Genomic DNA, 229,591 nt, shown 5'->3' with positions numbered 1-229,591 from the left:
TTTTTTTTTTTTTTTTGGTTTGTTTTTTTTGTTTTAAGGAATCTTCTCTACTAAACTTAATAACGTACAAAGCTCAGTCTATTCACCCTGCCAAGGATGGCTGGATTCATAACCTGAAGGTGTTAATGGAGAGGTTCTTCAGGTAGGAAACTGCAGCTTTAAAAAGAAAAGGTTGTTTCAATGTGTGTGCAGTCTGTTTAATGAACTGTCTGTTTTAAAAACAAGCTTACTCTCTGGATCTCTTTAATGTTAGTAATGGCTGCTGAAATATGGGGGTGATTCCTTTTTGTCCAGTCAACAGGATTTCCTTTTTGTCCAATCAACAGAACAAAAATGTTCAACTGAGGCTTCTTTATCATCCTTCTTCGTTTAACGAAGTGGAGGGTGGCTATTGGCTGCTTCACCTCTCTAATTAACTATCCTGTGCTCCATTGCGTGGTATCTTCCTTGGTATCAGAACTACAACCCTACCTTCTAAATATCAGGAATGCTTCTGATTTGACAATATCCTGTAGTATGGGGTTCTGGAATGGCAGCTCCCCAGAACATGCTTTTTTATTGTAGAATGATCCCCTCATATCTACAGAGCTTTTGGCTCCTTTAAAAAAAAAATTAAGATAAAGACCACTTCTCCCCTGTGTATGTGGTTCTGAAGTTGTGGCACATGAGTCTGTCTCCCATTCACACATGCTCTCCCTGGTTGACTCTTAAGTTTTGGAGATGGGTACGGCTGCCCATGTGCTGTCACAGGAAGTCTTGTTTTCGTAGACAACCTCCAGGTGTTTCTTGATGGTGGCACCTTGTCTGCTTGGTGTTGCAACTTCATATCCAGAGAACATTCACTAAAGGTTCACGTGGCCTTTGCTTGTAATGTTCTTAACCCAGAAAAAAGGGAGTTTGTCACAACATGACCTCTGGCCTCCCCCTAACTCTTTTTTGTCCATTTTGGGTTTGTTTTTCCCCTTTTAGGAATGAGTGTCGTAGTGCAGTTCGGATTAAAGTTCTGGATGTCTTGTCTTTTGTCCTGAGCATTAACAGACAGTTTTATGAGGTTTGTATTTTATTGATATTTAGTTGGGGTGTTTGAATTGGAGATCTGGAATGGGTGGTGGAAATGTTTTTCTGATATTTAATTGTGTGTGTTCTTCAGACTTAGTTTCTGCAGTTCTAAAGAGTCAGTCCAACGGTTCTGAAAATGTAGGACCCTGTACTTAGGTTTCTCTGCAGTGTGACTGGAAGGACTTCCATATTAAATGTGGTCCATAGTTGCGTTTTTTTAAGTCTATTGTCAGTGTGGTGTATGTGTAATGAGAGTTGATATTAGCAGATCTATTTTTGACAATGTGCTTTTTTTAATTTTCACCTTGTGCATCTTGTGGATACCTTCTTTCCCTGTCCTAAGGTTTCCCAAAGAGGTTGTCACTTCCATTCATTTTACAGAAAAACATATTTTTTAGTGGTGGGAATGGGAGATTTAATCTGGGTTTGGGTAAAGACAAAGTTTCGTTTGTACTAAGATGAGGTCAAGATATTATCTGACGTGAGTGGATTGACTCGACTCCATGTTTCCATTTTAACTGAAATCCAAGATGGCAGGTGCTGTGATAGAGCAGAGCCCAGTGAACTCTGCTTGATTTGCTTGTTAACTCAAAGGAATGTCTGCTCAGTGTGTCTGACATAAGGGAAGTGGGAGAGGCGCTGCTCAGATTCCTCCAAGTTCTATTAAACTGGCTGCTACCTCTTGTTTCCTGCCTCTCCGAAAAACAAGGCCTGTGAATCCCATGTGAATGAGGTCTGCTGAAGTTGAGCTACAGAACCTTTGTCAGATTGATAAAGACCTAAGCTGCCGAATCCAAGTTCAACAATAGTCTAAATGTTTGAAGAGATGACCTAGAAAGATATTTAAATAGGCTGGAGGAAAAAATCCAGCAGACTAAACAACTAGATAATGAAGACTAAAGCTAGTATGACCTCATGATTCTTTGATCATGGATATGCATTTATGTTAACTCGCTAATAAGAGTGAGCTGGGAGACATTTTGCTGAACAGTCTATCCTATTACAGGAGGAGCTGATTAACGTGGTGGTGATCTCACAGCTCGCACATATTCCAGAAGATAAAGACCACCAAGTCCGGAAACTGGCCACTCAGCTATTGGTGGACCTGGCTGAGGGCTGCAACACACATCACTTTAACAGCTTGCTTGATATCATAGAAAAGGTGAGGCTTCGTTTGGTCAGTAGTGACACTTCCAATAACTTTGTCTCCATCTCTTATCCAATCGCTTTACTGGAGACCAAGGAAGGTGAACAGTTAATTATCTATATGATCCTGGGGGATGGTGTAGGACTCCTGGATTTTGGGGGAAACCAGAGCTCTAATGGAAACCAAAAAGGTGCTTTGGAACCAGCTGTGCTAATGCACATCCAAGCTAATCTACAATATTAGGAGACTTTCAGTGGGACCATTTATTTTGTGCCTTTCTGACCTGTTGGCATTTAATTAATTCGGTGTCTCATTGTGCCCGATGTGGGTTTTAAAGAACATTTCTCCTTTTGTTTTTAAAAGGTGGCTGCACGTTCTCTTTGGGCTCCTGTTGATCTGGAGGAGAGAGACTTTCTGTCTCATTCTGCTGCTTTAGAGGATGTGAAGACAGCTGTTCTAGGCCTCCTGGTAATTCTCCAGGTAAACCTGCAGAGTGTTTAAAAATCCCTCCCTTGAAACAGTGGTCTCTAGAGCTTTATTTACTGGCCAGTCAATTCCCAATAACAAATTCTTTCTCTTCTGTAACTTCATAGACTAAGTCACTTGTCCCACTCTTTAAACGAACAGAATAGGGGATATTTTAGCCATGATTGGGTTAGTTCAATTCTTGACTGGATACCTTGCATAAGATGTATTAATTATTAAATCTTTAGTTACTAACAGCCAGCATGTCATAAATGTAAATGTTTTGGTGATATGTTCCTAGGGTCTAGTTAGAAAGGAGCCAGAACTGGATTCTCAGATCTGAATCTTTTTGAATCCTAACCCCACAGAAATTCAGATTCCCAGATCCAAACCCACACCTGTGACTTTCTGGGTCTAGATTAGATCAAAAATGAGAAGAGTTCTAACGTGGCTGAAATTTCTCACCAGAAATCTCACTAATTCAGTTGCTACCTTGGGCAAAAACTACCCAGATCTCTTGTATTGCCAGACGCTCACCATTCAAGATAGTGGAAATTTTACAAGAACAACTTAAGTGACTTTAGGCTGTCAAGATCCAAACACCACTTTCTCAGGCGGTCTCAAAGCCTGCCCTGCCCTTTATTTATTGATGCTACTAGCAGCATCAGTGGAGTGTAGCGTTATACCTCCAAGCAATGTCTTTATCAGGCAATTCGTAAATTGAAGGTCAAACTTGCACTCTAACAGTTTTCATAGATATGTCGGTATCCATAATGCACACGTGCTGTGCTCTCTTAAAAGCGGGAAGATCGATCTGTTTAGGGATTTTGTGTGTGTGATTCCCAGGATCCTCTGAGGCATCATCTGTTCATGTTGGCCTCAAGAACAGTTTACATTGCCTTTCTTTGTACATTTGATGCTGATTGACCAAAGATGGGCTACTCTGTTAACAAGTAAACCTTCAGTGTGTCTATTTACTGTTGTTCTGTGCCTCTGTAGACAAAGCTGTACAGCTTGCCTGCCAGCCATGCCACTCGGGTGTATGAAATGCTTATTAATCACATCGAGCTCCACTATAAGAATGTGTACTGCCTCCCGATTGCTAGCAGCATCAGGTTGCAGGTATGGATAGTCTCTCTCCTAACACTATGATAGAAGAAGGGGCAGAACAAATGCTTTAGCTGGGTAGAAGATGGGGCGTTTGTAGGAAGTTATTACTGTGTACTCTGCAGCATGCTTCTGTAGCTGTAGAACAATCAGTGCTGGAGTAAAATGTTAGTTAGCTGATGGCACTGTGTTAATAAATTCCATAGAAGCTGAGTTCAGGGAGTGGAAGCCCCTACAGAATCAGCCCCAATGCAGAGCAAATCTTCTTGCTGGCCAGGAACGACAGCAGATTGGGTGGTGAGAAGCTGGGGAAATAGTCCATCAGCAGAGGTTTTGAGTCATTCCAGAATGCAGTGAGAAATCTTCTCTCTTGCAGGCATTTGACTTTCTGCTGATGCTTCGAGCGGACTCCCTCCACCGTCTTGGCCTGACCAACAAGGATGGAGCAGTGAGATTTAGCCCCTACTGCCTCTGTGACTTGGTGTATGTTTCTCATTGCATTGTAGTACCTTTGAAACCTTGACATTCTCATATGTATATTAATAATCTGTCACAGTCTCTCTACAACTCTTTTCATCTCCCAAATTCTGGTCAGCAGTTATCAGACCACATTCATAGTTATTGCTGGATGGGGGTTCCCTCTAGTAAATAACTTCAGAATCAGTTCTATAAATCCTTGGCATGCAGAGCTCTCAGGAGCGTCAGAGTTCTGTGTACTGGAGGCTTGCGATTTATGTAGCTACTCTGCAAAAGATTACAAATCCCTTGTTTGCAATTTCCTGCCAGGAGACTGAGAAATCTGGTTTTACACTAAGATGCAGTACAGTGATCTGTAGAAATGTTGCTACTTCAAGTTGCACAGCCTAGTCTGGTAGTAACTGACTCTTTAACTTAACCCTCTTAACAGAGAGATCTCTGAAAAGGAACTTGGAGAAGCAGCCTTTGTTGTAGATGATAAAGCGATGCATGTTTCTGACCAGTTGGCTTGGTCACTTCCCTGAAATCTATTGTTTTGCATATGCATTTCTCATCTTTCGTGTCTGGTAATGGCTACTGAAACACTGACCTGGTTTGTATTTCCATGTCGTAGAGAACCAGAGAAAAGGGTGTCTGAAAAAAAACCTACTGGGACCCTCTCACCTCCATCAGGAAGCCCCAGTGTTTCCTCCCAGAATGCCACTCTTCGGATGGGCTACTTGCCCTACTCATTGCTCTTCCGAGTCCTTCTGCAGTGTTTGAAGCAAGTACGTTGATGAACAGTGGAGTTCTGTGCGCACATTTGGAGCTCTGAGTACTGATAAGGACATCAGAAACGTGTCTAAAACTCAAGTGTTTGGAATGTTGATGCTGAAATGTTCCAAAATGTCAGCTTTTTATCCCCTTTATGCCCAAAAAACTCCCACTGAATTTTTTTTAAAATGGATGTTTCTTGTGGAAGATCATGACACTCATTACACTAAGAAGCAGGAATAGAGTTTTTAACTCATCCACTTGTGGTGGCCAATTAAACTGCATATGTAGTGCTGAGCCTAATCTGTTTACTCAGAGGGCTTTAAAACTTGTCTGATGGGTTGCTTTTCTGAATCTTTTTCTCAAAAGTATAATTTGTGAGACTTACCCACCATTTCACAGTGTAGCCAATTAATATACTGTTGTGCTTTATTTTTCTTAAAAGAACATAATTATATTTAAACCTAAAATGTGACCGGACTGTGTTTTAAAATTATGTAGCAATCAGTGTTATCCAGAATACCCAACACCAGCCGAGGGTATCTAAATAGCTTCTTGAAATCCAGACCTTTCCATCAGAAAATTGTTTGTGTGTGATCCTACAACTCTTCAGCCACCTGGAGGACCACAAGTAAAACCCTTCCTAAACCTAGCAGACCGACACTGGATTCTGCTTCACAGGAAATAAGAATGAATTTTTTTTTCATTTAACGGAGACCAAAAGCCAGTAGGAAAAATATCACCCTGTTTCTCAAAGAGGATTTAAAACTAATAATAAAAAACCCCAAAATTAGAAGTTCAACTTAAGTTGACAAACTGTTCACCATTAGAGATTTGAGTATGGAAAGGAAAAAGTGAAGTGCACTAATGTTGGTTCTGGACAGCATTTTATTCATTTTTTGGGTCCAGGAGTTGTCCTGAGTGCTAGAATCGCTTTTTTTGTTTTGGCGGATGGAGGAAGCACTTGTAGAAAAGGCCCGGGTCGGACTCTTTCTGCTTGTTTTCACTATCTATTTGGAGATCAGTCCATTTTATGGTATCAAAATGTCCATGCTACATCTGAGCTAGGGGATGCATTTGGGTGGAACCCTGGAAGTAACCTATGCATCAAATAAAAGCAGGATCTTTACTAACTAACAAGGCTGGAGAAACAAGGGATCACAGAAATAAACAACAAATCATTGTTTGACACTTGATGGGCTTTATTTTCAAATTTAACACACAAATCATGCAAAGCTTCCCATGGAAAGTTATTTTGTTCCTTACTAAACTCTCTCCCCTTCTTTCCAGGAGACAGACTGGAAGGTGTTGAAACTGGTTCTCAACAAGTTACCAGAGTCTCTCCGCTACAAAGTGCTGTTTTTAACCTCCCCTTGCAACCTTGACCAGCTGTGCTCTGCACTCTGCTCCATGGTAATAACCAGTGTGTCCTCCTGGGGTCTAGAAACCACAATTTACTTCTAATAGAAATGTGTTTGCCTTGAGGCTTCCTTATTTTATACCCTATATTTTTGGGATTAATCTGTCCCTCCTCCCCCTCACCAAAACTTGACCCCTTTCCTTTAGCTTAAAACTTTGGGTTAGGGATAATTAAATTCCTTTAGATATTTAACTGTCCATATGCTTCAATTACTAAAGACTATAGTTATAAAAGGGATCCATACACTGAGTGAGTTTTGAGGACACTTGACCCTAAACCCAAACAAACTGACCTACATGTAAGGCTTTGAGGTTCTAGATGTATATAATGGTCTCCTGCACGGGAGCGCCAGCAGCCTTTTTGGCGCCCTAGGCGGCAGAAGGTCCTGCCCCCAAAATGGCGCCCCCAACAGAGGCGACAGAAGGTCCTGCCCCCAAAATACCTCCGATGACCACAGTGACTGGATGTTCGGCTGCTGCAGTAGCCGCCCCCCAAATATCAGCGCCCTAGGTCGCCTAATGGGTTGCACCGGCCCTGCTTCTGCAAATCTGTCCCCCCACACTAAAACTGTGCAAAGTTAGCTAAGGGATTTATTTCATAGTTTTACTGTGAAGATTATGCTCCAAGTGCAGCATCCAGATCCTAGTACATATATGATTGAGCTCTGGGACCTGAAAGCTAATATTGTTTCATAATGGAACCCTGTACTGCTCTTGTACTATGAAAATGTGCCCCAAAAGACCTGAATTGAAAAGGCATGTGAAACGAAAAGTACTCAAGCCCAGTGTGTAACTGATTAGCTTACAGACAAAAAGACAGCTGAGAGGTTGCGTGGCACTCCCGACGGGTTCTCCCGCAATGACTTGCACCTGGCTGTGGTTCCAGTGTTGACTGCATTGATCTCTTACCATAATTACCTGGACAAAGCTAAACAGGTATGGCAATGGGATGGGCTGCGGGAGGTGAAGTCTGAGTCTGTCTCCAGTGCACTTTTTTCTCAGACTTGGAGACTAAATGTCCAGTTGCCCTGTAAGCATTTGCTCTGGACATATAAAGGGCAGTTCTGCCAGAAAACAGTGTACCCAGTGTAAGTAAAAGTAACGTAGGATGACTGTAACTGAGAGAAGTTAGTAAAACTCTATTCACATTCTGAGCTTTGTGTATTTAATAGCACTTTGTATAGTCAGTTGCCATCCCCTGCATAGTCATTCTGTTCTTTCTCCCGGTCTGAAAGACCCTGATAACCATCAGAAGGGAGCAGAAAAGCCTTAAACATTTTGTCCCTTTTTATTCTGTCAGAAACTGTAATCTTAAACTTGATTATTTCAAAAAGTTCAGGAGACAAATGTCTCGTCTAAGATTTAGAGCCAAGATGTATCCAGCAGTGCAAAAACACCTGTGACTTTTTTTTTTTTTCCTCTTGAGATTGTAGTCTCAAATTGCTAGTGTATTTTTGGTAAAAATTCTTTTAGCTGCTGGCCCTAACAATGCAATTACCAACACACAACTAGCATTTTAGTATGTAGAAATGCTAGAGATTTGTTGCAGGCTAGTGGCAGATGGATCCTGGTCTTATTTTATTATACCGAGCATATTCTGTTCTGTTCTTCTAGCGTGAAATGGTTTATTGCCTGGAACATGGCTTAATTTATCGCTGTGCAAACCAGTGCGTTGTGGCTTTATCAGTATGCAGCGTTGAGATGCCTGACATCATCATAAAGGCACTCCCAGTCTTGATAGTCAAGTTAACCCACATTTCTGCTACAGCAAACATGGCAATACCTCTCTTAGAATTTCTTTCAAGTAAGTTGCAGTGGAAATTGTGTTTTACTTATGTTCTTCAGTGGCTGTGAAAAGGCTAACTGTGTTGTTTAGCATGAGTATCATCATCTTGGTTTAGTTTAAGGTCAAATACCAGAAATACAGTGAACCCTAGAACAAGTTGTAATGTGCTGCAACTGCCATAAAATCTTAAAATCTAGTCTACTCTTGCTCATGTAACCCAGCTGCTCAACCTAATGCACATGCAGACTGAGAAAAAAGAAACATGCTTTACATATTAAAACATCAGAGAATTGGAAAATCTGAGGTTATCTTTCCCTCCTTGTAGCTTACGCCTTGCAAAATAATATTTACAGAACGTAATGTAACATTAGCTTTCCTTTTGGTACCAATGATTTAGAAAATGCCAGATACTTCAGCTAAATTCTGAGTCAGTAACAGTGCTGTCATCCAGACTTCACAAATGATTTTCTTATTGAACTGTTCCAGCTCTAGCCAGGCTGCCTCACCTCTATAGGAACTTTGCAGCTGAGCAGTATGCGAGCGTGTTTGCCATCTCTCTGCCATACACAAATCCCTCCAAGTAAGTTCACGAATCTTTTTTGTTGTTTTTCCTCTCCTTTTCCCCATCTGTAAATTGGGGAAAATGAGACTTATTTACCTTTCGTAAAGTGTTCTAAGACCTACAGAGGAAAAATATAGTTGTTTGTGATACCTTTATATATGGGTCTTGTTGCTCAGGGAAGGCCAGATTTAGCTTCAAGATAAATAGTGTGTGTTGCTAATTGCACTCCAAGTTCCTTTTCCCCTTGAATGTACAGTACTATTCTCTCCCACACCTCTGTAATATTAGTATTGAACTGCATCTCTTCTGAAAATATGTTCAGATTGCACCACTAAACTACTGAAATCTTCCCCTGTTCAGGTTTAACCAGTACATCGTGTGCCTGGCACACCATGTGATCGCTATGTGGTTCATCCGATGTCGCCTGCCCTTCCGGAAAGACTTTGTTCCCTACATTACAAAGGTAACAGCTATGGCTGGATCTTGCAGTACAAATGGTGCTCTGAGAACTGCAATCTGTGGGCATTATTGCTGTCAATTTACAGAGATTCTATTTTACATCAAAATAACACCTGTACTTACTAATATGTTAGAATTTCAAAATCAAATGTAGCTCTTGAGCATTGGCTCATGGCGTGTGGGCTGCAAATACCAACTGTTTGAACCGTTATCTGTGTGTCCAAATTGGCAGGGCTTGCGGTCAAATGTCCTCCTCTCATTTGATGACACCCCTGAGAAGGACAGTTTCAGGGGTCGCAGTACAAGTCTGAACGAGAGGCCGAAAAGGTAAATTGTATTCCATTCCAGTTGGGGCTATGGGTAGCTCTTCATTAGGAGCTGTTTAAATGCCAAATGCTTTCCTGTGCTTTCTGAAGAGAACTGTCTGTGTCCTTAAAGATGCTGTGTAATCTTTCTGATAACCAGAATGTTCTGCATTAAGGCAGTCTAAGTTGTTGTTAAACCTAAGGTCAGAACGAGCTGGTGGTCAACAGTATGTATTCGTACTAAGACATCACTGGTTGCCCCCATCAACTTCTGCAGAATGTAAGCTTGCATTCTAAAAATAATTCTGTCCGCTGACTGTGAATCAGCCTAATGCTGGCTGAAAAAATAGCGAGAGGGTGCATGCTCTGTTCATCTCAGTCGCTTGTTAATTCTGCACCTTAATAATAGTTTGACAGTGGATGCTTAAATTCTTTCATTGCAGATCATTTTAATAGCAATGTGTACAAACTGGAGTAGTTGGGTGGATTATGAGCGCCACCACTTTATTTTTGCCTAGTTTAAACTCTGGTAGATCCAGAATTTGACCTATTGCTGCTCTGTTATTCTGTGAAGAAGAGAGTACTGGATCTCTGATCCTTTCTGAAAGGAAAGAAAACTAGAATGACAAACCAGTCTGCCGTGGAAAGTTTCTATAGGGCAGTAGAGTCTAGATTTCAGTTTCGCAAGAGGAGAGGCGGTAGTGTCCACTTTTTAAAATCTTTGTAGCTAACAGGCAACTCACTGTAAAGTATCTTAACCCATTGATCCCACAAGGAAGGAGTGTTTTGAAATCAGTACATCAATTCAGGTAGAACCTTGAAGTCCGTTCAAGTATTCATGTTATTTGAAGCAGCCGTTGACATTTTGAAGTAGCATCTGCTGAGAGGGACGAAGTAGTTTGGAAGTCACTCAGTGTTTTGCAAAGGTGTCTTATCCACTGGACTCCTCTTTGACTTGGTTCACTGAACTTGCATCAGCTTTTTTTCTGCAGTGAGGCCATATAACATTTAAATGCTCTGGGGAGAGTGCCTCTCCTTTAACTGCAAAGTATAATAAGGATCTTGTAACAAAGAAACACCATCCTCGCCTTAATACCATAGCTGAAAACTCTGTCTTGTGTTTGCAAGTTAATAATCTCTAATCCTTCATCTTCTTGTTTCATTTTTAAAATTTGGAATAGACACTTTGCCAATCATCTCTCATTTTGCAGTTTGTTAATCTTTTTCCCAAAACTTACTTAATTTCATTGGGTTGGAATACTACTAAGTCTGAAAGGCTGTTGCCCTTGTTAACCTAGCTAGTTCTGCAAAATTCTCTTGGGGGATGCAAACTGTAATTGGATAGTAACATGTACTCCTCTGCAGACCCTTGTTTATGGAAGAAGTCCCAGTCAGTGATGCTGTTTCTGTGAGTGAGGGTTTTCAGGATCAGGTCCACGGGTCTGACTTTATTGAGGACAAATTAGAAAGCTTAGTTCGTATCCAGTGTCCCAAAGCCTTTTGGGAAAAGAACCTTATTCCTCATGCTTGTAATTACGCACAAGCAAGGGAGGAGATCACTTGCAATGACTGTGTTTTGTCTCAGTTGAGAGAAACTATTACTGGTTAGTCAAGGCACCTGGGTTCTGTTTCCAGCTTAATCACTGGCTCACTTTCAGACCTTGGGCAAGTCTCTTAACGTCTCTACCTCAGTTTCCAGACAGGTAGAGCAAAGATACTTGCCTGTCTCAAATGGATATTTTGAGGCTTCATATATGAAAAGCATTTTGAGATCTCAGGATAAAGTCTCTATACAAGTCTTATTTAACGGTGATAATATTGCAGAAGAGCCCCTGGTTAGAGTAACACAATGGAAGTTGAAACAAGCCCAGCTCTTCAGACTGGAGAAACCTTGATACCAAATCTGAGTGCAAACCTATTTTCTCTTCCTCAATGCAGTGTAGTATTCCAACTATCATTTACATCAGTTTTTATTTGTACTAATTTCATTTGTTTGTAGTGTTTTTTAAAATCTTGTTTTCAAAAGTGATTTTTATGCTTTCAACTCTGCCTGGTTTTATGTTTTAATTTTTCCTTTTTGACATTTTTTTTGTTTTGTTTTACATCACCCTCTGGGATTCCCCAATATTGACCCTGTGACCTTTCAACCTCCATCCCTACAATGATTTCTTCCCTTCCTGTGACCTGTGCAATTACACCTCTTTCGGGGCTTGGTGCTTCTTCACCTAGTAGTTTAAGAATAGCCAAAAATGCAAGGCAAGGCTTGAATAACTCTCCTCCAGTGAAAGAGCTGAAAGAAGCCTCTGCAGTTGATGCCTTCCGATCCCGCAGCATCAGTGTGTCAGAACATGTGGTTCGCAGGTAGTGGCACTTCAAAAGGGGAGAATCCAAGAGCAAATCTGCACTTGGAAACTTTGCTGCAAGGGTGGGTGGGGGCAGGGTAAGCTTGCATGCGGGATGCTTGCATGACCTCTTCACAAAATAATAATCGGGTCTGTCCACAAAATATGCTTTGGAAAAGCTTCATGGAGGACCTGTGGTTTACCAATGCTGCTTGTGGTGGTGTTACATTGCCCTGTGCTTCGATTCAGTGGTGTTCTATTCACAAAAGCTTCTTTTATTGCAGAGTAAAGATCAAGGATAAAAAGGTTGCATTCTGTGCAAGTTTAAGTCTTTGTTAACCGGCTTTTAAATTACAGCCTTCCAAAGGCAACTTGAAGCATGAATGTTGCAGTTTTCTGCTAGGATTGTGTGCAAACCTTCCCTGCAAGGCAGAGAGAATGGTTCATTTGATTATTGCTGGGAAGAAGGCACACAGAAGTCTGTTGATATAAAGTAACTCACCATCAGTGCATCTCCAGGATACTGTATCTAAGGGACAAAGCTGTGACGGCAGGCCTTACAAAATGGTTACTTTTTTCATGACCGAAGAAAATAGTTTGGTCATTGACTCTTGATTTGGCCATATCATGTCTTTGAAAATCGTAAATCCTTTTCTCCTGTTTCTGAATTTGTCCCTTGAATATTAAATTGTTGGCTAGGAATATGATGGCTAGAAGTTTCTCTACCTGAAAATCAGTGTTGTTAGGCTACAGGAAATAAGCATCAGACTGTCACTGGAATTGCATTGCAAATACTTTCCTTGTTTGTGATAACATGTTGGGGGGGGGAGGGGGAGGAGGCGCAGAAGTGACTATTGTGAAAATAGTGATTTTGACACTTCAAATTCTAATGTCCCTATTAGTCTACTACAGTATTGCATGGCTCTCTTCTATTTATATTTAAATTATAGGTAACAAAACATTTAAATAATTACTATCTGATGATGCCAAAGAGTTTCCTGCATAATATAAACCCAACTGAGGTGCAGCCAAACCTTTTTGCAGATGACTGGGTTTGAGGCATTCCTTCTAACAAGTTCTGTAACACAGCCTGCTATTGCAATTGTTTCAAAATTGCATTGCTTAAAATACAATTACTTGAGGACAGAATTGCTTTATATCAATGTACTAATTGTGTGCAGAGTGCAATTTTTTTGCCACTGGTTTAGCTAGATTTTACAGAACTCTGAATTTTATTTCTGCAATTTAAAATCAATATATGTGATGCTACCGTTTGCCTTGCTATTCTGCACCGCATCCCTCCTAGAGCTGACCCTGCTCAAACTGCACAAACAGCAACCATGCTTCCATTTCTTTCTCAAGATGAGCTGTCAGTTCTGGGGTGACATAGCTGTCATCTTCAATGACTGTGTAATATTAGTGATATGAGAATGATTCTGATGTGCCCTGGGTTTGATAGATTTGGACGTAGTCAAACCTATCGAGGCATGTGCATGTATTGCGGATTGCTCCGTGGCTTAGTGTGGATCAGATAACAGTACTGTACCTGTTTTGCAGTGTAACTTGACACACTCTAAACTCCCTCTCTCAGTAGGATACAGACATCCATCACTAGTTCAAGCCTGGGCTCTGCAGATGAGAATTCGATGGCTCAGGCAGATGACAACTTGAAAAACCTCCACTTGGAACTCACAGAGACCTGTCTGGATATGATGGCCCGATATGTCTTTTCAAATTTCACTGCGGTGCCCAAGAGGTGAGAGTCAGTTACTTGTTCTGGTGTTAGCTATTCTTTGGCCTAAAGGTACGTCTCGCCTCCTCAGCAGGAAATTGCTGGATCAAATTTCAGGTTCTTATGAGCACAGCAAGTCTCATAGGCTTAACCCATCCCCTCTGGCCAAAACCTTCATTGATTTAGCATGAAGTTTGGCAACACAAAACTCCCCTAGCACTGTGGATCAAATCCTGTCAGGACTGCCTCAGCATTGAGCCTTTCCAGAGTAGATATGTTGAAAACCATTCAGCTTTTTTGCATGAAACCTCTAGCAACCTTTCTGCTCTGTGTGGTTTTTGAAGACACCCAAAGCGCTTTCCCTGTGAGCAGAGGTTTGCTTCCAGTACGTGGGCCAAATTTCACCCTCCTCACCTGCCACAATGTAATGCAGTTTGCCAGATGACTACTTTCCTTCCCATCAGAGACTGTGTGTCTGTGTGTGTTGCGTTTGGGGATCCTTCAGGATGAAAGGTACCACGTGAATTGGAAACACTGACATTTTAGTCTAACTTGGTATCCTGGAAGGAGTCATGTAGCAGGGATAAGGCCAGGAATACATTTGCAATGCTATCTGGAAGCCAGAGAAGTAATTGATATAGGAGGCAGTGCGTCCTTCATCCTGCTGGAGCATTTTTATGCTTTACCAGTTTTACCTTGGTGCAGTTTGCAAGAAATGTCGTTATTTAAATGCGGAAAGAGCAGGAATTTTTTCAACCCCTATGCAGAAAATAAGTTCCCGGCTGAATCTCTGGTGTTGGGCAACGTATGTGAGTTGTATTCACTCCAGACTGTATTTCCAGGTCTCCTGTGGGAGAGTTTCTCTTGGCTGGAGGAAGGACGAAGACGTGGCTGGTTGGTAATAAGCTAGTGACTATCACGACGAGTGTTGGAACAGGAACACGGTCACTGTTGGGCCTTGACTCTGGAGAGCTCCAGACCAGTACAGAGTCAAGGTAAACGTCACTCTTATTTTAACATTCTTTTCCCTAATGAAGCCAGTTAAAAACTATTGTGTTAGAACTGATCTGAATAACTGTTTTGTAAATAAAAGGAATGATCACATTTATTTCAGTCTGGTATGAATTATAACCCACTATGTTACTAGTTATCCTTCTTTCTCCCTGTTCCCCCAACTGTGTCATGTCGTCTCATCCCATTCTCCCCGCACTCCCCAGTCCAGACCCTGTTTTGCAAGTGAGACAAACTAAAGAAGCTCCAGCAAAGCTGGAATCTCAAGCTGGCCAGCAGGTGTGCAGAGGATCTCGCAACAGAGTCAGGTCAATGTCTGGTAAGCAATCTCAGCACATTTCTGTCCTTGGAGACTTGCAACCATTATTGAGCAAGTTTGATCTGTGTGTCCAGTCTTGGACCCAAACTTAGGTCATGTAAAAAGGCAAGAGTGATCTGATCACAGGACCCAATACTTAGTAATGAAGAACTAGAATGAGTAGTAGCAATGAATGCTGGCTTTCTGAATGGTGGATTTCTGCCTGCTGGCTTTAGCCGTTGTTTGGATGGTGAAACCTGCAGTAAAACCATCTCTAGCAGCCAATTCCCCTGGCTTAAGAGACCAATGTATACATCTGCCAGGTTTCCAGCACAATGTACAGTTCATTCATGTGAGATATAAGGATCAAAGATGCTATCAAAGTGCATAGAACTATTTATTACGTGTTTTCTTGGCACTGAGTCCAGTTATGTGTCTCTAAACTGAGCTGCTGGGTTCCTCCTTTCCTACCCTTTATGTCTTTTGTTTTGCCAGGTGGTCATGCCTTGCGTGTTGGTGCTTTAGACAGCTCAGCCCCCCAGGGGTTACGGAGTCCTGCTGCTTCTGCACCTCGAACAGAGAAGGCCACTCCTGGTGCCCACGCTCCTCTACAGAAAGAAAAAACAAACCTGGCAGCATATGTCCCACTGCTGACACAGGGCTGGGCAGAAATATTAGTCCGGAGGCCCACAGGTATGCCTTAAACAATTGCACAAAGGGGCTACTGAGCTGTGGCTTGCTAAGAAATGGGGATTACATAGAAAAAATATCCATGTCATTAAATGTAAATGGAATTCTTCCATGCTGCTTAACCTCTCCATTCTTTATGTTTCATGTGTCAGCCAAGTCTTTGGAAATTACACCTTTTAATGATGCAAAGTTATAAGATGCTCCTGTGAGAAGATTAAAATCCTTATGTAAACTAAATCCTGCTGCACTGGTGGGCCTGGGCACGGTGATGGCACTCAATTATCTGTTCATTCTGGTACTGCCCTTTCTGAGCCCCACTGGTTCCTTCTTATAAATCTAGTTTCCAAAGTGTGAACAAGGCCCATTGCTGGAGTAGTAAGTAAGTGCATGGCTGCTGTTTGTGAAGGAGTAGCAATGGTGCTGAAGGCATGAAGGTTAAAAAAAACAGGGCAATCCCAAAATTCCTGGACACCAATACATTCCAAAAGCCACATGGAAGCAAGACTTGCATATTTCAGCTCGAAGTTGTCTTGTGAAAGAATCATTTAAAATCGCCTTCTATCGTTAATTAAAATACTCCAGCAGTTGAAAACCTTTAGGGAGCCGGCTTTGAGCTAAAACATCAGGGCTAAAGAGTTTTGGGGAGGAGGGAAGCATGCGGCACTGGGGACTGATTCTCATTTAAAATGTGAAATTAACCGAGTCAGCTGCTAACTGTCAAGAAAACCCTACAACTACTCAGTCTCATTTTTACCAGCAAGTCCCAGGGCTGTTAATGCTGCTGAGTTCAGCTATTTGAACTTTCTGTCTCCGAAAGGAGAGAATATCTAACTTCACTGACTATTCCCCTCCCTTCCAGGTAACACAAGCTGGTTAATGAGCCTGGAGAACCCGCTCAGCCCCTTCTCATCAGATATAAACAACATGCCACTGCAGGAGCTATCCAACGCGCTCATGGCTGCAGAGCGCTTTAAGGAGCACAGAGAGACGGCTTTGTACAAGTCCCTCTCAGTCCCTTCCTCCAGCTTGGCCACCGGCACATCCAAACCATCCCTTCTGCAGCGTTCCAATACAGGTGAGAGATGAACGTAGCGTGTCTCAGAGAGCCGGCACTCACTTGTATAAAACATGGTGAGACTACAGCAGTCTTCTATTGTGAGTTACTGCAGAGGCTGCAAATCTAGTAGCATAAGATGGGGAGGGCTCAGCTCTCCTCATGAGCTTAGTATGGAGTGAAATAAGCCGTTCCTGATCTCCCATGGCACATTAGAAGTGAGGTAATCCCTTTCCTTAAGCACCCCTTAGCTATTTCTTAGTAGTCTCAAGCTAAACATGTCCTGAGTGAAACTGACCAGAGCCTATTTTTTGGTCTACTGCTTGTTTTAAGGTTGAGCCAAAGCTTGTCCATGTGTCTGGATGGATCTTCTCCAGCATTTATGTTTTTAATTACCTCTTGCATAGATTTTTCTGTTGGGCAGTGGGTACTAAGATAATGGCCTACTACAAACCCTGCTGCCCAGGAGTCACTGCTGTTCTTTTTCGCAAGTGTCTTCAGGGTGATGTGGCAGAGCGCACATCATGTTAATAGCGGGGGTGTTTGCCTCTGCACTGACTTCTGTCTTGAGTCATGAGTGTTTTTTTTATTTGACTTTCTAGCGATGGGCTTTTTAAACATTCACTTCTCTGCACCAAGGAGGCTTTGGGCATGCTTTGCACTGCGGCTAGCACTGGTACAGCTCCACTGGTGTTAGTAATATTAGGAATCCTAATGTCGAGTGACTGCTGGCATTTCAAACCTTGTGAGCTAACCCTGTTCAGAGCAAATCTAATGGCCATGCTGCTTCGAACTTTGAGACTGAACCACGTAAGCAGCGGACGAGACTGTCTGGTGGTGTCAGCCGTAGGACAGGTTGTCTGGGAGCCCAGTAGAAAGGCCAATTTCCAGGTTCAGCTTCCCTAATAAGCCTTGCATATGCAGGATCTGATTTTAGCCTTTCAAAACGTGTGCATGCAAAAACCCAGGCTGTTAAAACTGGAGGGCAAAACTGAATGGTGAATTATTTAATTTTTTAACACTCATCTGCTCCAGCAGGCTCTTTGATTTTTATGAACTCCTGCAGATTCTGGTATCTAGACAGATGCTGATCAGTTTGGAAAAGCTAAAAGCAACCAACTTGAGACCCACTTGTTGACTGCCACTCACACAGAGTTTTGAATCTGCAGTGAATTGTTTCAGTCATATTCATGTTCAGCTGATGTCTTACTACAAACTTACCATAATCAGTTGGCACAAAGACTTGTATTTAAGAAGTGTTGAGATTGTAATGCCAATGTATATATTCTTTTTAAAGAGGCTAAATCTCTCTCTGTGTGAACCTTTATCCATATCCTGCTGTTTGAAGTCTCCTACATACTTAAATGACCCTTGCAAAATTTGTGTATACTGCAGAAACTGACTGGCTGGGCTCATTTCTTGCTTGTGCTGGGACTCTAGTAAAGTTGACCCCGTCCCCCCGTCGACTTAAAAAAACAAATCAGAAACTCCTTTTCTCCCAGAGAACAATTTCTGAGTCTGATTGTTTGAATGCGTTTTATACCTCTTTATTTGTGTCAACAAGACCCTCGACTCTTAAGTTTTCCCTTTTTACATCTAATGAGACTTTCCCAGCTTGTTCTTTGCTTTTATTTTAGTTTTTAAATAGGCTCCTGGTTACATTAAACTCTGTGTTTTTTAATTTTTTCATATAGTCTCTCCTTCCTTTTGATGTAGCTGCTCACTTGATTTCCCTTTGCAGTGGCTTCTTTCTCTTCCATGTACCAGTCCAGTTGTCAAGGAAAGTTGCACAGGAGCATATCCTGGGCAGGTATATATATATATCTTTAAGGAAAAAAAATATTGCCATAGAAGAACACCTCTGATTCATAGAAACTGTCTCCCTCATACCTCATCACCCTGCCATGTTTCCTGTTTGTCCCTCCTGGTCTCATTACCTTCGACGAATGGGATCTTGACTAGCATGAAGAAGTTCAAGCCAGATACGACATTTGCAAGAACGAGTAACTTTAATGCAATCCTTTTTTGGGTGGAGTGAGGTCATCGCTCATGAGACTTAGACTATAGAGTGACATCATAAAATATCTGTGTTTCCTAACTTTTAAGTTAGATCTTGTAATTGGGTTTGTGTTCTGTTTATTAATTCAGAAGGTTCCCCCTTCTAGGAATAGCTCCTGCATTGCTGCATATACAACTCCACACAAATGAAATCCAGTGCTTCTCATTGCACTGAGCATTCGACCAAAACTGGCCATGGGAAAAGAATCTGAAAGGAGAAGCTGGTTAGAAAGTCTAAGTTTGAAACTACAGTATAATTGCTGGTTACAAGTTTTTTTTAAAAAACAAAAACCAAAATCTGTTTCAAGGAGAAATAGCTAACAAACTGTAGCTTCTGTAAATTCAGTAGCTGTGTAAAATCTCCCTCTTGCTTTGGGACTATAATCTATTTCCTAAATATTTCAGACCTGTAGATGGTAATCAAAATGAATACCTCTGAGCACAGCAGTTGCATTGCATTTGGCCTGCAATGCTTAATTAGATGAATTAAATCCCACCTGCCTTCAATGGAAAATCCTATGTGGAATAGCAGGTTATTCATAACTGTGGATTACTGTATTGGCACAATGCTATTAAAGTGACACACAGAAGAGTAATGTATTGCAGCTTCTATGGTCCTCTTCTTGGCTCATATTATCCTACTTCCCCCTATAGTGCAATTACTGAACATTCAAATTAATTAAAAACACCAGCGAAATTGGCAGTAATATTAGAACTAGGGAAGTGAAAACCACAGAGAGTATGTGCAGGTGTGTTCTGGCTTGGACAGCTAACCAGATCAGCACGTTTTTTAGAAGGTATGTGTGTGCAATGCTAACTCTTAATTGCTTCTTGAAATAACTTTGGTCCTGCGAGCTGAAATCAATCCAGGAAAAGCTGCTTTAGTGACCTTTTTTTTTTTGCTGATCTTTTGTGTGTGTGTGTGTGTGTGTGTGTGCTAATTTTTTTTTTTTTTTTTTTTAATTTTACTTTGGAAAACAAATCTTAGCCTTTCAGATTGGTCTTCCAATTCTGTATGTACATAATGGGAAGCCTCCTGTACTTCAGCCTTTTCCTCAGGACAAAAAAACCAAGGCAAACAGAAGTCTTCAGTCAAACGCATTCTTGTGTTAAGGGTTACTGTGTATAGTAGACACTTGGTTACCCCTTGCACTAACCTCTTTGCCATACACAGCACTTACACGGAGCTTTTTTTCAGTCTGGTCTACATAATTAGCTATTTGTCTGATTGGAAACCACGTGCAGACTTTCCCAATATTGCTGCAATACATGCATTAATGATGTCCTCCTGTCCTTTAATAAGGCATAGGCTGTTTAGCTTCTACTGAAGCATTCCTAGAAAACTCTCAAAATGCAAGTAAATTGTCTTGTCTCCCGCTCTGTATAAGGCATGAGAGCATTTGTTATATACAAGAATGAATACAAGGCTTATTCTTTTCCACGATTGCATAGAACTTATGTTTTCGTGCCTGTTTAATAACAAACTTTAGTGCTAGTCTTGCACTTCCTTACATCTCTCTAGTTACTGTCTGTCCTGATACTTGAGTGTTAATATGCGCAAGGATCCATTTTCTCCATTATCTTTCCATTACTTGTCCATTAGTAGCAGTTTGGCACCACTGCGCTTAGTGTGACAAAGCAGTTCTGCGACCTTTTGGTATGAGGGTAAGTCGACCAATTATTGGGGAGGGGAGACCTCTAGCAAGTCTGGTGTGCCGTTAAAGTCCGCACTCTGTGATCAGATATATGATATACCACACATTGAATATGGCCTTCCACTAAAATCCTAGTAGGGAAAAGGCTGGTACTTCAGAGGAAAGGATGGGGTCCCATCATACCACTCCTCTCTACACGTCTCAGTTACTCTCTTTGTGTCTTAGTAGAATCGGCAGTAGTTCTGGAAGAGGGGAGCCAGTTGGAAGTGGATTTAAAAGAAACCGATTCCCTGATGTCTCAGGAGTTTGAAGACTTTAAGGCTGTGTGCTCTGAGCAAGCCATGGCTCAGGAGAAGTTCAGCAAACCACACAATGCTTACAGCAGGGTAAGGCTGTCACGCAGCTGGCTGAATCAGTCTAATAACTTTTCTGTCCCAAGCCAGAGAAGGGGCTTTAATATACACTGCAGATTTGTATGTGTTCTCCATTTGCACTTTTTATTGTTTTAACTATAGCAAAAGGCTTTGAACTTGGGTAGATTGCACATGCAGTTATGATTGTGTGCTCAGATGGTCAATCCAAGGCCTTGCTGGCCATTTGCACGCACAGGAAAAATGGTAACTGCCTGCGTATGGGCTTAGGCTTATGTGCTTCTGGTAGGTAGGCCATATCTGCCTATATTGACGCAATAATACTTTAGTGTAGTGTATTTAGTGGTGGCGATACTCTCCCTGTCCACTGGCGTCTTTTCCATGCATGTTCTCTTGTGGATTTTGTCAAGGTGCTACTCAGAAAAACAGCTTTTCTTTGACTTTTTCTTTAAGTCCTCTTCAACGTCTAGTCAAGAAGAGAAATCTCTGAAATCCAACGAACTGGTGGCCGGCGGAATTCCTATCGGCAGGGTTGTCCCTTCAGAGGATGGCAGAACTCTGGAAGAGCTCTCTTTCCAACCTTCCCAGCCACTCAGCAAATCCAGCTCTTCTCCTGAGCTTCAGACGCTGCAGGAAGTCCTCAAAGACACGAACGCTAAAGAAGCAACTGGAAGGCTGAGCACGGAACTGAAATCGAAATCTCAGTCTGGGAACCTTGAAGGAGAAGGGGCCAGTAGCTGGCTGAGCCGAGGGGATGACGCTGGAATAACTGGCACAGACAGACTGGATTGTAACGTCCCTTCTTCCTCTCCCCGCTCACCCAGCGGCCACCGTCCTAGAGGGTACACCATCTCGGATTCAGCCCCTTCGCGGAGGGGCAAAAGGATAGAGAGAGATGCCTTTAAGAGCAGGACAGCAGCCTCCAATGCCGAGAAAGTACCTGGAATAAATCCAAGGTGGGTAGGTAGTTGCGCAAGGGGGCCTAAAAAGGGCTTATGGTGTTTCCAGGTGTAAACTTCATTTTAACTCGTGTCTCAGAACTAAGATTTTTAGAGGTTTAGCTAAACTTGTTTAAATCCAACACACGAAAGGTTTTCTGGATCTTATAAAACCTAAACCTGAACAGACAGGAGGTGTAACTTTCTATAATAATTCAATCCATATTTTGGTACCTGTAACCTGAATTTTGGGCAAAAAGAAATGTGACAAACATCTAAACTGCTAAACTTTTTGTTGTTGTTGCTAAAAACAATTAATTTGGATTAACATTCCTCCCCATTTGGAATCAAAACACACGTGCAATTTGAATGCAGGAGAGCTAGAAAGCAAATCAACTATAAACCAGTGAACCAGAGCAGTCTCTCCGTCCGAGATGAATGAAATGCAAAATGGTAAGCAGCATGAACAGTGGGGAGGAAAGTAAATTAGATTGGTTGTTTGAGCCTAGCCGTATCCCAGAGCACTAATTTGAAGATTTTTACCTTGCTAGTGGTATATTAATTTGTGAAATATTCAGAGGAGTCAGGAGCCTAAGAGAATTCATTAATCTTCTAAATGTGAAATAACAATGGCCATGAGACAGGGTTTGGTTTCCACTCCTTTGTCTTTCATTAGATCCAGTGCCCTTTCTGGTGTAGGGAAGTCGTGCTGCTGTCACCATTGAGTTATTTGATTTTTGGTACAGTAAGTGCATATACAGAAACTATAGATGGAGCAAATACCTGCCGTGCCATCAACGGAGGGATTGTGCACTGTGAGCAGCTAATCTCAGACCTCTCCTAAAGCGCGGTTGTACGCCACATATTGATGTGGGCTTATTATAGGGTAACAGGATTTAATTTCTCTTCTTAGCTTTGTGTTTTTACAGTTATACCACTCCCCGTTCTTTGGAGATGAATCCAACAAGCCCCTTTTGTTGCCAAATGAGGTAGGCAATGATTTTAAGTATGGACACTTGGAATGACTGCTTTAATCACACTTGCTTTTAAAAAGCTACGTAGATACTAATTAACCAATAAAGGGGCTGGATGGTGGCAGTTATGGGTGGTTCCTTAACGGCCCAACTGCTGGAGATGTAAAATCTTGGCTATCCCCGATGAACTGATGATCCTTGTTTGTAGTTATAGATTGTGATTTCCCTCCCCTCTCCATTTCTCACAATGCTGATGTACTGCTATGATGAGGTGGCTCAGTTCCCACTCCTAGAGCCAACAGCGACCAGTTAGCTTGCCAAGCAATACTTTTGGTCTCCAAGGGCAGGGTTTTTGTCCCCATAGTTCTAGTATGCAAACAAGTAGGTGTGTGGTTGCTTTGGTGGTAATTGCACTAGGCAGTGTGTGTGGGAGAAGGTGGCCAAAACGGTGGTGGTGACCAATATGACAGACTGGAAGTGGCCAAGGGGCATTATCCATCGCAGAAATAGACCAGAATAAAACCAGTGTTCTGTGGGGAAGTACATCACTGTAGAGGTGGCACAAAGCGTAGAGACCCTACCAGTAATGTATGAGTTTGGGTTGTCATTTCCTCGGTCCAAGTAGCAAACCAGCTGGGAGAAACACAAATAATGGGTGGGCTAAAGTACTGTTCTTGTGACAGGATTATCCAAGAAAGGTGTTTTCTAGAACTGACCCTGCTGTGAGTTCTCTGTGCTCAGAGTTAAGAAGAGTCTATCAGTTGCCATGGCTGGTGCTTCAAATACATTCAGTTGTCAGGAGATTAAATTACTATGAACCAGAAAAAAACAGAAAAAGGAATAATACACCCTATTAAACTCTTCATTATTTGAATCAGTCGGAAGCTAATATTATATGTGCCTTTCTGTGCTGAATATCTTAATGAAGTTTATCAAGGAATAATTGTGTGACAATCGGGAATCTTTCACTGCAGATGCCCTCAAGGTCTGTGGTGGGGCGGTTTATCAGGGCCATTCAGAGAAATGACCGGTGAACATGTTTTAATTGTAGACATTTGAAAGCTCGGTGCAGCTCCTAGATCAAATTCCTTCCTATGATACCCACAAGATTGCTGTGCTCTATGTAGGAGAAGGACAGGTGAGTTCTTACACATACAAAACTCTAACTTCCACTAGAGGCCAAGCAGCTTCACTTGAACTGCAGTAATTTCTACCCATTTTAAAGTAGCTTCTTTTTGTGTTGTGGCTTCCCAGTTTATACAGAGTGGACTCAAGTGATTGCAAATTGCCGTGAGGCCTGCAGTTTCACCTCAGTACTTGTTCATAGTCCTGTACGAGCACCAGCTGCAACTTTACAGTAATTGGGCTTATATTTCACTTCGTCCACTGTATCTCTTGCTAATGTCATTTCTGAGTGACTCTTCGTGACATTGGCTTTTCTTCCACGTGGCCAGCTCTAGAAGCTTTTCAGGCTAAGAAAATATTCTGCTAGCCCAGCCCAGACTCAGTGAACACTTTTGTCACCCACCTGTTCTGCCTCTACGGAGTCTGCCCTTGTGCTCTGCTTGCCAGTTGCGGAGTCGGTTTGCAGAACTTGTAAGGAAGTGAATATGTTTTAACAGTCAAAAGGTGCAAGGAGGTACTTGAACTTCCTATATGAGACACTCAATTTTTTTCCTAGAGCAACAATGAGATCGCTATTCTGTCGAATGAACATGGCTCCTATAGATATACGGAGTTTCTGACTGGCTTAGGGAAGCTCATTGAACTCAAAGATTGTCAGCCTGATAAAATTTACCTTGGTGGTCTGGACGTGTGTGGGGAGGATGGTCAGTTTACCTACTGCTGGCATGATGACATTATGCAAGGTAGGACATCCCAAGTAAAGGGTTACACTTCTTGGGGAGCAGGAATGATGCCTTAATGCACAAGTCAGCAGGTCTGTACACCTTCAAACTTTACCCTGTGGTGCCAAATTGCTTCTGTGTTCGGGGTGTGATAAAGAGAGGGATTTTCTACCAGCTTCCTGAGTCTGCCTGGGCCCCCTTTCCATGTTGTTTAATATGTTTAATCTTCTGCACTGATGACTTGGGAGAGGCTGACACACACATTTATATTAGGCAAAAAAATCTCGCATTTTACTCTGAACATACAGACCATATGAGACATGGATTTATGTCCGTCCTTGTGTCAAATCAGCCTTGTTTCATGGGCCACTGGACTGCCAGAACCCAGATGATGATGTATTATAGCAGCAATACACATTGAAATCGTGCCAGTGTTTCTTTAGAGAACGATATTTAAAGCTGAGTGCTGTTGTCAATGTTAATCTCGTAACTGGGCGTTAACGCAGCAGCATCACACAATTGGCAGTGAAAAGAAATACGTTCAAAAGTCTGTGGTACTTCATTCTTCCTGTACATGGCAGATTCTCCTCATCTGTGCTGCTGTGGCCCTACAGAAATTACTGTAAAGGATTTTTTCCTTAAATCTCTTGTATATTGAGATACGTATGCTAATAAATGTAGGGTAACAGGGAATGCATCTGAGAAGGCTAACTCTTGTGGGCCAGATCAGCCATTTTGGCCCTGATATAACTGGAAGCTGCTCCCAAGTTACACCAGTTTCAGAAGTCCCAGAGGGTCTTCTCCATGGCCTGAGAATTGGCTGTAGCATTGTGCACTCTGACACGTCCCCAGTGCAGTGCAAAGCATAGGATGGGGTCTGAGGAGCTGGCTGACAGTGTTCAGCTCTTACAAAGCAGCACAACTTGAAAGTTCAGCTGTCAGTTTGACTTTCAGACAAATACCATCTACAGAACATTACTGCTCTAGGACCACAGGTATCCTGTCAATCTCTGTTCCAGCATCACCTGCAGTAAAGTTATTAGTTGCATCTCCTAGTTTCTATCCCAGCTTGTTTTTGTTTGCTTGATTTTTTTTTCCCCCCCCTCCTCCTCCTCCAGCCATTTTTCACATTGCAACTTTGATGCCCACGAAGGATTTGGATAAATATCGCTGCGACAAGAAGAGGCACCTTGGGAATGACTTTGTTTCCATAGTTTATAACGATTCTGGTGAAGACTTTAAATTGGGAACGATCAAGGTATAAGAATTTACACTTGGCTCTGCTTATAAATAGGGCCCTACCAAATTCACGGTCCATTTTGGTCAATTTCGCCATCATAGGATTTTAAAAATCATACACTTCATGATTTCAGCTATTAAATCAGCTCTGAAGGCAGCACAGAAGTAAGGGTGGTAATACCATGACCCCCCTAAAATAACCTTGCAAACCCTCCCCCCCCCCCCCCTGCAACTCCCTTTTGGGTCAGGACCCCCAATTTGAGAAACATTGGTCTCCCCCATGAAATCTGTATAGTATAGGGTAAAAGCACACAAAAGACCAGACTTCACGGTCTGTGACGCGTTTTTCATGGCTGCGAACTTGGTAGGGCTGCCCTACATATTAAACATCTGTTGGCGGATGCAGCTCACTGGAAAGCATCCAAAGATGAACAAGATTTTCCACTTGCATGTCAGCAATGGGTTCTTTGTAAAATTGTTAATCTCTTTGTGTGTTGTCTAAAGCTGTGATGCCAATTCAGATATTTCTTTGGGTGGGGGCAAATTCCAGTCCTGGTCTCTCCCCCCGCAGGGACCCTGATTCTCCTTCAGCCAGGAAGTCTCCCCTCTCTGTTACCCAGACAGTGCATGAGCCAGTGCCGCCAGGAGTCAAGTTCTGGGCAGACTCCCCTGCGCTCTGCCATACAGGAACAGATAACCCATGCACCAGGTCACAACGCCACTCACTCACATTTGGCTCTGCCTGCATGGAGGGGCATCAGGGTCATAGTTCAGTAGCATTGCAACCACGCAGCCAAGCAACACTCCAGACCACTCTGTCAACAGCTGTACTGATTTAGTACAGGACCCCCTGCTTAAAAGTGGTTGGACCCTGGCTTGCACGGCTCCATGGCCTGTGGAACTTTTAGCGAGTGCAAATACCTGGGGTGGGGGGAATGCTTCCCCTCTCCCAGCCTCCTAACTGGCACCGCTGGTCTAAGGACTATTCGGTTATGAATTGGGACTTTTTACCTTGCTGTATTCAGACTGCATCAGTGGATTGCATCTGTAGATGTCATAATGGTTGCCAGTAAAATATGCTGTAAGTGTGTGTTATGCTTCTGTGTTACAATATTTTGTTTCCTCCCTAGGGCCAGTTCAACTTTGTGCATGTTATAATCACACCGCTTGACTATGACTGTAACCTGGTGACGTTACAGTGTCGGAAAGGTAGGATTAGTTCTCAAAGAATGTTTCTACTGGTTCGCACGACAACTTCCTTAACTTCATTAGAATGTTTGTACAAGTCTCCAGGTGGTAAAACTTTAGAATCATAGAAATGTAGGACTGCAAGAGACCTTCCCCTGCCCTGAGGCAGGACTAAGTATTCAGAGCCAATCCCCTCCTGTAACAGCACATCCCATATGGGCATTTTACCTAGCTTAGGTAGACCCTTCCTGAACTGTGATTTGTACTCTCAGTAAAAGCTTTCCAGCTCCCTTTAGAGGAGCCCATTAGGAGAAATGCTCCAAAATTGTGTCACCATGTAGTATTTGGGGATGCAGCCAATCAGTAATTCTTCCCCACTGGACCATAAAACAGCTATCTTCTCGTTAGGGGGATGCATGGAGTCCCAGCTGGTGAACAGAATTCCCCCATTTTGGCTTATGCTCTGCACACCGATATAGTGACACATTTTTTTGGCAGGTTGGAGGAAGAAATCTTGGTGGCTAGTCCCCCTCCAACTTCCTTCCCCACAGTGCAGTGAGCGGCCCTTGAGAGCTGGACATGGCTCCTCCTGGCTCTTTTGAACATCAGTTGGAGGGGGGTTGCAGCTGTTTCAGGGCTTACTCCCTCGTTTAGGGCTGCATGTGGGACTTTTACAGCATTATCAGATCCCACATTGATCCTCAGCATGTATAACCAAGAGGCCAACCATACACCCACACCCTGCCCACAATGCATGCCTCTAATGAAACCCCTTCCAGCCTGAGAAACATAGCTATGAATATTCTGCCCCTGCCTCTGTGTTTTGGGGGAATCATGGATTATGACTAGGGCTCCTGGGAAAGGCCTTCTCTATGGAGCAGTCAGAGCTTGGAAGCCCCCAGAGTATTGCATCCTTGTGCCCTAAGCAGTATTACAATAGAAGCTATAATACTTTATGGAGACCTTTTTTTCGGGGCAATTGATTGGAAAGTAAAACGTACTCTGATTTCTCACTACCTTGACTCTAATATTGGAAATCCTCATGCAGTTGAATGTGTCACATCCCAGTACCTATAATTACTGGCTAATTCTGGCTTTTCACCTTTTAAAGTGACGATCTTTAAATCTTTTCCATTTTAACATACAGACATGGAAGGGCTGGTGGACACAAGTGTTGCTAAGATTGTCTCGGATAAGAACCTGCCGTTTGTAGCCCGCCAGATGGCCCTGCATGCCAATGTGAGTACTGTCTGGCTTCTCTTCAAGACTGTTACCTTTCTGCTAGGATCGCACTCTGCCACCCCAGGGACATTAATGCAACTTTGCCAAGAAATTAAACTCTGAGAGCTCTTTCCGTTGAATAACCAGTTGAGTCAGATTTAGCATCTGAACATCAGATTGAGTTTAACTTCAACGACTAAACTAATTATGTTGTGCAAACAATTTATAACTCTTGTTGTCATGGGAGCTGTGTTTAAAACGTCTTTTCCCTTGAATCAGATGGCTTCCCAGGTTCACCATAGCAGATCGAATCCTACAGATACTTACCCATCAAAATGGATAGCGAGGCTACGTCATATCAAGAGGCTCAGGCACCGGGTAATTCAAATTTGTTTTTCGTTCCCTGACATATTGCACATCTGGAACGCTGAGCACAAGTAAGCACAATTATTACTATCTGGAGAAAACATGAATGAACTGTCAAAGGCCTGTGAATAAGTTAAAGAGGTGTCGCCTTGAAAGCTTCAGGCCTTGTCTACGCTACAGGGAAAAGTTGATCTAAACTATGCAATTTGAGTTACGTGAATAGCGTAACTCAAGTCGACATAGCTTAGATCTACTTACCGCAAGGTCCACACTATGCAATGTCGACGGGAGACGCTCTCCCGTCAACTCCATTTAACTCTTCTCAATCTGGTGGAGTTCAGGAGTTGACGGAAGAATGATCTGCAGTCGATGTAGCGGGTCTTCACTAGATCCGTTAAATTGACCACCGATGCATCGATCGCCATGCCTAAGTGTAGACAAGCCCTCAGACTAACCAAACTCTAGTGAGAATGACGTGGATAGATGGAGTTTGAAGCTACAGGCAGCTAAAGAGCCCTCCATTTCCATTGGCTACAGTGGGAGTTGAGGACACCAGGTCCTGCAGGGTTGTGCGTGTGACGGAGTGTTCAGATGCAAGTGGCAATAGGGGGATCTGTACCTACTAACATGCCGAGGGGGAACTGTAGGGATATCCTGCTGACCTGTTCCTCTGTGACATTCTTTCAGATCCGAGAGGAAACCCAGTACCAGACACCTGGCTTCCCCCTGATGCAAATGCACCCTTCTGCTCTTACCAAACCCCCTCCCCAGGTACCACAGGATCCAGCATCAACCTATGAAACTGGGCAGAGAAAGAGGCTGATCTCCTCAGTGGATGACTTCACAGAATTTGTGTAAATCTCCATGTGATCAGTGTCTTCCCTCTGGCATGCGGCAAGGGGGGAAGGGGAGTGAACGCTCTTGACCCTGCACACTAATTCAGCACTGTCACAGGGAGACAACAGGGACTTGGCAACCTCAGTGTGACTGTTACCTTCATGTGAACTAGTTCCTGGACCACCATGTGACTGATAGACATCGTCGTCTTGACTTTGAGTCGCCCACCATCATGAAAGGAGGATTTTCTACCCTAGCTGGAGAATCCCAGAGTGGACTGAGCCTATAAATTTGGTCTTTATTTGGCTAGAGACATGAAGTGAAGTCTAAAGGTATCCATCTCTGCTAGCACCTTTCTTGCAAAATTTAAGCATTTCTCTAAGCAGGAGCAGGCAAAGCAGTAAGCCAGGATACTGTTCCGCACTCATCACCTGGTGGGACGATGCAGAAGCAAATGGTGTTTTAACCCAACCAAATGAAAGCTTCAGTCACAGTCTCTGGACACTTGGGATCTCCATTTCCTCTACATGGGTGGAAAAGCTCTATTAGCATTCATGAGAGCTGCATGCACTTTCAGACTAGTTCTTAACACCAGCTCTAATTATAGGGATGTCCACTAGCTTCACAAGTTACCTGTAAAAACTGCAGCTGCCTTTATTTCCCAGGAGATGTCCTTGCTTGATGACATCTCCATGCGTCTCCCACTCCAGTGAAATTGTTCTCTCAGACCTTAATGATATATGCAGGGAGATGTCTGCAGGTCAGTGGAGAGGCAGAATGGTAATCAAAGCTGGTATGGAAATCGCTGACCATGAATAAACTGGCTTGTAACGAAGACTCCATTAAACCCAGGATTTCAAAGACAATTTGGACCAGTTTTAGAGATTATGAGCAAAGGATTTAGCTAGAGGCCCAGCCTTGCTTCTAGTGCAGTCAATGGCAAAGCTTCCTTTGACTCCAAGGGCAGAAGGATGGTCCCCAAGAATGTGGCCAGGATGCTGGGAAGTAACTTGACCCGCTTGTGCGTATTCACACACTGCTGAAAAGCACTCTTCAGAGAAGTGAGTGGACCTAAGTAGATAGCCCAGTGGGTGACCAGGGTGCACTTGACTGGTCTTTAACCTGTTCTGTAATGTGGCCTTGCCAGAAATCTTTCCTCAAATGCAAAATTTCCTCTTCTCTTTTAAATGACCCTTGGCTCTGGTTGGTGGCAGCATCGCCGTATTGGACTTGTCATATGGTGACGGTCCCACCTTTGGAAGCCAGCAGTTTGGATTGTATGTAAAGGGTCCTTTTAATGCAGGTGTGTGCCAGGCCTTTCAGAAGTAGCATGTCTTGTGGTGAAAGATAACGGGACACTACACTACCATAATGGGAGAAGCTATGTAAGCTGGAACGTACTGTGACTACTTTATAGTGTGCTCTTGTCGCTCCTCAATGACTGCTGTTCTCATCAAAACGAGTGACGAGCTCTTAATTCGCTAAACAAGATGATAAACTCAGTGACTGGATAACAGTAGTTTGTAGTGACTGGGTAACTTCTGAGTAATTTGAATGGAATTGAAGGCAAAGCAATCAAAAGCTGGAATTCTTTGGGAGACTTTTTGGAGGGAGGGAAAGGGGAGCTACTGAACAATGGAGGACTGTCCATTAACTCATGTGTACGTCCTGTTTTGAGTGTTTATGAATTGTAAATGAAATAAAAGTATTTGTATGGTTACTGGGTTCTTACTGGTATGGGCAATCTCTTGCATTGCATGTCAGAACCACTCCAGATGAATCTCCTCCGTCATTTGACAATAAGACCATTTTCCCTCTGACCTGTGAAGGGTGTTTGCTACTAGAGCCGCATTTGTCCAAAGAACAGGTACAGGATGGGCAGCAGCAGCAGGACAAACTCCCACACTACCTTGCCAGTTCACCTCAACTCTGATTGGGAGGGATCACTAGGAATAAGAGTAGATTAGTTCTCATGGCCCATTGGCCTCTCAAGACCGTCTTTAAGGAGGCCAGTGGTGAAGTGTAGACCCATGTCTGAGCAGCACTGGACTGGAAACCTATGGACTCTGTTCCCAGAAGCACCACTTTGTAAAGTTTTTGGGTGCTGCTACCTGGGGCTGGATTTGAAACAGTGACACAGAAGTAAGAGGCTGACTCCCCTCCTATGAATTTTTCAGATGTTAAAATACATAATGGTATGTAACCATTTGCTGCAGTTGCAGGAATGCTGGTGTTTCCCAGTGACATACATGGAGCCACATGTGACCTATGTTGAGTCCATGCGCCAGATGCATGCTGAGCCACAAGCTAGCAGCCGTGAGTCTCTTTTACACGGAGCAAATTCTGTATTCGTTTTGAAGTAGAACATCTATCAAAGATCTCAAAGCTCCTTAATGAAGTTACATGGATTAATTATCCTGCTACCAATTTGTTACCAGTGATCAAAACCAGGTATTTTTCATGGGTTTGAATTTACTCAGTATTTGAAGTTGTCGAGTTGGACTAGTTCTGAAGCGAATAGCTTTCAGACCTTTCTGTCTTACTGCAGCACAGTACCTCCTAGATGCATACTTCAGACAGTGGTGTACATGGAACGCTAACAGGCAAAGAGGATGTTGTGGCAGCTTCCAACAAAAGCATAGCAGACACTTAGTTAGCAGTCCATGGGTTTTTATTTGACATTGTCATTCTGAAGAAACATTCCCACAGTTACAAAATAGGCTATTTTGTTTGCAAATGTAACACTGACCAGAAGGCAATATTTTGGTGCATTGGTCCTGATCGTCCATTGCTACAAAAAGCCATTATATAGATTTCCCACCCCCAGCCTTCACCCCTTAACTAGCTGATAGGGTTCTGTATTAAGCAGCTTGATACTATTGCATCATTGTGAGACTTAAGGCAATAAATAAGAAACCATCTCTTGGTGACTATAAACACAAAATATACATTCAAGAGTATCTATTAGTTAGGGATGCAAGTCAAACGTATTGCTGTAGACAAGGAGTATAATCTCATGACTAATAGTTCTGGCTGCAGCTAAGCTCAGCTTTCGTATACTTGCTACCTTAACTGTGACACTTCAAGGAACCCCATGCTTGTGGCTAGCGGCTCCGTACAAACAAGTGCTCCTCTGAGAACGATGATAGCTTTAAAGCTGTGTGACTGAAGTGTCCGGCTTTTCGGAAACACCCGTGTGGGCTCTAGAGCTGCTCCACCTACTGGGATCCAACAACAGTAGTAGGGCAGTTGTCCTAACCCATCTTTGCTCTTCTACAGTTAGAAGAAGCACTTGATAATACTCATTCACACCACCATACACACGTGCACACAGCTAGCTGAATAAGAAACTCATTCACGTTGAGGCCTAACTTGAGAAAAACCTGGCTCTTCACCTTGGGAGCATCCTAACTTTAACCTTTACTGCCACCTACGAGCTTACGAAGGGCCATGCCAACCGCTTTGGCTTTGTTTGCTGTCATCTCTTAACTTTACAGTCCCTGCATTAACTGTGTTCAGTGAACCTCCTCTGACAGAGCCTATTCACGGCTTTTGTGGGAGAGGGGCGTCTAAATACACTATCTGCTGTAGCCACACTAAAGCTGACAACAAATGTCTCATTTTTGCCCTTTATCTCTTCAAGATTCTATTAGACTTTCAAAGCCCCTGGCAATTAATTGAGACATTCAGCCTCAGTACCTAGTCCCTGCAGATACCATTTAGCTCTTGAAAATTACAGTTGGTTGAGAGGCCTCTCATCTCAGATAGATGGTAACCATCCTCCAATACTATGTTTTTAACTGTTATCATGTCTATGGCCTGTTCTCTAAACCACGTGTTTAGTGGAGTTGTAAAAGTGGAGTCTTTGGCTGGCCAGCTAATTCTGTTCCCTGCATAGGGGTCAGACTCCTAATCGGAACGACTAGAGCAATGCTATCTAGTTTAGTGGGCAATTGTTTTCATCTATGTGGGAAGCTGTTAGCAGTCTTGTGTCATATGAGCATGGGTATTTATAATCAGGGAGGATCATTTTATTGTGTTCTCATCTGGCCTGGCCTAGGCTGGTGATCTGTGGTCTCATAAACATTCTTGCAACGTGGGAGGGAGACCCTGTGGTGGTAATCTTTTTCCTAAACTGCACTCCAAGCCCTCTGTCCTCCAGGTGCTATCTTCCCAAATGAAAAAGGGGGAAGCGAATTGGTTTGTTCAGCTGGCAGAGCACACTGACAGATAGGGGATGCTAGTGGCCATGGGAATGCTGGGGTGAAACAAACTTGGTGAGGGTCTCATGTTCACTGCAGCATTGGGTGGAAGTGTGGAAAAAAGTTCCTCGAGCTAGGGTAGGAAGGATATTCGAATACTGAAATTCCCACTAATATAGAACTAGACCTTCCCTTACGTGAAATACCTTATGTAAGGCTCTTAGAGGCACTTGTCTGTCTTGTGCTGGCTTTCCTCCCACCGTCTGGACATGGTGCTAATTCCCTGATTTGTTAACGGTCGACGCTCATCATCTGATTTCTAGAACCATTTCTCCTCTTGAGGCTAACCTTCCCCAGACCCAAACACTTCTTACATTAGAAAGTGCGCTGTATGTAGAAAATGGAATTGAATCACAAAGAATCAGTTCTGAGAGACACTATTATTCCAGTACCACTTGTTCTAAAGAAAGCTGTAGCAGGCATGTTGGAATGTTTGTTCATTTTAAAAGGCGGCGGATACTTGAAAATCCTTCCTTAATACAGTAATACTGGTAGAAGTTTGCCTTTACCTCCAGTCCTTTCACACTACTTAATTCTCAAACCTATCCTCCAAGAACCCCCAAAACTTCCTTGAAAGAGTCATCAATTAAAGGCAGAAGAGGGACCATTAGACGAGGCTGACCTGCATAACACAGGCCAGAGGATTTAATCCAGTTACCTCTGTACCCAAAGCACTGGGTCTGTCTCACAACCTCCCCCTCCTTGCAGTAATCCCTATGGTAAACCTAGGGAAAAGGACTCCTGGAAATTATGACTTTGCGCAAGGTCACACAGCACATATTGTAGGCTGAGTCCTGGTTACTGTCAGTTAAATCACACACCCCTTCCCTTCTAATTTGATAGAGGAGCCTGTCTGCTTCATTTTTTTCCCAAGCGTGCGGAAAATCAAGTGAGTTGCTAGATTTGTCAGTACAGATTGCACTATGGCTCTTGTGTGTTTATGGGATACACCTCTCCTCTAACGCTGCTTTGTTTCTGAATGTGTCCCCACCCACCCCCACTCCCCCCCAAAAAATCAAAGGGCAGATGGATTTCAGTAAACTCAATAGCAAAACCTGCCCCTTGCTCTGGGTTCAGTTCCTGTAGCTGAACTATCCTTCTGGAACAGTTGTGGTGGTGGTTTTCCTTAGGGAGTGTAGTGCCTGCAGCTAAGGGATGGGTGCCCATAACGTCCACCTGCCATTTTCCAGCTTGTATCCTCCCACTCCAGATGCCACTTCCAAAATTCCAAACACTTAACTTTTGCCACCGCCCTGCCCTAACCACAGCTGTTCCATCGCCTACAGTTCCTGCTTCCATTTCATTCCATCTATGCTCTACTTACCCCCTGGCTTGCTGTTCTTTTGTCCCCTTCCTATCACCACCAAACCACCTTGCCGTTGTAAAGAGAACGTTCTTTATACATCATGCTAATCCCTCCCCCACGCTCTCTGCAACTGCTCGCCTAGTTCTGTCCTCCACACAACTAACTCAAGTACAAAATGACAAGAATAACTTCCATGGATGTAAACCCCAGGCCTGCTGCTCAAGTCTCCACAGAGAGGGAAGCACGTGGGGAGTGCAGCACAAGGAAAGTCAACCAGTCTGTGGATTGTTGGAACACGACGCTGTGTGCAAACCATCTCACGCACAGCAGGAGAGAGGCCTCAGGAGCTGGAAAGCGAGACTAAGCAGCAAAAAGGTAAGAAGAACTAACTCCAATGGAAGTGTCTTTAGGGAAACCCTGTCTCTAGCCTTTGTAGAGTTACTTAGCAGGAAAGGTGCACAGATTCCTCCCATAGGGCTCTCTCCTCGCCTGGATTAGGTAGTTGCAATACTTGGAAAGGAGAGCTCTGTTACAAGCCAAGTGTCTTCTAAGAGTGGCAGCAGTGGAGGCTAGATGGAGTCTAACAAGATGCTGTACCATGAACAATGGCCCCTGCTAATACTGGCCTTTGGTTTCGAAGAACTCCCTAGCGTAATGTTACCTTTCAAAAGCTTTGAGCAAGATGTGGGGGGAACAACAGCTAGTGCATCGCGAGAGATCCCACTGCCACTCAGCTCCACTGGTCGGGCCAGCCCGGCCCGCACCTCATCTGGCACAAGAGCACGCACGCCACATGCACTCTGACACCTAATACTTTATATACAACAAACATTCCTGGAAAGAAGCACTTAATACATCCTTTAAATAACTCTGACAACAGTGTTCTGTCTCCTATCTACATGTGTCAAACATGGTACCGATGCTATGAAAATATAGCAAATATATACATTTCAAAACCCCGTATAAATTACTTACAATATACATAACACGGAATGACAAGGGTGAGGTGAACACGGGCTGGCCAGGGGGTTTCCATGGGCACTAGCTGCCAGGGAGATTTGGCTGATGGTAGCACCACTTAGCATAGCTGGAAATAATTTACACAGGCTGTGGCTGCCCAGAATAGGTGCAGTTGATTGTTACCCATGCCAGTTTTCTAAAAGGGAGTGCTGGACAAGTACCTGCCATGGCAGATCAAGCATAGCACAGCTGTAGCTTGATATACTGTGGATTACAGCAAAGTGGGGAGTGGAAGCAGTTGGAGTAGGAGCGGATACATCTTCCTGTCCCAGACAGAAGCAAACCAAGAACCATCTGCCCCTGTCTCTCACCACCTGCCTCCACGGGCAGGTGGCTTATTCCCTGCATCACCTAGTGCATTTATTTTTTGAATGCATTTGTTGTTCCTTTTTGGAAGCTCCTAAGAGTGCTGGTGAGTAAGTTTGAGTATTTTGAGCTGGCACCCAGCTCCTGATGCCGGGCTGCAGCCGGGGATGGTTCTCTGGGAAACTGCGTTCACATTACCATTTGCTCATTTCCGTTTATGGTTTTGTTTTACAAAAAAAATACTGCTTTCATGATACATTATTCCATTCTCGTTAAAACGGTCGCATGTCGTTGTTAGCCAAGGAAAGCATTGTTAAAGTGCTCGGCAGTACATATAAAAAAGTAAACGAAAAAAATACATATGTCAATACATTCCTTCAACTATAAAACCCAAGTAGCCGACGAACCGTACTTACTTACCCATTCAATCCACTGGCTGGGGGACAATCAGTAGCTAAAGGAGAGCTGGGCCGGAATGGAGCCAGCATGCCGGCAGCCCCCTCTCTTACCAATTAAAAGAACCGCCCCCCAGGTCTCCAGTACCTTTTGGTTGAGCTGTCACTAATTGCCGTGTCCTAAGACTGGCTAGTTATTGGAAGCAGTGGCTTAATGTGGATTTCATGGTCATTCATATTCCTTAAATATTGAATTTCTTTAAATACAAATAATACCAAATGCTGGAGGATACCATGAGCCAATACTGAAAACTAACTGATCTGGGTGTAGATACTGTCTCTCTCTATTCATGCCAATACAAATATTGAATTAAATAGCCCCCTGAAACCTGTCGTTTCTTCCACCCACAGTGTGTCTGGTCTATGAATCCAAAAGTCCGTTAAATCTTAACTACTCGCAATTTCAGCTCCTCTGTTCCCGTTTTGGCGCAGCCAGCTGAGCACGGGAAATCCTGCTTGAGTTGCTCCTCGCACCATTCACGGTACTTCGCAGCAGTTCTTGATAAAGCAGTTGAACAATAACATGCCTCTGCTTTTGGAATCTGTTCATTTTGTTTGAAGCTAGGGTCACTTAACAAGAGAGACGCTTCTTTTTAATATTGCCCTGATTAATGTTGCTTTTCCTCTTGCTGCCAATGCTAAATATGACTAGGAAAAACCCCTGCGGCTTCTCTCATCTGGCCGCCTTGGTGAAGCAGAGTCTCTTAGGTTGTCCTGGACTGAAGGGTCAAACAGTCTCCAATGAAACCAAAAAGCTGTGAAACCGTCGCTAAAGTAAACAGGAAACGGAGGCACCTAGGTAATAGAAGCTCCCAGTATGTACAACACACAGTGGCTGTGTCCATCTTCATTAGGCACTTGGGAGGCTCAGGACAACGCCTGTATTCTTAGCCACGCGTCCCGAGGCAGCAGTAATGCTACTAGCATCTAAGTTGGCCAAGAGCCCAGGAAGGCACAGTGCCTCCCCAGTCCTTGGTGTGGCATGAGTGCTTCAGCTTTCCACACTGGTTCCCTGCGACTCCTTTCTGGCCTCAGGCTGTGGTGGAACCCTCTCGGGCCACGTGACGAGGATCTCGCCTCCTTCCCAGGGGTGGCGCAGTGAGGTATTTTCCCATAGACACTGCACGTGGTCTCCAGTTACTTGATGCTGGGGTGGACCCTGTTCTTTGCCCGCAGTGGCTTTTTCTTCCTGACCGCCGGTGCTGTGGTGGCGTACATCTTGTGTGGGGAGAGTAGAGAAGCCACGCTGAGGCCCCTACTGGCTCGGACTATCCGGCTGGGCACACAGCCTGTGCTGCTCTGCAGGGCCCCCAGGGCGTTGGCGGGAGGGGAGGGCAACAGAGGGTCTCGGGGAGGGTGCAGATCTGTGTTGGAAAAGTTCTCAGGATAAAGTCCCTGTGGCCCCTGATCTGTGCAACCCAGGCGGTACCGACTCAGCAGGTCCTCAGTCATCTGGATGTACTTCATCCTGGTCCTCCTGCTCTGAGAGTCCTCCAGCTGCTGCTCCATGCGGTAGACGTCCTCTGTCACCTGGTTCACTCGGTCAAACTGGGCCAGCAGAATCTCGAAGAGGGAGAGGAGCCGCTGGACATCAGCATCCACCTCTGAGCTCTCCCTGGTGCTCAGCACCAGGCTGAGCCCGTCCAGCTGGCTCGAAGAGGTGGAGGCCCTGGAGCTGTCAGAGGCTGCGCTGGGGGTGGGACCCCGGAAGGACTTGTCGCTGGAGGATCGGGACGGTAATGGCTCCATCCCTTCAAACCTCACCTTGTGCCGAAACTGGAAGGGAAGGGAGAGTAAAAGAGGGTTAGTGCAGAAAACAGGCACTCGTGAACCCTTGCCTGTTGCCCTGAGGGGCCCACTCTACCCCAGCAGGAGGGATGGGAGTGAGCTCTTCATGTCAGCCTTGAATGACTATCTCCAACTGCAGAGTGCTCCCCACTTGGCCTGGCTGGATGGTGGGGTGACCCAAATGAGGAGGGGATGGGGGTTTATATATCCACCAGCCTGATTAGAAGCCAAACTGAACAGTGAGGGTGGCAAAAGATGGACATGCCAGGGACGATGCTGGAGGCAGCCTTTGCTCCTGCCAGCCAGGGCATGCGCACTGCCACCAATCCTCTACCTGGGACACCAGCTATTGCTGCCAATCCTTCCGGCTCCTGCCAGTAGTAGCCCGTGACCCATACTGCTGTGGGCAGTGGCCTGTCACAGCTTGCCCCTACCCCATTGCCAACTGCAATGGGGGAAACAGTGTTTGTATTGCCAGTGAAAACACTGCAAAACCATGCATCCAATGCTGCCCCCAGGGGACCTGCACCTCTGGCCATGATCCACCAGCCAGGAGCCCGGGCCTCCCCCTGGCTACCACACTGCACAGAGGTGGAGGGTGGAGCCCTGTGGGACTGTGCACCTACTTCCTTGACTTTGCTGAAGCCCATCCACAGCTTCAGCCTGCGGACGAAGAGCTCCACCATCTCGTAGTCCTGGGGCTCAAAGGCTGGGCGGTACAGCTCGAAATTCATCTCCCGGTAGCTGTGGACAAGCACTGCGGCGAACAGCCTCAGCACGATCCACATCTCCAGGATGATGTAGCTGGCGCAGAACAGGTAGTACAGCCCCGAGGGCTCGGGCAGACAGAGCCGGAGGTTCACACTGCCGTGGACTGCAGCCACGAGGAGCAGGAGGCTGCTGCTGAAGCTGTGGAAGGATTCTGAGCAGGAGGAGAAAAGCTGCAAAGGAAACGGGTTTCAGTGAAAGGCCATTATGTCAATGGCAGAGTGGCCATGTTAGCCCTTCAAGACTGCCCATCGGTCCCAGACCTCTGAGCACCTTGCAAAGGGAGGCAAGCAGCAGCATCCCCAGCTGTACCTGCTTCACCTATCAGCTACAACATTGATGGGCTGCCCCTGTGCCCCCTGCCAATGGAGCCTCAAGGAATTCTTGGAGTTTCATCCCCATGGTCCTGCAGTCACTGAGGCCTCTGCTGCAGGCTAGGAAGAGGCCAATTGCAATGTAGCCAGATGAGCTGAGACTCACTCACCAGAATGCTCAGGCTTGGATCGGAGCTGAGGTCTCTCTAATTAACCCTTCCCTTTGTAGCTAATCAAGTCGCTGTCCCTCAGCAACACACAGCATAGGGTGCGTCTTGACTGTATAATACAAATCAATATTTACCAGGAAGCCAAGCTGGGTATAAGCAAGGACGAGCAGCGTGAAGGCCAGCCCTGCAGCAGCCAGCTCCTTCATGGACTTCCGCAAGGTTTTGCCGAACACGGACCATTGCCGGACAAAGCGCAGCTGTTGGGCAGCCTGAGACCAAAGAGATGCCAGGTTTATACCCGTGTGGATCAAGCGTTTCTGGAGTAGCTTTCCACCCTATGGCACTGTTGCAAAGAAACAGACACTGCATGCCTGGTGTTCAGAGTCCACTTACACAGCTGGCATGTGATTGATGAAGGTCCACGTACCCTCAGTCTGTTTTCAACCCCAGCCACTAAAATATCTGCATTGGCTTAAGCAGCCCTCGGTTGAGGGGTTCAAACTCATTTAAATAAACACAGCAAACTTCAGAACAAGAGTCCCCAGCATGTACTGCTCCTGCCAGCCGCCTGGGCAACCATTACGCTCTGCCAGTCTGTTGCCACGTTGGTCCCCTTCCCAAACTGTGGGCAAAGTTTTTATCAGTGACCTGAGAGCCTAAAGCTGTCTGCACGGCCCTGTGCTTCAGACTATAGAGATGTGACCTGCTGTGCTGCGCTGTTTCTCCCATGTGACAGCTGGAGGTGTGAACTAAAAGGTACCTCATTCAAGTTAATGCTTTGTAATGTGTCTATTGGCCTCATACATACATCCAGGCTCTGGTTAAAGGAGGGGTGGACGTTTCTGCATTGAGGGTCCCTTGCAGAGAACGTACTGCCAGCAGCCCTGCCTCTTTATAACAAGGGAGCTCTAATTCGAGTGCTACTGCCTCAACTGTAACAGCTTGGCCTAGGGCGGGGGAGGCTTCAAAGGATAAAACTAACCCCTTGTGTGGCTCTCTGCTGGAGCACAGACCAGTATAACAGCTATGCAGCTGGTATGTAGCAACTAGGGGCCTAGTATGCTGGCCACTGTTGTCGCATTGTGTGGGTGTGCTCTCTGTCTGTCTTGTCTGACCCTGTAAGGTCTAAGGAGCAGGGAGTATCTTTGTTCTATTTGTACAGCGTCTAGTGCACATTTCTGGGGTGTTGCTTAGTGTCACCAGCCCTTTTCTGAACAGCTAGTTTGCAGCTGCACTTAAGCTACATCTCACTACCATTACTATTCATTCATAGTACCAGGGTCCCAAGTACGTAAATCTAGTGAAGAGAATAGGGTCAAGTTCATCTCCTACACAAACTGGGGACTGAGCACTATGTAATTTAACCCAGGTTTATAGATCAGAATATTATAAGAGTTGGTGTATTGCATTATACTGTCTGAGGGCTCATGGACAGATCTTCAAAAGGGCTCAGTACCAACAATCAGATTTTGGGAGTGGCTGGGAGCTGACCTCTTTTGACAATTTGGCCTGCGAAGCAGAGTTCTCCTTTGACAAGTGAGCGAACATGACTCCATGTTTGTGTTTCACTGGTTCCATATCTGGTTGGTTGGTTTACACAAATGGGCATCTGAAGGTCACCTCTTCATCTTCAAGGCTGGGTTTTGGAAAGTGAGATGGCTGGAGTTCTTTAGCTCTACCGCAGTATCATAGAATCACAGGACTGGAAGGGACCTCGAGAGGTCTCTAGTCCAGTCCCCTGCACTCATGGCAGGACTAAGGATCATCTAGACCATCCCAGACACGTGTTTGTCTAACCTGCCTGTATTACTCTTAATAAAGGAGAGACGAGGATCTAATTACTACTCGTGCTCTGGAACTAACACTGCCCAGGAAAGGAGGCCTGGGACAGGCGTAGCTGACTCGTGTTACTCCAGCTGCATGAAGTGCATTTAAGACCTAGCCGTACCTCGCAGCAGGCCCACTGCCTTACCTTTAGAGTCAGCAGGAAGAGAAGGGAGGCGGCCAGGCTGTTGAAGACTGAGTTGAGGAAGGCCACCTGGTAAAAGCTGGTGAAACCCTTGCGGTTCTTCAGATACTTTGCCCACTGCTGGTCAGCGATGGTGGCTTGGCTCAAGTGCACTACCACAGTGCAAGTGGTCAGAAGGATGAGCAGCCATTGGCTGTAGCTCCCAAACAAGGCAAAGTAGGCCCTGCCTTCCTTCTTGATGAAGAGGGATTCAGAGACCACAAAATAGACCACAAACGCCATGAGGAAGACCTGTAATGTAGCGGAGGAGGAAGAGTTCCACCAGAAAGAGGTGGGTTGCAATTACAGACCTGCAGTGCTGTCAGCCCTTCATCATGGCACTGCCCACTGGCCCCTTGGAGCAGTGGCAGGGCCATCATCCCGTGATGGCACAATGGGGCCCATACTACTGGCCTTTAACTCCCATGATGTTGTTATGGCTGCAACCCTGCCACTGGAACATGGGGCCAAATCTGTCTCTGGTGGAACTCCGTTGACTTGCTGGTGATAGGTAAGCACTGGAGTGTGAGACAGGCTCTCCCTTTCTCTGGCTCCTGAGGAGCCAAGTGTGCTATCACCACAGGGCTCCCAGCCCAGAGGGCTAACTTAGGACCAGGCCTCACCTTCGAGCAGTGGTGCGCTGAGTTCCTGTTAGACCCTCAGGGCCTGCCAGCCTTGGGTGGATGAAAGCACAAGGCTCCATGACTCTCCCCCAGGCACCTAGGGCAAACCCTGCCCAAATGGAAGCTCCTGGGAAGTTGGGGTTTTGTCTGTCAGAGGGCCCTGCCCATGCCACAGCCCCAAAGTGCCCCTCATTGGTACACAGGCCTCATCCCTTAGCAGTCGCCCATGAGAGGAGCAGGTGAAACATGTCTGGATTCTGCCTGAGGGGGGATTTTTCCCTCTCCCACGCAAAGAACTCCTCCAAAAGGGAGGTATTCAGTGACTGTATCCCTTGTACTAGAAGCGGTGACCAGGGCGTGCGGGCTTTGGGCCCCGCAATGGGGGTGGGAAACCATCAGCCAGGTGACTCTGAGCCATGGGAGAAGGAGGCGCAACTATTCTCCTGAGCCAACAGCACACCCTAAAAAGGGGGTTCCCGACAGCCCTTCCACAGCACAACTGTCAAGCAAGCCTGGGAAATGGGATCATAGCAGCAAGCAGAACAGGGCTGAGTAACTCTCTGACAGCCAGATCCCAGTGACGTCCATCCACTGTGCTAAGGTTGCGATTGAGAGCAGGGCTGCCAAGGAGGGATAATTGTACCAGTACCCTGAGCGCAGGGGCCCTGCAAAAGTCTGTAAGTGGGGTGAACAGGGGTGGGCCTCACAAAAGTGATGGGAGCCCCACATTTCTCTCCACAGGCCTGACTGAGAGGAGCAAGGCTGCTGAACTGACCATCATGACAAGCTGTAGCGTGACTCCCCCACTGAGACGCAGCAGGGGGAAGGGCCCCACTGCGATGGCAGCCACTGCTCGCCCCGCCGTGGGGAACTCCAGTTGCAGGGTGATGGCGGCGTGCAGGTCCACGCTGGGGTTGTACTGCGTCAGCTCCACAAAGACTGCTCTGCTCCTGTGGGGACAGAGAAGCGAGCAATGATGTCCGTCATGTCAGGTGCCACCATTTATTAGGGGCTGCCAGAGCAGCTCAGGGTCTGTCTGGGGCAGCACCCACCCTGCAACTGGTGCAGGAGAGGCTGGGTGTCCACCGTGAGTGGATCTGAAGCCCACCAAGGAACCACGGAGGGGAACACATCCTGCCTGCCTTGGTTGGATAGACACAGCCTGACAGCGCATCGGCGATGAGGGAAGATAAAGGGAGGTCCTTTGAATAATCACCCCACCCTCAAAATACTTCTAGGCTTGGCAGACAGCATCTCAACTCCCTGCACTGAAAAATACAGATTAGGGCTCAGTACCGTTCCCAGCTCACAGCCAAACTCAGGGCTCCTCCCTCCACTGCCTTGCCAGCTGCTTACATGTTGTTGATCCAGTTGTTCTGCTGAAGATAGTCCACATGCGCTCTGCTGTCCTCCAGCGTGGCTCCTAGCTCCTGGATGTAACCTCCACTGTCATACACAGAGACATAGCCCCAGTACCAGACTCTGCAAAAGAAGAGGAGCCACTGGTTGCATTTTGGGGGTGGGGAGTTGCTGACCTGGCATCATAACTCAGGCAGAGCCAGGAGGAGTTGCATTGTTTTACTTTCCATGCAAACGGAGGATTGAACTGACTTACGGTAAGTGTCTGATTTAATGCATCTAGGGCATGTGAGAAATTACAAACAAAACCCGTAACAACTGAAACGGCCCAAAACAGGCCCTAGCCCACCCCCCTCCAAACCCATCTTGAAACACACCTCCCAGAAATGAGCCAGAGCCAAACAAATGCTAGAACGGAAGCTAAATGAGCACAGACCTAGATTTTATACCTGTTTCTTGAGTCCCTCTAACTGGCAGTAACAGGACACTACCACCCACATGCAAAACTTTCCCTTGCTGAGGTTTTAAATTGTTCTGTAACTCACTCCTGCTCTCAAACAGCTGTTTTGAAATATCTGTACCCCCAGCACCTGCCTCCTCTGCATTGGCAAAGTACCTCACAGTGGCACTCACTTAAACACACAGAGCTCCACTCTATCTTCCATGCAGTGTGTGTGCCACAAAATAGCAAATGGGGCTGCATGATTCGTGCCAATCAAACTGCTAAGGAACACAACCAGCTGGCAGCTGGTCAGAACAGCACTAGGCCTTCCCTATTGTTCATTCAGTTGGCTCTCGGGGGCAGCAGTTGGCTGAATTGACATGACAGCTGGAAACGGAGTGGCTGTAAGAACCCAATACGATGACTGGATTTTGCAGCCAGAACAGGAAATGTACATGTGGAACGCGCAGCTTCGTACCCTGCTAGGTCAGGCGGCGAGTAGGACCACGTCTGTGTTAAATTTACAGATACCCTCTTCCAGCCAACAGCATAATCGCCAGTATTAAAGCTGTTAGACTCGTACGTGCATTTCTTCGCAGCAACAGATGCATCCGTCCCGCTAAGGAAATTGTGAATTGTATCCAGGCATTCTGCTGAAAAGAGGCCAGCATCATGTTATCTTGGCAGTGATGAGACATAAGACTGCCAGCACTGGGGTGTTTGCACCTATCTGAAGGGGTTCAGGTACCTTGGAAGGGGTAATTAACCTAGTGGACTGCATCTAGGGGAGGACTAGGCTGGATAGACAAGTGCTAATGGAAGGTGAAGTTCAGCTGAGCAGCTGTAGCCTGGGCTAGTACAAAGCTAGGAAACTGAGACTGGAAGGGGTTGCTGGGGAAGGAGGCTGCAGCCATTCCCTGGCACTTGGGAGCTTGAGTCAGACCCCAGGGGCAGGCTGGAACACCAAGAAAGAGAAGGGAAGTAAGAAGGAGCAGAGGGCAAAAGCAATGGGGTTTGGAAATAAGCAGATGGTCATTGCTGGATAGCGGGTCCCTGTGCCGGAACCCAGAGTACTGGGCAGGCCCGGGCTCCTCTACCAGCCACTGGGGAAGTGGCACAGACCGGGAATTACAGAAGACTGCTGGGTGGATTGTCCAGTGGGACTTAGCGACCCTAGAAGGGGAAAACTACCCAGTGACGTGGCTGGAGGGCTGAGTCACGGAGAGAGAGCACCCTCAGTTCTGGCGTGTGAGACAGGCCACAGGCTGAGCGAGTGATGGAAGCGGGCGCTGCTCCAGATGAGAGCTGTTCCCCAGACCCAGCCACCAGTGAGTAGGGAAACCCGTTACATGGCCATATGAACGTCCCAGTGCAGAAACCTATTCGTCTACAGCTTCTCCCGCCTCCTCTGTAACTGAGCTACTGGGCTGAGCACTGGAGAACGTGAATCAGGTGGCTCTTTCTCGGCTCACCCCATCCTGATGGCCAACCACCCTGGCTTGTTGCATCCTGTCTGAATCGGGCAGGGCCCAGGTCTTTGGCTTTTGTACCATACCTGGCATATGTTCTTGGGCGTAAGGATAATCAGGAACAAACCTGCAGCCTCACTGGCCAAACGTCTGCAGAGAACAGCGCTGTGCAAGCCGGCTACTGCGGGGCTAGAAAACTAGAGCCGGCTCTCAGCTTTGTCCCTCCCTATCTAATTGATCTGAATCTCTTCTGGGAGGCGCCACTACTCTCAAACGAAAACAGCGGTGTCACCAGGGACGCCGGCAGCCACGCACCTTCCTGCAGGCGGAGCTGACGCAGCCGTGGCACTCCCAGCATGATGCTGCAGCTTTCTCGCCCCGACTGGTTATTGTAGAGAGAGGGCAACAAGACCTGTGACATCCACGCCCAAAACTCATCGGATCTGTGCATGCAGGGAGGAGAAGAGAGGAAAGTTCATCTAGTCAATGCAGAACAAAGTGTCTCTATTCAACCCAGCCCCACGCCCAGCTCTGGTTCTGAGGAGCTCTCTGTCTGAAAGCTTGTATCCTGCCACTGGGGGGAGACTGAGTTTTGGAAAGGTGACCTCCCCTGCTTTTCAGAGGCCCTGCTGCTCAGCCAGAGGCAGGCTTTATTCTCCAGACTGCTATCTTATCCCCTGAGAGATCAACAGTATAGTCACCTGGGATGGAAAAACCCTACAGGGTAAGACTAGTCCCCTGCTTCAGTATAGTCTTACAGAAGATTGGGCTGAGAAAGACCTATCACAACATCTGATCTAGTTCCAGCCCAATGCACAATTGTTCTCCTGTGTTATACTCGAGTGATTTTATCCAGCCTCGCTTTGAATGAGCGAAGAAATGAGGCTTCTACCACTTCCTTTGGGGAAACTAACCCACAGCCAAAGTGGATCTGGCCATTAGATCTAATTTTTCCTTTTGTTCAGTTTCATCCCATTACACTTTCCCTGTGTCACTCTAACCTCACAAAATAAGTGTCCCGCAGAAATCTTTTGAGCCTGATTCTCATTTACATTAAAGCCACTTCACAGCATTCTTGTGGTGTAAAGAGGCCTTCAGCGGGGTGTAGCCACACATCTGCTCCCATGGCAAGGCCCCTTTCCACGCCCAGTGCAGTGTAAATGAGAGCCAGGTCCCCCTGTAACTAGGAGCCGAGTCTGCTCTCATTCAACACCACTTTTAAATCAGTGTAACTGTACTGACGTCAGTGGGATGACTCCTGACTTCTATCATTGTGAATCAGATGTAACATGGATTCTGGCTTTAACTTTGCCAAGCCTCATTTGTCTATGGAACAATCAAGACGGCTGACACAAGGCCAGGACTAATTCCAGGAAAGCAGCTCTGGTGCCCTTCTGGACAACAGGGATGATAAGAGCCTGAAAATCCCACTAGGAAATCGTCACCTGGCTATGAGCACCAAGGAACGGTAGGTTTAATATTTATAGGATAGATGATTATTTTTGGTTTTCATGCGCCTCTTTATTGCTAAATCTTTAAAGCTGTGGTTTTTAAAGGTCATCTCAGTCTGTCCTGATGCTGCAAGTCTGAATTCGTTGCTCAGATACCAGAAAGAGAAGTATAAACTGATTTTTTTCCCCATTTGTATAGTTCCTTCCAACAGTGGAGCTCAGTCCTTTAGAAACATTAATGAATTAAAGCTCACAGAATCCCTATCCCCATTTTACAGATGGGGAAATGGAGGCACCAAGCAATGAAAGGACATGCGCCCCAGGGAAGATGTGATGGAGGCAGAACTAGAATACAGATCTCCTCCTGAACTCCTGCGCTGGGTGTTGGTCATAAAACCATCCTTGACCTCCCAAGGTGAATTTCTAAAATTAACATCTGGCAACTCAGACACGTACATTATAACCTCAGCACTGAGGATCTTGTGCATCCCTGGGTGCCTAATGATGAGAGAAGGAACCCAAGCAATACAGTTAGTGAAGGGACAGTCTCTCCTGTCTTCTGACACCATGAGACTGGACGCATGGGTGAGTGTCCCATTCGAATGGGAGCGGCGAGGGCTGTAGCAACCACAGATGATTCGGTATTTGCATGTGTGTAATTTGTGATAGGTAAAGAAACGCATCTGCTCACTGACTTCCAGCGCAAACCCCCCAGTGTTCAGCCTGACACTGCCTGCCCCAGAGGATGGAACAACCCACAGGGCTTGATGCTCCAAGCCCCACTGGGGCTTCGCAGTTACCTCTTGATGCGGAGGAATTCCTCACCGCCAAGCTGCTGCTTGAGGGAGCTTTGCAAGAGGAAGGCCTTGCTGTTGCGGGAGGCGTCGCCGTAGTTGGTGAGCAAGGTCACCAGCAAGAACAACATGTAGATGAGGAAACTCTGGCAAGCAGAAAACAGAGGCAGGTGGTAAGGGGGCTGCTCTCAGCCTACGGCATGGCGCCTACCTCGGTGGGAGCAGGGCTGCTGAGCACACAAAGCAAGCTGTCCTGCGCCCCAAGGGCTGGATCCTGCTCGCCTTGGATGTCAATGGCAAGACCCCCATCAGGAGCAGGAGCAGGAGCAGGCCCCAACATCCCGGTATGTTGTTTTTCCATATGAGAGCTGCCGTTAAATGAAATCCAGACCCAGACCATGGCCTCGTAACAATTTTTTTTCTCAAACCAGCCATGTTCAAGTCAATACAGATTGCACAACATCCTGGCGCACTCCGTGCTGGCAGCCCTGCTTATGTAACAGCTTTCCATTTAGAGGGGTTTCCGTTCTTGAAAGGGATAGCACTCAGTTCAGCACAGCACAGCTTTTAAATGCTGGGTGTGTTGCTAGCACCAGTTAGGAATATTAACAGTGAAAGATCTTTAAAGTGATGGAAGGTCCTTTTCACAGCTGGTTGGCTGTCTGCATTTCACTGGGCCTGTTCCCATTTTCTTATGCCCAAGGCTGAAGCTGTTGTGTCTCCAGCCCTGCAAGGGAATGCTTTGATCCCAAAACCAACTGATTTCATGGGGAGTATATAGTTCCATTCCTTTTGGGCCTGGTCTACATTGAGGTGGGGGGGGGGGAGTTGATCTAAGTTATGCAACTTCAGCTATGGGAATAACGTAGCTGAAGTCGACATACTCGGATCTACTCACCACGGTTTCTTCCCTGCGGTAGGTCGACGGCTGACACTCCCCCATCGACTCCATCTGCACCTCTCGCTCTGGTGGGGTACCGGAGTCAACGGGAGAGCGCTTGGCAGTCAATTTATCATGTCTTCACTAGACGCGATAAATTGCCCCCCTCTGGATCAATTGCTCCGGAGGTAAGTGTAGACATGCCCTTAGATTTGGAACCTCACCACCTAGCTCAGATGTAACGCGTTTCAGCCACAGATCTCAAAGCACTCTAGAAAGGCGGTCAGGATCATCACTCCATTGTGCAAATGGGGAAACTGAGGCATGGAGCTGGGAAGGGACTTGTTCAAGGTCACCCAGCAACCCAGTGGCAGAGTCAGGAAGAGAACCCACTCTCCTGAGTCCCAGTCCCATGCTCTAGCCATACCTCCCACTTTTAAACAAAACCTGTGCAGTGGGCCTCAAGGACAGGAGAGACTCACCCGGCCCTTCATATAAGCCGCACAGGCAGGCACAGTTAGTCCCTTGCTTTGTTCTCCTAACCTGCTATAAGGTGTGTCCTTTAGGTCAGTGGGGCTCACTATTGCTTCCCATTCAGTGGGGCTCACTTGCTAGGCTGGGCGGCTTGCGGTCACAAAGATGGGGTTTGGAGCAGCCCACGTTCCATGGCAAGTTACTGCAGGTGGACTCTGATGCAAGGAGGGTCCAGGCCACATGCTGGGCCCAAGCTCAGTGTCTCAGTAAGGTAGAAAGCAGGGAGGAGTCTCCAGGGTACTTATGGATTCCAAAGTCAGGAAGGACCATTGTGATTGGCTAGTCTGACTTCCTCAATACCACAGGTAAGAGAACTGCCCCCCTGCAATCATTCCTAGAGCAGATCGGTTAGAGAAACATCCAGTCTTGATTTCAAAATTGTCACTGATGGAGAATCCACCATGACCCTTAATACATTGTTCCAATGGCTAATTCCCCTCACCTGTTAAAACTTGACACCTTATTTCCTGTCTTTGTTTAGCTTCAACTTTCAGCCATTGGATTGTACTAGATCATTCTCGGCTAGACGGAAGAGCCCAGTATTAAATATTTGTTCCCCATCTAGGTACTTAGACTGTAATCGTCACCCCTTAAACATCTCTTTGGTAGACTCAAGGAGCACAATCTATTTAGCTTATCACAGTAAGGCAGGTTTCTAATCTTGTTTAATCATTCGGATGGCCCTTCTCTGAACCCTCTCCAATTTATCAACATCTTCCTTGATCTGTGGACACCAGAACTGGACACAGGATTCCAGCAGCCCTTGCACCCAGTCCAAATACAAAGGTAAACTGATCTCTCTACTTCTACTTGATATTCCCCCATTTATGGATCCCGTGATTGCATTAGGCCTTTTGGACACCTTCAGCCGATTATCCACCATCACCCCCAAATCTTTTTTAGTGTCTCCACTACCCAGGATAGACTGCCCCCACCCCGTAAGTATATTCTTTGTTCTGAGATAGTTACATTTAGTCTATTAAAATGCATATTGTTCGTGTGCACCAAGTTTACCAAGCGATCCCGATTGCTCCGTATCAGTGACCTATCCTCCTCCTCATTATTATCACTCCCCCAATTTTTGTGTCACTTGCAAATTTTATCAGGGATGATTTTAGGTTTTCTTCCAGGTCACTGATAAAAATGTTAAATAGTGTAGAGCCAAGAACCAATCCCTGCAGGAGCCCACTGGAAACGCACCTGTGTGGTGATGCTTCCCCATTGACAGTTACATGTTGAGACATATCAGTGAGCCAGTTTTGAATTCAGTTAATACGTGCCATAGTCATTTTATATCGTTCTAGTTGTTTAATCAAAGTGTTGTGCGGTACCTAGTCAAACGCCCTACAGAAATCGAAGTCTATTATGTCAACACTATTATCTTCATCAACCAAACTTGTCATGTCATCAGAAAAGATATCCAGGTAGCTTGCCAGGCACTTTACCTTTAGCATCTTGTGAAGCAGTTTGACCTTCCTGGCCTCCTCCTTGGCCTGAAAAAGGGCAAATCCCTGAGGAGGTCGGACTTTGTTGATCTTCTCTGAAACGTGCTCAACAAATGGATACTCCACCAGCGTGTCATCTTCCTCCGGATGCAGGCGCTTTGCAACCAGTGCGAAATAAAGAGCTTCCAGCAGAACCTGTGACCAAGGAAATCAATGTGCTTTAATGCACCTGTATAGCAACCCCACCAGAATAAGGCCATGTAGGGAACGTCTTCGCTGTTCCTAACATGGATTCAAGCTTGAACAGAGGAGCCAGCCTCGACTTGGATCCATGCATCCCCATGGCAGCCAACCATGGGTCTGTCCTAACAGATTTCTCCCCTCTGAGGTAAAGCCTGTCTGGCTGTTGCCATCTGAGATTTATTCTCCATTTGCCCCATTGAATTGTGCTGGCGGTGGGGAAGAACATCCATGTTTTCCCAACACTGAATGCTGTACGGCCTGATACACAACAGCAATAGAAGCTCCAGCTTTACACCTCTATAATTTCTACAGCTGCTTCCCTGCTATAGGCAGAGATATTGAACCATTTCACGGCCTGCCGAGGGCTTCTCGGTGCCAATTCAATCAGGGCTGATCCCCTTTCAAAATCTGCAGTAACTTACACAGGGGAATGATGGATAAGGAGATATAGAGAGAGAGGCAGGACCCTGTTCAACCTAGACTGATGGGTACTGAAAACCATAAGACATTAAGCAATTTCAGCTACCTGGAAAAGAAATTACACACTCTCTCTCCACACCCTTCCTTACCTTCAGAGGTTCCCAGACCAAGAAGGATGCCAGGAAGCTGAATATTCCTGAGATGAGCCACATGAGAGCAACGCTGGAGGTGAAGCCCACTCCAATCCACACAGAGACCCCAATGGAGGTGGCAAAGAAGAGGAGGCTGACAGCGTGAGCTAGGTACGAGCACCAGTGCGGCAGCAGGTGCTTCCTGAATGTGTGGTCAACAACTGCAGGGAGCAAAGCAGAGGGCTGAAATCCCACAATGATGCTGCCAGCAATCAGCCAGGCCGAGCAACCGCCAGCCCCACCAGAGACCTGAGCCATTGTGGGGAGCCCTCAGAAACCTGGGTGCTCTTTAGAAGGATCGTCCAGGTTTCTGCAGCTCCTCTTCCCAACCATGCTGGACATACCACATACATAGCTCGCTGCTGAAATGCATCCATCCCTGAAGTGAAGGGCAGTAGCCATCTGTCTGTAAACTACACTGTGTGTGCACGGAAGGGCAGCCATTCTGACTCAGTCACTGGCCCTCACTTACTAAATCTTACCAAAGACCCAGGGGATCTTTAATGCCCAGCCAGGGCCTTGGCTTATGGTGTCACCCGAAAGACCCCAACCAAGGAGCTCGTTCCGTTCACCTGGGAAGGACAAGGGTGACCCTGCAAGCCTTTGAACCCGCATGTCACCGGGAGTTTTGATTCCTCCTAACCGGCTGCTTATGCCTCTAAGCCACCCTGTCCAGGAGGGGCTGCTTGGACAAAGAGACGCTTTCATCCAGCCACGTGACTAAGCTGTACAAATCAGATACTACAATAGTTCAGGTAAAATCAATTGATGGATTTTAATAGGCCCAAGAGCCCTAGCTCCGTGTTCAGTTTTCTGCTCTGAGAAGAGAGGCTGTAGTACAAGAAATTCCTGGGGGTGTGTCTTTGAAAGCAGGACAGCTCGTGCTAAGAAAGCCAGTGCTCTTAGCTCCTTACCAGGACCCTTAAGTGGAGAAGCCAAGAACTTATTGTGATGTTACAGTCTGTATATGATTTTATAAAAATATGCTAATGAGTGAATATAATGTCACCGGAATATGCTTCATGCAAAAGGTCTCTTGTAAGGTATCATTACAAAGCTTATAATCTACTGAGTGTGATCATCCTGTTTCTATAAATGTACCACTCTTGTATCTGAAACTAGAAATATGAAATATAACTCTGAGGGCCTATTGTAATTATGCAAAGTGCGGGCAATTAATGGTGGTTTGAAATCTTGATGGCTCCCATTAACCAGGACAATTGTCTGCAGATGGGTGTGTTTTACTGTATACATGTGTGCTGGCAAGTGGGTAATGAAGTCTTGCAGTGACATGTGATCATGTCACTTGAACTGGAATCATCTTTAACCTGGTGTCTTTCCATTGAGAAGGAGGGGGTGTGAACTCAGAGAGAGACAAACGATTCCTGCCTTATGCAAAAGATATATAAAGGGGTGGAACAGAACAAAGAGGAGAGAGGCACCATCATGAAGAATCCCCTAGCTATCACCTGAGCTGGAACAAGAGCTATACCAGGGGAAAGAATTGTGCCCAGGCCTGGAAGGCATCTAGTGGGAGGAAAAAACTTACTGAAGCATCTCTGAGGGTGAGATTATCTGTATTTAGTTTGATTAGACATAGATTTGTGCATTTTATTTTATTTTGCTTGGTGACTGACTTTGTTCTGTCATTACTTGGAACCACTTAAATCCTACTTTCTGTATTTAATAAAATCACTTTTGACTTATTAATTAACTCAGAATGTGTATTAATACCTGGGGGAGCAAACAGCTGTGCATATCTCTCTATCAGTGTTATAGAGGGTGAACAATTTATGAGTTTACCCTGCATAAGCTTTACACAGGGTAAAGCAGATTTATTTGGGTTTAGACCCCATTGGGAGTTGGGCATCTGAGTGCTAAAGACAGGAACACTTCTGTGAGCTGCTTTCAGGTAAACCTGCAGCTTTTGGGGCAAGTGATTCAGACCTTGGGTCTGTGTTGGAGCAGACGGGAGTGTCTGGCTCAGCAAGACAGTGTGCTAGGGTCCTGAGCTGGCAGGGAAAACAGTAGCAGAGGTTGTCCTGGCACATCGGGTGGCAGCTCCGAAGAGGGTTTCTGTGATCCAACCCGTCACACCTATCACCACCCATGACCCGTCTCCCATCTGTTCAGCTCTCCGCCTCCTGGCCATAGGAGAGGCTGGCCTGTAGGGAGATGATGTGGACTGTTTGTTTGCCCATGTTATACATCACAGCACAAAGTCTCCTTTCCTTCTCCCTCTTGTTTAACTGGTTTGAGTTTTCATTTGAGTTCTAACTCCCTTTCCCCTGCGCTGACATCAGGACCCTCCCCTACCTTCAGGTCTAATTAGTTCACAGCTGCAGTCAACCCCCCTGTAGGGAGTGGTGGCTTTGTTGCGCATGCTAGGTAAATGCCTTTGAGCACGAAATGCCGAGTTAGGGGTTTTTATGATTTTAACGAGAGCCCAGGGAAGAAAGGGAAATGGATCCTGACATGGTAAGGACTAGAGAGCTGGAGAACTGTATGTAACTAGCATGCCCACTTTTGATCCTGGCTCAGAAAGGGGTGCACATCATGGCAGTCTGTGTCTATCTGCCTATCCAACCCTTATCACCATAACATCTGAGCTTCTTTCTTCACCTAGCTTGTTTCAGGGAGCATGTCCTGTGCGCTGAGCACTGACATCAGAGAAGGCCTTGCCCGCCCAGTACCTGTCCATGTAGACTTGGCAGATCTGCTCACTTCCCTGGGAGGGGCTGCTATGTTCTGTCCTTTCTCATTCAGCCGCTGCAGCATGATGGTCTCTGTCTTCTCCCCAAACACGCTGGATCTGCCAGTGCAAATCAGCATTATTAGCATGGGGCTTAAACTCGGTTTTGCTTTGCAAGAGACACTCCATCAGACACAGTCTCTGTGGTAAGCGAACCCGCAGCAGCCTGGTTCGGAAGGCCCTAGAGAGATGATTCTGAGCCCAAGCAACGGGACATTTAATCTAGCACCAACCTCAGGCAACTCTGTGGCTGATAAGTTTTTCTTCTTTTAAAGGTGAGTGCTTCTTGAGAGAGCCAGTTCTCCCTGCTACCAGCCTGCTCAATAGGAATCACTAACGTCATGCACTGCAATCACGGGCAAGATAAAACTGCTTCCCTCCCCAAGTTATGGCACCATCAGTCAGTGGGATCTGCTAATGTCCCACTGGGCCACCTGGTTTGATTCACCGCCTCCAGAGAAGGGAGAGCAGGAGTGCAAGGCTGTTCAGGTTTCTGCCGATGACTTTCGGAAATTGCTTTTCCAGCAGCCTTCCCACGGTGCCCCCAGCACAGATCCCTGCGCAGACGGTTCAGACTGATGGACTCTGTTACTTTCCTGTCTTTGCTGGCACTGTTTAAACTAGGTTATAAACCCAGATGCCAGGAGATCACAGCTTAGCCAGGCACAGAGCAGTATATGTGCTGGGATGGGCTCTGGACAGATGGGCTTTTCTCTCGTGTTGGAAAAGAAAAAGCCATGGCTGAGGTTCAAATCCTCTCTCTCTCCCCACTCCTCCCCAGCGTTGTTGCTGTGGAGCTGCTCTCGGGCAGAGCTGACCTGCACCAGTGGCACTCACTGAGCAGCTCAAAGGAAATAGCTACAGAGATGCTTCTGCTGCCTCTGGAGGCGCCTTCACCAAGGTGCTCGCCTGCAGCCCTGTGCCTCTTACCATGGCCCGGCTGCATCTCTTTGCCCTCTGAGGACCCAGCCATGCCGGAAGTTGAAGCCAGGTTGGGGTAGGAGCCACATGGGGGGAGATGGGCCAGGGGCTGCTCTCGGGCCCCTCCCACACTGGGCAGGTAGGGGGGCCCGGGCTCTCCAGCCCGGCTCCGGCTTCTGGCTTGACTGGGGGGGTGGGGCCTTAGGGGGAGGAGGGATGGGGTGGGGCCAAGGAGGGGGCAGAGCCTCATGGCTCATCCTCTTTTAGGCAGAATCCATCGTCCCTGTCCCCCACATTCCTGGCGGGAGGGCAGGGGCCCAGGAAGCGCTCGTTCACCACACCTTGTTTAAGCAGTCTCTTTTCCCTGCATACTTACAGGCCTGAGATCAAGTCCGTTTCAGCTCTGGCATACTGCCCTGTATCCTGGGAGATACCGCTAGCTCCATCGGCTAGGATCTGCCGTATCAGATCTTCATCTGAGAGGGACAGACAACAACAGGGCAGGAAAGTTAGCCCCTCCAAGCACTAACCAGCTCCCTCTCCCTGTTAACGGGCCTGCTCGATCCGTTCCCAGCACCTCTCGGTAGAATGGGGGAGGGCTTCAGGCCAGTCTCCACACAGGTGAAGCTACAGGGGTCCCCTCCTGCACAGCAACCTTGAACCTCCTCCTATAGCTCCCCACCATCACTTCTGCGCCCAGTGTGAACCTGCTCGGGCACCCGGATGGATGCACGAATTGGGGAGCACCCTCTTTTAGGGTCACTTCAGGGGCTCACAGCTGAGGATGCTGGTGCTCCATGACCAACGAGGATGTGCAGGTCCCTGGGGAATTCAGACACTCTGGCGGTGAGAGTCTCCCCTTGCTCCCAGGGTCTGACAGCAGGGTAATGCCATGGGTTTAATGAACTCGCCCCCTGGGTGCAAGAGCAGCCCCTGAGTCTGGAGTCTGACTGCCTGCCCACGCTGCAATAGCCCTGATGCTGGGCCAGGCAGTGACAGGAAACAGGTCTGCACCTGCAGCTCAGCTGCCCCGGGCCAGCGCAGGATTGCTCCCTGCCACCCAGCACCTAGGGCGTTAGCGCCTCTGCTTTTAAAGGCCCTGTATTAAAGATCTCTGAGGCAAATGCAGACCCTGTCCTGGGGGGGTTTCAGTTAAAGTGCAGCGTGGCCTACTCTGCTGGGATGAAAGCTGGCTGGTGGCCCAGGACAGTCGGGGGGACGGGGGGTGCAAGCCAGGGTAGGAACAGGTCATGCTCAGACATGGGAGCAGCATGATGTCTGAGGGCCAGAGTGCCTCCTTCCCAAGCCCTGAGGGCTGGGGTAGCCTGCACCAAGCAGGATTTGCAGCCAGTGACTTGCTGCAGTCCCGAGTCCTTGACCCGTTCTGGTCACATTTGGATTTGGACTCCCAATATAAGGAGAAAGGTCTAATGGGTCCATTGATCACTTGGCTGAACCAAATGGCCTTTTGCTCCTTCAGCCAGGGAGCCACGGTGCCAGCCCTGAGGAGTCATTGCAGGGTGCCCTGGCCAAAGGAGCCAGCGATAACCCTGCTTCTATGAGCGCAACTCTTCAGTTGCCATCGGTGATAGGTGGGCCGAAGCCAGACGCCCTGCTCAGACCAATTGCCTGTCACAGTCCAGGAATTGGGCCCAGGACTTTTAGCTTAGCACCGCCCCCTTTCACAGTGGTGAAGGGCAGGAGTGGTGAAGGCTGGTGTACTGGACACAGGAAACTGGAGGAGTCACTGACTTTAGGACCACAAATAAGTGGGGTTCCAATGCACAAAACTCTCTGCGTCCAGGCATATCTGCCCAGGGTAGCGAGTGCTAGACAGCAGGGAAGCGCTAAGGCCAAATGCCCTTCCCTAGCAGCACTACCAGAGCAAAGCACATCCCGCCAGTGCTACAGCACACTGCTATCACCCCCACCTGAGGCAGAGAAGTATTTGGTCTGCCCGTGGTGCAAGCCAAGCGACAAGCTGTCCTCCTCGGCCGGCAGAGACACCTCGAGACCCAAATGGCGGCTGGTCCGTCCCCGCTTCAGCTTCTGGATGGTGTTGCCCATGATGGAGGGGTCGCTGAGGAGATCTGGCCAGTTGAGCAGGGCCTCACTGGAGTGCCACCGAATTAGACTGTGGGACAGAAGGCAGAGCGGGATGTTCCCAGGTAGGCAGTGGGGGAGAGAGCGAGCGCTGTGTATGAATAGCCAGGATAATGTTCTCCAGGGGGATTTGTATCAGAAGCCAGCATCCTGCCTTCCAGACGCATTGGTTTATTGTGTTTACTAATCAATACACGCAAGCAGGGCAGAACCCCTGCCCCTGGGAGACATCAAAATGCAGCCTGTGTTGGCAATAAAGCTAACAGATGCGCCTCACCTCTTAGCCACAAAAAATGACCAACCACAATAAAATCGAGCCATTTGCTCACTGACATTAGTCAGGGCTTGATGTCTCACACTCCCCAACCCGCAATTTACTGTCTTCCATGAAAGGAGGTGTCTGCGCACATGCTCAGGGCCCATACAAGTGCAGAATCCCTGCCGGCTTTCATCCCTGGCAGCTTGCTCACCTTTTTGAATCGTCCAGGAACAAATCAGTTTTGGTTTGCTCAGAAAAGGCCTGTGGGGAAGGAGCAGAATGAGTTTGTCACCAAACACTGGTTGGGTTTTGGTTAAAATCACAACTGATCAACGCTGCAGGGCCAGGGCTCTCCAACGGGGTCAGGCAGGGGAAATGGCAGCAGGGAGGGGCCAGCCTCACGGTTTGGGAACAGGACTGGAAGCCAGGCAGCCACTCACTGGCCCTGATGCTGACTCGCTCTATGTCTTTAGGCAATTCACAGCACCTCTCTGCCTCCATTTCCCACTGTAGAAGGTGAGGGTGGACCGGGCCAATCAGGGTGTTAACGTGTATCGGACAGAAAGCGCTGATGGATGCTGAGTATCAGTAAGTGCCTTGGGTAGGTGGGGGGCTGAGAGCATGGTGCTCTCACTCTGCATGGCTTCCACCCCTCCCTTACTCATCAGGGACTCAGCCAGGGGCAGTACCATGTGCCACCTCCCATTCTTCCCTGTACATGCAAATTATCTCATGACACCGCTCCGCAGCCACACGCAGGGACAGAAGGAGGCTGAATGGCGCCCGGAGGGGCAGGGGAAAGCACTCGGAACTGCCCGCTTTGTGCCTCCGTTAGGCAAGAGAGTTGGCCCGTCGCCTGCTTACCTCAGCCCGGATCCCGGGGAAAGTGAGGAAGGAGCTCTCCAGGAGGGAGGAGTCCAGGTAGTTATCGATCTCTAAGGACTGCTGGTCCGAGTGGGTCAGGGTGTGGCTGATGGACGCCTGAACAAGAGGGGGGAGGGAAGGGTGAGGCTATTGTTCTGGCTAAGAAATAGGTCTTGCTTGTATAATTAATGTACAGCCCCACCCCCCCTTCAGGTCTGGCACCACCTACACTGGTGCTCCAGGCAGCAGCTCAGTGAAGAGATGCTCTTGACCTGCCCTACGTGTTACGCCAGCAAATAAATGGCTTGGTAGCACAACGGTGCGCGTGGCCCCATCGGCACCCTGAAATGGGCAACCCTAGTCTGCCTGGCAACAGTGAGAGCAAAACCCAGGTGAGCGCCCCAAACCCACGTGGGTTTTTCAAATACCTCCCAGGGCAGCTCTCACCAGCCAATGCTTACAAGTCAATGACACCAATTGCCTGGTTGCCTGCATGGTGCCCCTGAGTCTGAAGTCTCCCCCAGCCAAGGGCATCCCAGCACAGGAACGGCTCACGCTCTCCTGCTGAGCAGCTTTCCCAAATAAATGTATTAGTCTCTAAGGTGCCACAAGTACTCCTGTTCTGATTCCTGTTGTGTCTATCACCCCCCACCCCCCCACGACTTTCTATGAGTCTCTCCTATGGTGCTTGCCTCCCATCGTTCTTCAGTGGAATTGGCATATTCCCACTTGGGGTTTTGTTTTGGTCTCACCTGCCCTGGCTCCAGATCGCAGATTGCCTGATGTGTCTGTGGGACTGGATCTTTATCACTTATACCCCTGGCAGCCTACTGGAGGCAGAGGAGCAACACCTGATTTATGAGGGTGTGAGTAAAAGGAGAATCAAAGCTGCTATTTGTATGTGCACGGAATGCTTCTGCAGCATCGCTATGGGCCGGATTCTGTGCCTCTTACTTATGTCCATGCTGTTACTCCTGAAGTAAGATACTACACAATGAGAGTAAGGATGACAGATGCTGGCCCTCTATAAGCAAATCTGTTGCCATAAAACACCCCTTAAAAGTAAGTGATTTTTCTTCTCTGTTACCTTGCTACGAGCCATCCTGAAGAGGAATAAAATGACCAGGTACAATGGATAGACCACAATGCTGGACACCAAACCCACAGCCACGGTGTCAACGCTGAGCGGGATCAGGTTGGAAACAGCCACGTGACTGAAGAAGGTCAGGAAAAGGAGAGAGATGTCAGAACCAATATCACCTGTGTCACCACCTGAACTAGGGAGCCCAGCGTTTGGAAGGGAAAAGCCATTTTTAAAGGGAAACTGTCAAGAAGACATTGCTGGCTCCACTGGGAGTTTTGGGTGTGCAAGGAGCGCAGAATAGAGCCCTGGCTTAGGCTCAGATCCTCACAGGTATTTAGGTCCTAAATCACAACAGGATTGGATTTGAAATGGGTGGCACCTCAAAGGTACCTGCCTAACTTGGAGGAGCTGGAGCAGAAAGCCTTTCGCCTGGCGTTATTGGTACCAAAGTGAAGGGCTGCTGTGGTCTGGCGAAATTCTGATTATGCAGCAAACGACCGCAGCTGCCGCTGACCTGCTCTGTCCCTGTCTCTCTCGGGCTCATTTTTAGATGCTTTGTTACTGTGCTTTTTACCAGGATATAAAAAGCCTCCCAAGTCCTGACCCACAGAACAAATCAGGGTCAGGCTACTGGAAAAATTCCACCCCGGAGTTGTGTCTCTCTGCTGCTTTCTGCCAGGAGCCCCCACACATGGCACTTGTGTCCAGAGCAAGCGGGATACCTTCACAGCTGCTTCTTAGCCCCATCACAAGTGTCAGGAGGGAGAATATTGGCAAGGTCTGAAATCCTTCTCTACAGGCAGAATTAAGAGGGGTGGGGGTGGAAGGGTAGGCTACAAGGTGGTAAGGTGGAGCCAAAGAGAGAGAGACAGCAGCAAGATCTCTCCACCCAGGCTCTTCTATGAGGTCCATCCTAGTGGTATCTGAGCATGGTAACAATTCACTGATTCCTGTGATAGGGAGGTCAGGGAGCTCCTTTTCCTTTACACTGGTGGAAATGGAGGACCGTAGGGAGGTGATAGATCAAGGGTCAGGGGCTTCACAGGATCATGGTCTGCGTGCCACACAGCCAGGTGACTGCACAGGCCATTACCAGGCAGGACATGGGCTGGGTGCTGCTAGACCACGGCAGAGGCTTAGTAAGGTGATCCCGAGGAACTAGGAGCAGCGCAGTAGGATGTGCGGCCCACCTGAGATGGACATCTCCCACCACACCGTACCACACGGCGTTGGCACAGAAAAAGAGGAAGATGAGGGCGGAGCAGCAGGTGGCTCTCTGCACCCGAGTGAAGCGGCTACGTGGGGGCCGGTCCCACATGGAGAGCCAGACGTGCTTCTCGAAGAAACCCCGCTGCAGCTCCGCAACGAAGATCCGAGGGAAGCTCCTCAATTCCGTCTCACCTGAATGCCAGAAAAAGAAAGCCAGGGTCAGGCTGAGCAGGTGAGAGCCATGAACTGCAGAGGGGGCCATTCCGTGCCCTAGATCCACCAGCCCTCAGAGCTGGGGCTCCTGGGGGCCTGTGCTGTGCTGGCCAGGACCCATCCCTCAGAACTGGGGCTCCCGGATGCCTGTGTGGTGAGGCCGGGACCCATCCCTCAGTCCTGGGGTTCACAGCGACCTGCATGGTGAGGCTGGGACCCATTGCTCAGAGCTGGGGCTCCTGGGGGCCAGTGTGGTGAGGCCGGGACCCAACCCTCTGAGCTGGGGCTCACAGTGACCTGGGGGTGAGACCAGGATCCATTCCTCAGAGCTGGGGCTCACAGGGACCTGGGAGTGAGACCAGGACCCATCCCTCAGAGCTGGGGTTTCATTGTGGCCTCCTTCTTTGCCACATACGCTCTGGTAGTGGAGAAGACAGAGCCAGAGCAGGTAAAAGGCAGGCAGAAGCCAGCAGAGCACCTCCAATCTCGAGCCAGTGTGAGGGCACTGATGGGGAGCCCATGATGTCACTCTTTTGGCATTCCCTACAAAATAACAAGCCCCAAAGTCCCACACACTGCCCTGCCCTCCTCCTTGTATCCCATGAACACTGAATGCTCCAGGCCGCGTGTCCCAGCAGCCAAGTACTCACTGGCGGCATAGACCTCCTTCTCCACCATGCCGTCGTTCTCCTCGCTCTCCACAGACAGCCAGTCATTCACCAGGAAGAAGTAGCTCTTGCTGGTCTGCAGGTCTCGGACTATGATGTGCTGCAGGTACCAAGAAGGGCTGAGTCCTAAGAGCAGGGAAACACAGCGAGGTGGCTCATGGCAGACCATCCCTCTGCAGGGGCACAGCGGTTGTCATGCAGTATCAATAGCTGCACAACCCCGGGGACGAGATCAGGAGAGTAATAACAGTCAGTAATGCTTATCAATTGCACTCCTCACCCCTACGGGACTGGGTGGCTTGCAGGTGCTATGGTCTGGGGCACTCTGGAAGGGCCTAAGACAGACACTTCCATCTCAAAGCACTTTACAAATGTAGGTAAATAGAATATAGCCCCAATCTGCAGTAGCTGAGGCACCAAGGACATCTGTGAAAATCATTTTGGGGCTTGCATGTCGCTTTACGCACCTAATTCCAGGCAACCTCACTGGAAAACGTCAGCCTATGTGTCTATGGTTGGGCATTCAAAATTAGAGTCCTTTGGCAAACATGGCCTTAAGAGACTTTCCCAAGGAAATGCAGTGCTAGAGCTGGAGCTAGCACTCAGGTCCCCTGGCTGCCAGCCCCAGGCCCCGGCCACTGGACAATAACGTCTCTCCGCGGTGTGGTGTGTGCTAAGGCAGTGAATGTTCTTCGTTATCCGTCAGAGTTCATCAGCTTCCCAGCACAATCCCTCATGCAAGAATGGCTGCTCGTGCAGGATTTCTGGGGGTAGCCAAGAGTGGCACAGGCAGAAACCTTGCAAGAATATCGAATACCATGGGTCTGATTCAGATCTCACACCAGTTTACACCAGTGTAAACCACCAGCCCGATGGTGATCATCCCAGCTGTCCAAACCTGGCACACCTGCCCAGGCCTCACCTTTATTGTCATGCCAGATGCGGATTTTCCAGACGCTGCCCAGGCTCTGCTCCGTCGCAATCTGAAAAACATCGAGGCTGTTGCGGTGGAAAGCGTTCTCCCCATCCAGATGCCTGTGACCGCTTTTATTTTCTACGCCATACAGGGTGATCCCCACGTGGGCGGTGGTACCTGGCAGGAGTTAATAGGAAGGCTCAGTTTGGCAGATCCCATCCAGTGCAGAGTTCTCTCCCCCAACCCTGTGACCAAATGAAATGGCCCTTTTGAAAGGCCACCCAGAGACCCGCAAGAAATTAATGTGCTTGTATTCATGGTTGCTGCTTGGCCTCCTTATACCCAGAGATAGGGTTACATACAGCTTGGAAGAGCCGGCTGGTGAGACTGGATTGATACATGGGCTTTAGTATGTTTCCGTCTGAGATGGGATGTGAGCTAATGTTCTTTAACTTGCTGACATCCTGGTGGGACGAGATGTTTGTTCTGGATGTTCTTTCCACGGAGTGGCTGAAAGGCTTGTTTTCTTTGACTGCTCCCCGGGACCAGCTGCCAGACACTCCTTGTTTCACCTGGGCCACTTAAATGTCCCCTGTTCGTCTATAAGGATCCAGACATGGTGACAGGGCACGAGCCTGCTCCCAGGGAAGCCACTGGTGCCAATGAAAGCAGCTGTCCGACAGTGACACCCGGGCATTCTGTACAGACGCTCAATCAACGCTCCCAGATTATAGCCGCTCGAGTTTCAAAGTCCAAAGATGATGTTTCTAGTGGTTGTGGCTGCTATCCCAGCCCAAGCTTTCTGCCTCCTACCTCCTTGCTGCTAAGAGAAACTCAGGGACCAGAGTGAAGCGATTAATTGTGCTGGCGATGCACATAAAGCAGGAGAGAATCCAATTCACTGTCTTCTAGCAGCACTGGCCCCAAAGGGCCAGCTGGAGTAAAACAAGGCTCTCCCTGAAACGATCGGGAACCACAAGCGACATCTCAACAAAATGAGAAGAGGAGAAATTGTGCCTAATCGTGGGAGAAAGGAGCAAGAGGGCATCGTGCTGCAGAGCCATCACCCCCAATCAGGAACAGGCAGAGCTGGTAAATGGACATGGGATCAAGCCCCAAGCCCAGTATGAAGACTCGTCCTTTGTGGATCATTCTTATATTTGACACTTACCTGAGGGCTGTTTCCTTTTTACGCTGCGGCAGCTCATCATGCCAGCAAAGTCTCATTGACTTGGCCTGAACTGAAAAGGTCTCAAAGACATACATGGGCGCTTTCAGCCGAATTGCAAGAAGGAGCCGGACCATGGCAGAATAACTCAACCCTTTTCAGAGCCGGAAACACTTTCCAGATACTCAGGGGCAACCCTCCCTCACTGCTCCGGAGAACCCTGGGAAAGTTCTGTGCCATGCAAGGAGATTTGCTGTGATGCGGTGCCTAGAAGTCTCAAAGGTCTAACACGGAGGCTACCCCCCAGTCAGCCATTCCAGAGAGTGACGCTGTTACTGACCTGATCCTCTGCCCCAGCCGGTTTTCACCAGGATCTCATATTTATACATCCCGTTCTTCCCGCAGAATGGAATCACCCCCACATGGTTAATGTCGATCAGGTCCAGTTTGTGCACAATCAGCATGGCCACAGAGTATGTCACAAAGCAGACGGCACATGTCAGCAAAACGATGTAGTTGAGACCCGGGCCAGGAGCCTAAGCAAAATGAAAGATATTGAAAGATGCTTTTCCCTCCCCAAGCTCTTCCCTTCACAACCTCACACTCGCTGCCTCGCTGACTGCAATAACAACAAGTAACAAATATCTTCTTACATAGCGACGTCCTGCAGGCTCCCTAACTGGAGTACAGACTAGGCATATGCACATCAGTCACTTTGCTCACTGCTGAAATGCATCCACCTCTGGAGTGGAATTCAGCAGCTGTCCAGGGCTTCATGCAAGAAAGTGCTGAACGCCTATAGCTCCCCTTAACATCACTTACAGAGCTACAGAGAAGACTGAACTCCATCAGAAGGCACAGAGCACCTGGCAGGAACTGCCTCCAAAAATGTAAAATAAAACTATGCAACAGTTTTGGGCAGGAAGAGAGGAACTCTTTATCCAACTGAAACAGTGGCAAAAATGATAAGGTAAGCAAAATGCAACCAGAATTTGGCCAGGACACTGGGGCTTAACCACCCTACACTCAGTAAAAGTGCTATGGGATTATTAATTACTACAATTGGTCAGGACCGATGTGTGCATCTCTCTGAAACAAGGCACTTCCTGCAGCAAAGTTCCCAAGGGGGCTATGCTGGGGCAACTCAGAGAGGAACACCACCAGCCTCAGTCTTTCTGGTTGGTCTCCCATCCAAGCATAGGTCAGGAATGACTCTACTTAGCTTGTGAGATGTGTTGAGAGCAGCACTTGTTTTTTCAAGCAGGCACATTCAAAAGCCAACAAGCTGCTAATTTATCCAGTGTGCAGGAAAGATCCAGTGTCTGTTTTTTGTTTTTACTCACAGGAAATATGAATTGGACAGAGTTTGGGGGAACAAACAGGCTGGCTCCGAAGGCCGTCAGGTGTTGGGTTAAGCACACAGCCTGATCCGGGCTGGTCTCCTCCAATGGGATGATGCCTTCCGTTTTCCACCTCCTCTCCTGCTCACAGAAGTACTGGCACAAGGAGGTGTATAAACTCAGGGTCACCTCCACCGGCGACCAACTGAAATGGTTTGTGATGTTGAAGTAATAGTCCTTGGTGGTGTCATCAGTGCTAAAAAGAGAAGAGCAAGCACGGGACTGCTTATCCGCCAGCCCCTGGATGAGCCACAAACCCCTGTCCTGAGCCGATCTATGGCACACAAGTGTCTTTCGTTGCAAACAGTCCTGCTGCGTGGAGAGCAATTGACTCAGTACCAACTTCTGTGCAAAGTGACTTAGGAAAACAGATGCTACTAATGGTGAGTAATCTAAGAGTCCTTTTGCTGTGGGGAAACCCAGGGGCTCCCCAAGGCTTTGTTACTTATTATTGTTTGTACGTCTATTAGTCATGGACTAGGAGCCCGGTGTGGTAGGTGCAATAATTATACTGCACAGTCTCCTCTTTTGCAGAAGCGAATTGGCGCTACCCCACCACCCTTAACGGCCTTGCCCTGACCCGGCTGACGCTTCCATAGTGGGCCTGGGAAAGGATTTGTTCATTAAGACTAGGAATCCCTCTTTGAGAATCTCTTGTTACCAAAAGCCTTGGAAGCCGCGCTAAATTACACAACAGTGGCTCTACCCTGGCCCCACCTAGTCCCAGATCACCAACTTTCTTCTTGGGTAACACCCAGGAGTGGTTCATAAATAATGGGAAGCATAAACATTCATTACTGTGGGGAAAAAATATTTCAGCTCCTGAAGTTGTACTAATGAGTAACAAATAAAAATAAAGGTTGGATCCCAAAATCTAACAGTACAACAATAATACTAACCCTTTATAGAGAACTTTACGTGTTCAAAGTGCCAGGCAGCCCTGAACTACGTGGGCAGGTAGGTGGGTGAATATCAATACCCCATTTTACAGATGGGGGAATGATGAACAGAGGCCAAAGATGATTTGCCAAAGGTCACACAAGAAGCCAAGTATCAGAGGGGGAGCCGTGTTAGTCTGGATCTGTAAAAGCAGCAGAGAATCCTGTGGCACCTTATAGACTAACAGACGTTTTGGAGCATGAGCTTTCATGGGCGACATGCATCCAACGAAGGGGTATCACCCACGAAAGCTCATGCTCCAAAACGTCTGTTAGTCTATAAGGTGCCACAGGATTCTCTGCTGCTTTTACAATAAATCGAGAGTCAGTATTAGAACTCAGGACCAGCCAGTGCCCTCCAGACCCTAAGTTTTATGGCACTGTCCAGTAGGTGATCTGTGCTGAACCATTAATGCATCTGTAACAGGGCAGTCTGTTCCTTTTAAGGGCGGTTCCAATGCACAGGCATTCTGGGATGTGTAGTTCTCTGGATCACATGACCAAACTAGGAGCAAGCTCTGCTGGGAAAGGGGCAGGTGACAGTCAAGTGACAGCAGTATATAAGGGAAGCCTCTTGCTTAGTTAGGAGAGAGGTTCAAGGGAGTCAGTGGGTGTGTGAGCTGCCCCATAGTAGCTGTCCAGGGATGGGTAGACCTGGACCAACAGCCAGGATGGGCTGAGAGTAAGGAGCCTGGCTGGGGCCTAGGAGCAGAATCCAGACGGGGCCAGGGGGTGAATGGAGCATGAGAAGGAAGAGGTCTGGGCAGCACATCCTCAGTGTGGGGTTGAGGTCTAGGTTGGCACCAGTGCTCACGCAGGTGGTCCCTGAAAGGGAGGGAGGGAGGAAGCCCCTTACTCAGCTTGCATCATCAGGGTGAAGGAGCCATTGAGTTCTGGGGAATGAGCCTCCTGCAGTGGTGACCCCCAGAGAGAGAGGTGGTGCAGACCCCTGCCTCAGTTGTGTGAATAAATTGAGCTTGGGGAAGGGGTGCTGAAGGCTTGCTTGGAGCTAGGGGAGGGAGCAAAGGTTACTGGGAAAGGAGCTGCAGCGCTGGGAGGCTGTTCCCTTGGAATGGGGAGAAGTTGGGAGAGTGCTCAAGGGAGGCTGGGCCCTAGTAAAGAAGCTGAGCGGGAGGGTTATAGGAATGACACTGGGACTCTGCCTGGGATGCTGCTTTCCTGGAAAGGAGACGTCTCCTCACTCTGGCCAGATGGGGAAAAGCACCAAACTGCCCTCCCAGCAGAGGGACACGTATGCCGGCAGGAACCAGACTTGGAGCAAGGGGAGACCGGAGCAGCAGATGTGCCTGATGCCAGAATGAGTAAGCTGCCCCCAAAAGCTTATGGTCTAAAGCCACGAGCGAAAGCCGGGGCTAGGGGTTACCTGGAAGGGGGGCATGTTTTCTCTTACATTGGGGAAATGAAGAAAGTGTAGCGCTTGTGGTCCCATCTCTCCACGGCCTCCAGCCCGATCTTCTTGGCCGCACTGCAGTTGTTCTCGTTGGGCGCAGGCGAGGGAGAGAGGTAGGCTGCGATGAATGGCTCCAGCTCGCTCGAGATGTAACGATCTGGGCAGCAAGGGGAAGAGGGAATAGAAAGCACTTTACAAACCCCCAGCATGGCTTTACTTGCACAGGCCTCGATCCTGCTGACTTCAGCAGGTGTCTTGTTTGAGTGGGGGCTGCTAGATTGGACCTGTGATATTTACAGAAGTGAATGTTAAGTGCCACTGCTCCTGGTACCACTCTCGCGTGTCAGCAGCCCATACAGGACTGGTTGGAAGGATCCATCCTGAGAGGTGCAGAGCACCTGATGCTAAGGGTTTACATGCCTTCCGCTCCCATTGTCCTCAGCAGGGAGGGAGGTGGCTCTGCACAGCGCAGGACTGGGCCTTTGGTGCTGAGGAACAAATGCTCAGTCCCGCTGTATCTTAGCATGTCACTAACGCCAGAGGTAACCCACGGGCCATTCTCATCCTGTGCAGCTCAATTTGCATTTGTGTACCATTAGCTCCAGCCCTCCAAGGGGGAAATGCTCGACTGGGGTTTAACTCTGTGTCAGCGAAGTCAGCGGGAGCAGGCCCAGACCCACCTGACATTCCTTCTGCAAGAGGAGAGTGGCACCAAATGTGCAGGGAAAGAGCAGCCAGGCAAAGGTAGCATATCCTGCAATGTCTGACATGCCCTAGTAAAACCTAGGGCTAGGTTCTGCCAGGCTCTTGCAAGGACGCAGGGGTGAGAGTAAGGAACTTCCTCCACCACTTATGCAGTTCGCAGAAGGGCTGGGTGGAACAGCAGCTCCTGGGCTCAGAGGAGTGCAGCTGGCTCTCTAATTGGGTATCACCCCTCCCCTCTGCAGCAGGGAATGGGAATTCTAAGCATGATCCTCTCACCCTCTAGCGGCTCGGAGTCCACAGAGACTATGATATACCAGTCCTAGCGCAGCTAGACTCTGAGCATTTGGAAAGCATCTACCCTGTCCAATGTCACTGGAACACATGGACGAAGCTCTGGGGCTACTATATGCCAACAGGATTCTCCTTGGCTCCAGTAGTTCAGGCCTGTGCTCCTGGAGAGCAAAGGATTTGAGCTCTAGTCCCACTGGGGAAGTGACTCCCATATGGCCGTGACTTGCAGTGCAGCTCTCAGTCCTGATCCCTTGCTGCACTGTGCTTACGTGTTGTGCTTGACTTGTCCTTGCCCTGTAGCAGATCTCATTTAGCATGCAGGCCCCGGGTCCTGTGCTCTCTCAGTCCTTCAGATGAAAAGTATATCGAACAGTAGAAAAAGTGCAGTACCTACCATTTAAGACTCTGTAGGTGAGCTGGAAATGCAATCCTGCTTCTCTGTTGTTGTTTTCTGTCATAACAACTAGGTTCACCGAAGTCTTTCCCGGAACGATTGCAGAGCCAGCGGAGATGTTCGTCATGCCATTGTTCGATACCATCACAGTGATGGCCTTCTCTACGTCCAGACTCCCAATGGGAATCTGGGTCCCGTTATTGGTTTGAAACTCCATGGAGGCCACCTCTGTGGACACGGTGTAGTTGCTGATGTAGCCAAAGGGGAAGGGGTTGGAGTCCATCCGGAACATGACCTGGATCACGTCAGTCAGGTCGGAGAAGGTAGTGTTGAAGGCCTGGGGGATGGAGAACTGGCAGTCCAGCGTGTTCTCATAGCAGAGCAAGTTGAGGGGATCAGACCGTTTGCCTTTGGCCACGATTTCTCCTCCCACCAATTCAAGGGGCTCCTCATTCAGCACCCGGGACTTCATGAGGATGCGCATCAGGCTGGAGGACAGCCTGTAGGCTTGGGAAGCTACCTGTAAGCGGTGGGGATGGTTGCACAATTCCTGGAGTTCTGACTCCTGTGGAACTGTGTTGACGAGATGTATTAAGTCCCCTGTAAGGAGAGAGGTAAAATAGCAAACACAATAGCAGTGAGTACCACAGTCTAGGCAACATTCAGCTCCTTCCCACAACCATGAGGAAAGCTCCTTCCTTACTGGCTTTCTATTGGACCACAGCATTGTGACACATGACCTTCCACAATGAAAGCGCTACATAGTCCATAACTAAATATACAGTGCCCTTCTGCATCGCTGTGTTTTCTCTAATCTGTGGTGTGGTTAAGACCTGAAGTTACAAGATCCTTATGTGGGCTTTCTCTTGCTTCTGTGAAAGGGCTGAGAGAAAAGTGGATAGAGGGAAATAGACACACAAAACCCATATAACAAACCCCTGGAACTATAGAGAGTAATGCCATTACAAACACAGCCCATTGCAAGCATGTCAATAAAGGGCCTTTCTTTAGAGATAACCTGAAGGTGATGTCATCCGCCAAGGCCAATGGAGTTTCCATAAGCACATCTGCCAAGGATGAAGCCCAGCTTGATGCTGTGCATGGCAGCCCGCATGTCTGGAAGCTGCCTCTGTTATCCTCAAGCTTCCTATAAAAGGGCTGTTCCCTAGAGTATCAACTACTTCATTAATTCAGAGGCTGTCACTTTCAAATGCCCTAGCAGGACAACAGTGGGAAAATCGGAGAGATGATAAATTACAGGTGGGCCCAACCTATAGATTCAGATTTTCCCCAAAGCCTGGAGGGGGATGCTATTCAAATGGAGGGCTTGGCACAGGCCCACCTCTGTGATAAATACCAGCTATAGGCAGCCTTTGCTCAGGACCTCTCCCAGCCAGGAGAAGGCCTAAGAAACCTTTCCCAGCTTTTCTAGCCTGCTCCTTCCCTGATCGTCTTTTTAAAATCTACCCCCCGTCCACGCAGTGACATCCATGCCCTGAACACCTCCTAGAGAATGTCCCCACTGCTTGGGGACCCCCAGAACTGACCCATAATGTTGAGGATGTTGTCTGCGATGGCTGTTGGTGTCATGATGCCCTGAGTGGTTTCACCCTGGAGGATGGCCATCATGCTCTCCAGCTTGTTCAAGGTCCCAGTCAGACATGATCTGCAAAGAAGCTCCTTGCTCGCCACCTGCCATTAGAAATGTAGGCTAATCCAGCAGAAATCAACTCTGTATAAAAGGCAGTAGCAGCAGTGCATGGTACTTACTGGGTTCAGTCCCACAAAGTGCTGAGCGCTCTGGCTCTGAGACTACTCACATGCGTCTAGTTCAGCCTGTGCTAAGGAGCGCTGCTGGATCGGGACCGTGCACCCCATGCGCCAATCTGTAATATTTCTCTTCAGATTGTACTTTATCCACAACCAAGTCCACTGGATACCATAATCTACCTACCTACTGGACGTCTAGAGTTCCGTTCACTGTGTTACCTAGGCACCTCACACTGCAATTATAGCCTGTCTAGCGGTACCGATGCCAGGCAGGGCACCCAAGTCCCTGGGGTTCTGACACCAGGAGTGAATGTGTCTCTTGTTGTTGCTTCTTTCAAGTTGTTACCTCAGGGCTGAATTTTACTCCTGTTGAAGTCAAGCAGAGGCGGTTGGGTTTTTTCCATTGTCTTCAATGGGGGGAGGATTTGGCTCTAACTGAATCCATCTCCAAACATGTCCTAGAACTGTGGGAGGGATTTCACCACCCAGTTTTGATGACCGTCCCTCCCATCCACTCCCAGATGTGTCTAAGAAACAGAATGTTCTATGTTTTAAGCATGGGCTTGAGTCTGCAGCACACTCGGCAGGCTGGATGGGAATAATCTACGAAACACATGGAAGCGGTTACCACCACCCAGCTCCTAGCTCCTCTTCTTTTTGTCATCAGAGGATTCACCACAGATGTCAGAACGACTTGCAGCACAAAGGGGTGTGAAAGCCCCATGGCTTGTATTTGTTCATTAATATACAGCACCATTTACAGAGATATAAGAGGACCTCTCTCCACCCTGAGGATCTCACTATCTAAATAAGAGACAGCAGCAGCATGTAAGATGAAAACAAGTTACACAGACAGAGGAAGGAAGAGCGAGAACAGCAAAAAGGAGTCACGGGAGAACTGCCCCAGGGAGACTGTTACCCAAGGAGCAGAACTGATGTGAAATATTTTCCAGTCAGAAAATGTGGTTTTTGTCAAAATAGAAACTCTCTGTGGGGAAAAATATTAAAATTAACATTTTTCTCCCCAATAGGGAGAATAGAAACAAGCAGTTTAATTTTGAGGCAACATTTCTAAAAACAAAAAAGCTACTTTAAAATGATGCCTTTTTCTCCCTGTTTTTCCAATTTCAAACTTTTTGTTTTCTGCCTTTTTTTTTTTTTGGTTGCTATTTCAGCTTTTTGTTCTGGCTCAGAATGTCAAACCTGACCACGGGACAAAAACTCCATTCCCTGACCAGCTCCACTACAGTCCAATGAGGTGCTGGGTTGCAGGCTCATGAGAAGAGGTCGAGTGTGTCTCATGCTAGTAAAATCCGGCAGAGGAAAGTGATGTATGGGGCCAGAGTTCAGGGCAGGGACAGAGGCAGAAGAGAAAGCAGTGACTTTGGAGAGAAGGATCCTAGGATGAGCTGTTCGAAGCAAAGGGGGTCATGGGACAAGGATTTTGAGAGTGACACTCAGTAGCGATATGTTTGATTCATGTCAGGCCGCATTCCCAATGAGTGAGCTCGCGGAGCTATTTATGGGTATGAGGGAGGTGCTCAGAAATCACGGTGATGGGCGAGCAAAGCCTCACAGCCCCTTTGAGAGGTAGGGGAGGAGGAGTAGCCGGCTGATTGGCTGGCCACTCAAAGCCAAGCCCACTTAATAGCCAATCGGCTGGCTACCCAAAGCCAACCCCATTAAATAGCTGGGCTCGTTGGTTTGATGCCCAGCTGATGAACCATAAAAAGCCGCTCCTGAATCCAGCAGGGAGCAGCGCCAGCACTAGGAAGCAGGGTCCACCAGCTAGGCTGCCACAGTGTGGAATACAATACTTCAAATGATGACAGGCTCAGAGCTTCCTGCTGCCAAGCAGTGTGCTAGGGCTGTTTCCAGAGGACAGGCATAAATTCGTTGGTAACATCTGCAGGGGATGAGCGCACATTCATCTCTCGCTGCCTTTCGAGAATGATAGATGAGAAAAGGGTAGCAATGATAACGCTTGCACTTAAAGATGGATGGAGAGAAACACACACGCCCTACAGATGTCACTGACAAATTATACCTGTCCTTTGTGTATGATCAACGTGTGTGTATGTGTGTGAAACTGAAACGGAACAAGGAATGGCCAGAGCTACCCTTTCTTTCCATCACTCAGCGTCAGAGCAGAATGAGGCTGGAGGGTCCCATACCATGCATTGAGCAAGGGCAGCAGAGATCTGCTGAATATCGTCCACAGTGTTCACATTCAGGGAGATGAGGGTCTCGGTGATGTTCCTCCGCGTCCAGGTGCGAAGATCTAGTTCGTTCCCGGTCTTGGCTTCTAAGCCCATCAAGTGCTCGTGCTTAGGGGAAAAAAAGCAGGGGGGGTTATCAGAATCTTTCAGAACAGGAGTTTTAGCACTCAACCACAAATTTCCATTGCAGCATTTAATGACTTTCCAGCTGGGAGTCTCTGATATCTGGGTTCTCGGCAGGCCAGCCAGGGCTGCTGCTGGATACAATTTGAAAGTTAAAAAGCCTCTTTGCATTCTGCTGCCAGTGGAAAATATAACTGGAAGCAGGACAGGAAACAGTCTCAGTAGCACAGGGTAAGAGGCACTCTTGCAGTGTCAGTGAAAGAGTCTTCTCCTCTGCAGCTTCTGCCAGCTCTGAGAACATTCTTGTCTCTCTCCAGCTGGTCACGTTTCAAAGCTGATGTGTGATCATATCAGATCTCCTCTCTTGCTTGTGCTGTTTGTTGGGCCATTCAGTGGGCCCAGCTTTCAACAGAGCGTTCCAGTCTAATTCTGTGATTCAGATGGGCAATTTAATAGGGCACCCCTGTTCTGCAGGCTTAAACTGGTACCTAGGTGCATACAACTGGCATTAACACAGCAAAGCACAAAGCGGGTTACCAGATGGAGATCCGGATGCTCTGTGTAAGTGGCCATGTTTTGAAAATTGGGCTCCCCAGCTGCACCCCTACAGTGTATTAGGGATACACAGTTTTATGCTATGGACAATCCAGGTGGGTTAGATTGGCACAGGCATCTGTGCCCACTGTACTGCCATGGAGTAGTCCATGGCTGGAGTTGAGGGTCTGTTCTCTTGTTCCCCATTCACTTAGTGGTCTGGGATTTCTGAGGAAGCCGTGTGCTCGGTCCTTCAGGGATGGGGAAGGGAGAGTCCTGTGGTGACTTCCTGAGGAACCAACACTGATAGGCTCTAAAGGATGGGATGAGGCTCATCTGCGGCAAGAAAGAGGGATCCACAAACACCAAGGGGGCTGGGCACCTGCTATGAATGACAATGAACAAAGGGGCTGGGGGAGTTGTCGGGGGAGCCTGGGAAGATGATGGTTAAGAGAGGAAAAATCATGAGTTGTACTTTGTGGCCATGTGTCAGGCACCCATGGAAGGCTCTGTGTGCGGGTGCAGAGCTGTTCTGCTGACTCATCCTGGCAGCTGGGCCAGGCAGGTCTCAGTGGCACCCACTCAGGTGTCTGAAAGCTAGCGAGAGAGGGAGAGCTTAGCAATAGCCAACCCAAGGGGGAGCTCAGGCTGAGGTTTCTATTGGTAAATGCAGTGTTTAAACTTGGGGTAGAAGATGTGAGGGAAGGCTGGCTGCATCTAGAGGAGGAAAGTAGGCTATGAGGCTGGGGGTGGGCACAGGGTACATTTCCCTCTCCTGGGCCTACTTTGGTGCCCCCTGCTCTCACACGTCATGTGACTGTGACGCACTCAGATCTCCAGCACAGCCCAGCATCCGACAGCAGGTCTCCAACATCTACTAACTTACTTGAGAGACCATGTGAAACCGTCAGTTTACCTCAGGCCCAAGGTGAGCTCATGGACTGGACAATGGGTGGCCAGCCAACCAGAGCTGGTAGCCAGCCAGGCAGCAGGCCAGACAGCACTGCTTTACCTCATTTAAGATGGTGATGAGGGCCAGAGAGTACTCGATGACGTGCTGTGGGTCCCCCTGCTTCACCAAGCCCTGCAGCACAGTGTCGGTCTGATCGTAGAGCCAGTGAGAAAGGCTGTGGACTCCGGCCGCGGGGGTTGGCAAGGTGATGGTCATGGAGCTGGAAGGGGAAGAGGCGCTCAGTTTGTAAAGAGCAGACTGTCGAATGGACCCAAGGGCGATGGGCGTACTCCTCCCCACCTCCCTGCGGTAGTGCCTAGAGAGAGTCCTTTGAGCGTCACCGTCTCCCACACGGACCCCGGGCATGGACAGCTCTTCTCAGAGTCCAGTCTCACCAGGGAGGGAAAGCCTGTTTCTGAATAGTTGAGACAAGGGGCCAAATTCCTCCCTTGCATAACTCCATGTAACCATTGGATTAGCAGAAGGGAGGTGTTTGACCCTGGGAGTAAGATCTGAGTTCAATTTTAGGGTGTTTAAGAAGCACCCAAGAACTGTCTTCAGTCCACTTAGATCGTAGAGGCGTCAATCCTCTAGAGTCCAGGGGGCACTTGCCGCTTGGATTTAGTCCCCTGAGGCCCAATGCATGGGGTTAATGCACTGGGAGGGGGACATTTGTGTTTATTCAGTACTGAGTGAAAGATGAGATTGTCAGAAATCAGTCCCTGCTGGGACCTGCCCCAGCGACCCCCACCTGGAGTGCACCCCCCTGAGCTAAACACAGCTCTGCCCCTGCTCGTCAGCAGTGGGACACAAGGTTATTCTGAGCACCAGCTCCCTGCTGCTTCCAACCTTCTTTAAAGGGTTCTGGCTGCAAAGGAGGGGCAGGATGCAGAGCACGCTTGCAGCACAAGCAGGGAGATCTCCAAGATAAATGGGCCAGGTATCATTTATTCATTTGGCTTTCCCTGCAAGTCATTACTAATAATGCAGCCATTTGTTATGGGTATGAAAGGAACATTAAATTCTTCTCCCACCCAACTGAAATGCGAGTCAGCCACAGCTTCTTTGCCTGATGCATTGCCCACGAACAATATTACTTGTAAAAAAGATATAGCGAGATCTCCCAGAAAACAACACCCTGCCACAAAAGGGAAGCATGGCTGTGAATTGAGATGACTGGCCACAAGAACGGTAACATAGGTGAGGGGAAATTTGCATGCAAGGGGCTTTTTGATCTTTTTTAACAAGGTAGCTTTCATCAAGCTTTACTGCTCTAGCAGCCACGTCTGTTAGCTGAGAGGTAAAACTTAAGACATACCTGAAAAGGTCTTTAAAAGATTTCCAAATGGTGCTTGTGTTTGATTAAAATGAATGAGGAGAGGAAGTGGGTATAGACAGATGGTTAAAAATAGAGTGAATTTGTGTGTGTATATCAGTGCTTGTGAGGGCCTGAGGAAGTGTGAGATCCTTCCTCTACCTACAGACCAGGCATGACGGAGGCAGCTGGAATGCAAGTTCCCATCCCACTATGCCTTAACTCAGTCCTTGAGAGGCCACCTGTAAGGACTGGAACTCAGTCTCTGTGGCCCAATATTTCACTGATGCTGTATCTACCACTCGTGCTGGGGGGTTTTCTGAGGTGGGCACGGTTGCAGTAGGAACCCAGCTTACGAAGGCCATAGCCCTTGAACAGATATGCCCACTGCACAGCTGCTAAGCCAAACTTTGTTATCCAGCCAAGGGCACAGGCCTGTGATTCGCGATTCCTGGATTTTGTGCCCAGCTCGGCCCCTACTTCACCATGCGGCCGTGGGCCTGTTGCTTCTCCTGTCTGTAATAGGAGCACCTTACCGGTTGAGGGCCATGACTGTAGCTCCCAGCTGATCCTGCACGAGCACGGAAACATACACGAGGAAGCTGTTTGCACTGAAGCCTGGTGGGAGGAAGGCGCTGTGCTCAGAGCGGCTGCCTTTGTACATGCCGAACTCCTCACATTGCCCCATTTTGCAGCGAGTGGCTAGGAGGATGTACACCAAGGGGGCCTCTTTGTCCTCTGTGTCTCTCCAGCCTGCAAGCCAAGCACACCGGGCAGTGTCAATGGGATCCGAGCACACCTCCCAGGCCAGGCCTGTAGCTGCAGCCATTGTCTTGGCCACTAGGGATCCGGCTTTTAAATCCATTATTAACAGCAGCCCGTGCCCTCTCTTCTCCCCTCTGTTACTCTTGTCCCTTGATTTGCATAATACTGTGCAGAGTTACATTGCTGACTCCCCCTGCCTCTTTACCCTCATCACTAGGGTCATACCAAATTCATGGCCGTGAATGCATCACAGACTGTGTAATCTGGTCCCCCCATGTGAAATCTGGTCTTTTATGTGTTTTTACCCTATGCTATACAGATTTCATGGGGGACACCAGCATTTCTCAAATTGGGGGTCCTGACCCAAAAGGGAGTTGCAGGGGGGCCACAAGGTTATTTTAGCAGGGACATGGTATTGCCACCCTTACTTCTGCACTGCCTTCAGAGCTGGGTGGCTGGAGAGCGGAGGCTGTTGGCCCGGTGGTTATTGTGGGGGCGGGGTTTGCAGTACTGCTACCCTTACTTCTGAGCTGCTGCTGTCAGGAGCGCTGCTGAGCAACCAGAGAGCAGCAGCTGCTAGCTGGGAACCCAGCTCTGAAGGAAATATCCTGCAAGCAGCAGCGCAGAAGTAAGGGTGGCAATACCATACCATGCCACCCTTCCTCCTGTGCTGCTGTCTTAAGAGCTGGACAGCTGGAGAATGACAACTGCTGACTGACGGCCCAGCTCTGCAGGCAGCAGTGCAGAAGTAAGGGTGGCAATATCCCAAGCCCTCCTTACTGCCGCACTGCTGCTGACGACAACTCTGCCTTCAGAGCTGGGCTCCCAACCAGCTGCTGCTGCTCTCTGGCCACACAGCTCTGAAGGAAGCGCCACAGCCAGCAGCAGCGCAGAAGTAAAGGTTGCAGTTGCAACCCCCCCTACAATAACCCTGAAACCCCACACACACACACTTTTTGGGGTCAGGACTCCTACAATTACAACACTGTGAAATTTCAGATTTAAATAGCTGAAATCGTGAAATTTCAATTTTAAAAATCCTATGACTCTAAAATTGACCAAAATGAATCATGAATTTGGTAGAGCCCTACTCATCACCCCATCCACAGCGAGTGTCCCTGCTGCCCTGACAGGGTGGGACAGGTTGAACTAAAGCCTCCAGAGAACTGATAGAGGGATCTGAGATACAAAGCTCTGATCTGGATTTCTCTCAAGTTTAGGGGTTTTCTGATGTGGGTTTTGGGCCCCAGAACATTTGGTCATAGAGTTTAAGGTCAGAAGGGCCCATCGGACCACCTGGTCTGATTTCCTGTATATCAGAGGCCATCAACTCACGCCCTAAACCCAGCCACTGAAATGAGACCAAAGCATCACAGGCCACAGGAGCCTACTCTAGTATGTGCCACGAGCAGAGGATAGGCAAGACTGAGGTTCACCAAGGCCACTGCAATGGCACAGACGATATCCCAAGATAATCCTGGCAAGTGACCCGTGCCCACACGCTGCAGAAACAGGCAAAACTCCCCAAGGTCCCTGCCAGTCTGACCTGGGGGAAAAGTCTTTCCTGGCCACACCTATGGTAATCAGTGAGACCCTGAATATGTGAGCAAGAACCAGCCAGCCAAGCCCCTGAGAGAATTATGGCCAGCCCAGCCCACGGCCCAGCTTCGGCTGTGGCCAGCCTTGATGCTTCAGAGGAAGGAGATTAACAAAAAAAACCCAAACAACTCAGAATACCTTGGAGGTAAAATATCCTTTCCTGTCCCCCTAGAGGTGAACAGTTGAAACCCTGAAGCATGAGTTTTAACAATGCGGGAGACCCTAGAGAAATCAACATGCCACCGTGGGAATAGCCACGCACTCTCCATAACTCAAGAGCAATGACGATTCTGTTGTATTGCAGAGGCTGAATACAGCGCATAGCCAAGGTCCCTGACTGGATATAATGTCCTAGACAAAAGCCCTGTAAAAGCTGCTATTAGCCTGAGACCTCAGTGCAAGCCTGTTACAGTCCAACAGGACATGGCCCACCAGCCTTAGGAATGAATGGTTTAGTACGCTGGATATAGCCCACTGATCTGTATTTTGTATCCAGCACTTTGTCCCTGCTTAACAACTATTACTAAAAGCTGCAAACCCAGTAAAGCCAAAGGTACAAAGTGTTCAGAATTAGACCAATGATGGCAGATCAAAATATACCAGACATGAAAATTGCATCATTCTTATTCCCCTCTTGCTCTTCCACCTGATTTAAGCTGCAATGTGATCACCATCACAAGAATGACTAGCGCTAGAAACCAATTCACCCCACCATCGGAAACATGGAATTCCAGCATTCGTGTACGATAAAGCATGACTCTCTAATACTAATCATTTGGGGAGAAGGGGGGGTAGTTTCAGAGACACTTACTTGCTGGCCCACAGCAATATCTTACATCATTGGGCTAGACATTTTTGTCTTTGTGACTGTGTCAGGAAGAACTTGCAGGAAAGGAAACTATATTTGTGTAGGGAAAGCAGAATGAACTCATTCAGGCCACACTTTGAGTGGCCTGTAAGTGGTGTCCAGTTTCTGAGTTGTGTGAATGTGGGGATGTAATTGTGGGCACTTACTTTTTTCCCCACACCCAAACCCCAGGTTTATACACACAATCCACTCGCACCAACTAGCTTGACAGGCATTCAGCTACTTGATTTAGATGTGAAGAATGTATGCATAAATGAATGTTAGCATGTGCCTGCTTGGGGTACAAAAATTGAGTGAAGCCTGCAGTCTGGTACTTGCAAACCTAAGGGTTGGCTTAGGAATAGAAGTGGAGCTGAGAGTAGAGAGTGAGAATTCTGTGGGACCAAGGAACACATGTCATAAACAGATAGTTAAGGGTTAATGTCTCTTTTACCTGTAAAGGGTTAAGAAGCTCACTAAACCTGGCTGACACCTGACCAGAGGACCCATAGAGGGACAAGACACTTTCAAATCTTAATGGAGGGAAGTCTTTGTGTGTGTGCTCTTTGCTTTGGGGGTTGTTCGCTCTTGGGACCAAGAGGGACCAGACGTCAATCCAGGCTCTCCAAATCTTTCTGAATCAGGCTCTCATATTTCAAATTTGTAAGTAATAGCCAGGCAAGGCATTTTGTTTTCTCAACTTGTAAATGTTCCTTTTTGCTGAGAGGATTTTACCTCTGTTTGCTGTAACTTTGAACCTAAGGCTAGAGGGGGTTCCTCTGGGCTATATGAATCTGATTACCCTGTAAAGTATTTTCCATCCTGATTTTACAGAGATGATTTTTACCTTTCTTTCTTTAATTAAAAGCTTTCTTTTTAAGAACCTGATTGATTTTTCCTTGTTTTAAGATCCAAGAGGATTGGATCTGGACTCACCAAGGATTGGTGGGGGGAAAAAAGGGGGGATGGTTAATTTGTCCTTGTTTTAAGATCCAAGGGGTTTGGATCTATGTTCACCAGGGAATTGGTGAAGTCCCTCAAGGCAACCCAGAAAGGGGAAAGTTTTAGGGGGACAGAGAGTGCTCCAGACACTGGAATTCTGGATGGTGGCAGCGATACCAGATCTAAGCTAGTAATTAAGCTTAGAAGTGTCCATGCAGGTCCTCACATCTGTACCCTAAAGTTCAGAGTGGGGAAGGAACCTTGACAACATGCATCTGGATAACTCACTTGGTGTGAGAAACACACTCACCGATGAACAGTAGAGATGCCAGGCTAATCTCTGGCACTGTCGCAACCACGCTCTCACCTGCACATTCAAAGTGAACCTTTGCCATCAGCGCCTTGACTTCTCCATTTGGAGAGAGCTGACACAATCCTCCAATCGGGGGCCGATTCGGGAGCAGGTCAATGGAGGCGTAACCTTCCTCCCCAGTTGTGAGGTCAGTGATGTGAAGGGTAAAGGTGTATCCTTCTCCATCCTTTAAGGCCCCTGGCCGTAAGACCAGGTTCATTCCGGTGTAGCCAGTGGAGGTGGTGGTTTTGTCCAAGACGAGAGACTTGTTTTTAAAGCTATGTGCTGCCCATCTCTACAGAGATGAAGGGAGAAAGACGGGAGAAATTCTGGTTTAATCTGAAGTAATCTCCCTAAAATGTTTTTGGACTGAGTCTATAGGGGAAAAAATAGAATCTAGAAGCAAAGGCTGCCAAATTTGCAGTTGATAATTCAGCTTTGTTCTCATGTGCTGAAGCAACAAGAACTGGAAAGCTTCCAAACTGTCTGGTGGGAATATTTCTACTGTGAGATCCACTTTCGTCTCTGGGATTACATCATCCACTGACAAAATATTTCATAATACACAACACAAAACACAGGAAATCAAATTAAACAGTGGTGGAATCTCCAGGGGATAACATTGCTTTTACAGGCTGCAAGTTGAATGTGTCCTGCATTGTTCCTGTCAATAGTACAAACGTACAACTGTGACAACGAGACACACCAAGACAGGCGTCTGGAAAACACCGCGCAGGAAATGGCTCAGCTCACTGGGGATACAGAGCAGCGTTTCCAGTGGGTCTTTCACTTACAAAGCCTGTTTCATCCAACACCATATAGCCCAGTACGCGGATGGGAGGGGAATGTGGCTGGAGGTGAAGAAAACAGACTGAGCGATCTCTGTTTCAACCCCCTGAGCCAGAATAACTCAGACAGGCCACAGAGCAGAGAGACAAAAACACTTTAAAATCTCAATCCAAAGGGACGTGAAATGAGCTGCTGGTACATGAGCCCATGTTGGCGGTCCCGTGGCAGGGGCATCATGGGTTGAATGGCCCTTGGGTAGCGGTGAGCCACTCTGATGGAGGGAGGCCATGTTTCCCACAACTCCCGGGGCCATTACTGAGAAGATCTCTCCACTGGGACACAATTCGCACAGCCCATATGGGCATTGCTAGGGGAAGGCTCACTTGGTGGAGCTGCTGCTGACAGAACCTGAGCGGCTCAGTTTGAATGGCAGCTGCAGCAAGCTTTCGGGCTCTACAGTGGAAAGGCCAGACATGACTTGGTGGGGGACTCTGTGATGGGGTCAGAGCCTCTCCCCCAAGTTCACTACAAACAGACCCTGCTCTAAGAACCTGACACATCACCCCGTGGAGGTCAGGCTTCTTGCAGATTCACAGGGGACTGCACTGGACGAAGGGGACACACTGAGCAAAGCCTCAGAGGCCTGCTGCTCCGTTCTCTTTGGGAGTTTACATCAATTGTGTTATTTTTCACTTAATTCTACCCCTCCCGCCCCCTAACACAAAAGGGATCGATTTTGCCTCCAACAGCAACGGCTTTCCCATCACCACTTTACCCCAAGCTTGGAGTCGTTCTGGCAGTTCCTGCAGGTGCCCTCCAGGTAGACATACGAGCTCTTGCTGACTTCGTAGACAGACTGGGCTTTGCAGGAAACACATTCTAGGGACACAATGGGGACCCTTCCCTTCTTGATCAAGACCTATGAGGAGGGAGGAACAGCAAGAGAACAGCTCAGGAGACATCCATGCCGTGCCTGATGCAGCCAGGATACAAAGAAAAGCCAAAGGGGATATTGCTATTAATTTCTAACTACTTTGCAAACGTCCTTGTGCCCAGTTCTCTGCACGGGAGCTCACTCCATTTCAGCATAAGGGTATTTAGGGTGAAATTCATCCAATACAGAGGGATCAGCATGGGGCCTGTGCATGTTGTAACTTTACTTATGGATTCCCAAAGGCCTTTAGTGGGACAAGCCATGAATAAGCCACATAGGGATTTCACCTTCAGGGCCTAGATACTACGCTGCTGGGATCTCTAGAACTTCCCTACATTGATCCAGTCTAGGCTGGTTGATTTTGTTTTGCCGTATTTTTTAAAATGGGTTGCTTTAAAAGTTTCTGTGTAAAGTCCTGGGTAGGATGCCAAGATGGCCCTTGTGGTTTTACTAAGTACATCTGTTACTAAACTGAGGTTCTCTGAAAGATGAGGAATCCTTCAAAAAAAAAAATATAAATCACTCTTACCCCAGTTAAGACTAGCCTGTGCTCCGTAGAGAAGACATCTAACTGGGAGAGGGAAGGTCTATTTGGATCTGAGATCAAACATCTGGCTTGCATCTGGCCCTGGAAACTTCTGCAACTCATCTTAATTTTCTTTGGGCCAAATCTTTGGCCCTTCCTCTGCAGCGAGCCCTGAGCCAGTGAAACTGGCTGTGAAAAGGGAGAGGCAGGACTGGCCTCCTGCTTGCCACAGAGACCTGAACAATGGGGGTGGTCTGCCCACCAATATACAGAGGGTGCAGGGCAGGCCCTGGATCTGTGCCTACCTATGCCACTGGGCATTCTTCCCAATGGAAGGGGTATGCAGTAAGCCCTGGTCCTACAGCAGCATCTTCCTCTCTTGTTCCTGCTGAGATCCTCAGCGCTCAGCCTGGGCCTCTGTGCTGGGTCTCAGGATCTGGCCCTGGGCCTGCATGGCTCTGTTCAGTGCATTCTTTATGTCACTACTTTGCATAAACTGTCAGCATTCTAAATACCTTCTTCAAATGCCCTTGAAAGATGTGACAGATGATAAAGAAGCTAGAACAGCAGCTCCTACTGGTTACCAAATGCATTTTGCTCTGCCGTGCAGGAAAGCCAGCTTTCCCACAGGACAGTGTGTTGTCCCAGACTTTCCTCCCAACTTCACAGCCTACAACTGGTTACCTCTAACACGCCTCTCCCACAAAGTGCTGTACAGGATCTCCATTCCCTCAGAGCCCCTGGCTAGTGTAGTATTATCTCTATACTTCTCCTAAATGCCTTTAATCCCCTACCAAGCAGCACGGTGCCCTAGCATAATGGATATTCTGAATGTAAAGAAAGTCAGTAATAAAGACATTGTTTAACATGGCAGGCTGTTAAACAAGAAGTGTTCCACCAACTGAAGGGGAAGAACATTGATGCTTCCCTCATTCCTCTAGCCTTTGCAAATTTCCTATGACACTGGATTCATTGTTTTGCGCTCATGCATGGAAAGCTGATAGTACGGAATGTCCTTAAAAAACTATCAATTTAAATTTTTTTTCTTTATCCTCCGGCTTTGGTTTAAAAATCCAGGCAGTAAGAGTTTCCACTTTCAGACTAACTACATCTCTTAATTGCCAAACGCACCATGATGAATGTTTCTGACATAAGCCATAAGTGCTGTCGGACTGCAGATGCGCTCAGTGTTCGGTTTAATCTGACATAAACAACATGCCCTTAAAAAAACCTTCCGTTTCTTTTTCAAAAAAGAAAAAAGGGTAGGAATGATTAACAGCAAAAGCGAGTACCAGCCCTGCTAAAGCTCACCCTTCTGGTGCCAATTTGGAAAGGGCACAGGGTTGTTAAGTGGAAGTAGGGCTGGAGCACGACATTGCTGGGCACATTGCTGGATCAGTTTTTAATCCCATGGATTGTAGGATCCTCATATTCTCCTAAGGCAGATCAGGCACTGCAAATTCAGAATCTGATCTGCTGTGAACTGGAACCGTGAATGATCTGGTTATTAACATGGCGCAGGCAGACAGAGAGAGAGAGAGAGAGAGACAGTGTGATCTTAATAAAAGGCCTGTGGGAGGAAACACAACAAAACACTTTACTGTTACTGCCTCCTGGAAATTTAAAGTGTGTCCATCACTGAGTATATGGTATATGTCCCCTTGAGGGCCATGAACAGAGCTTAGGACTCTGGAGGGATCAAAGGCAAATCTCTCCTTCAACTTCTCTCTGCTTCCTCCCCAATTAATACAGACAGCAGCAAGCTCTACAGTCCCTTGTTACTGTCCTGCAAAGTGGGGTCAGGAAAGGAGCAAGACTTGGGACCTACTTATGACTGTGGGTATCCCAAAAACCAGCTAGCTCTGGAGTTTTGCTCAGAAAGGGGAGTGTGACCCTGGGCATTGTCCTGGTGCCCAGGAGCAGACACATATGCACAGTGAGGACAGAGGTACGTACGGTTTGATTGGTAGACTCAGGATTCAGACCCATCTTCCAGACACTGAGGTCAAATGTATATTCCACATCTGGTTCTAGTATTGCCTTGGAAATGGTGATGACCCCTCCTGTGGCACTGAAGTGCAGAGAGCACCCTGCCAGCGAGCTCTGCTTGCAAGGAGAAAAGATCATTCAAACCCTCCTTTGCACTGATGCACGTTGCATTAGTCCCTAGCCAATACGTTCAGTGTCAGACACAATTGGTTCTTGCTATAAATGACCCATTTCTATCCACTTGTTTGTGGCTGGGGAGGTAGCATGGGATACTGGTAAGCACACTGTATTTTCCATCAGGTTAGTAAACAGCTCTTGGAACACCCCTATATTTTGGATGGCCTCCATATTTTTTAAAAAATAATTCTATTAAATACCCTGTAAATATGCTACCAGAAGGCAGACAAATGAGAGTGCTTACATTTACGCTAAGTCTGATGCACAAACCTCCATTTAGGAAGTAGAAAAGAGCAAAGAAAAGGTCTTTCAATAAACAAGACAGTTGGGTGTCAACAAGACAATATTCATGGAGAGAGTTTGCCATGAGACTCTGAAGGGAGATCCTTTTTTATTGGTGGCCAAGACTGGTTCAATGTGTCGACCAGAGAGGAACAGTGTCCTGTAGCCAACTGTTATTGTGCTTATCCTTCAAAAGCTTCGTTTGGCTCCTGCTGAAATTGAAGGGTTTAAATGACTCTAATGGGAGCAGGATTAGAACACACATACATAATTCGAGCCTCCTGACATGGGTACCTGTCCTTGTAATGCCTTCAGAAGATGAAAGCAGCAGCAACACCAGAACAGTTAACCAGAGGCCAGATGCAATGGCAGATGCAGGGAAAGCTCCTTGGCTCACTGCAAATGCTCAGGGCGGTGCGCAGGAATAGCATATAGGCATGATAAGCCATCACAAGGACTCCTGTGACTGATCTTGTTCCATCTTTCTGAGCTGGGTACTATGCCCCCCGCCCCCCACTTCCCTTGTGACCCTACTGAGAGTCAGTTACAAACTCTTCCGTTTATGCCTTCCCAGCCCAGACACAAAAATGTGTGTGCGCACAGCGCCTGGCACAATGGAGCCCTCATCCTTGGTTGGGGTCTCTAGGTACTACTGCAATGCAACTAATTATCACTAATTTTGCAGTGCAGATTCTCTTACCTTGGAGCAAGATGTGCAGGACCACCGGTAAAGCAGCGGCGTCTGTTCACCATCGTTCAGGTTAGGGTCATAGGATTTCTCACCATCCAGGATTAAGTCCCGAGTGTTGGACCACACGCGGTAAGATCCCCCATCAATGATTGGAACCAGCTTACTCGGTGTCACAGTCACATTGGCAAAAATACTCTTGGACAGTGGGGTGTCTCCAAAGGAGACAAAGAAGACAAAGCAATAGTTTCCTACTGCCAGGGCCAGCTTAGGTATGACCAGCTGGGGTCTGCTCACATCAACGCTCAGCAGGTGAACCCTGTCAGCGTCACCAAAGTGCAGGCAGCTGGGTGCTCTGTAAATCTCCCACAGATACTCGGTCTGGTACTTGACGCACCCACGGAGGTCTATCTGCGCCTCCAGGTAGTTCCTCTGGGATCGTTTCATGACTACCTGTGTTGGCAAGGCTAGCTCTACCTCTGGTTCCTCGCACTCCAGGACTCTGACGGTGACTGTGAGATGGGCTGTCATGAAGCTGACAAGGTTGGTGGCATTCACCTCCACCTGGTAATCTCCGGCCTTCAGGTAGGAGTAGTTGGCAGCTGCCACTTCTGTGATTTGAGCTGGGGAACCATCACCAAAGTTCCAACAGAAAACAACTTGCCATGCGCTGGGCTGCACGGAAGCTTCAAACAACACCGTCCTGTTCACAAAGGACAATGCCGGCTTAAGGGAGACTTGAACGATTGGGTCTTGGACTTGGATCACTCTGGTGATGTTCAAACACCCCAGGTCATTGAAAGCACTGAGATGAATTTCTAGCAGTCCTGGAGCCTCTGGAGCATAGGAGACACTTCTGCCCGCCAAGCTGACCAGGGCACGACTGTGCTCTTTCTGCAAGGAGAACTGCCAGGAGTACGACACTCGTGAGCCACTCCCAACCTGGGCAGTGAAGGTCTTTTTTGTTCCCGTTGGGATGCCCTTTTCACAGCAATTCACAAGCCGTAGGTCATGGATGGCTTCCAGTACTGAGATAAGCACCTGTGTGCATTCCCGGCTGACTTCATTCTGCACCATCACCATCACGAGGTAGTCACCACTCTCGGTGAACTCATGGGTGAACCTAGAACCATTGAGCACCACGGAGTAGCCCCCACTTATGTTCACCGAATAGCTCACGGAGGAACCAGAAGACATGCTGATCACAAAAGAGATCTGTTCCCCAGGCTCCACCACCTTCTTGCTCACAAAAAGCTCCAGCCCTTCAATCCTGTCCTGCACTGTGATATTCTTGCTGGCCACAGCCCAGCTGATGTCATTGGACACATTCAGACGGACAGAGAAAAAGCCTGTCTTAGGGAACGTCACCGCCACAGTCTGTCCAGTCTGCAAGCCTTTTGGTAGCTCCCACAGCCATGTCACATTGGTCCCCTTTTCGAGTTCACCACTGAAGGTCACCACGGAGCCCGATGGGATGTAGCTGTCCAGTTCTGCAGTCCCAATCCTCAACCCCACTACAGGTTCCTGTATAAAGATGTAAACCGATGCATTAGTGGAACCAATCTTGTTTTCAGCGGTGACAGTGACTGCTGTAGCCCCAGGTCTTTGGAAAGAATGTATGATGAAGGGTTCAATGGTAACAGGAGAGAAACCATCTTCCAGGTGCCAAATATATATTAGGCAAGTGCCACTGGTTACACTGGTGCTTATGTTAACAGAGGCATTTATGGCAGCCGGATTGGGGAAGGCAGAAGGTTTTAAAAGGCTGATACTTTCAATGAACTCCACTGTCCTGTTAACAGCTGTGCTTCCCAGCATGTTAGTGGCTTTCAGATAGATAGTATAGTTCCCAGCCTCCAGGATGCTCAAGGAGAAGATCTTCCCACTGAATGTCTGCATGGGGGTGCTGTCCTTCAAGGCCATCCAGCTGTAAGAGATGTTTGTCCCATCTCTCACCAACGCTTGCAGATGAAGCGTTTTGTTGGTTGGGAAATAGGCATCCTCTATGAGGTCGCTGCTGGCAATCTGCAGTCCTTCGATCTGCTGCAAGACGTAGACGAAGATGCTGTCCTGCAGTGAGCTGATCTCATTCTCCGCCGTCACAATGACATTAAAAGTCCCCACGGACCGGAATGTGTAGGAAATGGTGTAGGAGCCTTGGATGGGTGTGCACCTATCGCACAGGATCCAGGAATATCGGCTAGCGTTGCCAGCTAGGAGAGTGGCTACGAAGCTCACTGACCCATTCAGTGGCACCACAGTCCTGCTGGCATTGATGGTAAGCCCCTGGAGTCGCCTCTTCACTGTGAGGTTGAGCCTGGTCTCACAGTTGCTTACATTGTTCCAGCCAGTCAAGCTGATCGTGTAGTTGCCAGTGTTGTTGTAAGAATGGGTGATGATCGGTCCAAGCTGGTTACAGCCATCCCCAAAGTCCCAGTAGTAGCTCACTTTGGTCCCATTCCCGCTGGCGGAGAACAGATAGATCTGGTTGAGCTCCAAAACCTTTGTCCCGTTGTATTCAATCTTTGCTACCCCAACTGGTTCTTGGACTTCCACAAAAGCCGTGTCATTGTTGAACGAGACATTGTTGGAGACGGTGACTGTGACCAGGTAGATCCCTGTGCTCTTGTAAGTGTAACTCACTTCAGTCCCACCGGACCTAGCAGAATCATTGGTCCCAAAGTCCCAGTGGTACCTGTATTGGTACAGAGGCATGGCGCTGACCTGGAAATTGCTCTCTTTGCCAAGACTCACAAACTGCTTGGGGGGTAGGAGCGTGACATTGACAATCTCCGGCTCCACACAGACGATGGTGAAGTAGTGTGCCTTGTTCACACTGCTTGAGAGAATCAGGGAGAGAGAGAAGATTCCACTGTGGGTGAAATTGTGCGTTACCACAGGGTCCCCATAAATAGTGATGTTGGATGAGCCATCTCCGAAGGTCCAGTCAAAAATGTAGTTCTCGGAGTTCCCCGAGACATATGCTGTGAACTGTACGTTGGGGTGTTCCAGGATGCAAGAGGAAGGCTCTATTTTGAGGACCTCCAGGACGAATACTCGGATAGGCACAGTCTGCGAAACAGAGTTCACGGGATTCACAGCTGTCACATTAATAGTGCAGCAGTTGACATCCTTTTCATACCTATGTTCTACCGCTGGCACCGTGCTCATCACTATGGTCCCATCCCCCATGTCAAATATCCAGGTGATGTTGTCCCCTGTCTCCACTGAAGCATTTATTGATATTGAGATGCCTTGCTCTGCCACCTCGTCAGATGAAACTCTCAGCCCAGTGATCCCTTCAAAGACACGATAACGCTGGTGTGTCTCCACGCTGCTAATCGTGTTGTTGGCTGTCAGGCTGACGTTGTATACCCCCCTGGTCTGATAGGTGTGGGTCACTCTAGGTTGGCTCTCCAGCAGCAGCAAGGAGCCATCCCCAAAGTCCCAGGTGTACCAGACTCCATAGGGGGATGGCAGTGGATCGGCTTTGAAGGTAACAGGCTGGCCTACGACCAGAACATCTGCATCTGCTTCTACAGTCAAGTCAGTCAGGTAATTGTGGACATGAACCGGGATCTGGTGGGTGAGGTTCTCAAAACTGTTTGACACTAGAACAACGAGGATGTATTCTCCTGTAGATGAAAAGAGCAGAACATGGGCAGTCATGTTGGAGGGGTCCACGCAGCCACCACAGGCCGTAATGGCCTCTTGGGAAAGGTTAAAAACATTCCAAATAGACACTGCTCTGCTTCTGTACCACACACATGCTGTATGTCTCTTCTTTTTCTCGTTACCACTAAGGGTGCATGAAAATAGGATGTGCATGTGTGGCCGGCCTACCTGTATAAGAGGCCAGCCTGACAGTTCTGGAGACTAAGTCTTTTTCTGTTCATCCACATAATAGTGGATGAACAGGGCAGTGGTCATGCATGCTGCTTCTACCTGAGCCCTTCAACTGTGCCTCATCTCTGACCTGAACCCTCGATGTGACGGAAGTTCACTCTCCACAGGCCATTCTGCTATTGGTCTATCTCCTGAGATTGCCAAGAAGGAAATCTGCCTGTGCCAATGAGGGTAGTTTCTATGATGTGAACACACATCCAGTGAGATTATCGGATGGTGACACTTCCAATCTGGGCTAGATTTGAACCAGTGATCCAGAGGAGAAATGAAACTGTTGTTGTGAACAGGTTCTCACAGTCAGAGATGATGTCTGATCATCCAATCCTGCCTCCTGTGGTCATCGTCACCTTCCTTGATGCTAATTCTGCCAGGGCTTCGTCTATTGTTCGTTACAGCCAATGACCAGCAGCACCAACAGTGGAGGGAGTTTAATCAAGAAAGAAACTAATGATACATGCAGGCCTCTGAACCATTCTCTAGTGTGGAGGTGCTAGGATTTTCTGAAGCTCTTGACCCCTGTAGCCCCCAGTGCAATAAAACTGCATAAGCCTCTTTCTCCCAGGATACACAAACAGAGCTTACCTGGTACTTGATAGGTGTACAATACGTTGTGCTCGATCACAACCTGATGGACGCTGGGATCAGGAATGAGGAAAGACTCATTATATGGAGGTTTAAACTGGTAAATTTCATGACCACCATCTCCAAAATCCCATCTGGGGAGAGGAAAGCAGACATGCAGATCAGACATGCAGGCCATGAGCTGGTCATTACAAAGTGAAACGGAAGCTGCTTTTGGAGCATCTTAGGATCCCACCTGGAATCCCGTAAGCACCCCCAGTGCTATTCCCAGTGTTCGGCTACAGTCAAAACACTGTGGTTACCCAAGGAGCTACCCCAGAGGGTACTGCCGAGTATCACAACGCGAGTTGTTCTAATCCCATGGCAGTGTCATGGTGACAGGAGTATGGTGGCAGTTAGAGAAAGGGAAGGAGTCATTTCTAACTAACCAAACAGCAAGTGTTACAGAAGAAAGGCATTATGGGACTGACCTCCAGAAACACTGAGCACCCACTACCCCAGCTGAAACCAATGGGAACGCTGGGATGCTAAGCCCCTCTGAAAATCAGTTTCTGTGTAAGTACCAGATTTTGTTGTTATGGTACCACTGTGTTTAGATTTCTTTATCAGATTTCTTTTCTGGTCCTGCTCCAGTTAACCATCCCTCGGCTCCTGTTCCAAAAACCTGGCGTTACAAATAGCAGCACACCCTTCCCTGGTGCCAAAACATATCCCATAGGAGAGGAGAGACACTGCACAGGAAGTCCTGTGATGATTCTCTTCTGAGCAGGTGAGGAATGAAGACAAAGCCAAAGGAAGGATCACCTAGCAAAGGCCTCATTCAGTCAACCTCCGGGGGACTTCAATCGGAATTTCCCTTGAATGAGCAAGGAGGAATGAATAACCCAGAGCCTGCAAATTATGCCGAATACCCATTTAAATCAATTGGCTCTCAGGTGAGAAATCAGCCACAGCAAAGCCCCTGAGCTGTGCACAGTGAGACCCTACGTTTGGGCAACGTGCAAAGGACTCACAAGAAAGCAGCGTCCACAGCCGAGTCAATCTGTACTCTGGCGGTAAGCTCCACGGTTGTGTTCTGAGGGAGGATCAGTGGGATCTCAGACACGGTCAGGTCCTTCATCCTATTCATCTTCTCCACCGTGACGTTGTAATCAACTGTGACATTGCTGACGTGATTAGATGCGGTGAGCTGTTAAGGATAGGCAGGACAAACAGAATGGTTCTGAGGTCACCTCACCACGCTCCTGGGAGTACAGCACCAAGGAGGGATCTGGATTTCACGGTGCTAAAGGGACACTGGGATGGGGTGTCTCCCCAAACGGGCCCTGAGCGAGCGGAATTAGGCCAGGCGGGCCCAATCAGCCAATTAAGCAGCAAACAGGGGAGAGATTTAGACAAGGAGGAGGCCCTAATTGGAAGCAAGCTCATCTGTGAGGGAACAAGCAGGGCTTACACAAAGGCAAGGGACTGGCAACAGAAGGAAGGCTCCAGGGGGAAGGGAGGTGTGGTTGGGACTATAATGGGAAGTGTACAGTTACTCCCTGGGAGAAGGGAATTTGGGAGGGAGAGCCAGAAAGGTAGGAAAGACTCAGGGGAAAAGCAGCAAGGTGTGGGATAAGGCACACCTTAGCTGCTGAGGAGAAGGCCTCAGAGCAGAGGGTGGGCCCAGGTTCCCCTGCCAGCCCCTGAGGGAGTGGTACCATGGGGCAGTGAGTGGGCAGACTGCCTGAGTTGGCCAGTGTGGACAGAGACTTAGAAAGACTTTGATACCCCAGAAGGGGGAAACACGTATAATGACCTTGTCGGAAAGCCAAGTCACGAAGAATAAGCACCCAGTCGCAGAGACTGAGCGGCAGTAAGGTATCCCAGACTGGAAAAGAGCTAATCCCCAGGGCAGCCAGGAGGAGGCACCCCTGGTGGTGAGTGCCATGTGACAAACTCCAATAAACCAGAGAGAGTCCAGGGGAAAACACTGAAAGGGACTGGGGAGAGGGAAAGGAAACAGGGCCTGAGCAGCTCAGGGGAGAGCTGGCAAATAAGTATGAATGGGGTAGGGGGAGTAACGAGAGGCAGAAAGCCAGGGTAATAGACTGTCGGAAGAGGCCCATTCAAACTGGAAAGCATCCATGACCACAAAGTCACACACCCAGTGGAATAATCTTCCCTGTGAAGCTGTCATGGCTCCACTGTTAGGTCTGTTCAAGGTGGAACTGGATTCTGGAGTTAGGGAGAGGAATTTCTGCCCTGGTGCCTTGGAACTCAACAAGTGCACATGACCCAGGAGACTCTTCCAGCCCTGAACTTACCAATCATTCATTCGCTGGCTCTATCTGAGCCTTGTTGCTAGCAAGCTACCTCCAGCTGCTGTGCACAGGCACTGAGAGCCAGTGATGGAGCATCAGCAGCTTCCTAAAGGGGCAGGGGCAGGGGCAGGTGAGTAGCTCCAGACATAATGGAGGGTGTAGGATGCAAGCGTCCAAAGTGCAGCTTCAGCACTTCTAATGAAACAAGGCAGGGATGGAGGAGAGCGGGGGGCCGGGAGCAAAGCTGGAGGGGGGCTGAGAAGAAAGATCAGAACAGTCAGAAAAGGGGACCAAGATGAACTGTGAAAACTGGGAGAGAGGAGCAAAGCAACACGGGAGGAGAATGGACAGGAAGGAAGGAAGGAAATGGGCAGAGGAGAGACCCGGAGATAATAGGGACAAAGGAAGAGAAAAGGAGAAGGGTGGGGGGACAAAGAACAGAGGAGGGGAAAAGAAGAACAAAGGCGAGGAAAGGAGGAGAGGAGAAGAGAGAAGAAGAGAGAGCAGTGGAGTGGAGGACACAAAAGGAAGCTCTCACCATTTTCCTTTGCAAGAGAAGAACAGAGCAAAACTAAAGATTAAGCAGCTTTGCAAGTGCAGCAAAAGCCTTTTCAGGAAGCTGCAGTGCACAGCCAGCGTGCGTTACCAACTGGCTTGCGAATGGGGCAGGGCGTGGGCAGAAATCTCTGCCTCCTTGTCAAGCTGCTGCTTTTCCTTTTCAGCTGGTGGAACCCAATGGAAAAGCAGACCTGAAACGGTGCCACGGGAGAGGCCTTGGCTTACCGAGAGCTTGTACACAGCTGGGCTTTGGTAGATAACGTTGAAGACGACGTTGTAAAAAGTGAAAGATGGTTTATCGTCTACTGTCCATCTGAAAGTCACATCCGACCCGGCCTCCATCACAGGGATGTAGCTCTGAAAGGTACGAGGACACTTTACACTAGATCAGGGGTTCTCAACCTCTCCCAACATGCTCTAAAAACTCCATGGGCCCCCTGTGCTTCAGCAACTGTTTTTCTGCATATCCAAGAGATTAAAAGCCAGAGCTGGTGTTAGGGGGTAGCAAGAGGGGTAGGAAGCAGGGCAATTTCCCTGGGCTCCAACTCACAGAGGGCCTCATGAAGCTAAGCTGCTTGAACTTCAGCTTCAGCCCCGCACCAGGGGACTTAGGCTTCGGCTTTCTGCCCTGGCCCCAGCGAGAGACTAACGCCAACCTTGCTTTCTGGTGTATTTTGGAGCACTCCCTGAAACCTGCTCATGGCCTCCCAGGGGACCCCAGACCCCTGGTTGAGAACCTCTGCACTAGGGCATGAAAGAAGCATGCACAGCACTTCCCAGCTGAACAGGAGACAGAACAGATTCAATCTTACAGGCTAGTTCAAGATTCACTGACAGCTGCTGATAGGACAAGGAATGGTTTCTGCATCCTTTAGACTCTGCCTTTTAGTTACTGTATTTTGGGGGATTCCATTTTTAGTCTGAATGGAAAGTAAACAGTAGGGTTTACTTTTAGTCCCTTTAGCTCTTTCATAGTCCAAGCTAATCTCCCCTCCTCAGATGGTCAGACATCTTTCTCTTTCCAGCTCCTGGTCGGCACCGGGGAGCCTGAAATCCTGTTTATTGCTGCTAGTTCAATCAAAGTCTCCAGAAAGACAAGCGAAAGGAGGGGACAAAACTTGGAGACTCTCAGCTGGGGGGATAACAACAACACTGTGACTATTGTTGGGTTTCCTTTCAAGGTAATTTCAAAGTAGTCTTTCCTAAAATTAGTTCTTTCCAACAGGTTTCAGGAGGGATGTATCCTAGTCCCTCTAAAAGTCAGTGGGAGTTGGAGAGCTAAATTCTACTGAAATCCTAGGCTACAGCTCCTTAGGAAAGCATGGCTCTTACATCACATACAGTAATCAGACCAGGGCCTTGCCCCAAAGAATTCACAATCTAAATTATTTTGCTGTTGACTCTTCCCCACTGCTCTCATGCCTTAAAAAGGGACAGAGTCCCACTTAATGGGATGTTCCAGAAAACCTGTTTTTCCAATATTTCCAGATAATAGTAATGAGCACTTTTCAAACATAGGTTTCAGAGCAATTTACAGAGGTGGGTGAGCATTCTTAGCCTTCTTGTTCAGATGGGGAAATTCACGCAGTGAGAGACTGATGCTTCATGGAGCTCACCAATGGCACAGCTGGGACCAGAACCCAGGTCTCCTGACTACCCCCATTCCCTGGAGATCTGTCCACAAGACTATGCTTCCTTCCTGCTCGACGAGGCTCTGATAACTTTGCAGATGGTGCCACGCTTTGGCTGCTTCACTGAACTGAACCTCTGACCCTTTTCACTAGGAAATACCCAACCCAAAGCCTAAATAGATCCAGTTGCACTTGGCAGGCCAGGGTTGGATTCCTGCTCCTCTAGAACATGTCTCATTAGCACAATCAGACTTCTTAACCCGACAGCTGCAGAGACCAGCTGGTGAGGTGAGACCAACAGGGACTGCAGGCATGGACTTGCATATTTTCTGCCATTAAGCAGCCAAAGATTCAAACAGAGCATTTGACAGATCTAATAGATAGTTACCAAACAGCGATTCCTTGGCCTCTGAGCAGGGTTTAACTTTGCAGTGGGGAAAAAGGAGTGGAGAAAAGGACTGAAGAAACCAGGATAATTACAGGACTTTGGTAGACAAAGAAAGTATATATAGCTCCAGCTGGCAGGTGGACGGTATTTGTGATAACAAATCAGAACTTCAACAGGAAGTCAGAGGAACATGAACCCTGACCTTCCACAATGCACCTGATCATTTGGGCAATTTATGGGAGCAAGGAAAGAAACGCTGAGCTAACATTCTCCTATCAGGGTAACATTCTCCTACCCTAATGCTGAGATATTTAAGGTCGACATCAGGAGGCGTATTGCTAAATTACACGCCTAATTTAGGGGCATCCACATCTTCCCTAGTGAGGAACTGTGTTGGCACTTTGCCATGGGGTCAAAGGCCCTATCTGACATGCATAAAATGGGGCAGATCACATGGAGGTGCAGGTCCTCATTAGTAGTGCACCTGTGATCCAACTTGTTTACATCAGGGCAGTTTCACAAACTCAAAGCATTCGCATTAAAGGCTGCAATGAAAACATTATTAATAATTTAACAACAGTGCAATGACTCACCACCCGGGTGTTTAGCAAGACTCTGGTTTCTGGGTCAGGGGTCGCTCTGAGTCCTCTAATGGGCTCCTCCACTTTCACTTTGACAGTGATGTTCTGGGAGCTCACTGAGTTTTCCACCATGAGCACTCTGGTGCTCACGCTCTCCCCACTGCCACTCAGCTCGACCACTGAGAACCAGGTGTCGTTGGTATCCCTGGTGCAGTCTGCTGTCAGTGGAACAATGGCGGGTGGGCATGCCCCTTCGAAGGGAAAGGTCCGGTTCTCGCCAAGCCAGCTTGCCGTCGCATTCACCCCTGAGGATATCTTCACCACCAGCGAAGAGTGGTTAGTTGGCACATAGACTTTGCCACTGTGAGGAGAGGGGTGAATGACACGGAGGCCTGACACCAGAGAAGTGACCCAGAAACTGCAAGACAAGTTGGCACTAAAGACTCCATTGTCTACCATGGCTTTAACGGTGTAGAGACCATGACGCTCCAGCCCAGGATTGTGTTGACTGATAAGCGGCGTTATCTGTTCAGTGGCATAGAGAACCCTGAGAGAGCACACAGTGTCATTCTTCCAGATTGCACCGCTGAGGTTGGCAGACAGGCTGGGCACCCAGTCAGAAGAATTTGTGCTTAAGTAGCTCATTCTATAAGGTGATAGCGTACTTGGCTGGCACTGGAGGAACAAGCCTGGCGCTGCATCATGCTGGATGCTGAAGACATCCTTAGGCCTGACAAAGGTGTCTTCACCTTTAAACATCACCTGTGAAAGGGCAGAGATTATTTTGATTCCATGGCTTAAATTCTCAGCAGGCACCGCCATCCCCATCACCAGTCCCGAATTTGGGCAGGTGAGAAAGTCTACCATTGGATTTACAGCCAGGATAAAGACCACAGCAAATCCAGTAGCTCAGGGAGCTTTCTTAAAATGCTACCCTCTTTGCCGCTATGAATTGGATGTGCTGTAAACTGAGATAAACATCAGTTTTATTCTGCAGTTCAACCTTCTTGTTAAATGCAATGAGCGTGGCCCTGTTAAAATCTTGCACAAAGCTTTGAAAACTGACCCTTCCATCCACTTTATTGTTGCAACAAATTACTGGGGAAGTGGCTAGAGGAAGGAAGTGGGAGTTCCAGATTCTGCCACTTACTTGCTGTGGGATCATGAATAAGTCACTTCATGGCTCTGTGCCTCAGTTTCCCCATCTGTAAAATGGGGATAACACCTGCCACACAGGTTGGATCCATAGTTCAGTACCCAAGGAAAATAGCCCTGTCCACACATTGGTTATACCAGTTAATTTGCACTTACCAGATACTGAGCAGAGGTGTTAGCTGGTATAGTGAAGAGAAACTCTTTGAGGAGTTCATAGCTGAGCTGGCTTTCATTGTGCCAAGAAAGGGAGTTGGTGCTATTGGTGATGGAATCATTGGCACATTCCACTGGGCTGCAGCAACTGCTTAGCGACAAACATGTATTAGTCAAGTGACACCACTGGAAACCAGCAGGGCATTCAAGTAGTGTCCAGTTCCCAATATCCTGAGAAGTGTGGAATGGATATGTAGCGTTTTTTCCCTCCTTGTAACCTGGAAGGCGGGAGGAAAGAACAAATCTGATAGCTCAGGTACATACTTGTGTAGAATTAAATTAAGAATAAATTCCCCAAATACTCTAAATTCAAGGTTTTCTCACATTTTTCCATGAGTTTGAAAAAGTCAAAAATGTCAATCAACTGCATTTGCTCTTTGGGCCAAAAATCGACCATGTTAGTGGAAAATTTCATTAAGATTGCACAGTTCGTAGAGGGAAAATGGTCCCTTTTCCAATTTTAGAGCTATTTCCAAGCAAGAGCAGACCCTTTTTTTTTTTTTAGCAGAGCTGGCTTTGAACATTGAAAATGCATTGTTAGTTTTCACAAGTTAGCACTTAGATGTCAGAATATCAATTTTCAAATGTCAAAATATTTTTTTTCACAACTGTGGACTGTGTGACTGCATCAAACCTTCTTGTGGGAAAATTCATTCCCACAAAAATTGTGACTTCTGCACAGATGCACTGAGACTCATGGAAAAGGCCTGTTAGACCATACTATTCATCCCGCTTCAGCCAAAATTATAAGGATGCTCTATTGTCATGTTTCACGGTCAGGAAGAAATTTTCTCCCCTGTTAACTTTTGGGACTAGATGGAGCACAATCCATCATGGTGTTACATTTTCTGCATTCTCAAGAAGAAAGAAATAATGCGGAAGGTGAATTCATTTCTTCCCAAGATCTGGTTAGTCTTCATATTTCATGAGATGCGACAATTCCTCAAGGAAGCCTTTGGAATCCATTACAAGAAAAATCATCCTATGGCTTCAACCTTGGACCAAATGCAGACCTAGCGAAAGTTGGGGCAACTTCACTGGCTTCAGGGGGTAGGTCCCAAAAGCTGCAGACTGTATGCTAATGATGTAATGCCCTGACTTTTATATAGTTGAATAGTCATTATCTCTTTTGCATAAATCCCCTCTTTTGTTCACCATCCAAAGACACTTCCTCTGTGACTCCTTCTCCACTGCAAATCCTTCCTTGCGTTTCCCCACCTATCCCCTTTCTCTGACTGGTTCCATCTTCCCCATCGCTGTCTTGGTTCCATTCCCCCCCTCCCAGCTTCTCCTCACTTCAAGTTTCCCCCTTCCCCACCCAACACACACGCTAACCCTAGACTCTCTGAGAAGACTATTCCCCACACAACCAGCCCACAGCCATAGAGTGTCTGGCGGCTAGAGTGTCTGTCTCTCCTTCACATTTGCCCACTGCTCTATTCCTAACTCTATGTCATGTGGGTTGGGAGCCATCCTGGAGGCAGGATCTCTATGGTTGGAGTTCTGGAGGACTCCTGGGGGTCTCCATAATTAAGAGCTTCAGTCCTCCAAGGCTCTAACCATTGAGGCATGGGCTAGAGTGCATCCTCTCACTCACAAGCGGGAGCCTCCCTGCCAATACAGGAGGCTGGAGAGCTCTGGAGGCTTGGCCCATTTTTGAGCTGCTCTGTGGTTTGGAGAGAAGACCGGAATGGCTCCATTGGTTGTTGTGTGAGGAGTGAGGAGGGTTCTCACTTGATGTCTGCTTCAGAAACTCCAGGGCCTATCCAGCCCAGGAGGCGCCACGGGACCAGAGAGCAAGTGACGCCAGCAGTATCCCAGAAGCGAAGTGGTGGAAAGCTGCAGCCATGGCCAGGGAAAGTGTCTTTGTTTTGTCAGTTTAACACCCAACACAGATTTTGCGGAACAGGCGACTGTATTAAAGATTCAAACTTCCAATCAATTCACATGCACTGAGATGCCCCAGGACATCCCCCAGCAAAAAGAGGGAAGATGAGACCTCACCTGAGACTTCTCAAGATTTAAAAAATATAAACATCATAAAGCCTCTCTCAGGCCTCCTTTCAAAAGAAGAGGGAAGGCCACAAACCCAGTGTGAGTCACCTTTAAAAGAACTTGGAGTTAGGGAAAGAGAGGAGATTTTGTACCTTCTCTGCGTGTTGGTCTGTGCACCTGAAACCTCACGTGAATAGACCGCTGCAGTTCTTGAGTCACAAACTCAAGGGCCATTAAAAATGCTTCCTGCTGAAACTCCAAACTGGGGAACATCATCGTCTGGAAAACAAAACCCAAGGCCTTCACCTTGCTGCACCGCTCACGGAGCTCCCTCCACAGGACTAGGACGTGAGCCCTTCTTACCTCCACAGTGTCCAATGGAGCCGGCAGCGAAGCTTCTCTTGTCACGTATCTCACAGACCTGGGTGTGTCAAACGCAGGGTCACCCACGTAAAAGTTTTCGGCGTTCAAGAGAATTCCTGTTTTCAAGGGAAGCATTAGGCAAAGCCGATGAGAGCCAGAAAGTCCTGTGCTTGTGCCTTGGCCCCGCTCACACTAGATCACATCACAGATCAGAACAGTAACACCCATCACAGGGGGAATTACAAAATGGGGTTTGGACCAGTTCAAATCACATGATTCCTCAGTTCTGGGGGAGAGGCAGCTGCGGTATGATTCAGTTACCTTTCTCTCCACACTGTGGTTTTGATTCCCTTCCCACCCTGTGTAATTAATGTTTGCAGCGTTCCCAGTGAGATGACAGAGTGGTGCAATGGTCAGTGGCTTCAGCTTCTGGGAATCCTGCAAACTCTGCCCGTCCTCCTTCACATAGGATTCACGCCCAGAGGTTTGCATTTAATTATTGGGTATAAATGCAGCCCCCCAAATTCTATGTAAAACTCAACCAAAGCCATCCGGTTTCCATCAAAATAACCTCACCTAGCTCAGGCTTGCTCATAACCAGGGCAGGCATTGGAGTACTCTGACACATTGGGGTACTGTATCAGTGAGCAGTTACTGGGACCTCTCTTCACAGTCAGAGTAGGTCCCCCTGTCTCTTTACCTTACACTTTATCTGAGCCCCATCCCATCTTTATTCTCTTTCTTATTCCCAACATCCCACTCTGTCTTCCAGTCCCTCTCCCTGGGGTGAGGAATTTGTCTTCCAGCTGGTCTGCTTCTTCCTGGTGCCTGTGTGATGGGGGAGAGGGGGGTTTCCTATGCTGCAGGAGGGTGGGGTCTTCTGCTAAGATGGCTTCTTCCCGCAGTGGACTCTCCACTCAGAGTCACCCTGAAAGGTGGCACCAGATACCCAGCCTATGCCTGGAGCCAGTGCACATTCCAGCTTTGGCATGGGCACACCCAAAGCTTGTCCCTGGCTCTCCAGCATGTTCACGAACTTCAGGGAACCTGACCGTGGCTCTCCAAACAGAGGAAACATTTGCAGCTCTAGCAGACGGGTTGTACTGCAGGTGCAGGAAAGGAAGGCAGCCTTCCTTCAGTGCCCATAAAGCTGGAGGCTCCAGGAGAGACAGGAGCTGAACCAGCCCTGAAGGCCTGGTGAGCTCAGAGAAGGTAACCCTGCGGATGCCGGCATTACTTTCCATCCCAGGCTGGGGTACAGAAATACCACTCTCAGGGACGGGGCAGAAGGTCCTCTGTGATAGCAGATTTTTGGGATATTTCTAGACTAGGAAAGAAAGTTGAGGTTAGCTAACCCTGACTTTTTCCTAGTGTAGATGCAGCTTACCACCTTTTTAACCTCAATTTAGGTGGTCAAAGCTGACCCAGGAGTGTAGCTTGCCCTTACTTAACCTCCACCTCTTTTCCTTATTCAGTTTATACACTGCACTAAAAAACCTGCAGCAGCAAGTCTCAGCGTCACCTGGTTGGGGCTGTGGGGTTCAACATAGCAGTGTAGACATTCGGGTTTGGGCTGGAGCCTGGGCTTTGAGACCCTGCGAGCGGGAGAGGGTCTGAAAGCCCGGGCTGCAGTCTGAGCCCAACTGTCTACACTGCTATTTTAGCCCCACAGCCTGAGCCCTGGGAGCCTGAATCAGTTGACCCAGGCTCCAAGACTTGCTGCCATGGGGCTTTTATAGCCCTTAATGTGCAAACTGAAAAAAAATATCCAACAAAATCATAGGAAATGCCTGTGTAAAATGCTGCCCCTTTCCAGGCGGAGACAATTGGGGTGCTGCACAAGCCGTTAACATAGAAAAAGACCAAAGAATGAAAAAGCGCATGGTGCAGCCATGTTTTGTTCTGTCTTCCTCCCTAACTTCCCAGCAGTGAGAGTGAGTTTGTTGTGACATATGGCACTATACACTTCAAGACCCACTGCCTGAGAGCATGTTTCTCCAAGATATTTTGCACATGTTTTATTCAGAATATGAGGCCATGTCTTTGGGTGATAACCCAGTATGTGTGTATTTTTAGAGAACATTTTAGACATTTGGGAAGGGTTAGCAGGCTGGGCTGCAGCTCCATCAGTGTGCAAGTTGTCTGCTTCAAAACCCACAAGAGAAACACCAACTGATGGCAAGTCAGTTGGCTGTTCTCCCAGGGGTGCTAGTCGTGTCTGAATTACAAATCAATGGGTTGTCCTACTTACTAGGTTACACTTGAATTGAGCAATGACCTATTCTATGCACTCAAGCCTGGTATCTACGCTTCCAAACTAGTGCACGCACAAATACTGTAGGTGACAATAAAATAGGCCATTTGGCCCATTCTGCCTTCCTTCTGGGGACTCCACAGAACATGCTTTTATGTCCAGAACATTTGTAAGAGACTCGGAAATTCCCAACTTCCATCTAACAAATATGATGATTAACCAGAAAAACAATGGGGCCCTTCCTTTTGGACTGACACATGCCACCTCTAACCAGGACCCAGGTGCAGAAGGCCTGCTGAGAGCAGGGCAGCGGGAGAGCCTACCTTTTGGCTTGTACTCGCACACATAGCTATGCTTGGCCATGCACAGGTCGGTGTTGCATTGGCCCGTTGGGCCCATCCGGACACAGTGGTCAGCGTTTGATGGATGGGGCTCTCCTGGCAGCCAGTTCTGACAGCTCTCCAGATTAAATCCTTCGCCCCTCTGCTGAGCTCCAGCACTTGCAAAATCATTGAATCCGATCCAGACGTCAAGGCCCCTTCAAAACAATGCAAAAGAATGCCAGAATTTTCAGGAAATCACAAGTATTGAAAGGATCTGGGACAGACTCCATCCATTCAGGGTTCTCAATGAAAATAACCATAACAACAGCTTCCATCCATGGGTCAGTCAATATTCAAAGAGCCCTTTTAATTGCTAAATGATTACGATGCTCATTCTACCTCAAGGACGTGATTCTTGAAAGACAGTCTCCTAAGTAACAAACCATATTGTGACCTGCTAATGAGTTAAAGCCATAGTTATAAAGGCATTTAATTCATAAGGCAAGCTGCCTCCTAAGGAGCTCAGATGCCATGGTGATGGGTGCGCTACCAGAAGCTGCCATATAATAATATAGCAAAGCTGGGACCATGTAGCATCTTCACACATGTCATTGAGTTGCACTTGGAACCTTCTGATGATGCTGGGGATAGAACATGGGTTCTCCTGAACCACTGCACTGTAGATAAAGGAGAATTTCCATTACCTGTCAGCACTGCCTGTATCTTTTATAAACCTTGCATTTCACCTATAGGAACTTCTCATTAAGAAAAGCTACTGCAGTATTCTCCAGTAACACTAGAGTTGGGAATAGCATTGGTGCAGAGTTTAACACCGTAGAATACAAGAGCAGAGCAAAGCAACGTAGGACATGGAAGTGAAGAAGAATGTCCCAGACAGTGGAAACTGCCAGGATTGATTTAGGTCAATGGAATATAACTGCCCAATTTGGAATTTTGGCTGACCACCAAAGTTGGCTCTTGTGGAAAATCCTGTAGGATCTCCACTGGTCAAAGGCAGCCAGGAACTTCTGCTTTACATCTCACCCAAAAGATAGTGTTCGTATGCTAAGGCATTTGTTCCATGCTAACTCACAGCAGAAAGCATCGCTTGTCAACCCATTCCCTGCCCCACCTGTACCATCACCTCAAAGGTATCCCCTCCAAATCGCACTCATCACTGCTTCACTTTTGAAAACTGAGATGCTCACAAGGTAGTGCTTTGCAAGCTGCTTTGCAAAGAGCAGCCTAAGGAGATAATTGGTGTCTCTCCACCAACAAGTCTGTACCAGATGACATGATTAAGGCTCCGTGTTTGCCATGGAGGTTGCGGAAGTAACAGATTCTGTGACTTCCTGCAATCTCTATAACTTCCACAGCAGCCAGTGTGGCTGACCCCAGGGGTGCCCAAGCAGCGGCCCTGGGGACAGCCAGACTGGCCACTGCTGGAGTGGCTCTTCAGGCAGCCATTTGGACGCCCCTGCAGCCAACCACACCAGCCATTGTTCTGGAAGCTCTCAGCAGCTGACCCCTGGGACCACGGCCGGCTCCAAGTTTTTTGCCACCCCAAGCAAAAAAATTTCCCCACGCTCCACCCGGCCCTGCCCCAACTCCACCCCTTCCCTGCCCCATTCCAACCCCTTCCTCAAATCCTCGGCCCCGCCTCCTCCCCCCGGGCATGCTACATTTCCCCTCCTACCCCTCCTTCCCAGGCTTACCTGGTTGAGAGGGGGGAGAAGCGGAGTGGCGGCGTGCTCAGGGGAGGAGGCAGAGGTGATCTGGGGGGGAGCGGTTCTTCTGCCCCCCCCCGGGTTACTTCTTGTGGCCCTCCCCGCACCTCCTACCGCTGCAGCTCACCTCTGCTCAGGGCCAGCTCCCTGCATTTTGTGCCCCGAGCAAAAAAAAAAAAAAAGAGGCCGGAGTGCCGCCCCTTGGAAAGTGTCACCCCAAGCACATGCTTGGAGTGCTGGTGCCTAGAGCCGGGCCTGCCCGGGACTGCCCGAGCAGCGGCCGATGTGGCTGGCCCTGGGGGTGGCAGGAGCAGTCACAGCTCAGCAGCTGGCCCCAGGGCTTCCCTCCATGGTGGCCAGAACAGCCACTGGCCCCCCGGCTGCTGCCAGATCAGCAGCGGGTCCCTGGGGCTCCCCCCCAGGTGGCGGGAGTGGCAACAGGCCCCCAGGGCTCCACACACAGTTGGTGCCGTAGACTTGCCCTGCACAGTGCCCCTCCCCCCCAAAAAAGATTCAATCAGAGGTATTTATGGTATAAGTCATGGACAGGTTGTGGGCCGTGATTTTTTGTTTCTTGCCTGTGACCCGTCCATGACTTTTACTAAAAATACCCATGATTAAATTGTAGCCTTAGACATGATTAATGAGGTCATACTGAAAAACAACGATGAACATAACTGTTCTGTGAATCAGTAATTTTTATCACAAATCAGATTAAAAAAACAAATAATTGCTGTGCTTTGTTCCTGAAACACTGGAAGGGATTAAGAAGAGCGGGCTAGGAAACAGCCTATTTGCTGTCATCAGTAAAACCCAATAGAGTTTTTCCTTTTCTAATTCCAGCTATGATCTAACTGCAAGTCATCAAAAATAAAAAATTTTAAAAAAGAAACAAACCAACCAAGATTGACTGGACAATTCCTTTGCCCCCTCCCTGGCTGGTGGGTCCAATATCTCTAAATGAGGGTAAATTCTCTCAGTTGAAGTAGGAGCTGGACTGCACTTTCTTTATTACAGCAGTAGCATTTCTTGAGAACTAATGATCTGTCTATCTTTGGTGACCAGAAGGAGAGGAAAAGTTCCAGCATTTTGGAAGGGGAGAGTCACTGGTTGTAGGTGTGGGGGAACTGGTTCACAGGGCCCTGGTTCTTGGTGGGGAGAACTGGTTCAGAGCACACTGGTTCTGGGAAAGATCATCAAGAGACAGGAGAGAGGAAGAGAAGAGAGTGACCATAACTGCCGTGTGCGCTAATGGGAAACAGATTTTTGCTTCTGTCATTTTCCCACAAGAAACCCTGGAAGTCACGCGTTCCAAAAAACCATGGCTTGTACTTCATTTCCATTTTATCGCCAGGGAAATCACATCCTGGAATCATCTCATTCATGTTTATCTGAACGGATTAATAAATTAATAAATAAACAAAGAGAAGAAGGGCGCCGGAGTGGAGAACAATGAGCTGCGGCAGCTGGGAAACAGCTTGGTTGGCTCGCTCCTTTCTAGGTCTCATGATTTCATTGCCACTGCAGTCTATCCAAAGCCCTGCACGCAATGCGAGATAAATCAGTGCACCGAGTGACCAGCTCCTAACCCTTCGGAAAGGATGGGCTCGTCTCACTTGGCCTTGCCGGGCGCACATGTTTGTAATCTCGGGAGCAATCCCAGTGTGAATGGAGCAACACAAGAAAACAAGCTGAGGAGAAAGGCCATTGGGCCCAGGGCAGGCCTGTTCAAAGGCTACATCACATGCAGCTGCTCCAGTCCCGTGTGCTTTCTGGGACGTGTTTATTAAGAAGGTCCCGCCAATATCTGCATCTGCATGGAGCTGTCAGGCCCCTGGGAAGGTCTGAGCAGTCCCCCTTTCAGGTGGCTGGTTGCAGAAAGGGCATTTGTGGGGTGGATTTCATCAAAGGCTGACATGTTCCATGCCGCCTGTTCAGAAAGCGCTGGCTGTGAGGTGGAACAGATGCCTTCACAGCCCAACACTTGGGGAAGTGGGCTCTTCTGTCTCAAGAGGGTCTTCGGCTGAGGTGGACACCATGTGACTGGGCAGCTGCGTGAGACTCAATGGAGAGAGGCAGCCTCACAGCATCACTTTTTCTTTCTATGGCGCTTGCCTTCTGTCACCACGACTCCTGAAGCACTTTGCAGACTGGATATGCAGAGCCCTGCTGCCACGTCTGGGGTGGAGGGCGGTGCCAAAGTTTGGGGAGCTGGGAAATTGCAGCTAAGAAACATAGGGCAAGCTTTGATCTTCACTAAAAGGACCTGCGTTCTTAAATGCCCACAGAGAGCAGACAGGGAATGGGGTTTCCAAGGTCTCTTTCAAACAATCCATATGCAATAAACCAGAATAAAATGCTTCTCTAGCAGGATTTAATTCCTAACAAACTCAGTCATCACTCCAGGGTCAAAGACAGGGATGCTGCGGTACGGCTGTGCTTATTCCAGTACCTTCCTCCTACTCATTCAGTGACAACCTTCCACCTTCACCCAGACGTACACACCCAGGGACCTCAGCATTTTCCTCATTGGATGCAGTAACCCTGATGCAACTATATTCTGCCATCCCTAGGCCTCAAGAACACATGCCCTGGGAGGCTGGGTTTCTGAAGAATGGTTGCAGTATCCCTGACATGTTGCACTGCTTCTCCCATCTTTAGATAGTGTCCATCATTAAAAAAGGGAAGAAGGAGAATCTGGGGAACTACACACTGGTCAGCTTCACCTAAGTCCCTGGAAAAATGGAGCAGGTCTTCAAGGAATCCATTTTGAAGCACTTGGAGGAGAGGAAGGTGATCAGGAACAGTCAGCATGGATTCACCAAGGACAATCATGCCTGACCACAATTGCCTTCTATGATGAGATAACTGGCTCTGTGGATATGGGGAAAGTGGCAGACATGATATATCTTGACTTTAGCAAAGCTTTTGATACGGTCTCCCACAGTATTCTTGCCAGCAAGTTAAAAAAGTATGGGCTGGATGAATGGACTATAAGGTGGACAGAAAGCTGGCTAGATTGTCGGGTCAACGAGTAGTGATCAACGGCTCCATGTCCAGTTGGCAACCAGTATCAAGCGGAGTGGCCCAGGGGTTGGTCCCGGGGCCGGTTTTGTTCAACATCTTCATTAATGATCTGGATAATGGGATGGATTGCACCCATGGACAGCAAGTTTATGGATGACACTAAGCTAGGGGAAGAGGTAGATACATTTGAGGGTAAGGATAGGGTCCAGAGTGACCTAGACAAATTGGAGGATTGGGCCAAAAGAAATCTGGTGAGGTTCAACAAGGACAAGTGCAGAATCCTGCACTTAGGACAGAAGAAACCCAGGCACTGCTACAGACTGGGGACCAACTGGCTAAGAGGCAGTTCTGCAGAAAAGGACCTGGCAATTACAGTGGACAAGAAGCTGGATATGAGTCAGCAGTGTGCCCTTGTTGCCAAAAAGGCTAATGGCATATTGGGCTGCATTAGTAGGAGCGTTGCCAGCAGATCAAGGGAAGTGATTATTCCCCTCTATTTGGCACTGGTGAGGCCACACATGGAGTATTGTGTCCAGGTTTGGGACCCCCCACTACAGAAGGGATGTGGACAAATTGGAGAGAGTCCAGCAGAGGGCAACAAAAATGATTAGGGGGCTGGGGCACATGATTTTGGAGGAGAGGCTAAGGGAACTGGGATTATTTAGTCTGCAGAAGAGAAGAATGGGGAGGATTTGATAGCAGCCTTCAACTGCCTGAAGGGGGTTCCAAAGAGGATGGGGCTCAGCTGCTCTCAGTGGTGGCAGATGACAGAACAAGGAGTAATGGTCTCAAGTTGCAATGGGAGAGGTTTAGGTTGGATATTAGGAAACACTATTCCACTAGGAGGGTGGTGAAGCACTGGAATGGGTTACCTAGGGAGGTGGTGGAATCTCCTTCCTCAGATATTTTTAAGGCCCTGCTTGACAAAGCCCTGGCTGGGATGATTTAGTTGGGGTTGGTCCTGCTTTGAGCAGGGATTGGACTAGATACCTCCTGAGGTCTCTTCCAACCCTGATCTTCTATGATTCTATGGTTCCCAGACACTCCAGGGAGTAAGGGAGGTGCTAATCAGCAGAACCAGCTATGCCCAGCCAACAGGTAAATTCACCTTGGAGTCATAACACCCCTTCCTTTGTCTGCTGCCAATCCCTGCAGAGCACAAGTGCCCCTTGGACTGTGGGTGCCGTGACAATGGCACGAAGATGCACCAGGCAATGAACCTGCCCATAGCAAATCCCAGCCATGACTGCACTCACTAACCTGATGACATGAGAGACCAAGAAACTCTTCATCTCAGGACTGCTCACAAAAGCCAGCTCTCCGTCACCATGGACCTGGCAGTGCTGTTGGGCCTCCAGCCACTGGGCCTTCTCCACCACCAGTTGGTAGCAGTGATTGTTGCCGGGGAAGACCAGGCCATCTGACGGGCACATTGGGTGAACCACTGTATGAGGGGAAAAAAAACAAAGCTTGAAGCCCCTGAGGTGGGCACGTGTTGGAAGATGGGACGCCTGACTCACCGGCGAGACCCCACAATGCAAGTGTAAGACATCAGCTCAGCAGGTGTGACCATGTCTCCTTCTCGTGGACCCTAACCCTAAGGAACCGACTAGAAGTACCACCCTTTGTCTTACTCCCTTAGCTCCAGCCGCAGGTGCTTGTGCATTTGGTGCTGAGAGGCGTGGGTTCTTACCCCATGAATGGGCTGTAGTGGGTGGAGGTTGTTACATAATCTGGGGCATGTGAAAATGTGACTAAGGCAGAAGGAATTTAGAGAAGAGTGAATATGGAGGAAGTAGGGAAGGATATGAGGAAGATGTTAAGAAAAGAAGCTTGAGGTGCTCAGATACTGCAGTGCAGATGGGCATGGCCACACAAGGGTTCTGCAGGGCACGCCTAATGAGATTGACTAGATGACTAAAAAAGTGCTGGGGGAGTGGAAGAAACCCTGGGTACTGAGAATGCCTGGTCTATCTGGACTGAGTGGGTCTGGTTCTCTGGCGCCCTGTGTCTTGTGCATTCCTTTCCACCAGTGCAACGTGGGTGCAAAATGCCACCAGAAGATCTTACTCCAATTGGCAGTGATGTATAAGTGCTCAAGATGCAGGACAGCGGTCACGCGGGCCCTTCATTCCCGGTGCTGGCAGGGCCTCAAAAGGAAGGAATTATTGAAGGAACCAGTTCTCAGTGTAATTCTTCCCTCCGCCCAGCCCAACCCAACTTCAGCAGGCACCTCATCAGCCAAACTCGACTCACCTTTGCCCGGCTCTTCAGTCTCTGCAGTAATACTATACGCAGCTGCTAGGCCAGTGCCACCCCTATTCCTGATCCATAGGTCCAGGCTTTCGTTCGTCCTGACCAGGGTAGGACACTGCAGGTCTATCCGCTCTGGGGGAGCCACCACCTCGACGTCCGTCTGCACGGAGGTGACCCTGGCACCCACGAAGAGGGTGACGGTGATGTTGTAGCGCCCCGGCAATGCATACTGATGGAGCGCTGCATTTTCGGTAGTGTTGAGAAGCCCTGATCCATCCCCGAAGTCCCACTGTAAAGTGCTGACAGCAACTGGAATACTGACATTGAAGGCCAATATGTGGTGAAGGCTGTGAGGGCGGTGGGGACCTGTGAAAGAGGCGTGCAGCCGTGCTGAGAAGATAGAGCGGACAAGGGAAGGGCCACCACAGGCCCGCCTAGCAGAGTCCTCAGTGCAAAATGGCAAACAACCGGAGGAAGAATTTGGTTCAAGGGCCACGCCGCACAGACACTGCTCCTGGTCGCCAAAGCCGCCGTATTCCTGGGCTTCAGCATAGCAGAGGGCGCTGCAGGTCTCCTCGCTGAGGTTTGCGGAAAGAACGGTCACGAAGAGGATGACGGAATCGGCTGCCCCTGTGGAGTTGTCGGTCAAGCATGCTATGTAAGGAGCTCCTAGAGGGGAAAGAACAGAGAAGCCTGCTGCAAACTGACCACGCCAGGCCATAACTCATCGGAACCCTCAGTTAGAAACCACACCTCTGCAAGTGGACTTTCCCTAAGCCGGGAGCTGCAGGGAGACTACACAGCAGAGGGTTTCTATTCTGAGCATTTCCTATTGCAGTCTTGCTTGGGAACCCTTTAATCCACCCGTGGCATTTGCCAATCTCTTTGTAGCGGTGATGACAGGAAAACCCGGCCATCAGCACAGATTTATGGAGCAGCAAGGCACAGTAAATAAAGAGTACCACAGAGAATATTCTGCTCCCACAGGATATGAAGCTGATCCTGAGTCCCTGCTTCGGAGTGAGTGTGGCTAGCACATGGGAGGCGGGTTCTCTTCCTGGTTCTGCCGCCAATTCTCTGCAGGACCCAGTGTCATTCATTTAACTTCACTGGTATCTGAGCAATAAGCCCACACCCAGATCCACCCAAGGAGCAGTGAGTGCACACTGGCACCCCAACAAGACAGTATATGGGTGAAGCTTCTGCTGCCCCATCCTGTGCTGTGGATAAGCAGAGGGTATAAACCTACAGGTACATGAATACACACACATAGTCACATGGTGCACACACACACTCCAAACACAGACATATGCAGCAGATCTCATTCCCAGGGCAGTAACTTATTCACTTATGTTCCCCAACTCTTGGCCTGCCTAAGACGGGTGGGGGTTTTTCCCTGCCACAAACACACACTGATTTTGCAGCGTACACAGCCTCAGCCCAGCTGGGATTTCCTTGCCTCGCGTCCAATTCTGCCCACGCAATTGAGGCATGTTTACTGGTCTGTCTCTGACTGTTGCTACAACAGTGCTCCCAAAACATCTCAACACTGCTGTCCTCGCGTCGGTTTCCCAAAACAATCCCATCTGCCTGCCCGGGTCTCGCTGAAACCCCAGGACAGTCATTGAGCCATGCTACCTATTTAGAAATGCATGAGAAAAGCCCCTTGTTATGATTATAGATGCTTGGAAAGTACCTTTTTTAAAATACCAGCCCAATTACATCCCATGGGCCACATGTGATCAGCGCTAGCCATTAACAACTGCCTGTATTTCCCAAAGAGAGACAAGGTGACTGAGGTACTATATTTTATTGGCCCAAATTCTGCTGGTGAGAGAAACAAGCTTTCCAGGCACCCAGAGCTCTGCTATTACCTCACCCATCTTGTTTCTCTAATACCCTGAGACCAACACAGCTACAACTACAAAGGCATTTCCCAAACCCTGTTCTATACAAGTTCTTATCCTGCCCTCTTCACCCCAGAACCTAAGCACCTGCCAGTCCTGGCCCCTGACAAAGCTCTGTCTCCCACACACACCAGCTTTATCCTTATGGTAGGAAGTTCCACTATGCCTGAGGAGCAGAGGTGTCAGCCTTGAGAGGTCATTGAGTCCAATCCCCTGCACTCATGGCAGGACTTCATCTTCTCTGGGACACCTTAAAGCAGGGGTCTCAAACTCCCGGCCCGTGGGCCATCTGCAGCCTGCAAGCCAACCCAATGTGGCCCGCAGGGCTCCATCAGTTTTGGGGCCAGGTCTCTCCCTTGGTCCCACCTGCCGCTCCCAGGTGCTCTCCCCTCAGGGGCCCCAGCAGTGCAGCGGAGCTGAGTGGCATCTGCCTGCTCACTCCAGTGGTTGCCAGTCCCTCCCTGTGGCCTAGGCGCAGGGTGTAGCAGGGCTGTGCCTCCGCTCGTTGCCCCCACCCCGAGTGCCTCTGCAGCCAATGGGACACTGTGAGGGCGGTTCCTGGGGGCAGAAGCATGAGGAGGCCCCTAGGTAAGTGCCACACCCCTGAATCCCTCCCAGAGCCTGCACCCTCACCCCTTCCCCACATACCCCCTCCCGCCCCCAAACTCCCTCCCAGAGCCTGCACCCTCTTCCCTTTCCCCTTCCCACACCCCCTTCCACCTCCAAACTCCCTCCCACAGCCTGCACCCCCTCCCCACACACACCCAGCCCCCAAACTCCCTCCCAGAGCCTGCACCTCCTTCCCCCTCTCCACACCCCCCAGCTCCCACACTCCATCCCAGAGCCTGCACCTCTTTCCCCCTCCCTACACCCCCCTAGCCCCCACACTCCATCCCAGAGCCTGCACCTCAGACCCCCTCCTCCACCCAGACTCCCTCCCAGAGCCTGCACCCTAATCCCCTACCCCAGACCTTCTCCACCCTAACTCCGTTCCAGAGCCTTAGGCAGGCAGAAGGCGGAGGGTTTTTTTAAGGGGGGGTGAGTTTTGGGGGGTAGGTTCTGGGCGGCATGAGTGACATTGGCCCGCCAGGAGGATTTGAGGGCTGGCACTGGCCCTAAGGTAAATTGAGTTTGAGACCCCTGCCTTAGAGGAAAGTCTATTGTTCAGATTAAGGCCTTGATTCAGCAGAGCATTTATGCAGTTGTTCATCTCCATCCCTACTCAGCATATGCTAACGTACCATTGACTTCAAAGGGATTTCAATTAGTTAAGCACGTGCTTACTTGCTTTGATGAATTGGGGCCTAAGGAAGAAGGACATAGAGGCCACCATCTGGTGGTTGCTTTGGTGGCTGGTGAGAAATGAGTTTACTGGTCTCAGCCCTATTCTCAGTGAATGGGGACTCCCTTAATAAAGTCACTGGCATGGCAGGCACTGATCTCTGGTCTGAGCAGAGAAGCAGAGATAAAAATAAAGGTGAAACGCAGTGCGTATTTAGGCAAAAATGTGCTGCTGAAAGGTGCTGGTTGCTGGGAAAATGAAGCCCTCTTTGTCCACACCACAGGTGTGGCATGGGCAACCGGAACACAAGATTCCCCCTCATTGCCCCACCAATGTGCCTCTAAGGTAGCTTGGAGGAACCTCCTCTAGGGTGAAAAGACAGCAGCTTCCTGCCCCTGGCCCATCCAATCCTTAGCCTCTGTGCTGAGACATACAACAGAGGAGCCCCATTACTGATACGGATTCCAGTCTAAGAGGATCTTGTCTGAGATTCACCAACGAGCCATCAGATGAGAATGACTTGCCGCCGTTACTGAGTGGGGTAGATGAGAACTGACTGAGATGACTTGAGGGATGGAAAAGTCATTACAAGAGTGTCAGCCTCTTTGATCTCAATGTTTCCACTAGATTTACCTTCACCATAAACCAGAGCCCATCTCCCTTCCTTACCACAAGTAACGTCATTGGTGAATGAAACATTGAAAAGAGGAAGGTTTGCCACTTCAGGAGGCTGGGCGCATTTTGTATCCAACAGCTGACTAACGTTAACTTTTCTTTCTTCCACCCAGCGGGGGAGCCAGGAAAGTTTGCAGTCACAAAGAAATGGATTCAGACTTAAGTTTCTAAAACAGAGTAGAGAAAGATTATGCATTAACTTGACAATGGGAACCATAGGATAAGTGTTAATTACACCATCATAAAAATCCCCCTGTTCCCATCTGCACCACTCCAAGGAAATGTCTCATAAAGATTCACTAGGGGAGTTAATGAATAGAGAATCAAGCAATAATTAACATGATTTTTCTAAAGGCTACAATTAGGCAAGTACTGCAAGCACTTTTTTCTCACAATACAAATAATTGTTGTAATTAGAAGTAAATTACAGCCATGATCCTATATTCAAAATAGTCTGCCGTCTAACATCAGTTGGTTGCAATGGCAACCTCTGTAGCTAAGGGAGATTTTTTACAGTGTCATTAAAAAACATCTATGAGAATCAAACTGATCTATCAAAAAAGAAATGCAAACGCAGTGGCAGTTTTGTCATGTGGCAGTTTAATGAAAAGATGGAAACGTTAACTGCAGTTGTGTTTGGCCTAAATTACAGCCTTTGGCATTCAGCTGCAAAGAGGACAGAGGTGGGAAGATGTTTGCACAACCAACTGTAGTTGTGCTGCCAGTTCTCTTGTATTAAAAGCACAAGCCTCTATTGCTTTAGCTAAAGAATTAAATCCCCTTGCTGGTACATGTAGCAAGTGTACTGATCTCTCAACCTGTGGCCCAGCCACAGGAAGAAGACAAAGACCCACATGCTCCTATTTATGTAAGAGCTAGATAGTAGAGTCCTGCGTGCAGCTCTTCTTTAATCTCGCTCCCGTTATTATGGCTGCAGGTCTTCCAGGTCCCAGTCCCGCTGCAGGACTCTACGCTCACCCAGTGCAGGGCTCTACCACACAGTATTATTATTAGGTCAACAATGGTCCTAACGCTCTGTAGGAGTGAAAATGCAGAATGGAAGGTCATTCTTGCTTATTTGCATATTCCTCTTGAAGAGCACAGTGGGAAAAGATCCCTGCGAGTTCTACTCTTCTTGTCTGTTTAATTATTTCAAGTGACAGAGGTTGTAATTACATTGATTTCACCTTTGGGGTTTATTCCTTTTGGGTAAACATTTTCAAAAACACCTAAGTGACATAGGTGCCTAAACGGCAGTTCCTTGAGTCCCAGGTCAGTGCTTCTGTCCCACAGTAGGAAGTCAAGCAGAGATTTAGCCTCGCCACTTCCAGCCATTTTGTCTTTCTTAGTCACATGCTTTGAAAATGCTAAAGTGAGCTAAAAAACTTGTGCTTTTGCAAATTCCCTGAGGGCTTGTCTACCCTGCCCCCATGGACTCCAGGAGTGAGAACAGCACTGCCCACCAAAGTGCTGCTGTGACTTCCCCTCGTGGATGCTGCAGGCGCAAACTAAAAGGTTCCTAGTTGGTGTTAACATTGTCCTCTTGAAACACAACCACAGTCATGTGAACTAGGAACATTTTAGTTAGTGGCACAGCATTCACACAGGAGAGTTATGGTGCAGCACTTCAGTGCACACAGCTGTTCACAGCTTCCCAGACGAAACTGCAGGGCCGTGTAGACATAGCCTCAGGGTACATCTACACCATAGCTGCAGCTGTCAGTCTGACGGACCTACCAAGCTAGCTTTGAACTAGCTCCCTTGAATAATGAGAGCAGTGAAGCCACAACAGCACGGGGTGTATAACCCCCACCCAAGGACCCTGGATATGTGCTAGCCCAAGCTGCTGTTGCTTCACTGCTATTGATACTGGAGCTAGCTAGATCAAAGCTACCTCAAGTATGTCTACCTGTGCTGCAGTCACCCCTCTGATTGCAGTGTAGACAGACCCTAAGTGACCTGAGATGTAGTAGGAGCCAGGGGAAGGGAATTCTGAAAACAAGAGCCATATTCAGAGAGCTGAAGGTTAAGGAACAAGAACTTACATGTAACTTAAATTAAATAAATTATCAAATATTCCATCTTCTAACGTAGAAATCATGTTGTGGCTTATATCTCTGTAACACAGGGAAAATGGGAACGAAAAGTTTAGTAGTCATTCATAATTATAAGAATAATTTTCTGCCATTCTTACAGGATGAAAATCCAACCCTGAGCTTTGGATGGCTGGGGGCCCGGCTCTAGGACTTTTCATCTCAAAGGTATGGTCATTAATGGTACAGTCCTGCCATCAGCCCACCTTCTCTTTCTGGTTCTAGGAGCCAACAGACCCTCAGGGGTGAAGAAGTCAATAAACCAGATGTAAAAAGGTGCTGGCCCTTACAGGCCCTAGGCAGCACATCTGTTAAGGGGATGTGGCCTCTTTAAGGCAAAGTTTTTAGGAGAGGTCATGTGACTTCAGCAGGGGAACAAGACCTGCTGTAAAAGAGGCAACCGGCTGCCAGTGCGAGAGAGCTCAGGGTGGGGGTGTGGTTGGAGAGGGGAAGCTCTGCTTCCCATGTGCAGTAGCTGTGCAAGAGGCTTTGGAGGGAGTGGGGGGGAGAAGCCTGAGGCAGGGCTGCCCACATAGGCTGTGAAGTAGCCCACAAGGGCTAGAGATGGAGCTGAGTGAAGTTGGAAACAATGCACTAGTGTAGCGGGGTGGTTACCCGCTCTTGCCCTTGGGGGCTTAAAGCAGCCCTGGCGAGGGCTGCAGCTCTGAAAGCTGGGCTGATGGGGGAAGCAGCTGCAGCTGGGTCATGCTGCAATCAGGCCACAGCTGGCCTGTATAAAAAGGCTGGGAGCCAGGAGCCCAAAGAGTCTCCCACTGCCTGTAGAGGGAGAAGGGCGTGGCTGTAGGGAGCTAGACACAAGGTACCGGAGTGGAGCAGGGCTGGGGAAAGGCAGAGGAGCTGGGAAGCTCCATCCTGGAAAGCCCCAGGCTGTGGCCTAGCATTAGGCCAACAGGTACTGGGGGTTGCAGAGGGCAGCTCAGGGGTAGGCAAAGGCAGCATGTTCAATCCCAACCTTGCCAATGATGAGTAGGCTGATACTGCAGTCTGCCCCAGGGGCGGGGCTAGACAATGACTGGCAGTAGCCACGTACTGAGGTGAGGTGGGGACAATGGGTGGGGGTTCCCCTGGGAGAGGGAGACCCTGAGAGAAAGGGGTTACTGCCAGAGGGCAGCACCCCAGGTAAAAGGGGCACCAGGTCCAGGAAACCAAGAAATTCAGTGGGATTTGGACACCAAGTTCTAAAACCCCTTACCAACATGCTGAGATACCACTATCCCCAGGGTTAGTCCTTTATTATGTCCCCATTTACAATACTTGACCATTCTACCATCGACCAGCCTGGTCACTGGGTTGAATCAAATTGTATCCAGACTTCTGAATGCCAGGAGAGTTCACTAGCTCATACAGTTAAATGCACTGTGCACATATTCTGTACTGGACAAATTAGGCTTGCGTCAAACAGTAAAAAAGGCTTTTGATGCATCTGAGCCCTGGGCATAGGGGATAGAGGGCCAGGAAGCTCAGAGTAAGTGTTATGGAACAAGGGTAGCTTGCCAGACACCAAAAGGGATTTTTACATAACTGCTCAAATATGCCTTAAATCTGCCATAAGACTACAAAGGGGTAACGTGTACTCACAGTTCTTCCAGAGAAGTCAGATGTTCAAAAGCCTGAACATCTAAAATGGTGATCTTGTTATTGGAAAGATCCCTAAAGAAAGAGAACAGTGCAGCTTATTATCATGCAAATTCATTGTGTCTGTCTTCCACCATCGAGGCTTAGAAAAGATTGTCTCCAAACTCCATCCAGATTCCAGACAGAATCACCAGACACAGTTCTTGGTGTATTAAAACGGAACAGTTCTCTCAGCCAAAAAGAACACCTTTCCCAGCTATAAAGCATCCACTGCTCCAAGCTTTGCATTATGTGTCAATATGAATTAGGCCTATCACTACACAAAAAAATACCCCCATAACATTTTTAAAGTAAAATAATTACAGGCATGACAAATTTATTACTAATTCTCAGGCACCAGTTTAAAACTTTAGTCTAAAATATGCCTCATAAAGAAATTACTTTAAGGAATAATTTTGACGAAGTAGTTATTAAGTTATACATAGAATTTTCTGTGGAGCCTTCATGTAGTGTTGCCAGTGCCAAAAGAACTGGTAATTAATTACAGGAGTGACGCATTCAGCTTAAATACAAAAATCTTTTTTCTTTTTTAATGACTGCAGAACTCAGAAGAGGAGGAGTAACGAAATATTTTTTGTTAAAGTAAATACAGGGGCCGTATTGAACTCTATATAAAGGAACACTGGGGAAATAACCATTTTAAACCCTTCGCTGTCTTACTAATAACCTGAACCTTATTCAAACTGGAACTATTTCCACCCTCCATTCACTTTACACAATATATACTGTTCAATTTATGTCCTTTCTTTCACTGTCCTACCTAAGTGACATTTAAAAGTAAACAAACTAGTCAGTTTCCATTTCAGTTCCCAATGAGTCTCATTTCTTACCCAGTGCTGCTGAAGAAATGGGTTCAACACCGCACCAGCAAGAAAAAGATTAAGTTAAAAAAAAAAAAAGAATCTTTGCAATCTATAAATCCCCATATTACCTATATAATATAAAACCTATTTATAGTAGGTTTTGCAACACAGGACAAAACCTAAATTGGGAGCCTAAAATACTTGACTGTGACCCTTGAATACACCAATATAATACCAATAACACAGATAGCTATCTACTAGTAAATACAACGGTTCTTGTAACTATTTGAATGCTGAACCAGCTACCCTGTCAGGTTGAAAAGGGGGTTGGAATAAGCATAATGGGCTGATCCTTCAGCGTGTCATGTGCTTCCCTCACAGGACTGAGCCCACTCTACAGCTCTCCTAAGTTCCAGAGGTGCCACTTAAAGCATAAAAATCACAGCCTTTTTTTTTTTTTTAACCCTGAATTCTTTCCTAGGGCATTCCTTGCAATTTCCCTTTGCTGCTGCATCTTTGATTTCATTCGGCAAGTTCTAATCCTCCTGATGGATCTGACACCTAAATTTGTTCTATATTTTTTTAACCAAACATACAAGGTAAAATCACAGTCCAAAATTCAACAGTCCTCTCAAATAACAGACAGAAAACTGTCCTGGAACCACAGGAATGTGAGGTTGTTAGGAAATTAGTGACAAAGAATGCCTAACAGGGAAGGGGCATTTATTTGAGGAGTTGGGGTGTCTTTCTCTGGGGGATTTTTCCTCCAAGCTAATAGCATATGTAGAAGAAATTTCCAGCAGCCCACTGAAGGGAACATGAGTGTTGCAAAATAACAATTAAGAAATGCACAAAGGCAGAAGTCAACAGCAATGTTTGTCAAATCAATATGCATTTCCTTTGCTCAGGCTAGCCAGATAATAGCAGAAAATGAAGCATCCTTTGCTAAACTCTCACAAACATGCATGAGCTGCACTCTGTGTAGGAGGCATTTAACTTCCAGACATCAAAGTTACTTCCAAAACCATTTACGACTCCTACTCATAAGACAAAACAATGAGTTTTGGAATTGGATCCCAGCTGCTCTAGTTGAGACAGGTTTAATCCCTTCCCCATGGAGATGCTGTCTTATTTCTCTAGTTTATCTTCCTTGGGTCTCTGCTTTGCACCTCTATCCCCACATTACCTATAATAACTGCATCACAATCTAATTTATCGAGGACAGGTATAGATAGTTACAAGGAGGCTTTTGCATCGCTTGCAAATAAATGTAGTCTATCCTTTCTAAAAAGTTTTACAAAACCTGATAGAAAAAGATAGCTTCATGAAGGTTAAAATAAGAAAATAAGACGTTTGGGTGGATTTAAACCTTCTCCCTTCAGTGCTGGAAGCCTTGTACTGCCAATCTCAAATGTTCAAAAACTGCAAGTCAGGCCCCTCCAAAAACTGAAAGATTGCTTTAAATATGATGCCATTTAAAAAATATTTTTGGTTTCATTTTGTCTCCTGGCTTTTGAGTCTTTAGGGGTCAAGTGTTCTCACTTTTCTCCATCACTTAGAGAGCTGAAAACTTTAAAAATGAAAGCAGAGGTTATCACACAATCACATGACTCCAGGGTCTGGGACTTTAAGAAAAAATATCTAACAGATGTTGGCAACCCAAACCCAGCTGTGTTGTGCAGCGGAGAAAATGTGAAACTGACTATGAACACAAAACAATGCTAAGATAAGCACAGTTCATCCAGTGTTATGTGACAGTGTATTCACCAAACTTGCCATTATGCAGGGAGGGTTAAATTAATCCTTGTGCAACCAGCCAGCCCTATGGGCTAAGTGGGATTTAAGCGGCATATAGGCCTTGTGACCATCCCTCTGAACTCAAGTGAATGTCACCAATAAAATTCTGGGTAACTTTTTTTTTTCTGCATTATGTGACCAGCTCCAATAATGAATAAAATATCAAAAAACAAACAAACAAACAAACAAAAAAACTCAGTTCAACAACCCCAAAACAAAAAAACCCAGCATCAGTGGTGGAAGTGACTTATATTTTTGAAATCCTTTTGGTTGTAGGACCCTAACGCACCTCCCTCTTCCCCAACCCTGTGTAACTACGGGATTGTTATCTTGACTGGGTTCCTTTAACACACTTTCAAAATACACTCCAGTCCTGGGCCCCTAGCACTCAAATGTTTAAACTCCTGAAACCACGTGAGGCTGGTTAGCTTGAGATTGGCCGCCTGCCACTTCAGTCACTTTCACCAAAATAGTCCTAGACTATTTAGCTGATTTCCCTTTGGCCTCTAGCCAAAACCATTGCTAGTATTGGATATCCCCCTGGCCCCCACCTACCTACTCACTGCTACTGGACCTCAGCTAAGCTACAGGAGAAAACAGCCAGGCTATTAAGGATTTCTGTGCATAAACACGACATACCTTCAGTGAAAGGATGGGCTTGACAGCAAGCCAAGTCTTTAGCAAGCACCGTGTACCTCCTGTGAGGGGTGCACACACAGTGGGTAATTGATTTCCTTACAATAACAAGGAGACAGCGAGAGTATTTCTTTTTCAGTTCTCTCCTTTGAGATGTCTGGAAATATCCCGTTTATGCTGTCGGACAACACCTCAGGTGCAGGGCAGAGGGAGATAGTGTTTCAGCCCTGACAGCTCCCACACGTTGTTCCCCAAAACTACAGCCACTTCCCAGACAAACTGACGTGCTGCTGCACATTCACACCTTCAGAGTCAATGACTGGCCATTCAAAGCACTGCCCGGGCTGCATTATGCAGAGAGGCAACGACTTTTTCCTGCCTTGTTAGATTTGTGGATAACGCCATTGTTAAGGTGGCGGTTGCAGGTGGCATATGATACCTGCTGACATTCCTGTTCTCCCTAATGTATCTGACAGATTTAGCTGGCTTCCCCTCTGTTGTGCCGCAAACCTTACTGTACTCCTGGCTTCCCCTCCATTATCCCCCACACCCTAGTGTCTGCTCAGGGCTCCTTTGGTGTTCCTCACCATACAGTTCATTACTTCAGGCTCTTTGAGGTCTCAGACAGGCCCCTGAGGGAAATGATGCACTCTGGGAAAGCAACGTGGCTCCTACCCATCCATCTTCCAATGTTATTTCAGTGCTGAGGCCCTCCACCTCCACTGTGAGCCCCTACAGACTCCTCTCTGTCCTCAGGTAGTTGAGCATCATTCTCCTTGTTTTGTCAAAGAGTAAACCTAGATACAGCTGAAGAGCCCTGGCTCCCCAGGATTATTAAACTTCACTCTTGCCCTGGACCAAGACTGGAAACGATGATCCCTCCTGGCCTGCCCCATGAAAGGGCAGGGAGACAAAAGAAGCTTCTCTTCACCTGGGCCAGTTCCAGACAAGTTGCCCAGCATAAGTGACCAGGCACAGTGTAATGCTGTTTACGGATGGATTATAGCTCTGCCAACTCATAGTCCTTGATTATACCTCACATATTGCAGCACGGGCAACAGATCCAAGCACCTTTGACTGCAGAATCCCAGGCTTCTATCACCTGAGTTAAAAGATAGCTCCTTTAGCCAGCTCTGCTAGTAAGGCTTTTATCCTCCCTGTAGTCCTACCACTAGAGGGCACCACAATCCACATACAAGCCAAAACACTGTTCCCTCACTGGCTGCTAGTCAGCCCACGGCTTCTCTGAGCCAACAACAGATTAAAATAATCTCCCTGATTTTAAGCAGCACCAGATCTCTTCTGTGCAAGGCCTGTGACCGCAGCGAGGTTCCTGGTGACAGGTGATAATGAGTGAGAGAAGAATGGTGAGATTACACACAGCCCCACCTGCACAAGGAGGTCACTCTCGGCCAGCTGCATTTCCAAAGGACTGATCATCTTTTCCCAACATTTCCTCTGCAACACGTATGGAAAATTATCTGATGCCTTACTGGCATGGGAAGAGCTGCTTCTTAACCAAACAAGGTTACAGCATAAAAAGAAACATGCCAGGAAAGAAACGACCGACCAATAAAATCCCACACTAAGGCTGCAGAATGGGACCAAAACGCAGCCATCCGGTGCCACAACCGCCATGGCTACATTTTCCCATCTCTTTGCCAGAACCGAGGAAATTCAGAGCAGGTTCAAAGCCAAACTAAAGCCAGCAAGAGATCAAGGCTCCTCAATGAAATTTAACCAGCATGCAGGCTGTCACGTGCCCTAATTTAAAAAAAAAAAGAGTATTAGTTCAATTGTCTCCTGGGTGACAGGATGGCTCAGGGGTTGAGCAGTCACAACATCTGCCTCAGTTTCCCTGTCTGTGAAATGGGGATCATGTTACTGCCCAGGAATGCTGTGAGGATCAATGCATTTGTCTTTGTGAAATGCTCTGTGAGCCTTGGCTAGAAGGCAGAGTAAAAGAGCAGTTATTGCTATGAAGGAATAAAAACTAAGTTGGAAATACTACACCACAAGAGCTCTCTTCACAGCTCCCCAAATGACCAGGAAGCTCAGAGATGCTTGAGTCAATAAAAACATATGTAGTTAAGCAAATTTTATCAAAATTGCTGAAAGCCCACTGGAGTTGGGTTCAAATGGGACAGACAAAGATGTAGAGAGGAAAGATGGTCTGGTGGTTAGGCCATTAGCCTGGGACTTAGTAGACTTGTCTTTGGTTCCCTGCTCTACCACAGGCTCCCTCTGTGACCAAGGTAAGTCACTCAGTCTTTCTGTGCCTCAGTTTCCCACTTGTACAATGGGGATTACAGCACAGGCAGACTGCGAGTATTGCTACATTAATGATTGTGAGGTGCTGATACCCCAGGGATGGGGACCAGTTACACATATGATAGAGATAGTGGATCCCTTTAGCTGAACCCCCCTTTGCGATCAGACCAACAAGGAAACCAGCAGCAGGGTCTGGTGCCTGGTGGCTGCTTTGTTCATTCATAAAGTTTAGACAGGTGGAGGGTTTGCAGCCGTCAAACTGTTCAATTTATACTGGCCAACTAATGCTCTGCAGGGCTGGGGCAGCCATTGTGTTTATTCCTGCAGCATTGTGGGGAAAGGAGTTTTTCAATGTATTTTTTTCCCCTCTTCCCTAGTCCAAAGAACACATAATGTTAAACAGAGTATAGCCTGCCCCGGCTGCCAAGACTGATGTCATACTCCCATTATGTAATTCATGGGCCCATCCCGCCTTCCTTTCATGAAGCAGAAGGGGAGGGAAGAGAGGGGCAGGGGGAAAAAAAGAGCTACACTGGATCACTCCTTTCTCAGCCCTTTTGGTGCATGGAGTCCAGCCAGAACAGTAATGGGAAAAGCATCCACAGCCGCAGAGAACTGTCTGCACAGATAGAGACTTGTGTGCAGGCTGACAGAGGGCTGCAGTGATTCATTAATAAACGAGCTTCGAGTTTATAAGCTACAAAAATAAAAGCCACTGGGCCAGGGAAGAAAACAAACCCAGAGAGAAAGTGGGGGAAAGGAGTTTCCCTGCCCTTCTGAAGCAGGATGGAGTACATGACTCTGAGCAGGGGGCAGGGTTTGGAGGGACTCAAAAGCAGAAGCAGCCAAGGTCAAGCCTTGTTTGTTTCATTAAAAGAACCACCCTCAAGTCAGGACTCAGAGTCTATTAAAGCCCCATCAGTATTAGGCAGGGTGACCAGATGTCCTGATTTTATAGGAACAGTCCTGATATTTGGGGCTTTGTCTTATATAGGTGCCGATTACTCCCCACTTCCTGTCCTGATTTTTCACCTTTGCTGTCTGGTCACCCTAGTATTAGGGAAAGTGAGGGAGATTCATCCTTGTGTGGCTGCTATGAAGAGGCCCCTAGTGCCAGCGGGGGTCTGAACTCTGAGCACCCAGAGGCACATAAGCTCATAGACTTACAGAGGGGAAAAAGCTATTAGAACTTCTCAGGCAGGTTAGGGCTGGTCCCTACAGGACACACTAGGGCTTTGGGGTAAGAGGAGCACGTCCCTGGCTAAGTGCCAGTTCAAGAGACCAAGTAGGTGCCTACATTCAACAGCTGGGCTCTCTGTCCTTCGGGAGAGACTAGGGTTTCCCTGCAGACCTGGAGGGCAGGGCATGCCTCCCCACGACTGCATCCCCCTCCCAGAAAGTCTCCCCTCCTTTCACGTAATTCCCAAATGAACAATTGAAGATGCATTTCCTAATATCCCCACAATGGGGCTCCCGCTCCTCCTGCCCTGTGTTCCTGAGGAACGCCCGCCTCCCTGACACATACACACTGCCCTGCTCCTTCTAGCCCCCATGTTACATGCACACAAGCAACAAAACCCCATTGCATGCCTCAGCCCAGAGAAACACGGCTCATCTCAGCAAGGCCAGGATGGGGGCAGCCTGCGTGAGTGAGATCACAACTCCAGTGTCATCAGAGCCTGGAAAATCACAGAGGAAGGATGGGGTATTTACACACACACACATCCAACATGGATGGGACAGTGATGGCAAAGATACAATGTGGTAAGGTGCTTGTACTAACTGTAGCTCATTCACAGGGTGCAGATAACTCCAGGTCCTGCTGTGAATCAGGGGAATCACAATGAAGTTAAACTGGAAACTGTGCAGGTGTAGCTGACAAGAGAATTGGGCCCCAGGATGCCTGCATTGCCTCCCTTTTGAGTGTTTAAAATTGTAACCTTACTATTCTGTTCACGGAAGGTTTATTTAAATGTAACTTCCCTGCTTAATAGAAGGAAGGGAGGAGAATCAACCAGCAACTTCTGCTTATTTCCCCAAACATTTCCAGAGTTGCTCCTTCAGAAGCTCCTTGCAAGACTCAGCTCTCCTTAACAAAGTCTCACAGAGTGGTAAACTGAGGCACCAACAAGTTAAGTGATTTGTTCAAGGTGCTGCAGCACATCGCTGACAAAGGTGGGAATAAAACCTGGGCGTCCTGACTCCCAGTCCTCTGCTCTTACCATTAGCTCACACTCCCTCCCAAAAGTGAGATTGTACAATTATGTGATACACAATAATGGAGCCCACAGGGGGACAAGTTGCATGGGGGGAGGAGAGTGGGAGAACAGAAATGCAAAATATTAAAGTGTCTGAAATGCCCCCTTTTAAAATACAGTCACACAGAGCAGCTGACCACATAGGACTGCTATCTAAGGTTGCCTACACAGCAGGAATGCCACAGTAGGTGTTAACATGGCAAATGCTTTTGTAGTAGATGGGAAGAAAAGGCAGGCCAGTGCCCCTGTGTAAAAAGAGTGTGTCCTGGTGCTGCCTCACTTTCATAATAGCCCTTCCAGAAAATAGGGCTTCTGGATGAAAAAAACCTAGGTGTTTTTTGCACACGAGCCAGGAAAATGTGTTTTTTAGCTGACGATTCTTTTTCTTTTTCTTTTTCTTTTTTTTTGGCTTGCGCCTCTCCTAAGATGCAGAAAGGAAGCAACAGGGCTTGTGTGCAGCGGGGGGCTGGTGTCCAGATTTATGCCACAAAGGCTTTGAATTTTAAAAAAAATAAGTCTCGTTACAAGTCCGGAGCTGGGCCCTGGGGAAGTGACACTTATGGACTCATGCTATATATAGGAATGTCCCAACTTTCAGTCTGGAAACGAATATTTTCTCAGCAGTGGTGCCGCATGGTGCTCTCTCAGCATTGTAACAAGCTGGGGGGCAGGAGGGGTGAGGGAAGGACGTGGAGCCTTTCACCATGGGATCCCTGGTTTCAGTCCGACTCAGGTGGGTATCGGCTAAGGCTGGGCTGCCAAATGAGGTTAATAGATTAAGGTGCTCAAATCCCATTTCACGTCAGAGAGCTGAAGTGGAACTTATGCATAGGCCCTGTGCTGGTCCTCTGCACACTTCACCCTTTCTGTCCCAAACTGTTGTATAGCGTTGTAGTGTACTGTCCATTCCACCCCAGAGGTGGCTACATTTTGGTACAGGGAAATCCCAACGATTCCATTACAGGTATCAATTTCTAAAGCATGTTTGGATCTGTGGGGATTAAATGTACCAGACAGACCGTGCAGACACAGGAAAAGAGACATAGATTGAGACTTGAGGCTAGACCTGGGCAACTGCTGAGCATGAGCATTGGTTTGGACACCTGCCTCCGGGGATCAACAGTACTGTGAGACCAGGGCCGTCTTCCACCCAAGGCACCCACTGTACAATGCCAATGTAATGTAAAAACAAACAAACAGGTTTGTTCACTTTTATTTAAAAATCCAAGTCACAAATTCTGGCCCAATGTTTAACTCTCAGAAAGGGTGCTGACCAAGAAGACCTATTTTCACAATGTTCTCCTGCAAACTTTTCCACAACAAAATCGCAGTTCCTGGCCTGAAAATTCAAGGCAAGGACACAGCAATTTTTGCAATGTTCTGTATGCTTTGTACTTGGACAGCACCGCTCATTAGAGGACTGCAAAGAACTTGACGTACACCCCTGCCAGGTAGCTGTTGTAACTGTAGTGGACAAAGAACGGGTTCTGGTTGAGGGGCTGTGCTGGGACACACAGGATTTGGATTCAATTCCCTGCTCCGCCACAGACTCACTGTGTGACCTTGGGCCGGTTGCTGGGCCTCATTTCCCTCTCTGAAAATTGAGGGTGATGCTACATCCTTTCTTCCACCCTTTGTCTGGACTATCTGTTTAGACTGTGAGCTCTCTGGAGCAGGAACCGTCTATTACTCTCTGTTTACACTGCATCTAGTGCAATGCGTGAGCTGGATTTGCAAGGCTATGTGCTAGCAGCCTTCCTGTTACTGGAGCACGGATCCTTTAAGACCTAGCTGGAAAGGGTCATGTGACTGCCTGTGGGGACTATATAAAGCAACACTCAGCACAGTTGGGAAGAAACTAGGGTAGAGGCAAGATCTCAGAGGAGGTGCGCTTCTCAGCAGCTGGCTAGGTGGCCTAGGGATCGAGCCTGTGAGTCGTAGGAAGGCACGGCTTGAAGTGGGGCTGGGGTAAAGACCTACCCCAAGCAGGGCAGGGAGTAGCCCTGATGGAATAATGGTGTGGACAGGTGAGGCTGGAGTAAGGACCTTGGAACTGAAGCCTGAGGTAGAGAGATGGACCGGGCTGCCCTGCACCTTCAGTTGCCCCTCCTGGAGAAGGGAATGGACAACCCCAACCAAGGCTGAAGGAGTGGCTGACGTTTCCCTATGGAGAGGGCTGTGATGACGCATGCACTAAGGGAAAAAGGCTGTCAGCAGAGCCCTGCACCAAGGGCTAGAGGGGCTCGTCTGAGCCCGGGAAGGGCTGTGAGGGCCTGTTTGTTTTGGGAGTTGTTGCCCTTTTCCTATACTGGGGAGAAAGCCTGTGACAGAGCACTGAAGGTAGGGAAACTAAGGCAGCAAATGACCTGATTCTGGAAAGGGCAACCAGTTACAGGCCCTCTCAGTGCTACTATCAAACAACTAATCAATCACTTCATGGATAGCAAAACAGAGACACGGAGAAGCGAAGCGTCCAAGATCACAGAGCAACGCACAGGCAGGGTCAAGGATGGAAGCCAGCAGTCCTGACTGGCAAGCCTCTGCACTCACCACCCCTCGCCCACCCTCCCTCGCTCTGCATTGTGACAGGGTGCACGTGTGTTGCCAGGCATGTGCCAATGTGTTCTCCCAGCGTAAACCTCGGATTGTATTCCCTAAGTGTCTGGCAAAGGCAAGCTAGTGGCACTTCTGTAATTCCAGGTGGGATCTGTCTGAAGTCTATCTGAGATTTAAATAGCTGTTATGAACATCACTCTGGCCAGAGAACACTTTTCAAACTTTCCCAAATATGGCTATGAGAGCGATCAGAGATGAAGCCACTCGGACAAAGGGAACGTGTTACCTCATGGAGCTATGTCATCTTTGGCAGGGCTGATTCACTCACTTGGGTGCAAGGGCATCATGCAATACCTCCTCCTCCCAAATTCGATGGGGAGGGGGGTGAATTTTCACACCATGCCCTCCCAGGAACTGGAGAGATGCTCAGGACCTGTAGTGCAGTTCATTTTCCAAGTTATTTTTAGATTATAATTTCCTTCATCTTCTTGTTCCCAACATTTAAACAATGAAGCCAAATGCAACAGGACACTGATGACTCACTAAGCGCCTCCTACGTCCATGGAGGTCATTGAGAATTTTAGTCCCAAGTTTGGAACTTTCCCTGTTAAAAACATATTTTTTCACAACTTTTAAGATCATTTCCCAATTGTTCCGCCAATCATGCGACCCGATTGGTCATCCAGACATTCTCAAACAATATGACCCCACTGTTGCATCTCCAGGGCTAGTTCTCTCATGGGAGATCTAACCAGATGACTCTCGTTAGCATGAATCAGAGATTAGGCCTAATTCATCACACTCATACAAACACACTCCAATGGCAGGATGAACTCCCGGCCCAACCCGTCCCTGGTAAATCACGTTTTAAAACCAAAACAGACAGGGCCTTACAGTTTGGAAATCCAACCACCCAAATATTTAAACTGTGTTAACAGTCACAGTTAGAGCTACATATAAACAAGCTGTCTGCAATTTTATCCAGCTAAGGGTCAGCCCTGCAAATATACATTTGTTCCACCAAAAGTTTGCAAAGAAACTAAAGATATGTTAAAACAGTGTCTCTTCCCAGCATACACAGCAGAATAGAAGGGTGGTGGGCTGGGAATAAGGATAGAAGCCTGCACTCTGAACCCAATAGTTTTCCATGAAGATATCCACCTTTCTCCCCCAATAGCGAACTTCTGGAAGAACCCCATAGTGACGTGCTCTCTCCCCAATGCCCAGCTCTGTTCTTTCAAAAACCAGGAGGGCTGCAAGAGGGCAGTATGCTCAACTCCTGGAGCTGGGGGATGTTTTATATTGTTACCTTACACTAGCCATGTAGGAGTTATGCAGGTGGGCTGCTAAGAAAACTGTATCTACATGTCCTTTGGTTAAAAGCGAAGCATCCCCAGTGCACGGCCTTCAGCTTGACCAGACTTAGCAGGGTAATGTGCAGCCAGGTTGGCTGAAGCGGTATCTTCTAGGTTCCAGAAACAAGCAGGGCTCCATGAGATAAATAAGTTAAAATTCTGTAGTATTTTCCCCAGCACCAGGAACATTGATATATATAATGAATGAGCACCAGAGACAAGGCTTTTAAGATGCAAGAAGCTTCGGAGAATATTTAAATGATATAAAAAGGACCTCAGTTCGCTTAAATGGAAGGAATGAGCTCCAGAAAATGGAGAGAAATCCTGGTAAATCTTCTAAAAAAGAACACATCAAGTTGGCAAACATCCCCACATGATATGAAGTAAATATTTGCATAGGCTGTTACTGTAGAAACCTCTTAGGACATCCACGTTTTGTTTCACCAGGGGAACACTAAGATACTTTAGATATTAACACGCAATGAGACCTCCGAACCATGTAATTCTGCTATCCCCCTCATCTGAAATGCAATGGTGGGGTTTTTAGTTTAATAGCAGATTTTTAAATCAATAATGTCCAGCTGACTTTGTAGCTGAGCTAAAATGGAAAGGCTGCTAAAAAGGGATGAGACTGGAAAATGCCCAGGTGGTAACAGATCAGAGGGCATCTCTGGCATATAATCTGACCCTAACTATATTTAAAAGGGAGGAAAGCTGTAGCCAGAAAGCAGCAAGATTATTCCTTTCAAGGGGAGCTCATGAAGGACTGAGAAGTTAATAGTTCTCAGCAAACTGATCTGCTAACAACAGGCAAAGTTGGGCATCCCTGGTTCAAAATTTTTGTAAGGAGAATGCAGGGGAAGAAGCTACTCAAAATATGGTTACAGCTGCCCTAGGGACAATGGGCCTGATTCTCGTTTACACTAAGACCACTCTGTACTACTCTAGCTGTGTCAACAGGCCCTAAGTGGGTATAAATATAATGTGCTCCCACTTTAAGACCCCTTTACACTGCCAGAGTGGTGTAAAGTGGCCTGACAATTAATGAGCACCAGACCTAATGCAATGATTTGTGGAAACTTGTTCACGAGCTGTTCTGCAAAGCATGGGTCACATGGAGAACATGACATCTGCTCCAAAATTCCCAAACCACAAGTGCCTGCCACTTGGGATCAAGAGGAATCCTTGTTATCTGCGCTTATGTTAGTGCTTTATGTTCTCTTTACAAGAGTCACAAGAACCTAAGCAGGTCTGACTTTCTGTTCATCAGCGGACAGAGGTGATATTGGCATAGTAGCCCAATAACTACAACAAAGTAACTACCCCTTTAAAGCTTCCTCATGTGGTTTCCAGTAAAATTTTGTTTAGTTAAGGGCAACTTCCACCAGGCAATCACATTTTGCAGACTCCTAGGTATTGCTTAAGACAGGTTTTGTTCTATTTATTTGAAGTGTGTCTGGCAAGCAGATTTTATTTCTGGTACCTTTTATCAATGCTATTCTCTTCTGATTTAAAAGGCTCTCCTGTTCAGGTCTCTTGTCAATGCCGTTTAGCTCAAAACGTGGGCAGTAACCTAAAAATAATTGAGGTAGTGGAAAGGCTAGGACTGGTAATAGAGATATGGCGCCGTCTACCTGCAGGTCATTAGTTCATTTATGGCCCCAGGCAGCTAGTGACCAAGAATAACTTTTGGAAATGTCTTGCAGGCCATTTTGTGCTGGACAAGTGCATAATTTTATCCAGCTAAACGTCAGCCCTGCACAGGACAGAAGACTTCAAGGCTGTCAGACCGATACTAAATCCATCTAAAAACAGAATAACATAAATGGTGCCAAACTCTGGGCAGACACTGATGCTGAGAATAAACACAGAGCCCGCCCCCAACTATGTTGACTGAACAAATCCAAAGCCACGCTACAGCAAGAGAAAAGCGGCTGCATGTTCAGGTCACTAGAACAGGCCAAACCGTGGGATGCTGTGAAGTCCAGCTTTTGTTTTCCTTGCAGTCGTAGTGTTATGTCTACTCTCTGTGGTCTAATAAATGACAGACAGGTCCTCCAGATGTTTTAAAACAGCCCGACCTTCCCAGTACATTAGTCAGCTGGGGGGATAAGCTAGGAACCATTTCCCTTTTCCCCTTTCCTTGGCAATCTGCTTTCTTCAGTAACAAGGAAAAAAGAGGATGATTCATCCAGCTTTTAGGCCAGAAGGGACAATTGAGATCAATGAGTCTGATATCTTATATAACACAGACCATAGGACTTCCATAAATTAATTCTGGTTTCGAAGCCGATAGCTGCAGTTGAACTAGATCATAGCTTCTAGAAAAACATCCAGTCTTGACTGAAAGTGACAGAGAATCCACCACAACCTGGGAAAGTTGTTCAGATAGTTAATTATCCTCACTGTTAAAAAAAATCTGTGCCTTATTTCTTGTCTGAATTTCTCTAGCTTCAAATCCCAGCCATTAGCTCATGTTATACCTTAGTCTGCTTGATTGAAGAGCCCTCTCTCACCTGATTACTGCTCCCCATGTAGGTTCTTAGAGACTGTGGTTTAATGAGATGGCGCTCCTTGATCTTATCACTATCAGGCAGATTTTCTAATCCTTTAATCATTCTCATGGCTCTTCTCTGAACCCTCTCCAATTTATCAACATTATCCTTAACTTGTGGACGCACCAGAACCAGACACCCTGTTCCTGGAGTGGTCACACCAGTGCCAAATACAGAGATAATATAACCTCTCTGCTCCTACTCAGAATCCCCGTTTATGGCTCCAAGGATCGCATTGGCCCCTTTGGGCACAGCATTGCACTCGGAGCTCATGTTCAGCTCATTGTGCACCAAGACCCCTAAGTCTTTTTCAGAGTCGCTGCTTCCCAGGACAGAGTCCCCCATCATGAAAGTATAGTCCGCACTGTGTTCCTACATGTCCGACTTGACATTTAGCTGTATTAAAACACATTGCTTGTGCCCAGGATACCAAGCAACCCAGAGCTCTCTGTATGTCCTCATCATTATTCACCACTCCCTACAATCTTTGTGTCATCTGCAAACTTCATCAGTAATTATCTTGTTTTCTTCCAGGTCACTGATCTAAAACGTTACATACCATAAGGCCAAGAACCAATCCCTGCGGGACCTCACTACAAACCACCCTCTCCATGATTCCCTGTTTACAATTACATTTTGAGGTGTATCTTTAGGTGTTTTCAGCTCATTTAATGTGTGCCGTATTGATTCTGTATTGTTCTAGTTTCTTAATCAAACTGTTGTGTGCTACTAAGTCAAAAGTTTTACGTCAACACTATTACCATTATCAACCAAACTTGTCATCTCATATACAGAGACACATATATAAGATATCAAGTTAGTTTGACAAGACATATTTTCCATAATTCCATGCTGATTGGCATTAATTATATTACCTTTCTTTACTTCTTGATTAACTCTGATTCTGTATCAGCCATTCCATTATTTTGCACAGGAGCAATGTCGGGCTGACAGGCCTATAATTACTCAGCTCCTCCCATTTATTTTTTAAAATGTTTGCGCAACATTAGCTTTCTTCTAGTCCCCTGGACCTTCCCCAGAATTTCAACAGTTACTAAAAAACAACATTAATGGTCCAGCTCTTTTAAAATCTTGGATGTAAGTTATCTTGACCTGATGATTTGAAAATGTCTAACTTCAGTAGCTGTTGTTTAACATCTTCCTGCATTGCTGTTGGAATGGAAAATATATCACGATCATCATGATATGATATGAATACATAATCTGTCTTTTTCCCTCATACAGAACAGAAATATTTATTGAACGCGTCTGCTTTTACTGCATTATTACTGAGAATTCTACCATTTCCATCCAGTAATAGACCAATACCATTGTTAGAGTTCTTTTGTTTCTAATAAACTGTAACACCTCATTGCCCTTAAATCTTCTGGCTATAAAGTTATCATTGTGTCCTTTTGCTTCCCTTATCAGTTTTCTACTATTCCTAGCTTCTAATTGATAGTCATTGCTGTCAACTTCCCCTTTTTTCCATAAGTTACATATTATTTATTTATTTATGACTGCCTTCAGTTCCCCTCTAAGTCAAGCTGTTTTTTTAACAAGGGTAAATGACAAGGATAGCTCTATATACTGGTCACACTGGTATTGAGCAGAAATAATGAGGTGTCCCCGTCACAAAAACAATCCCAACGCCCCAAATGACCTTCTCCCCAAAGAGGTCAAGATGATGGATCTTCATTATCACCCATAGAGGTGGGGTCCTTTCAGGACAGGCATGATGTAATAGAATCTGGCTCTGTTGTTGCAGCTCTTCTGTCCATATGAAAAATATCATTCTCATCCGGTGCCTTTCATCAGTAATAATTTAGAAACACACAAGCAAACAGAAAAGGCCCCTGGGAGCTGGAATCAGTAGCCAGTCAAGGTTGAAAACAATCCAGGCCCGATCATCCAAAATTGCAAACCAGCACCACCCAGGCAGTGAAGGCGACACTTTCTTTATATGAAGCAGTGAAATGACTTTTCTGATCTTGTAGCAGATGCAAATGCAGCTGTAGAAAAAGCACAAAATGCTCAATGCCCTGGGGAGCAAAAATGGGGGTGCTGGGAAGAGGACTCCTACAGCATGAACAGCTTTCTAGCGTAGTGTTCATGATCCCGTGTCAGAGCTCCATAGGGGCCCGTCCCAACAACACCGATGGACTTCCCAGACAGGGTTTGATCCTGTGCCGTACAGATACTATTGAAAATCACCGAAATGAAAGACGGAGTGAGCCGCTAAGTCATCTCTTCCCTGTGCGGGATTGTTCCCTGTAATTCTCCAGGGCTTGGTCTAGCCCTGTTTAAAATGTCCCAACTGATGGGGCGTCCATTTCCTTTGGGGGAACAAACAGGTCATAATCTTCTTGAATTAAACCAGAACTTCCTTTTGTTCATTCCTTCCTGTTTTATCTCCTTCCAGACTATCCTAAACAACTCCTCTCCCTCCTCCGTCTTTACACTCTTCAGGTACCTTGCGCTCTGCTAGCCAAATTATTCATGGTTCTTTCAGTCATTCCTCATAAAATAACAACATGTAGCATTGTGTGAACATCCAGTGATACAAACAACACTCCCAGCTAACAAAAGGCAGCAGTATGGAATCTCGGCTAGGCCAACACATGTGTCTGTCCACATGCTGGCAGAAGCTGGGCTCAGAGCGTTTTGCAGCTCCAGCAGAGCTGGTGGGCTTTGTACATTTAAAAGGCACCAAGCGACATTCCCAGCACTGGTGCAGCCCCACAGGGTCGTGTGTGCGTGTGTTTGTTTGTGATTTTGTGAATAGGGCCGGTTTCACATGTTGAGTCCTCCCAATAGGGATGCTGTGTTGCAGCGGATTGGCTCTCTGTTCCCCGAAGGAAACATCTGCACATTCCAGACACATTTTGTAACGGGAGTGAAACCCATCCTTGAAGTGAAATTTTACAGCCTCCACGGCACGAAATAATGATCCCTGGCAAGCAGGAGTGGAAAAGTAATGTTTAAAATATTATTACAGGGAAGTGGCTGCCAGAACCTCAAATTAATCATTAGAATGTGTCTTTGGAGCAGCTCGGTGCGTTATGTAACATTCATCCACCTCCAGTTTAGAAAACGGCTCCTCTCTCTCTCCCCCACACTTCTCGGTTCACTTTTTATATTTCCCACAAAGAGAGCCATGCCGGACTGGAAGCCCCTCAGCAGGTTCCATGTGTCTCCCACTAAATCTGGCACACCGAGGCTTGGCCCAGAGGGAAAGTGCTCACCTCCAGAATGGGTTGCTTTCAGATGGCTTCAGTCAGCACTTAAGCAAATATTTCTCCCAGCTGCATTATCTCTTTTTTAATTACAGAAAATCCCTGGGACAGACAGGGCTAGGGACTCAGCTTCTTATAATCACCTGGGAGAGGAAGCATTTTCACAGCTCACAACAGCAGAGCAAACCCCCAAAATGCTCTTTGGGCCACATGCTTTAGCCATTCATTCTGCAAGAGTCTGGGCGGCTGTATGGTCATGGAGTGGGAAGCCGTTTGATTCTGAAGACTGATTCAGAGCTGTCTGCCGTCTGTAGGTATGTCTACACTGCAATAAAACACTCCCCGCTGGTCAGTGTCAGTTGACTTGGGTTCGTGGTGCTCAGGCTGTGAAGCTAGAAAATTACAGCACAGACACTGAGGCTCAGGCAGAAGCCTGGGCTGTGGGACTGTCCCACCATTGCAAAGGCCTACTGCCCTACAACGTGGGGTGTTTGCTAAACCATGGCTGGGATCCCTGTTCAGAGATGTATCAGGATGAGGAGGTCTGGAATGTAGCCAGGCCCTATGCTGCTCACCTTTCTATACCACAGTCAGGATGGGCCGATAAGGTGAGCTGGGCTCAGTCTTGCCTGTGCATGGCTAGTCACCTCCACAGGGGATGAGAAAGAGTCTGAGGGTCACGTGAATGGCAACAGGTGACTGAGAACAGACCTGGTGGGAGATATTCAGGAGATACTCCAGGGAGAACAGACCTAGAGCGAGTGCTCCATTAAAGAGTAGGAAACCAGCCAGGAAAAGGGCCCGTGAGAAGATTAGGCACAGGAAGAGGTCCTGGGAAGGAAAGTCAGAGCAGTTGGAGTTATCGAGCACAGAACGCAATGGCTTATGTCCCAGGGCTGGTGGTCCGTAGTGTGGGTTCTCCCTATGCTACCACCTTGTGAGGTACTACAGCCACCCCTCAATGAGGGGAAGAAGGGACTGACTGGAGCCCAGGAGGGCTGGAAGCTGAGCTCAGGAGAAGGGCTACAGACTGTGGAGGAAGAGGACAGTCCCTGAGAAGAAGAGCTGAGCCTGGCAAACTCTGGGGTGGAAGATTTGGTGCCATGTTTCTTTTGGACTGTCCTTAACTCTGGAAAGGTGGGAGGAGGGGGTTGTGACTTGGCCACTGAGCTAAGTCACCTCAGTGACCTACCCACACTGGGAGCTAATGGATGACTGCCATGAATCACAACAGAAGCAGCACCAGGAGGGAAACTGAGGCACTGGACAGACGAGGTGAATCCCTGCTACAAGCTGAGTCTGTTTTACTCAAGTGCTTCCACTCTATCAGTGCATGATGGAACCGTTCTCAACAAAGGAGTTGGCCCATTGATTCTACAAGGACCTAGTCAACTGTCCTTGTGCTGCTTTCCAGCACCTGGAGGTCGTACTGAACTTTGCAGTTTTTGATCTCTCATGATGTTGCAATGAAATCTGCTGTCAGTCAACCCATGAGAGTGTCCAGTTGTTCTTATTTTCTCCTCCCGAAAAGCAAAGTGCCCCTAATGCACACAGTCACATGCTACAAACCCCAAATACTCTTTAGGTTTAACAAAACCTAATGCAAGTAGAAATGTTGCCTGGGCTGCTTTTTTTTTTTTAAACAACAAAATACTGGGGCAGGGACGGGAGGAGAGGGCAGAAGTGCTACGGTGGTGCAGCTGCATCTGTGCAACCGCACCGACACAAGTTTGTAGTGTAGACCTGCCCTTAGCCTCGCAGCACCTCTGATGGTGAGTGATTAACCCCATCGCCCAGAGGTAACGGGAGCTACACACAGAGAGGATGTCCGATGTTTTCAAAAGTGGCCTTCTTTTTTGGAATGCCCAGGGCCTGATTTTTCAGGACTCCAGCTGAAGCCAATAGGAGCTCTGGGGGCTCCACACATCTGAATAGTAGACCCAAAGTAGCTCAAATTGAAAATGTTCACGCTTATAAATGTCCCTTTATTACCCCCAAGTTCAACTTTCAATCAGACATCTGTGGGCTTTCTCCCATGCAGCCCCCTATCCTTGGGAGGAGCACCTCATTTTAAAAAACCAGCCCATTCCTTTGTCTTCTTTCAAAGCCCTTACAACTCACCTTTGCCACAATGCCTACAAACCACTTGAGAATGGCTAGGCAGTTGGTGTGCTGTCATTGCTACTTATCAAGCCATTTGGGATTCTGTCATTGCTTGCCTTGTACTCTCTACCCATTTATTTGTTTTATCCACTAGTTGTTTCATCATATGTAAGGAGGGTCTCTTTGGGCAGGGGGAGAGAGTTAGTGTGTGTGTGTGTGTACGCAGACAGTACATGGCACAATGGGCCCTGCTTCACAGTCAGAACCTTGATCTGACACCAGAACAGAAATAATAAATTAATGTATTAAACAATAATAATTTTGGCCTAAGTGACTTATCCAAAATCACAGAACTGCAATCCAGGTCTCTTGTCTCCTAGGCTTGCTTTTGAACCATGAGACCAGGTTAAAAACAGTTTTTACAAAACTATTAATGACAGTCCTTTCCTTTAATTCTGAAGTTCCAGTGTTCAGTGAGTGATATGAACTCCCCCTAGGTATTTTTAATCTGGTTGTTTGGGCTGGAGGGTTCTATGCTGAATGTATTTGGAATACATCTGCTGAGGATCCTTAAATATCTTCCCTCTAAAAACAAAAACGATCAGAACCTAATAGAGATGTGCTGGTTCTAGGGACAGAATGGCTTTGCATGCTTCTGGCATTAATAATCTGGGTGATTGGTTTACTTCCTCTTAGCACTGGAAGCTTTTTTGTGACATAGTTAGAATGTTCTAGATTAAAAAAAAATACCACTGTGCAGGAGGCTAGGCCCCACAGTGAGTACAAAGCAAAAGAAACTAGCCGTTCATTTAACCCTACCGTGGGGCATGAATTCAGAGGAGCTGCTGCGTCCTACAAAAGCATCTTGTACTCGAGCATGGGAAACCATAACCAATCTGTCCCTTATGCTGGAGCTCAGGAAGGATGGCCATCCATTGTTCTGGTGGACTCCACCCACCAATCCAGGCTGTTTTCACATAAAGGACCCTAATAACCGACAATGGTGGGGAAGGTAAATGGGGAAGGAAACATAGGGTATTTAGGGCAGAACTCTCAAATAGCAGTTGATGGCATTACACCCAAGATCAATTTAGCTCCATGTGCTCCAGGGGTTACAGAGAGACCGTGGCAGTTCTTTGATGTGCAACAGGTCCAGATGGCACCGCTAGCACATCTGCTGAGCTGCAAAGGGGGTGGTGAGATCCCGATGTTGCTGGAAGGGAGGATTTGGAGCTCAGGAGTTAAACGGGAGTTGCACATTTAAAACTCTGTCCATCACTTGAGAAGCTGAAAGTCCAGATAAGAGAGAGCTAAGATTTTAACAAGATCTGCTTGGGAAGAATAACTGGCCGCAGTTCTGCCAAATGTTAGCAGCTGATAAATCCACTGCTGTTCATTCAAGTAAGTATCTGGGGATGGGGTGGAGGGGGAAGGACAGGTGCCTGAGAAGGGCCCTGGCAGAACACAGCAACAGAGCTTTCCGCCTATCCTGAAAAGGTGCAGCTGGTCTCAGGATAAGCTGCCCACTGCTGCTCCATTCAAACCCTCCCTCCTGACCTCTGGTGGGAGATGAGAATGATTCATGGCGCACTCAGCCAAAGGCTGCCTCGCCTCTGCTGGCTGTGAGGCAGCTTCTGTGCTGGTTTCTGACAGCTCGCAAGAGCCTCAGCAACTCTGCTCTCTTCCTACTTCGCACTAAACAAAAGGGTTGGAGATGCAGTCCCAGGGGGAAAGGCTGGGCCTGGGTCCTGCTAAGAAAGAGCGAGCTGCCCTTCTTTGGGCGTTTTGAACCTAAACGGACATGTTTTCTGACGCCCCCAAACACACAGCTGTTATCGATCCGCATGGAGTTGGGTATCATTTGCTATCCTGGTGTGTATATGCCCCGCATGAACGCAGGCACCAGCTAACCTCAGATGAGGAGCATGTCTCCCCCTCACCTCCCACTCATCCGTTTCAAGCTGCCCAGGGTGTAATGGGAGGAAGTCGTGGCTGCCTGACAGCCATTTGGTGGCCTAAGTGTAATGGGCTTGTGGGGCCTGAGCCCAGTTCCTAGCAGACTGTTGTCCACATCACAAAACTGCCATCAGTGCAGGCACAAATGAGCACCTTCGCTGGCAGCCGCATCAGTGGGGCCATGAAACCAACAAGCCACGAGTACAGCCTCCGCTGTCACCCCTGGAGCTGATTCACGCAGGTCAGGGAGGCCCAAGGAACAAAGGCAGTGGGGTGGGGGGCTGTCCCTGTCAAGCCAACACTGTTCACACGCAAACCAAAACAATCCCAAACTAACCACTCAGCAACTCCTTCCGCCACCCAGTGACTACAGGGGGCCTGGCCCTACAAAGCACCGAGCAATTATGATGCTAATTGCAACCAAGTAGAGTGCCCAGCAGCTCCCAGGCAATAGGCACTGGCCACCTGGGAACCAGGTGAACTAAGAACTCTCTGGGGAGCAGCGGCTCCTACCCACTGGTGCCTCCCTGTCCCCTACCCTTAGGCTTTGGGAGAGAGGGGGATCTCTGTCCTGCTGCTCCTCCAGCTTCTGAAAGGTTAGGCTGTAGGGAGAGCAGAAATAGTGACATACGGGAGTGAGGGAAAGAGGGGGAGATGGAAATGTTGGATGGGGGGGGTAAGAAGAGGAGATGTTGGAGTCTTTCTTTGCCCCTGGTCCCCACTTTCTCTCCATCCCCATTTCTCTGTCTACCTCCCACACACGCTATCTTTCAGGCCAGGGTCTGATCTCCTAGTTTGTGCTCTCTCGGTGTGGCAGGTCTGGGCTTTCTCAAATACCGGCAAGCCTTTGCCTCACTATCCAGCTTCCCTCTGACCAGGGGGCAATGCAGTGGGAAAAGAGGACAGGAGCACACAGCCATGCAGCAGAAACTCATCTCCAGAAGCAGGCCTTGGCCTCTCCTGAGATTGGAGATCATGGTTAACGCTAGGCTTTTTCGCAGTCAACAGACACGAAAGCTGGGATAGAAACCCAAGATTTTCCTTAGAGCCTAAATCAGCAAATTCCCAGGAGAATGACAGCCAGGGGCAGTTGGCTGGTCTGTCCCATGGTGGAAGTGCTCAGAAACTCAGCTGCCCCTCCTGAGTGAGAAATGCTACCGCTCTGGCCACGCACTCTGCAGTGACATCTGTAAAGCCTGCTTCAGAATCCTGCTGCCTTTTTTATTCTGATGCCGTCAGCTCATTCAGAGCACAGGGGCTCCAGGAATGAGGCTGGGAGCAAGAATAACCACCTCCCTCCCCTTCAAAGGTGGGAGTACGCTTCTGCAAGCTCCCTTCCCTGGACCCCTTTCTGAAAGGGACACTGTTCCCCTAAATTAAATAAATCCTGATCTGATGCCATTTTCAGTGAATCGTATAAAGGATAATTTCATTGCCCCAAGATTATGAATCCTGTTACGAATCTTCCAAGGGACGTTTCCTAACAAGGTCTGTTTCTTCCCCCCTCAGGACTGAAACCTGCAACCCCTTCTTTTTATCATCATAACATGGACTAAACCTCCTAGGGGAAAGAAAATAGTCTGGCCGTTCCACTCATTTTTCTAATGATTTAATACCTGCAAGTGCTACAGGGAGATATCCCTTTCTTGATCTTGTTAAAAGCTGTCATGCTAAACATCTACTGCACTAGATCACCCTACTGTGGATTTCTTTTTAAACAAATCCAGTTTCTCCAGAGACTGGGTGAGTTGTTTTTGTTTTGGTTTGGTTTCTTGTGTCTTGGTTCTTTAAAGACTTTCTAAATGCCTGTCCGGGGGAGTCCAATAAGTCCTGGCACAGGGTTGCTAAAGAGTAGCAAAGCTAAACAGGGTACGGCTGTTATTGCAGAGATCGGTTACTGCCAGCACAAATACACAGACTGGACCATTCAACCTTCTACAGCAGGAAAGTTGATGTTTCACAACCAGAATCTTTCTTTCCCCCACATCCCTCTTAAAAAAAATTATTCTTTATTTTTGGCAATCTTCCCCTCCCCACGGCTTTGGTCGTGCATCTGTTTTCTGATTTGTTAACCGGAGTAGCGAGAACATGTGCTGCTGTGAAGAGTGGGCAGGGGGAGCCCTAGAGCGGGGCACAGCTTCTACACAAATGGCGTCTTTGGGGTTGTTGTGAGACCTCAGTGACGGGAGGCTGTGGTTTAGTCAGACGGGATGAAATTCTCCCCTGTGCTGAAGACAAGCATAAGGCCTACACGCTAGTTAAATCCTACATAAGACTTCAAAATGGGGCTTAAATGGTTCATCGGCCTTTGTTTGTGTTGGCTGTTTGCCGAAGGGTGAATCTCGCCCAGGGTACGTTATGTATTCTTTTATTTAAACCCAAAAGGCTTTTTCTTCAGCACACAGTAGTCGTCATATACTAGGAAGAAAAACAAACCATATTGTGCAACAGGCCTTTGGTGACAAACGAGAAGGGTTAGCAAATTTTGCCTGGTTTAAAATAGAAAGGGAGTTTAAACCTTGGCATTTTCAAGTCCAAGAAAACGTAGAGCACCTCCAACCAAGCCAAGCAATGCAGCATGCGTTCCTCCAGCATGTACTCCGGGCAGGGCCAGCTCCAGGCCATAGCGCGCCAAGCGCATGCTTGGGGCGGCACGCCATGGGGGGCACTCTGCCGGTTGCTGGGAGGGCGGCAGGCGGCTCCAGTGGAGCTCCCGCAGGCATGTCTGCGGATGGTCCGCTGCCCCCGCGGCTCTGGTGGACCTCCCGCAGACACACCTGCGGCAGCTCCACTGGAGCCGCAGGACCATCGGACCGTCCGCAGAAACGCCTGCGGGAGATCCACCAGAGCCACGGGACCGGCGAGCGGCAGAGTGCCCCCTGTGGCATGCCGCCGTGCTTGGGGCGGCGAAATTGCTAGAGCCGGCCCTGACTCCGGGAGCTGTGTAGCACTCGGAAGGGACACCAGGCTGGATGACAGCAGTGTCATCTGTCTAAGCACCAATGCCACAGAGTTTGCCAAGCTACCAAGTGTAGGCAGGATATGGTGGGCAATGTAAACATGGTGCCCAATCCCTCCTTGGACTCCCTGTTATTGCTTCATATGGAGGGGTTGGTTTTGTTTGGTTTGTAAATGCCCTCGGTGATCTTCTGACCTCGCAGCCATCTTGAAACCTCATCAAGAACCATCACGTTCGTAAATCAGACCTTACATCAGCGCCGTATGGCGGGAAAGAACATCTGCCCTGGCTCTCATGGAGCATGGCGCCTGAGATGATGTCATCGTTTTACAAGATTTATGGCAGGTTCTTCATTAAGCTACATCTTTGGTCGTCTTAAGTTAAATCATTTTCCTGCCAAAGCTAAATATTACTCGGCAGTGTAATCACAATTTCAGTCAGGACAGTGAAATAACAGATTTCCTTCCCATATAATAACAGCCATTTATGTTTCCATAGCGCCTCTCATCCTCAAAGACCCAAAAGACCATTGCAAACTTAATTTACTGAAGTACAAATTGTACACAGGGATTGTGTAACCCATAACTAAAATGCAGCTCCTGCTGGATAACAGCACAGAACAACATGACATGAGGGTTTAGGACAGGAAGTGAAGAAGAACTGCTAATCTCATTGAGATTGACACAGGATATCCTGAGCCACTGCGCCTGGTCATGAGTCCCATACCAACTACGCAGTGGGCACTGCTCCTTTCTTCCCATGCAGCCCTAACCCCCAATTTGTCTGACAAGGAAGGGCAGGATTTTACCCAGGCTTTATCAGGTTCTCTCTGCAAACCTGATAGATGCAAGATGTTGTCTGAGGACTAGTCTACACATGAAGTTGTTTCTGATGAACACAGGTGAGGTTTTTCCATAATAGCTATTGCACTTTAAATTCGCTCCCTTCCTTCATCTGTGTTAACCTTCGAAAGCAACCTTCAACGAACAATGTGTTTCTCTTGCAGAACACAGTGAAGGGCTTCCAAGCTTTAGCCTGACATACCTGCCCTCCTGTTACGTCAGCACTGTCCACTCAGATTCTGCCCAAGGCGATACAGTTATACATAGTACAAAGTCCAGCCAGGCCTTCTTCCTTTGAAAGGGTAAAGCCAACAACAATGTCCTGCCAAGAAAACTCCAAACGCTGCTTGCATGGCTGGCATAAATCTCCTCCCTAGCAAGCACACACACAAAGGAAGCACCCCCATTGGGCTGCCTTGGGAAGAGCTTCGCAAACCCCCACATTGAGCTGCCAGGAGGTTTGCGAAGCTCTTCTCTTGCTCCAGCCTCACCAGTCGAGACATCCCCTTTCTAACGTGTCTAGAAAGAGGGGAATCAGTTCTGCACTTAGGGACCCTCATAGTCAAGCCAGCTGCTCCACTCCCATGCGCCGTGGGAGGCCTTGGAGAAGAGAGGATCACATGGCATGGAGCGGGAGGCACTCAACGGTGTACAGCAGGAATCAGTGAAGAGTGGAGGCAATTTGTTATAAGCAGGACAGGGATTAGTTGCACATTCTGAGCACCGTGGGTTGTAAAGAGAGGTGTTAACTGTGATGGCTAGTGCCCTCATGGCTTGGGTTAAAGCTGATTCTCCCATCTCAGGCTGGGACGGTGCTTTTCCCCATGGTGGAGTGCGATACACTTCGTCTCCCTCTGCTGAGCTGGCGGGACCATTCCCAAGTCAGCATATCAGATGCAATCAGTTTCCAGGAGATGGCAGCCCCCATCTCTGGCTGAACTCAGGGAGTCAGTCAGCATCTGGCAGGATGTGCTCTTTAGCAATGGGGCGTGTGTGCAGGAACTCTCTGCTGCGAAATGTGGTGAAGCATCTGCGCCAGGAGAGGGGGTCTGGCATTCCTAGCTGATTCATTGATTCCAAGGCTAGAAGGAACCATTGCAATTATCTAGTCTGACCTCCTGCCTAGCACGGGCCAGAGAACTTACCCCACAATAATTCCTAGAGCAGAGCTTTTAGACAAACATCCCGTCTTGATTTAAACATCGTCAGTGATAGAGAAGCTACTGTGAGCCTGGGTAAATTGTTCCACTTTAACCTGCACAGATGCACTGGAGAAAATGCAAACACACAAGTCAGGGGTGAGCTGTTCCAGGCTCTAGAGCTGCAGCCTTGGGCATTCTGCACAGAAGAAAATGCATGAATTCTCCTTCCCAGGCACCTCCTGTCCAGGCAGAAAAACCAAAGCCTTGAGGACTTCCCTCTTGGGAATGTCATCACTAGAAAAGCAATGTAGCTCCTCTCCAGGAATGTCCAGGGGTGGGGACAGGGCTTGTCTACACTGGAAAGTTAATTCAGGTTGAGGCCGTGTGTGAATTTAAAGCGCACTAGCTATTCCAGAGTAAATCCAGGTTTGGCTAAGGCCTAGCTCCCCACAAGTATCTGTATGGAACAAACATGACGAGGTACAACAAGCATCATGGGATGAAACTGGAGCAAGGCAGAACCAAGGCTGAAAGCTGGAGAATGTTACTAATAATGGGATGTGCTGGAGCATGGAACAGTCTCCGCAAGGGAAGGGACGTTTAAAACCGGGCTGGACAAAGCACTCACAATTGTACTCTATCTCGGTGGGTAGGCTGTACTGTCTGTGTCTGGCAGGCTCTGTTTGTGTGTCTGTTGCTGTCAAGGAATTCAGTATTCCATTCTACTGAGAGAGAAAACATTACAAAATGAATATCACAATCATCAAATATTATGACTTTTGTGGCTGAATCTCTCCTACATTCAGTACAATGGGAGTAAATAACACTTAGTATCTGAGGCTGTTTTTATTTTCCTGCTGTGCAAAAATATCAGCCAGGAAAATAAAAACCTTGAAACTAACTGACTAGACTGTCCAATGCAGCGTTTCTAAATGACCCATCCGTGCACCAGTGCTGGTCCCTGAGATCTGCCTGACACAGTTTAGGAAGGCAGCAAGCGGTCCCTGGGATCAAAAGGGTTCAGAGACAGTGGTCTAATGGATTAAAAAGCTACCCCTCCCTGGCCTAGGTGGGCTGCAGTAATGCTGAGCTTAGCAATGGCCAGTTCCATGAGCAGAGAATCAGGCTTTAACTCCAGACTTTCTGGCTTTTAGGAGTTTAAACTGGATCCCGCTTGGTATTTAATGGCACTGGTTGACTGCTGACACACTGGGTGAAGTGACTAATACCCATCACGTTATTTTTCACTCTTGTTTGGCTTCTTTTTGGTTCCCTCCCTCCACTAAGGCAGGAAGGAGAGGAGTGGAGCTGCAAAACAACAGCTGAACAATGTACCCTGCACATTGTGGGATGTGTGGGGCGGGGAGCTGGGAAGGGACCCATCCAGATGCCGCGTCGCTGAGGTAGGACCCAGAGACAAGTCTGCTGTCTGGCCCGAGTTGTGCTGAACCACAGCATCTCCAAATGTGGCATCTCCCCAGGAAAATGTAAAATGACATGGAAGGCTAAAATTCAGTAGAAGAAGGGAATTGATGAGCGCTAGGGGGCTGCTGCTGCCAGGGCAGAAATGACACCAAGGCGCACCACAGGACTGGATTTCACTGTCAGCAACACCAGCGTCCAGCTGGAGTAACTCCACTCATGCCAGTTGGTTTCAACTGCATTCACAGGGGTGCTGCTGAGGACAGGATTTGGCACCGGAGGGCCACGGCTCAGTTTTTTATTTTAAAGTTCTGGTCACTTTCCCACACTTAATGAAGTGGAATCTAGAGCAAGACAAACAGAGGAAGTGAGACAGATGGACAGAAAAAGAGGCTGGGTTTCATGGAACGCCCTCTGAAACTGACACTTTCCATCAAAGTCTTTGGCACTCAAAAGCCTTTGAGCTGCAGACTGTGGCCATTTTCTAATTGATTTTAGAATCCTCTCACTTTCTCTCCTTCCTCTTCATGCCAGAATGTGGCTTCGTCTTATTGCTGGAGACAAATTGGAGAGGGCATATCCCTGATGGCATGGAAAGGAATGGAAGAGACGTCCCGAGCACTGCAACCACAGAGCTGCTGCCAGGGGCTCCTCCCAGTGCAGACGCAGCTCTGAGAGGATGCTGAAAACAGGCAACATATTCATTCTACCTGGGATCTGAAAAGGGAGTCAAAATGCTGTGGCTTTCCTAATGCCTGCCAGTCAGCTGGCAGTCTGCTCAGCCACATGTGATGGGAGAGGAGAGGAGCCGGGGTAGCCACCCCTGGCACCTCAAAATGGTCTCACTTCAAAGGTCCCTCTGATGCTTGCACAGGTGGGAACGGCTGCTCCCAACTCCCCTCACTGGACACTGAGAGTACCCACAGCATTAAAGGGCCAGGGCCAGCATAAGCAGTGCCCTCCACACAAGTTGCTGTGCAATCTTCCCCTAGCACCATGTCACTCCCTGGCCCTCTGGCCCGACACTGCTCAGGTCTCCAGAAAGCAATACGAGGAAAACTGCCAGCGATGAAGCCTTTCACTTTGTTGTAATTACCAAGCCCTTCTCACTGAAAATGCTCTCCCAACCCTCTGCTCCTAGTCCCCAGGATTGGAAGCGCAGAGGGCGGATGTTTGAGCTCTCTCACACTTTGCATATATAATGAAGCAAAACTTCGCCCTGCCAACTGGAGCCTGTAATCTCAGACAAATCCTCCCTAGTCCAACACACTGTCGAAGGCATTTTTAAACTCTTTCATTGATCCCCCCATTAACTATACTGTCTAATGAGAATCTGCCCAAGGAGCCCTGGTAACTTGCAGGGAGCAATTAGGGTTTGCCGTTTCAAATTGGAAAAGACCAACAACACAGGCAATCAGCCCATGTCCATTAGACGCACATATCCAGAGCATTTGTTTGAGCAACAGATGGCAGGAGGACTTGGCATGAAAATTCCCCCGAGTGTACACAGCCATGATAAGCCCGATTCTGCATTCATAACGGTGCAGATCGGGAGTAATTCCCCTGAAGGCAATGGAGTTACAGTGATATAAAACGGCTATAAAGCGGATCAGAATCAGGCCCTACATCATTCGTTTCCACAATCTGCCTCGGATGTCAGGACATAAGGGTTTGTCTACATGGTGACACTCAGGAAAGTTAATCCAAATTGACTTTTACAGCAGAAGTGAATTAAGCTAAATCAAAGTAAGGCACTTTAGTTCTGAGTCAGAGCATCCACACAGGGGTTTAGTGCAGTTTAACTAATCCATTTTAAATTCACACCTTTTGTTAATTCAGATAAACTTTCCTGAGTGTCCCTGTGTAGCCAAGCCCTAAATATTAGTAAATATATCCCCATTTTACAAGTGGGAAAACTGAGGCACGGAGAGGGAACAGTTACACAGTGAGTTTCTAGGGGGGCATCTATCCTTCATCTTTAGGTGCTCTGCAATAATTAAAATATACAATATAAAGAATAATATTTACAAAACGTATATTGAAGCTACAGGACATCGAGTTTCCTGGGAATGCGCATACACCCCAAATCTGACCAGCTCGCTCCCTCAATCCACCCCCTCCAAAAGAAAGACCAGGTTTGGAGCATACCCAGAGAGGTAACAAACCCTGAATCTGGAGGACACTCTCTTTAAAGCAAAGATCGGCCAAAACCAGAACTTCAGATCGAAACATCTTCAGCTTTTGTGCATATCACTGGGGGATGGGATGGCGGGGAGAGTGAGGGAGGTTTAGACTCAAAGCCCCAGATCCAAGCCCAGCTTCTTCCAGTTTTGGATCCTATCCGGCTCTGGTTTAGACAGTGCTGAAGTATCATGGGGACGTGATTTCAATCCAAGGTAGCAGAAGTCTAACAAGATCCAGCGGATCACCTGAGAAATTCTGTGTGAATGGCCCTCAAGGCTTCAGCACCACTTAATCCAAATTCAGACATAGCACTGACCTGGCCTTAGTCTTGAACCCTTAGGTCCAGCTGCCCCACCTTCACCCAACAGCAGATCACCAACAGAAAACGTACTCTCTGATGCTGTCTCATGACACTTGATGTTCTTTTTCCTTAAAGCTCCAGCTCTCGGAGTCTTGTGATTATATGAGATTCTCACTTTTTTTTTTTTTAAAGTAAGTTTCTAGCCCTCCTGGTTGCAAAGAAAAGCCTGAAAACATGACCCGAGCGTAACCCAAAGACTCTGAAAACAGATGGCAAAGAAAAATAACCCATCTTATTATTTTTTAAAGTCTTATAATTTTAAGCCAATCTCATGCTCTGCGGATCCCAGCTCAGTTTTGAACACCTGAGGGAGGTGGGATGGTGCACTCTTGTAAGTTAGCACCTCCTGCCCACCAGATTAATTCAAACCAATTCTTCTGCAGCTGTTTTGGGTGTTGATGATGCCATCCACTGTTTTCAGGAGAAACACAGATCCCTGATTTCCGGTCTTGGCCGGTAAAAGACCTTTAATTTTCCTATTTGGCCATCAGCAGCTGTATCTGAACTGGGATGCCTGAGTGCAGGTACAGCAAGTTTCCGAGCGCTGGCCAAGGTCCAGCAACAGGAGTTCTTTGCTCATCCCTATTAGATCATTCAAGCATCTCCTCGTGTGTGGGGACCACACCCCAGAGGAAGCCTCTTGCCTGGAGAAGGATCAGAAATTCTCCACTTATCAGTGCTATGGTTTGTCAGGATCCAAAAAGGGATCATGTTGCACTTCATTTCCTATCTGACCCTGGTAATCATTTGTCTTTTTGCAGTGCACACACATACACACACAGAGCACAACACAGCTACCAAGGAGAGGGTTTGTAGCTATGGAGTTCAGTGAATGATTAACTCTGATCTACATATTAACCATCACCCTTCATTCCCTCCTGCCCTGCAGAGTGCCGCGCCCCATTTCCGGGTGCTAAAATCTGATATCCCTTTGGCTTTGCCAGCGGAGTGGTCAGGTGCTGCGGACGTTTCTGGGTTTAAACTCGAAGCCCATTAAACTGTGGTAATGATTAATCCAGGACTTCTGCACAAAAAGTTAATGATGAAATGTCATGCCCTCATGTCATACCATGCTCTCTTAGATAGAGCCTGTGTCCCAGAGTCCCACCACAGAGAGGTTATCTCAGCATTAGAAAAATCTGCTAGGCCCCAATCCAGGGTGGGCAGACCCCTGCACAGCAGGATCAGGGCCTTAGCATGAGCATATAAAAACTTCTACAAGGCAACACTCCCCAAAGCACAGTTAAGTTATACTCATGATAAGTGATACTCATGATCCACACCCAAAGGCTCAGTAAGGTTGCAGTGAGCAGGGTTTGAGTGGGGATACCAACTCAGGAGCTGCCGCTCCACTCATGCACTAGGATGTTACTGCATATTGCATCTGGGGATGTACATCCTATTGACCTGAAACAGGCTAATGTACAAACTTCCATCTGTGTTCAGCAGACCCAGAATCGGTGGCCTAGATTCATATATTAATTACCTGCCAACACTAATCCTGCAGTACTACTCTGGAGAGATATTAGTGCACGTTGCCACTTTCTGTCATTGTATTCTGATGTAACAGGGAATTATAACATGTTAGCAGAACACTCCCCCATCCAGTCTGGTAGCTTATTCCACAGTGGATGCCAACGTGCCTTCGAGGAAGCCAGGCCTCACATTGCAAGGAATAAGCTGATTTGGGAAGGTCATTTTGGTTTCTCCTGAAACAGTAGGTACAGCCCTCAGCCCAAGGTAGAAGAGTGGGCCAAATGAACCAGCGTTCTGCTCTTGGTATGTCCCTGTAATTCATCACTATCCCTACATCCCATGAGGATTACATTGACTATCAATCATGGACAATGGGGCATAGTGGGGGTATCAAGGTGTCGTTATGGGTAAGACACTAGACCAGGCTTCTGAAGAGCTAGATTCAGTTCCAGGCTCTGACACAGATTCTCTGTGGGGCCTTGGGCAAGTGACTTAATCTCTCCATTCTTTTGCAGACCAGCAAAAACAGTTCCTTTTTCTCTCTCGTCTTGTCTATTTCCATTCTACGGTCTTCAGGGCAGTGCCTGTCTCTTATTATGTTCATGGATGGCGCCCATCAGCATGAGGCCCCATTCTTGGCTGGGCTGTAGGTACTTCTGCTCTATAACTGGTAACAATTCTTAGATTCTGCTCCTCTGGTTCTCCCAGACACATAAGCTGCAGCCTAATGTCTGCATTTAAAGTGAACCATTTTGTTATGGATTTACAGTGGCTTGAAATGCGGTTTCTCCTCTCCCTCCTGACTCGGTACACGTTAATAGGCAGCAGAGCTGATGACGTTTCGTAAAATCATTTGGCTGGCTTCTTGCTCATCACTCAAAGACAGACAGTAGGGGTACCCTGGCCTGTTTGCCATCAACTGCTGCCAGGTTGGAAATTCTTTAGATCCTTGGCTGAGTGATGCAGGATTAGAGGATCATCAATGATTCCACCATTCTTACAAGGAGGATTATACAGCTTTATGAGTCACTGCCAGAGGCAGCTAACAAACATATCCTGTCCAGCATTTGGGTACACACAACTCCTGTAGATGTCAACATAGATGTCAGATGGAAGCAGCAAATGAGAATCTGGGACCTTTAGTACGTATGGCCAGTTCATCTGCTGGCAGCAGCATGTGTCTCAAAGGGATTCTGAGTGTCCCAATGCTTGGATATTGGCAGGCTGCCGACAGCAATTCTGGGCCCCAAGGCTGTCCCTAAGGGGGTGCGGGGCAGAAGTGATGAATCTGTCACTTCCAGGACCAACTGTACTGGACAACTGTGCCAGCCCACAAGGCTCCCCAAAGCACGGGACCCGGAGCAGTTGCCCCAATTTGCCATACCCTAGGGACAGCTCTGCCCATGGCAGAACAGTCAATGGGCCTCTAGAAAGATCCGCCTGACATTTGGGCGGTGCTGCGCCCACACTGGCTGGTGCCCAGCAAACTGCTGCTGGCTGCATGGTGCACTCTTCTGGCACGGCCAGGGCTTCCACATGCCCGCCTGGCTGCCTTTGCCGCCACCGGTACCACCCCGCACATACCTAGAAGCCCTGTGGCCCCCACCCCCAGGCAATTTAAAAGGGCCCAGGGCTCCCAGCTGGCTGCTACTGCAGCAGCGGTGGCAGCCGGGGGCCCCCTGGCCCTTTTAAATTACCCAGGCCCCTGGGCAACTGCCCCCTTTGTTCCCCTCCCCAGCAGTGGGCTTGGATATTGGCTCTTGCAGGACTGATGCCTTCATATTTCACGGCATAAACTGATCCCTAGCTGGGCTTGTGAAAACCCTTCTCCCTCAGCGTGCAATACTGCACAAGTGGGTGCATTATGCAAAGGAAAGGGTTTTACACTTTCTTCTGAAGTAACCAACATTGACCACTGTTGGGGAGAAGCAGAACACCTGGCTAAGGCCTGTGGCCTACCAGTCCCTGAGCTGAGAAGAGGAAGGAATTTAAGAAGCTAAAAGAGAAACAGTGTGAATACTGAGTCCGCCAGAAGGGCGATTCTGACCCCTCCTGTCTGAGGCCTCATGTCTCATCTGAGCAGTAAACTCACAGTCCTTGCTGTGGGCCTTCCTGGGCTAGCTTCATAAAGAAAAAAGAAGAAAATGCTACTGCTGCTGCAATGTGTTTCACATTTGAAAAGGCAAAACAAACTCCATTCTGGAAGCCAGTGTCCCAGATGCTAAGTAGAGTTTTCATTCCCACCTTAAAGTATGTTTGATTACCTCAGCAGAAGATTACGATGTTATCAAATGCCCAGGAAGAGTATTGAGAGCCCCTGCCAGGGAGAGGAACGGGGCATGCTCTCTAGAGGACAGGTTCTCTCCTCTCGCTTTAATCAGCTATCATTAAAAAGCAGCTCCCGGCAGGAATGTGACATTATACGCAACAGCTATTAAATATTACAGCTTTTAAATACTGTAACACATTTTATATCACATGCACAAGCTGGTGAGCCACTTTAGGGCCTGCTCTTGAAAACATGCACAGGCCGATTATTTATACTGTGACTGTGACACCACATGTGGCCCCTTCGTCTGTAAACACCTGTCTCTTTGTTGTGATTCTGTACAGTGCGCCACGCACCAGGGCTGGAGTTTCCAGGTGCCCCCACAGTTCAAAGGATTATACCTGCTATCACAGCTCCAGCACGCTAGGCCTTGTGCACACACGAAGGCAGATGCTGCGTCAAAGGGCTCAGCATAAGCTCTTTGTGGGGAGCTTGGTGCTGCTTATAATCTATGCAGACAAGGCAAGTAAAGGGTGGGATGGAAAACAGCCATGCAAAAAACCACCTCAGCTTACTGGCAGAGCCAGGAATAGAACCCAGGTTTGTTGGGGTACAGGCTGGTTCTCAAGCCACTAGACAACACTGCCTGCCTAGCCTGTTTCACTTCATTCACATAATAGCTCCATTAAGGTCACCGGAACTACTCAAGCAAGTGATTGCATAAGCGCTTGCCAAGGCTGGGCCTCAGAGTCTCACAGATACAGTATTTGTGATGTGACAGGCCCAGCGTGTGTTACTGTGTGTTGTCACCTTAGTCCAGCTTTGTTCACCACCACAACACAAAGCACATGCCCAAAATTCACTGGGCTGCACTTCTCCAACTGTGGGGAATGCAGTGGGGTGTTGGTTCCTTTAAGGGAGACGATTGGCCTAGCCTGATGGGGACCAGCACAACACCAGGGCACTCTGGGGGATGTAGTCCTCCAGGCACCATATGACCGTGGGCTGGGGCAGAAGGGCATTCTGGGAAAGAGTGCCAGGGAATATAAGGCGAAGCTCGCCCTACCAACAGAGTGAGCTCATTACCTAGGTGGGGGTTGTTTTTTGAAGTATTGTAAGACGGCTGGGGCTTGGCTCACTACCAGGTCAGCTGGGAAAGCAACCCAAGCAGAGCATGGAAAAGTTGAGAGAGAGGCTACTGGAGAAGGACCCCAGAGAAGGGTGAAGGAAGCAACTGTTGGCAAAGCAGAGAGGTTTGGGGAGGGCAATTGAGTGCTAGCTTCCTGCTTGGGACCCCATCACTGGGGTTTTCAGAGAGGGGTGCAAGGAGGCACCAGATGGAGTGCAGGTGACAGGTTAGGGAGGGCCAAGGAAGTGTGACAAAGATAGTCTCTTTGCTTTGACCCTATGGCCAAAGCACTTAAATGGCACTGAATCAGCCAGCCAGAAGGTAAACTGAAAAAAAGTAGCCTACCCCAAGAGGCAGCTGGCACACCAGAATGGAAACTGAAGCAGCAGATGTACTAGATAGCTGAGGTAAGATCCCATTATGGAGGAATTAACTGAAAACCCTTCCCCTTAGTACTCCTGGGTGATGGGAAACCCTAAACTCCCCATATCCCATTGATTTCATTGGGGAATTACTTATGGGAAATAGAAGGGCACGAACCCCTAGTGTCCTAGTGTGTATTGCTGCTGTATAATTCAGTGCTCCTACTCTTCTCACCTCTCTTCCAGTAACCCTGGTCTACAACTCACACAGGGCTATCTTCAGCTCAATCTCCCCACCCCAAGGCCTCAGTTTACAGCAATTGCTCTGTACGGCTTTGCCTGGGGAGCCCTGGTGCAATGGGATGCAGGAGAAAGTGATGCTCTCTCTCCCCAGCAGGCAATCTCCACCTAGCTGACAGAGCTAGCAACAGAACAGTCTCTTCTGGGAAGCAGATATTCCTGGGCTAAATCAAATCTGACTGTGAATTGGGAGAGTGGGGTGGAGGGGATGGGGGATGTTTCGTTCAGAAATGCATTTGACCTACCTCATCCTGCCCCCAAACAACCTGGAGTTGTGTTAAAACTTGCTAAAGAAAAATCAATGTCTCTGGGCATGAGGGCTTGGTGAATTATTCCGCCCTGGGCAGCTGTGCTTGGATGTGCCACTGAAAGGAATTACAGCATTATTTGCATCTAGAAAGATGCCAGGCATGAGTGAAAACTAGTGCAGAGGCTGGAAGGCAGCGATGGGTTCCTGAATGAGCGTGCCCAAGACGAACTAGGACATGTGGTTCGTTCTCCTGGGGCAAACCACAGTTGGACCAGGACTTAGTACGTGACAACACTATGCATTTCCAAAGCACCTTTCAACTGAGGGCCACAAAGCATTCTACAAATAGGAATTTATAATCCTTGGCCTTTACACAACACCCTGGCATCTAAGCATGAATGCTGTAAGTAATCATTACAGTAGCCCTGTGAGGCAGGGAAGCATCATCCTCATGGGGAAATGAGCCCCAAAAAGGTCAAGTGACCTATGCAAGGCCACACAGCAAGTCAGTGGCAGAGCTGTAAACAAAACCTAGGTGTCCTGAGTCCCACTCCTGCTCCAACCACTAGACAGCGCTATCTCCCAGCACAAAACAGGGAATGAGCTATATGGCTTCTGTTTGGCAGAGGATGAGAGGGGGCTGCTCAGGGCAATGTTGGACCATAACTCCTGCTGCCCATTTACATTTAATCCCTGTACATTCAAATGTGCGCACACACAACTGCTCGTGCGTGGTGACCGGTTTCAGTGGCAGCTATGTTAGTCTGTCAGCAAAAAACTGAAGAGTCCTTGTGGCACCTTGGAGACTAATTGATTCATTTGGGCATAGGCTTTCGTGGGCTCCAGCCCACGAAAGCTTATGCCCAAATGAATCAGTTCGTCTCTAAGGTGCCACAAGGACTCCTCGGTTTCTTTACAACCGCTCTTGCTCACTACAGTATTCCATCCCCAGTCCCGCCTCTCCGCAGGCTTGCAGCAACTGAGCTTTACAAATACTGCAGGTTCCATTGCTGGCCTCCGTGCTGGCTGCTCTCGAATCATGGAAGGTCTGTCTTCAGCAGTTACTGCAGGCTTCTAGTTTGAGGAAAGCTCTGCCTCAGGGTGAGGGCAGGGAATAGAAACTGTCAAACAGTTTCCTCTCCCAATTTTTTCTAACTTCATGTGACAAGGCTGCAAGCTTTGAGGCGTCTAACATAATCCATGGGAAGACAAAACGCAGCAGTCGGCTTTAGTGTCCTATTCTCATGAAAAGATGGCAAATCGGAGTTAACCCTTTGGACGCTGCAGTCTGTGGGCCCAATTCTGTTCTCGGTTCAGTGTAAATCCAGAGCCACTATTGAAATTGATGGAGTTACTAGGTGCAATCTGACCAAGTGAGCAGGAATAAATTCTACAGAGATTAGCAAAATTGTAACTCTGCTAGCAGATACTGGGAAGGTCATATTAGCATGTGGTGACTAAGGAGAGGGTGGCCTTGCCTCCTGATTCAATCCTGAATCAATTCTGGGGCAGGGTGCTGGGGCCTGGACCTCTTGGAAGTGCCACTGTTTGAATGGAGGCCCTGGCCACCTGTGAAGGTCTTGTAGCATCCATTGTAAGAACAGATCTGACAGCTCTTGCCAAATGCCACGGTAGAATTGTGTTCTGCCTACCTAACAAACTCTCCCTTTCCATTTGGATAACCTCCTTGGCATGCACCACATGCAGTGTAAAACAGTTGCCATATTGCACCACAGAGGTGGCTGCATTTCAGTAGTGTGAGCAGCAATAGTAAGTTAGTTTTGTTAATGTAGGGCCATTCATTACTATTTGTATGAAGCCAGTCCACTTTTCAATCTCCTAAATAAACTACAGGAGAGGTTTAAAAAACCTGCATTCCTAACATGAAATAGTGCAACTCTCTTTGCAGCTTATAGTTCCACTACTTCTACTTTGTCTGCACTAGACTTTTAAAGAGGCTTGAGGCAAATTCTGCACTGACTCCAGGGTTGCCAGTCAGTACAGAATTTGCTCCATAAAGGCCACTGATCTTGTTTTCCTACTGTAGGAGTAAACTAACGTTCCCACACTCTGATAGAAACCTTTGATCTGCACAGATTTAATTAATTACTTATGAATCTCTGGCCAATGTTACTCTGTTTGTCTCAGTGCGTCTTGACCCCCACAGTCACTGCATGTAGTGGAATAGCTGAGAAGTAAGCCCAACTAATGGATTCGCCAACTTGTTGCTTATGTAACGGCTTTTTTTTTTTTTTTAAATAAAACCCACTGAGGTAGCAATAATGAGCCACCCTCTAGAACAACTTTAACAGAGCCCTGGAAAGGGGCCAGGACCTTTCCAAATGGAAAGTATTCTCAGGAATCACTGCATCAGATTTCAGACAAGCACTTCCCATTTTTAAATCTCCAATTTCCAGGAACCCATTCAAATGTGTATGGGGGGGGGAGGTTAGCGGGAGGGGGGATAATTTAAAAAAGTTCGAAACTGTTTGATGAGCTGAAAGCATCTGGGTGCAAAGACAGGTTTGCAAGACCAAAACATCTGAAAGAAGGTCCCGGTGTAGTTTTAAGGGATTGTTTGTGAAACAGGCATGACTGGCAAGACTGTCTAGGTGCCACGCTTACAGTGCAAGTAATCGTGCAAAACTGTAAGTGCTTCAGGACAGGAACCATCTCTCTGCTGGGTTTATACCGTGTCTAGCCCAACAGGGGCCTGATCCCTTATCAAGGCCCCAAGGTATTATCACAATACAAAATGTTAAATACACTTCATTGGGCTCAGGGAAAAGCCAGGAGATAGATTACAAAACCTGCCTTCTTGTGATAGACTGAAGAAGCTTGCTCCATTTAGCTTGCCAGAGAGAAGGCTGGGAGTGACTTGAGCACAGTCTGTAAGTACCTACCTGGGGAAGAAATATGTAACACTGGGCTCTTCAGTCGAGCAGAGAAAGGTGTAACACGATCCAACGGCTTGAAACTGAATCTGGACATACGGAGATGAGAAATAAGGGTACATTTTGAATGGTGAGCATAATCAATCACCAGCACAACTCACCAAGGGTCGTGGGGGATTCTCCATCGCTGGCCATGTTTAAATCAAAAGTAGATGTTTTTCTAAGAGCCGCCGTAGGAATTATTTTGGGGCAGTTTGCTGGCCCATATTATGTAGGAGGTCAGTCTAGAGGATCATAATGGTCCCTTCTGGCCCTGGAAGCTATGAATTCCCATGTTCCAACTGACCACCCTTTTTTCACTCCAATCCCTCCTTTTAAAAAGCTGCCCCTCTTACAAAGCTTTCTGACCCTGTTCGGTGCTTGATGTAGCAAGGTAAGAATGAAATTCACCCCTGAACAGAGGGCCAGCTGCAGGGCTAGGCACCAATCAAGTCCTATCTTGAGGACTTGGGTGGAGCATAGGCCCCTGTGTATGGGACTGACTTTGCCCTATACCTAATGTTTCATAAGCTCTTTTCAGGAGGGATCTAGGCTTGTAGACCATGACAAGGCACAGTACAGGTCAGGAGAAAGGAGTGGCGAGTGAGAAGGTTATTGCTGAGAAGGAGAGAGGGGATTGGACGAGTAAACTGAGGGCATTGAGACCTCTAAGGATTGGGGGTGGAAGGGCTGGCTGGGCAATTCCAGGTCATAAACCCACTCGCTGGGAGTGGATTTGGCTTGTTCACCTTCTGTCTGGGACTGTATAGTCTGTATGTGATGCAGTTGTAATTGTTCCCAATTGTGGTACTAGTCCTGCAGCCCCTTAGAGGAAAAGGGGAGACGCTTCCCATAGACAGGGCTCCCCTCTGTGAGCCCTCGGAGCACCCCTAGACCGCCGCGGCAGCCATGCACTCAGAACTTGGAGGATGAGGCCTGTGATGATGATGATTATCGTTCCATGGACCCACCTGGCACCAGCCAGAGAGCACGGCTCAGACGGTTCAGTCTGCTGGAAAACAGAAATGCAGCCTCTCTCTGCATGTGAAAACCATTAGGCCACAGCACAGAAGCAACTCATGAGGCAAAACCCGTGAACATTCCCCTATCAACCACGCATGCTGGAGGAACAGTCCACGCCTGTCCCCGCTGCCAGAGATGGGAGGAGGGAGAGGAAAGAGACTCCATCTTTGTGTCACATGCACAGGGGGCAAAGCCAACTGGGGGAGTCAGCCACACCCCTCTGATTAATTTCAGAGAGAGAGAAGTGTGGCTAACTCTGAAAATAACAACCAAAGTTTGGCGGGGAGACGCACGGCCAAAGGGGCTACACAACATCTTCTCTCCACACATGTCACAGCCTGTTTGCCAGCGTTGATCTAATGCTGGAAATGCATTATGTGAGTGTTAGGAATGGGAACATCTGTTTTAGTTAAGCCATGCTGGGAAAGGAGAAACGGGATGCCACCCTTGACCACAACCAGCCCAGCTATAAGACAAGGAGATGAACGGAGAAGTAAAAAATAGCCACTTAGACGTTCTTCCAAGTGCCACATGCCTGCCAGATATAAATAAATAAAAGGAACAATATCTGGTTTCAGCTACTAGAGGGGCCCATGTCTTCCTTTCAGTACAATAACTCCTAGTGTATCTCCATGGACCCAATGATTTGCGTTCGCAGCATAGCACCCTTCAAATATCTAGACAGATAATGGACATTTAATTAGGGAACTGCCTGAAGAGATCTCTGAGCCATTAGTAATTATCTCTGAGAAGTCATGGAGGATGGGAGAGAGACCCAAGGACTGGAAAAGGGCAAATAGAGGGCCTATCTATAAAAACAGGGAATAAGGACAGTGCAGAGAATTACAGACTAGTCAGCTTAACTTCAGTACCTGGAAAGATAATGGAGCACTTGAACTGTAATAAGAAACAGTCAATATGGATTTATCAAGACCAACCTAATATCCTTCTTTGACAGGGTAGCAAGCTTGTGAATGGGGAGAAGCAGCAGATTTCATATATCTTCATCTTGCATGACTGTCTCATAAACAAACTAGGGAAATATAACCTAGACAAACCTACTATCAGGTGAGTGCACAACTAGTTGGAAAACCATACTCAGAGAGTAGTTGTCCATGGCTCACAACTGAGCCAGAAAGGTGCATTGAGTAGGGGCTCACACAAATCTGTCCTGGGTCCAGTTCTATTCAATATCTATTCATAAATGATTTGGATAATGGCATATAGTGTACATTTATAAAATTTGCAGCCAATACCAAGCTGGGAGGGGTTGCAAGTGCTTTGGAGGATAGGATTAAAATTCAGAATGATCTTGACAAACTGGAGAAATGGTCTGAATTAAATAGGATGAAATCCAATACGGACAAATGCAAAGCACTTCATTTAGGAGGGAACAATCAGTTGCACACATACAAAATGGGAAATAACTGCCTAGGACAGAGGACTGCATAAAACGACCTAGGAGGTGTAGCAGATCACAAACTAAATATGAGTAAACAATGTAATATCATTGCAAAAAAAGAAAAGAAAAAAAGCAACCATCATTCTGGAATGTATTAGCAGGAGTGTTGTAAGCAAGACACGAGACAGAATTCTTCCACTCCACTCAGCACTGATAAGGCCTCAACTGGATTATTGTGTCCAGTTCTGGCTCCACACATCAGGAAGGATGTGGACAAACTGGAGGAAGTCCAAAGGAAAGCAACAAAAATTATTCGAGGTCTAGAAAACGTGACCTATGAGAAAAGATTGAAAAAATTGGGTTTAGGCTGGAGAAGAGAAGACTGAGAGAGGACTTGATTAGTTTTCAAGTACACAGAAAGTTGTTTGAGGAGGATAAATTGTTCTCCTTAGCCTCTGAGAATAGGACAAGAAGTAACATGCTTAAATTGCAGCAAGAGAGATTTTAGGTTAGACATCAGGAAAATCCTCCTACCTGTAAGCACTGGAACAAATTACCTAGGGAGGATGTAAAATCTCAGTCAGTGAAGGTTTTTAAAAACAGGTAGACAAACACTTGTCAGTGGCGATCTGGATAATACTTAATCCTGTCTCAGTGTAGGGGACTGGACTAAATGATTCTACAATGTACCCATCACCTTGGTATCTAAATATACAACCCAGGTCCACTTGCACCCCAAGTGAGAATTGTACTGCTACATCCAAGCATACTCCTGAAGGGACCTGTAAACAGATGCTTTTACCAACCTGATCTAAAACTCCACATACTGTAGAGTCAGAAAATCTCTTCACTCTCTTCCTAGAGTGTGGCTTTTTGAACAAAGAAATTATCTGCACAACATAAAAATTCAGCTCAGACCTTCCCAAGCTTAGGTGCTTCTAGGGTTCCTCCTCTGAAACTGCTCAGCCCCCACCCTACATCCTCTCTTCCAAGAGCCACTCCCATCTCTTGGGGACTACGAGCCATTTACCTCAGCAGAACCCACTTAACCCATTCCTAGTAGGATCAACACCTGCTAACAGGATAGGATGTTTCAGAAAAATACTGACTGCTGGTTATAGAGCCCAAAGAATATTACAAACAACTAAAGGCCACAGTGGATGGTGTGCAGCATTTTCTACCCCCCGCCCCAAACTGCAGGGAAAGCAGGTGCAAGTCACTACCCTACAGAATTTGCTGTAAATGATGCTGTTAGCCTCTCAGTGGTCTGCAAGCCCCCCACCCTTTCAGTGAAGACCTTGAGGCAGCTGCAATTGGAAAAGCTCTGAGCAACATGAAGCCATACTGGTCAGGTACAAGGAGGGCAAGAGATTGCAGTGCATGGGTTGAGAGCTGTGTCGTGCCCAAGGCTGGCACAGCAAAGAGGCTGCAAGTCCAAGCAGAATGTCATTAGTGACGTTTGCATTGGGAAACTTGCACACAGCCCATTTTCAAGATTCCTGGCTCTAGCCCATCCTGCCAATTCTCATCAGGAAGCTCAATTTCAAAGGAGAAGCAGTTAGCCTTGTGCCTTAAAAATGACTTTATTACAGAAAAGGTGCTATCGTCATTGAGCCAAATTCTGTGTATTGACTTCAGCAGGTCCCTGTAAGTGAAGGCAGAATCCAGCCCCCTGTGCATAGTTTTCTTGTTTTCCCACAACACTGCAAAAAAGACACAAGTCTGTGCCAGTGTGAGTCTGGGTGCACATAATCTGTAGCTCTCTGTTCAAAGGGTAGAAGGGGTTGAGTGTCTTTGCACAAACACTTTTCAAATTATCCCAATTCCAATACTCAACGCCTGCAAACTCCAACAGAGGAAAATGTGTGGTTCCATAGGTGCTGGAACTGGGGGTGCAGTAGCACCCCCTGGCTTGAAGTGGTTTCCATTATATCCAGGGTTTACAGTTTGGTTTGGTTCAGTGGCTCTCAGCACCCCCATACAAATTGTTCCAGCACCCTTGTTTGGTTCCCATTGTAGCATGTACCATCAATACAAAAACGTTACTCACACGCTAGCAGACTCTGGCCTAGAACACATGTATAGTGTTTGGGTTTTCTGTCCCAGTTGCCTAACAGTAACTGGAATGTAATCAGACAAGGAATGATGACTTGAACACAACTTGAGATGGGTAAGACAGTTATGAGTTCCTGGCATGAGGTTTCAAAGCTTCTTTCATCATGAATTTCTGTTTTGTTTTTTGTTTTTTCTGAATGGTCTTAGCTTGCAAAAATCTGTTCAGCAGATTCTGTTATGTTATTGCCAAAGTCAGCCAGTCCAGTCTCTCCCATCCCATGATAACACACACTAACTTGCTTTTCTTAGGCTACTAAGCTGGTAGCTGTGCATGCTGTTCCTGTCCTGAACTCCATATTGTGCAGCCAGATGTTCTCTTCCCTTCCCGTTTTGGTAAATGTTTAAATTGTGCTTTTGAGGTAGGAAAAACAAAGGCAAACGTCTATGATGCCTTTCAGCTTGAGAGAACTTATAAATAGTTTTGGGATATCTTCCCAATCCTGCAACTGGCTCCATGCAGGTGGGCCCCTGACTCCCTGCACAGCCCATAGCTTCTGACATGCCCACCCCAGAGGAGGTTGCTACTGTTTTACTAGCAGCACACACCAGTGCTATGCTGAAATTGAGGATACAAGGTGAAGAATACTGAATCAGTTGAAACCTGAGTGGGGATTTCAGGGAGGCAGCCTGTATAAACCAAATTGGCATTAAAGCACGTTACCATGGTTACTGTCCCTGCTCTTACTAAAATCCCCCTGGCACTTTTCATTACCACACACAGTCCACACCTCCTTTTTCATCTCTCCCCCAAAATGGCACTGGTACAAACCAGTGCACTGTAGCACCAGGCTGAGCACTGGTACAGAAAAGTGTTATCTAATAAATTAAAACCATTGTGCCATATTCGGGACTTTCCTGGGCTCTCATGCTATCTAAGTACTGACCAGGTCTGGTGCTACTTAGCTTCTGAGATATGAGACCACAACCGGTGGTGGTCTGTCTTTTCTGCTAACCTATACACTATGGGTTAATAGGCACATTTCCTCCCAGTCAGACTATCCAGAAAATAATGTTATTTAAATCCATCAGCTGCATGCCTCTTAAAAATTGATGAATACAAAAACAACAAAAAGATTCTGGTTTCTCGTCATGGTTTCTGCAATTTTGCTACAAGAAATGCTATCCGTGGCTATACTGGAAATTGCAAACACTGTTACTGATGACCAAATGCTTTAAATCTGTTTTCATGATTTTAACTTTTTTTGTTGTTGTTACATTTACCATTCAGTTTTTGGCTTGCAATGCATTGAGAAATATTTATACCTCGCATGTAGTCTTGCTGAAGCTAAACTGGAATTTATTATCAGTATCTTAGGGCTGGTCTATACTAGACAATTAGATCAACCCAGCTACAGCACTCGGTGGTGTGAAAAATCCACACCGCTGAGCAACGTAGTTAAGACAGCCTGAGGGGGTATGTCCACATGACAAAATTATGTTGACCTAAGTTACGTTGGCATACAGCTGCCACACTAACTAAATAGCTTTTACGTGTCCACACTGCACTCCTTGTGTCGGCGGTGTGCGGCCTAAGCTGGAGCGCTTGTACCGACTGTACTGTCAGCATGGGCCATTGTGGGATGGCTTCTGAAAGCCAGAAACAGTCAATGTAAGCAACGCCGTCTCTACACTGGCAGTGACATCGACATTGACTCTACAGCGCTTGGGGAGGGAGAGTTATTAAGTTGGTGTAGCAGGATGATTATGTCAGTGGGAGCAAAATTTTAGTGTGGACGCTTCCATAGTTAGATCAGTGTAAGCTGCGTTGCGTCATCCTAACTCTGTAGTGTAGACCAGGCCTAAGTCCCCATGTGGAGAGTGCTAAATTGATGTAAGAATTCTTCTGTCAATCTAGCTACTGCTTCTTGAGGAGACGGATTACCTACACCAATCGGAGAACCTCTCCCCTCGGCGTAGGTAGTGTCTACACTGAAGTGTTACAGTCACTGTGCCGCTGTAGTCTTTCAAGTGTATGCAAGCTCTTAGTAAAAAGAGCCCTGTAATATGAAAACCTAGCTAGCCTTCTCCTGAATGTGAACGTAACTTACGAAAAGAAGGGTCTAATTCAAAAGCTTCATCCTCTTTGTGGACCAGCCACTAAAGGGGAACGTGAGCTGCTCTGTACAAGCATGTTATGCTAGGCAAGGGGAGAAGGTATGGGCGGGGGAGGGGAGTCAATAGAACGGAGGTCGATCTGGCCCTCGGGTCTTTGAAGTTGACAGGAGGAAGTCCATAGGTAGGTGATGGGGAAGCAGTGTTACATAAGGATAATGCGTCCATAAAGAAGAACAGGGCCTGGAGAAGTAGAAGAGAGACAATACAGAAATCCAGCAAGGAAAACCACTGTGGGGAAAATAATTCACAATGAGCTACAACAAGGAATTCCATTCAGCTACAAACAGGGAGCAAAGCATTAACAGGTGACTTTTTAAAAATCACTTGATTAAAATGTAGGATTAAAAACAGCAAAGATTCCCATGGTGCGAGAGCAGAACGAAGCTTGCCTTACTCACATGAGTAGACTACCAGTGGGCCAACCTGCCTGAATAGTGGTTTGGGATTGGGCCCATACTGTCACTTCAAAATGCAAAAGCAAGAAGGAGCTGCATTAAAGGGGTGGTGGAATAAGCTATACAATTAGCTCTAAAATGAAGGAAGTGACACAAGGAAAATAAATTGCAGAAGGAAAGAGAAAAACAATGACACGAAAGCAAAACACCTTCTAAACATCACCTGAATTTCAGGATAACCCAGTCACATGAACTGTACAAAGATAAGGCATTCCCTCACACTCACCCTACCCATTATCCCTCCCAATAGATCGTTGGAAAGAATGATTAACTGGTCAAGAAATTATTTAGCACAATCATTTTAAAACAATGAACACAGAGCAAGTCCCACAGCTGGATTTATTTTCATGGTGTTGAAATTCTATTTCTTAACTCTTTAAATATATAGGAGCAAAACACCGTCAGGTACCTCCAAAGCCTCTTCCCAAACACTGATAAATACTTAGGACCTGATCCTGCATCACTGAATTGCAGCAGAACAGGGTCTCTGGTGAACTCTGTATTCACTCCACCCACTTGAGGTGTCTAGCTGTGGTTTCTTAGTTTGCCTCCTTAAATTATTGCTCTTGTTCACATTTGGTTGCATTGAATTACTAAGTGCAGATTCTTACATGGTTGGGCTGGAGTCTAGGAGGCAAGAGACTTCTCTGTCGCTCCAGTTTCTATATGGCAGCTTGGCAAATTCTCTGAGCAAATACACAGAAACCACTCTAACGCCATCTCTCAGACTGACAGTGTTTTCCCCAAACAGTAGGTTGTTGTTGTTACTAAAATGCTCTATGCCAGCAGCAGACAAAAAGCCAAAGTTAGATGTCAGAATAAAAAGCCAACAAAAACTTAAGATATAGGGGTCATTTGTCTGAAACATCTGGAAGGAGAGTAGCAAACTCTGTAGTCCACTGTAGGGCACTGCCTTAAACAAAACAGACATTACAGTAACACTTCACTAATAATACCTTAGCTCATTGGCGTCAATCATGTACTACATAAGCCCTACCTTGTTCCATGTATTAACTGTGACATATTTTCCTTATGTACCTCATGCATTTTTGTCCTTTCAATAGACTGAGTTCATTTTGTTTTTAATTAATTTTATTCCTGCACCTCAACTTGTGCTCTCTCTTTTTTTTTTTTATTAAAAAAAAGTCTTTGGGAAAATAAGAAAACCAGAACCTCAAGTTTAGGTGGAGATAAGGATGCTTATTTGAGTGAGATTCAGGTTTTTCATGACTGAAGTAGAGATGTTTTGGTTTTGTGAGCTGGCTGCTTTTGTACAGAGAGAGTGTTTCGCTACTGTTGCTTTGTTTTAATTGGATTTCATTTTTCATTATCTGTCAAGCATGACTTGAATCTTGGATAAGAATTTCTTATGTTTATATGTTGAAATGGAAATAAATAAATTCTATTAATGACTTGGAGACCTACTGAAACTTACCAAGTCGTGCAAATAACTGAGTTGGGAAAAATAAAACATATATGTGCCTGCATCTTAAAATACATTTATACTGACAGGGTTTGCTTATATTATTTGTTAGGCAACATAAAAATAGGGGTTGCTGACATATCCCCCTATAATAAGTAGGGTTAAATTAGTAATACAGGTCCAAAACTTGCAAAGATTTAACACTTCAGTACATTCTACATGCCTAAGCCGTCTCACTGAAGCTAAGGAACTACTGAAATGTGCGTTCGCGGGTTGGGCCCACAGATTGTAAGAGCACACGAGACCATGCTGCCAGCATTCTGATAGTGGTATCACCCAAGAAGACCGCGTATTATGATTACTGAAGGGACAATACTGAGTTTCTACTGACATGTTAGTCTTGAGAAAAGGAGATCTTATACTGGTCTTCAAATATTGCTGAGAGGCTGTTTATAATAGAGGACTGTGAACCAATTGTTCTCCACATTCACTGAAAGTAGGGAAAAGAAGCATGGTCTTAATTGCCAGGCAAGGCGAGATTTAGGTACTATTAGGTGGAAATCTTTCTAACAGTAAGCGCGGTAGTGAAACTCTGGGAAATAATCTTCCAACGAGGTTGTGGGAACCCTGTCACAGAAGGCTTTTAGAACCAGATGGACAAACACTCGTCAGGAGGTCCAGGTTTTCTGCCTTGGTGCAGGGGGCTGGTCATGAGACTTTTTATGCTCCCCTTACCAGACTGAACATTTCTATGGACAAGGTCTAATCCCTTGTATTTTAAAAAAAGATTTCACTAAGATACTCCAGAGTGTCAGAAACAGTAAATATTCACAGGGAAAGAAAACAAGTCTCTGATCTCAACTGAAAATCTTAAATCAGATTATCTGTCTCACCGCTTGATGCATCTGATGAAGTGAAGGTATCATCCAACGAAAAGCTCATGCTCCAAAACGTCTGTTAGTCTATAAGGTGCCACAGGACTCTTTGCTGCTTTTACAGATCCAGACTAACACGGCTACTCCTCTGATACCTGTCTCACCAAAAAGATCTAATATCCCAAACAAAAAGTTTCCATAAATCCACAACCAATGGGAGAAGAACACTTTAAGATATTTGCAGAATTCCTCTCAATTGGGTGAACGTACAAAACGGCCAGGGTTGCCACTTGAAAACTCTTGCATTTAAAGTACCTTTTTATATTAAGGACTGAAGATGATCAATTTACACAATAGCCTTTCCTCTTATGTTTGTTTAGACATTTTATATGAGATGTCTTCAAGTTATTTGCCTTATAGGGTGACTAACTTTGATTTGGTGTTGCTATTAAGTAGAACAGGAGACTGCTTTCATCTAGGTATGCAGACTATATTTCTGGCAGTACTTGTTTTCCTTGGTGATTCTTTGGATGTGGGCATTTCTTCTGTATTCATGGTAACCATTCCCTCAGTGTTTGCAATTTTGAATAAGAAAATGCCGTGTCTGTTATGCTGGCCAAAAGAGGTTTTATCATGAGCATTCCTATCCCAGACTCCGATTCTACACTTGCACACACGTAATCGCATTGACTTCAGTGGGACTGTTAATATGTGCATAACTGCTAAATTGAAGACTTCACCACAAAGGTTATATAATTCCTTCAGGGCTCATAGTTGCTGATCAGCACTGCTTTCATAAAGGTTGATGAAGATGCATTTTGTGTTTAAAAATTATTTATACAACCTTTTTCTTATTACAAAATATCACTGCAAGCCATTACGTGAGAATAGGAAGAAGAATATTTAAGTACAACCGCCTTGTCTGTCAATAGTCAATGAAGGCAGCACATCATGGTTAGGTTGTAAAGTTTTCCTCCTGTCTTGTGGAGTGTAAAGATCTGGGGCTAAACGCCCCCCTGGAGTAACTCAACTCCTATTGCTCTTATCATACAGTTATGACACACATAATGACATGCTCATGCGTTCTCCCTGTTAGAAGGTCAAACAGGATAGCGATCTTTCTACACTGTATCTTTTTGTATTTCATATCCAAATTCTGCAGTGTATTCCCAAAGGAGGAGCACAACTTCACCATAACTTATGCCAAGAGAGACAGTATTAAAAACACATACGTTGATCCCCAACAGAGCCTTTACTGTGCATCCTAAATGATCCATATCCTGCCAAAGTTCCCTGTGCACATTCAGAAATAGCCTCAAATTTGTGATTTCCAAAGAAGATCACTCTTCTTGTGAACCATTCACATTAATAGGGCTGTAAACAAATAATTTCACATAAATTAAAATAGGAAAAATCCTGCTGCTAATAATATTATCTTGGAGTTTCAATGTGCTTGCTCCAGCAGAATGTGTAACATGCTTTGAGTAGTAAAGTTAGATGATGTCCAGTAGCTCTTGTATATATTAAGGGCCCATCCTAATTGTTCAGGGTGCTTTTACCACCCAACACCGCTGCACAATAATTAGCTGTCTTAAGCACTCATTGGCAAAATGAGTAATACCCATAAAACTGCCACAGTAACCCCAACTTGGTTTAGAAAGCTTGAACTGACATTCCAGTGACACTTTTAATCCTCATCACTGTCTTCAGAAGCCTTTTAAAGATCCTTATGAGAAGAGACCAATTTTATACACCACTTGTTTTGTCCAAAGCAAAATTAAATTTCCAGAACCTCCATCATAAATGTCTAACTCTGCCTATTGTGCAGCTCGCACAACCAGTAAATACATAAAAATTAATCTTGCCCAGTTGAGGGATTTCGGCAAAATTCACTTTCTACTTTATTTTAAGAAATAAATTAAAAAACTTAGCAAGGTGTACAACTTCAAGGAACATGTTTTTATATCCTAGGGCCAGAGTATATTTCTACAATTTAAATCTTCCAGTAAAAGAAACACTTAATGCTCTAATTTTGTTGTAGGAAAATAATTAAAATACACACCTCCGCTTCTAGATGAAAAGCTGTAGTTCTCTCCGAAGCTACCCTAGGTCTGTCCCCCTGATCCACATTATAAAGTTTTCAAAGGTATTTGTGATTTTTTTTTATTCTTAAAAAAAGTACAAAAAGGTAAATGTCTTACAGCTTGTATAGGTTCCCGAATACTGCACACTTCACGGGATTGCCAGTAGAATTATCCAAAACAATGGCCTTTTAAAACTTCACAGATTTAAAAATGATTGTTAAGCGACACTAACACTAACGCTGATCTTTACCTTATTGCAATATCAGTAGGATGTGGCTAAAGTCAAACTTTCTTATTGCACAGGGAAATAACATTTAGGTATCTGCTTCCTTTTCAACAAAACCTATGAGAGAGTTTTGTCCCCTGAAGAACAGAAAAGTTATTCCCTAAAAAGTTTTATCTGTGCAGGACAACTACTGATCTGAATTCACTCGTTAAAAGAAAAAATAACAATTCCCACAGCTCCTCTTCAGCCTGTTTAAAAGACTAGAATAGCAGGTTTATTTAATTGACAGAACCGTTCTATGGATCAGCCTGATTCTTAAACTTGACTTGGTCATTAACATCACTGACTCAAAAGCCAGTTAGAAACGTACTAATCACTTTGCTTTGCAGCTACTTCTCTCTAGAAATTTTGATCAAACATTTGAATTGTCTTTGTATCTGCCCCTGACGCAACCAACGCTCGAACCATGGCCACAGAGTTCCATCTATAAATAGGGCCTTCACTCCGTAACTTCAACGGGGGTTCTCTGAAACCCACTGCACAACACCTCTCTGCCCCAGCACAAAGGAATAGGGAACGGCCTGTTATTTTCCTCTAACATACCAGAGAACACCTTAAAAGCGTGGCATAACCATAACACTGTTATTCAGGATCCTGGTAGAAGCCTACACTCCTGAGCTTCCAAAGATTTGCAAAGTTGGCACACCACTTACGATGCAAAAAGTTGAGCACACGCAGAAGCCTATGTAAAGATCCAAGCCTACATTTGCAAGGCAGTTGCTTGATTCTGTCAACACTTATGAATGTGACTTCATGCATGTTAGCCCCGGTTGTGAGTGTTATCAGCAAAGTTACACACATAACACAGGATGCTAAGGGGCCTCCTAGGTCATCAAATCCAGTGTCCTGCTACTGCTGGCAGCCTGTTACTTACACACAAGTAACATGATTCACATGAGGTGTCCCACTGAAGCCATTGTGTGAAGTTACATGCAGGGCTGGACCGCCTTCGTTTACAGATGCTGGAGTTGTTTCCCTTTGACTTCTCCAGCAGGCCACTGAATCATTCTTAGTTAAATCACATACTTCAGTAAGTACAGTTCTGCACACATTCCAATTCTTGTATCTTTAGTACTAAGCAATCTGCCCTTGATTTTTCCATAGTTGCCTCTGCTGTCATAGGTATGATGTGTGTCCCAGCATAAATCACAGCAAGTTCTATTGCTACAAAATCCCCACTGCAAGACAAGGAAAACTACTGCTGGAAAGAAAGTTTACTAAAACCGCCAATTCTTCAAGGTGAGATTTCAGGACCCGGCTCACTTGGAAAGATCCCAGCCCCGCTGGCGGGGGAGGAAGAGGGTTCCTAACGTTCACAGGTTTAAAACAAAATTATTCCTCCGTGGAAGGAATTCTTCCGCCTCGTGCAATCTAGCTCTCAGTCCTGGCCTCCAGTGCCAGGCCAGTGCCAACTGCAGCTCTGGTGGCAAGCAGGTCAGTGGTACCCTCGCGCGTCTCTCCCTTTGACAACCAAGCGAGGCTGCGGGGCAGACGCTCGCGCCTGCTGGGGAAAGAGGAGGGGGAGACGTGCCTTCCACACGCCTCCCCACTCCCACCCCGCAGCTCCCCGAGCCTAGCCACGTCCCGGCAAGCGGAGAGCAGAGCTGGGACTTCGTGTCCTGAGCAACCTGCGCGCCGGAGGCGGCTCGGCTGCTCAGCCCGGGTGGGTGAGACCACCAGGACCCTCCCCGGGTGCCCGTGCGCCCCCTCCCCGTGCGCCCAGGGCGCAGCCGAACTTACAGAGCGGTGGCTGCCGGCGGGACGCCGATCGCCGGGCGCTGCTCCAGCCCCCGCGAGGAGCAGTTCACCAGGCAGGAGCCCGGGGCCCTGCCGCCGGCGCAGGAACAGCTGGGGCCGCAGGGCTGGCAGCTCTGGCTGAGGGGGCCCCGGGCCGCGGCCAGCCCCCCGCACAGGAGGCAGCAGAGCAGGCACCAGCCCGAGACGGGGAGCCTGGCCGAGGGGACGCCATGTTTGCGCTGTGATCCAGTGTGTCCATTTCCAAAAGGCATCGCTCACTGCGGGCAGGGCATGGCCCCGGCCCGCCCGATCCCCCCGCGCTCCGGACAGCCCGGGCCGGGACGCGCTCGGGCTGCAGCACCGGCCGGCCCGGCATGGCCCTGCCTGGGCTCAGCGGCCCCGACGCATCGCGCTCCTCCGGCAGGCTCGGGCTGCGCGCTGTGTCCTGCCGCCGCTGCAGCGCTGGCCTGGGACGCGGCTAGGGCTCCTCCTCCCGCCGCCCGGCCCGCCGCGCCAGCATCCCTCCGCCCTGACAGCTGGAGCCCAGCGCCCCGCTGCGCTGCACTGCGCTGCCCGGGGCCTGCTGCCAGCTCCCTGCTCCGCCCTCCAGCCCCGCCGCTCCGCTCCGCCCGGCGCGGGGAGGGAAAGCCAGGCCCTGGGCTGCCCCGGCTGCTCCGAGCCCCCGCGGGCCCCTTTGCCCCCGCAGCAGCCGCCCCCGCCGCACCTCTCCTGCGGGAGCTCACGGCTGAGCACGCCCGGGAAGTTTCCTTCTCCTCCGCCAGGGCAGAGGGAAAGAGAGGGAGAAAGAAGCAGCTCTCCCCGGCGGTGCCGTGTGCCCCAGATCCCGTCTCTCCTGTGGGCTCCACAAACCCAGGCCTTCCCTGTAAGAACTAGACCCCCCGCCCCGCCCCGGACGGACACACACACACACACACTCTCCTATCCCCCCTGAAAGCAAGAAGACCTGGAGCCTACCCTCTTAGGGAGTGACAGCGCAGGCTGTGCAGCCCATCACCCTGGCATCCGAACAATCACCAGCTAACATAGATTGGCGAGAGCCAGGGCCTATAAGGCGTCAAGGAATCTGTGGCCCTTCTCCCTTTTTAGAACATCAGAACAGCCATACCGGCTCAGACCAAAGGCAGTATCCTAGCTACCGACAGTGGCTACTGCCAGGTGCCCCAGAGGGGGTGAACCTAACAGTAATGATCAAGTCATCTTTCTCCTATCATCCATCTCTATCCTCTGACAAACAGAGGATAGGGACCTCATTCCCTTTTCCTGGTGTAGCTACACTGGTCGGGTAGGTGGGGAGGGCTTGGGCTGGCTAAAACCCCCAAACTTCCATTTTTACCCCAAGTGCACAACTGACTGGACCCACCTGTGAACAGATGCACACTCGGATTTGCAAGGCATTTGGCAGCTGACGTCATGGAGCTGACATCCATTCTACAGGGCACCTACAGGTCTCTCCTGCAAAACTCTCACTGACTTCAGCTGGAGTGCTGGGTTAGCGTGTGTCATAGCTCTGCAACTCATTAGGCATTTCAGACCTCACCTGGAAGCAGGGCTCAGGTACTGCATGGAAGTGGTGAAATGGAAGGGTGTTCCCTTGGTCAACGTTATGTCTGAAAAACCAATGACAAAATAATCCAGAGCTTTGAACACAATTTACGTGTTGCTGCTCATTAACGTAGCAGATAGAAACAGTGGGGGACTGGCTGGCCCAGGGTATTAACAATTAAATAGACTTCTCAGCATTGGGTCACTGGTTCAAATGCAGCCCAATTCAGTTGAAACTGAGCCCTGTCAGCATCTGATGATTGTACAATGGCCTGTGGGACTCATGCCAGTTCCTGGGGGTGCTAAGGGTCTCCATTAAAAAAAAACCCCAAAAGCCATCAAATAGCACTAATTATCACCATGAAGGCAGTTGCTGCACAAAGCCAAGGAAGCTGAACTAACGCCATATCTCTAAAATCAGCTTGCCAAGAAAAGGGTTGAAGCACCTATTTTGTTGCTCTCCAGGTCTGTCAACGCCAGCCCAAGTCAAAACACACTGGTGGGGGGGGGGGGGAGTGGAAATCATAGATCACATCCTCCTAGTACTCTAATGTTAATTTGGGGTTTTAGGCTAACCTTCTGTATGGTGGTAAACAAAGAGGAAGTCTTAGGTGTCGGAGTCCAGCAGGATATAAGAAAGCCTGCATAACACAGAGAAGGAAACTCTAGCTACTGGAAAAGCCCTTCTTGTTCCGTGCCAGAGCGCTCACTCTGGAAATGAGAATCCTTATTCCCAGTCCAGCCCAGCAGGAATTTCTCACTGTAAACATAACAAATGTGTATGTTTGTTGTAGTCTCTGGGAGAGGTTAGCACATGGCTCGAGCTCACAACCTGAGGAAGCCTGCCTGACCCAGGAAAAGAAAGAGGAGACTTAGCAAGTATCTGTGGTGTCTTCCACAGGGGCACAATGCTTTGGAACACAAGTAGCACGTGCAGGCGTGATGGGGCAGCAGGGAGGGCAGACAGCAGCCTCTGTGGGAAATGCAGGAAGGGAACTGCAGAATCAGATGGACCTAAGGAGGTTGGAGGTGGAGAGGTCTCATAGACTTTTAAGACCAGAAAGGACCATCGTGATCATCTAGTCTGACCTCCCGCACACTGCAGGTGGCAGAACCACACCCACCCACTCCTGTAATAGGCCACTAACCTCTGGCTGAGTTATTGACATCCTCAAATCTTGATTTAAAGACTTCAAGTTACAAAGAATCCACCATATACACTAGTTCAAACCAGCAAGTGACTTGTGCCCAATGCTGAGAGGAAGGTGAAAAACTCCCATGGTCTCTGCCAATCTGACGTGGGGGGGAATTTCTTCTGAACCCCAAATGGCAATCAGCATGTCGGCCCATGAGCCAGACACCTGGGAAAGAATTGTCTGTAGTAACTCAGAGCCTTCCCCATCTAGTGTCCCTTCTCCAACTGTTGAAGATATTTGCCAATAGAAGTCACGGATGGGCCTCATCCCATTGTAGGCAGTCCCATCACACCGTCTTCTCCACAAACGTATCAAGCTCAGTCTTGAAGCCAGTAAGGTCTTTTGCCCCCACTGCTCCCCTTGGACGGTGTTCCAGAACTTCACTCCTCTGATGGTCAGAAACCTTCCTCTAATTTCAACCCTAAACTTATTGATGCCCAGCTCATATCCATTTGTTCTTGTGCCAACGCTGGTGCTTAGCTTAAATAACTCCTCTCCCTCCCTGGTATTTATTCCTCTGATGTATTTACAGAGAGCAATCATATCTCCCCTCAGTCTTCTTTTGGTTAGGCTAAACAAGCCAAGCTTCTTAAGTCTCCTCTCATAAGATAGATACTTCATTCCTCTAATCATCCTAGTAGCCCTTCTTTGCGCCTGTTCCAGTTTGAATTCATCTTTCTTAAACATGGGAGATCAGAACTGCACACAGTATTTCAGATAAGGTCTCACCAATGCCTTGGATAATGGGACTAACATTTCCCTATCTCTACTGGAAATGCCTCACCTGATGCATCCTAGGATTGCATTAGCCTTTTTGACAGCTGCATTACATTGGTGGCTCATAGTCATCCTATGATCAACCAATACACTCCGCTCTTTCTCCTTCTCTGTCACTTCCAATTGATAGGTCCCAAGCATATAGCAAAAATTCTTGTTGTTAGTCCCTAAATACATGACCTTACGCTTTGTACTGTTAAATTTCATCCCACTTCTATTACTCCAGTTTTCAAGGTCCTGCAGATCTTCTTGTATGACATTCCGGTCCTCCTCCCTACTGGCAATACCTCTCAATTTTGCATCATCTGCAGATTTTATTAGCACTTTTTGTGCACAGGTCATGAATGAAAATGTTAAATAAGATTGGTCCCAAGATTAATCCCTGAAGAACTCCACTAGTAACCTCCCTCCTGCCTGACAGTTCACCTTTCAGTATGACCTGTTGTAGTCTCCTTTCAACCAGTTCCTTATCCACCGTTCAGTTCTTTTATTAATCCACATCTTGTCCAATTTATATAATAATTTCCCATGTGGAACAGTATCAAATGCCTTACTGACATCCAGGTAGATTAGATCTACTGCATTTCCATTGTCTAAAAACTCAATTATCTTCTTAAAGATAGAGATCAGTTTGGTCTGGCATGATCTGCCTTATGTAGAACCATGTTGTATTTTACCTCTGTGTTCCTAACTACTTTCTCTTTCAAAATTTGTTCCAAGACCTTGCCTACAATTGCGGTCAAACTAACGGGCCTGTAGTTTCCTGCATCACTTTTTTTCCCCCTTTCTTAAATATAGGTATGACACTACTCCCCATATTCTTCATAGAGATAGTGTTATGATATGAATATGGCATAACTAAGATATGTTTTATGCAAGATGGATCATGTGAGATCTCATTGGAAAGATTATGATGTACTGACTATGATTGTCCTATTTGTATGCATGTATCATTTTTGTATCTGAAGTTGGGAATATTGTCTATGTACCTATTACAACTGTGTTTACACCTGGGGAAATGCCCCACCAGGCAAAATGCAATCAACCTGGCTGGGCCATTAGGGGAACAATAGGACTTTGAAGATGCTAATCTTCCACCTTCCTGAGAAGCTTCCTGGGATGTTGCACACAACCTTTGACTCCTGGCTGCTTTGAAACACTGCAGAGACATGTGATCATGTTGCCTGGTACTGGATTCCATTTTTGGCTACTTGTATTTTTCCACTAATAGGGGATGGGGATCAAACTGGGACACAAAGGATTCCTGCCATATGTAAATCTTATTTAAGGTGAGGAAGTGAGTTAATCTTGGTTCATTCTTCACTGAATCCCTGCCCGGGATGACTGCTGGAAACATCTAAGAAACAAAGACAAAACGGGGAGAAGAGCTGAGGCCAGGCTGGAAAAGGTGTCTGGCCTGTGAAAGAAATGCCAAAAACAACATTTAGGGTGAGAAATTACTACTTGGAACCAGTTTCTTTTGTGTCTTAAATTTATATTGGGGTTTTTGTTTTATTTGCTGGGTAATATGCTCTGATCTGTTTTCTATCGCTTATAATCACTGAGAATTTACCTTTTGTCGTTAATAAACTTGTTTTTGTTTATTCTAAACCCAGTTTGTGGAATTCAGGACTGTGGGGCAAAAAGCTGTGCATATCTTCCTCCACATCGAGGGGGGGGGCAAATTTCCTTAACTTACGGTGTATACTTTTCTGTGCAGTGCAACACAATACAATTTCAGGTTTACGCTCCAGAGGGGGAGTGCACTTGAGTGCTGGGCAAATCCCTAGCTGAGTCTTCCCATGCAGAGCTGATTTCAGGGTCTGTGTCTTTCTGCAGCTGGGTGTGTCCCTACCTGTGTGTGTGCTGGAGGAGGCTTGAGAGCCTGGCTCAGCAGGCCAGCATAAGGGAGCCCAGGCTGGTGGAATAGGCAGGCTCAGTGGCACCCCAGTACATCAGTTGGCACCCTGGAGTGGGGCATAACATGTCACAATAGGTACTGCAGGCAATTCTCCAGTCATAGAGTACAACCCCCGAGTTTACTGATTTATTAAAAATCTTTGCTATTGGGTTTGCAATTTAAGGTGCCAGTTCCTTTTATATTCCATGGTCACTGCGATGGGACAGGAGAAATCTAATAGGATATAGGCCCAAGATGCTCCTGGGTTCAAATTCAGACTTTCCCCAGAGAGAGGGGATTGCTCTAGATCTAGGATTCTGATTCAAGTCTTCCTCTAAATTTCCTCAGAGACAAAATCAGTTTTGTTTGGAGTTCAATCTCTATGCTCAAACCAGCAGCAATTTACTGGAATTGCATTTGCAGCTGCAAACTTCTCATCACGACTGGCTCTTGTCTAGAGAACTGCAAATGGTCTGAAACTGCTGATTGTTGTTGCAGGTGTGTTCAGTGGGAGAGGGCAGCAGGGGGGCAAGTGACATGATTTGTGGCCACTTGTCCCACTTCTGGTTTCAGCAAACACCACACAGACTTCCATGAATCCAACCAAACTGAGTCTTGCTGCAAGCTCACAAACAAAATCATGCATGAGACAGCTGGGTTCAAACTAGCTGGAATGTCACGAGGGCTCAAGCCCTGAATCTGTTCTGATGCAAAGCATTTGCTAAATGGCTTCAGATCAAACCTGGGAAGAGTTTGCTTGGCTAAATGAGATCCAAAACCTTAGGGGCCACCGGGAGATTATAAAGCTTCTGGAACTAAGTCAGAGGGACCATAGCTCCATCTGGGATGTCTCTGGACACTTCTGTGGCATCCAAGAACATCTACCATGGCCGACAGAATCCTCTTCCTGTGAAGAGAGGGGTTCCCTCAAGCCATTTCAAGAGGCACAGATAGATAAATATTACTCTCTGGAGCGGCAGACTTTTGTCCCGCCAGCTATGTCCACTGAGCCATATGCTGAAATCCCTACGTGAGACTGGTGCCACTGAGGTCAGTGAAGGTTTGATGACTCGGTGGAAGTCCAAGACTCTCAGTTCCTTGCGTGATTGGCCCTGCCTCTGACTCCTTATCAAGACAAGTCTTGCAATGGGATTTTTGACTAGATAAGGATGGCAGTGTCTGGCCTACAGTCTCTCTTGGTTGGTGGGATTCCATGGGTTTTACTGTCCTCCCTATTGTATAGTAAATAATTAACACGAGAGCACCAACGAGCCAGTGACTGGTGCACAAAGGGTCGAATGTGGGAATGGTCCCATTGACGGCCATGAGTCTGCTCTGGTGCTCTGCTGGATTGGGGCTTTTCAAGCGCTTTACAGATGCAAACTGAAGGATCCTCCCAGCCCTGCTGTGAGGTAGAGAACTGTATCCCCACTGAACAGATGGGGCTGGCAGCAGATCCGCAGGTGGGTTGTCAATGGGCACTTTCTCAGTCCATGGGAGAAGGGGCCTGAAAGCTGAGTGACAATGGTCCCAAGCCCACTGAAGCCAGTTGGAATTTTTCCCCTGGCTGTAGTGGGCTTTGGATTATCAGGCCAGCTGTGAGCATACTCCTGCCCTCTGCACTGGTCTGTCCGTCTGGCAGGCATCTCCTCAGAAGTATCAGGAGCTGATTAGCAAGGGATGGGGCCCAGTAAGTCTCTCAGGAAATCTGCCTGGCAGCTGTCAAGAAAAAATCACAAGAAAAGAGGGAGTGGGAGGAGAGAAATGCGCTGCAAGCATCTGAGCAGTGTAAAGAGCAGGCAGACAAAGCAATTGGCCAGGATGGTACAGGAAGATATACTCAGAGGAATAATAGGACCTATGCTGCCTCTTTCCAGAGGATAAATTGCAGGGGGAGGGAGGAGATTTCAGGGTTTACCTTTCTCCAGGACTAAACTCCCCTAAAATGGTTGTGTCTCTCTAGGTATGGGAGTAGGACATCCCAACTTCAGGTTTCTTGAGTTTCTGTGCGCAGTTTTGTTGCCAGCTCATGATTTTATCGCAAGTCCCATGCCGTTTTGTATCGGTCTTAAAGCCCCAGCTCCTGAAGTCAGGTGACTGCCTCTGAATTTCAGGTATCATTTAAAAAAATAAGTTTCTAGTGCCTCTTCCTTGTAGAGAAAAACTTGAAAATGCAACTCTCAATAGCTTAAAAGAAAAAAACAGAAGGCAAATAAAAATGTGTGTTTTATGTCATGATTTTTTGGGGGGCGGGGAAGACTCATGATCTTTGAACCGTTGGGGCTGGCATTAGAATGTGTGTGTGTGTGTCCGTCCATCATCAAGCCAGGGCCATTTACACTATATTACTTCTATAATCTATCTATTCACTATCTATCTAATCTGTCTGTTGAGACACAGGGCTCAATCCTGTAAAATGCTAAACTCTGCCCGCTCTTCAGCAAAGCATTTAAGCACATGCTTTATCCAATTGAAACCAATGCAATGCCAATTGACCCTGACCGAGATGCTGGCTTTCCATGTCTAAAGCACTGTGCAAACCTTAACTAATGTCACAGCACCCAGTGTCATTCCTTGGCAGGATATTCAATGTATGTTAAATTTACTCTGTGAAAACATTTGTGCCTTTTGGCACAAATTCTGCCGAAATACACAGCATCCATCAGTGCTAACTGCATGATGAATTGGGCCATACATACATAACACAGTGTTTACTACTTTCTTATTTGACTGCAAAATATTTGTCTCTGTTTTCCCCAGTTGTAAATATTTCTTTCTCCAACCTTCCTGCTTTAACATCCATATGTTCCCTGTCTCTGCTTTCAGATATCAGCAAGGAAAAGAAACCCCCGTATGGAAGGACTGTATCGTTATTAACAGATCAGCTAGTTTGCTAATGTGACCCAACAGATGATGGGCTTGCCAGGCAAATATGAGGATTATAAACAAATCATTACTCAGGGGTCTGGGCAGGTATAGAGGGAGGCTCACAAAAGTTTCAAGCGGGTAACTCTTCACATTGATTGATTAGTTTTGATATTATAGGAAGGTCTCATTACCAAGTCAGAATATATTCAGGAAATAACAATGCAAAGCACAGAAAAGTATGGAGGGGAAAAATGCATTCTGGGGCTGGCATGTTATTGCCTATTTACTGCCAGGGAGTGGGTGGATGTGGGAAAGGAGATTTTTCTGTCTCCTTACCATCAACAAATTGTGAATTTCTCAACACTGTTTAAACAAACTAAATTAACATCTGGTTAGATGGACACCATGACTGCTCAGAACTTCACAGTGACAGCATAGCTACAACCCAGAATCCTCTGCTTCCAAAGTTTCTAGCACTCAGAGTCTCTTGGCTAGTGAGGGCATATGACACCTAGTTGAGCATTTCTTCTCGATCCAGTAGAGGGCAGTGGCGCACTTACACAACCTATTCATGATACTGTTTATATTGCAGAAGCTGTTTTTCCTGGCATTTCGCAAGATGTTTCTCTATTAATGAAGAATGTGTACTCTAGAACAGATGCTTCAGCTGTGAAAGAAAATAAATCACCTTAATGCAGTAAGAGAGAGATGACATGTAAAACGTAATCACTTTTATCACAAACACAATGCGCACCTTCTTTTGCTGTTATGTGAGGCCTCCCAGAGTTGGAGAGTGGATTATTTGATAATGGTCACATGGCTTGAAGTTTACCAGATTGCCATCGCTCATGATTTTATCACAAGTCTCATGATATTTGTTGTTAAAGGCCTAGATGTTGGAATTGTGTTATTAGCAGAGAATCTCAGTTTTCCTTTTTAAAATGAGTTTTTAGCTGGTGTGGTTGCAGAGAAGAGAGAGAGAACGTGACCCCTAAAGGCTCCAAATAAGGGGGCCAGTAAAAAGAACCCCAAATGGGTTGCCAGAAGGGAAGAAGAATCTAGCACCTGCCTAGCCTCTCATTTGTAAGCAGGTATAAAGCAGGCAGCCTACATTCAGTGGTTGTGTATGCTGAAGCAGCTATTTTTGTAGGGTGTGATTAGCCAATGCCCCTGCATTTGGAGCACGGCTTCCTCAGATGAGAACAACTGGAAAAATAATAACAAGGCCAGCAAATATTGCTCTTGGAACTGTGGGAGTCACCTTTATTAGGAGCCAGCCTGCAGCTCACTCAGTCTGTTGACTGTTCTTGCTGCAAAGTGGAAATGAGTTCTGGATAAACACAATTAATCAGTGTTTGTCATTTTGCTCTAATTTGTCTACTGAGAGTGACCGCGTCATATTCAAGAAGCAGAACTGATTTTCTAATGCCTCGTGCTTGCTCATTAGCTTTGCCTCACTGTGGTCTGTGACCCTGATCCTGCACCATTTAAGTCAAAGGGAGTTTTTCCATTGACTTCAATGGAGGTTGGTTCACACAAGCAAGTTGCAGAGAAGTCTGCGTACACATAAGTGGGAGCTGATACACGAGGCGAGAGAGGAGATCCCTAAGGGTACAATAGAGGATCCATCTCTTCAAAGAAAGCACCTGGGCTCCCATCTTTTTTCCATTCCAAACTGTAACCTCATCATTCAGAGAGCTGTGTGGTTACCCCATAGTTGCTAGGGTGTATCACCCAGATCTGCCTGGAAAGGTGAGAGAAAAGTGCCAAGATGTCAAAGAACGGCAAAGGTCGCATCGCATCAGGATGAGGTGTTGTGACATGATAGCCCAGTTTTGCTGTATAATAGCATATGCTGTGACACATGCAGCCTGGGCAGGATGATAAAATATCCCCAGGTGAATCTAGCCATGCAGTGCCTTCCTCGTGCTGCACGTCTCAGGGTGCTGTACTGATGCACAATGAAGGCTGTTGATGCCGCATTGCAGCAGGATGATGTGATGATCTGTGGTCTCATAAGCAAGACATCGTGACTGAGGGGAAAAGGGACACGCTTATGGCACAGTTCCTAAGGATTCAGTCTTCCACTTGGAAAGTTGCTGCACCTAGACCCATATAGATCCAAGTCTGAGCCTGACCTGCAGTAATGGGCAGGATGCACAAAAATGACCATGCCACTGGGCACATGATAGGGCCACTCTAGGAGCTGGGCACCAGATGCAATGAGTGTAACTGTCCAGCCTTGTGTGTTAGCAGGGCTACCTGTGGGGGGGGGGGAGGAGTGGGGCAATTTGCCCCAGGCCCTGGGCCCCACAGGGGTCCCACAAGCCCTGGCTGAGAATCCCTTCCCTGGCTAGAGGCGCCTTTTTAATTTTTACTCATCGGGTGGCAGTCCAGGTCTCCGGCGGCACTTCGGCAGTGGGCCCTTCACTCGCTCCGGGTCTCCAGCGGCACTTCGGCAGCGGGCCCTTCACTCGCTCCGGGTCTCCGGCAGCACTTCGGCGGCTGACCCTTCACTCACTCCGGGTCTTCGGCGGCACTTCGGCAGTGGGCCCTTCACTCGCTCCTGGTCTTTGGTGGCACTTCGGCGGCTGACCCTTCACTCGCTCCGGGTCTTCGGCGGCACTTCGGCGGCAGGCCCTTCACTCGCTCTGGGTCTCCGGCGGCACTTCGGCGGCTGACCCTTCACTTGCTCCGGGTCTCCGGCGGCACTTCGGCAGCGGGCCCTTCACTCGCTCCGGGTCTCCGGTGGCACTTCGGCAGTGGGCCCTTCACTCGCTCTGGGTCATCGGCGACACTTCGGTGGCTGACCCTTCACTCTCTTCGAGTCTTTGGCGGCACTTTGGCGGCAGGTCCTTCAGTGCTGCCAAAGACGCGGAGCGAGTGAAGGACCCGCCGCTGCCGAAGACTTGGAGTGCCGCAGCTGGTGGTGTCTTTTTTAATGTCCAGTGTCCCGCTTTGCCCCAGGCCTTCTGAATCCTCTGAGTGGCCCTGTGTGTTAGTGAAGACTGACTTTGTTCCCTGGGGAAATAAGAAGAGATTCTTCCTGATGAACATTGGTAAGTTCTGCTCGCTCAGATCCCGCTTTGGGTGAACACATGAAACAAACTAAAAAGGAACTAGAGTCTCTTGTCCCCTGGAACCTTAAGGGAGGCCTTCCCCTAGACACAAGCTCCTTCCATCTCACTGCTCACAGGTCACCGGCCATCACTCAGTTTATGAATGGACAGCGCCCTCTAGCACTTCATTGATTTACTGTTCGAAAACATTGTTTAAAAGCCTGGGTCTCAGTTGTCTCCCTGCAAGCATACAACTGCTACAAACCGCTGCAAAGTGAGAGTTCCAGGTCTAACAGAAAAGGAGGAGTCCCGACCCCAGCTATCGCTGTTACACACAACATACAGTATGTCACGTGGGAGAGGAAAGAAACCCTGAGCTTCTGCCCCATAACTGAAGTCACAGAAATACAACCATGTCCGCCTGTGCACACAGAGCATCTAATAATCCAGGAGAAGTGAAGAAATCATTATTACGTCTATTATCGATAATGCCACGCAGCTCTAATAGATCATGATCAGTGCTTAGATGCTGCATTGGCATTTTTACAGCACTCACCGAAGATCGAACTCGGGTCCCCTACCATCAGGCTGAGAGAGCAAAGGATTTCACACCGTGCCCTGGAGGTCAACAGATTCTCTCTCCATTGGGAGAACTGAGGAAACCAATTCGAAAGTCAAGGATCCTCAGCTGAGATTGCTCTGTCTGGAGCCCTGCAGATGTTCAAACCTAAGGACCACTAGTATGGGGTTGTGGATGACCTCAGCTGTCGGAATGGTGCCTGGGGAGAGAGCTGGTGTCTCTGGTAGCTGAGACCCAAATTATATGGGACTTTAGGGCACAATCTAATTTCTGTTGAAGTTAATGGAAAGGCTCCCATAGGAGTTCAAGTCTCATTGACTTCAGAGGGAGCTGGATTGACCCCTTAAAGAGCAAAACATGCCTTGCGTTGCACCCGGACATGCAGTCATTGGCCTGCTGGTATGACATGCTCCTTAGGGACCAGAGCTTTCCCCTGACATTGGTCAAATCCACTTTTATTGAAATGTTACAGGAAAGGCAACTCCAGCAGCACATTATTTCTTCCTTCCATGGTGCCTGAAGTTAAACTTCAGCTGGCAAAGGGAGTGGTTGACTTTCAGCGTTGACTTTTCAGATGCTCTAGTCAGGGCTGATTTCATAATCCCCTTGCAAGCCCCTGTAGGGACATTTGGTTCTGTCTGAATTATTTCTGCACAAGGCTTCAGCTCAGGAAGGGAATTAATTCATAGTAATTATTTTAAAGCACTTTTATATTGTACGACTGCAAAAAGGTTATGGGCATTTAACCATTTCAGGTGATATCTTTTTATACTCAGTAACTAATTGTTCATGTTCTAGTTTCTATTCACCAAATAACCTTTTTTAAGCAAACAAGTTGTCTTTGATGATTTCCCTGGCTACAGTATTTTGAGCAGTCCAAAACATTCTCCAGCCTTGGGCGCTCAGGTCTGAAGTCAGAACTCCTGGGTTCTATTTCTGACTGTGTTGTTGTGTGTGACCTGGGCTGAGAGCAAGTCATTTAAATTTGGATTTTCAAAAGCGGCCTCTAACTGATGCTTCAGTGTTGGGGGACCCAATATTCAACACCTTGGTGTCTAAAGTTGGACATTTAAAATCAGAGTCCAATCTGGGCCTTAACCTTTACGTCTCAATTACCCATCTGTCCAATGCAGATGGTAATACTTACCTTCCTCCAGCAATGTCATGAGGCTTCCTCAACTATTGCTGATAAATTGCTTTGAGGTCCTCCAGCTTTACTGGCTGGCATCTCAATTTCTGTTGCTAATTCGCACATGGTGGACTTCTAAAGGTCTCACTCTGTTTTCACTCAGGTTTCATGCCCAGGCTTTGAACACTATGGTCCAGATTCTCCATCGCCCTATGCCAGCTATGCCATGTAGCATTCAAGTGTTGACAGTTGCTTAGTGGCCAACTCTTTGAGGCCCTTGATCAGTTGTGACTCAGGCTTTACACAGGCAAACCCTCGACTGAAGTCAGCAAGGCCTGGCTGGAAGCTTAGCAAGGGCTTCGGGATTTGGCTCGTGGTTAAACACTGTTTCTCTTGCTTTCAAAAGGATGGTGTCTGCACACTGATCTGACTGGCTGGGAGAGCTCTGGAGAATTCCTGCATTAGCGGCTCCAGTGAGATCAGTCACTGAGATCACCTCCCAAAGCTGCACTCTTGATCTTGAAGTGAGGGGAACCTGCAGCTCATCCGTCGATGCCCAGCGTGAGCTGGAGCAACATCTCCCTTGCTGTGGAGAGCGCTCAAGGCATGGGTTGCTCCTTCAGGGAACCGGAGAAGGAAAGATGGTTCTGAGGAGATGAGATGCTACTTGCTGTCCTCCAGGTCAGACAGCTGTGTGGAGAGCCTCGCTCCTGTCATTTAGAGGGGAGCGTCTGCAGTGCCTGGAAATAAAAGGCTGTTTTTTTTTCAGACCTAAGAAAGTTGTTACTCTGACACACTCCTTGCTCCCTTGCACGGCTTTCCCTAGCTAATCTGCATGGTCCAGTCAGGACTGGCCTAGGTGGGATATTGACCAAGCCTCCCTGGGAGTCTGAGCAGAAGGAGGGGACAGAGGGAGCTCAGAGAGCAGATTCTTTAAAGGCTCCTCTCGCACAAACTAGGACTGTCTGCTGCATTTAGCCCTTCCCTAAGGATGCCTAGGGAAGCCATATGAATTGAAGGAATCAAAGGCTTCAGTTATCAGTTAGGCCCTGATGGTATGTTCAGTGCTACATACGACACCAAACAGAGACACCCTGAGTCCTTCAGAGCAGGGGCTGTGTCTACACTGCAACGTAAGCACAGGGTTCGAACACAGGCTTAAGCCTAACACCTCCTTTTGTCTACACAGAAATCATGCTACCCCAGGGCTTGGACCCAGGATCCCAGGACCACGTGGGGGTGGAGAGTCCGAGCCTGAGTCAAGCCAAGATCCAGAGTTCGAGCCCTATTGTTTTGCAGTGTAGACCCAGCCCCACTTGACTTGTGCTCTGGGAGTCAGGCAAAAGTATCCCACAATCCCACAGGCTGACTTCCTGTGTCCTCTGGACAGTCCAGTTTTCCAACACTGGACCACAAACAAAGGGCTGAGTGGCCACATTTTGGGAGGGCTCTAGGAAGTCTGGGATGGGGTGGCTGGACTTAAGCCCACATAATGCAGTGTAGACGTCGGAGCCTCAGGTTGGGACCCAGGGTTCAACAATTCCACACCTGGGGTTACAAATGAGTGTAGATGCTCAAGCCCTAGGTTAGCAAACCCAGGGTCTGCTAACTTGAGTTCTATTAACTCTAGGTTTACACTGCAGTGTAGACAGACCCTTGGCTATGGAGCCTTAGCTCTGAGAAGCTCCCCACTCATGGGGTCTCAGAACCCAGGCCTGAACATCTACACTGCAATTTATAACCTTGCAGCTCAAGGCCTGTGAACCAGAGTCAGCTGACATGGGCCAGTTGCATGGGTTTTATTGCAGTCTGGACGTACCTTCAGAGGAATCTGAAAACCCAGCGTGCTGTGAGGTGCCCAGCAGAGGGGATGAGTGGGCTTTTGGGTATTTCATGTATTTCTCAAGTATTCTCATTGTGGGCACCAGGGAAGAAGTGAGTCTTTAGGTGGGATTTGAATGAGGGCTGGGTTGGCTTGGTGACTGCCAAGGGGGAAGGTATTCCTTGCCTGGGGGTCAGTGGGGATGTTGTCTCAGGTTTGATCTTCTCAAATCGGCATCCTCCCACCTGCAGTCCTTGTTCCTGCAGGTTTTGGACACAGGACACCTCTCTCAAAACTGGCACGGGGCAGGCAGCAGCAGAGGAAACAGCCCTCACCCCACCTGGAGAAGTGCTTCATCCTGAACTGGAGGGAGCAGCTCTGGGGGCCGGGCGCAGCTCAGTCTCCATGGCCCATTCACACTTTGGCTTCTGACGAGGCTGCCTCCAAGGGTGCTAATCCCAGCACTGCTGAGTGTGGGCCGAGACCACTCACTCACGTTGCCTTGGCTTCCTAAAGCTGTCAGCCGTTGACTCCATACAAGTGCCGCTGAACTAGGTCACGTTCAGGCCATAAATTTTTTTTTAGTCTGCTGCCAGGCTCCTGAGTCAGGAGGCCCCCAGACTTCCCTTGGTGTTGTCTCACCTGGGCCTCGGGTAGGATACGGCCCCCATCAGCAGATGGCCACCTCCCTGCAGCATTGGGAAGATGTCAGTTCCTTCAAGCCCAGCTTCGCCACACCCACAGAGAACGGACAGTGCAAACGTGGTGATGTGGCACACACTCTACTCTGGGTCAGGTCCATTTTAAAACTGCTCCCATTCCCCTCTTGCTGTGTATGAATAATGAGTGCATATGGAAAGAGTTAGATGCCAGATTTTTATCTTCTATTCCTCCTTTTGACAACCGTGGCAGAAGATCAGCTGGCACTAGAAAGGTAGCTCATTATACAGGTTGATCTCCTTAGGGGATAATCTTGTCTAATATGCTGCTAGCTCAATAAGCACATGTCATCCCCCTACACAGAGGGGTTTTATTTTTGAATCGCTATAAATATAGTTGTCACTGCATGCATGCAAAAAAAGTTGCTTCCACTGAATCATTTAGATCCATCTACAATTGATGTTCTGATTTATTCTCTTTAATGAGAGACTACAGGACACCCGTAGCTTCTCTGCCTCCACTCTTACTTGGCAAGCCAAACAACATAAGTCAGAACAGCGTCAGCTACCTCTGCATAAGTTCCTCTCCTCTTACAGGGAGGCAGTGTGGCCTGGTGGATAGCGTACCAGGCTGGGAGCAAGGAGCAATGGATTTTAGCTATTTCTGGTCTTGCTGGAAAAGTCTAGAGGGGGAGTTTAGATGGTGAACTTGGATAGTGGACTCTAGAGGTTAAGGATGGTATTGTCTTTGTGTCCATACAGCGCTCAGCACGGTGCCTGGCTGAGCCTCTGGACACTGCCATAACATAAAGAGTAAGGGTGAGACCGTACCACCATTGCCACCTGGAGCAGCACCTTCCTCCGCATGCTGTCTCATTCATTGTAGTGGCGCTGTTTGCAGAATCAGCCTGAGTAAGGGCAACAGAACCTGGCTTCATCTAATGCTGATTAATGCATTTGCTAGCATGCGTTCAGTGGTTGTGTCCCAGGCACCGCAGTGTGATAAGTGCTGTAGACACAAGCAATGAGAAAGTTGTGGTGGATCACACCTTCAACATGAGTCAGCAATGCGACGCTGCTGCAAACAAAGCAAATGCATTTTTAGGTTGCGTTAACAGAGACATAGCATGCAAGTCATGGGAGGTGATGGTACTGTTCTACCCGGTGCAGGTTAGGCCTCAGCTGGAGTATTGTGTCCAATTTTGGTCAACAATGTATAGAAAGGAGGTAGAGAAACTGGAAAGAATCTAGAGGCTAGCAACAAAGATAATCAAGGGGATGGAATGCAGCCAGATGAGCAAAAGCTGAAGGAACTGGGTGTGTTTAGTTTGGAAAAGAGGAGATTAAAGGGGGATATGAGAGTGGTATTCAGATACTTGAAAGGCTGCCATAAAAAGGATGGAGAAAAGTTGTTCTCTCTTGCCATGGAGGGCAGGACAAGAGGCGATGGGTTCAAACTACAGCACAGCAGATTTAGATTAAATCTCAAGAAACACTTCCTAATTGTAAGAACAGTTGGACAATGGAGCAGATGCCTTGGGAGGTCGTGGAAGCTCCTTCACTGGAGGTTTTCCAAAGGAGGCTGGATAGCATCTGTCTTGGATGGTTTAACACAACAAATCCTGCATCTTGGCAGGGGAGTTAGACTAGATGACCCTTTCAGTCCATTCTAACCTATGGTTCTATGGTTCTATAAAAGACAGTCCCTGACCCAGAGAGCTTACAGCTGAAGCATATGAGGAGAGGCATGGAGATGGATGTTTACAAACCGCCAGAGGGAGACAACGTGACAGTGACATGATCATATCTAGTGTAGCAAGCAGCAACTGAAGCACATCAGCTTGCTAGCGAGATGGCTTTTCCTAAGTTCTTGCTGCGCTCTCCGGGTTAGTTACTATAGTGATGACAAGGTCGCAGTACAACTTAACAAGCATTTCTCATTCAGGTTGTTAGTATGTGTTTCCTTCATTTTAAAATGATTCTAAATGGTTATTTTCATTTTTGTAATGCTGGTGAAAGGTGCCCCCATGAGCTCAAGATCTCTGTTTATTCCCAGGACAGGTGCTCCAGGGGTGGAGGCTCNCCACTGATTGCAGGAAGAGCAGCCCGTTGCAGCTAGCTGGCGGGGGCTTGGAACCAGGGTAGACGAGCAGCTCCCCCGATCAGCTCCCCACTCCCGTAAGTTCCCTGTGCTGCAGCCACCCAGCAGGCTATCAATCAGCAGTTCAGCTGTCCCTCCCCCCACTGACATGTGCTGCTCCTGCCCTCTGCCTGGGAGCTGCTCCCACAGACTCCTGCTTGCTGTGCAGGGGAGGAAGTGGGGGCTAATGTCAGGGTGCTCCCCTCTCCCCTGCTAATGCACCCCACTTTCCCCTTCTCCATATACAGCAGGGAGGGGACACAGACGGAGAGAGACAGAGAGCCTGGGGCAGCAGCTGCTGTCTCAACTTCCTGATCCACTTAAAAAGACAATGCACTTAAGAATGGGTCATTTTACTTAAAGGGGCAGTGTGTATCTCTGTCTCTCCCCCCACACACAGGGTGTGTGTCTGTCTCTGTCTGCTATGCTATCTCCCCTCCCCACCATTCCTACTGCCTTGTAGAATGTGAGGCTACATTCACAACAAAGTATTAACCCTTGAGGGCTCAGCCCAGTGCTAGTTCATCATTTAGCAGCAAGGCATTTCCTGGGAAATATCCCTCCCTCTTCCATCCTCTAACTTCACCACCTCAACCAAGCTTCACAATCATCATAGCTGTGAACAGCATTAAATTGTTTGTTTAAAATGAATACTGTGTGTATATCTATATAGTATGTAGTTTTTTGTCTGGTGAAAAAAAATTCCCTGGAACCTAACCCCCCTATTTACATTAATTCTTATGGGGAAATTGGATTCGCTTAACATCGTTTCACTTAAAGTCACATTTTTCAGGAACATTACAACAATGTTAAGTGAGGCGTTACTGTATTAGGATGTAGTCTTGCGAGATTTATTAAAATTGCTTCATGTTGTCTGTGCACCCAACCTCCTCAGCTCCTTGAAGTGGAATCTGTTTGCAGGAAAGAATGTTAACTGTCGACTGCTAGGCTTCTGTGAGATTTCTTCCTGGCCCCCCCACCCCCATCCCCATCCCCATCCCACTCATCCTCCAACCGGCCACAACCCTGACCTGTCGTTCTTCTTGTGCTGAATAGCACCTAGTATAAAATCCCACCTGAAGGGGAGGTGGGAAGCAAAGAGTAGCCCTAACCTTGGCCATCTCTCGCTAGGTGTTGGAGAAGATGTTTGACAGCAATCTTGGGATTCAGGGGTTTGAATTCCCCCTCCCCGCCCCACCCTGGCAATTCTTGCTGTTTTGTGCAATTTTTGCAGCCTCCCTTCCCCACCCTTTGTTTTGTTTCCATTTGTGACTATTTTTGCATTTGAAAACTTGAAAAAAATGGGACTCTTCACCTCCCTTTGATGAGAAAACCATCATCTCGCTTCAGAAATGGTCCCGGCTTGGCTCAGGACCTGGGCCCTTTTCATGGAATGGTGCTGTAAGACAAATGCATGCTCCTAAGCAACATGCCCACAAAACCAGACTCCAGGACCAAGTGTGCAGTGGGGTTTTGCATTTTGCTGTGGATATTTCACACCCCTCCCATCAGGGCATTGCTCCCCTGGCTGACATGGGCACTGGTGTCTGAGCAGCCTGTCACAGCATCACTGCTCCAGATCCTGCCATGTTGGGGGATTGGAAAGTGATATAGTGGAATGGTGCTGGAATTTAACTATATTCCAGGGAGTTCAGGTAAAGCAGTCTCTGGCACAATACACAGGCTGTCTTGGTTCCAGCATTGATGGCATCACATGAAAGGACTGGAGCTCTCCTCTGGGAGATCTGAAATCACACGAGGGCTGGAGCTCAGGTCTTTGAAAAACAAAGTGGCTGTGATTGATTCTTCACATACCTCCACTCTTCTGTGTTCTAGAGCCCCCTTCTCCCCCACACCTTTACACATGGATGACAATGCAGCAGAAGGTGACCCTGGATGCTAGAAGCTCTGAGTAGCATCAGCAAGGAGGGACAGGCATGGAACCCTCTGCTCAAAAAGCCCAGGGCTCAGATGCTGGATCTAACCTCTCTCCATGCTGACAGAGCGTGAGACCCTGGAACGCTGCAGGCAGCCAAGGAAGTATAGGGAGGCACTTCCAGAGCTGACGCGTAAAGATCTCCTTGAAAAGCCAGGACTGCAGCTTGGGTTGGGGTACATTGTGTCCAAGACAAAATGTCTCCTTTTTAAAAGCCAGCTCTGAGAAGTTGCTAGTCAACAGCTGCTTGTACAGAGCTGGTGTTTGCAGGACCGGGCTGTTCATTAGCTTTGTGTAGGGCAGTGGGGATTCCAGAAACAAGGGAGAACATTTTTTAGAAACTGGGAAATATTTGAATTGTAAGACCATGGACATTGGCAGAAAGCTTCAGGGGCAAGAGGAGAACCTGGAAGTGCTTTGAACTAATTTATCAAAACTGGCTAGATTTCAAGTCAACAGTGTCTTTAAACTCGTGTGTCTGTGAGGCTGTCCAGTCAATTAAATAACAGTCCCCTAAAGCTCAGAATCATCAGTTGCCCACACCTGTATTAGAGTTTTGCCAAGAGAGAAAATTAGAATTGTCCTGGAAAACAATAATGAGCACTAAAAAAAAACCCCCAAGGCAAGCAAACAAAAACACCAAACAGCATCTTCAAGCTCTGGATCTGAATGAACGGAATTGATACCAGCTGCCTGCAGTCCAGTTCACATAAAAGTTACAGATGGCAAGAGAAGACACAGTGCAATGCAGGGAGAGGAGCAGAAAGAAGGAAGCAATTAAGTACATAAGAACTGTCAGACTGGATCAAACCAATGGTCCATCCAGCCTGGTGGCCAGCACCAGAGCTTCAAGGGGAGTGTACAGAACAGGGCAGTGGAATGATTCACTCCTGGCTTCCTCTCCTGGCTTCTGGCAGTCAGAGGTGTAGGGCCACTCTGGACGTGGGGCTACATCCCTGACCATTGAATAATAGCCACTGATGGATCTATCCTCCATAAACTTATTTCATTTGTTTTAGGCCAGTTATACTTTTGGCCGTGACAACACCCCATGAAAAAGTACTTCCTCTTGCTTGTATTAACCGTTCCCTGTTCATTTCAGTGGGTGACCCCTGGTTTTGTTATTGTGGGAAAGGCAAAAGAGTGCTTCTCTATTCGCTTTCATGATTGTATAGATCTCTATCATCAGGGCCGGCTCCAGGCACCAGTGGAGGAAGCACATGCTTGGGGTGGCACATGCTAAGGGGGGGCGGCTTTCTGTCCATTCTTGGGGTGGCACAGTCTGAGCACCCTTTTTTGCGAGGAGTAGCAAGAATGGTAGAGTCAGTCCTATCTATCTTACCCCCCTTAGCTGTCTCTTTTCCAAGCTGAACAGCCCTCATCTTTTTAGTCTGTCCTTGTATGGACACTCTTGAAACTCCTGATCATCTTTGTTGCCCTTCTCTGAACCTCTCTCAGTTTCACCATGTCCTTTTTTGAGATGGGGGGACCAGAACTGGACACAGTATTCAAGGTGTGGGCGCACCATGGATTTATATGGGACCATTGGAACATCTTTCTTTCTCATTTTCTATCATTTTCCCAACAGTTCCTAACATTTTGATGGCTGCTGCTCATTGAACTGAAGTTTTCAGAGAACCATCCACAGTAACTCGAAGTCCCAGCTGATCTTGGGACTTATAAATATTGTTAGGAGAAAGGCTGCCAATGACTAATGATTGACCTGTTGCCAAGTGATTTGCTCTGGACTCTGATGAATTCCTAACGAAGCCTAGCACTTAGATACAGTTTCTCCCCAGTCATCTGGAAATGCAGATCATCCATTTGCTAACCGAAAGGATGCTGGAAAAAGGGTTGTGCAGTAGCACTGTGGTGCTAACCATACTGTGCAGGTTACTGGCTAGCCAGATTTGCGTTGTCCTACGTAGGACTTGCCACCAGACCAGGGGTTCATCGAGCCCATGATCCTGTCTCTGACAGGGGCCCGCACCAGATTCTTCAGAGGAAGATGCAGAAAACCCCATAATAATGGACAGCTGTGTAATAACCTGCCATTCGTGGAAGTTTCGCCTAATCCCCTGCCATTAGCAGCTGCTTTATGCACTGGAACTTTAGGCTTTATAACACTTACACATTTTTATTCAGGCTTATTACCATCACTTATTATTTCACAGGGCCCCAAGGTGTGCTAGGTGCATTATGGAACCGTGGATGCTCTTAGCCAGATAAATGTCTATTCCTTCATTGGCTCCTGGTAAGCTCTTGGGCCTAATGATATCTCCAGATCTGTGTTCTCTGTGCAGTTTCAGATGTCTTGTCCTTTTTATTCTCACTGGCTATCCCCTTGTTCTGGTATTCTGAGGGTAAATAGAAGCGCCCTATCTTCCTAGCTACTGTCTCAGTCGAATTCATTATTCTGCATACATCTAGCATGTCCCCTCTTATCCCTTTATCTGATTTAGCCAAGCGCATGCTTAACGTTAAGCATGTGCTTTGCTGAATTGCACATTGCTGTCTAACCCATGCAATCTCCCCTCATTTGGCAGTCTTTCCAAGCCTCTGAGCGCTTCCCTCACCTCTCTCTGGGCCCATTCAGCTTCTGCCATAGCTTTTCGTTTTTTTGTGAATGGAAGCCTGGAACAAAACGCAGCAATCCAGATGAATTGTTATGGCCCTCTAACATCTCAGTGTTGTCTATTTCATTCCTTGTACACGTGATTTGCTTTTATTTTGACTGTCTCTCTGCATTAAACAGCTGTCTTCACTGAGCTATATTTCCGTGGGGCTTACAATTAATTCAGTGTGAGCCTATCTCTGCAGCTGAGCTCAGTAGGGGAAGGATAGACCACTGGTTAGGATGTTAGGATGAGAGACCTTGATTCGATTCCATACTCTGACAGAGTTTCTGGGTAACTTTGAACAAGCCCCTTAGGGTATGTCTACACTACAAAGAGAAACCAAGTCTCAGAGCGATGACAAGTCTCAGAGCCTGGGTCAATTGAGGGCTCAGGCCGCACAGCTCAAAAGAGCAGTGTAAATATTCCTTCTTGTGCTGCCATCCACTCAGGCTCTGAGACGCTTCCCCGTGTCCAGGTTTCAGAGCCCCGTGGCCCTATCTCCCCAAGTCAGTTGAACTGGGCTCTTGAGACTTGATGCCAGGGGTTTTTCTTTGCTGTGTAGCCATACCTTGAGTCTTTCTGTGCCTCAGTTTCTCAGATGTGCAGTGGGGATGAGAGCACAGCCCTGTCAGGATAAATTTATTACAGGTTGGGAGGTGCTCAGATGTGATAGTACTGGGAGCCATATGTACCACTGATAGCTTTGGTCTCCATGGGTACTAGCTTATAAGGCCTGGATTTTTGGTGGGGGATTCTCAGGTCTGAAACACCCTGTTTGTTTTTTAGTTGATATTGGTTCAATAATTTTTTTTTCCTTTAAAAAAGATGCATCTCTGTGGCCAGAGACAACTGTCATGGAAGTGCTTTGGCCTGGGCTTTGCAAAGGGAGTTAGGTACCTAAATGGCCTTGAATTTCAGCAGGATGTGGGTGCCTGAGTACCTGAGACTCCTTTGAATTTCCCAGCACTGCAGCTGCAGGGCTCGATCATCACAAGCGCATTGACTGCAATGGGAGCTGCAGGAACTCAGCACTTCCAAGAGCAGCACAGGGCCTTGCCATGTCAAGCTCTGAACAGGTATTTGACAGGAGTCAAATCAAGTTTTTGCTCCAGTTAGCACTGCAGATAGCTGGGCAAGAGGTGGCTGTGACAGGCCGTACTTACCCCACACTGGACAAGGAGGGGTTAACCCCGTACTCTGAGCAGAGGAAACCACACCCCCTCACCCCTGCTGGGCATGCTCCATCTAGAGCCTCAGTATAAAAGGGAGCAGCCCAGCTCAGTCAGGATGGAGGATGCTTCTTGCAGGCTCCTGGGCAGATACCTGGCTACCTGTGGACACCCAGGAGGTGTTGGAACCATCAGAAGCTTCACAGACCAGAGACCCAGGGGATCGGTGGACCATGCCATTGCAAGACTGGGTGGGAAGTAGCCCAGCGGGACTAGCCAGTGATCTGGTCATAGGTCCGGGAACTAAGTCAGTGTGTTTCAGTCTGATCCCTGCTGACCCTGTGGTTAGTACACTGGCCGCTACAGAGCCTGGGCTGGGACCCAGTGGAGTAGGGAGGGCCTGAGTACCCCACCCCAGCCACTCCACCTTGGGTGTTGGCCCATCTCCTCTGGCCATTGGGTCACACAGCCCCGCGAGGGTGGGCAGCCCTATGACTCGGGCCAGTGGGCCCTACTCCCTTGAGGCTGAGGTTGGTCAGGTGGACTCAGTTGTGGGACTGTAATGCTCCTTTCCCTGCCCCAAAGCAGGGACAGGCTGTAATTGGCCTGTGGCAGCAGCCATGATCCCTTCTGCCTTGTGTATTGTAAGCCAGCTGGCTAAGGTGTTGACCCGGCAAAGCACTTCAGCACATACATAACTTTTGAAGCACATAACCAGTTCCGTTCATTGACTTCAGTGCGACTACTCACATGCTTTGAGCGATACGCACCTGAGCTGCCAGAGCTGCTATTCAAAGTGGCTTGGTTTAACTTTGGTGGATCTGTTTGAGATGGAAGTGGCTGACTTGCCGATAAATATGAAACACGGAGGTGACATTTTTACAGCTGTTTTCATAACTGCAGCCAGTTAATCCTTCTCCATCATGAAAGGTGCCTATATCTTGCTACCAAAAGTCTCCTAACAATTTAAGCTATGGTTATATATGTAACGCTTAGTGCCACCAAGACACATGGGGAAAAGCACTGAAAATGCCCCAACGCTTCAGAAAATAACTTCAGCCCTTGCATTCAGGGAGCTGAATAGTGTCAGTTTTCCACTTCCCCAGCAGCCAATATTAAAAAATGACACATTTTAAAGACCTTTTAAATCTCCTACTCCAAATCTCTTTCCCTTATTACATTTTTGGATCTCTTAGGTCATAAAAGTGGAGGTGTATTGGAACAAAGCAGATTTGAAGGCTAAGTGCTGAAGGGGTTTTATGTGCTAGCTCCTCACTGATGGAAACTTTGACTCACTTTTGTCTCTGTTCATGAGCAAAATTAGTTTGCTGGCCTCCATCTAATCCTGGCCCCGTTACAGTCTGGCAAGATTAGCAGCCTTTGCTGAGGCGAGCACAAGGAATGGGAGGGTACAGAGACCAGGCTAGGAGCTATGTTGTGTGAAAGACATCTGTGAGGAAATGCTATTTGCACAACCTGCCACCCACAGGGGGTAGCACCTCTCAGATCATGGCACATACTGAATCACAATGGAACTGTTTTCTTTTTAAAAGAAATCAGTAAAAAGTCAAAAATTTCAGGCTGGCAGGAGTCTATAGATTTGTTCCATATGAGAAACGATATTGGCGTCCACCTGTGTTTCCTTTTCAATCATCCCTAAGTTGCACTCTCTCCTGACTCGGTACCAAGGTGTGACCTCTTCAACCTGGAGCCCTATATCTGGCAAATGGAGATGAATGGCACCTACCATCCACAGCCGCCTTTTATTGCAGGAACTTCAGGAGGTGTGGTCGGAGCATAGGACTGGGAGCCAGGAGCTCCTGATTTCTAGTCTGCTCCTGATACTGACCCACTGTGTTGCCTTGGTCAAGTTATGTCACCTCTCTGCCCAGTTTCCCCAGTTATAAAATAGGGAATAGGCCCAGTAATCCCTGCCACACCGGTGTATCGTGATGGTTAATCAACGGCTGTATTTTGTATAATAGGAGCACCGAGCTCAGGGCTCCATTGTGCTAGGTGTTGTCCATACACACAGGACAAGAGTCCCTGCCCTGAAGAGCTTGCAATCTAACTAGACAAGTCAGACAATTAGCTGGTATTATTGTCTCCATTTTATACATGGGGACCTGACGCACAGAGCGGAAAAGGAAGTTGTCCATGGTCACAAAATAAATCTGTGGCAGAGAATGGAATTGAACCAAGATCTCCAGAATCCCACTGCTTTAACCACAAGACCACTGGCCAAGTCTTAAGTATTGTTATTATAAGCATTTTTAAGGTGTTCTGATGAAAATTGCTGTGGGCTCAATCCTGCCAGGTGCTGGATGCTTCCGAGAGGTGTTGAGCACTCTTTGCCCCCATGAAAGTCAATGTGTGGAGGGCACGCGACATCTTGCAGGACTCAGCCATCTGTAATATCGTTTGCTTCAAGTGCTCGCTCATGGCCATTCCATTACATGGCTTGGGTTCTAATACCCTGACTTTGACAACTGCTAATACATCACCTTTTCTGTGCTGCTCGGAAGGAACAACGTTGGGAAACCTATACAGTAACATTGATCTATTCTGTAGCCAAAGGAATGAGCAGCCAGCACGGGGACTGCAAAAATAGAGAAACCACCTCCTGTTTCAGAGGAAGCCCAGCATCTGGGAACGTGCTAATTCAGCAGATTCCACTGTACTTGGGATGCCTGGAGAGTGATGCATTGGAAGGAGTGAGAGTACCCACTAGAGCAGGGATGGGAAAGGCGATTTGCAGGAGAAAGGACGGGCTCTGCTGTTGTGCATTGGAGGGGAAGAGCGCTAGGCATGGTGTTTGATTAATACCAAGCTCTGTTACTATTGACTTCCTGAGACTGTGGGTGGATTTCAGACTTAGTCCTCTAGAGAAGTAAGCTCAGGGCAAGCACTATACATGGCATTCTTTCCACTGACATCAGGGATCTTTGGATAATGTCCTTGGACTGTGAGCAGTTGGGGTTAGGGGCCTCAGGGTTTATCTGTTTGGGACATTTCACCTCTCATCTGCTCTGTGTGCCTGACCACTGTGTCAGTGGTAGGTACTAACGATGCACAAGTCTAGCCAATGCAGAATCTCAGCAGCACTTAGTTGCTAATGTTTTCATTTCCCTTGCCTAAATGGCAAGAGGAGAATCCCACTGTGGAATCTAGGTGACCCACTAAGGAGCCCATAATGTGCTGTGCAAGCCCACCAGAGATTAACCTCCTTAGGTATAAGGACTGAAAGCTAGAGGCATGCCACGTGTGTAGTTTTCCTGTTGAACATGTTACAACCAGCCATTAAATATTAAGGGTGGAGAATGTAAAATATTTATCTCTTACCCTGGGTTTTAAGGAGGAAACTCAATTGTACCTCATCCCTATCAGCCCTCCTTAACTGGTGACTAACTTGGCTGCACTTACTCAGAGTTTAGCAGTTGCCTTTAATTGGCTTGACCTTGCAGACATTTCAGACAGCCCTTACCTCAGAGCTGCTGGTAGAGGCTACTTTACCCTTTGCCTTGTGGCTAGCTTGTTTTCCTGTGTCAAAAACACAGGCCTACCCTCTGCAGCATCATTCCCTGCACCTTTAGGGAATTATGCATTTAGACTGGAACAAAGCTGTGGTCATTTATGATAGGACTTCATGGCTGTTGCTGCACTTCGTGCCATAGCAGCGTGGAACTTTGACAGCTTGGCTAGAACTCAGCTCCTTCTGATTGGAAAACCCAGCCAGAGCTTCCATTTGTAGTTTGTGGCATTACTAATCTCTAAGGACCCGAGCATGTGAGATGCTGAGAGCCCCTTGTAGTCACTGCGCACAGAGCACTCAGCTGCATATCCTGCTAGCTGTGTGAGTGCAGCAGAGCTGGTGTTCCCAGCTGTAAGTGCTGGTCGCCCCCTTACCTTGCACTTATGATCATGTAGTCTGACCTCCTGCCTCACAGGCCTGAGGACCCCACCCAGCGGTTCCTGCCTCCAGCCCAATAACTCTTCTCTGAGCCAGAGTGGGTCTTTTACAGCAGGACACCCTCAGTCTTGATGCAGAGACTCCAAATGATGGGGGACTCTGCTGCACCCCTGCCATCTCCAGTACACTCCAGCCATTACGTGCAGGATTTCCTGTTGAATGACGAGTTGTTTCTACAGGGGACACAATCTGTGGATAAGATCTTTCGGCCTTTACTCACATGAGTAATCCTTACTCCCCTGAGTGGTCCCTCTGAAATCTAGGCACCTAGATGCTATAGTGATTGACAGGAGGATTGGATTGCTCAGAGGAGTAATGTCTGCAGTAATCAGGTCCTGCAACTATTTAATCCTGGAAGGTAGGTCAATGTCATCACCACCATTTCACAGAGGGGGAAACCAAGGCACGGGGAGGTGAAATTCTGTGACCACACAGGGAGGCCATGGCAGAACCAGGGTTAGATCACAGCCCATCTGAATCCCAACCCCAGCCCTTGTGACTTTCATCCCACAGTGATAAATATCAAGCAACCGCCTATTCCTTTACACAGGCTGTCACTGTTGGAGATCCAAGCTCCGGTGTCTCATCGCCTCCCTGATATTTCCTTTTGCTAGAATCTTTTGCAGAATCATAGGGCAGAGGCCCTCCTTGTGCTTGAGTGGCAGCTGGAGACGGAATTTATTGAGAGAGATGGATGGTTCTTAGGACACATTATGGCAAGGAATGAAGGCCCAGATCACAAGGGGACTTGAGCATTGCGATGCTAAGCATGGTGGTGCCTGAATTTTAGACACTGGTGTGAGTCCAGTTACAGACCAAGGTGCTGTAACGCCTCCAGTGCAGTTTCCAGTGTAGACGTGCTGCTGTAGTGTAGAATGGGCTGGGGCTAGGACAGTGTCTTTGCTCCAGTACAAATACATGGCGGTGGTTCCACTGGTGCACATATCCCTCAGCTAGACAAGCCCCAACTGGTGGCACAAGACACAGGCCCATGGTTCAGGCAAAGGGTAATGACTAAGGGAACCCTTAACTAGAGAAGGCAACGGAAGCCAAGAATATGAAGCCAATCCAGCTACAAGCTCTTTCTTACATGGCTCATTAGGACTAGTCATGTGAGTAAACATTTTGCAGGATCAGGCCCTATCAGAGGTGGTGTTCCCTAGTGGATACTGCATTGGACTGGAACTCAGGAGATCTGGATTCTGTTCCTGGCTCTGTCACTAGCCCTCTGGCTGGCCTTGGGTATATCACTTCATGGCTCCGTGCCTCAATTTCCCCATCTGTAAAAGGGGGATAATGCCACTGGCCTTCTTTGTAAAGTCCTTTGAGATCAACAGAAGAAACACGCTCTATAAAAGCTAGGGATGGTTGTATAGCTGAGTCCAAGCCATTTTTAGTTTGTTTCAGGGATGGATGGGACAGGAGTAGCAGGTTATTCCTTAAGAGCTTGTCTCCACACACTCTAGTTAAAGCAGTGGAAACCCCTGGAATGGATGCAGTTATACTGGTATAAAGGTGCTTTTACTGAAACAGCTTATTCTTCTAAAGGTAGGAGAATACGTTACCTGGATAGTGGCATATAGCTGCATCCACACTGGGCATTGTACCAGTTTAACTATACTGGTAAAAAATTACCCCTCTAAGTTACATAGCTAAATCAGTGCAAGAATTGTAGCCCAGGACTTGGCTGATCCTTCCAGGCAGACAAGCTTGTCCCACTGCAGTGCAGCTCTGAAAGAGGGAACTAATTTAGTGCGGGCGGATTCCACAGCAGCAGTAGAGAGTGAAGGCTCTGCTTTCCCAGAGAAGAGTGCTAGGAAGCAGCTGTCGTGCTAGCATACCTCCATCCTGAGCTGAGGTGAGGGGAGTTCAGGCTCCATGACCTCACCAGTCTCTGGCCTCTCTGCTGGCACTGCCAGGAAGGGGCCAGTTTTGATGCAGATGCCTTTATCCATTAGGAAGAGGCTGGAGAACCCAGTGATTCATTTCAAAAGCTGCCCAAAGAAGAACTGAATATTGGTCCGAGCAGGGGTGTTGGTTTAATGCTCAGCTTTTTGGGTGTGCCCCGTGTGCTCTACCGCCAGGGTCAGAACAGATGTCGAAGGGGTAACAAAAACATCCAGACGTGTGCCTGGGGGAAAAGAAATCTAGCCTGGAAACACAATATCAGGGGCAGATGAGCTCAACTGGAAGTCAGTGGACGGAGTTTGAAAACTCAAACGTTACTGGGCTTGGATTCTGTGTACAGCAGGTGAGAAATAGTAAAGGGAGGAGACGGGTTGGGGAAGAGAGTAACGAAACGCAATGAGTTGGTGGACAGGAGAATCCCCCTGGGAGAACCCAGTCTGCATCCTCCATTTCAGGCAGCCACCTGCGCCAGCCTGCTCTGGCGTGGTTCTGTATTGACACCATAGGCCTGATTCTCAGCAGGGGCCAAGCACCCTCAGCTCCAAGTGAAGTCAGCTGGGCTGCAGGTGTTCAGCAGAGCTGAAAACCCTTTCTCCTTGGCTACAGACACGTGTTGTTGTTTTTTTAAAGTAGAATTTGCCTTGCAAACAAAATATGTGTTTAAATGCCAGGAAAGGAAGACTTGGCAATCAACCCCCCTCTGCTTCCCACCCCAAGTAGTCTGAGATGTTCACTAAACCCCTCTGATTACCATGTATCTGTGCTCCAAAGATAACCCAGCAGATCCTGTTAAGGACAAAGTGGTGGGGGGGAGCTTGTAGGGAGAAGCTGCCCTTCAAGACTGATGATAGAAATAAGCCAAGGACCCTAAGATCCAAACCACAGGGAGACAGAAACTAAAACAGAGACAAAGGAAAGAGGCTTGGATAGACCTGACAAAATAGGAAAGGGAATAAACAGGACAGATCTTCCCGCAAAATTTTGGAATTGAAAGGTTCACAGCTGCAAAAAGAAAACAGTAAATTCCTGCCTGAAAATAACTGATGGGGCTGTGCTTGAGGAGCTGATGTTTGAGGAATTTCAATGAAAAACCAGAGTGACACTGACAAAGGAAATGAGATTGAAGTGTGAAAGGGAAGTGAGCAGTGGGATGGAAAGGGAGAGGAACAATAAATGGAAAAGAATAAAGGCAGCTCAGAACTGTGTGGGCTGCTGCATTTCCAAGGAGAAACAGACAAAGAACTTTGTATCGTCAAGATGCCAAAGTGCTACAAAACTAACACCCTTTCCCACATTACCTCTGCACAGGCACCCTGCTAAATTCATGTCTTCATGCATATGCATTGCTATACGTCACCTTACACACATGTCTCTGGGCATTTATACACCCCTAGACATGCACTTATATATCAAGGCACATTTAAAAAATTGCTGCGTGAGAAGAACATGTTCCTTTTGGAATATGACTTAGCGCTCTCATCTTCCTGGCAGACTCAATGAACTTGCTAGTCTTACAAACCTTGATTCTGATTTATGGAAGCTGCTCCCAATTCATCTTAATCACCACACACAAGGGGAGGATGCACTGGTTAGGCCAGCAGAGTTCACTCTGACTGTTGCTTTGTGAGAGCCAGGTTATAAAATTAGCTTTTATTTACAAACTCTTTTCAGGCTGGGCCCAGTCTCAGCTCTCATTGAATTTCAATGGGCTCCTTTGCAAAGCTGAACCTAAGTGACTGATGAATAGATCAAGGGCTACATTTACAAATTTATTGGGGAACTTAAAGATGCAGAGAGGAGCCCAGAGGGTCTTACAAAAGTGCCTAAGTGACTTAGGCTAGCTCCCACTGACCTTAATGACTTTAAGTCCTGCAGCTCAGGGCAGCCTTCTAACCCTTCTCTTACATTTTGGCTAGAAAGTTTCGATTCAATTGCTAATTGCCAGAAGGAAGAGAGCCTGTTCGCTACAGAATGGTCCACGGGTTTCGTTCTTAGCACTTCTCTGAATGACAAGCCTGCTAGCTCTCAAAGCCATTCACAATGGCAGGTAAAACCATTATCCCCATTTCACAGCTGGGGACAGTGAGGTGCAAAGAAATGAATTGACTGGCTAATGTCACAAAGTAAGTGTAGGGCAGAGCAGAGAATATAACCTGGGTTTCCTGAGTCCAAGGCCTAGCCATGCTCACTGCCTACCAAAGAGACCTCTGGAAACAGGAGCAGTGGGATGAAATCAAGAAAAGGCTGGTTAATGGGAAAGAGTCCTGACAATGAGGTGTATTCAGCTATATTTATCCCTGATCTCATTCCAGTGGAGCCAGGGATGCATTTGGCCCTAAGGCTGTAGCAGAAAAGGATCCCAAGGGAAGTGGTGGATGGGACATCTGCAGTTAGACGGGGCAGAGCACTAGAGATGGTAGGGCTGGGCGCTGGCTTACCTTGTTGAGGGGAACGGTCTGGTTTTCTCCTTCCCAACTCTAACTTCTGCAACTCCCGGGTCTAATCTCCCCACTTGTGTGATCAAAAGGAAGTTGTGTCATTTCAGCCCCTTTGGAAGAATTAAATTCCCCTTCCACATTCAGGTTTAACAAAGAAGTTCACGTGGTACTTGCTGACACGTGCAAACCCCTTGTAATGTCAGAGGAAATGAAATTGTCCGTGATTCTTCAGCAAATGAGCTTGCAGTCATGTTAACAGCTTGCTGCCGCCAGTTACTAGCTCAGTTCTGTGCAAAGCTTCTGGCCTGTCCCAAATTGCAAAGGATGTAATAGGATGGATTTGTAAAACCCACAAAATCCCTCCCAGATTTTTACAGACGTGAAATTGAACTTGGAAAATGCAGCCTATGAGCAAGAAGCATTGTCAGCAAGAACAAGGTCTTGTGGTTCCAGGAATTGCACCAGAGCTTATAGAAAGGAAATCAGGAGGGAGCAGCGAGAGGAAAACTGGAGTCAGGAATTACATTCACTGGGTGTGTGGGCTCTTGGCAGCACCTGTGGCATGTTGCAACAAGGTGTATAAACAATGAATTACCTGGACAGCTGAACTCTCTCTGCAGAGAGGTCAGCTGTGAAAAGGTATCGGGTTTGTTTACAGCCAGCAAATACTCTACTGCACAGAAAGGGGCCCGGGTTTCTTTTTATAAGGCATTTGTTGGAAGATGGGGCTAGCATGTAGCATCACTTCTCTGTGTGAAATGCTCTCCAGAAGCTGTAGCGCGTAGGTTCTGCCAAAGGCTGACGGGGCTGATCCAAAGCCTACTGCAGCCAGTGGAAAGTCTGCATTGGCTTCAGTGGGCTTTGGATCAGTAAGAGCCCAGCACTGCGAGACCCATTGACTCGTGAGCCTGGCTTGCAGGATCTGGCCATGTGAGGGTATCTAGGAGGGCATGTAGAAATGCAGGGTAATACAGACAGCTGGGTGACTGATGGGTCCTGTCTAAGAGGTGAATCGCTCACCTCTAGAGAATACATTTGACAATAACAAAGAATGTGCTTGTAAATCCTTTAATTCTTGTGCGAAACAAGTGTTGCAGGACTGACTTGCTCTGGGCTGGCAGGATGGGCTATGGGCCCTCTGACCTCTAGGCCACTCGTTCCAAGCTTAGAAAAAGGAAAAGTGAGAGATCACCCCAGGCTCCAATAGCAAGTGGTGCTGAAGCTCGGGATTGTACAGAACAGCCAGGACTGGGCTAATAGGGGGAGCTGCAAGTTAGAGGGAGGTTGGGGGAGGGGAAGACTCTGAGAGGGTGGGGGCTGGCCCTGGAATAGCCAAGTGAGAGCAGGCCATTAGCAAAGCAGTGAGAGAAGTGAGGACGAGAAGGGAGCCTCAGAGCAGGACTGAAGGGTGCTGTTAGAGATCTCTGGGAGAAGCCTGTGTTACGCTTACACCGTGAATGCAGTTACAGTTACACCTGGTGCCTTGGCCAGCAATCAAGAAAATTAATACATCTCAAGACTGTGCAGCCAGTGTTGTGTACAGATGCGTTTGATGGGAATAGATTGTCCCTGAAGCTATCCTGCTGGGAAGTACCACACTCCGCAACATCAGGGCAGGAAGGAAGGAGATTGGTTCTCTTTTTCCACACGTCCCTGTGGTCATGGCTCAGAAGAATGGGTATGTGGAGAATGATACACATTAAAGGAAACAATTGGCTTTAAAATCCTTTTGTTTGTGCTTGTGTGTGGACAGAACAGTTGTCCAGATCCCAAAGTATTAATCAGCAGCTCTCTATCCAGTGCATGTCTCTGCTAAAACCATGTCAGGAGCAGCTCCTCACTTGTACCAGAGGTGATGGAATGCCACGCAGTCAGCAGGTGGCACTTGCTTATTAACTGTTTAATAAAGGATCCAATGAATATTTCAGCTCACACAAGAGACTTCGCTGGTGCGCTCAACACTGTTACTGTTATGTGCAGCTGGCCTCAAGGGGGCACCCTCACAATGCGATGCGCCTCTGTGCTGGTCAGGAGATGAAGCAGGCCGGAGTGTTGGACTTACCAAAGCTTTGCTTGGGAGCTGTTGTTGCCCTGCTTTCTAGTTTGCCTAAAATCCTACCTTTTAGCAAGGTGTTGGCAGTGCCCTGCTTTACATGTGAGGGGATGTTGCTGCACCTCAGCCTGGCAAAGGCAAAAATACCAAATATGGGGCGCTACCTTTGAAATGAAAGGAAAAGCGCCAAAGGGGCTACTGAAAGCTGCTTTTGAGGGCTCAATCCAAAGCCCAATGCATTTAAAGTCCTTCCAAGAAGATGCATGAAATTTCTTCTTCAGCTTCGTCTTTATTACAGCATATTTGTTGATTGTTTCCTTTCCTGTTCCACAAGAAAGGTGGCATGTGTTTTCCTGAACTAGGCTGGATTTTTGATCCAGTGACACAGACGTGAAGGCTATCATAACATGCAACCATTACGGAACGTCTGGCAACTCTGCTGAGGTCCAGCACATGCCTCCCTCTAGCCTGAAGATTGAGTTGCATTTCCCCCTAGGATTTTTCTTGAACAGAATGCTTCACTTTTGCTAAGTATCAGAGGGGTAGCCGTGTTAGTCTGGATCTGTAAAAGCAGCAGAGAATCCTGTGGCACCTTATAGACTAACAGAAGTTTTGGAGCGTGAGCTTTCGTGGGTGAATACCCACTTCGTCAGACGTAGTGGGTATTCACCCACGAAAGCTGACGCTCCAAAACTCACTTTTGCTAGAAGATTGTACTGTCCACCACATACACACTACTAGTTAATTACAGATGGTCAATTACACCATAGGTCTTTGTCATCTAGCAAGACCAAGAATGATTGAACACACACATTGAAAGCTCCCAGCAATCTGCTCTCATGTCTTGACAACTTTACCAATTCTTGTTTGACCAATGCTTGCAATAGTGGCTTCTAGGAAAAGTTCTAGGTGATCTGTTACATGGCTGGGGTAGCCAGTAATGCACTTAGGCTGCTCCTGGGTTATGAGCCTCAGGTCTGAGCTCCTGATGTGGGAAGTCTGTAACAAAGCCACCCCTGGCTATGGAGCTCCCCATCTCTGGTAAAGGGAGAAGGCAAGAGTAAAACATGAGATGGCTTCAGAGTTTCCACCACTGCTGCTCTTGCTAACTCACTGCCCCAGTTGCAGAAGCGTTCATCTGATGTGACTGTGAGAAGCTGCTATCTTTGTTTATTTAAGCTTGTGAAGCCAGTCAAGTAGATTTACATTTTCATCTCCTGCAGCTGAGACAACGGGAACATGTACTTGCTGGGGCATGGACCACACAGATATTGCAGAGATGAGGCTCTGGACCACTTTTCTCCATGGGCTGCTAGTGCCGCTAATTTCTACTGATGTGCTTTGCTGTCCTGTGTCCTACCTTCCAGGCTGGGAAGGGACGTAGTCTATTGGTCTGATCACAAGCCTGGGAACCAGGAACACCTGGTTTCTCATCTCAGCTCTGTCATAGCATCCGTTGTGGCCTTAGCTAAATGACCTAATTTTCAGTTCCCTCCTGGTATTACAGTTATTTTGCTCCCCTCCCGGAGTGTTATGAGTGTTAAAGGGCCTGATCCTGCAACCCTTTGCTCACACAATTCATTTGAGTTCAGTGAGCCTCTGTGAGCAAAGATTACTCAGGTAAGATTTGTGGTTTCAGGCTCAATGTGCTTTAAAGGTGAACTGTGCTGTGTACAGTCTAAGGATTTGTATGCATTAACATGACAATGCATTTCCTGCCCATTCTTTAAGAACTTAGCCCACTGATGTGCCACCTTGCACATAGATCTCTGAAACATAGGCCATGATCGCTCACTTCCCCGCCTGCCCCTCCTCCACTCGCTGCCTGCAACATGGAATCATTCCTCCTGCTGCTTCATGCTGCACTGGGGCTGAAGCAGGCTGGGTGGGGGAGCGGAGTGGGGAGTAGCATCCCCATGCTATGGGCCAGCTGGGGTGGAAGCTTCCTGCAGTACCTAGTCAAAGGGGTGTGACCTATGGCACCAGGAGTAAGTGGTAACAGGTGATTGCACACCCCGCTACTTTGCTGTGGGATAGCTGCAGTGCAGAGGGGGCCACACACAGGATCTGTTCCAGAAATACTAAGACTCCACAGCTAACTCTGGTGCTGCTTTTTCCTTATGGCCTTGACCTCCAGTGACCTCTGACAATCAAATCTTCAGTGTGACCGAGAATTGGATGGGCCAGGGAGGGATCTGTATTAAAAGCTTTTGCTGAGGCCACTAACATAAGGGCAGCGAAACCAATACCAAGTACTTCAGTGATGAAACCCTGAATGAGTCAACTCGTGGCTTTCCTTCTCACCAGAATTAAAGGGTGGTGGAAGCAGGGGGTGGGGGGTTCATTGCACAGGAATACACGGAGATATGGTGCTCAGAGTTCCCAGTTTCTCTGCCTTGTTTATGATAAATAATTGCAACGAACAACAAGTGGGTTGCTCCCCATTGGGAAGCCTCCATGTGGAGTGATCTAAGAAACAATTAAACAGAATATGGTTGCTGGAAATGGTCCCACAAAGGGCTGTTTTGGACAGTCAGTTCATCCCTTTCCATCCCAGGATCTTACAGTGCTCTAAACATACCAGTGATTGGAGCCTCACACCAGCTGTGAGCGGTGAGGCTAGTACCATCCTCCCCATTTCACAGAGGGAGAAACTGAGGCAACAAGAGAAGTGATTTTCCCAAGGTCACATCGCAGGGCCCTGATCCTGTGATGTTTCAAGCACCCTCAATGCCTGCTGCTGGGGGCAAGATGGTCAGAAAGGTTCAGTGTCTGGGGCTGAGCCTTCTTGAAAATCTATCCTGTAAAGGCCAGCTCAGGTGTCTGCTCCCACTGCAGCCAGGGACAAACTTCCCATTGATTGCAAGGAGAGCAGGGTCAGCCTCTTTGATGGGGAGATGTCTGGGTTTGGCACTTTTCAGGATCGGGCCCAAAATTTGCACTAAACCCCAATTCATCTGCCTCCCACTGTTGCTCTTGACCCATCAGCCCCTGGTGGCTTAATCCAGCACTAATGGAAGCTCTGTTGCTTATTTGCATCATCCTTGTCTGTCCAGTCACCCTTTCACTAGAGTAACTGGCTGGCTGCTGTTAGGGATGGGAAAGTGTAGCAGGACCAACTGTGCCAACAGCCTCTTTCCCAAGGGCTGGAAATGTGTCAGGAGAGCTGCACACGCTGGCTTCAGCAGGGCCCAGCTTGAGTTCTGCAGCTGACAGTTCAGTTGCACTGTGAAAAGGAGAGAGGGAGAGAAACAAGGCTTCAGGGGTAATAATAAGTGACCCAGGGCACACTGGAGATCGGGCAGGTTGCCGTTTGAAAAAGAAATGTCACCGCAAATAATTATTGTCGGTGGATCAAGAATGGCCTCTCCTCCACCAATATTCATAGGTTACATTTATGGACAGTGAGGATGGCCTGCGAGACCCAGCTCTGGGACTTTTCCTGCCTCTTCCTGGGTGAAATACTGCCCGCAGCCCCGACTTGGTCCTAAAATCCCCTCAGCGAATCAGTACAGAAGGCTCCTGCCCCAGTCTGTCCCCCTAGCCCTGTCTCCAGTGCTAGAGCCTGAGCGCATTTACATTCCAGCGCCTACCTGCGGGGAGGCAGGTGCCAGTGTGAAGCGAAGCGGATCTCAAAGCAGGCTGGGGATCGCCTGGCAATTGCAAACCCGGCTGTCGCTTCCATCCGTCAGACCCGGCGCTGCAGCGTCCTTCGCCTGCTGGATCGTAACAATAAAACAAACACAGCTGCGCCCTTTGGAGACTCCGGCTCTCTGATTCCGGGCTGTTTCACCTGCAGGACCCCGCCCCCGAGCAGACCGATCCCAGCCCCGTCTCTCCAGCCCCCCACCGCCGGTGTCTCACCGCTCCTGGAGTTGGCTTTAGGAGTGACGTTAGCTAGGGACTGAGAGTTTCCTCGGGAGGATTTGAATGAAGCCCCACGTTGCTCAACCCGTGTGCGTGCTGGGGTGGGGTGTTACATGCAGGGGGGAGGCAATCTGGACTGCTCTCGGGAGGAGTGTGCGGAAGTCAGTGTAGGATGCACTGCTCCTGGGGGGGTGGGGGGTGCGTGCTCTAGTAGTGGGGAGGGATCCGTGTTACTTTCGGGGCGCGGCGGTTAATGTCATTCTATGCCTTGTTTTCGGGAGGGGTGGGAGGGGTCAATGGATCATGCCCTGCTCCCTGGGAGAGTTCATGCAGCACGTGCGGCTCTCCGAGGGGGGTGGGGGTGCAAAGGCAGCACGCGCGTCTCTCCGAAGGGGGTGAGGGTGCAAAGGCAGCACGTGCGGCTCTCGGGGGGGGGGAGGGGGTTCAAAGGCAGCACGCGCGGCTCTCGGGGAGGGGGTGCAAAGGCAGCACGTGCGGCTCTCGGGGAGGGGGTGCAAAGGCAACAACCGCGGCTCTGGGGGCTGCAAACGCAGCCTCGCTTCACTGCACGCCCTGGCCAGGGGCATCTTCCTCTCCGAAGGGCAGCGCAGCGAGGCGCGCAGTAACTTTTGGCGCCGCGCTCGCAGGCAGAGCAGGCGCCACCGAGGGAGGGAAGGAGGCGGGTCAGCGCGCAGCCCCCCGACCTCCCAGCAGCCCAGCTCCCTGCCCCGGCGGGGCGCATTGCCGCTGGAGCCCCGGGGCTGGGTCCCGCCCCTGCCCGGCTGCCATTGGACGCCTGCCCGGGCTCTGGCGCTCCCAGTGGCTGCCGGAGGCGCCCGTCAGCGGGAGGCTGCCCGGAGCCAGCAGGGGCAGAGCTGCAGCCCGGCGCTGCGCTGGGGCTGGGATGCTGCGCCCGCTCCCCTGCAGGTGGCTGGCCCAGGCTGCGCGCTGAACGCGCCGCTCCCAGCGCACCCGAGCCGGCTCCGGGAGCCTGGCGCTGCCCGGCCGGAGCATGTCCAGGAAGAAAACCCTCAGGAGCAAGGGGGGGAGCAGCTCCTCGCCCTCCTCCGCGCTGCCCCCCGCCAAGGAGAACGGCCAAGCCGGCGGGGCGGCGACGGCCAGAGCCAAGGGGGGCAGCAGCCGCCCCCGCCCAGAGCTGCCCCTCAACGGGGCGGTGCTGCCCAGCCGGCCCCCCCTGAGCAGCAGCGGGGAGTTCTACGACGTGGCCTTCAAGGTAAGGGCAGCACCAGGGCAGCGACCCCAGGGCGGGACCCTGGAGTGCCGGGAGGGGCGCACGGAGCCCGGGGCTGGGGAGGGGACCTGGGGCCCGGGAGGGGCGCACGGAGCCCGGGGCTGGGGAAGGGACCTGGGGGCCGGGAGGGGCGCACGGAGCCCGGGGCTGGGGAGGGGACCTGGGGGCCGGGAGGGGCGCACGGAGCCCGGGGCTGGGGAGGGGACCTGGGGCCCGGGAGGGGCGCACGGAGCCCGGGGCTGGGGAAGGAGCCAGGCGGATACCCGCAGGGACGCCCCGAGCCAAGGGTTGGGGAGGGGACTCCTGGGCGCTGGGCCAGGGCGCGCAGCCCGCAAAGTTTAGGGGGAGGACTAAGATGCTTGGAGGGAACCAGGGTGCCGGGTAGGGGCGCGCCGAGCCCGGAGCTGGGGAGGGGAGCCCGGAGTGCACGGACCCGCTGCTGCTGGGCGGGTCCCGGCGCGCACAGATTCAAAGGGGGTCTGAAGAGCCCAGGGCGATATGTGTGGGAGAGTTTGGCCCCGGAACTTGGAGCGCGCTGGCCCACGAGGAGAGCCCGACTCAGGTCGCGGGGACCAGGCCGCCCCCAAGTTTTAAGGCGCAGGGACCCGGCGTTGGTTGGCGCGGGCTGTTTGGGGGCGAGGGGAACGATCCGGCAGCCCCAGAGACCAGGAGAGGCCAGCAGGATACAGGAATAGGCTGCAGCCCGAGCCCAGGGTGTCTTGGCACACGGCACAGCCTCGGGGGAGAGCCCTGCTCTGGGTGCCGGCTCCGGGTGCCGGAAAGTGGGATGCACTCGGGGCCCGTCCGGGAATAGGTTGCAGAGGGTCAGGCTGTGGCTGCAGACAAGGGGAGCGGGGGGAATGGCGGCGGGGTGGCTGGACATGTTAAATGAACCACTCCAGAGACCCCCTGTCCCCCCGCCTGCAGTCAGGCCCCTGGCAATGGGTCAGGGGAGGCTCGGGGAAAGGGAGGGGATCCGCACGGGGATCAGCAGCTTCCGAGCCGGGAGTCTCCGCGCCAACTTTGATCCCAGGGAGGCTGGGCAGGGTCGGAGATGGGTGGGAAGGCGAGGCTGGGACCGAGCCCTGCAGCTTCACTCTGTTGGTGGAATAGAGCCCGGGAGCTCGGATTGAGAGCCGTGGAGCTGCGCCTTAGCAGCCGCCGTGGAGGCGGGGAGTTGGGCTGGGTACAGAGGAGGGTCTCCCTGGAACCAGGGGGAAAGGGAGTTAGTGGAGAAGGTAAGGGCAGATCTTCGTGTCTCTCCCCCTCAAACCTAACCCCTGGCACCCAGCCTGCTACTGCTATGACTTCCACTTACAAGGCTCCAGGAAAAGTTCTCCTACCCAGTCCAGAACCCTGGCTGTGGTGAGCCCTGCAGGGCAGAGATTTCCCTGTTTTTCACCTACACTTTATTTTACGCTGGATATCTGTTAGTGTGTGCAGCAACCCCCTGTGGCTGGCACGACCCCCCCCCCCCATCCCTGTTAGGCAGTTCCCAGCGTGGTGCCCTGCTAGCTTCCAGGCTTCTGCAGCCTCCCTGGCCCTTGCCCCAATGGGTCTGAAAAATGAGGTTGAAAAGAAATAGCTGAAGATGTTCCTGTCTTGACAGCCCAGTGACGAGATGACTAGTCAGTTATATGCCATAGGGAACAGGGGCATTAAGGGGTGCAGCGTTACCCTCTATGATCTTGTAACTTTCACTGGAACGTTAAAAAGTCAGTGTCCCCCTGTGTACAGCAGCTGCTCTTTCTTTGCTTCTGGAGTTCTGGAAGTGAGCTGCATTCTCTGTAGGGCAGTGGTGCCTCTCGTCCCCAGGCACTGGGCTAGGCGTGGTACCAAGAGAGAATTAAAAACCTTTCCACAGTCTCTTGTGCAGGCGGCTACTCCAGATACAGTTCCTCTTCGTGCTTGTGGGGGAGAAGCTCCCTGAAAAACATACTGGGAAGAGGCACTGTTCAGATAATCTCGCCTCTAAACCCCGACACATGCTCATTTCTCTTCTGATTCTTCATCACTGGGCTGCAGCAGTGAAATTAGATTGGCCAGTTTCGCTCTCTGAGTCTCAGGCACAAGTGACTGGGATCCAGCGGGTGGTTTAAATGCAAATCCCTTCCCATCCCCCTTAAAAATCCTCCTTTTCTGCTGACCTTTTACAATGATGAATACAAAGCTTTCTGTTCCAATTAGGTATTGGAACCCTCTGGTTCCCCCTTAACAACATCTAAACTTGGCTACTAAACTGAGATGACAGTGTTCCTCTAACCAGCTGCAATGTGCTGATTCTGCCTGCTGCTAATGGAATTTCATTAGTTTGTACCTTTAGCCTGGTCTGTGTCTCCTCCGTATTTCTGGGGCACCTATCACCACTGGATCTAAATGTCAATTCCAGTGCAGTCACAAGGCCCTCTGTTTGTCCACCTTGGAGCCCTCTGTTTTTGTTTGGCCCGAATCTGTAATTTCACATGACCCAGCCTGCTCTGAGCCTTGCTTTAACCCAGTTCCCTCTGGCGTTGAGGATCAAGCTGTGTGGAAGCCAGTGCAGATTGCAGCAAGGTACGAACCTTGGCGCAGTGTATAAAGAGACTCGGTGCCTTTGGCACCCTGCACAGCTAGGACATGATAGAAATTCAGTGTGTGGAGTGACAAATCCATTGCCTTTGGCTGAAGTGAATTCAGTGCTCCTGACACATCCGCAGCCCTGGAGCCTGAACGGTTCTGTTTCCTCTCCAGAGAAGGTGCAGCAGAGGCAGGAGCAGCTCAGGCTTCCCTACCTCAGCATGGCCTCAGCTCTAGCTTGCAAGGCTCCTCTCTTGCTGTCCATCTCTCTGACCCATCCCGTACTTAGTCTCTGCTGAGATGAGCAGCAAGGGGGCCAGGGACTGTCCGCAGCCGTGCTTTTTCCTGACTGGGACACCTGCTCCATTAGGAACTGGATAGAAAACACCAAAATGTTTCAAATAAGCCAAAGAGCTGCCAGCAGGAGCTACCAGCCTCTGATTGAATTTGGTCTGGCTTTGTGTTTGAACGAGTGACAGAGATGAATGGCCCGCAGCCCATAAAGAGCTGATTTGTAGGACTCTTATTCGAAGTCACTGGAGGGCTCTAGTCCTCACCAGAGATCGTTGCTGTGTACAGGAGCACAAGGCAGAGGCTACACTCTGACCTTTAATGCATTTGTGTACAACGGGCCTGACTTCAGGTCAACCGAGCGATGTCAGCATATAACCTGAGATCAGACTCTGACTCAGTGGACCTTCCCCATCTGGCATTCTGGCATCTACCCAAGATGATGAGAAACTCAGTGCATCTGTCCAAATCCAAGTGACTTGCTAGCAAGTCGGTGTCTGTGAACCTATAAAGATTAAGCTGCTGTCCTTTCCTATCCCCAGTTAATGAGTGGGACTGGTGCAAGTGAGATTTGTCCTGCTTGGCCTTTTGTTGTGAATAACAGCCCCGTGGGAACGTTGCTGATCCCACTAAACTCCCTGCATTTGGGCAGACTCAGAATTCCAAGGCTGGATTTGAGAAATGAACTTGGAGCTGGCCCTCTTGCCAGAAATCTAGACCAGAACTCCTTCCTGCTATGCAAGCAGCTATCTTAGCCGGAGAGAGAAGATTGTTTATTACAGGACACCGAGTGAGACTGATTTACGGAGAGCTAATCTTTGTAAGGGAAGCCATCTGCTGCCTGGCTGGATTGACAAGCTCCATTTTTAAGGTTATAATGCATATAACACTGGAGTGTGTGTGCGTGTATCGGACCTTGGAACACAATGCTTTTTGGTACTGTTACGATTTACACACTAAGTAATAAGACCGGGGTGAGAGTGGGGGTGGATGGGCTGCTGCTCAGGCACAGAACTCCCAGGATGAAATCCTGGCCCCGTCAATGGGAGTTTTGCCACTGGAATTGCACCCCTGGTTTCTAGTCCATCTTTGCCAGTGTCCCCGCAGAGTGATCCTCAATAAGTCAGTTGCGGCCTGATCCAAAACCCACTGAAAGCAAAGCTAGTCAATCAGCTCACTTCAGTGGGCTTTGGGGCAGGCTCGCAGAAGTACTGGGCATCCACAAATCCCGGTGAAGCTAATGGAAGATGCAGGTGCTCAGCACCTTTAAAATTAGCCCACTGACTTATCTGGGCTGCATCCTGCTCCACTGAAGTGAATGAAACCTGAGTGCAACTGTTACCGTTCCCCTATCTGTAAAACGGAGACATGGCCCAGATCGTCCAAAGCTTTCAGGCCCTGTTACTGACTTGTGCACATGCTGCTGTTAATAGTGTGTAGCATCTAGGCTTGAGGACAATATCTCCAAACCGTGCATACTGGCTGTACATTGTAAGAGTCCCCTGAGGATCTTTCTAGGGTTATTAATGTGTATTTTAAAAATTGCCGGGTTACATGGCATGTCTGGTTAAATAACATACCTTTGTACCCCAGAATAACTAGGGGTCAAATTCTGTTACCCTTACTCCTCCTGCAGTCCCAGTGACCTGCATGTAATGTAGGAATTACCATAATGGATCAGACCCAAGGTCCATCTACCCCCGTATCCCATCTCCAAGAGTGGCCAGTGCCAGATGCTTCAGAGAAAGGTGGAAGAACCTCACAGTGGCAGATATGGGATAATCTGCCACCCACATTAGGTGTCATCCTGGTCTCTAAAAGTCAGCGTTTGGCTTAAATCCTGAACTATGAGGCTTAATGTTGCTAACGAAAATTTTGGAAGGATTAACTTGTCAAAATATCACGATCCCTTTTGGAATCTTGCTGAATTCTTGGCCTTAGCAGGTGTCAATGAGTTCCAAAGTCTAATTACGTGGTGGGTAGAAAAGAATAGTCACTCTTATCAGTTTTGCATTTACCACCGTTCTGTTTCATTTCACTTGATGATTACCTCCTCTGTTCATTCCGTCTGAAGCAGCTGGCACTGGCCGCTGTGGGAAGACAGGATGCTGAGCTAGATGGACCTTTGGTCTGACCCAGTGTGGCCATTCTTATGTCCCCTTATTTTTGTGTTATGACACAGGGAGAACAGAAGCTCTCAAAGCATCTCTCTCTGATGAAAGTGATTGAAGTTTGTAGCATACTATCTTTTGCCAGGGTCCTAAAGTTATCTGCTGTAAGTGTCATGTGAACAGAGGCATCTGGCCATTGCAAGGCAGATTCGTGGATGTCGTAGCAATCTGTACAGGGGATTTTTCTTCCCTTGGTCAAAGTCGGACACCAAGGGGGTGTCTCTTTAATCTCGGACAAGTGATAATTTTTAATAACATTTTTTAAAAGTAGAAAACTTGTTCTCACTCCTGGCCTTGAGTAAAAGTGAATCTAATTGTAGCCCCAAGCCTGCAAACATGGAGGCATGTGTTTTACTTTGAGTGTGTGAGTAATCCCGTTAACATCAGTGGGGTCTTCGGTGCTGGGACCATTCTCGGTAGTTAGGTTTCTCTAAGGAAAGCCCTCCTCCTCCTTTTTACAATAATGTCTAACTTGCGTTGCACTTGGTTTTTTGTCGTAGGTGATGTTGGTTGGTGACTCTGGGGTTGGCAAAACCTGCCTTCTGGTGCGGTTTAAAGATGGCGCTTTCCTGGCCGGCAGCTTCATTTCTACGGTTGGAATTGACTTCAGGGTAAGGTGCTGTTGAACAGCTTTATACAATGTTGCTTTTTCGTGGTGTCCCTCCTTCTTGTATTCAACTTTTCCGTGAGTGGCAAATGCCAACCTCCAAGTTCTCAGGGTGAGGAAGATTTCCTCCCCAGCTGCTGCTAAAGCACCATCAGGGTTACACACATGTGCTTTGCACAGCCCTTGCTTTATCTGCTCTAGTGGAGTGTCAGAATGTGATATATTGTCATCTCAGGGTGTAGGGAAACAGGTTTTCTATTGCCATACACTAGTAATAGCCTGGGAAATTCAGATGGGAGAAGCAGACACTTTCCTGGGGTGGGGGACAGATAGCTCAGTGGTTTGAGCATTGGCCTGCTAAACCCAGGGTTGTGAGTTCAATCCTTGAGGGGGCCACTTAGGGATCTGGGGTGAAAAATCAGTACTTGGTCCTGCTAGTGAAGGCAGGGGTCTAGATTCAATGACCTTTCAAGGTCCCTTCCAGTTCTAGGAGATAGGTATATATCCAATTATTACTATATTTTCTGTTTTAAGATGCTGCTTTCATGTATGTGTATTTGATGTCATAATCACAGGCATATGACCTCACTGCAGAGTCTAGCATGAGTTGAAAACCTCAGCGGGTAGGAGAGAACTTCATTCCGACCCATATAGCTATGCTGTTAACAATGGGAGCTGTGCTTGATATGTGCCAAGGTTGAGCCCTGGCACCTCTGGGCTTGGCAGTCCATAGCCCCGGCACCTCTGGGCTTCCTGCGTCAGTTATGAATGTAAAAAAATTGCTTGAGCTCCAGCACCTCTTCCATTACAAATTAAGCACTGAATGGGACATAGGAAAATACTGGCAGAGGGAATGTTTCGTTTAATCTCCACCCTCCCCACTGTGCTTTTTCGAAGCCTGCTTGAGGGCAGTGCTTCCTTTTCAGGTATGCCTGGTGTCTGTGCAGTGCGTCAGCCCTGAGCTGTGGGAAGGGCTCTCTGACATGCAAGAGGCCGCATCTGAAAGTGTGTTTTGTTTGTCTGTGTTACAGTGTGGGTTATGCTGCAGCAGCCACACTACTTTAGGCTGATCTCAACAGCAAAGTAGAACCAGGCCTGGTCCCATTGCATAGGGACCCACCAGCAAAGCAGACCAGGGCACTGCTGGAAGTGATGTTGCTGACACCGGGACATACTTGTCCCTCCGAGCCTGTGTGACCCTGGGTCCTAGCACAGTCCTGGGCAGCCCAGGTGCTGATCAGTATTGGCTTCACAGAAGATCTGAAACAGAGGTCCTGATCATGCACGGTTATTAAAGGGCCACATAGCATCCTTCATTCACAAATTTCTGATAGTGTCTTGGGGAACTACATTCTGTGTGCCTGCATTCCTCCTGTTGTTTTAACTTAATACAGTAGCTGCACTCCAGGAAGTCATGTGCTGTTCAATGGACATTGATCAGTGAAATTTGTCCCCAGATTTAGGTTTTATATTATAAGCTTTTTTAAAAAAGAAAAACAGAAAACCAATCAAAATATTTCTATTGATATTTTAAAATATAACTTCAATGGAAACTCTTTTTGCAAACAGAAAATTCCCTTGCAGCATTTGCAGCCAGAACTTTGCAGCACTGTGCTAGTGCTTGAGAGTGAAAATTAGTGGGAATTGACTGTGATTCTCCAATCTATTTTCTTTGTCTGAGCTGAGAAATGCGAAAAATAAAGAGGCAGCATAAATAGTGCTTAGTTAATGAGATGTGTAACATTCTTTGTTTTAGTAATCTAAGGTGGAGTGAGTAAGAGAGAGGAAGAAATTCCATTCCCTTAATAGTGTGATTATTATTTTTAGACCTGACCGTCCTTTTAAACAGCTGCTACGTTTCTCCTCAGAGGTGCTTGCATTTGTGTGGTGTGTATATATCGATTGGCAGGAGGTTTCTGGGCAATGTGCAGTGTTTCCTTGTGATATAGTACTTCTCAGCCCAATCCAGGATATTAAAGAAGGCCTCTTGTTTTATAATGGGTCTTCCTTGGGTTCGAAATCAGGGGTTCACAACCACCTGCCCGTCCCATGTTGCTAAAGGGGAGGGGAGTCCCAGCTAGAGCCTGCAAAGTGGAGTTGAAGGGCGGCTCTGGGGGACTCTTGTATGGAAAAGGTTGTGCATCACTAGCATATCACTGTATCAGTGGGAGCAAAGCCTGCTCGAGCAGGTCAGCATGAATAGAGTCTTTCAAGGCTGGAGGGGCTGGGAAAGGAGCTCACCTTGGAAAGGTGGCTGGTAGAGCTTTCGCTTCTCAATGCGCACATCCCCTAGTCATCCATGAGACGCCCAGCACACAAACAGAGCTGGGATACTTTGCTCTCCTGCAGCCCCACCTCTGGAGCCTGAAAACAAACGTGCTGCATGAGCCGCTCAGCCAAAGATACCCTCACTGAGCCGATCAGTACTCCAAACCTGTTGTGTCAACAGCCTGGATACAAATGCGAATAATGAGGGAATGAAATGGATTTGTCTCCCCCCATTAGCATCAGACATAGTGTTTACCTGAATATTAAACGTAAATAAACAAGAACCCAGCAATCCGAGAGAATGGCTGATGGCAGCGCGGGCAGCTTGCTTTGGTGAGATGGAGCTGGAGAGCATGTTGCAGCAGATCCTGTGTCATTGCTTATGGCAGCCTTGTGCTGTTGAGTTGCACGTTTCCTGAGTTCTTTCAGCATTTCAAAGCCCCTCAGCTCCCTGGTGCATTGACATGGCATATGCCAGCTCCTCAGCTGCCAGCTGCATTCTTCCCGTTCAGGACTGAGAACTGCCACCACGGGTACCCCTGTCTAACTCAGGCTTGCTGCTAAATTTCAAGGAGCCCTTTCAATGTGCCACCGCACAGGCCCAGCTTTCCAAACAGTCAGCCAGAGAAAATATTTCTCTTTAAACATAATAGTTTTGTGTATGTTTCATGCTGGTGACAGCCCTGGAGGGTGGAGACCTCAGCTGATCTGCAGAACAGTTAAACCATGGGCAACCACAGTGCACATGTGCCATTATGTGGCGGCTGTTACCTGGACATGACCAATTCAGGGAGCAACGGAGGTCAGCCTCCGTGGCCTGCTCAGCCTGTGGCCTCCTGTAGGCAAGTTGCAGCCTGGACAGGTGGTAGCGGATTCTTTCCAAACACCCCATGTTTCTAAGTGGCAGTTGTGTCCTGCGAAGACACTCCCTGTTGTGAAGGGCTTGTTCTTTAGGGGTGACCGTACCACGCTGCTGGTGAGCCGGGATTGAGCTCCTGAAGGCTGGACGCCCATCCAGCATGAAAAGGTGAGTAATTCTCTTTGGCATTAGAGATTTGTGCTGCCATTTCTCGGGGCAGCCCCCAGGACGTCAGCTTCTTGCCACCAGGGCCCTGCCTGTCTCGAAAATGACCTGTTTGTATCATTTCATGTTTTATTTAAGGGACAGCAGTCCAGAGAGAGAATTCAAGGCTGTGGAACCAGCTTTTTAAGAGAGAGTAAATGCCCAAGAGTAGCCATTTAGTGGCGTTTGGCTCCATGAACGTTGCAAGGAAAACTGGTTCATGAAAGTTCTTAAGCATGTTTTTATGTCCTGTTGACATCAATGAAGTGGATCAGGCCTGCGGACAGCAATTCCGGGCCGCAGGCAGACCAGTCAGTAGGCCCCCATGCACATACAAGCCACGACCGCAAGAACATGGTCCACCTGGCATTTGGGAGATGCTGCACCTGTGCTAGCTGGTGCCACTTCCGCCTCGATTCGTTAGCACTGACCCCCTCCCCCACTTAGTAAGGCAACTCCCATCTTTTCATGTGCTCTAATGCGTATACTGCCTACTGTATTTTTCACTCCATGCATCTGATGAAGTGGGTTTTAGCTCACGAAAGCTTATACCCAAATAAATTTGTTGATTTCTAAGGTGCCACAAGGACGACTCCTTGTTTTTGCTGATACAGACTAACACGGCTATCCCTCTGAAACCTGTCATGAATGCCTAACCCGTGATGGACTACAGTCATTCATGGACTATTCCTGATTTCTGCAGGGGTATTTGTTGTTCATAAGGGCTCTCCAGGCTCTGGATTGTTGAAATTCATGTTTCTTGTTGTGAGATCGGTTCTCAAACTCGCACGGTTTTGTGTCTACTCCTTGATTGAGTGAGCTGTTTCTTTTTAAATAGCAGAACAAGATATAATGAGCTGCTGGTTTGAATGTTCAGACATTTGTGTTAAACATTGTAAATCTGGGATTTGTGAACACTTTCACAACTATGTAACAGACTCCTGAATAGCTGATAGCTCTGTGACCAGTAGCATGTTGAAATTAGTGCTTTATTTGTGAATCGGTTGTTTTGCTGCTTGACTAGCTGTACTAACAGCCTGGACTTGGGGTATATAGCACCTTTCATAGCATGATGTCCCTCCTTTTGCATCACTGTAACAGTAGCTTTTGGGCCTGTTTTTCACATTGCTATGCTGACTGATATATCTTGCTGAATACTGATTGTGACCCTATAATAAATCAATGACCTGTTCTTTATCTGTTACCATCCTACAACACCTTTCCTGCTGTGCCTGTCTGCACCTTGCTTTGCTTTTTTTGGTAGGCAGTAGCTCAAAATGTGTAAGAATCTTGCCCCAAGTGTAGATAGAAGTGTTAGGTACTTGCTGTGCCTATGATCCAAACCAAGCAAAAATATGTCCTTGTCAGCTTTGTAGTGTCCTTAATGTCTCGATCCAGCACACAGCATTTAGATTCATTCTGTAGAAAACATGCACTTTTCCTCTAATAACTTCTTTCCCCCCCGGATTCTTTTCAGTAGTTCCTCAGATCTCTTGTATTTCTTGGAGGATTGCCATGAGATCAATGTTTCTTTCAAGTTGCTAGTAAGCAGGTGTATGAACAATATCTTTCTAGTATTTGTCTTTTTCTGGTACAGTGCCTAGGATAAGAGAGAGAAGGATTGGTTTGAAATCTCTGTGGAAATACCAGAGGTGGTGCTACCTGCAAATAGAGTAGGCTTTAGGGACAGAGCAGGTGGATGAGTTTTATATAGCTGCCGAGTTACAGCTGGATTTGTAAAACCAAATTTAAAGTTATGGATTCGGTTTTGCTGAAAGTAATTGCTCAATACTGTATTTTAAAATGGAATGTGTTTTACTACTCAATGCAGAGCCTAGAACGCTGACTTTGGATACTGAAGTCCGCTGAATTATTCATTGGAATGTCGTCTGCATTTTCTAGTACCAGTAGACAATCAAATTATGGTTAACTCACTTCTCCAGCGTATCAGTTTAGGCAACATATATTGAGTAGTCATGTGGCGAAACAATACAAAGAAAACTATGTAACTCTGCTGAAATTTATTACAGATTTTGGAAAGAACTAATGGGTTTTGGACATGGAGATGTACAGCCAGAAGACTGTCTTATCTGCAGCAACTGTGTAATTGTACATCTCTTGCAGTTTGCAGCGCAAGGCTGATGAGTCTGTCACTTGATAAGATGGGAGGTTTTTGCTGCATGAGTGGATGTGGTTTTTAATTTGTGTTTTGTCTAATAACAAAACCATCGCATCACAACTTTGTGTAATCTAGGGATTTGGCATCAAATTTTCTGACTAAAGTAAATTAACTATATATTGTTTTCAGTAAGCTATAATTAACGGACTCTATACTGACAAATGGCGGGCTATTGCTGTTTAATGAAAAGGGAAATTAATTAATTTTCCCCGTCATGGTAAGGCTGTTGTAAAATGTCTTGAGATTCAGCTGCAAACGTAAAATGTTGCTGCTTCAACGGACGCGCTAAAACTCTACAAAATTAAGCCACTCGCCAACCTGTGAGATAAGCACTGTCTCTTTCATTGCACGGATGGGGAAATCTGAGGCACAAGAGGGTAGGGAACTTATCCAAGGTCACAGCTGGGGTCATTGGCTGTTGAGAAGAAAACCTGAATCCCCATGATGCAGAGCACCAGGTCTATATGCTTGCCTCTGCTAAGGTCCAGAAAACCAGACCAGAGGTCTGCTGGTGGCTTGGTTGTACCCTCCAAAGCTAGAGATTCCAAGAGAAGGCAGCAGGTCTGCCTACGCCATGCCGGTGTATCACCTGGGGTGGTTAAGGCTCTCGGGTTTTTGGGGAATTCTGCGTCCCTTTTGGATTGTAATAATCCAGAGGTGGCCAAACCGTGGCTCACGAGCCACATGTGGCTCTTTGAGTGTAGCTCCCTGTTGCGTCCCGCCTACCCCAATCTCCGCTTAGCAGACTTGGGGGGTGGGGGAAGAAGCTCAAGGTTTCCACCCTGCGGCAGGGCTTCTGCCAGAGACGACTGGTACCTGGTGAGAAGGGGTGGGGGGCACAACTTGAAGGTTTGCCTCCCCCCATGCCTGCCCCTTCACCTGCTGCTCCCAGGGCTTAGCGCCGCCTGTGGCGAGGCAGCAGCAAACAGCTGGGCACTGCAGGGAGGGACTACTGCTTTAGCCCCAGGGGCAGCAGCAAAAGCAGCTGCTCTCTCTGCAGCTCCCAGCTGTTTGGTGCCACCCCTCCCCAGGGCTGCAGCTCCCAGCTTGTCAGCTCCAGCAGCTGCTGTGCAAGGAGGGGGCCTGGCGGCACAATGTGATCAAGTGGGGCCAGCAACCCTGGCAAAAATATGTGGGGGCACGTAACCCCATGTGCCCCCCCCATGCATTGCCTCTGGTTTCTGCCCCGCAGGAAGAGGGGCTTCAGGGCTCCAGCCCCCTGGGACATGCCTGCTGGGGCTCCCAAACTTCTGCAGATCGTTGTATGTGGCTCGGAGGGCCAGTAAGTTGGGCTGCCCTGGTAAATAATCAATGAGTGACGCACTTGTACATACAGAATTCACAGCAGTTAACTCAGCTGCATACAGGGAAGCAAAGTCTGGGACCGGTTGTTCCGGAATTCCAGGCATACCCCACAGGTGTGTAACTAAAATCTCCTCCTTTAGGTACCAGTACAATTAAGGCTTATGTCCACTCTGCAGCCGGCCCATAGTGAATGACAGAATCACCCAAACACCGGAGTGGGTCTGAATACACCCAGCAAAGGGAAGATGCTGCAGCCAATTCCTCAATGGGACCTTTGAGTCTGAATCTCTTTGCAAAGTGAGCACCCAGTGGGGTGGCAGTTCAAGAAAGGCCTAGTGTAGCTGGGTGCATCTGTGCTGTTGTGACTGACCAGCCAGTCCTCCTGATTGCTGCCTCTGTACCGTGGAGAAGTGGTGCAAGGCGCGCCAAGAGCAGCTTTGCAGAACTGCTCCACTCTGAATCAGTGCCCCCCCGTCCCCTCACAGGAGAACAGAAATGCAGGGTGGTCTAGTAAGCACCAGAAAGCTGCTGTTCCTATGCTGAATCATACAGCCGTGTCCTCACTGTGCGTGTGCCAGATTGTGTCTCTCTGCTTGATAAAACACAATGAATAAACAGTTTGTTTATGTCTCTGTCTGGCATGCAAGCCCTGCAAACATACCCACTGTGTCTTCCTGTACAGCTCACCAACAGAATGGACAGTCTGCAAAGTCCCTACTGCTTCTCTCTAAGGAGGAGCGATCTGTCCAAGGTGCTTCTGTGTACCCAGGTGGCTGCCTGTAACATTTTTCATGCAGCATCCAAGGCCCTCTCTGGCATCTGATTTCAATACTACATTGGAAGAGAGGCATGATGATCCTCTCTCCTCCCAAAGAGGATGAGCTATGGGGCTACGGTCTAGTGGTCCCAGCCGCTATTAATTTCAAGAATGTTAAACCATTAGGTCTCCGCAAAGCTATTTTGTAATGGTTTACATAATACTGAACAAATCTAAATGAATAGAAACCCCTTTAAAATTAATCTGGCATTGTCGTTTCTAATGGACTGTTAGTTTTTCATCATTCTGTCATGTGCACAGCCCCTTTGCCAGGTTTGTTTTTCAGAATAGTCTCTGAGCACAATATTCCTTTCAGTTTAAATACATTGTGCGAAGTAGAGCTGTGGTGGTGTAGAAATACGAGTGGCCCAGCAAGGATTCAGTTTTTCACAAAATGCATCAAACTCTGTCCATTAATTTTTAGTTTGGGCATAGAAATTATTTCAGCATCTTTTCTTTTTTAAGCTGATTTTTATGGTGGGAGCATTTTGAGTCCATCAGAAAAGACAGCGATCGTCTCCTTTTAGGTGGGAAGTGCCAGAACTCTCCAAGGCTCTGTACACCCTGGGGTAGCCAGCCCAAGGTGTTTGGGTATGGATGGGGGCTTATGAAAAATGATCTTTTACGCATCGCTGTTGTTAATGGTAGAGCTGCATCTAAACAAATCCAGAGCAGAAAGTAAGTGTGTTTAGCCTGATCATTTGAAAGGACAAAACCCAGTGTCTTTTGTAGATGCCATTGACTTTCATTAAGTGACAGAAATGTCTGTCCAAATTCCTATGCTATTTTCTTGGTTTCCTTCCAAAGGATAGGCCTCCCATCTTGTATTCTAGTTCATTCCAATAGGCTCCGTTAGTGTCTCTTTAAAAAGAAATTAACTCTTTCCATAATTGAATCTACTGTTTCCTCTTTTTAGCTCAAGCATTTAGTTAATTTTGGGGGTCTTGCCAGTTGTTTCTGCTAGGAGGAGAAATTGGCAGTGGTGTCAGGTATTTCTGTGGTGCGATCCTGTTTACTTACAAAGAATGTACGAAGTTCTGTTTCCCTGAATACAGTAGGAATCAAACGGGGCAGTTTCCTTACATACCTTTCCAAGCCTGCCTTTCCAGCCACCACTGTGACCAAAAGCTGTCTCTTTGCTTTCTCTGAGTCATGCTATAAATTCTTTCGTTGTCTCCCGACTTTCTGCTGCTTTCCACCAACTTTCTGGCTGCCTCTGTCTCAGACATGCAATCAGATCAGTCCTCAGCCCTGGCATTGGCATTGTCTTGTCTGTGGGTGGTAGTGTCATAAGCATAATTCCTAATTCTGAACCTTAGAGTCCAAAATGTGGGTGCCTGAATGAAACCTCCAAACTTAATTACCAGCTTGGATCTGATAGCGCTGCCACCAGCCAAAAATTTCCAGTGTTTGGCTCACTCTGGTCTCCCCAAAACCTTCCCTGGGGGACCCCAAGACTCAGATGCCCTGAGTCTTACCACAAAGGGAAATAACCCCCCTCCCCTTGTCTTCTCTTTACTTTCTCCCCAGGCTTCCCCTCCGTGGGTTATCCTGGAAGATTACTGTACTTAAACTCCTTGAATTACAAAACAGAGAGGGCAATTTACCTTCCCCCCTCCTTCTTTTTCCCCCTCCCAGTCTTTCCCTGAGAGAGACTGTAATCCTGGCACAGGGATTTCTATCCCCTAGAGCCTCACTTAGAAAAGAAAATCCAACAGGTTTTAAAAAGAAAAGCTTTATATAAAAAGAAAGAAAAGACATAAAAATGGTCTGTGTATCAAGATAACAATATACAGGGTCAATTGCTTAAAAGAAAAATATGAATAAACAGCCTTATTCAAAAAGAAATACAATTTAAACATCCCAGCAACTACACACATGTAAATACAAAAAAACAATAAAAGCCTATTGTTTTTCTACCTTTGTACTCACAACTTGGAAACTGAAGATTAGAAGCTTGAAGATAGAAAGATCCCTCTTGTAGCCGAGAGACAGACCAGAGACACAGACAAAGGGACACACACCCAAACATTCCCTCCCTGCTTTTAAAAATCTTGTTTCCTGAGTGGTCCTCTGGTCAGGTGTTTGGTTCCCTTTGTTAACCCTTTACAGGTGAAAGAAACATTAACCCGTAGCTATCTGTTTATGACAGGTATCTATCATTTTTTCAGCTAGCACTAACCAAAGGGGCATTCACTAGATCCCTCGTTTGTGAAAATTGGCTAGCAAACCCAGCAGCTTGATAGATCCAGACATGCTTGGTGAGGGCCATGCAGCCTCCAACCTAACAATACTATAGGGGGCAAATCATGGATTTGGAAAAATCCTGTTAGTTCTGTTGCTCATCCTATGACTGACAAAATTCTACACCAAGCCCCTCTTTTTAAAATGTATACGTGCTGGACTCTTTCTCATGGTAACTGCTGGTGCGAAATCGTGGAAGCAAAACAAAATCCCGGAGTTTAAATTGGAGCTGAGGTGAATTTAATTACTTGCTTATTCAAGATGTGTCCTCCACCCCCACATCTCCCTCCTTTGTAAATTGTCCATGAGCTGATCATGTTGCCCCCACCCCGCATATGTTTTAATGGTTAGTTGTTAGAATGTTGCTTGGTTGTTCTGAGTATTCAGTCTGAGCTGTGTGTGCATGTTCTGTTCTCTGGTGGGTTTAACCTGACTCATGGAATCCAGTCTGAAGTGAGATCGGTGCAGGAAGTGACTATAACATTTGCATTCTGAGATGAAATTCCCCTCCGTGCAGAACGCTAGCAGGAGGCCTGTGCACCATTTAAGGCCAAATTGGAAGGCTTAAGTTGCACGTAGACATTGTGTTGTTGCTTTGCACAGAGCTGAATTTCACCCTCTCTGCATACCATCCAATACTGGCTTAAAATCTGCTGTTTTCATGGACATTCTGGCCTGAAAAGCCTGTTCACTAGAATATTCTGAGGACGTGAATATGAGGATACTGAATAGAAATGAAGCAAATTAATTTAAAAACTGGATTGACCGGTCATGGAATTCTTAATTATTTTTCCAGTTTTCACCCAGCTCTAATTGAAACTCAATTTTCTCTTTTCCCACTGCTTGCAACGACACCTTCTCTAATTATGGAGCTTAACAAGCATTGTCGGAGGTTGTTCGTACTCCAGTGGTCTCTGAGATAAGATTGTGTGCTCTGTTGATTTGAATGGCCCAGTACTTGCCTGTTGCATCTGAAATTGCTGGTAACCATCTTCCAGAAAACCTCTGGGTACTCTGCCCTTCCATCTAGAGGCCCTGGTGCCTCCAGCCCAAATGCTAGTGTGTCCATCTGTTTTCTAAACCTTCGTTTGTTGGGACAACAGGAACGCAGGTTACAGCAGAGCTTCCAGGCACAGTCAGGACCCCTCCATCGAGTCCTTCTGGGCTTTCAGGGTGCTTGGATCCCAGCTAGGATACCCTGAATTCCGCCCCACAGCCCCAAACCCAAACTGCCCTGCCCCTCCTCCCGCCGGCCGATTTCTGTGTTCCGTTTCCTCACCCAAGGTGCTCACCCCCTCCCCCCTGCCTGGCTCAGGTTACAGGCTTAAAGATCCTGTCCCTCACCTAAAGACATCCCCTGCTCTCCCATCCCCCACACAGACAGCCCCTACTCCATCACAGTTTGGGGTTTTGAAAACAGATTATCTTCTTCCAATTTGCATCATTTTAGTTATGGATGCATTGCTTTCAGAGATTCCTTGCTCCACTGTGTGTGTTCTGTTTCTAATTAGACTGAAAGGGGGAAGAACGTCCCGAGATTCCAGCGGCATTTCCCCCCAGTCTTGCTAAACAACTTGATCCCAACTCTCCTCCCATAAAAGCTCACACCAGACCTCCAGACTTGGGGAAAAGGATTGACTCTGAGCCGTTCCACTTGGGCTCACCCCAGTTTCCAGGGCAGGAGACAATTTCTTCCTCTGCCTTAGGCATTTCTTTGCCTTTGTGATTTTCACTCTAGGCTTTGGAACTCCAGAGCTGTAGAAAGGGTTTCTCCTCAGGATTTCCAGCCTTCTTAGGAATATTCAGAGCTCTTCGATTCAGAGCTGACTGCCATTTCTCTGCAAAAAGCCTGTCTGTAGCGCTTCCTTCTCCCTCAGTTCCTGTCGGACCGGGTGTTCCGTTCCTCTGTGATCCCACTGTCTGTCAGTCACATGATGCTCTGAAGGAATGGTTGCACCTGTTTGTGCTCTCCCCTTGCCTGTTTATCTTGAACTTCTCTGAAGCTCCTGGATTTCTGGCTGTCATATTAATGTCCAAACTTCCCCTTCTGAAGGGCCATGGTTGGCATGGTCAGGTTCATAGCAATACAGCATTGTCTTTCCCCTCTAGGTGAGCAGTAATAGGAGGGTGTGAACATCTCTCAGCTGTTTGTGGGTCTATGCAAATTGCAGGGGGTGGGTTCTCTCTTCATAGTGTAGAGGTGCATAGTGCATCCTTAAAAGCTCTCACAAATGTCAGTGATTGGCATCATCTGCAGAGCCCACAGACTGGCTGGGCAAAGGAAATAACCTCTCCTCATCCCTAGACACGAGGCATCTTCCAGTCAGTCTTGGCTCACACTGATGGAGCAATGGGCTTGTGGTGCCACTGCCAGGGCTGCCCTTGTTCTGTATCTAAATAAGACTCTGGCCTCAGTGTTGTCAAGCTGGCAACCTTCCCGGGTCACTTAATATTCTGAGCAGGGCAAGCCTTCGTCCTGGTGATTAAGAGGCCTGAGAAGATGAAATTTAAGTGCCTTGCTGTAAATCAGAGGCAGACGTCCTGCACTGCACAGTGACACTGCGCAAACAGCATCATGGGGTAATGACAAGAACACAGTGAAAACCCTGATTGAAATGAAAGCTCCATGCTTTGCTGTAGTTCTATTTCATTTTCACAGCTAGCTGGAGGAAGAGCATCATACCAAAGCCATAAAGTCAAAGGGCCAGTTAATTCCCAAGTTTATTCCTTTTTAGTTGATGGGAGTGATGCAGATGTTCTAATTTGGCTTTCCGTTGTTCTGTCCAGTCCTCTGTCCATCCAAGTGGCTCAATCAAGCCCACTAGCATCTCACTTAACCAGTCTTTGAACTGTTAGCTCCTGGATCATGAGGCTCTTCAGAAACTGTATCTTGCTTCTCCCTGTGAATCTCGGTGCTAATTAGAAGCTTACACCTTTGTGTTTTCTTCATGCATTTGCCAAGTTGTGCAAATTAAGATTTTTATAACCAGACCTGACATTTTTTAAAAAGCTGCATTTCTTTTAAACTTTTCTCCTTGGAATTCGCATTGTGATAAGAAGCTTGTCTGTTTCCTTGCATTACAAGAGGAGATGCTTTCCATATTAATCGGTGTTCTTCATCAAGAAGGTGGTGCTCTCCTGTCTGAATTTGGGAGTAGAGCTCTTTGGAAGCCTTTGTTTTTCTGAGCTCTGTAACTGGACGCTGACCCCTGCATCCTCTTAAAATGCTTTTTTCTTTGCAAACCAGACATGTCCTGGTTCTCTTTGGTTCTGTGGGAGAATGTAGCTGTGATGAGAGCACTCAGGTGGCCAGTGTGAGCTCATGTTGTAGTGATATATTTCACTGCAAAACCCTGTGTCAGTGGCACCCCTCTGCGCCTGATCCCCATTTTGCGTAGGGAAGATCTAAAATGCAGTGAAGTGCATGGTGCAGGGCTACAGACGGAATCGGCATCAAACCCAGAATTGAGGGGTGGTGATCCTGACTCCCAGTCCTCTGCTCAGGCAACTGGGCCTTGTTTCCTGTTTTTATAGCCAGCCTGCCTTTGCCTTGGCCAAGGAATCCAAGTGCCTCCTTTCAAGTAAAGCTTCAGCAGAGATGTCAGCTGTCGGATAGAGGTGCTGTTTCCCAAAGGAGCTCCTGCTCTGAAAGGACCCTGCCCAGTGTCCTAAACAGCCAGGCTTGGTGGCTTTAGCTGCCTTTGGACTTCGCAGTGACTCGAGTGAAGCCTGATGGGTGTCAGGCTGGATGCTGTACCCTGGCTTTTGTGGCCTGGCCTTAAATGCCCAGAACAGATTGTTGCATGTGAATAATAATTCCCATTGAATTGATCTCTACTCCAGCTTTTACAGCGGAGAGTCCTGTGAATTTTAACTGGTTTGCGCAGAAAGCATTCCTGTCTGCATACATTGTTGCACCTGGGCAATGTGTCTAGCTCTGAGACACAGAAGCTATCATGTCTCTCTGTGTGCATAACACTGAATCCCATTAAGCAGTCTTCTCAGGGCTGGTAAGTTGAATTCATAACGAGAGCGCTCTTTGCTTTCGCCTTGGCTGTGCAAGGGAACTGTTGCTGTACACCATAAATAAAAGCGATTGCTTATGACCCTGAACTGTAAAGGCTGTTGATTTTCACTGCCCCCTTCTCTTCCCTAAAGCCAAAAGAGGCTGCATTTAATGTGACTTCATTTGTTGATTTTTTTTTTTTTTTTTTTTTAAAAGGTACAGTATCTATCTTTCCTCAGCAAAATTGCCGATGCAGTGTGGATGTATGACTGTATCAGAGAGAGAGAGAGAGACTAGCATTGCGAGGAACTTGATAGTGTTTATTCCAAGCGCACAGGCTGTGCAGACTAGGATTACTGACCTCACATCAACTAGCCAGAGCCTGGATTTACCTGGGATAAGGGGAAGGGACAGTGTTGGCAGATGAATGAGCAGCCCCAGCCTGGATCCATCCGTTAATATAAATTCTGCACATTGAGCAGAACTTGTACATTTCCATGGCAGGTGACACTGATCTGCAGTGAATGTTATTTGATTCTCTCTCTCTCTCTCTCCCCAAGGGCTGTGTCACGGTTATGGGGCTAGCTGCACCTCTCTCCCCATTCTGGTCTGAACCCCTTCAGGAGTTCGGCCTCTTGCTCTTACTTGTCTCAAGGTGAGATTTCACCGTTCTTCCACTCTGACCGGAGCCTGAGGGCATTACCCTGTGCAAGCAGCCGCTTGCACCCTGCAGGTCTGAGTGGAGGCAAATCTACAGTTAAAACACTGCTTTGGTCCTGATGCAGCTGCGTTGCTGGAGTGCTTAATAAAGACGCCCTAGACCAATGGAGGAGAGCTGCTCCCTTCCGCGCAGTTAATCCACCTCCCCTAGAGGTGGTGGCTCTGTCTGTAGGAGAAGCTCTCCTGGTGACATAACCACCCAGGTGGATGGTGCTAAGGTTGATATGATGACATCGCTCAGGGGTGTGAAAAATCCACGCCCCTGAGCGACATAGTTATAGCAATATAGGTCTGTAATGTAGACCAGACCTGCATTTCAGCACTGGAGTTTTTTCCTCCTTTGGAAACCTGAGACCAGTGAGATAGTGACCAATGGCCGCCTTCAACCAAACCATTTTATTTAATGGTTGGAGCAATGTATTAGAGAGAGAGAGGCTAACCACAGCCAAGCTTGCATGCATGGTTAGTCTCCTCTATTCTTGCACTTCTCCATGAGCTAAGTAAGAGAGGCTTCCCTCGTGAGCCGCTGGAGCAGAACAGAAGCAATTTACATTCTCCTGGCAAATGGTCTGGGAGCACAATGTAGTAAAATCTCCTTCTGTGAGCAAAGTAGTGATTGAAAGACCAGGGAAGTGGCATTTGATTCATAAAAATCTACAGAATCAGAGTTTCAGAGGTATCATCTTCTGCCGTGTGGTGGGGGAGGAGGGGACTCACCCCCTGCCCCCCATCTCTCTGGTTCCCTCCTCCAGGTCTGATCATTACAGTGTTATTGGAAATGGGTCGAGTTGGGTATCATTTGAAAACCCTTTCTCCCACGCACACCGTGGTACAAAACATGTACAATTATGAACAACTACATAGCTGTGTTGTTTGGAAAAACATTGAAAAATCAGTGGCTTTTTAATTCTACTTTGACACAGGGCTGCATTGCGTACATAAAAAAGGCATTGATTGTGGCTGATCTTCGGGACGTTAGTCTTGAATAAATGTTTTCAGTCCCACACATCTTCAAAGTTGTCATCATCAAGGTTGTCTCTGTCTAGAGCCCTGCTGCTCAATGCATCACACTGATCCTCGTCCATGCCGCGCTCGCACATCTCCGAACACAGCAGACTGTGCTGGCCGAACATTGGCCGTTAGCTCTGTAACAGCACCTGCCACCCACACGCTGACTTTCTTTGCATTTGAGCACAGCTTTAGTCTAT

At 47.7% G+C, this 229,591-nt stretch overlaps 3 protein-coding genes and 1 long non-coding RNA gene across 6 annotated transcripts in view; 3 read left to right on the top strand and 1 right to left on the bottom strand.

The window, feature by feature from the left end:
• The window catches only part of TSC2 (TSC complex subunit 2), a 45,260-nt gene extending 14,180 nt beyond the window's left edge, over positions 1-31,080 (top strand). Inside the window, 28 exon segments of the mRNA XM_075069136.1 lie at positions 39-142; positions 970-1,051; positions 2,066-2,221; positions 2,570-2,686; positions 3,671-3,793; positions 4,155-4,261; positions 4,869-5,022; positions 6,299-6,421; positions 7,229-7,363; positions 8,042-8,231; positions 8,700-8,793; positions 9,136-9,238; positions 9,467-9,561; positions 13,473-13,637; positions 14,456-14,608; positions 14,831-14,943; positions 15,418-15,615; positions 16,472-16,687; positions 20,608-20,765; positions 21,204-21,706; positions 22,602-22,677; positions 23,714-23,800; positions 24,344-24,530; positions 25,628-25,767; positions 26,879-26,957; positions 28,084-28,175; positions 28,437-28,535; positions 29,211-31,080. Coding sequence (XP_074925237.1) covers positions 39-142; positions 970-1,051; positions 2,066-2,221; positions 2,570-2,686; positions 3,671-3,793; positions 4,155-4,261; positions 4,869-5,022; positions 6,299-6,421; positions 7,229-7,363; positions 8,042-8,231; positions 8,700-8,793; positions 9,136-9,238; positions 9,467-9,561; positions 13,473-13,637; positions 14,456-14,608; positions 14,831-14,943; positions 15,418-15,615; positions 16,472-16,687; positions 20,608-20,765; positions 21,204-21,706; positions 22,602-22,677; positions 23,714-23,800; positions 24,344-24,530; positions 25,628-25,767; positions 26,879-26,957; positions 28,084-28,175; positions 28,437-28,535; positions 29,211-29,381 — 4,020 coding nt within the window. The 3' untranslated portion in view covers positions 29,382-31,080.
• A 5,724-nt stretch (positions 31,081-36,804) lies between these two features.
• Positions 36,805-169,524, bottom strand: PKD1 (polycystin 1, transient receptor potential channel interacting). The gene is made up of 46 exons (XM_032762640.2): positions 169,256-169,524; positions 116,526-116,597; positions 114,879-114,950; positions 112,828-113,000; positions 108,970-109,638; positions 107,974-108,157; positions 101,960-102,174; positions 99,383-99,498; positions 99,172-99,298; positions 96,968-97,242; positions 95,669-96,418; positions 93,282-93,413; positions 91,209-91,384; positions 90,196-90,329; positions 85,720-89,342; positions 84,528-84,674; positions 81,887-82,030; positions 80,338-80,617; positions 76,354-76,570; positions 74,563-74,722; positions 72,849-73,001; positions 70,452-70,596; positions 68,905-69,504; positions 67,515-67,671; positions 65,109-65,361; positions 64,106-64,301; positions 62,604-62,774; positions 61,664-61,807; positions 60,782-60,992; positions 59,595-59,721; positions 58,508-58,624; positions 57,855-57,904; positions 57,213-57,415; positions 55,658-55,757; positions 54,302-54,420; positions 51,567-51,769; positions 50,755-50,949; positions 47,902-48,041; positions 45,966-46,093; positions 44,660-44,834; positions 43,737-43,862; positions 43,156-43,330; positions 41,722-42,009; positions 39,884-40,018; positions 39,124-39,438; positions 36,805-38,485 (listed from the first exon to the last, which is right to left on the bottom strand). Exons 1-46 carry the CDS (start codon positions 169,522-169,524, stop codon positions 37,847-37,849), a joined length of 13,200 nt encoding a protein of 4,399 aa, XP_032618531.2. The 3' UTR covers positions 36,805-37,846.
• Positions 93,353-135,462, top strand: LOC116814787 (uncharacterized). Of its 3 annotated transcripts, none has more exons than XR_004371346.2 (5): positions 93,353-93,420; positions 94,082-94,237; positions 99,763-99,866; positions 115,030-115,094; positions 134,145-135,462. It is a non-coding gene; the product is annotated as an uncharacterized LOC116814787 (long non-coding RNA). The 3 variants fall into 3 exon arrangements; XR_004371347.2 differs by lacking the exon at positions 134,145-135,462 and adding an exon at positions 131,348-131,509; XR_012656478.1 differs by lacking the exon at positions 99,763-99,866.
• Positions 169,525-207,873: 38,349 nt separating the features above from the next.
• The window catches only part of RAB26 (RAB26, member RAS oncogene family), a 226,301-nt gene continuing 204,583 nt past the window's right edge, over positions 207,874-229,591 (top strand). Inside the window, exons 1-2 of the mRNA XM_075069135.1 lie at positions 207,874-208,138; positions 213,675-213,785. Coding sequence (XP_074925236.1) covers positions 207,917-208,138; positions 213,675-213,785 — 333 coding nt within the window. The 5' untranslated portion in view covers positions 207,874-207,916. The remainder of the gene's footprint in view (positions 208,139-213,674; positions 213,786-229,591) is intronic.

This window comes from Chelonoidis abingdonii, chromosome 9 (assembly GCF_003597395.2).
Source record: "Chelonoidis abingdonii isolate Lonesome George chromosome 9, CheloAbing_2.0, whole genome shotgun sequence".
Taxonomy (NCBI): Eukaryota; Metazoa; Chordata; order Testudines; family Testudinidae; genus Chelonoidis; species Chelonoidis abingdonii.
This window is presented reverse-complemented; position numbering and strand designations above follow the sequence as displayed.

Bases quoted from the DNA above. Each gene is read 5' to 3' on its own strand.
- PKD1 (XM_032762640.2), bottom strand. From the start codon at position 169,524: ATGCCTTTTGGAAATGGACACACTGGATCACAGCGCAAACATGGCGTC. The intron at 82,031-84,527 runs GTACGTACCTCT...CCCTCCTCATAG, and splicing joins CTGAGTCTACCAATCAAACC to GTCTTGATCAAGAAGGGAAG. The intron at 59,722-60,781 runs GTGGGCCGCACA...GACCTTCTTCAG, and splicing joins GTGGGAGATGTCCATCTCAG to TCACGTGGCTGTTTCCAACC.